Source organism: Sturnus vulgaris, chromosome 16 (genome assembly GCF_052056855.1).
Source record: "Sturnus vulgaris isolate bStuVul1 chromosome 16, bStuVul1.hap1, whole genome shotgun sequence".
NCBI lineage: Eukaryota > Metazoa > Chordata > Aves > Passeriformes > Sturnidae > Sturnus > Sturnus vulgaris.
The window spans coordinates 9,831,297-10,059,962 of record NC_142258.1 but is presented as its reverse complement, the minus strand read 5'-3'; the positions used below and the strand labels follow the sequence as shown (position 1 = coordinate 10,059,962).

The following is a 228,666-nucleotide window of genomic DNA, read 5'->3' as shown; positions in this document are numbered from 1 at the left end:
ATTAATGGTTGCCTGTAACACAAGGAAAAAGTACAGGAAATCTCAAATTATCAAAATACACATGAATCACATAACAAGTACTTTGAGACTGGGCTTTTTTCACAGTAAATAGAAGTCCATTGGCTTAGCAAATGCCAGATTCCACAGAAATCAATATTATCTTTTGGTTTAGTGGCCTTATAGAAATATGTTTCAGCCAGAATATGATGGAAGTGCATTGGTGTTTCAAGAACAGTATCTAAGCAGACTTCCAAGAAAATACTCAGTTGCTTTCACTGAGAATTGAGTCACATCGTATCCCAGGTTTGATTTCTAAAAACTGATTTTTATTAAGGTTTTTTTCCTTTCATTTCACCTGCAACACCAGTAACAAATTAAAATATTAAAACTGAATTGACTAGATTTTACTTCCTGTGCTTTTTTAGACCTTATCTAAGGGGAAAGCTTACCACCAGACAATATGCATTCCAGCTCTTGAGAGTCTCTCTGTAAATATTCTGTACCTGCCCCCTATACTGGTGGAAGGACAGTTTTGCATTAACTAGAAAGCAATTAAACTACATGAGGTAAAGCATCAGAGAGTAGTCTGCATGGGATTCTTTTTCACTCCTAAATTTAATAACCATGTCCTGAGTAAAATTAGTCTAAAAGTAATATAAAAGAGGAAGAGTAGTTTAATTACTGTCTAATATTGAAGAATATTAGTATGACTATCAAAGGATGAGAATAAACCTAACCCAAAACAAAATTTGCCCCTTTTGCATCAAGTTATTGTTGCAAACATCAATCCTAGCATTAGATTAGTTTCAAACAGGCTGATGACATTTTGTACTGAAACCAAGTAAACGAATTGTTTCATTATTTTCAATTTTGTGAAGGGAAAAAACCTAATGATTTTAATAATACTGGATTAGTATTTCTGATAGTCTCAAACCATTGGATCAGAACTATTCCTGACTGCAGAGAAGTAGGGCCTTGATCTTTAAAGCCACAGTTCTACAATTGGTATAAACTCTCCTGAGATCCAGCTGCTACTGAAAGATGCAGCTGCACCACATCTATACTCCCAGCCTAACATCTGTCTCCTCTGCCCCACGACTACCAAGGGCATTGAAGGTACAGATCCAGGTAAGCTTTTTCATAGCAAACAGCAACACAAACTTAAAACCAACAGAACTGATTTCCACCCAAGCCATGACTCAGGTTTCGCATTCACATTGCTTCAGAAAGAGGAAGTCAGGCTGTGGGAAAAGGTAAGTCTATTTTGTATATAACAATCATCCAGGGAGGAGAGAATATCATTCCATTACAGAAACAAGATCTGAAATACAAATTTTTATTCTAAAATGCTTCAAATTTAAATGCAACATTTGGGCACAGATTTAAAACATTTAAATATTTTAAATATTTGCAAAACATTTCTTTCTTGTAAATTTTTGAAAGCAATTACTAAAGGAGACTTACCAATTGTCTCTGCACTTAAATGATGACTTTTGCCATAGTGTTCTTAAGGCCTCAAAAGAAAGATGTTGAAGCTCAAACACGAGAGTCATGAAAAGGTCTGCAGTCTGTAAGTGCACAACCACAACTGTAATATTCCTGCTGTGCAGAAATCAGCTTCAGAGAACAGAGCACAAGAGGTTATGCTGGCATTGCCATTGGTTTACAATGTAACCTGAGAGTGAACCCTGCTTTCTTCCCTATGTCCTTATGTTCCTTCCTCATTTGCTTTTCTCTCCAGACTGCAAACATATTGAGAAGGCCTTTTGCTTTGGATGTCAGTCACTGTCTCAGACAACAGTTCTGACCATGCACACCACTGGCATACAAATGAATAATAAACCAAAATGCAACAGCGTGGTTACAATCCTGAAAAGAAAGTCATAATCTTCTCAGAGTTTGTATAGCAAGATCATGATTTATGACCAGAGCTGCTGACATAGCTTTGACACAAATGAAACAATGGTCAAGCTAACTGCATATTAATCTTAGGTTTATGTGAAAGATCATTTAACTGAGGTTTGGGCAACACTTAGAGAACCTTGAGAATACTTGAAAACCCTTGGGCTGTGAGAAATTATTCCATCCTACTGGGGAAAAGCCCAGGCAGAACTGCCATTACCTCTGCAGGCAGCACAGGACTAGCTGGAAACATAGAAGCAGAGGAGCTGTTCTCTCTCACCAAGAGGAATTGCTACATCATACAGCAGTTCTTTTACCTGGCATTTTAAAGGCTAAATAGCACGTGGATATATTCCTCTGAGCCCTGACCCAAAGTTCAAGAAAGAAGATAGATCTCATTACTAGAAAAATTAGCAGAATGTTCAATACAGTGTCTTGTATGTTCATGGCAATTGAACTTTATAATGTGCAAGTTTTAAACATGGTCCATGTCAGATTCACTTCAATGCTTTATTCACCTCAGATATGAAAGCTTTAGACATAGGACTCAATTTCTAGTTCCAAAGGAAACATCTTTCTTCATGTAAAAGTTATACAAAGTCTAATTCTACCAAATCACATTTCCAAAGGTTTGGAGACAGACCTACTTTGACTTCCTGACCTTCCTTCCAGGAGCTACTCCCAAAACCAGTGGAAACATGGAATAATCCAGTGCCAGCATTCGATTTTAATTTAAGACTGCCAAGCCATTTTCCGTAACAAGAAGCTGTCTTTCAGTAAGAAGTCTGAGTAATTTCTTACTGTTTTGTTTGATAGGCTGAGGGAGTAATTTGTCAGATCTGTCAATATAGATATAGTTCATGGTTTTGTTCTTTTGGAATTTATACTCTTCTTAGAAATAATATATAATTTCATCAAATTAAAATTTGCTTTCATATGTGAAGCCCCGTCTATGTATTAATTCTGTTAACATTTATAATTCCATACCTAAAATTCAGATAGGTCCACATGCATTCCCTTCTATTCTATTCCAGCCCATCATTACCACTAAGGTCTATTTCAAAAAGAAATTACAAGCCTGGACATTATGGAGCTAGTGAAACACATAACATTTTATGGTCCATAAAACATTCAGAGAACTGTGTTTTATATAATTTTTGAAAGCATTTCTAAAGCATGTGCCTTATGTGCATTTTTCCACAGGTAAATCCTCTGATGGGCTGGGGACCTTCACAGGTCTCATCACAAGGAGCTGCATGTGCAGCTGCTGCTGGCCCAGGTGGCCTCTGGAGCTGCAGCACAGCTCAGGATTAAACTGCCACACTGAGGTACTTTCAGGTGATACAATTTTAGACAGTAAAGTGATTTCATTTTACTTCACACCTGCTGGCTAGACAAGTTCTCATCTAATAACTCCATGCAAAATTTTGCAGAGAAACAGCTATTTTTGCTTTCTAGTAATAAAGCTTTACAAGAACTGTCTGACCAGGTGGGCTGTTTTCATTTTTTAAGGTTGGCTCCAATGAAATTGAGTTGTCATTGCAAATTCCTCTTATTTGTAGTATCATGGTAACAAACTACTTTCAAATCTGACTCCCCACCTCTGAAAGAAACATAATAAAGCCTGGCTTTTACTCTACATAGAAGCTTGTTTTTCCTTGTTCCTGAAGACCTGCATATTTTAAAAAAAGCAACTAGGTAAAAGCAAGCAATTAGAATGCCATATGAGGGGAAAAATATAAATTAAAAAAAAAAAATAAAACCAACCAAAAATGAAAGATCATGCCCTGAAAGTAAACTTTTGGGCCAGACTGAGGTCCAGGAGCAAGACAAAGCAAATCTGACATACTCTTGCTTTCTCAGTGCATACACAGCCACATTCACCGGAGCTATTGACCAAGCACCAAAACCCAGCCAGTGACTGGAAATGCAGCCCCAGCAGAAGTGATGTGACAGGCTTCTCTGCAGCCTCTCACAAGAGAGGGTCCCTTCTCCCCATCCCTTTTTCCATTCTTTGTCAATAGGCAGCTTGTTCACTTAATGGTCCATTAGCTAATCTACATCCACATTGAAATTCAGTCTTGTCTCATAATAGCATTAAAAAATTAAACAACAACTTTGCTTCCTTGGAAATGACACCATCTCCACCTCCATTTTCTCATCCTTCCACTGTTCTCCCCAGAGTTGGAGATTTTCCCTTCCATTTATTCTTGGTTTTGTGTCCTGAAAGAAATGTATAATCTCACCTCATTCAGAGTCAAACAATAAAGGGACAAACAAGCTCTACATGCATAACAGTGCAGCTGTCTCCCAAGCAACGCTGTGGGCATTCCCATAACTTCTTTCTTGGCCCAAAGCATATTTTATTGGTTGAAATGAGGGATGATAAAGATTCTCTTTGAAATGTCTTGTCACACAGAAAGAACACCCTGAAACAGTGAAAATGGTTGACAACCAATCAAGCCCTGTGCTGAGACAGGCACATGATGAATAATTCACCTCTCTTTTAGGCAGTGGCACAGACAGCAGCCACTTGTGCTAATCTTAGTGATTTAAAAAACAAATTTCCCACACATGAAGCCAGTAGGCCTCTTTGGAGGCAGAAGTGACATCCCACTGTTACTGGGAAAAATCACCTACCATTCTTTCAAAGACACTGAATGAAGAGTGTTCCACAGAAGACAGGATTTAGAGAAAGTTTCTCAGGTCTGTTGCAGTAATTTATTTCTTCAACATTTTCCAGGCAGTATGGGACCCTTCAGTGCCTAAATGCCATTTCATACTGCTGTAACACTGACAGTTACATGGAATTAAGCATTATCCTTCTCCTGCTTTTATTCTGTTAGCACCAACCATTATTATATGGCTGCCTTAGCCCTCCATAACTCCAGTCTCCATAGCATGCAGCTAAAAGAGATGGCAGGCCTGCTTATTACTCATAGAAGTCTATCCCAAATATTGCAGCACCCACAAAGGCCACCTGCTGCTTTCTCCTCAGCCCTGTCAGCTGTGGCACCAGGTCAGACTGTGATCACCATTTAACAGGTTGGGACTAAGGTCTGGGGCTGGAATTTATCACAGCTCACTGGAGGTGCTGGCTCCAGCAGCTGTGACCTCTCCTGCTCCACCCTGTGCCTTCCCCTGAAGTCTCACACACAGAACATGAACCTGTGCTCATGAATCACAGGTGATACTACGAGAAAGTTGAACACACCCAGGATATCCCTGCAGAGCTGCAATCAGCACTGCACTTTTCTCCAGTCTCCAAAAAGCCTCTCCTTCATCCCCCAGTATCTGTGTCCAGCCCAGGGGAAAGATAGGCAGAGCTTCTATTCTTTGACATGGGACTTAATCTAAACAAAGGAAGGTGCTGGGTCTGAAGCTCTCTGTTAACATCATTGTACCCATGTGCATTTACAGAAGAGATCTCAGCCCCTCTGCACAGGAAATAACCTTGCTCCAAAGTACAAACAATCTAACAAGACAAGAACCTTAAAGGACAGGGAATGTATCAGGAATGAGCTGACAACTCATCAGTGGAAAATTCATGGATGCACCAATGCCCTGTTTAGTGTCTTTCTCATTAGACCAGACTTGTTTTCTAGTAACATCCTGACCAAAAATTAAGAGTGTTTTCTTCTGTCTTCACGTTTACATTTTTTTCTCTTATTTTTCTCTGTAATAACTTCACTACTAGCAAGAACCACTCAATTTGAAGGATAATGGGATATGAAGTGTCCTCTGCTTGCCCTCAGTTGATCTCAGGTGAACAGTGATTAAGCACCATCATCTGTTGATCCTTCTGTATTGTACATAACAGGTGTTCTTTACAACCTAACAGGTGTTCTTGATAACCTCTGAATTTCAGAGATAGGGATCGTCATTTCAAACACAGTGACTATTACTTGACTGATTCAGCTGCTGCCAGTACCAACAAAAAATACAAGACCCGAGTGAGCTAAGGAGACAGGCAGACTCTCATCTAGAATGATGGTCATCATAAAAAATATTTAAGCCACTGCCTATTACACATGACCATCCTATCTTAGCAGTATTCACCAATGAAAATGGTCTAACCAGCAGAGATTCCCTCTGGACCCAAGCAGCATCCCCAGAAAATGATGGTTATTAGCAGAGTTCATCAGAAGCACAAGGAACCTACCAGCCAAGACCCAAGGCAAGGGCTTCATGTGTAGACTGTTTTGAGGGGATGAGGCAATGTAAGGATAGCAGAATTCCATAAAAATAATAAACATAGAGACAACAGCACTAGCAGGGGTAGTATAAATACTTTTACAGTATCAAACAGATTTACAGTATCAAAACTTCCAGTGACAACCCAAACCAGATATTTTTAATGTTTTTGTTTCTTCACAGCAAAGCGGGACATTTTCTTTCAGATTAATTTAGGATATAGTTCAAAATTGCTTTTGCCTAATATTAAGGGAGACACAGAATGTTTTAATCCCTCAGTATGATTTACTGTTTATATAAGAAAATTACATTTGAAAACATTTTCTCTTTCTTTAATTCCACATTCAAAAATGTTCAAAACAATGGAAGGCTTCAGTATTTCAAAATTGCTGCTCTCCTGGTCACCTCTTTTCTGTGTAGGAGAACTCCCAGCCCATGAAGAGCCCCCCAAGGAAACAGAGGCTCTGTGTACAGCTTACCTCATAACTTGCACTGTGTGCTAAGCAAAGCTTCCACACCAGTTCAGTCACTTCTGCCTCAGTGACCTCCCTCTTAGTTACCTCCCTTTCATAGAAAATGTTGGTCACATACAGATCCTCAGAGTCCCCTGGAAAAAGGAACATAAAGGAAAAATTGATTGCTGGCCATTTGCTATCATTAGCCATATATGCAAGGGGAAAGTTTATTTTTGAGCCTTTATTTCTCCCTGTAAGAGTCTCTCTAGGCTCATTAAAGCCAAGAGACAAATATGAATGGCTGCAGTTAGTTTGAACTTAAGAACACAACAGAATAAAGGTAAGTGTGACCCAAAAGAAAGAGCCAGAGAAACAAGACAAAGATATACATGAAAAAAGGCCCTATTTTCCATCCATACATTTCTCAGTATGGCCCTGCTATTTTACATTCATTACCTTTTCCAGTATCATCTAATCACTAGTCCCACACTTCAACCACCCAAAAAGTCAACAGGAGATCTAAGTGCCAAGAAAAATAAATGGGCTGGCTCTGAACCTCTTCCTGAGGAAGAATCCTATCATCTTATGTTGGTATAATTATAAACAAAGTGTCCTGGAAATTTGGGGGTTCCTTTAAAAAAAGTACTGAACAACTATTTAGAAACAGACAAAAACATGTTCCTCAACATTCAGAGTTCAAAATCATTCCTCAGGCAAGCCACTTCAGTAAAATCGTTTTCCTAAGAAAACACATAGAGCAAAGAAGGAGCAAAAATTAAGAGTTCTCAGACATGGCATGTTCTTAGTTCCATTAGGACCTGCAATTATTTACGTTCCATTTATATAAAAACTGGAAACTGGTTTTATAAAAATGTTTTTATATAAACTAAGAACTTGTATGCAGAGCATCAGCCTTCCTAACTCCCTAGGCACTAGCTATGTAAAGTAGATAAAGAGGTGCTGGCCATTCCAGATTGTCACTTTTGGAAACCTGCTCACTTTTGGAGATCCACACAGTTTTGTTAGTGCAGGCCCAAGCCCTCAAAGAAGGGACAGCTCAGCCCAGCCTGTAAAAACACCCACTTTAAAGCAGTTTAATACATTAAAGGTGAAAATCACGGGTGCAAAGAGTCCTCAGAGGCAAGACAAAGCCACAGGATTTTTCTAGGAAATGAATTTACTTTACTTTAGCAGAACCATAGTTACTTTTATCGTAGAGGGTCTGTGTCTCCACTTGCAGCAGTCGGAGTGCAGACTGTGTCTGTGTCTGTGCCCCCCTGCCCTGCTGGGCCAGCAGCAGCACCCGGTGGGACTCGGTGCACTTGGCCTCCTCCAGCACCCCGTCCTTAATGCTCTGGACACATTCCAGCTGCGAGGACAGCATCTGCTGCCCAGACTGAGAAGAACAGATACTTCAGGAAGATTCTTGATGACTTGTGTCAGCCTACCCAATCCTTCCTCTCCCAGCTTCACGGAGGATTCCAATTCTGGGATAGTGGGAAGTCTCTTGTTTACACTTCTAACAGTGTAGAGCTTATTTATCACCACTGAAAAACAACTGCTATTAACTGTCAGCACCAAACGGTGTCAATTCATTTCAGTTCACAAAGCCTTGAAGTTAATCAGATATTTTTGGTCAGCAAAGTAGAAAAAAGCAAAAGGCTGGTAAATCATGAATAGCTACTACAATACCAGAAACAGGTAATATTCACCTAATAAAAATAGTACGTGATACAAACATTGACTGTATTTTCTGTCAACAGTGGAAAGCTGCAAGTCTGGCATTTAGAAAAACTTCTATCTTTCCAAAGTTTTTTACAAATAACTTCCTTTTTCGAATGTACTTTTTCTTACATCTCTCTACTCCTCCATTCCACAGTCTATTTTCAATTTACCTCTATATTTTAATGATAGTTTAATCCAGGTGCCTAACAACCTCTTGCATTTATACTACAACATTCATCAACTACAATGCAAACTTGCATTAAAACAAATTTTGTGAATAACAGACACTACAGGGAGAATAATATTCACCATTTCTTTGCTAAGAGCTCAAGTTTGGGCACACATTCTCTTCAAATAAGTCAAAAGCAAGAGTCAGTGTCATTCCCAAAACTTACTGGCACATGAGGAAGAGCAACAGACTGCACAGAAGTCAAACCAGAAAAGCGATGGGAGCAGAGGTTTAAGTCCCTTGTCTTTACAAGAATGGGACCCTTTCGCTGATACTTGGTTGGGCATATTCCCAAGACATCCACCTGGTAATAAACATACACTGTTGAATCACACATGCACCCATAAAATACAATGAGGTAGTGTAGGTTATGGCAATTAGTTTTAAAAATTACTTTCTTTGTAATAACAACAGAGATTTAAATTCTCCTTGGCAGAACACCAGATTTGCCACAAAAGCCATGAAAAGGCAAATAATTTTAAAGATCTTGGTCAAGTTCATAGTAGCAAAGCTGTGTTGGTTTGTTTAATTTCACTATTATTCTGAATCAGCTCATTTATAGACATATGGTTTTTTATTTAAGATTTTGTGGGTATGCAGGGAAGCATTAATGCAGAAGAGCATTACTAGGCAGAGCTAACTTCCATTACATATGGGTGTGCCAGGCCCTACTGCAGAACATCTCTTTAAGCAGTGACACACAGCAGTAGCCTGAGAATGAGGCAGTACTCCTCATGCTGAAGGTCAGCCTAGAGACAGCTCTTCACAAGAGAGCTGCAGCCCCTGAGGTGTGTCAGCTGCACCCATGCAAACACCCAGGGGACAGCAGGGTATGCTGGACTATTTGTTTCAGTGTTATGCAGCAGAATTTGAGCTTAAGCATTGAAATAATTGCAAAGACCTCTGAGAACACAGATCTTAAACCTCCTGAAATTAATGAAAAAAAGTTTAAAAAATTAATCATTAATTATGAATATTGTATTTTCTCCATAGAACAGGTAAAGCCCTGGCACTAGAACATGGGTAACCAAGTAGTGTATTCTAAGCCTCCACAAGAATGTGAATTATAGATAATTTTAGAACATTCACTACAAGAAGCAATCAGATGACTGCCACTGTCTGATGAACCAAGTGACAAAACCTTTTATTTATTTGCAAGTGGAGTAGACTTAACGTGTACAAGAGCTAAGATCACCTCAGAGCATGACTGACAGTCTCACCTCCTCAACAACTGCACCAGCAGGGAATTCCTGTGCTGTCTGCAGGATACTGAGAATGCCTCGCTTGATGTTCAGTGCCCAGGTCTGTTCACTCCTCACAGGACAGAGCTTCACTACTTTCCCATCACGGAAAGAAAAATGAAGAGGATGCTGTTCTAGTATTCCCCTGCAATAAAAGAGTTTAATCATTTCTTGCTTCAAAGAGTGAAAGTCAATTTATGACATTAGACCCAGATTTTTCTCAACAGATCTATTCTTCCACAATGGATTTGTCTCACTCTGTATCTCCATTCTTTACAGCAAGCATCTATTCTTCATAAATTCAGCCTAACCCAAAGAGTCCTTAAAAAACCCTGTGAAATCCTAAAAACAAATCTCAAGATAATCACAGCATCCTCAACATATCTGTAACACTAAATAAAAGCTGTTCTTGCAAATTATTTACAAGTAAATGAACTTAATGGCAGTGATTCTTATTTAATTAAGAAAGAAATTCCATTTTATGATTCAGGGTGCCTTTAGCTTTGGTAGGCATATCTGAATTGCAAAGGAACTGCACCATGCCTGTTCAGCTGTGATGCACACAAGAACAACTGCTTCCCAATTAACCCATATCTTCCTGCTCTGCTAGCTGTGCATACTTGGGCTCTATCCCAAAATTATTCCCCAATCTTGCTGTTAGTACACTTCCTAATGCTTTTGCTGTCCCAGATTGAGAGTACAGTGTTTTCTACCTTTCCTAGGGATCACTTTCAAACACTGATTTTCACTCCTAATATAACATACTTTAATCACATATTTTCCCTCTAAATGGGGAAAACCAAACCATCCAAAGGATGAATTCTATATTAGCCCAGTGGTCAGCTCCCATACAGGGAGCTAGACAGTTCATCTGCACATTAACTGGGGCCCTAACTATTTCTCTAATCAATCGGGTAACAAAGTAAGAGTTTAACTGTAATACACCAACATCTGGATAAAGTCCTTCCAGAAGAGACTGGGCATATATCCTATAGGATAAGGATTTCTGAACTCCTAGGCAACTGAGCCCGTTTTTGCTACTATCTGTGGATATTACATGCATGTTCAGAGGACAAGCTAGACTACTGTATATTCACAATAGGCTGAAGCAAATGCTAATAAGGCTCACTTGTCTGAATAATTATTTTGAATAGCCAAACGTCACTGAATGCTTTCTTTGCTACCTCTCTTTTTTGGCTTCTCTGCAAAGAACAATACACAACTCCCCTTACTGCCATGAAAATCTTGCAAATAACTTCACAGAAGATGTGCCTGTACACTCATTTGAACTCTGATACCACTGCCCAAAGAGGGAACACAAAGTTCTTCATGATGAATATAAAAAGCAATGCATTTACTCCAAAGTTGCTCTTTTTGACCCTTTGAATTGAATCGATTACCCCAGCTCTCAGTGTTGTTTAAAGGCTGAGAATCCAAGTGGCAGGACAAAGAGGAAGATTACAAGGCTGAGCTTAATCAGACAAGAGAATTGCTTTTTTTTTGATGGCACAAGAAGCATCAGCTCTCTGGGAAAATTCCACAGTTTGAGGAGATCTTTTTGTATAGCCATCTACACTGGAGACTATACCTTGGCAAGTGAGTGAGAAGCTCACTGACATATGTTATGAATGAGCTACTAAACCAAATTAGATTAGGTTTTCTACCTTAGACTGTCCATTTCCTTCAGAGACTCCTCTCTGGATGCAAAACTTTTCTTAATCTGTACATCTTGCACCTAGGAGCAAAGATTATAAGTAATATATTTCATTCTCAAAAGGAACCTGCAGATTTATCACATCAGGTTGTCCACCCAGAACATCACAGACTCTGAACAAAGGCTTAGTGTTGCAACAGAACTGCATTAGCCCCATCTTCAGGTGGCATATCTGAGGCAGTTTCCAGAAAGTTCTTCTATGAAGAAGTTTCACTCACTATTAAACACATTTTATACAGCACTATTATATTCCTTTGACAGTCAAACCACTAACCAGAAAATTTTTATCCATGTGCTAGGACAGGGATAACTTTCCTCTCCTTGGTTGGCCTCATGTATGCATTTAGCAGACACATGTCCACCCCCCAGCAAAATCAATGAATTATCACCTCTGTTAACCTGAAGGAAAGCCCAGACAGCTGAGAAATTTATTTTCCCTGCTGCTCCTGTAGTTCTCCACCTGGCCTAGCACAGGGCTCACCCCAGGAGAAGTTCTGCAGTTTGAAACTGCCCTGCTGCTCTTGCACTGAGACAGATCTCCTGTTGTGATGAATAGAGTGTTACAAGCCTGAATTTGACACTGGCACCAATCCAGCACATCATACAAGTTTCTCAAGTTCTCTTTAAAATGCTTGCTATTTTAAAATTACTGCTACAGATATGAAAGTGCTTTAAAGTAAACCAAGTTCCTTTCAATGACTGGCTTTATCTCTAGTCCTGCACCTCATGTAACAAAACACTGTTGTGCCACATAAAAAAGAAAACAATTATTTGCTTAATTTACATTCTAAAACTGGCAAATACCTAATTTCAAGTTGTGGTGCTTCAAAGCAATACTGCAACTCTAATTATGAGATCCAGAATTGAACTGGATTTTAATTACAAGAAAAACAAATGTTTGAAATGTAGCAATAATCCCAAATCAAAATAAGATTCCACATCAGCTCATCCCAATCACACAGACAATTATGATAAATACGTACTTTCAAAACCATCTGGCAACTCCCCAATACTTCAATGATCACTGTGCTCTCCAGAGAGATGCCACTGCTTTTGTAAATATTTCCCTGCAGGAATGTATTGGTGACTGCTGAATACCTGTAGCTGTATCTAGCTCTTTTGGGGAAATATGATGCACTGTATCCTAGGAAATAAACAAACAAACAAACAAAAAAGGAGGGTGTTTTTTTAGCATATTAAACTTCCCCTTCTCTCTATTTGTTTTCTATCTCTTAATCTTTCAGCCACTGAAATCAGCTAAGCAAAGGGATGGATATTCAGATTGTTCCCTTCCCACTTGGACTTTCAATTGAAAGAATTGGGTTTCTGAAAGCACCCTGCTTGCTGGCCATAGCTCCTGTGGGGAAGGTGAGAAGACTTCCCCTCTCCCAAGCACATAACCTCACAGTTTCCTTCAAGGCAAGAAGTTAATTTCCGAGGGCAGAAAAGGAATGTAATGCATTTACAGCACAATGCTCTTTTGACACCTTGCAGAGAGCAGCAAAGCAGGACTTTCACCACAGCAGGATGAAATAGATCTGCTCTTCGTGCCCATGGTTGGGCTTAGTCCCACACTGGTTTAGTCCTTTGCTCAGCTCTAATGCTTAGGAGTTTTTCAGAGTTCACAGAATGCAAACTTCAGGCAGGTGTGGGCCTGGTAAACTTTACTGGAACTTCTCTGCTACTTCCATGGATGCTGATCACCCAGACATAAGTACCATTCTTCTCAGAACACAACATCCCTGCAGAAGTTTTCAAATTACTCTTTCCTTATCATATAAAAAGCCTGAATACAATCTTGTTTTACTCACCTGCACATTCTGCAAAACAGGAAGCTCCATAACTTAACCTCTTTGAGGATCCTGCAATGACAGGTTACAAAACAGAAAAGCAGTGCAAATTTGTTTGCAGCTCAGCATGGACCTGTTGCTTTTGAATTTCAGTGAAATTACTGAAATCAAAGCATGGTCCTCAAAATTAATAAATGAATCCATGAGAGTTTTTCTATCAAGTATACAGACTGACACAATCTCACTTTTGCTTTCAGAATGCTGAAGGAAGATGCACTATTTAATGCATCCTCTCCAGGGAGGGTGCTCTCCCACCTACCCAGTACCACCCAAAGGCTCAGTGAAGCAAACTGCAACACTACACTAAAAATCCAGACAAAGCTGCTACAAGAATTACTACAAACCTACAAGCTGTAACATAATTTTCTGAAGTTTTGCCAGTGAGAACATTTCGTAGCAGAAGTATTCTGCATTGAGAGAGATCAGTGTTAGCAGAGGAAAAATTTCTTCTACTTACTTGCTGAAGCTCCAGCCACGGCAGCACAGAGTAAAATGATGGCGAGCAACCCTGTGGCCATCGACATCACCTCCTCAGACCAGAAATTAACAAAAACACATCAGTTCTGCTCTCAAAGGCACCTCTGAGCAAGGCACTGAAAGAAAATTTCCTTCACAAAGCAGGAGCTCACTATTTCAACTCCCCTCTTCTAGACAGAGGAGGGGCTCTGGCAGGGCAGCCTGCAGAGGGGAGGGAGAGGTTGTAGTAAGGGGGAGAGACAGACTCACACATAACCACTGATCCCATCCTCAACAGCATTGCAGCCTTTTTGCAAGAGAAGAGAAAGAGAAGTTAATCTATTAGAAATCACACAAAACTGCAAGGAAAAGAAATTAGGTTATATGGCATCATAACTGAGCAAATGATCAGAACAATCCCATGCAGTGAGTTTAAACTAAATAAATAAATGTAAAAGTCACCCCCGCAATCACTCCTTGATGATTAATCAACCAAAAAAGCACACAGGATGAAAGCCAGAGCTTTGGGACTAAAGGGAAGGTGTTTCCATTGGGAACAAGCAAATTCATGGGAGGCTCATCCCACCAAAGTGCCAAACCTCAAATGGGTGAAATTGTGTGTGAATAATCAGAGATTTCTTTGTGGAAAATTACTTGCTGAGTTTGCCATTTTTACTCTGCTAAGCTACTCAGTCTGGTACTCAATCTAATTTTTCATTTAAGAGTACAGCTTATCTGGGCATAGTACGTCCTCCATGTAAGCAGTCATTTAGTTCTTGGTCTACTATCAGCAAGAAGGATATAGGCAGGAAAGTTAATAGCTGGGCAGGAACATAAAAACATGATTAATTTATTGCCCAGTTTCCACACCAGTCTGACTTTTAACTGTTTATATTAAAAGATTTTTCAACGTATTTCACAGAGCTATTGAAAAAACCCTTAAAAACATAAAACTTGCATCAAAGTCAGTAGGAACATCAACACTGAAATTAGAATTTCTGCTTTATTATGACATTAGTTGCAGTGCAGAGTGTAACTTAGGTATTCTAAAATAATCTAATTTGCATTTTAATCTCAAGTTTTATCTTTGTAGCTTCCTATTGCTCAGGGAAGAACCTATTCTAATAATACAAAAAAAAAAAAGAACAAAAATATCTTATGGTAGGACTATGAGCATGCCCAAGAATTTATAAATCTGAGCTTGCTTGAATCTTGACAATTTCATAAGCCCAAGAACAAAGAAATTCATGAACAAAACTCTAGGGCTTTTTTTGGTAAAAATATTTCAAACAGCTGTTTTCAGCAGAGCACAAATTTGGAGCAGTTTTTATTAAAATACCTAAATACAGAATTAAATTCCTGAATAGCAGCTGGGTCCTAAATGCACGCTGAAGTCAAACCTTTAAGATAAAATATCACATAAGTGTCCTGTGCACTTGGATCATGTGACATCCCTTATGTAGTGTTTGGCAAGTGCAGGATGGAGCCCAAGACCCAACATCTTGTAAATATTTTTTTCCTACCACACACCAGGTGAGCTTTTTCTAAAATATCAAAACACTACCCCCAAAACAGGCAGAAAAAGAACCTCCTGAAAAGAGATTTTCAGCATATTGCTGTCCTTGATAATCTTTAAAGATGGAAGAAAATCTGGCACACGTACTGCAAACGCACTGGTTTAATGACACACAAGAGACCCACGCTGGCTGAAAGCCTCAGAAAAGTATTCATCCACTCTAATGGATACTGTACTCCACTTCGGAAAATGAATTTAATAAAAAGCACTATCTGTCACACAACAGGGTAAGCCTGTCTACGGACACTGAGAACTGTTCACCATTATTGCCAAGAAAGACTGAGCTTTAATAAACAGGCAAAGTCTGCTTTACATAGGCCCCACAAATAATATTAAATTAGTATTATCGCAACGCTGACGTTTAGCCCTAACAACCGAAGGCAGGAGGGCAGTGCCCTTGGCCAGGATCCCACTCCCACCTGTGTGCCCGCCGCACCTCCTGCTCCCTGCGGAGCCCTCCGCGTCCGGGAGCCCCGCCCGGTTACGGACCCGAATCGAGCCCGCGGAGCCTTCACAGCACCGGGCACCGCCTGGAGCCTGCGGCCGGGGGCCCCTCTGAGCACCGAGCGTGTCCCGGAGCGCCCCGCACAGCGCCGGGCAGCGCTCCGGGGACAGCGGCCCGAACATCCCCGGTCTCTGGAGAACACGCCGCGAAAGCGCTGCGAGGCACCGACGCTCTGCAGGGCGTTTTGCCAGCCGAAATGAAGCGGTGGAGGGGCCACCTGTCCTCCCCAGGGCTGTGGCAGCGGCCGCTCCCCGGCGGGCCGTCCCCAGGCTCGGCCCCCGAGCGCCGAGGAGCAGCCGAGGAACCCAGGGCGGGCAGAGAGAAAGGGCCAGCGATGGCTGCGGGGAAAGAGCGCGATGGGGCCGCACCTCCAGGGCCCTGTGCACTCCCGGGCCTCTCACAACAAGGACACCGAGCTGCTGCAGCATGACCAGAGACGCGCAGTGCAGCTCCTCACCAAGACACGAGCAACAGCTGAGGGAGCTGGGGGCCTCATTCTGGAGAAAAGGAGTCTCAGGAGGGACCTTCCCTTCCGTGAAACAGTGGTCAGGCATTGGAAGAGGCTGTGCAGGGAAGTGCTGCAGTCACCGTCCCTGGAAGCATTCAGAAAATATGTCCATGTGATGCTTAGGGACATGGCTGAAAGGTGGAGCTGGCAGGTTGATGGTTGGACTCGGTGATCTCAGAGGTCTTTTCCAACCTTAGCGATGCTATGATTCTGTTATCCTACGGTAAAAAAAATTCTTCAGCGCTCCTTCGTGAACAATAAAAGCATTTTATGAGGCATGTGCCTGAGGTAACTTCTGTACTAGTTACCAAGACTCAAAGCACTCAGATTAGCATCACCAGAAGGTACTTCAGAAGCTGTGGGGAGCAAGACATATAAATAGTTTTGGGTTTGTCTTTTTTCCCCCCTAATGCTTTTGTGAACCCCTTGCTGTCACATTCAGATGCACTGTGGCTTTAAGTCCTGGAGCAGTGTCATACACCCGGTTAATGCAATGGTCCTCGGGAGCTCATTGAAGCTGCTTTTCGGGGGTAATTTTTTTTTACACAGACAAAGCTGTAGCGTTAAGCAAAGCAGCCAAACACAAAAGGACTTTTAAAAAGCCGCCTACTCACTCTTGGTTTATTCTCAACTTGGGCACAGCTACTTTCAGCACCTCTAGACCACACAACTACCTATTCAGACATTACATTTTCAAGTTCTTAAACCACCCGCCCCCGCCAGAAAAAACCCCAACAAAAATCAATTTTAAGTGTTTATAAGAAGCACTTCCTTTGAAATCAGTAGGTTTCCCATGTACCTTTTAGTGTCCTAGGTGTTTAGGTGTGAAAAAGTACTAAGATGCTCATTGGCAAATTAATTTTTGTGCTGGATTCATACCCAGCATATCATACATGCGAGTATTCATCTCACAAAATAAATATTGAAAGTCATCCTAAAGAAAATAAATTAATCTCACATTGCAGGATCTTATGAAGCAAATAGGAACACACAAGTTAATTTCCTATAAAATGCAATCACCTGAACTACAAAAACTTTACACCTTTGCCACAGGACTTTCACTTCTTCATTTTTACTCTGAGGATGACATTAGTATATAGTCCATTATTGACTTCCTGCCGCTCAGATATTAATTATTAACTAGGTTTGACTAGACAAATAATTTCTTAAAAAAATCTCTTGTGGTTAGACTGCCAGAAGTGCTTCCACAAACAGAGCAACAAATAGCAGCTTCTTGAAACCGCTCTGAACTTGCTTAACAACTCCCTGTTGTAGGGCTATCAGTTGTATTTTATTTGTTTTAACAATTTTTATTTTGGATCCTCTTTGCATGACAAAACAAATTTTATTTCCTTCTGGCTCAAGCCTCATCAGAATTTGAACGTTGTGCAAGTTCTGCCTATTAAAAATAGAAGTCTAATGAAAATAACACTGTCAAAGTGTAACAGAAAGCAAAGTAATCCTAGAAAGATCATGAAGGTGCGTGTTGGGAAGGTTCGACCTGGTTCTGTAATGTGAAGCTGGAGGATTTCAGATGGCCTGTGCTTCTTCCTTGTGTGAAAACAGCTGAAGTCCATAAAGTCAGCATTGTTCCTTCTGTATCTTACCTTACCAAGGAAAAAATATTCATACAACACTCACTTACTACCAAAATAATCCAAAAGCTGCTTAATAAAAATAATACCAGTGCAATAAAACAAACTTGTTTGAGGTACTAACCTTGCCTTCCTGTGCTTTCTGCACCTCAAAAAACCCAACCAAACAAAAATTTATACACCAAAAGAAAGGAGGGTATTCACACATGATTAATAGGGATGCTTTCCTACTGCATACAGTGATATTTGATATATATTTCTGGTATGTGAATGTGCAGCCATATTTATATGTGTTTGTTTAGCTGCATTGCAAGTGAAAGTTTTAACAACAGTTTTAATTGAAAAAATATTTCTAGTACACAAGTTGTAGGAAAACAACACAATTTCAGTGTGGCTCTGTGGGGGACAGTTGGTCTGCAAGGCAGGCAATGCCATTTATCAGAGACTTGGCCCAGGTGATACTCTGAAAAATTTCTCCCTCCACTTAACATTTCAGCCATCCATGTGTTTGGAAACATTCCAAGTATTTTAATTTTCCAATTACAAGCACTAGATAGGAAAGACAAAGTTTTTATTTCAAATAGAGTCAGTCTTAACAACAAAGAGTAATTTCAACATAATCAAACACAAAGTGCTTTCACACAAAGGAAGTTACATCCTGCATTTGTTTGTCCAAGGTAGGTTTAATAAAGCAGGTTACTTTGGCACAGTCTGTACATCATTTCATACAGAAGAGAACAAACACAGGCTTTGCATTTAAGGAAACACAGCTATAGAAGGGGCAGCAGAAAGCCTTGCAGAATGCTGAATTAGAAGGAAGAGCTGCCAACATTGTGTGTCCTATTCTCAATCCATACAAGAAACTTAAAGAGAATCAACGGACTGTCCACATAAATCAAAACAAATTTTTTTTTTGGTATTTTGCATTCTGATTCCAACACCTCAGATTTTCCAACCATCACTTTGGAAAGAAAAGGGGAGCTAAAGGAATAACAACTGAAGACTTACCAAAAGAATATATGGCAGGATTACACAGACCAGACTGACAGGGTACTAAAAGAATTAAAAATCATCCCCAGCATGCAAGCAAATCCCAAGTTTGGAAACACTGTGTTCTTCATTGCTTCTTTCTGTCTTGCTCTGACAATAAAATGACAAGAAGCACATTTTCTGTGACTCCCAGTGGGGAATTCTCCTTCCCAGTAAGGCACAAGACTTGCTCGTGTCACCAGAACAGAAAGTTCAATGCAGCATCACCCAAGCTCTTCAAGAACAGGGAGAGCAGTATGGTGGAGCAGACAAAAGCACTTGTTGGTACCATGTCATCAAGATGGACAGATCCAAAACCATCAGCTTTTTATCTCCATCATCCTCCTGCCAGTGAGTAGCTGCTGATGTACATTCTTACATGAGGAGACCAGAAACCTTCTCCAAATACACAAGCTCTTAAATCATTTGCAGACTGATTCACAAGCAACAGCAGTTTACAAAACCTAATTAAGACAAGGCCTAGAGATTGTACGTGATCTACAAAATTACTGGATTTCAAACATAAAGGATTGAAAGACTTTTGAAAAACTAACTTACACCAAATATTTACAGAAGGCACATTTGGTAAGAACAGCAAATGCAGTATTTTTTATTTCTATTTATTTTATTTTTATTTCTTTTTATTTGTATTTATTTTTACTTTTACAGATATTAATACAGTGTTACTAACATAGCGTTTTTTAAACACCTGTCTGCCTTTTCTGGAGAGGTGTCATTTAGGTTGCACATTAGGAAGACCTTTACAGAAAGGGTGATCAGACATTGGAATGGCCTGCCCAGGGAGATGGTGGAGTTGCTGTCCCTGGAGGTATTTAAGAAAAGATTGGGTGTGGTATTCAGCACCATGGTCTGGTTGATAAGGTGGCATTAGGACACAGGTTGGACATGATGATCTCAAAGGCCTTTTCCAACCCAGCTGATTTTGTGATTCGGATTCTGTGATACACACCAAAATGTTGTTTGATCAAGTTGCTTATGACACAGAAATTACTTTAACCTTCAGAGATTCATTCCCTAATTTTTTGTGATTATCATCTTAAGCATATCCATCTTAAGTTTATAAAAGCAGAATTCATCTTTAATTTAATTTAGAATAATCAGAGAAACTCCTTAACAAACATTTTACCTTCGTAATAAAGAAACAATAATTAATGAGCAGGTCAACAACTAAAAGCCCAGGTGTTTTATTTATGTGTCTCAGGTGGAATTCAAGCCTTAAGATAAGGCCGAGACTTGTTTATGATCGATCAGCTGACCTACGTAAAATGTACAAGGAAGTTTTCCAATGATCCAACCAAGGCTCTCCAGGCATTTCCACTGGGGTGAAGAAAACACTTCACAGACTTTCAATCAGCAGTGAGAAAGCCTCCAGCCTAAAAACCACTGAACAAATAGCTTCTATATGAACATCTTTACTTCAGATTAGAGACATGACTAGACCTGAAACTGGCAATAAAATTCATATACTAGATTCAATCATTATTTTTGCACAACGACCCGAGTTGTCAATTTGCAAAAGCTACTTCAAAGAAGGAAGAAGCCTTTAGTTTGGTTATCTTCCACCTACAGAAGTTTTAAAATGAATTCTAGTGCTCACGAAAAGATGACAACAAACAATTTCTTTTTTCAAAGAGGAGCACCTGTCTCTGAGGCGACTCCCTGCAAGTTCATAAACAGCGCTGCTGCCAAAGCATGAGCTTAAATAGTTCTCCATACACATCCTCCTCTTGTTCTGTGCTGAGACTTTACAGTTTCAATGCAAGCACAATGTGCAACATTCCTGAGACAAGATTAACTGAACAACACCAACCTGTTCTGCATAAAGCAAAAAGGGAAACACTCCATTGCTCTCCACCGGTGCTGGATCTGAGTGGCCCATACAGATGAGGTATGCTTTTTACATACCTAAGTGAGACTCCTCTCAAGCAAATGCATATTCAAACCATCTAGCAATAAACATTACTTTTTATTGGTTTCCAGTGAAAGGATGCACAGAAAAAACAAGAAGTCTCCATGAAGCTTCAGAGAGGGCTTGTAGAGGTGCTAAACAACTTCACTCATCAATGTTTAAACACTGCCTATAAACGTTTGTAAGAACCAATAAGAGCATTGCATTTTGGACAGGTGTGATCCACATCCTTTAGGGCATCAATGCAGAAGGGGATTAAGCAGCAGCCTGCTATACACCTGCGAAGGCAAAAAAAAAGGGAAAAATACTGCTTTACCACTTTTTATACACACAAGAAGGTAAAATGTATTTTGTCTAAAAGCCATCAGTAAAACTGGTGCCATAAGCTTTAGGAAGAACACACATGGCTATGGAGTCCATTACCATCATGTTCCAGAACTGCTTTAAGGTCCTGCAGGACACAGATGCAGATGTAGGCTATTTGAACCACGAAGGCTCAGGTCCCACATAGAGAAAGCAAAGCTCAGAGCTCCCTTAAACGTTAGAACTAAAAAAAGTCAAGGTAAAAGTACAAATTGGAGTTGACCTACCCCAGCAGGCAGAGGCCACCACACGACAGCCAGGTCAAAGCTCCTGAGTCATACGAGAGACGTGTCACTATCACCTGGTTACAGGACGGGCAGCACATCTGAACCGGGCGGTCATAAAACACTACTGGCTGCTGCACATACACCGTCTGAACAGTAACTGAGCAGAGAAATGGCTGTTTACTCCATGAGGAACAGGAAAAAAGAATAGCAATCAACTTCCTCTACACCAGGCATAACTGAAATACTTAGGGCTCAGAGCAATGAATACAATACATAGTACACAGAGACAGAGAGAAATCACCATGGCATTTCCTAATGCAGAAATACACTGTCTTTATAAAATAAAGCTGCACTAAAAACTGCAGAAAGCCAAATTATGTTATTGATATCAGGGCACACTGAGGGATTCACAAGAATTGATTCACCTTATTCTCTTCAAAAGTATTATTTGGCAAGTGGTGAACACCTGTGAACCAGGATTTTTCATCTTCTGACAGCAACTATTACACAGCCACTTGACACCACCTGAACATGAGGTACAGAAGAGTTTTGGAGGCTTACTGGGGTTATTTGCTGATGGAGGCTGTCCCATGTGTGGGGGAGGGTTCATTCCCTTCCCATCTGGCTTCTGTCCAGGGCCAGGGACGGGATAGGGGTGAGGATAGTTCATATTGATGCCTACAGCTTCCTCATAAGAAGGTGGTGCAGATGGGGCAGGGTTGCCACCTGGAGCAGACATTATATCTGAAACATAAAAGAGAGAGAATCATAACAGAAGGCATTATTTATTAAGGGCAATTGACAAATTAATTAGGCTCAACTCAACAGTAAGAAGATAATTAGATTAAAAGGGACTTTAACCAGCGTAAAATTAATTGGCTGGTATTTGCTTCTGATAGTTTTAAATATTAATCTTTATTTCACTGTTGTTGTTGCCTACTTCCCATTTCCTTTTCACTATGAATTTCTTGCACTTTGTCACAACACCAATTCTAAAGCAGGGAGGTGAGGTATCTTTATCAGTATACTAAACTATCTGGCAGTCTCCTATTCTCCAAGAACACTATTTCTAATCTCTCGTGTTCACCTGAAAAACTGAACAGCATGATAGGCCACATGGTAGTTGCTAACCAACATGAGCCTGGTTTGTGGTGAAGCTTAAAAAATTTAAAAATACTATTTACCTCTGCTGTAATTTGAAATAAAAAGTATTTATATTGAAGGAATAAGAAACCCAAACAATTAAGCATGTCCAACTGAACTCAAAGCATTTACAACTATCAAATGTGTATAAACTTGCCATTTTTGCTTCTTAGCACTGTTTTAATGAGTTGTAGCACAACTTTTCCTCCCCCATTGTTATTTTGTTGTAGAGGATAGGACCCATGCTGACCACTGCCAAGAAAGGACCAGAGTTTCAATGCAGACTTCCTCTCCTCCTCCCCAGCTATCCACTTCCTATAGTCTGCCCACCATTTTCTTCCTGGAACAAGGTCCTGTGGCATCAATGCTGACCAAGCATCTCCCTTTTTCCCTGTCTCCTAAGGACCAACCAGATAGCTCTCCAAGAGCCACACTCCATTCTGCTGTCACACATATGATCCCTCTGTACACATGCAAGTCTTTGCACTCAGTACTATCTGGAAAAGGCAACCTCTATTTGGAATATTAGTTCTATGGTGCTATGAATGTTATACAGGAGCTCCAATTACCCATAGCACTACCATGAATAAAAAGAAGGGAAATTGCACTGATGCAATTTTCCTGTACAAAAGATAACATGCAAAGAGAAAGAATTTCAGGTGTAAGTATCTGTTTAAGGTGTCACTCCATCCACACTAAGCTCGGGTGAGACCCAGCACACAAGTTTCCAACAATGACAGAAGCCTTTCTGTTCACCCGGAGCATGGAAAAGTCCCTGGAATGCTGCTGATTATCCTCCTCACACAACACAGCTTTCATCAGGATTTCAGTGAAGTCTATAAACACTTCCATAAAGAAATTGTCACAAGTCTGTCACTCTTCCAGGTTACACAGGACTAATCAGCTGCACTGGAGGCATGGGGATACACCAGCAAACAGCAATGTTTATGTATTTCAGGAGTTCCACATTCTTCCCAGCAGATTTAGAAGAAATGTGGAAAGATGTATTTACAAAGGGAATTGTGTAGGCAGTAAGTGTGGGTTTTATAGCAGCACCATGGCCAGGACAAACACAGGAGCTGGTACGAAGAACAGACGTGGCTACAGGGGCTGGAGCAGTAATTGTGATAAGCCTGGGACAAACACTGCCCCTTCCCACCTTTCCCATACTCACACTGCAGCTTTGGCAGAATGAAGAGGGAACAAGAGAGTATTCAAAGATGTTGAAAGTCAGTAAGTTTTTGTAGTAGCAACTATTTCACAGCTATACTTTTAAAAAACACTGGTCTTCTGTTTTCTTTAGAAAAGAGAAGTTTTCTCCTTGTGACTAAACTACAGAGCTGAATCATGACCTACCAGCCCCACTCAGTGTGCTGGTTTTGGCTGAGGGTGCACAAGAAACCAAGAGGGGACACTGCCAGAACAGCTGACCCCAGCTGACCAAAGGGATATTCCAGGCCATAAAGCCTCATGCTCAGCAATAAAACCAGGAAGAAGGCTGTTGAGAGGGAAATACTGCTCAGGGACTGGCTGGGCATTGGTTAGTTGGTGGTGAGCAATTGTTCTCATTTGCTTTACTTGCTGGTTTGTATTTCCCTCTGTTATTTTCCTTTTCATTACAGCTATTATTATTTTTATTACTATTTTATTTAAATTATTAAACAGTTCTTATCTCAACCCATGAGGTTTCTCAGATGCTTCCAGTTTCTTCAGGGGGGCAGTGAGTGAGCAGCTGTGTGCTGCCAGGTGGGGTTAAGCATACAGTTACTTCTGCTGCTCAGCTCTGCTTCACTGACAAGCAAGTTCTAAGAAATTGAACAACACCCTTTCACAGAATTCAAAATGATCATAACTTCCAGCATGAGCACTTCTAGTCTTAATATTTACTTATTTTTTAATTACATTGCATGTTCATTTCTTACCACCAAGTGGTTTTGAATAACCATTTCAATTTAAAAATAACCATTTCAATTTAAATATGATCACTGTGCTTTTTCTGCACTTTCACTTTTTTTTTCTCTTCCTGTAGACAAAAGTGAGCAGGTCTCAGATCCTCACAGCACTTTGTGGCATCCCTTTTCTTTTTTTAAAGTCTAAAAACTGTAGCATAAATAACATGTACAAAGTACTACAGTGAATGGTAAAAAACTAAAACCATGTATGAATTCCTTCAAGTTATCTATCAAAACAAAAATTCCTAATAAACATCAAGATGACAGCGGGACTACAAAAAAGCCTCTTCAAAATACTGAATTGCAGATATAACCACAACTTCAGTGTTTCAATTTCTGTTTTCTAATCACGCTTCTGCTTTATATGTCAGCTTTGAAAAGATATTTGAACCATCACTTCGTACAGCCAGTGCAAATGTGGAAGTGTGCTTCATGCTCCAAGTCTTGAAAATTAGGCTGGGGACAAGGGAAAAAGAAGGTAATAGCCCATCTCTCTGCTTGGTATGTAAAAACCCAACCAACCAAAACCCCATCCAGTCAAGAACTGCTTACAATTACAGCTATCCTAACCTAGTTTGGCCAAACAAATCTGTTGTTGCTCTTCCCTTAGTCTCTTCCTTAAATTTGACACAGCTTAATCCCTAAATTAAACAATTGCTACGCAGTCCTCTTCACTAGAAATCCTACGTTGTCCTCCAACACCAAGGGGCGGTTTAGAGGGCTCCCTACAGATCAGAGTCTAAAATAGCTACTGGTCAGCAAAACCGAGAATGAAATACATGTTGAAGGCTTATCTTTTTTTTAACAACCCAGCAGGATATACAGGTTTATCAAAGCACTCAGATTTTTGCAGCGCAAAGCCCTAACACAGCACCTTCTTGGACCACCAACTTCGTCTGAACTCTGAACAACCAACCAGGTTTACCAACCTGCTGAGAAATATTATCTCAAAGTTGTTCAAATTTCTCAGGCATTTGTGAGAGAATAAAATCCAGCAATCACAACAAAAAAAGACTCTGACGTATCATTATTTCAGAAGAACCAATGGCATTGAGGTCACACTGAATTCTACACACTGGCAAAGTAGATACAGTACCGCACAGTGTGTTCTACCTGCAGGAAAGATTTCAGAGCTTCGTGTGTTACTTTTACCAAGTAATCAGTAGTTTCGGAATGATCCTGTGAGCGGCTTCCTGTGAGTAACCCGCTCCTCGAGGCAGGGCAGGGCCGGTCCGAGGGGAGTATTCCCTAAGGAAAGGGCCACCTTCCGCCTGCCACACCGGGAAAGCGAAACTCCGGCCTCGCTCGGTCCCCGCCCGCACCGCCCAGGGCAGGAGCCGTGGCCCACGGCGTGTCCCGGACCGTCCCGGGAGCGGCCTGCGACTGCGGCGCTCGGGACACCGCCGGCCCGGGAAGCGCCAGCCTGCCCGCGGTGCCCCGGGGGGCTCCTGCGGGGCGGGACCAGCCCCGAAGCCGCGGCTTCTCCTGCTCCCCGCAGCCGGGCCGGAGCTCTGGGAGCGGCCTGGGGAGGACAGCGCTCAGGCCCGGGAGCGGCCCCGGCTGAGGAGCAAAATCCCCCCCGCGCCCCGCTCTGCCCTGCCCGCTGCACCACCAGGCTCCGGGCACAGCCCTTACCGTGCCGAGCCGTGCCCGCCTCGCCGCTCCGCTCCTCTCCGCTCGCCGGGGTGCAGCCACCGTCAGCAGGGCTTGTCCCGTCCCGTCCCCACCCGCGTTTCCTCCTCCCCTTCCCGCTAGAGCCGCCAGCAGGCGCCGGGGGCCGCTCGCCCTGGCCGGGCCCTGCCCCGGGAGCCGCCCCGGCCGCTCCCCCGGACCCACGGCAGCGACGGGACGGACGGGAGCTGTGGAAGTGCAGGCACTCGTGACGGCTTTCGCAGTCACAGCGATCGAGAACTCCGCGGTTTTCGCCAAGAGCTCACTCAGATTAAACCAGTAATCTTCAACTTCCCCGTCAGCAGCGCAGCCAAGCACCACGGTCTGTAACACTGCCGGGAAATCACTTCTCTAGTTCTACAATACCCCTTGCGTTACCAGATCAGGTATTTCAGACAACATACGAGAACACATATAATGATCAACAAAACTTTCAAGTTCAAGATACGGTGATTTTAGGTAGTGTCTTTACAAGCAATTGAATTGGATTCAGTCTTTGAAAACACAAGAGTATGTAATTCCTTCTATCCAGCTCCAAGATAACATAAAAGTAAATTATGTTCAGATCCCTAAACGGGCTTCAAAAGGGACTGCCTCACACTCTGGTTTGTGTGAATCTACCTTAGACTGAATGGACTTGATAACCCCTGCGGGTTATCAGCAGGGACAGTTCATAAGTCCTTTTGGCTGAAAGCATCTAAAACACGTCAAAGTCCTGTTTTTGTATTTAAATCTTTTCTTGAACCTTGCCCTAAAGAATACACATAAAGCTTCAATAGAAATCCATCCTGGAGCAAGGAGTCAGTTTATGGGATGAAAGGAGCTCTTACCCAAGGTGATGATAAACCCAACATGAAGCTCTGCAGTCACAGTAATCTACTGAATTACCTGCAAGTATGGGTGCTTGGGGATGTAATCAGATGTTGAGAGTATTGAGGTCATGAATACACCAGTCCCCCAGTTTGGGGGGAACAGAGAAAGGAATGTGGAGTGTGATTCATCTGCACTGAGATTAGAACTAGACTTAGAGGTGAATAAATTTACACCATTATCAATAAATCACATTATATATTATTTTTCTCAGGAGTAGAACATGAGTATTTTGGGCTTTGGTGGCCTGGATTAACTAAAATCGGAATAATTGCTCTCTTACTAACTAAATTCCCTTCCCCAGGTGGCTATGAGCAGCTTAGGAGCCACAGAAGAGAGAAGCCATGACAGAACACATGTCCCAGGGTGAAATTAGGCACGACCTTCAACTGAAAGCCTTCTTACCCCAGCTGCCATGCTCTCTCACATGTTGTGCTTTGCATCTAGTCTAGGCTGGCACATGCTCCTCCTTGGAGACCCCAGTAGCATTTCTCCTTTTTTACCCTACTGCTGTTTCCACGAAATCTCCAAATAGGCTGTTGGCATCCATTTACTGGTACGTGAGTGTATTTCCTCTCACTATCCATCCTCCTTCTCATCCTGCTCACCATTTGCTAATTCTGCCTTTCCAGTCCTTTTGCTGGATGGTACTGGTCGAAAGCAGCATCATCTTTAGCCAGTCTGTGGCTGGGCATGTCACCATAGCAGCTGAGAGTGTATGGAAAATTACACAGAAGTCACAATTAATGGAATGTTGCGTAGTGGTCAGTGAAACAAATCATCCCAATCCAGTTGCTGGGCTCTGTTTCCTAAAGTAACAACAAATTGTAACACTTTCCTGAGGAATATGTATATCCTTTCTTATAAATACTTGTTCCACCCTGAGCCAAGCGTGCACCTTAGGCAGAGTTATCCTGCCCATCAGGCACCACAAAAAGTAATGCCCTGCTTCTTAATACTACATTTGTGTTAAGGAGTTTTATTCCTGATTCTCAGTGACAAGCTTGTGGGAAATTGTCAGGTTTGCTATGGAGAATTGATGAGGCTGGTTCAGCAAGGACATGGGTTGAGGTGCTTGTTTATATTACACCTGACTTGAGTGAAACTTAATCACTGCATGGTGTCTGGGGTAATGTGTAGGGCTCCCAGCCCAGTGTCTCAGCAAAGTAGAGAGTGTGCTCACACATTGGTATGGAGACAGGGCCTCAGCACCCTTATCCACACACAGCAAGCCTTGTTAGAAGTAGAAATCTGGCCCTGTGAGATGTGTGGCCAGAAGGCTGAGGAAGAGGATTCTGTGTCTCTGCTCCACTCTCATGAAAGTCCACCTGCAGGGCTGAATCCAGGTCAGTGGCCTCCAATGTAACAAGGGCATGGAGCTGCTGAAGCAAGTCCAGAAATAGCCATGAAGATGTGCCAAAGGCTGCAGCACCTCTGCTATGCAGACAGACTGGCAGAGCTGGAGTTGTTCAGCCTGGAGAAGAGAAGGCTCCAGAATGACCTTACTGTTCCCTTCAGTACTTGAAAGGGGCCTATAAGAAAATTGGAGACAAACTTGAGCAGGGCCTGTTGCAGCAGGAAAAGATATGATGGTTTTAGTCTGAAGGAGGGGTTGATTTAGATATAAAAAGGAGGCTTTTGCTTTGTTTTTACTGTGTGGGTGATAAGCCATTGTCACAGTTTGCCCAGAGAGGTGGTGGATGCCCCTGGAAACATTGAAGGCAAGGTTGGACAGGGCTCTGAGCATTGCAGGGGCCTTGGACTTAAATGATATTTAAGGGTCCTTTCCAACTCACACTGTTCTGTGATTCTGTGAGGATGATGTGCAGTTGTAAAATGTTGACGGGAGTAAAGATGATCAAGCAAAGCTCAGATTTCCTTTACTGCTGCTTCAGCTGAGTGGAGGAGGAAGCAATGCTGAAGTATCATGGTTCTGTTCTCCCTTTGATTCAACCAATAATCCTAACTCAGCCTGACCAAAGGTAACTGAAACCCTCGTTATCTCTTATTTATATATGAAGCATACACCAACATGCAAGTGAGAAAGTGCCTTCTTCCCCACTATCTAAGATGGAAGCAACAGGTAACCAATTATATTTGACTGTAGTCTCACCTCCATTTATCTGAAATTATAAAATTTATATTTGGAATCCTCCATGTAGAGGATGAGAATATGACCCCATTTCACAGACAAGTGGATGGATTTGCTCCTCTCTCCTCCCCAAAGGAGAGATGCCTCTTTAGTAAGTTTTGTGTCTCTGTGTCAGACCATATCTGGGTGAAACTAAGCTTAATTAACTGTGAAGTTAAGTGTAATGAAAAACTGAATTTTTAATTTAGCTTGAAGCTAATTTAGGTTGATTAACCATTGGCTGGTGCTAATGCAGTAACAGCATTTATCAACAGCAATTGCATATCTGTATTCCTTCTGCTTCATTAAGTAGCACTGTTTGTGAATCTGTGATTGTGGATGTTCTTACTAAACACTAAAGTGTCAGGAATTAAGGCCAGCTGCATTCAGCCCCTCCGATCTCCAACACAAGTGAGGTTATTTTTGTGCCAAACTACCTAGTCTGGAACAGAGCTGCAGCCCAACCTGGGTTAGGCCCCAGGAAATGCACAGAGCTTCCCCGAAGCTGCTGCCTGCTTGTTGGCACCCACAGAAATTCTCTTCCTGCAGCAGCCCAGGTGACTGGGTGGGGACACAGCCAGTGCCAGCTCAAGGCGTGCATGAGGAAATGTGGCGAGAAACTGACACAGCTCTTTATCCTCCTCCCTTCCCAAGGAGCTGTGCACCTGAAGATTATAAACATAACTCGTTTTTAAAAAACCATAAGAAGGAAGTTTCAGAGGCCTGACATACAAACCCAGCAGGATGTACCCACGAGAGCTCTGCTCTGTCCCCAGTCCCGTGGCACGGTGTGATCAGCAGCCCTACCTGCTCTAGTCACTGTTCACCTCCTCTCTGCTTCACTGAGTCATCACCAGGGCTGCTAACAGTGCTGTGGAAAAGTACACCGAATATAGTGGATGGTTTGCCATCACACTGATTGCTATTGCAGAACACCAGCAGATGTCAGTTTAGCCCCAAAAATAATTGCATGTTGTATTTTTACTAGCCTTTGCTTTTACAGCAGTAGGCTTCTGTAAAAGAAGCTAAATGAAGTTCAAAAGTTGATGTACATTTAAAAGCCTGTTAGCCATATTTTAATATACTGTAATATGTTCTCAATAACGTGTAAAATAAGTAAATCCTTAATCTCAAATTTCTCCTGCCTGGAAATCACAGGACTTGCACACATACAAATAAATCTTTTTTTATGTATGTATGTCATTTTACATATACTGATTTGTTGAAGTTAGATAAGAATTTCTATGACTTTTGATCATTTCAGCAATACTGGATCCTTATGGAGTTGTACTAGAATGCAGTTTCAGACCAATAATCAATGTACAAAGACAGATTTAAAGAGAAGCAAACTAGATACATTAAACCAAATAATCTGAAAGAATGTTTGTTTTTGTCTTCACTGATGCAATGGCTGATTCAAGTTGCTAAGCAAACAGAACAAAAACTCCAATACAATTTCAACACTTAGTATAATGATATAAGTGTTGAAGTTCCCATGAGAAGCCTCAAAGGTGACGACAAGATCTCACACTTCAGTGTAAATGCACGTTCACATTGCTGAGGTGTCCTCAAACCACTGGTGATACCGGTGCAGAATAAATTAATTTCAACTTCCACATGGTCTTCTCCAGCCCTGTTGGGCAGAGAAGCAATAGCTAAAGGAACCACTTGAGTTTAGGGGTTTTGCTGAGCTCAGAATTTAAGGGTTTCATCAGCTTCCAGACCCACTCTATGGTAACTTCAGCACTTTCTGATTGTACTGTGCAGATAGTTTTAGCCTCTAGGCTGCTTCTGAATGAGTATACATAAAATCTTCTGCAATAATTAAAACTAAGTACAACCATAATATACTTCCTCTCCTGTAATATTACTGCAAAACTCCTGATCACAAAATACTTCAGAGGTAACAACTCAATCATTAACAGCTTGCAGAGGCAGGCCTGGGTAACATTGCTGATATTTCTGCTTGGGTGAGCTCTGTTCAATATAACCAACTCTACCAATATGTGCTGTGGTCAAACAGCCTGACATTGGAGGTGCCAGACTCATGGGAAAGTGTGGTGCAGTTTGCTTGTGTGAATGAGAGTAGCCTCTGGGGTCAAAGCTGCCAGGAGGTGGGTTACCTTGAATGTTTAAATGCTTTTTAATGGCTGAAAAAAAAGAAAAGCTGTGATAGAGGCTTTACAGTGTTCATTTGGGAGTTAATAACTTCAACTTAGACTATCCCCAAATAAATTCTGTGGTAGAGGGAGCAGGGGAAAAAGAAAAAACAAAAAAAAAGAGAGGGAGAATAGATAGACCACATATACACCCTCCCTTTCAGAAACGACTTAGTGAAGATAAATACCCTTCACAGCAGCCACTCAGACACATCTGCCTGTGCTCTCTGGTGAGCTAGGCTTGAAGCTGAGCTTTTCTGACTCATTTATTTCATCTGCAAAAGTTGGTAGTATGTGGGGTAATATGCTTGTGAAAGATTGGAATATTAATGGATTTATCATGTTAAACAGAAGCAGTATATCAAGTCTAAAACTGCAAATGATCCCCCTGGAATGAAATTGATTGACAGAATTCTGAAATTAATCCAAATCTAAATATTAGTACTTTGCTGTCCTAGTATTGCTTCCTTCTTAATTACCAACTCCCATAGTGTTATTTGATCATCATGGCAACTAATAATAGCTGCCAGACTGCAAAACACAGTACAGCAAAATATTTAAGTATGTAAACCATATTATCTCTCCTAGAGAGTGAGACAGAAGTGTGGTGTCAAAAGAGGTAATGATAGATTTCTTTTTCTCAAAACACTTGGCACTTCATGTAAAGAATTACAAGAATAACCACTCACTGCCAGTAATGGCTCTCCTAGTATGAGGAAGCAAAAAGAAATGGTTATGATAGAAAACCTTCACCTTTAAAAACAGCAGGTCTGTCCTGATTAAGTCATCCATTATTTGATGGATTATCTATTAATGCCATGACAAAACAGAGAGCAAAAATTATGATTCTCCAACCATTTACCTTTCACATTCATCTTCCTACTCCCTTGACAGGGTACAGGAAGGATGTGATTTTAAAAAATAAAGCTGCCTGATTATTTTTCCTGTAGACAGAACTGAAGCATGATTTCCACTGCTCTGATGTCATTGTTGAATGAAGTGGTGCAAAAATCTCTTCTTCTTACCCTTCCTCCAGAATAATTCCTGACCTGCTGTTTGGCCAAGATGTGGTATAATCTTGGCATAAATCAGCCTTTCCAGCTCTTGTATCTGACCACCAAAATCACTGATATAAATCTTACAGTGAAGTTCCTGCTATTTTGCTTGAGGCAGCAGCCAGACATGAAGGGCTTTGATCCAACTCTGTGGATCTAAAGTGAGTAAGGAATGATACAGTATTCTCTTGTGCATAATTCTGATAGAATATTCACACAGCTGTCATCTGGACACCAGAATTATTGTGATCTAGTTGGGATATAGTCAAGAAATACAGAAATATATATAAAGATTGGGACCATATTACTGAATATTCATAGTTCTTCAATAAGGCTTTCCTTCAGACCTCAAATATCCACTTCTCTTAAAGTCTGTTTCTAGCATTACTCAAACATTATGTTCAAAACTAGATTCCAATAAGCATTTATTTTCTTATGCTCCTCTCACTTTATGAGTTATTGATATTGAATTATGTACTGGTTTATAGTTTCTAGGGGTTTTTACTTAGGCTACATGATTTAGGGGTAGCTTTGACATCACGTTTAGCATTTCAGTTCCCCACCTCTGGCAGGACTTCCTTCACTAAAGCCACTTCAGTGAATCTCAAGTTTCAGCTCAGAAGGGGTCATTTCCTGTTTCAGAAACTCAGAAATTAAATGTCATATCTTGTCACTTGACTGTCTGTAGGGAGCAGCAAGCCAGGAAGTTTATCATCTGGGCACAAGTGTCATAGCTACAGAGCTAAAAGAGCACCAGCAATGCCAGTATCACCAGCCATTTACCAAACAGATGACTAATCCTGGTGAAATGCAATCTCATCAGCCATTGCTACACAGTAAGAAAACACTTCTCCAAATATTCGTGCAGCCTTGAGTGGCTTGTTACAATGGATGCCAAATGTTTAGGACATCCCTCGTTTGAAACGAAACCTTTGTCTTTTCAGACTGATCCTTTATGATAAACAAAGCAATCAGTAAACAGCTGAACATGCTTACAAAGACTAGTAATAAAGATAAGTGAACCACAAAGCCTCACACAGGCTGGTGAGAGCTGGCTGATCTGCTGGATGCAAAGATTCTACAAGTCTTGATTGTATGCACAGCTCCTCCTGAATTTGCCCTGCAGCAAAATCATGTGTTCTGTGACACAATCACAACAGAATCCACAGAACTAAAAATAAACTGCTTCTCTGAAAATGTATGGCTCGGTTTTGTCCAGCACTGGTCAGGAAACACAGTTCCTTATGATTATGACATTGTGCATGACCTCATTAATGACTTTAATGTAATGTCATTACAGCCAGCTATTTCAGAACCTTCAAACACTTGCAACACTTGGGTTTAGTCCCAGATGATTGTTTAGTAAGTCATCAGTTCTCTGAGCAGCTTATGTTACCCTCATTTGTGTAACTGACCCAGCTGCTTTACCACTTCCTTGATAGCTTTCAGCACTCCAGAGTTGCCTCACAAATCTGTTACAAGGAGCTGCCACCTCTGTGGCACTAATTGTGTCACACCTGGGTGGTGGGAGAGCTTGGCCACCTTTCCAGTATCCCTGCAGGAGCAATTAAGAACATCTGCCCTAAAGCCAGGAATGGCTCTGCCCACCCACAGGGCAGACACAGCTACCAGCACAATGAACCTTCGTGTTTCCTTAGTCAGATGGGAGTCACAATTCATCCACTAACTTTTACTAATTAAATCAAATTTAAATTACAGTCTTTTTTATTTTAAACAAAAAATTGAGTCCAAATTAGATTTTACGTCGGACCAACAGTTGAGGCTGTTTCTTGTTAGAACTGTACAATGTAACAGCAAAAACATCACCTTTGGAACCATTTTGTTTTAAATTTTACATACTCGTTTTTGGGAACATTTAACATATATTTTAGACAAATAGGCAGTGGGCTGTCTCCAAAGAACTTTTACAAAAGGTAAATAATCTCATTCAGCAAGCATCATATTTTGACAAATACTGTGGGGATTAGAGCCTTCCCCATAAAATGAATCCTTATTGCAATTGGAAAGGATTTTTCACTCACTAAAGAATGATGTAAGAGTTGTCATCTGCATTCTAGCAAGAAAGAATTAAGCTAATATAAGGCAATAAAGAATATAGATATCTTAATTTCAAATAAATATATTTGCACAATTTGCTTATGTCTGTAATAAGAAGAGTATTTTTGCTTTCAGATTTGAAGCAAAGGAATTTCTAAAATTATTTTCTCCTTATTGTTGGCATGTAGCAATTAGGCTACTTTGACAGATTTCTCAGAATTACTTCTGATTGGTTCCCAGATGAACATCTTAGGTCATTGATTTAAACTTAATTAATTAGAAAACTGCAGAGAATTTTACATTTGGTAGTTTTACAGCTGGTAACAAGTGAAGCAGAGGAAATCAAACATCCTCAAAAGTAAGCGAACCAAGCAAGCTCGGGTAACTTCAATTGAAAAATAAGTGTCCAAGAAGAAAGATTGTTTGCACAGAGCAACAAAATAGCTAAGCGATTTTATCACACGTACAAAGTATTACGGTCTTTAAATACTTCTCTCGGGGATTCAGACTTAGCGTGACTTGTCCACAAGATGGCAGGCACTGTATCCAGAAGGGACTGACACAGAAACGTGCTTTGTAACATCTGTGGGGCAAAAAACCTTCATGGTAATTATCCTTCTTAATTTCTTTATGCTTCTAGGCAAGCACAGAAGAAAACCTGTTTGTAATTTTTTCTTGGTTTGCTTATATAATCCAAAAATCTGCTTCCCTCAGAGATAAGCAGACTTCAGTTCAGATGGAAAACAGAAAATGTCTGTCATCCAGGGGAACTAGTTTTTCTCTTTGAGATTTCGGGTGGCTGGAACCAAGTTAAGTCATAGACAAGAGGTAAAGGCATTGCAGGGAGAAATATTACAACCTTACCAAACATCTGGTTTTTACCAGCCTACTGCCTAGGACAAACAGGCAAGAGTGGAAAGGGTTGAGGGTTTAAAGGACTGACCAAACCTGAAAAACTCAGACTAAAGGCAGCAGTGCTTCATAGGAAGATAAAATTAATAACTGTCTAGAAGTTATCCCTACATACCTGATAAATAAAGGCATCAAATTCTCAGAGCCCTCACAGCTCTGTTCAGATTAAAAATAAAATCTCTCAGTGTTAATTTCCCCCCCTTCAGACTGACCTTGTCATTGCAAACTGGAATTAGCCTAAACCAAGACAACCGGGCAGGCTTTCCCACCCATCTGCTTTCAAGCCGCGTGAAGGAAGCTGCCCCTGGGTGGCTCTTCAGAAAACTGAAAGATGTTTGGCCTGTGCCCTATAGACAAACTTCTAAGGGAGTGAAAAATTCCTGCTACAATGGACAACTGTATGGGAAGTCTCAGAGGCCAAGGGCTTTGAGGTGCCACTCAGGAGAGATTTTTCAGCAATGCCTACGTGAAGTGACTAAATTCCATGGAATTAGAAGTACAACACTGCTCCCACAGAACAAAGTCCTTTTCTAATGTTGACATCATATTTCTGTTTGCTCTTGATCATTCCACAGAAATGGGCAAGGGTTGTTCTGTGTCAGTGCTGCTTCCTCCACCTGCCACAGCTGAAGTTTTGTGCAGAAATCACCTGGGTGATCTGACTGCTGAGAGTGAAAGGAGAAGGTTTCAGGTAATGCCAACAAGGGCATCTCTCAGCTCAGCACAGAGACACTCAGAAGTTACAATGGATCAGTGAACAGGCAGTGCTCTGAGCTGTGAACTGGCTGGTAGTGAGTGTGAGGTAGAAATGACACTTGGAAGAAATTTATTTTAAGGTTACCAAAAATTCAGCTCTGCAGAACTTGAAAAAGTGCTCAGAAGTGCAGTAAGTGAAACAGAAATGCACTAGAGGCATTTTCTTTTTAACATTTAAACTAAAGAGACTCTGGAAACTTGGGGCTAAATTTTATTTTACGCAAGGTAAAGCAGACTCTTTGTGAGAGTGAAAAAATACAATTGCATGCAACTATAGCTTCTCTAACTCCTACTTTGCCCTCCTGTGCTTTATTCCAGCTAGGAAATGCTGCTAAGCATGCACCAGGTCTGATTACAGGCTTGGGGAAAACACCTGAGCCACCCTAAATCCTTGAGAATAAGAAAACTGGGGACAGCTGATGGGTTAAACATTGGTAGTCTGAGTCTCCAGTTTCATTTCCTACTTCCTTTACTGAATTACTCTGGAACAAAGTAATTCCAGTTCCACTGCACAGAGCTGCCACAGCCAAAATGAGATTAATTGCAGTTGCTCAGAGCCCACAGAGGTGACTTCCAGTGAATTACATGGGAAAGCCACTCCACAGCTGCAAGATGAGGTGAATCAATAAGAAGAGAACATGGAATTTCTTCTGTTGCAGATGATTATTATAGGATTGTATTTTGAGCAAATTTAATTGACAGTCCATTATTTATTTGTGTTTGATGACAAAACAGAGGGAAAAAAAAGTCAATTTAAAAATCACCCAGGTGCAGAGGTAGAAGTTATACAGATTGTTCATTAAAAATAATAAACCCCCAAAAACTCACCCTGCCCCCAATCCTTTCAAACATCTTATATCACACACAATCTTCATTAATTATTTCAGCTCTAAAGTGGGAGCTACATGTCTGTGTAATGTCCCCTGTCCATTTCAAGCACAATGAGATTTACACAATGTGTAATGGAAATCCCTGTCAGAGAAATCTTTTACTCAGACACACAATATTCTCCATGGTATTCCATCTTATTTGAAGTTATACTGCTCCACGGAGTTACTGGAGACTGTTGGCAGCAGTATCAGTGTGCTGCCTATCCTGAGGACTTGAAAAATTAGATGAAAATTTGGTCTTGCAAACCATGCATTTTATTTTGTCTTCTATAAATCAGTAGGTGTGGACCACTAACTGTATATGATACTATTAATACACTTCCTATTTATTTCTTTCTGAGTTGGAATATGTATACTTTGTTCCAGAATGCCCAAACCATTCAATGTCCAGCCATTGCTGATTAGTTCAGATACTGAGTTTGGATATCTAGAAGAAAGACACAAATGTCAGCTGCAAAAGCAGCCTAGAAGAGCAATGTTAAATCAGTGTGAAATCAGCATTTAATTTCCCCACGCAGAGGAATGAGACATACTTTTAAATTAAATGTCAGCCTGTCCATATTTTTCAGATTAGTTATGAATGTGAAATATACCCAAGAAAATGGAATTAAAATGGGCAAATTGGTTAAACTCCTGCTGACACATTTAATTTTTATTCTCAGTGCCCTACAATGACCATTCTGAGAAATTAAAGCTTATCTTTTTATTATAGTAATGAATCAATATTCAGGTTCTGAATGCAAGGCATAGAGCAAAATATTGCATTTATTCCAGTTCAAGCCCTATGTGGAGGCTAGAATTTGTTTATTTGAGGCTAGAATTCAACGAAAAACATTGAAGCTGCAATATCATCCTTCTGGAATTGAGACTGTGTGTTCAATCATACATTATTACTCTGGGGATCATTGACCTGAAAAAAAGAGAAAAACCTGCTTGTCTTTGTTTCAGTACAGGCACATTGGATGTTTTTAGCTGTGGTTATCTGAAGCACTTACAAAATGTCAGTGAAACTCAAAAAACTCAAACTTTCTTCAGCAAGAGCTGTACTGAATTCCAGGTTATAGAGGGAAAGCTGGATGGGTGATACCAACCCTGCCAGGATTTTAATTGACAATTCTGCTCTTTCAGCAGCTGTGAAAAGCAAACAGGGAAATAGAAATGATTCCCTGGAAACTGCAGTATATACTAGTTAAAGCTGCCCTATTTGAATTTGCAGGATAATGCAAATAGGCCTCCCAGGTAACAATTAGAAATCATACCATCTTTTATTGCTTGAATTAGATAAAATCTGTATCTGAAAAATACCATAGTGCAAAAAATAGAGTTACAGCACCTTATTAGGATAGTCTATAGGAGAACCCTACCAAAAGAACTTCAGCCTCAACCTTTGGGACTTTCATTCATTTATGTGCTACACAGCATTGGATGTCCTTTTGTCTTGGTGTGAAAGACAGGTGTCTGCTAAGGAATGCAGGAGCCTCTCTTGAAACTCCAAAATGTAAACCCCCTCCCTCCAAATTATTTCTTTACTACACACGTTACTCTTAAAATCAGTTTCCCCATCCTTTTCAAGTTGAATGGGATCTACATTTTTTCCACAGCAGCAAGAGCAATTTATCACTACCCACATCAACTACCTTGCTGCAAAACATTGTTCTCTTCTGTATTACCCATGCTCCTTTTTAATCTTTTTAAACTTTTACAAATAGATAATTTTCAGATGATTCAAGCTATTCCCTATATGTGAATTAGGTTATGTTTTCTTTCTTTCCATCTGCATCAGGATGGCAGAACTACCATGACCCTCTTTCCCTTTAGCTCCTTTATTAATCAGACACAAGTGTATAACAGCTATTAATAATTAGAGTATGGCAATAAAAGTGAACCTAATTCCACTTCAGTGCTTTCACTATCCATGAGATATTATTCCCACTCCTGACAAGACCTTTCATCAACTCTGGATCCTCCAGTCATCTTTCTCTTCCACTCTGTTCTTCCATGCCATCCCACCTCTGGAACCACAGCAGCTCTTCCCTGGCCTCCATCCCTGGCCCCAGCCCTGGGACCCACAGCAGGGGCAGCCTCTGGCCCTGCAGCCTTGTTCTGCTTCATCTCACTGCACCAATCTTGTTTCCATTACACAGGGCCTGCCTGGAGCTACACAAGGTGCTGTTGTTTCTCCAAACCATTAAATGTGTGTTCTGAAGGGAATTTATACTTTCAAGGATCCCTGCTGTCAACAGGATTTTCACAGGTTGTGAGTTAAAGAACCTATTTGCAGAAAATGACTGTGCAGCTCCTGAACAGTAATTACTCTGACAGCTCCCCAATCTTCTCTCAAAGTGACACTAAATACACCAAAGTTCAAGACCTGCTTTAAGACCACAAAATAACACATATAAAACAAAAGTAAACACACAAAGGCATTCAAGATTGCCAGTAATACAGAATGTTATCCTCCAAAGTGGTTGAAGCTCATCAGATGCTTCTGAATAATTCAGAATGCTGCTTGACCACATCTAATCTCAGTGCTAATTTATAAGCTTGGTTTTCTCTTGATTAGCATATAACTCAACGTTAATTCAGTGATTAACCTCCAGTTGATAAAAAATAAATAGCTTGAAAGGGAATGTATCATAGTCACAAATGGTCTTAAGCATGGTAGTGTGCAGTTGTTTACCAAGGGCATTCAATCTCAGTTTATTAATCTTTTATTTATATTCTCCTGAAACCACATACAAATATTTTCCTCTTTCTTTCCCTTCAGAAATCTGCAAGGTAATCTGGACACCACACCCATAGACATAGCAATTTGGAGAAACTTAATTGTAAAGAGTTACTAAAAATACACATTCTCTAAATTTTTTGTTCGAAAGAAAAAAAATTGCCAATGTTTTGAACCTTGAAATTATTATGGATGTAACAGGTAACAGTCATAGATGAAACAGAAATCATCAGTTAAAATAAAGATCAAGAAAACGTTCATAAAAAAAAAAGCAAGTTTTACCCAAAGAAATACAAGAAAGGGTTAAGAAACATAGGGGTCAAATATACTTAAGTTTGCTTCTGCAGATTTGGCAATTTAGGAAAGAATTTGTGTATCACTCACAGATGGATATTTACCAAAACCATGCCAGAGTGAGCAAAGTGGATGAAGCTCATGTATCAAAAGTAATGGAAGTAACATTTCATCACAGATCTTAATATAAGCAAGCTTTACACTCCAGTGGTGAGTGCTCAAACAAATGAGTGCAGGAGCCATATTCTGAGTTATGAGAACACAGCATTCTACAAAACTTTGGTTGTACTGCACAAAGAACAACTGCATAAAACCACCTTGGATTCTTAAAGGATGCAATATAAATAGTTTATTTTATAGCCACCTTGCCAGCACCACCACCACCAACTTTGCTTCTCACCTCCAGCTCCAATGTGAACACACCACTCACCCAGCATCCCAAGCTACAGCCAGTGCTGGAGTCTGTCCAGGCAGCCCCAGAACGAGCACTGGGAGCTCTCACAGAGCTGCAGGCCTGGGCAGCTCTTCACAGGGGATGACACAATGGCTTGCAGCTGAAAGGATTCCTTTGAAACAAGCTGCTTTTTCAAAGCTCTATACAGCCTATTTACTCTGCTCCAGCTCATCTGGAAAAGACAAGATAATACAAGTGTTCCTACTCTTCCATGAATTGCTTGAGTTACATGACCAAAAAAATGCTTGTGTAATTTTAAGTGTTAGGATTGCATATATTAAAATACATGCTTTTTAATCACAGAAAGAACTAGGTAGAAAATTTAGGAGCAGATATCTTTATTAATTTTCTTTTTAGGGCATGTAATTCCCCATCAAACCTGTCTAGATAATGTCTTGCAGCCAGCAGCACCATAACATACTGAGCTTATATGTAAGGAGAGAACAGGGTAGTTTGTGTCTAGGACATAATTGCTTAGCAATGTTTTAAATAACATTTAAACACTTCCATAAAGTGAAAACCAGGCTTAATGTATTAAAAGCCTCTTTAAACTTAAAAGTTCCAGAGAGCCACAATCTCTTTTAAATTTAACCAAACAATGGCAAATATCTTTCCTCTGAATACCTTATAGTAGATATGTTACATTTCAGACCCTGCATTGCTTTCCTCCCACAGGAGACAGCATTGGATTGAGTGAGCTGTGCTAGCAAATCCCAGGGCAGAAATCTCCAGAGTCTCAAGGAGTGTGGATGAGTCAACCCTAGAGCAGAGCTATTGGATCCTGTCCTTTGTCCCTACCTCACTGAAAGCAACACACCATGAGGAATCTCTGCTGCCATCAGTAGTGACAAAAATGCATACTGGATATATATTAGACTAGAAACCAACATCTGCTACTAGGTTTGCTTGGTATTAGAGAAGCTTGACAAAATTTTTAAAAGAACTTCAAAGCCCTGAGGAGTTGTCACTTTTCATACCCATAGCATTCAGCTGACATTTTCAAATATGAAAGCCAGAACACTACAGAGATATCTTGTATACCTTACATCAGCATGGCTTTTTTAGTGATGCCCTAACAAAAACAAATGATAGCGCTACATTCTGGACTGTAGATGAACAAAACCAATTTAGGTCTTAAAGATTTTTTTTTTTTAATGATCAAGTTATATGTACAAACCCACGTTTTAGTTATGGCCTGAAAACATTTTTGATTCTGCTCAAAATAGCTGGGGAGCATGGCATATGATGAAACCACAAGGCTGCATTACTGGCTGGGTGTGCTTTGCTTTTTAGATTAGAGAAATTACTTAAGCTTTTCATAAAAAAGTTGAAGCTTTTCTGGTGTCAGTCCCCATTCAAACAACCACCACCACTGTACAGACAGAGTTCTGCTGTAAGAACATGCACTTGTGTAAAGCACTAGTACTTACTTATCTACTAACAGAACTCATGGTAATGGCAGGGCTCTGCTTCCCCTCAGTCAGTTCAAGTGCCTGTTCAGTCAGAATTCACTGTTCTCCCCCTTCCACAGCAATTAGTGCTGACAGTGCAGAGCTTGCTGCAGTGCCCACACTGCACCAACACTTGGACCTCAGGCAACGATCCAGCATGCAGGGAAATTGGTAGTGACTCTTTATTTAACATAAACCTTAAACACTGGCGGCTTTGTTGGAGCCTCTATCTTTGCTACAGTTATTTTATGCATTATTAGCTGCAGAAACCATAGCAAATCAGGTAATTGGCTGAAACTGGTTTAGAGCCCTATTCATTCCACCTAATTTCAGCATCTAAGGTATCTGAACTGTTAATACAGACACCCAAACTGCATAAACAGGTGCCCAGAGACAGCATTCTTTAACAAGTGCTCGTCTTTGTAATTTATGATTTCCTTTAACAAACTCTTTACTGTGTTTTGTTAAATAAAGGAGGGAAGCCACACTTTTCTGCAGCAGTTCCATTATTTGCAGTCACAGTTTTCTGCATCAGGTTTGGAAAGCACTTGAACTCTGTGCTCCAACAAAACACCGGTGCAAAGTGCCCTGAAGAGAGCACACCCAGCCTTAAACTCAGAGCACAGTCTGCTTCAGGGGAAAACCAGAGGTTTCTGCAAAGAAACCAAGGAAGACAGAGGGCACTGCCAGTTTCATTCCTGCCAGACTGTAGAGATGACTTAACCACGGGTCCTCTGCTGTGACTTGGCACTTCTTTAGCACCTCCTCATCCTATGAGAAGAAAGATGCAATTTAAAAACAAGCGATGTTGAATGTGCTGGGAGGGGTGAGATTGCATTCTGCTGTACTTTCAGTTCTGAGGCCTTGCTCACACAGGAAAGCTACAGTCTAAACTGCAGTTTAAATTAAAACAAAATGAATCATATCAAATCTAGTTAAATCAGTGGAAATCATTTCAAGGATACTAATTTAATTTCTACAGCTATTGCAGATACTCATGGCTAAACATTAAAAGCTGCTTCAGACTCCTAAAAAATTAATTCCAGTATGATTTGAGTAATTTCAAAATTCTATTTATTCTAAGCTATAGATGTCAATACACCTTCTGGTACTCTAAATGCTCAAAAACTACAAGCTGAACAAGTGTAAACAGCTTATTCCTTGTAATAACTAAAATCATAACTCGTGTTTTTTCATTCAAAGATCTTAAGTTTTTCTGACAACACTGGCTTGAACCTATCTAGTGAAGCTGTGTCACTTGACTCACAGACATTCAGAATTTCAATTTACTGTGAAAGTAGAACTTTGTATCTCTAAGTTTGGATGACATGAGTACAGAGACTCAGGAATACCTGCTAAAATACAAGATATCACAGAAATGGACACAGTTAACAGGAAATTAAAATCTACATATAGATTATATAGCTGTATCTGCAACTTGAACTGTGGGGATAAAGCTCCTCTCTTTCTCTCTCAATAATATAACCTCAACTTGCTAGTTTTCACCATGTGAAAACTTGATCGCTTTTACTTGATTCTGATTTTGTTTCTTCATATTAATTTCAAACTCAGTGAACTGGCTACAACAGAGGTTAAAAGGGGTAGTGAGTACCTTCTTCCTTGTACCAGTGCCTTTGCTATGGTCACAACACATTGTGTCAGGATTCTTTTCTCTCCTCATTCCTTCATTTTAGGAGTGAAGAGAAAGATTGTGCCTGATTGCATCAATGTAAATGACACTCTCCTAGTGCTGGCAGTACTACTGCAGATTTCCATCGGCAAGGCTTTCAAGACTAAAGGAATGCCGAGCAGACCTGCCTCTGTTTCCCTCCCTTGTGTCCTTACCCTTGCAGGACTCATGCAAGTCAGGAGCTGCCTGCCTCTCACCACGGGCAGGAATTGTTGGGGAATGAGGGCCGGACTGCCCCAGAGATCTGCATGGATTGAGGGAGGAAATGAACGTTTGTACCATATGAATCTTCTGACACTAACAATGACTTACCCAACTGCAGTCTTCTTAGCTTTCATCAGGAAAAAGTACTGCACAGAAGCCACCAAAGCATTTTCCCCAACTGTAACTGCAGTGTATATACAGTTAAATATACAGAGAATTTGTGCTTTTAGAAATGACAGCAAAAAAGAAGCACAGCAGCAGGTCTGACTAAAGGAGTATGTGGGTAGGGATGACATCACACAGAGGTGTAAAACAGGCCTAAAACTGTAACATGGAATAATTCAGAATCAAAGAAATTCAACAGTAACATACCAGACAGGATGCATGTGAGATTTTGACAGGAGGACTGTGCACATTCCTTAGGGCTCAAAGAGTTTCACCCCAGAATTGGCAGGAAGTGTGGCATCCTTTATGTAATGTCCTGGAGAAACTTTGGGAATTGAAGGAAAATGTATAAATATAACTCATTCCCCCTGTTAAGGGAGTTGCCATTCAGCAACTCATGTGTTATATCCATAGCACTTAATTTCCTTAAATACCTTGGGATTCTCTGGCAGAAAGAGGGCAGCACAGCAATGTTGGAGAACTAGAAGAAATTAGATCACTTTCAAAAACACTTCAGTGACAGGTTTAAACTCTTCTACTTCATATCCAAAAAGCATATTAAAATAGAGGTCGGGGGAAAAGAGAATACTAAATCCATAATTACTGGTTTTGCTTCCTATCTGACAATTTAAATCTTCTGTTGAGCCATAATGGGATCTGATGTTAAATGACAAGCTTCATTCATGCTGCCAAGATTCTAATGAGCTGCCTTCCCAGCTTTCTGAATGAGGAACAAGATTTCTTTCCCATAGAAAACGCTGGGGAGTGGAGAGGCAGCAGACACATGGCAGCAGTGGCAGGAGGACTGCATGGACTGCAGCACTGGCCAGGATATTGGGAAAGCTGTGGAAAAAGAACATTGTTCCCCTCACAAAAGAGGCTGTTATAATGCCAGAAGTCTCACAAGTGAGGATTGGACATCCCTGCACCACACACACAATGCTCTATTCATTCCCCTGGAAGGAATGAACCACTCTCACCCAAACACAAAACAAAAATTGGATTCCCTACAAGAAAAGCTCAGTGTATGTCAAAGTCTACATCACTGCACTGTGATAACAAGCTTTGAAGTATCAAAAGGCACACACATTTTATTTTGCTGATGGATTGCAGAAACATTTCACTTCCTACATGAAATGCTAAACAGGACTTTGCTTCCACCCACACTCATATATTCATAAAGACTGGAGTGTTGTGCTACCTAAACTCTACAGAAAACTGGCCAAATGCTATAGGAAAAGTAAGGATGGGTCAATTTATGGTAAAATCTTCTCTTTGTAGAGCTCTTCTTCAACTGTATAGAATATGGCTATAGGAAGAAGACTTGAGAAATAACATCCCCAGAAATTACAAATGAAGGAGATCTCATCTTACTGGCTTTTATACATGGACTGTGGTGTTCCCCTGACTGTGAGCTTCATGTTCACAATGCCTTCATGCTCTGCTTCCATAAAACTGAGCATGGTGGGTTCAGATCTGTGGGGATTCTTATATAAGAGCTTGATGCCAGATGTGTCATGGATTCTCTGGAGAAGCCTAATATGCAAACTGAACAAATAAAAGCAATGACTGCACTAGACATTGGCTAAGATATTCTGTCTCCCTCTGTTTGTCACACCTTGGCTGGGACTTCTGAATGTGAACACAGCTTAAAAACAGGCAAGGAATTTATGGAGCAGTTTTGCACATGACCTCAAAATTTCTTACAGCTTTCAAACAGGGGCTGTTCCCTAATCTGCTGGGCAATGTGGAAGGAAAGACACTGGAAATAAATTGTGAACATTTTGTAATATCACTACAGAGAGTGGAAGGGAGGCAGCAATACCTATTGCTATACCTACCCCAGAAAACAAGATATGCCCATCAGTGGGAATGAATTGACATCTTCCTTTTTTCCCCTAATGTTTTGTAAGCAATTTCCAACACAGCCCATTGACTAACAACAATAGATCCACCAGGAATTATTTAAGGATGGGCATTTCTGGTCCACCACAGCGTTTATGCAAAGAAACAAATTTACTTATATCAGCATTAAATTGTAGGCTGTGGTAGTTTTGTAACCCCTGCTGGAAAATCTGCATTGTGCAATTCAGTTGCTAATCAGATCTTTAGTTTAATAAAATTGTTTCCATTTAAGGTTAATCACATTTGCGATTTGCTGCTGCCAGAGTTTCTAATTGCTGTTAGTAAGGGCTTTCAGGACACTGGGGAACTGCACATTCAGTTCTTGATCTGAACCTATTTTGTCCTCCATCATACAATGGATTGCTCAAATAATTATTTTTAAATGATTCTGTGACTGTTCAGCTGGAGTTCTATGTCACAGGCTATAGGGAGACCGGATGCCCTTTGAATACAGACGCAAGGCCAAGAACTCTATTTAGCTGCAAAAACATTTATGGGAACTGAATTTCAAAGCAAATGCAGCATGCTGACAATCTTTGTGCAATCATTTAAATCACTGAAGTACCACCACAAGATGCTCAATTAAGCATTAGTGCCTAAATGTAGAGGTTGTGGTTGAAAAATTGGAGAAATAGTTTAGAGCTGTTTCAAAATTGCAGAAATTTTGAATATATACAAAATCATGAAAGTAAATAAACAAACATCAGTTCTGTGCAAGAAAGTCACTATGCTGGGAATAGTTTTCTCAAATCATTGTGTTTGGAGCTCCACAAAACTGCAGCATGAGTTTTCCCCTTACACAAGAACTGTGTGATGAATAGAATAAACACAGCTCTCTTTGCATAAGGGTACTTTTGAATTCAGAAGTATTTCTTATATCTTGTGCTTGAAAATGTATGACAAAAGCAGAAATCAGCCATGGAACGCTGCTAAGGGTTTGCTCACAATACCAAATTTCTCTATACCTTTCTTACTAAAGCAGTGAAACTTGATGCACTTACAGAAAGTAGATGTTCAGGTTTGCATATACAACTAGTCCTGTGTCAGCAGTGAAATAATCCTCTACTTTATTTTTTCAGTTCAGCCATCAATAGTGGTTTATTACAAACACATAATTGTAGATGACCAATGTTTTGAAACCAGTGAGAATGCAAGTATTTCTACCGGATTGCTGGCTCAGCCTACTTACTGCTGTCTTGCTCAGAAATTTCTGAACAAGTAGAGTTTATTTATGTTAGAGTCTTAAATTGTGCTATTAAGACATTGAATGTCCTTGACTAATTCAAAATATTTTTGGTTCCTCCTAATTGCAAATGTACAGTTTTCTCCCTCTCTCCAAATAGTGGAATTAATTTTGCCCTCAGCTGTATCTACTCAGTTTCCATATATTATTATTGCAGTTAGAACTGCAAGGGCTTTGTTTCGCTCCACTGAAGTCAATACAAAACCAGCAGTTTAGTTCAATGACAGTGTGCACTAAATGAGGCCTCAGTCTTTGCTAGCTATTGGAAAGAGGCTGGGAAATGGGGTCTTGCAGCTCCCAGGTCCTCTCCCTGAGGAGCTCCTGCACAACTGTGCAGATCTTCAGCTTGATGCTGCAATGACAAGAGTATTCTCAAAGAGATGGTATTAGAGACAGCCTGCCTCAGAATTCCCTCAAAATGTTTTGAAAAACCTGATAAACTTGAACTTAGCTGTTTGATATACTTAGGTATCATCCTATCCTTACATTTGTGCAGATTTTTAAAAATTTCTTGCCAAGAAAGAAGCTTTAGAGGCTTCGTACTAAGTACAGGTGAAGTTGACAGAGCTTCCCCTCTTTCCCCTTTAATTTGGTTTTACTCTGACAAAGCACTTTCAGTACCTGTCAGGTGAAAGTCCTCACACATTGAAAACCACCAGAATAAATAGAACAGAATGCTAATGCAATCTTAAAGAGATTAACAAAATCTTGTGAGCACAGACCTTGTTGCACTACACTAGCTGCTAGTTTCTCATACGTCAGAAATTATTTCATTGCCACAAAACTACTCCTGTCCTTCTCTTGAGGACAAGAGCCAAATCTACAGCTACAGCCAATATCAGACTTGCCAGCACAAGATAAACTTTGTCCTGCCTAAAGGAGGCAGCTACCCATAGGCCTCATGATCTGTGCAGTAACTCCAGAATGTTGATGCAAATACAGGAATCAGTGACAAGCTCAGGAGGCAGAAGATTTTAAAAGTGCTGAGAACAAACATCAGAACTTGGGTTTGAGACATTGTGATGATATACTGCTCCAGCCATTGGGGCCAGTGCCAGACAGCAAAAATGGGCAGGATAGAGAATGAAAAAATAATCAGTCTTTGGGTCAAAGAGACAAATCTGCTCGTGCCTCAGGCAGTCTGTGAGTGCAGCACCGACAGCAGCCTGGGCTCCCAGGGCACTGCAGGCTGCAGACACACACTGCCATTCACTGTTTATCTCCAGCAATCAGATTTTGGCAATAGTTTTTTTAAGGCTTGTTGAGTACAGAAAATCTCCCTCTAGGAATGCAACAAGGACATTAAAAAAGATGAAGAAAAGCAAATATATTTTTAATTAAAAACTGTTGCAATCAGTTCAAGATAATTAGGAAGAAACTAAGACAATTGTTTTACCCAGCCTGAAATGCAGTTTTCGATATACAAAGGAAGCATAAGAATTTTATTCAAAGTCAAATGCTATTTTTTCTGGCTTTATATTTTTCTCTACAGAGTAATGGATTAAACCAAACCAATGAAATATATTCTCCACAGTACAAGATGGCCAAAGTGGCATTGGCTGTATACAGATGCTGTATAACATGCTTTTACCACAGGTAAATGTAGTTTTTAGTGTAGATGGAGGAAAAACAGACCCAGAAAATGGAAGAATATCCCTCGAGCAGCTGTGCATTTACAATGTTATATGTAATTATCCCATGACAATGTGTGCACATGCACTTTATCTGAGAAAGATTCAAACAGTAGCAGAGCTATTATTTGTAATTACATGTTCGGTGTAGTAGTACAAAATGTCTAATTGAGAGTCGTTCATTGTGATTTGATCTGTTGCATTCCTACAAAGGTTTATTCACTGAAGCAAAGCAATGCCAAAAATGACTAATTTCCAGCTGTGAGTATGAGGGTTATCCTCTTCAAAAGGGGAGGCATACTTTCCTATCCTTTGCCCATCTGTGAGATATCCACTCTCTGCTCACATCAGCTGAAATTAGCTGCCACTTGGGAGCCATAAAGAACTACCAATTACTCTTTCTCTCTTGCATTAAATGAGCTGTGGTTCTTTGTATTATCTGAGGAGTAAATTTCTATCAATACATCTATTTCAATGTGGTTCATATTTATACTTTATGCACAATAACCTGGCTATGATGGTTTGGATGCAAAAATATTTCAAATGTCAAAAAAGTTGATACCATAATGCACCAACACTTCTGATATCTACTCATCATTTATAAAAGTTTTGTCTGATATCTGAAGTTCAAGATGGCTTCACCCTGATCTTGGATAGTCAGAGTGGAGATGAGGCTCTCCAAGCTCAATGTGCATTTATCTGTACCCCAGGCATGCTGATTACACCGTGTCCCCAACAGCCTCCAAACACTTGACAGTTTGAATGCCACAGGCACTCAAGCAGAGGCCCATCCTGGATGTACCTTGGCAAGTTCCAAAGTCCATTGGGGCAGTGTTTGCACCAGAAGCACCTTTACAGGTGGCATGTCCTGAGAGGTTAACTTTTTAAAAGCAATACATATAATGATAGATCTATGTACACTATTTAAAAATGAAGGCCTCATTTAAATTAAAATATACTTTTAAAACTTTTTTAATAGAAAAAACATTGAAAATCTACCCAGAAAAGTTCTTTTGCTGAAGATATAATACAGTGGACTCAATTTTTAATTTTCTTTCCCCATCTCAAAAAATTGGAAACTCATAAATGAAACTTCAACAAGCTGAGCAGGTCTTTTGTGACCTTTAGAAACTATTTGGCAAGTGGTTTAAAGGGCTGCCCTTGGCCATGACATAAATAGAAAGGAGCAGATGAAGATACTGTCCCTTTAGGCACTGACAGATGTTACTTTCCACGGAAAGCAAACTACACAGTGATAGTACCAAAAATATATGGCAAACTTTCTCCTTGGTTTTCAAAGACTCTAGACTCCTTTGGAGGATGGCAAAAATAGAACAAATATATTGATTCTGCTGCCTAATCCTCTGGTCCTAAACTTCTGATTCCTGTAAAGCAGGGCTAGGCAAGTTCTTGGCACCCTCTGCAGACCGAATGCTTTCTTATCAAGTTCTATGGAGCAGAAAATGTTATCCCATTCTTCTGGCTGGGATATTTCAGGCAGTGGATGAGGAGAGGGAAGAGAATAAAAATAGTTTTATTATCCTAGTCCTTGAAAGGGGAAAGTGACATACAGCAGGCTTAAATATGTTCTGTAGATAAACTTTAAAAATTAAATCTTTTTCTTCTTCTACACCTATATTTTTTATATAATTTCTTTTGGGTTTGCTACATATTTTAAGGTTAGTCTGGCAAGTAATGCCCTTCCCAGGAAAGCTAATTCTTTTACACTGGCCAAGTCCAAATTTTCCAGGGATCTTATGGAAAAATCAGACTTTTTCATGTGTCACATAGACAATGTCAGCAGTAGACTCCATTTTGTTCCTTCCCCCTCCTTTCTGCCATCTTTCCCTCCTCTCCATCTAGTTTAAGGGTAGGGATGACTGTCTTCAGTCACAGATTGATTGATTGATAACATTTCAGATCTGCTCATTTGCCATATTAATGCAGATTGTATTTACAGTTCTGATGTGACCTGAATGACCAAGAGCTGTACTCTGCAAATAAATTGTCAGATCCAGTGCAGCATTTTAGAAACTTATCATCACAAGACAGTCTTCCTTCCAAATTTATAAACTGAGATATTAAACCTAGAGAGAGATGCTCTCTAAAAATACAGATGAATCATTTTTATTTGAAAATATCAGCATCTGTTGAGACTGCAGCATTAAGGTTTAGTTTGGAACTGGTCCAGGCAAAATAAATCTTTACAACTGAAGGATAATATGACAGCAGAGATAGATCTAAGCATTAGGAACCAAGTAGTTATTTTACTGTAAATTACGGAATTTTAGATCTCATACCAGTTACTTTTGATCTGGACTTCTCAGTACATTTGAAATTAAACATTATATAGTCAAGAGAGGAAAGGGGAAAAGAGTTAATCTTTAAGATATATTGCTCAAAAAGGCAAAATCATAATCTTGTGAAAGATGGAATTAAAATATATCCTTGAAAAAAGAACTAACAGAACTATGTTTGAAATTTGCATTTTATTTCACTAGTTTGTCTTTGATTTGAACCATTATATGTTTTAATCAAAAACATCTCCATTGCCCGAGTGCATGAAGGTCTATTGAACACAGTATCTATATTTGTAAAGCCAATATAGTTTGACCTACCATCTGTGTGTAGGGTAGATGGAATACAACCAGAAAGCACATTAGAACAACACAGCTCAATATTTATTTGATTCCAATTCCAACCCAGTTCCCTTCTTGCACCAAATAGTCTGAAAAACTGAAATGAAATTTCAGATTGCAAAGCAGCTGCTTTTCATCTGATAAATCTGCTCCTCCTAAGACTTTCCTATTTTTTAGAATACATTTGCTGTTATTTTAATAAGGACAGAAAAATCCTTTACTGTAAAAAGTCTACAGAAGAGAGTGAGAAAAAACTATAAACAGTTTTGAAGGATACATTAAATAAATTAGATACATAGATCAGGTTTCTGGAAAGAAAAGTGTTTGTTTGCTTCTCTTCATTTTTCATTCTCTTTTTACCCAGAGAGCTTTGATCATGACAAACTGAATCCAGTTGTCTCAGCAGAAAGAAATAAGTCATTAATGAATTTAAATCCTGAGGGAATTCTTCTTTTCAAAGATAATATTATAGTTGTTGGCAGTGAATGCTTTTGTATTGGCCATTATTTGTTTATCATTCAAAATTGCTAATTTTGATACATGTTAATCAGATTGCTTTGGATACCTGGTAATAGATCACCAGGTACTGTTCAGCAGGAAATTATGAAGGCACTCCAACTCCTGTGGTGGCTGGCTGTAACCAGCCACCGGGAAGAAAGGTCAAACTCACACTGACTTACCCCCTGGGGAAAAAAAAGGTAATGGAATGGGAGATGAAATGCTGGCAAACGAGTTCCTCAACACTCCCTTCACACCACCCCGAGTGCTTGGACATTCAAGCCCAGATGCTGCCTTTATTCCCTTCAGCAAGCACTGCTAAAGCCCCACAGAAAACTGCATAATATTTTATGTGTACAACTCAAAGAAGAAAATTGATTAATGAGGTCTAGAGGAATGTGTAGATTTTTTCGCCTTCACAGCTCAGTCCTTCTTCTGGACTGATTTCTGTGCATTGATTTTTTGTGTGTGTGTGTGTGCAATCTCATTTTAAATTGCTTCTAGCAGTTATTTTGTTGCTACAGGAGCTTCCACAGTTTCTCCAAGCCATGCTGATGTGCAGTTATCTCACTATTCAGCTCCTCCTGATAAACCCATGACACTGAAATCACTTGCTCTAAATGTTTTCGTTTCTCCCACTTTCTTTTCCTGGTCCCTTGGACCAACACTATAAAAACCTCCCATGCACAGTGGTCTTAATACATTCTGGACTTACTTTATTTACTGAATTTTTCTTTACTTTTGTTTTTCTCCATATATATTAGGGGTATAATTAAAACAGTCATTTCAGTCTGATTATGCTACTGACTTCTTTCAACAACATTTTTTACTCTGGTAGTTTTTAAACTATTCTGTCAAAACCTGCTTGAAAGATCCTTTTTTGATTCTCTTACCATCATTCTCCAAAACCTTTCCTGATCTACCCCTACCTTATTTTCAGGTCATACTCTCAGTTTACATCTGCTGTTTGTTCATATTGAGCTGTTCAGGAAGCTCCACTGTTCACCTCTGCAGCCTGCTGTTTCCTTCTATGTTTATCATAAACACAAAGGATTCTTAAAAAATTCTTCAACGGAATATTGTCAAATATTTACTTAAAATTGTGCCATGTGGTTTTTAAAAATAGCCAGTCTACATAGTTGCTGCTGTTGCACCCATATCACTGCCTATTGTGCTGATCCTTCTTTTCTCATCATTCTCTGTTGCCTCCTGCCTTCAAGAAGAAGTTCAGGGCAGCCATGAGTTTGCAGCATTTAAGATTCATTTAAGATTGTGGACCTTCTGAAGCCACCAGAAACACAGCAAATCACACTATTTACAGGACAGAATCACCCTGCTATTACTTCTTGGTACAGGAGAAGTTAATGTTAGATTAAACAAGACATGCTTTTGAACAGAATCTCAAACCAGCTTCTCCTTCTGCCTTTCTACCTGAGTTCAGAGACAGCCAATGGTTTGAACTCTTGTTTAAACCTGCAAATTATGCACATAAACATGTATTTCCTTCCAAGGACAGAGCCAAATCAGTTAAATGCTTACTAATTACTGAGAACATTAGTGTTGTATACTTGCTGGGGCCTTTTACAGAGGCATGCAAAGGAGAAGCAGTAATAAGCAGCAATATTTAGCCAGAACATGTGCCATATTGAACTGCCAGTATGCCAACCTTGACTAATTTCCTGTTAAAGAAACAGAAAGCACAATTCTCACTTCCTCCCTTGAGGTTGTCAGCACACTATTAACTTGAGAATCTTTAAAAATCAGCAATCAAACGGTTAGTCTAGGACAAAACAAGGAAACATCTGTCAAAATAATAGCTGCAATACTCACTCTTTGAAATGAATTAGCAGACTTCTGGAGACCTATCAAGAACATTACTCCCTGCTGTTTTGCATTCTTCTAAAGGATCATGGTAAGTAAGATTAATAAAAATTAAGGGTTTGCAGTGGATATATTAACTGGAGATAGGCTGCTTGCTTTTGCACAGAGCTACTTATGGAGCTCTGACATGCTACCAAAGTAAAACACTTCATGCAACTGTGAGAGTGGCTGAAAAAACCAGATGTCCAAGAATTAACAGTCACAAATTGCAGCAAGGAAAACTTCTGTTAAATCGTTAAAAAGAATTCTTCACAGTGAGGGGAAGCACTGGAACATATTGAAAATGAGGCTGTGCAATCTCCAGCCTGGAAGATACTCAAAACCTGACTGGACAAGGCCTTGAGCCATCTGCTCTAAAATCCTGAAATTTGCTCTGCTCTCAGAGGTGGGTTGGAGTAGAAACCTTCTGAGTTACCTCACAGCATGAATGATTGCCACTGCATGCCTGTTACTGAGCAAAGGAACCACCATCTCTGTTTGATTTATGATACTCTTTTATATTATATAGACTGAAATTTGTCTTTATAATTATTTATTGTCTATTCCCTCAGCTCATGCCAAACTATAGACTACAGCCCCATCTTCCTTTTCTGCAGTTCTATTGCCCCTTAGACGTTTCCCATTTGCACATGTTTAGAAGCACAGTTTTTAACCTACTGTGCCAGACTCTTTGATCTCTACCATTTACACAAGTGAACAGAAGCAGAATTAATTGTACTGGAATACCAGAGCAGGCTATCCCAAGGCAGGTGACTGTATATTGACAGTTACTGGGCTATCCATACCCTAAACAAGCACACAAGTATTACAAACCCTGCATTGCACGAGGGCTGTCCCAGCTGTGAGACCAGCCTCAGGTAGACAATTCAGACTCTTTGTCTATTTGCTCTGTATGTTCTTTGCTGACAGTATTGACAAGGATGGGAATTACTGCCCACTATGATGCAGTATTTCTTCTTGAATTATAATTTAGTTTCCTTCAATATCTTCCTAAATGGGGGAATCTCTTCCTTCACAGTAACAGGATGCTCTGTGGGCAGTTCTGCAGATGCTGAGGCCCCTGGCTAGGAGGCACTAATTCACTGTGTTCATTTGCTCTTAACTGGAAGCCAATCCTGCAGCATTTTTCTTTACACCAGTTCAAAATAAACTGTCTGTATGACACTGAAGGGAGCTGCATGAAAACTCCTCCCACCTTGTGCTCTGAACAATCATTCTGAAAATGTCATTATGTGCAGTGCCACAAGGAAATTATGCCACTTTCTCCTTGCAGGCTTAGGGAGATGGCAATTATTTTCAATTATTTTTAATAAGTTTATCTCCCTTCTCAAGCTTTTTATTACATTATTTTTTATTTTATTATTCTTCAAGACTAAACAGTTGACATTGTTAGGATCTGGGTGACCATTTACACCTGGGCAGTGGAAGATGGTAGCTAAAGTAGGGTCATACCACAGTAAGCATATAAATGTCTCTATCATATAGATCAGCCAGTGACTTTCCAGAAAATCTTTCTTGTCTTTCATACATGGAATACCTGAGTATCAGAGAATTTTCAGAAGGTGGCAACTGCACATGTTTTATGTAGCAGGGAAATGAGAATGTAAAGAATTCTTCTCATGAATAAGTTGCTAGAGGGATATTAGAGATGAAAGCAGGCAGATGTGGAAGGCTGGCCCATCAGAAGGGTTTGGGCAAAGGGAGAGCAGGAGTTAGAAGACAGAATGAGAAAAGCCAAAAATAGTGAACACTACACAGCTTTATCCCAACTATTTCCTTTTGGACACACATTCCATTTTTGAACTGCAGTCTTTAAATTCCCCATTCTCGCCCATCTGTATAAAGTGCTGTCACATTATTCAGAATTCCATCATGAAACACAAACCCAAAACGATTTCACCTCCTAAAGCTCTCCTTAGGCTGGCACTGCAGCACCCTGCTGCTGCTGTGGAAAGTTCCCAGAGTGGAGAAATCAGCACTAGAAATCAGCTCCATGTGTGATAGGATGTTTAACCCCCACTAGAAATAGAGGTGAGGTTCCAAAGATCACATTGGCCAAAAAGAAAGATGTATGTCATTGTCCTGGCTAATAAGCAGAGTCACTTCTGTTGAATTTAACAAAAAAAAGAGCTTTGTTTTTCTCTTTTAAAATTTGTTAGCTTTATATCCTTTGCTAGCAAGTACACATTTTCCTTAGCAACTAGCACTTTTTTTAAGAAAAAGAAAAAAGGTTTCAGCCTTGACAATTTCTTAAAACATATAAAGGATGGAAATGTCTCTCATGGAACAATCCTTCCATTGATTGTCAACCTAGACATTTGAAAGTCTTGCAGCTTAGATTACCATAGTGAGTTTTGGAATAGTTAATTTTTCTTTGAATAAGGTCTGACAGTCATCAAAACCACCAGGATATCTGCATCACCAGTAAAGGACTGAAAAAACCAGCTCTGTTTACTGTGGAGATATTCTAGGGTATCATACAGTGCTGTCACAATGCATCTGCATTCCCCCTTGGCTGGTTGAGTTGCACAGCCATTCACTGAATTATCATCCTTCAACTGCCATATCCCACTTCAGAGCCTTGGGAAGAATTTAATCACTGTCTCTTCCCACTGAGGGCTCAACATCAATGAAAATGCAAAAGCAAATACTAAAGAATAAAAGGTCAAGTCAGCTAAAGCTGACTCACAGACACAGGAAAGGGAATGCTAATCCTTGCTTAGGAATTGTCAGTGCACCTCCCTTTCTGCCAGCAACAATATTTTAGACCCTTCTTCAAAAAGGGTGCCCTGAGTATGAAAATCCTCCTGCTATTCAGAATGCCTTTGACATGAACTGAATGCCTGTTGAAGCACACACAGAATCAGACACTGCACTACAATCACAGGCACATGAGGCTGTGTGGCTCACTGCACACTGCTGATCCAACACAGAACAGACACCCTAAAGGGTTCTGGAAACATCATGAAACAACCACTATTTTTAACCTAATTATATCCACTACTCTGTGTAGTTACCAGTGCAGCCAGGAAAAGTAAAAGATGAGGATCTTAGTATTTCCTCAAAATAAACACTCTATTAAAATGTAATTATAATTTGGAATTATGAAGCTATGCAATCAGCTTCTGTACAATTTTGGGATACAAAGTGATATCTGTTTGATTAGTGCCAAAGAGCAGAGATCCATGGTTAGGGCTGCCATGCCAACCCCAGAGCACTAGCTGCAGAAATATGCAAGAGTAAATTGGTGGATGCTTTTAGAGAATCTGGCAGATTGCAATTTTTCTGTTCTTGCATGATTTTCTTCATTTCATAGATAATAGAAATGCTTATTTTACTTTAACAAGCAGCAGTTTGTGTGCTGAACTGAATGCTATGTGTTTCTTTCCTTGTGCTCATTTAGGTAAGCAGCTGTCCAGGCAGCCGTGGGTCATTGCAGGCAGTGTAGGGGTAGAGACTGAGAAGAACTGAATGCAGAACAAGCAAGAGAAAATCAAGTAAACCCAGTCACTCAACTTCTAACATTTAGAATGAAAATACCAGTATTGTGTTACTGTGGCAATACTTATACTCCTCATTATTTTCAGAGATAAGTTCACTTTCTTGCAGTTAGGTCATTCCAGTAACATTTATCTCAGCATTTCTATTCCAATAGCCTCCTAATTTAGGGGTTTTATAACTCACCTACCTATAAAAATATACTTCAGACTCACAAAGTACAGTCTCATTTTCTTGGTATTACTTATGAATATAGCAAAAATTTTATTTTAACCCAATTCCACATTAGTTCACAGGTAAGTAAGAAAAGCAGAAGTCTTTAACATGGCATTGAAACAGTATTGGTTGTATAGAGAGGAAAAAACAAGACATGGAAAAGAGGAATGAGAAAGATAGTAATACCAAATAGGATGGGACAGACAAAAATAGTGGAAAAGGAAAATCTAGCAAATAAAATGTTCTTCACATTTTCAAAGGTGTTTTCTTTCTCAACCATTAAGCAGTCTGCCCAATATCCCCAAGCAATAAAGGATCCCCAAGATCCTTATTCCCCAAGGTAGAAGAGAGAGGACTTTCAGTGTGTTAGGAACAGTGTGAGACTTGCAGCACTGTACTGGTGACATGCTTGGCTCCCAGCCCTTGTCCTGCATTCAATGAAGAGTGCACAGAGCTCAGGACTAAGTGCAAGGGAAGAAGGTTTTCCAGAGAGAGCCACTGCATCCCACTGCCTGCAGGGCAAAAAGGCTTCAAACTTCAGCTTTCTATCTGGCAAAGGCTTAAACCCACTGAAGTCTGCTACGTTATGTCACTGAGGATGCCCTAAAATGTACTGTTCTGCTGCTTCCATCTGAAAAGACATTCAGTGTAAACCAAGTCCAAACACTACAAATGTTCTGAAATCTGTCCTTTCATTATGTAGATATCAAATGATGAGATAAAAGAATTTTGCTTGTCATCATATGGAAGATGGTGTCTCTGCACTGTTCCACTATCTAGGTTATTTTGAAATAAGATGCTTAAGAACTATACACTTAATTTGGACTGGCTGTGCAGGCAAATCCAGACTACCAGGTAGAAGTGACAGGAAACAATTATTTACATGAAGGGAAAGATAGATTGGAAAGTTTGAATTTAAACTCCTGAGTTGGCTTTTCTTCTTTGGCTTATCAGGATGAAGAGGTTGCAGAAGTGCCTGAAGTGGCCTTGGCTGGTACAGACTCTTTAGAACAGTTTTACTTCTCTTTGGTCTTCACACCTCTAATCAGATGCAAGTTGCAGGGAAAAGGGAAAGCACTTCCACACTCTGCTCAGTGAAGAGAGGATAAATAAAAGAGGCACTCTAGAAAGCATTTTGAAAACTGACAGTTCAAAGAGAGTCAGGACGTTCAAAGCTGCACAGTCATAAATTAATCATTTTTCATCCAGCACATAAGTGCTATATTTTCACTGTGTTTCTTCGTTTGATGTCAGGAGTCTACCATATCTGTGAGGCACAGCAGCACACAAATTCATTCCCCATGATTGTAATCTGACACTATTCACTTTGAATGCTGTTGCACATTTTAGAAATATACAAATTTCACAGTTTCTTTGTGCTTCCATTTTGTTTAAACAAATGTGGTGAAAAGGAAATAGTAAGTTGCATTTCCTTCCCCTCCACAAATACTAATCTTGGTTTTTAACTTTTTTCCTGCCTATGTTGGAGTTTGCTTTCTTGACTGTGCAAGCATTCAGACCTGTCATGCTGTAGGAATCAAGGAATGCATTTCCTATGGAGCAAATGACTTTCCATAAATTTAATCTTCTCTCTCTCTTTTTAGTAGCATATGAGAGAGTTCAGTGTTATTTTTATGCTCTGTGTTAAAGAAAAATAACTTGCTTTCAAGACATAAAGAGGGGCAATGGCTGGGACAATTTTATGTGTGTTATTCTACTTGAGGCCAAGCAAGTGGAATGTTGTGTCTGATGTCATGCAGAACAGGGATGTGTCCTGGTTTAGAATTATATTGCAGTGGGGTGGATTTCTAGAAGATTTGAACACATGGAGATCTCAGTGGCTGCCTGGGGAGCTAAGAGAGCCCAGAAGCTCCAAAAATGAAGAGGGTTGGGGTCTGTAGAATTATACAGTCAAGCCATTTCATTCATATGAATGTGTGCAATAATAACTGAACTGAGGGTTCTATACTATCACCTGAATCTGAGTCTTGAGTTAGTGAATTACTCTTTGAAGTCTATGATAAAATGCTGGGGGCTCTTCTTTTTGGTTTTGTTCTTTTTTTTAAACCTGGCTGGCATGTGACATATCTAATAGAAGCACTAGAAAATAGTGTTTATCTATTCATTAATAATACGCATACAAAGAATTATTTATGCAATTGGCCAGTCTAATTTATAACTGTGGAAAAGTGTGACTTCCCACATAATTCTAATTCACTCTTCATACTTCTGGCATCCATCAGTCTCATTCTAAATGAAAATGCATGCATTTCTCATTATCTAAGTTACTGCTTTTGAACCTTTCCATGTTTAATCACAGAAAGAAGTCATTAGCTGAGTTGCTTCGTCCAGCAAAGCAAAAATTAGAATAAACTAACACATGGTATATAAATACAATGAGATTAATTATGCCTTTAAACACTTTCTATAGCAAGTAATATCATGGAGCTACAGTCCCATTTCACAGAAAAATCAAAGATCCTGTAGTAATCTTTTCTGTCTAGTCTAGAGAGATTAATGATTCATTAGAACATGATAGTTTGATTAACATTTTCTTAAACTCTTGTTAAAAATCCAAGTTGTCAGCTAGCTAAAACTGCAGTAAGTTTAGCACATTTAAAAAAAAAAGTGGGGGGGAAGGGTTATGTCTGTGTCTTCAAGAGATTTTAATGTGTTGCCATAAATTGTGCTGCTGCAACCTATTCTTAGGTAAAAATTGAAGACCTAGAACACTCAATAAAGCTCAAAGACTGTGAATCATTTGTATATATATAGATATATATATATATATATAATGCCTGCCTATAGAGAGGCCAGCAGGAATCAACCCAGAACCTTTAACAGGGATATTGGAGGCTTCTCCCACTACAGTAAAAACAAAGTGCATTCTGTTACAGTCCCTCCAGCCAGAGGAGACTCAGAACATACCTGGAGGGTCATAAAGTGTGCACCTATCCTGTAGCTTAATTCCACCTAATGATTATGGCCAAGGGCTTGTCCCTGTTGAAGACATGACTTGGTACAGATTTGCACAGATCACACACACCTGGTAAGTGGGGGAAGTCTCAGTTCCCAGACCATGGTAGTGGTGGATCCCAAAGGGAATTCCAGTCACTGCACTTAGACCTGAGTGTGATATGTTCTCCTCTCACACCTCTTAGCTCTGCATGTGTCACCACTCCAGACTCTGGTGATGAAGACATGGCTGGAAATAGCTGAGTTATTTCAAGTTCCTGTACCAGCAAATCGCTAAAGTTTTTCACCGAGAAGCTTGGACACCTTTAGCACTTGGCACAAGGTAGAGGCAAGCTCGCTGTTACAGTTCATGGAAGTTAGAAATTTCTGTTATGTAAAAAAACAAGTTATCATCTGTATTTGGGTCCCATCACGCAGAGTCTTTCATGTTGTAAGGAGAAACTAGCATTTGAAGAGCTTTTGAAGAGCTCTGCCAACATTGCTTTGCAAAGTTGTAATTCCAACCATTGGTACAGTTCATGTGACTCCTTTAGCTCACAAAAGAACTGTTCATAAAGAACACATCAACAGCAGAAAATGCAGGTGTTCTATAAGGTATTTTCCAGAAGAGATGGGTTTTTGTGAGGGAACACCAATTAAAAAACCTAAAAAAATTTCCCATTTATAATAAGGTTGCTGATTGAATTTTAAAGCTGTGCCCTAAGCTGATTCAGCAACAACCAAGAAAGCTGAGCCAAGATGGATTTAAGGTGCCAAGGTCTTGATCTTTAATTCTGCTGTTAAGTGTATCTAGTAATTTGGTGTCCTAATTACAGCTCTTTCCCTTTTTTTTTAATAGGCACTTCTCTGCATATTGGAAGGGAGAGGTGAAGCAAAAACTGGGAGGAAGGGCAAATTCAAAAGAATGAAAATGCCTTTGGTGCATTGGCATGACAAAGTCCCTTTAGAACTTGAAGAGAGCAAAAAACTCTTTTAGAACACAAGCATGTTTAGTCTGCCCTGAAAAGAGTGCAACAGAATAGGAGCAAGCTTCCTCCTCTAAGAGAGTTGAGAATGTTTATAAAGTTTGTGTGTACACCAGGCTAGGATGGCTGGCTGCACAGTAAGTGCAGCTAAGTGTTTCAAGTTGACTCTTCCATGCTGCTAAGGAATCTCTTTGTTGTGCCTTTACTTAAACACAGCTCCAAGGTCTCGGTTGGCAGCTGGGATTTGGAGCCCTCTGCACACGCCGTCCAAAGCATCGTGTTCAGCATCTCTAGCTGACAAAACTGGGCCACAAGCAGTCACCCAGACAGTGCAAAGCTGTGAGTAAAAAATCCACTGCTGCTCAAACAAGCTTTGAATTCTTTCTGCTGTTTGCATGGACACCATTACCTTAGCCTCATGAAGTCAAAGCAAAGTTTTTGGTTAAGGAAAGGAAAAAAAGAGAGGGGAAAAAAGACAGAAAGAAAAACAGGCTTATACTAGCTAGTTTTAAATGTGGTTTTCACTGGAATACCCTCTCCTGACTTCCACTCATGGATTTTCCTTTTCAGTACAGTAAATTAGCTAACATATGAGTGTGGGCCACAGTTTCTGTCACTGGCTGCTGCTGTGTAGACGGTGACAGGTGGTGGTGTTTATTTTTATTGGGCTATGGATTATGTAATCAGAATACAAATGTAGATTTGGTTTTGCTTCAGTGGAAGGATAGGTCTGGAGGAAAGGAGAAGAAAAAATTCAAATCTCTAGAATTTCATACATGGCCAAAAGTAATCTAATACAATAGGAAAGGATATTCTACCAGAACATGTGAAAAGCTTTCACAATCTTGCTGTTAATCTTCTGAAAACGTAAAAATCCCTGTTTTATTTTAAAACAGTGCAGGCAAAGATTCCACTTTTATCACTCTTCTGATACACACAAAATTGTATGCAAGGAAAGAAGTCAGCTTATTTGAGGGAACACAACCAGCCTACACTGGAACAAAAGTGTTTCTGCCAGGGACAGGTCTGCAGAGATGGGAACTGAAGTAAAAAAAAGGAACTCTGGCTATGCACTGATACTCCAGCAAACAGAAGTAACTATTACATAAAATAGAAATATGAGATCCACATAATCACACTAGTCACATCCCTATCCAGATATCTGAAAACAAGCTCCAAGAGAAGCCACACACAAAGCTAAACTGCTCACAAGTTATAACTGGACCCTAGCAATACCTTTCATGTTTGAATACCTACATGTTTTCTTGATTTTTCTGTTAAAAAGAATGTGTACCTAAATCTGGAAGACTGTTTCCAGAATCCCTTCGTGTCTGATATCCTATACCCCACCTGAAGCCACAGTCTTTCCATACAGTGCTTCAACAAGTAAACAACAAGTGCAACGAGTAAAATGGAGAGGAGCAATGTTTGGGATAATCCCTGTAAGTTTCTGGGGTGATACGGACACTGCCTCCCAGTGCTCTGTATTCTCCTTTGACTTTTAAAGCATTTTTCTTGTCCTTCAGATTGCCTGCTCTCTGTTTTTCTTGCTAATATTCTTACCATAGAGTCCTTGACCCTTCAGAAGACTAAAGGAATTAGGGGAATTGCCTGTATTCATGAGTAACTGCTCTCCCAGCAGCAGCATTCACTGTAAGTCCTGTTACTCAATTTGCAATATCCCACAAGCCCCAGTACAGCATGTTGTCCTTGCCAGCACTCAGCCAGTGCCATGGCCAGCTGCCAAAATGGGAACAGCTACAGTGTCTAACACTGGACAGTCTAGGCTGTCCAGAATATCTATCATTAGGATAGCTGCAGTAATGAGTAATAGCAGAGAAGCTTCACAGGAAAGTCCAGTAGATAGGAGACTCTTCAAAAAACTAAGAGGTCTCTAAAATGGAGAGCAGGTATTCAGAGGGGGTGTAAGAGCATCTAGAGAATAGACAGGGGGGAAAAAAAAGTGTCATTCTATTTAAAGGATTATATATTTTTCCACACAGCACAGTGAATCTGATTTCTTACAGCAATTAATATAAGCTTCAAAGAATATGCATTTCCAGTTTCGGAATACTGAAATGCAGTGGAAGAAAAAACTCAAATATTTCCTATAAAAGTTGCCTTGCAGGGAATAACTTCTGACTGGAGATCTCACCATAAGGAATACCATATAGGTTTTCATTTACAGAAAAATGCAGTGCTGTTTTGAAGCCCTGTGCATTCACCCTGGGGAATCTCCAGAGCACTTTGTACTGTAAGAAAGACATCTTGCCATTAATGACTAATGACTGGTGGGTAATCCTGCAGCAGAGTCTCTTTATCTGACAGGGCTGCACACATGGAATAACTTGCAGCACAATTACCATACTGTGGTTGCTAGGTGGCAAATGTAGTGCCTAGAAAACATCTGATGCTGACAGCTACTGTAAACTGTTTTGTAGGAACAGCTTTACCACTGCATAAATTGTGCAATAAAGGATTTTCTAAACTAGAGCTATTCCAAACAAAAGCACCACAAAAATCACATTTGTACTGAACTTTTGACATATACAACTTACCCACATTTCTCAGGATAAAAATTTAGAAAAACAGAATTTTCTAAAAGCTGAGTCAACAAAACAGCTAGGTCACTAGAGAAACGGCTGCTCTGATCCTTCCACAGTTTACAGGCACTCATAACTTTGCTCTCCCAGGAGGGACTTGGCACTGCTCAAACATCACAGCCGATGAAAGAAGGATGTAAAATTTGACTTGCAAAATAGTCAAGCACCAATGACGATTTCTTGTGTACTGCTCACCATGCAGAGTTAACACCTTGAATTCCTCAGTCTTCAAACTCCCCCTTCACTAAGGATTTGCATATGTTGGTGGCTGTAGTACTGTCCCTAGATTCACACCCTCAATTCTGTGATCCTTGCAGCTTTGTGGCCTTCTTAAAGAGATGTGATGCTCCCTTAGTGACCAGTGCATATAACTTCCATAACATGCCCTCTTCATCTCTGCCACCCCTGTCTAAACTGGTCACACAACAATTAAAATATAGCAAAAAGCATATTCTCTGACATTTAGGATGTGACACAGCATAATGCAGCTACAGTAGCAGAATCAACCCAAATTATGTCCAGCTGCAGATATTCAGAGGGAGAGTACATCTAATCCTAATAAAGAGAAAAAAATTCTTTACTTGACACTTGAAACAATGAAAGTAAATGGAAGAGGGGAAAGTTACAGATCGATTAAATTGCAGGAATATGAAGGAGAGTGAAGGCCTTTGAACAAACACCATCAGAACAGCTTATGGCTCAGCTTGTAGTATAGCAAGTAATTGCTGGTATTCAGGAAATTAATCTGAAGATCTTAATTGCAATTCAAACAATTACTCATAGTCAGACTGCTTTAATACTCTTCCTTACTAGTATATAAAACAGCTCCATCATGTATTAAATATTGCCTATGTTAAATGTTCTGATTGCTCTGGTGCAATATTCTTAACCTGGGTTTCATAGGTTGTGTTTACTCCCAGGAAAACAGGAGGAGTAAACAACAACATTCAGGCAAAATTTACGAGGAAACTTGCAGAAAAAAAAAAAAAAAAGAAAGAAAGAAAAGATGGCCAGAGTTATCAAAAGACTAAATGAAGCTGTCTGAATTTGGGCTTAGGTTTCAGATTATTTCCATCTTCCCTTTTTACATCACTCAAACCCTCACTTTGTCTCCAAACCACCCCTAGCTTCTCTCCTAGCACCAGGCAGTTAGTGCTCATTAGATTTCTATTCTGGTAGGTATCAGTTGTGTAGTGTTTTCTGGTTTCCCCAAGAGCTGACACTTCCAGTTTGAACTGTTTACTGTGATTTATTTTCAGAAGCACTCCTAAAATACAAAGCTAAGTCAAGCAAATTGGCACAAATATTGAGATAACAAAGGATTTCTTTTTCTCTTTGCTACCATAGGGAAGGTTCAAATTAGGCATTATCTGGAGAGATGTCTCACTGCAATGCAATCTGTCACAGTAAATGCAATGCACTGGAGGACACTTTGATTTGTGTCACTGCTCTTACACTGTTTCAGGAAGCACTTAATGTAAAAAGCAGAACTATGGTGATAAAGTCTAATAAGACTGTCAAGAAGTTTTGACTACTCAGTCTCAAAACAATCCTACTCCAATCTGAATGTCTACTTCTATGTGAACATAGCTCGAGTATACTGTGAACCATGTGGATCAAATTCTACTCTGTATGCTGAAAAGTAAAAAAAGGTGTTGTAAACACACAAATTTGAAATCTAAAGAGATTTTCTTTGGGTTTCCCCAGCTAACATGCCCAGTACATGTCTTGAAGACAGGAACTATGGCTCAAGTAGGGGAAGCAGTAACCAAAGAGAGGGCTAAAAATCTGGTAGATGTTCAAAGCCACTTTTTATTTTAGGAAATTCATTTAAAATTATAAACTTGGAAAAGAAAGCTTCAGTTCCAGTGTACAGGACGGAATACTTACTTATTTATGTTTCCAAATCGTCCAAGGTCTAACAAGATCCATACATAAACATTAAAGATTTCTTTACAGTTGGATTTTTTAATACCTGGAAGAAAGAAGTTACTTAATAAAATTAGTTCATGTGACCAACTCTTCCAGAGAGCTAAATCACTCCATTTTTCATTAAATGTTTCTTCATAGAATAAAGAAAACAAAAAACCTAACCACACACATAATGGTTAGCAATGCAATTTTTTAAGACAATTTTTATATTTTGGTCCCTGCTCCTCTGGACTATCTACAGGCTATGAAGGTTGCTAAGCTTGTGCTTATCTAATCTTCCATTTTTGCAGTCCTTCAGCTTCCTACTAAGAAATCAGTCAGAAGCTGATTGCAGACTGTTTGTCCTAAGAGACTGCTTTGCCAAAGGAAAAGAATATTCTGGGCCACACTACTGATGACAGAAGGAAATAAGCGCATGCTAAGTTCATCCAGAGCAGGAAAAGGCTGCTACATACAGGAACATAAAATATGTTGTGTTTTATCCATGGATGAGAGAAGGAATGAAAATAAAAACTTTTGGCTTCCGCTTCTAGTCTTGCAACAGGGAACAGCTTTGTTGTAAATTTCTTGGTGGCAAAGTTAAATTGAAGTAAATACTGAACCACTCTACCAAATGTGCTTTCCAAATGTATATCAAGGAATCTATTTTTCAGCATAACAGAGTTACCTATAGTGCCAAGCAAACACTGTTCCTGTAAAGTGAAGTTTGTTACACTGCCATATTTTCAACTAGGAAACCATCACCTCTTCTGTCTCCTACAGACTGGGCCTGCAGCCTAATTACAGAGCAACATTTGATTTTGCTAAAACCTGTCTGGTATCAAGTTTAAAACACAATGTTTTAAAATTACTGTTGGATGCTAAGTAATAACCTGGAAGGATGGGGAACTGACTGCACCCAGATGCATGGAGTGAGCCTGAGATGCTGGCACTCTCATCAGATGTCTTTTCTCAGTAGGCTTCACAACTCTGACAGAGAGCTTTAGAAATAACTGCTGCACAAAGGAAATGCTTTATACCTTGTTCATGAGCATGAGACAAAGATGTAAAACACAGAAAATTCATCTTTTTGCATATTTTGAAGCCGTGGAAGTGAATAAGAGATAGCTGCAGCTATCTCCTAGTGTTGCAGCAAAATAAAGATTATACCTTTCATTGTGAATATGATGTATAGCACTGTTTTCACCTTTTATCATCTCTGGAGTTACATATAAAAGCTGTCTTCTCAGGGCAGAATGCAAGGCATCCAAGCAGAAACACCTCTTGTCCCAGCTTTGGTTCTATGCCAAAAAAGAGCTACAGCCTTCAGAATCCTAAACTGAAGCTTATGCTCAAATGGGTTTTAAACAATCCATTTTTCCTGGCCTGCATTCACAGTCTCTCATCATGAAGTACCACTTAAAGCACTAATCCGAATTAGAGAATGTATCATTCAATTATGCTGTCATATAAAAACAATTTTTTTAGGGTTTTCTTTTAAATAGGTATGGTGGGTATTCCTAGCACTAATGCAGAAGTGGATTGATTCTACTATTCAGATATACAGTGATTCAATTCTCACACTAATCTTAAAAGGGCTTTTACACTTAATGAGTCATACCCATTATTACAAATAGCTGAGTACAAAACCCAGCAGATGCTTTCTTAAGCAGAAGGCTAAGGAGAGCTGGTAGGGTTCCACAGCAGAAGAATGCAAGAGAAGCTTTGGGGGCATGAACAGCATGCTCTGGTAGAGGAAGCAAATCCTGGTTCAGTATTACCCTGAGGTTTTGCTAAATTAAAAAAAAAAATTAAACTTTGACCTGTACAATCTCTTCATATTCTTTCATTGCTCTTCATGCACAGAACTGGATTAATAATTTCTCATACATTTTTTTCCAGGTGAAATAAGAAGCTCAAGCTGCTGGAGAGAGTCAGCTTGGTCCCATTTTCTCTGTGTATATGCTCTCCAGCGACCTGTAAGTAAAGGTGCAAGATGTCATTTAGACCTCCTCAAATAAAGATAGCAGCAGTTTGTCCCCTTTAACAATCCCCCTAAAGACCTGCAAAACTGTTCCATGTGGTCTCTCCCTGATAAACTTTCCAGAGTGCACAATGATTACTAAACACATTTTCCACCAAGGAGTGCTACAGAACAACAGGAAATGGAACAGATATTAGAGGTGTAATATCCATCTGCTGCATATTCATTGTCCTTCCATGTGGAAATGGAGGAAGCACATGGTTTATTTTACTGGTCAACATTTCAGAAGTAACACAACATATGCCTCTAACTAAAGGAACAAATATTGACAGTAATTGTTCAAAATTAAAGCATAATGAATATACAAAGGATATACTTAGAGGGCACAGGATATAAGTGACAGAAGGAAACTCCAAAAATAAGTACTTTTTAAATAGTCACATTAGCAGACAAGGAGCATGTGATGTGAATTTGCAGCAATGGAAACAATTTATTTCTAACCAAAAAAAATACTGGCATATCATAATCTGGTCATTTATTTCTCTGACAGTGGTATAGTTCTTGAAAAGAAACAAAAGAATCTCTATAATTAGTAACACTTAAAATCAACACTGCTGGAAACTATGCTATGGTCAGAGTAGCTCCAGATGACTGTGACAAATGCAATCACAACCGACCCCAGAATTCGTGTGTGGATAATTCCCAGTGAAATCTATAAGCACATGTAATGGTTTAAACTCTTGAGTGCTTGTGATATGAAAAACATCAAAGCAGAAGTGTGTGCTTTAAATGATAGTATAAATTCAGAAAACTGTCAAATCTGTTTCTGTAAGTTATGAATACTGAGGAAGAAATCTTACTGATAAACATGTAATTCTTTTCCAAGGAAGAGGAAAACATCTCCTGTAGTAGCATGTTGCATGTTCACAGTTGTACATTACTTGTGCACAGCTAAGGAGCAACAGTAAATAAACGAGAGAAAACTCTCATTTTTTCATCCTCAGCACAGCTGAAAACCATATTACTCAATGGCTTTAACTAGTATGCTTCAGCAGCTCCTGGTGAAGAGTACAGTAGGTTCTCTGCTCCCCATGTGTGAGTCTGAGATCATCAGACCCTTGCCCCTGCTAAAAGCCTTTTGTGTTAACTGGGGATGGGTGAAGGTGGGAAAGTAAGAGGAGCTTTTAAGTGATTTTGAAGGATTAACAGCCCTGTACTTTCTCCACAGCAGATTGGAAATTTCCCATCTAAGCCTGCCCAGAGCAAGCAGCCCATTTACAAAGATAAGAAACTAATGTGAATGAACCTGCTTTGTTCTCTGTGCCATTTACTAAATATGAGATACAAAATTATTATTAAAACTTTCTCAAAGGCAAAAAGTTTTCAAATTATACCAAAAGAGACTGCTGGTCTTCTTCTCTTAAGGCTGTGCTATTATTGGATGGCTTTTACCAGTCAGCTTTGTCGTAATTGCATTCATGATTTTTGTACAAAAGGGCATGACCCTTCTCACTGAAATGGACTGGGACACTTACACACAGTGCAGACTCCATCCATGGTTATGTAAGTAAAACAGGCATCTCTGGAGAGATCTAAATATCAAAATGAGATTTACACATCTTATTAAAGTACTGGTCCAAAGGCTACCTCTGCATCTGCTCATCTGACAGAAGGTTGCTGCCATGGCCAATACTACTTTCCCAGACAATCCAGACCATTCATTACCAACAGGGAAAGGAACCCAGTGTCTGTGCTTACTCTTCCACTTCTTTCAAGAAAGATTATGAACTTTAAAGGTTTAGTAGTGTTTTATCATCTCTTCTATATAGCAGTTGATGCATGAAGACAATAGAAATTGATGCTTCACTACACTTATTAGAGCCAAAGCTTAAACTGTTAATCTTACAACAAACAATCACTTTTATAAAAATGTTCTTAACTGGCTGTGGTATCTCAGATATTCCATGCCACTATACATTTTTCATTAAACAAGCTACAGGGTGGTGTGCTTGGGCCAGTGTGTACCATGAAACAGCTGTTCAGCTAATGCTGCAAACTGGCTAGATAGGAATTGGGAGAAGCTCAGAGTTACCTGTCATCTTAGGAAGGTCTCCTGACATAACAGCATATGTGAAGGGGCTGTACAGCTCCCAGGCAAAAGATGATTTGTGTCTGGATGGCTTAGAGAGCAAGTAGAGGAGGTGAGGCATCCATGTGGGTACTGGACTGTATTCAGTTTCCACTGAATGAGAATGGAAAGAGACTCACTTTGTTTCATGCTTATGGTGGACACTGCATTTACGGAAGGAAAAATTAGTTTTACTCCATAGAAAATTTTGCAGTTGTGCTGGTTTTGGTCAGAGCAGAGCAAGTTTTCTTCATAGTAGCTAGTGTAGGGCTACATTTTGGATCTTTCTTGAAAGCAGGGTTGATAACTAAAAGTGAATAATAAAATAAAGTCATCTGATTCTCTCCTCTATCCTGCTTGTTTGCTGACTGGGGTTAAACCACGAGATAAACTGTGTTGTAAAACAAGTTTTTCCGTAAGTTATGGTGACTTCCAAACTTGATCTTCTGTTACAGTCTATTCCCTCAAAACTCATTTTGCCGGACTTCAGAGGAACCTCAAACAAGTTGGATTTGTGTTACCAGTTAACTATACCTCATCAGAGGAGTCACAATATTCTTTCTTACTCCAGTAACGACCAACTTCAGCCGAAGGGTGACAAACCTCTGTATTGGACAATTTCCTGACTGCAGCACCATAATATGAATTACCAGATATACTGGGAATGAGACCTTACTGCGGGCTTGAGGCAGACGCACTCAGGGAGGGCTTCCAGGGAGCCCTTCAGCACAGCCTCGCCTCTCGCGGGCCGCCGGCGCCGAGACCCGCCAGGCAGCGTCTGGAAAGCGTGTGCTGATGGAGAGGGGCTGAGGGAGCTGGGTTTGCTTGGTCCCGACTCCCGACGAGGCTCCGGGTGGACCTCATCGCTCTCTACAGCTGCCTGAAAGGAGGTTGTAGCGGGCCGGGGGCCGGTCTCTCCTGCCGCGCCCACTGTGAGGGGACGAGAGGAAATGGCTTTCAGCTGAGACGGGGGCTGTTCGGGTAGTCAGGCAATGGAATAGGTTGCCCAGGGAGGTGGTTGCGGAACTATCCCTAGCGGTGTTTAAGAGCAAGAGGCGTCTGGATGTAGCGCTGGCTGATGTGGTTCAGAGGTTTAGGGGTGATTGTGGTGGTGCTGGGTTGACGGTTCGACTGGACGGTACTGAAGATCTCTTCCAGCCTCCATGAGCCCGCGAGTCCATGCCTCTATGATTCTCGGACTCCGTGACTCCGTTCCGTGACCCATCCTCACTCCTCATGTCGCGGGGCGGGTCCCACGGCGGCTGTCGCGGGGAGGGAGGAAGGGAGCGAGGGAGGGAAGGGCGGCGGGGCCCCGCCCGTCAGCTGTTGCTGCCCGGGCCTCGATTGGCGCCGCGCGGCGCCGCCCGGCCCCCGGTATAAGGCGGCGGCGCGGGCGGAGAAGGAGCTGCTGCCGCCGCGGCGAGGCTGGTGGGTGCTGTGCGGGATGGTGACCGCGGGCGAGCGATCCGGGGGCGGGGGGAGGCTCGGCTCCGCTCCGTGCGGGGCGGGGGTCGGGGCTGCCTGAGTTCCCCCGCCCGGGGCCGCGGCCGCCCCTTCTCGCTCTTTGTGTAAGCGGCGGCCCGCGGGAGGGTCCGCGCTCGGCCCTGCCGAGCTCCGAGCGGTGCTGGGCGCCCCGCAGGCCTCGCGTGGGCCCCGTGGGTGACTCGGGGCTCCCCTGGCCTGTGCCGCCTCGCTGCCTGCCCCGGGGCTCGGCCCCGGCTCCCGGCACTTTGCAGCCGTGCTGCAGTCACAAGGCGATGCCTCACGGATCGTCGGCGGCTGCTCAGGGCGGGCTCCGGGCTTCTCTGGGCTGGAAAGGCTCGTCCCTTCTCGCCCAGTGCGAGGAGTTTAGTACGTGCTGCAGCCTGTGTCCAAACCGACCTTTATGATGACGATACGGGAGTTTTCGGTAACGCAAGTTGTTCAGGCTGATTCTTGTTCTTCCTCTGAGTATCTGCAGTGTACTCTGCCGTCTCGTGCTCTTCCTTTTCCTGACACAAATATAGGTATAGACATTACATTTGTCAGTAGATGTTGCTTTTGAGTAAACCTAAGGAACTTGAAACCACACTTGAGACTCTTGCCTTGATTAGCAGGTAGGTGAAACATTAAGGGTTCTTTCCCTGACAGCTTGTGCCAGAAGCCAGTGGCTAAACACGTTTATGTCACTGGAAAGCCAAAAGTGAAAGGCACACAGGATGTGGAGCAGCTAGAGACCAATGTGCTCCCTCTCCACAGGAGAAGAGCGAGAAGGAAGACTTGCCAGACAAGATCCAAAACCAGTGTGACCTTCGCCTTTCTAATAAGGGGACTCTTTCAGAAACACTGTGTAGAGGACTCCTAGCCAGAGCTGCTTGGTGCAGGTATGTGACTGACTCTTGGGGTACTTGCTCTCTAAAGATTTGAGCTGTATATAAAAACTGTGACTATTAGAAATATCGTGTGCTGTGTAGCTGCTGTTAGACAAAGCCATTAAAAAGAAAAACTCCAAAATGACACATTTGGAGAGGTACCTTGAATCTAAATTTAAAAAACCTTATTTTTATCAGCAAACTTAATGTTGGCATCTCAGTAATTTTTCTAATGTATCAAGAATTAAGCTATGCCAGGGAATATACACAACATACTGCTTCTGGTAATGGAATGTCAGGAGTGACTCTTATCAGGTCAGGGCAGACTTTTCATTAGCGCTCCATGTGGATGTGACATTGACAGATAAAAATCTAGAGTCTGACAGATGTTTTTCCAGCCATGCAATTGCCTCTGAAGTCAACGTGGTCTTTAACACTGTAAGCCTGTTTCCAGTTCTGCATTAACCGGCTGACTTGCCTGACAGGCAGTTAGAGCATAAACCTTTTCCACTTGCTGTGCTGCTGAGCCTGTCTGCTCTTGCAACTGTTGTCATGTCTGGAAAACATCTTAGACTGCTCCTTTCACAGCTCTCCATCTTGCTGTCTTCTGTAGACTACCAACTTCTGTGTGGTTTAGCTTGGTGCAAAGCTTTAAAAGTGAGTCTAGATTAAGTCTAAGGTACCACTACACCTCATGTGGGCGCTAACTGCTGTTCCAGCCCAGCCAACGCTGTTAGGTATCAGCTTTCCTTCTAGTGTTTAACAGTTGCCTGAATGCTAAATTCTTGGAATACTGTCCACAACTACTTAGCCACAGAAAAGCCCTGTTTTTTTCTTTCTCATCAAAACTATAATAAGGGTTGGGAAAAGTTGACTTGCATTGAAGCTTTCTACTAAACAGCTCCCTGCTTCTAAAACAGCCTCTGGACAAGCCCCAGCTTGTGCAAGGTAATTGGCATTATCAGAAGGAGGTGGTATTAACTGGAATTAATGAAGAGTAACAACGATGCTATTTTTTCATGTGGTGGAGCCTGAGCACTCCTATACTGTAAAAACTTTGCTGGGCCCGTGTGGGTGCTATACACACTTGTGAGCCAATGGTAAGTGTGCAGCACTGATCTTCCCAGTGGGTTCTCCCCTTGTGTTCCATTGGCAAGAAGGATGTTACTGTGATGAGTATGAAGCATTCCTCAAAAGGGATTTTACTAGCAGAAACAGGAAAAAGCATTTTTCACAATTAGAAGGATGTTGATTCCAAGCTGCTATTGGAGGCTTTTTAACAAAACAGTTTTTAATGATTTAAAAAAAGAATTAAGCTGAAGGTCACTCTGGTACTTTTACTCTCATTTCTTTACTGTGCCCCATTTAACATATTTTAGGTGGAATGCCATAATGTAGTAGCTGTCACCCCCCCCCAAAAAAAAACCCCAAAGACTTAATACTTGAATCTTGAGCATAACTGCTTGATGAGGACTTCAGTTTATTTGGGTGAACTGTAGTAAATTTGCTTTTGAAGCCTCTTCTTATGGCTTTGGCTCAAATGATAGCAGTGAAACATGCCTGCAGGCATGAACAATACTGAATTTAGTAGTATGATGCCTGTAATAATGAAAAACCTGATTTAGAAACTAATTCTAGTCTTCCACTGCATTTTTCCCTTAGCAGCCTTCTGCAATTCAAACTGCCTGTTTGTCCTTTATTTACAGTTTCTGAATTGGATAATAAAACTTCACAAATTTATTTCTGAGTAGAAGCTAATATTAGGCAAAAAAGAAAAGCAGGTTACTTATGGAAAAATGGTTTCTTGCTGATGTTTTCACTACTTGATTGCTGTAAAAACTGAAATAGGCTATTTGCAGTTCACACCAGTGATCTGACTAATCTTGCTTATGAGTAAATATGCTTAGATGACTGATTTGATAGGCAAGTGTGGTGGGAAGGGACACAGTTCTACAAGTGCCACCAAATATATATGGATGGTGCTGGCAATCCCTTTGAAGATCAGGAATTTACAGCCTCCAGCCTAATATCTTCCAGCAGAAGTGATAACTGAAGGCAGTGCTGCTCCTGGTATGCTCATAGGGTCTTTTTAGCTCAGATAGGCTTTAAGGGGAAAGTGAGTCTGAACTATTGGTGGCCTTTAAATCAGTTTAAGGGGATCTACAAAATGCAGTATTTCCCCTATCAGGAAGGGGAGTATGGAGACAGCTTGATGTGGATTCCAGTTAGTTGCTGGTGGAAAGCTAGCAAGGTTGGAGTTGTGTGTCCAGAAAAAAACCCACAGTCCCAAGGCTTCTCCCGAAGTTCTTAACAAATACAGTTACAACATGCCATGTACTGTGCTAAGGGTAGAACTAAGACTGCAGGAGAGCTTTAGCTCTAGCTGTACAGTGACCTAAAGCCAGGAAAATAGCAGTGTGAGTTAGCAACAACACTACAGCTTCCAAATTATCTAAAGCTGCTGTCACACACTACTAACTAGTTGTTTGTGCCATCTGTACAGATGCTTAATACCTGACTTTATATAGGGTGCTGGCTTTCAAGTCCGTGAGTGGGAAGAGAGTATGCCTGAAGGAACAATGCTTACACTCTCACTGAGAAGAGTTCTTTGAGTTCTAAATCAAATAGAAAACATTTGGAATTTTAAAGGTAAAAATCTATGGATTTGGCCAAGAAAGATCTTTAAGAGGAATCTGTAAGTTGCTGTGTTGCACTTGATTTTGGACTCAAAATTGTCTAGTCAGTGTAAGCTGGTCTTGTGCACCCTATAACAAGATTGCTAGAAGATCCTGGTGATGTGCAGAGTTTCATACTTTATATAGTTGATGCTGTCTACTCAGTCAAAGACTGGCAGAAGCGTAGCATCTCCAATAGTTCCCACTATGAAAAACTGTTTTCTAGGTGACAGTAACTGCTTAATGGAAGGCTATATGCTGACCCAAACTGTTGCACAGGAACAGTAGGCTGTCACTGCTGCTTGCAAGAGTGCAAGCTATAGAAGAGGCCTCAGTGTGGCCATGGAGTGTCTGCATGAGAAGCAAGGAAAACTGTCTTTTATGCTGATGCTGTATGGTTTTGGCTGGATCAAACAGTGCTGCTCTTTAGACAAGCCCTGAGGAAAATGAACTACATGAAAGTCACTCTTAATCACCCTCAGCTGATCACCCTGTGTTGAATAAGCACTGCAGAACCAAGGTGATAATGGCAAATCATACACTTCTCTGGCTGCAGTGGGCACACAGCCCTGCTGAGGGTGTGTAGTGTGGTCAGGTTTGGTTTTACTACTTAAGCAAAATTGGGTCTGCAGAACTTGTCTGGTTGTCTGATATACTACAAGCTATCAATTGCTGTAGTTTACAGGGCTGGAAATGTAACCAGAGTGTCCGCAAGTTATGTGACACTGGGCTCTAATAACAACACATGCTGAACTCCGTAGTGGAGGGGTCTTTGCTGAAATGGTGATACACATGGGTCTGTCATTGCATGAGACAGACATCAGGGAACAAGCTTAGTCTGTGGCTTGAGTTGTCTTGGTAAGGATCCTGCACTGTAATTGTCTTGACTCGTGTTGAAATGTGGGTGACTTCTGGTGCAGTGGGTGGCACTCACTGTAATCCAGTGGTCCTGGCTCAGGGTGGGTTAAGACTGACTTCTCCTGAGGGGTTTTTGTATGAAGATGCTGCACTTGCAGCTGAGACTGCAGAAGTGATGGTGAGGAAGAGCCTTTCCTGGACAGGTTTATGTCGCCCTCAACAGACTGGCAGCCAGAAGATACTCCTGTTACCCCACTGCCAGTCAGTGGGTACAGGTCAGGAGAAAGGCACATGTGCACTTAGAGCTGGCCTTAGAGCTTCTAGGGACTGCAGCTTTTGTACCTTAAATGAGCCCTAACCTGCTTTATGGTAGTACAGAGGTAAGAGATGTTCCTGGGTAGGACTGGCTCTGATCTCTACTATCAAGTCTTCCATGAGTTTGTGTTTTGTTGAAGAGCTGGGGTAGTAGGAAAGAAGCAAGTCATTAATTCATTACCTTTTATGTCTTAGTTGAAGGAAGGAAAGTGAACCTATCAGCTTTGTAAACAGTAACTTTGAAACTTAAGACAAGGCTCACATAACTTTTTTAGATAGGGTTGTGAATTTGGAAGGAGAAGTAGTGAAAGACATTACCTGTATATTTTTGTCCTGCTGAAATTACAGCAAATTAAGGAATTCTTGGAGCTCTTCCAGTTTCCTGCTGTTGCCTCTCCTCCAATTCCAGCTGCAGTCCTAACAGACTACCTTTCTCTTATGGTTTTAAAGCCACTTTTTAAAGATCTTTTAAAGAGAAGCAGAAGCTTAAAATTCTATTTCCACTGTGCTTAATTAGTCTTAAATACAGCTCTACTTGTTTTTTATGAAAAAATGCAACAGATGTTCTTTGTGCTAAATGAACAAACAATTAATTACCATGTACCCAGCCCTCATAAGGAGGCCAGTGTTATGGACAGACTTACAGTAATACATTAGCACTCAATTACCTTCACAATTAGCTTACCAATCCTGGAATTCTTAGTATAAGAAGGATGTTCATAAATTAAATTTTAAAAAGGGATAGGCACTCAAATGTACTGTTCCTGTAGGATTCCTTGAGGAAAACTAAAGGTAGCTGAATTGCTACCTTATCATGGATTTGAGATTTCACTTGTGATACAGCATTTATATCAACAGGCTTAAATCTCCCTGTGCTAAACTGTATGAATTCCATGGAGCTTTCAGCCTTGCATCTCCTAGAGAAAACTGTCACCTCTTGGTAGGCTGACCGTGTGCTATCTCAAGCATGTCAGGAGCCAAAACATGGTTCTGTGATCCTGTGACTGAGCAGCACAAAGCACTGGAGTGCAGGAGGATCCACGTGCCTTGTGGACAATGCCAGCCATGAATATAATCTTGCTGAGTGCAGTAAAACTGCACAAGTTCATTATTTATTTTTAACCCTGCAGGAGTTTGAAGATGCATTGAGACTGATAGTGAGGACAGAAAAATCTCCTAAAGAAGAGAACAGCCTGAACTCTTGGCCATGTCTATCACAGACCACAGCCCCACCACTGGAGTGGTGACTGTCATTGTTATCCTGATCGCTATCGCGGCTCTGGGAGCCCTGATCCTCGGCTGCTGGTGCTACCTGCGGCTGCAGAAGCTCAGCCAGTCTGAGGATGAGGAAAGCATTGTGGGGGAGGGAGAAACCAAAGAGCCCTTCCTGCTGGTGCAGTACTCTGCTAAAGGACCCTGTGTGGAGAGGAAAGCCAAGCTCACTCCGAACAGCCCTGAAGTACACAGCTAACTTGGAGCATCACGTGCAGATGGACTGTATGCTCATGTCATGTGTAACCAGCAGAAGCATTTCAATACTGTGAAGAACCTGGTCATGTGCACACTACTCATCAGAAGACACCTTAGATGAGAATTAAATAAGCTCTGTTTGCAACTGCATGCACTGAGAGGTTGCACTTTGCATCAACTGTGTATCCGAATTCCTCTGTGGCAGGAGCTGACTCGCCTGATGTAATGTCCATTGCTGGCAATGGGCACAGGAATATACTGGTGTGAAGAGACTACTACTGTTTTTTGTTACTTGAATGTTTAGCTGAGCCTATTTTGATAGAGCTACTACTGTAATGTGATCTACTTTAAAATTGTGAACTGTAAATAGGCTGCCAGAAACTTCTTGCTTTTATGTTCTGTAGCATATGGGAATATGATGCAACTGTATATAATACACAGGGGGACTCCTGAACCATTACCATGGATGGGACTCCAGATCTTCAAAACCAAATCTGCAGTTAAAGCTTGCTTCTGCTACTAGATTGGGTGTGCAGCCATTAAGTCAGAACTCATCCTTTGAACAGTTTATTGGATTGATGCAGAGTACTTCATTTGAAAAGAAGGGATAAGCCTTCAGTAATATGCTGAAGGAGGAAACACAGGAGCTGCAAGAAAGGAAGCGTTCCTTTAGGTGCAGCTATGTGGTTAAGCTTTTGGATGCTAGAACTGAGTTCTGTATGTAGCTACTGCAAGGAAACTGCCATTTTGATGGGTTCCAGCCTGGAAACTTATGATGGATACTGAACCCTCAGGAAGAGTCCAGAAGGTTTCCAGGTGTTTGAAATGGCAGTAGAGCAGGCTTGTCTTCCATAGGTCTATGTGCTAAAACTGCAGAAGTGGTTTCTTAGCAAAACTGGCTTAAGTGCAAGTACTATGAATTTTTCCTAGAACCCTGGTTTGTGTACTTAGGGTGTATGTTAACAGCCTGTTATGAAAAGGCATTTTAGTCTACAGTCAGACAACTCTAGAATTCAATTCATGTACCTTGTATATAACTTTTGATTGAATTGTACTACAACAGGAGAAGTTTCAGCCTTTTCTACTGTTGATAGGGACAAGGGTTATTGCTGGTCAGTTTGTAAAAGCTTTTAGCTAGCAATGGCTAAGTCCTTCCAGATAACATAACATTTTCTGCTCTGTGCTGAAGTCCAGCTGTAGGAACTGTAAAAAGGTGTTGAATGGGAAGTTCTGGACTGCAAAGGTGTGGGGGGAGGAGAAGGAACAACACTGAACAGCCAATGGCAGCTTACATATTCTAAAACTCTTTGTGTAGGCACACATGCTTAGAGGTCACTGGCCTGTTTTCTATTACTTGATACGTGGCCTCCTTTGCATCCTGATATTTTTAAACACTTAATTGCCTAGTCTTAATTCAGCTCCAGAGGAAGCATCAGACTTGCTTCTCGTACCTGTACATATGGAATAACTCAAAGCCTAGCAAGCTTGCTTGAGAATTTTGACTATATGCAAGACAAGAATGGTCTAGACAAAAAGTTGTCCTCTTCTTCCCTAAGACGTTGAATTGCTTTGTTAGTGCTACATTTGTCTTTTTAAAATTGAAAGCTGTCATTTGAAGCAAAAAAATGCTGTCAGTAGCAAAAAAGTAGCAAAAAGCTCCTGCTGTTGCCTCTTGAGTACAACATATGGGGTACAGCTAATAATGTTCTTACCCTGACACATGCTTTTTCAGATACTGCTTTCAAAGAGACTTGCATGTATAATCAGACCTGTACACTTAAATTGCTGTATTTGAGACCTCTTAAAAGCAAAGAAAAAAGGATTAAGACTTCCTGTAGTTTTCAGTAGAGAACAGTTCACACATGGCTCTTGTGGTTTCCAGACAGTCAGAATACCAGTATACAAAAGTGATACAAAGTGCTGAAGTTCTAGAACAGAACAGCTGTAGCAAGATGACTTTGTCCATTCAAATTTACTGATTACACAGATGAAGTATCTATTTTAATTCAGCAAAGAGAATGCAGTGTAAAGGGCAAACTTCAGAAATTATGGAAAAGTATAAATCAAAGGTCTGATTTCCCTTCTAGCAGCTGTAAGAGAAAACATGTGAAAACTAACTGGTCCTTAGTCAGAGGTGCTGCACACTGCTGCCCCTCTGATACAAACCAGTATCTTTAATTTAAATGGATAGGTGTTTCCAAGTTAGTGCAATAGTAAAGTGCAGAAAGTGTTTTCCATTCTTCTCTTAAGATGGGGCTATCTAATAAGTTGTTCAAGTGTACAAAAATATTCCATTTGATTTTTCTTTTTCCAGATCATGTGGGGGAAGAAGTATTTATTTACAATGAATGTCAATAAAATTTGCATAAATACCTACCCAATACTGCATCATTGGACTTTGTGTAAGCAATTATTCTGTCCTATTTCCACTACTGTGCTCTGTCTCTATGGTATCAATATTATCAATCCTTTTTTCCTCTAAAGCAGCAGTAGCTGTTGAAAGTGATATATCATTATCTTCAGAAAGTGTTTGCTCAGATTGAAGGGATTCTTTAATTTCATCTGTGCTCTGTAGCTTTCCTCCTCTTGATGCCACCAGAATTCTCAGTAAAGCATTCTCTTTAAGGAGGTTTTCTGATGCATCAGCTAATTCCTGAAGTTTTTCAGCCATTTCTAACAATTCTTGATTCTTCTGGTCATATGTGGCCTGCAACTGCTCACTGTGGAGCTGCAGAGTCTTGTGCTGCTTTTCCAGTGTGTGTTTTTGCTGCTGTAGTCTCTGCTCCTCTCTCCTGGCTTCAGAAAGCTGTGCTTCAAGCTGGTCATGGGCCTGATGAAGGGCACTGATTTCTGATCTTAACTTCTGAATTTCTCTCTCTAAATGTGAGATGTGTCCTTGCTGCAGAACTGACTCTTTATGTAGGCATTCTTTGGTACAGGGTTCTGCCGAAGAAAGACTTGAGTGATGTAAAATAAATTTCAGGAGGTTAGGAAGGTTAACTGAAAAGTCTTCAGGGAACTTCACACTTTGCTCCTTCCTAGAAGGACATAACAAGTTAATAGTAAATTAACTCAGGAAGATTAAGGGTAATTTAACCTTTTTTTAAATCAAGTACAGCAGCTAGGAGAAACCCAAACTCATCTAATAAAGATAGAGCACACAGATTTTCTTCTGATGAACACTTTTCCTGTGTTCCAGTCTGGGTGCTGTAAGCATCTCTGCATGGGACTGGTATTTGAAGAAAAAATTCTATTCAATCTCAAAAAACACATTTCACTCTTAAAAAATAAGTATTCATGATCATGGGTTATGAGCTTCAAATATATAGGGCAGCATCACTGTGTGATCAGAGCACAGTGCCCTTAGTCTTTGTAGTTGACGGATGACATTTACATGTTCCTAGGTCTACATACAGTATTAGGATTTATGTCCAGATACATAAAGCTGACCCATGGGCAATGACTATTTTGAACCTGTTTTCCTGGAAGCAGTAGCTTGGTGAGTTCCAGCAACTGAAAGCCATGGCAAGGGAGCACTTTTAGTGACTAGTGACTAAAGTCACTTTAGTCAGAAGTAAGGCCCTTTTGCTGCTAGAAAAAAAATCTCTTTACTTATTCCTCTTACTGTTTTGTCTTTACATCAGAGGTGATGAAGGAAGCAAACCACGGTTTTTCTGTTGGTGGTTTTCCCCCCTGAAGCTGTGCATACTAAGCCCAGCACACAGAGCAGGTAAGCTTCCTTGCTTTCTGCAACAACATAAAGTGTTATAACGGGGCAAGAGAGGCCAAGAACAGCAAGTACCAAATTTCTTCCTCAAGGCTACCAGCCACTAAAAAACACCAGCTCTGGCTGTGACAAATGTTACAATTACTGCCCTTGTGGACCCTGTGCACACATATGAGGCTAAACTGTCCTCTAATGATTAGGCTGGAACTAACACTGGCTCTTCTGTTTCTGAACCAGTTCCATCTTCATCCTTTCACTCAGAAGCATGTAATACAATTTCACTTCTTCCTGCAGCCCAGCCACTTCCACCTCACACTGTACAACTGGGAAGGCAGCTAATAGTTTATCAGTTTGGTTCTGCTCCAGCTCTGCCAGTCAGCAGCATATTCTTTCCTGATGCAGCCATCAAAACAAGGAAGGAAAGCTTAGTTTGCTTCCCTCTGGCTGTCAAATTCATTACTAGAGTAATGGTAAGTAGCATGCCTTCAGGTATGGATTAACTACATAAGTGAGAAAAAGGACAGAGAATAAGCCCAAACAAAAATGACTGCAAAGCAAGAAAGCCAGGTTGAAGTACAATGCCTAAAGCCTCTTAGTGCTCCTGTACAACACACACCATGGGCCCCTCTTGTGTCCCCTTGTGTGTGACACTGTGTCCTGAATTGGTTACAATGTGGATCTGGAACAGGGGAGTTTCTCCTTTACCAATTACACTTCCCTCAAAAATGCCTTCTGTAAAATCCAACTCATAAGCATGTGGGATATAAAAATAATTCGTTTCATTTACTGAAACCTACTTACTGTACTTCAGGTAGAAGACAGATACCGTATTTTATCAATAATTCAAGAACTTCAGTCAGATGAGGCTTCTGCTCATCAACATTAAGCTATTTCTGACAGAGTGAGCACCATGAGTTTTCCTCCCCTGTAGACTCCTGGTGATGGACCAAGTTACTCTTGTAATTACCATCAGCAGTTGCTCAGCTGACTATCAGCTCCCATCCCAGATAAATGAATCATGACATAATTTAGGCAAAAAATAGTCTACACTAAATCAAAATTGACTCATTATATTGTGGTAATGTTTTACTACATCATCATGCATTTTTATTGATCAAAACCACAGCATGTATCAAAGAAGCTAAAAGGCTATTTAAAACAAATAGCAGAACAAAATATTAACAGCATGTGGTGGAAAGAAATTGAGAACAGAGTTAATTTGCAAAAATTGTCTCATAAGGCAAATGGATAAGAAGCTGCATAAAATGCCCTAATATGAGGCACTTTTATATTCAAAATGAATATACGACTACTCTAGCAGTGCTACAGGTACTACAACTACTATCAGATCCTAATTTTCTTGATTACCTCCATGCAGCAAAATATAAAAAAACACTAGAGAGGAAAACCAGGAGGGGAAATAATGCCTAGAGGTAAGGTACCTTTATAAAACCAGCTGAAACATTACAAAAATAATCTTAACAAAACTACTCAGTCTGTCCCTCCAGAGACTGTCTAGAGCATTACAGAGACCAAGACAAAATCAGTACCTATGAAAAGAAACAGGGAGACCATCAGTTGGAAGCTGGGGCAGCTCAGAACTGATATAAACAAAACTCTTTCTGTACTGGATTAAAACATGAATGGCAAAACTTAAGGCATAGGTTTAAAGATGCTGTGGTAGGTAACTGCCCAGTACCAATAGACTGAACTCCCATTTGCTGATGGTAAAAGCCCTTGAGGGAGAAGGGTGGAAATCTGTGAGTGTTGGTTGGGTTATTTTGTTGCTTTGCTGGTGGTTTTTTTTCATTAGAATATGCATGAAGTAAGAATGCATATACGGAAATGAATTATTCTTTGGCTTTTTTCTTTACTAAGACACGTAACCAGGTAATTACTGCAGCTTAGTAAAATGGAAGTTAAAAATCCACAGGGAAAAGAATTATATTACCTCTGATGAGGAAAAAATAAAATGGTTGGGAGACGGTCTGTCATAAATTCCCAGGGAAGGTCATTTCGAGTCACATCAATTCTGTGAGGAAGAGACACACTGATGAAGAGAACAGGCAAATGAACAATCTGCATTTTCTTGTAAAATGCCGTTTTAGGGATTGGGAAGAAGGAAATTTAAGTATCTGTGAAAGAAAGTCTAAATGTTTCTGCCAGAAATACATTGTGCATATGAGTCAGCAGAATTAATTACCAACACTCAAGATGATGACTCTCAGTTTAACAAATATCCGTGTCGTTTTTTCTCTAGAAAAATACATTCAATACAGCAACTGCTCTCTACCACCAATTAAACCCCAGTCACTCACTGTGTGCACACAGTGCACACATTGTGTACACACCTTCCTTCTGAGATAAATACACCAAACATGAGACAAGTTATTTTTAGTCATTAATTTGTTCCTCAAGTACATCTCTTAATATTGCCCCCTCGAGGAGTTTTGGTAGTAAATCATTTTGCTTCTTCCAAGGACAAGCACATTCTTAAAGGTGCTTTTTTCCTAAAGCTATGAGTAGAAAGGAACACTTGGTTTAACTGTTATTGTTTTCTTCTGCATTTTAGGGCTTTTTCAAATTCTTAATAATTACAAATTACTGTAGAACACAACAGACAATCACATCAGTAATACTGCTGTGAAAATAATGGAGCAAAGGAGAAAACTTCGAAGTGGGGCAAGAGAATGGGTGTAGCCTTGGGAATAGCATCACATCTGTGGCAATAAAGCCACAATCATAAACAGGGGATGAAAATCCAGATTTTTAATTGATTTATTTTTTCTCTACATCCCATGCTGTCTCCTGGAATAAGGTCAGTCAGAATCAAATAAAGATGCAATCTGAGCAAATGTTTTAAGTATTTATGCATCACACACATTACAAGAACAAGAATGTTTCAGTTGCATAGAAACATTAATGAACCTGGAAACACCGAAGAAAACTATGTGTTTTTTACATATAAAATATATTTTAACATATATATTAAAATATACATTACACATATCATATATAAATATATTTCTGTAAACTGGTTTTGCTGGGATAGAGTTAATTTTCTTTATCATAGGATGTGGGTTGCCGTTTTAGATCTGTGATGAAAATGGTGTTGCTAACAAATATATATATATATATTTGTTAGCAACACATTACTTTTGCTACAAATCATCACAAAGTTATGGATTCACTTACTGAAATTAGGAAGTTTCAAGGTAAATTGCACAGTTTAAAAAAATATTTTAATGAAAGTGGGTAACTACTGCAGTAGATTGAAAACCACCCAACACATACAAAGGAAAAGAATGCAATGCATTCAAAGAGAAATTAAGCAGATGACATTCATATCTATATTGCACAGTTGTAGAGAGGAAAAAAAACTACTTATTTTCTAGGCTAATGACCTCAGTGATCTTACACTATTCTGGAAAGATGAAATTAGAATGTTTTTACCTTGCCACAGTGAAACTGTCAGGAGGCAAAAGCCGAGCAAGTTGAATAAAGATGTGATTAAGAGAAGCACAGAATCCACACCACTGTGCATAATACAGCAGCAGGACATTCTGGAAAGTGAAATGGAGAAGAATTTGATTACCTATTGGAGGTAACCTGCAGAAAGGAGGACTAGTTTTCACACCATCTAGCATGGGAACTCTTGAAATGTGAAAGCAAATTCTTTCCCAATGTTAATGAACTTTATTTTAAGTTTTTCACTGCTGCTGACTACTGAGCTAACACACACAAAAATTCTTGGGGAATTCTCTTTCTGTGAAGTCAAAATGAAAAGATTATTAAGTTTAGGATCATTCCCTTTAAATGAAAATGCACCGAACTTTACTACACTTCCCAAGATTCTTTTGCAATCTTAAATTCCTATATATCTAACACTGACTGTACACTTCATATGGGGGGAAAAAATGACACCCAGACTTCTGCTTTCTGCCTCTAAAGGGCAAAGCAGGGGCTGGGGCTGCTGGAAACCAACTGGAGATGCAGACATTCACTGCAGACTTGAATGACACTGGATATTTCTTACTACCACATATTTTACAAAATCAAGGCAATTTAACTGTACTCAGGATGACATCTGTTTTCATGGCATGCAATTGGAAAGCTTTTGAATTCTTACAAAACACCATATTTTATGTTACAAGTAAGAAAAGTGTATCAATAAGATTTAACACCCCCTTTAACACCCCCTCCTTAAAATCTGTGCCATTATCTGCAAGAAAGCTGTTGAGGGACGAGGAGTTACCTTGGCACTCAGGAACACGGTCTCATGAAAGGTGTTTGTAGTCACCTCAGTGACCACGTGCTCTTCATGAAAATGGACTGAAGGGTCATCAACCAGATGCCTTTTCAAGGGACTGTAGAGAACACTGAAATTTTTAATGAAGTTCTCTGAAATGAAATTGGTACATAACAAAGTTATTTCAGTTTTGCAGAGGTGATTTTGGCACTTTTTGCTTTAGAATTCAGAAGAACTTACAGAGAAAATATAAACTGAAATCTGGTTTCATGTCATTAATTTCTGACAGTTTGGTATCAACTCTTGAGCAACCACAACTGATATGAAAACAGGATAAAGCTTCACTGGGTTTTTTTTACTTTGCTCATTACAGTCTTGTCACTAGCCACAGCAGACTTTATTCTTGTGTCAATATGCCATAAGAATAATATTCTATTCTCCTAACCACACACCTGCTAAGTCATAAATAGTAACCTCCCAATTTTTTAACTTCTACATTATATTGAAAGGCTCCACTTATTTGCATTTTTTCTTCCATTTTTAGTTATTTTCTCTGCAATTCTTTTCTTTTGACCTTTAAGTATCTGCTATTCCCATGCCAATATGACCAATCTCCTTTTGTTTATCAGTGACCACCTTCCTCTTTGTTCTACTTTCTCCTTAATTTTAAGATACTTAACAGTAGCTGGCCACTGGTAAAAATTTAAAATAAGCTCCAAAGCCCTCAACTACCTTCAGCTACATTACTCTCAGACTGAACTACATTCTCTAAATTGCTGCAAGATATCAGCAATATCCTTCTTTTGAACTTGGACAGAGCAGCATTATTCTGTGCATTAAAAAATAAGAGTAATAATTAAGACAAGGGTATTAAGCACCAATCTGTTTTGATATTATGAAATACTAAGTTAAGATCTTAAGGAATTAAAACAAAATAAAAAGCACAAAACTCAATCATAAGTCAGAGACTCCTTGATAAAACACGTAGAAGCAAAAGTTTTTTGGATGTTCAAATGACGGAAGAGAAATGTACTGAGTCGTACTCTGAAACCTCATGATGCTCAGGAAATCCTGTGACCTAAAAAATGTTTGAGACAGAAAGTACTGGAAGCACAAAGGGGAAGGAAATTTTTATGTCCTCATTCTGATCTTAGTATTTCCTAAGTATCCTTTTATGGTCACTGAGGGTTTTGTTTGTTTTTCCAGAGTCTTTTCCTGGGGGTTGGGATAGATAAAAGGATACAGGGCTGCATGTGATCCTTAAAAAGAACATGGCTATTTATTCTATGTTGTTCACATTTCTGTACTTGGATTTATGGCAAAAAGGAGTGTAATTGGTGCTATAAGAATTACAGTGATATATGTTATTGAGCAATTTATTTTAATAGCTGAATTTTCTTCCATGTTTACTTACATAGCTAACATTAGGAAACCCAGTATTTTCTGAAGGTAGACTCAGTTTTGCACATCAGCATGACAGGCAAATGCACACGGTTAGGAATATTGTGTCTTATTCACAAATTTGAAAATATATCAGAACTGCAATTCTTGAGTTGTTTTGTCAAGAGTTTTGTTTGTTTTTCTGAGTTTGTTTTTTTTTTCTCCTCCATTTCGGACAGGAAATAAAAATAATTGGCAGATTTGGCCACAACCACTTCAGAGCTCTACCTTGTTACCTTGAGACACATTTTTCAAAATAAATTTAAATCAATTTAAACAGGTTTCAGAGGACAAGAGCATGGGGAAGTCTCTGCTGCTAAGTGGTCAGTATTTCCAAAAATTCTGTGATATTTTAGTACATAGAACAGCAGAGCAAACACCAACACTGCCATTAATATACAAATGTCTTCTGTAATCAGGTATTCTAGATGAACAGAAATTTTTTTCCACACACAAGTTAATTTAGATTTTACCAATTCCACCAATGCATCAGGAAGTCAGGAATCACACATTTTAAGGCTCACTTCTTATAAAGCAAATCACTCATGGTATAAGGAGCTTAGTTCTTATGTCACCTAGAACACGATCCTGGTTCTACCAACAGAATAATTCATAAATGCTTAGTTTAGTACTAAATAGAATAGAATAAATTACAATTCACAGTGCTAACTTCACAAAGTAGTCTCACTTTTCAAAATGACATTAAGTCCTGCTTGGAAACGTAATTTTTTGAATGCAAGCATTTGTATAATGAATACTGTACCCAGGGTAGGTCCAACAAGTGACTGATTCTGGTCCAGGACATAGTGCACTTCCTCTTTCAGGTCAACAATGGCAGCAAATTCCTTAAAATGAGTAGATCTTGATGCTCCTAGTCTCTCTGCATATATCCAAAAAAGATTTGAATCCAGTAGATAGAGATTCAAGGTTTTGTTGGTCCTGCAGCTCAGACCAGTAATGTTCGTGCTACTAATATTAAGGTCAGGAATAAAACAATTCCTATCCTCAATGTGAGGAATAGAAAATTGAGTGTTATCTTTCTTCCCATGGGAAGAAAATGCTACTTTGGGGGTCTGAAAGATGGTCTTCTCAGAACTAATGAGACTTAAAAAATGCCTGTTTACTGTCCTGCAACATGCAGTGTAATAGCTAAAGGGACTATAGAAACTTAAGAAATTGCTGCATTCTATGGTATTGGATATTACTTGAAAAAAGGTATGTTCCTGGAGGTAGAAAGAGTCCAAAGCTGCTTCTATCTCTAAAAAGTTACAGTGTGGCACATGGACTTTATTTGGTTTGACACCAAGAGTCTGGTTAACACAGAGCTCACAGACATTGTGAGTTCTGGAGATGGAGTGCCACTGTGGAAGCACCACCGTGTTACAGCACGGGTACTTGGCTATGGGAAATGTTTCCGACAACTTCAGCTGTGCATCTGAGGAATCAAAAGCTGGTGAATCAGAGTCTCCTACATGCTGAAGATCTGGCTCAGCTGCCTGGCTTTTATTACACTTGTGGTATTCCAAGGCCACTTTGGTAATCTGTGGAGGGGAATAAAGGAGAGAGGAAAAAAATCAGGATTAACTGTACATAGTTCACCCAAATGCAGTTACCTGTTACAGGTTTAACAATATTATATGCAATTAGAGATGGAACTTCAGAAACATGAAGCTGACTAATCTTTGTTCTTTCAAAAAATTACAGAGGGCTCTGACTTGACAACAAAGTTAAATTTTCAGATATTTCAGCATATAAACTTTGAATATAGAGAACAACAAAGTCACTTTAAAATATTATTCAGTCCACCACACTGATTGCAAGGTCTTCTATGCAACATGTTTACTACAGTGCAGTAACACTACATTTTATGTCTAAACCTCACCATATGAAGCATTACTGAGCAGAGGTTCCTGAATTTCCCTCATTTTCCAATAGGAGGAGAAAATAAATGAAAGCATTCCCATATGAAAAGACAATAGAGATTTCTTCTGGCATGGGTGGTACACAGATTTTGTAACAATCACTGACAGTGTTGAAGCAATGTTTGTATTCACTATATTCATGGGCATATAGTTGTAATATTCCAAATGTACTCTGCACATCATAACTTATCAGGAGAAGAAAGAAAACAGGAAAAAACCAACCTGTTCCTCCATGCAAACATTCCTATGCTACATCACCAGTTTGCTTTTTATAACCAAGGGTAAACAAGCAGAGAAAAAGGCATGTGTATGGACCATACAAAGAATTCCCTTTCTGGGAGACAAGTAACAGAACATGCAAGAAAGAAAAATGAAAGAGAAAGTTTCCTATCATCCTTATTAACACACTAAACAAAATACAGAACATACACACACTGCTTACAAAAGAACACTTTGACAGAAACAGTTAAAATTATCAAAGGGATGTTGAAATGCCACATCCAGGAGGGTTGTTGTGTCACAGGATCTCAGTATTAACATGTGGTCTAGAGCAATACTTTATTACAGTCTTTTACAATTAGTTGTTAGTAGTTTTCATCCTGAAAAAGCTTAACAGAAGACTTGAAAAAATCTTGGCTCCTCACACTACAACCTAGCCTGGAGATTTAAACTACCTAGAGGAACTTGAGAAGAGATTATGAACAGAAAACCAGATGTGCAGTAAGAAATCTCATTTCAGTGAGCTGTGATCAGAAAAAAAAATTTGCTGTGAGATCTTTCAGCATTCAGCTTGAGAGCCTTGCTCACTGCAACTGCCTTTACAGTCAAGTGGTTTCATTGCTTGATGAAACCCACAGGCTGGCTGCAGTAAACAGCTCTTCCCAGAATAAACAAGTTGCATAATATCTCTCTGTCAAACTGAAGCTATACAAGGACAACTGGAATATTTTGTATCTCATTTCACATTTTGATAAACACTGTTATTTAGTAGAATGAAATTTGGAATATCTACCTTATGCTGCACTGATTTGACAGAAGTAAGTGGTACCTGTTACTAGAATGTTTCATCTGTGACAAGCACCACTGAATAAAGCCTGCCAAACAGAAGAAAGGTTACTACAAGAGTAATGGCAGTTCTTTTCCAGGCATAGATTTCCCCAACCCTATTTCATAGCAGTCTAATGGACCTTTTGTGTCTATTTAGTTTGGCTTAATATTGTGTAATAAGTTACTTTCATTTTTTCCTTATTCTTTCGGATACTGCAATATTAATTAGGCCTCTTTTGGAAACTACACATTGCAGGATATAGATGTCATGTAAGTAAGTCAGCACTGTCACAAAAACTCAGCCCAGCTTTTGGTCTTTCACAAATGCTTGTCTGTTCCACACCGCTTAGAACTACATGATCACACTGGGATGTGCAGCTTTGTGTTATACTAAATGGGATGATGGATTCCACCTGAAAAATAGCCCAGGGACAAAAAGCTAGTTTTCAGTCAAGTTAGTTTCCCTATTTCATTTCTGCACAGCTCCACAAACTCCTGTCCTAGGCAGTTCAGAGGAGGAGAAAACTGGAAGGGGACTAAGGAACACACCGGATATAAAAATCAGGTTAGCTCTGAGTAATTCGATTGGGCTGTATTTCAAGTAACAATGTCTGGTTTTACAAAAGATCCATTCTTCCTTGCACAAGCACCTCTGGAAAGACAGGAGAGGAGAAATAGAATGGAGTGGACAAAATCCAAGTGTTCAGTTCCAGCTGGCAAAGATCTGCATCTCTTACACTGCACCCACCACAAAAAGGAGGAGGTCAAGGAAGAGTTAGATGCTTGTTTTGAACAGCTGTTGAGTGAGACAAAGGCACGTTGTGTGAGATGCAAACAAGTGTAAGGGAGTTGTGACAATATGGCTTGAGAAAGTGGTTTTGAACAAAACCAGATACTTGGAACAGTGAGATAAAATGAGGTATCTGTCACAAGTAAGCTCAGACTCCTGACTACAGCTCTCAAGTTTTAGTATTTTTGAAGTAAAAAAAAGTATTTCACTTACTTCATCTAAAAGAGGATGAATTTCTGCTAGGGGATTATAAGGTATAAATATGAGAAGTGCTGGTCCTTTCTTCAGCTCATTGTTTAGAAGAAGGCTTTTCCCACCATGTGGTCTCAGCCAGCGTATGAGCATCTCCCGATTTTCCAGAGCCCACTTGCAAATGTTCTCAGCAGTGAAGTTCATGATGTCTTTTGGATAGATCTTGGAGGGGGAAAAATAGTTTTGTTTTCACTTGATTTAGTTACAAATGCAGTTCTTCAGCATGGCATACATTGTTACTGTAGTGACTAGAGCTCTCTCTCTAAATGTAATGAGTGTCAGCAAACTCCAGCGTTTCACACACCCTTTCCCTTTGGGAAAGCTTTCCAAATGCTTATCAGATTATACTAACATCCAAAAGCAAAGAGGGTTCGACCAGGAAAGCTCCCCTTTGTTTTACTACATCTTTATAATCTTGACTTTTCCCAATAGTACAAATTTTCTTTGTAAGTGAAAGAGTTCTAAGCTAGTATCATCACATATTTTAATTTATGGAATGTTAGAACATTTTCCCCACTATTCAGTCACCGTAATAACTCATTTTAAATTAGTTTTTTAAGACTGAAACATCAAGGTTACATTTAAAACTGGTATTTCTCATTCCTGAATGCAAAGAAAGTATATAATAAAAGGTGCTCACAGGTCCTAGGATCAATTTTAATATATTAAGGCAAGTTTATCTTAAATAATTAGCAATAAAAGGTAGTTTTTATGTATTTTATGTTATTTCACCCAAAATATCCCTGTTTTCCCTTGTCTCAATTGAATAAAATACACATCACAATACCTATCTCCACAGAGTTTACACTCACAGTGCCAGTGTCGGCAGGCAGTGTCTCTATAACAGTAAATCTGAAAGTTAGTATTTTCAGCCTTTTCAAAAAGCAGGGCACATGGATTAAGAGTTATTATAAATTCAATTAATTTAATTTGTGCGATTTTTCTAATCAGTGCCATGTTATACCTTTAAGCCAAAATGGAAGTTTTCACTGCTCCTACTATTCCTCCATAAAATCTTTGTCAAAATCCTCATTCAAGTAGTTTTCTAATTCTGATCCCTGAGCATCCATGTACCACATCAGAGTCCCTAGAGCCCAGAGCAATACTCACAAGAGATGTGTTGGCATGTCTGTGCAAATACACACTGCCAGAGTGCACCAGGGAGATCTCCTGTGCCACACGTTTATCCGTGACCACTCCAAAGCGGATCGTCCCAAGGTAATCTGAAAGGGCACGGTGGCAATCTTTGAATACAATCACACACACTGAACTGTCCTGCAACACCACCCTCGAACCACAACACACCACAGTGCTGTGCAAAGGCACAGCAATCTGTGAAGAGCAACTGCCAATACTGGTGATTAAGGCAGAAGAAAGATGGCAAGAAGCACAAACGTGTTCCCCTTCTGCACTCCGGGTATAGAGTCCTGTCTATGTAACCTCAACTGTCCAAATTCTCCATTTTCTTAGGAAATATAGAATCTGGTATCACAGATGTACTTTGCTGTAGTTTATGGCATCTCAAAAGCCAAGATGATACACATAAAGCAAAGGCATGAACATTGTTTAAGTGATGTACATTTACAGTAAATATGTATTATTTATAAATATAAATTCTACATTTATAAATATGTACACATAAAGACAGACTTCTTATCTTTATGTTGTAAAGAATGAATACAACATACAAATATGAAAATCAGAGAACAAAATATAGAACAGGCTCTTCATCACATCAGTGGCACAGTAAAAAATAAGAATGAGTAAGTATGAAAAATTAGAAGTAAGTATGAATCTCCTTCATTTCCTGACAGGAAGGAATATTCACAAAACATGTTAATTTAAGAAAGGTCTATCCCAAATTCACGACCCAAAAAGGAGGTATTAATCATCACAAAGGTAGCATGTTTAAACACAAACAAGAGGGTTTGTATTTTAGATTATCAGTGCAAAGCAAGAGGAGCTGTGGCACTGTTGTCCTTGCAGCAGCTCTGTAGCTCCACCCAAAACAGCCTCAGTGAATTCAGTGAGCAAGGGCTGACACAGCCCAGCCCGTGCCACTGCCTCTGGATCCACTTTAAACAACTGTGAGTCTGATCCTGGTCCTGGATGGGCTGCAGCTACACACGTGGGGGTTAGAGGGAACTCTATCCTGCTGTATCCAGGCTGATCACATTGCAAGCTTTTTATGAAAGAAATCCTCAGCTGTGGTGAGACAGTCTCACAGTCAGATCTACAGCAAGAAACACTCAGAAGGGATTAATTCCTAAGTTACAAACTACTGCAAAAAACTACTGATGCACTTAGACATAACTCATTCACAGACACCTTAAATTATGAAAATGCAGCTTTTACCTTTCTTTAATGAATGCAATGCTGATGTGAAGAATGTTAAATAACCAGGTGGTTGAGGTGAAGCATTGAACTCAAAAAATCCCACAACTCCAGGCTGAAACAATAAGAATTAGTTAATTAAGCTATTTTTAAGTATAAATATATGGGACTACAGTAAACACAACAGACTCTTAAAAGACAACAATGTTTACTGAAGAGCAGTCACTTTATGCTGCAACAAAAATTTTAATATTAAAAGACTGAATCGAAATTAGTTCTCCTTCAAACAATGAAACTGTCATTCAAAAGCTTATGTAAGAGAGAGGGGCTTTATGGATGCTACGTTTCTAATGGTGTGTTTCCCATGTTGAAGTTCACCAAAAACAATTAATATTTGTTTTGCAATTATATTTTGAACCAGTTTCAGCACCAAGATAAGAACCATACACATCATAAAGATTCCTTTTAGAACTGGAATATTAAATATAATTTTTCAGAGTATAAAGGGCCTAAGCAGTAACACTTTAATTGTTTATGTTGCACATAATTAGTATTTACATATAAATTCACATACTTTTTGTGTGAATACTTGAACTGCTAAGATAAGTGATCAGCCCATCTTTAAGCTACAGTCACTGTAAATTATTTCAGTATATCCTGCAAGAGTCAGTGAGAGCAACTGCACAAAAATCTGGAGAACTCCATATCCCATCTGCATATCCATAGAGCTCTTCAAATTGCCAGACAGACACTTCCACAAATTTAAAAGACTCATCCCAGAACAGGCCTACTGATTTTTCCAGGTGAATGACTTCCTATTAAATTCAGGAGAACCTGGGAGAAGCTGACTTGGAAAAAAGAGGTACACACTCTAGATTTTTCTTGTTCCAATATTTCAGTTAAGCTTTGATTTTAAATTTTTCAAAATATAATCCATTAAAAATTACTATTAATTATGTTTTTGACTCATCACTTCAAAGGGCTTGATGAACTTCCAGGACAGAGTAAGTGATGGCATTTGGTGTTATCTCATTTCCACCAGTGCATACAGAAGGCATTTGACACACAAAGCAAGAGCACTCCAGGGACTGCTGTGGAACAGAAGATTCCACACTCACCTGGCACCCATTTGTGTGGCAAATACATCCTCACATGAGGATTTTCATTTGGTACTTCAGAGGCTGCTTCTTTTTTTTTTTTTTTTGAGTTCTACACAAAGTTTTCAATTTCTTTTTAAAACATGAACATACATTTTACCTGCTATTATTAATAATATGAATTCAGTTATTCATATCAGCCTAACACACTGATCTAATTCAGTATGAATTAGCAATCTAAAGATGTTCACCAATAACAACACTGCCCATTCCAGCTCATGAATGCTCTTTTTAGGCAGGAATTCTCTTTCATAGATGAATGCTAATCATAAACCCCTTGTTCATAAAGATTCTTAATGAGGTACCCCAAGAAAATTATCAATAATAAAAATGAGTTACAAGCAATTAGGGAAATTTCTGCAACAATAATTATCAAGAAGAAAATAAAAATAGAAATAAAATAGTAGCAAAAAACTACAGCAAAATAATAGTAGTCAGTGTTCTTTTTTAAACAACATACAGGTTAGTAATTAATGTTCATCTTTTTCTCTTAGGTCCAAACTAAGACAGTAAAAAGAAACAATCTCTTCTAAAAAACTTTGAATGAAAAATGAACCAAAATAAGGAGACAGATCAGAAAATCAAAATTTTAGCTTCCCATTTCCTAGGACCATTTTTGAATACTAATCCTGTACACCAAGTGAATTTGGGACACCAAACTGAATGAAAGGAGAGTCAAAAGTGACAGTAAAATGTGGCAGGAAGCCAGAAGTCAGATAGAGAAGTATTTACAACATTATTTAAACTGCCAGTTCTGCTTTACACTGACAGAAGCTTAAAATTTCCAGATTGTGAATAATATTTCCCAAAGATAACTTTAGTAAAGCGTTTTTCCAATTAAAAAAAAATGTAGTTGGAGAATATATGCTACTATACCCTATCATATATAGTAGTATTTACTAATGCTCTATGCCTAATCAGTGATCTGGTTAATTAATGTCCTTTTAATCATTATCCCAGACCAGTTAAAGTTTTTGCCCTGCTATAGGGTGCAATTATACACATGAGAAAAGAGTCTAAAATACTGTATTTCTTCTCAAGTACCAAGAAAGTTTTCCTGTCTGTAAGAGTGAAGATTTTAACAAGACTGAACACTTCCAGGTATTGCAACTAAGGACAATTCTTGCTCTGTACAAGTGAGGTTCAAGTCTCACAGAAGAGGTATCTGAATGTGAACAAGAGGCTCTTGGTTTGGAATACAAGTAGGCCAAGAAGAGCTCAACTCCCACCTTCTTTCATGTAAGAGCCTCCAAAACTCAGTAGCAGCTGCCAGCAAACAGTTTCGGAGGACATCTACATCCAATCTGTTACTGATGGGCAGCTGCTTCCAGGCAAGCACCATGTGCAGTTCTGGGTACCCACCTTCATGTGGGCACGTAGGAGCAATCAGCTCAACCTGCTGCTGTCTGAAGTGAGAGCAATAAACACTGACATGTGGCACAGGGCTGCTCAGGAGCATGGGCATGGCTAGAGTGGAGCTTGCTGGAGCTTTTCTTTCCATGAAACCATTTTCAGACCCTGTCTCAAACTAAGTGTCTCTAGGAAGGGCTTTGGAGCAAACCTGAGGATGTCACTGAAGACTTCTTAGTGCTATCTCCTAATGAAACTCATATATGGAAATACAAAATCATTAACTGCAGTGAAGCCTATTTCTTGCTTGGTCCCTGCACCACAGGAATGGAAAGTAATGTGGGATGCAATTAAATCAAGTAACAGACTTACCAAGCATCTCAACAATTACCAAACAGCAAGTTCATGGAAACTTTAAGAATGAACAGAGATTTTCAGATGAGTAATTTCTACTGGAGAAAAGCCAGCAGTTTTATTATAGAACAATGCCTCAAACCTATCCCAGCTCTTGGAAGGAATAAGCCAGCACGAAGATGACTCCACACAGCCTGCTGTAATTCCCTGAAGTCTAGAAAAAGTTACCAACCACTCTTGAAGAAACTAAGGTGATAAGAAATCATATGGAAGGCCCTTTTCCAGATTAGTAGGAAAGACAAAACACAGTTAGAAATTAATGTTTTTCAGCAGCCAAAGACAGCCAGCTGTGTACTGTGTACTGATACTCAAGCAGTTCAATATTTCTATAAGCACGGGGAAAAAGGGGAGGAACAAAATTTGCAAAGGTTGGTGGGAGTCACTGAAACTACAGCTGACTTGAAGAGCTGTAGAAAGGCAGCATTAAATGATTGTGATGAAAAAGCTTTGAAATTTAAAGGCCAAAATAAGTGATATAATGGGAATCGAAGATAGGAAAATCCAAAGCTACTGATTAGTTTACAATTGGATAAATGCTTTTAATATTCCAGTTACTTCTATCCTAATTTGTAATTTAAAAAAAATGTTTTGGCTATATTGCATTGAAGTAAGGATGGTGATTTTTTTCAGACTCTCAGACTTGTGCAGACAGGCAATTCCTGCCTCATTTTATCTGTGAACATGGGAAGGAAAACAGCAAGAGGAAAGGAACATGTCTTCTCTGGGGAACAGAAGAAACAATATTACATACCACTAAATCTGTACTGTAGAAATGCAAAGAAACTGTTGACTGATACTAGATGAAATTTACATTTAACATCATTTCCCAATGATGTTAAAATCATTGTGTATCCAGACCTGAAAGCAAATTTTCACACGGCACAAGAGCCAGCTGAGTCTGTCTGTGTCAGATCTACCCAGCTGGCTGGTGGTTAGGAAGAATTCCTACACAAAGAGAGCAAAGCAGAAAGCTGACCTCATGGTAAGAGACACAGCAGCCACCTCCTAGAGAACTAACTCCTCTCCTACTGCTCCTGAAGCCAGAAAATAATGAATTTCCTGAGCACATTTAATTTTCATAAATGAGTGAAGCTTTTTGTCTTATTACAGTGGTTTCCGTTTCTTCCTCTGTGCCTCAGGAGGCCGAGGCCACTTCTAGCAGTTGGGGCAGTCAGATGAGGAACAAGAGATGCCAGTTTGGATTAAAATGAAACTGTTATATCTCTGCATTTAAGAAAACAAAAGAAATCTGATTACAAGTATTCACAGGTACATTGAGTTATGGCAGGAACTGCACATCTTTTTGCTCATTTAACCTAAACGTTCCAAGATTTTAACTGCTTTCCAAATGGCACGTTTTTCTTGCTCTCAAAAATTAATTCTTATCAATTTCTAGTTTTACACTAGTATCATTCCACAACCCCAAAGAAACCAACCTCAGTAGTATCAGACAATGCAGCATCTCAATTTCCAAGTCTTCAACCAGATTTTTTTCGTGGGGATTGAGCGCCCTCTAGTGAGAGCAACGCATCATGTCACGACAATCGTGATTAGGTCGAGGAACGAACGAAAGACCAAGTAAGAAACAAAAATGTTCTTACATTTAACTTGATTCTGTTCATCAGTATTTCTTCTAGTTTGCAGAACCAATCTGCTATCAGAACACAGGACTGAAAATTAGATAGTGATGATGACAAATCTTTCCAATTATTTTGAGCTTGAAATTAATTAGTTTTTGGGTGAAATCACAAAATCATGATCCACCACCAGACAGTGGCCAAAGTACCCAAGAGCAACCTTTGACAGTCTTCTGTCCCTTCCCTTCTGCTAAAAATTAATATTTTTTATACAGAGATCAAAAGTCAAAGGAAGACACTAGCCAAGGGTCTCTCAAAATAGCAACAAGTTTGTGCCACAGAAGTCTCAATTTCCCATAACCTACTCTATTCCCCAAACTTTCTCACTTCGTAAACACAGGACTAATCCCTGGATTGTATCTTCTACAAAAGGTATCAATTTCTCAACTCACAAAGGAAATATTGTAAAACGTTCATATTTCTGATTGAAGTGATGGAACAACCTATTTTTAGTTTGAAACTAACTTTTCCTTTGTGTCTATGGTTTTCTCTGCATCCATCTTCATAAACAATTCTGTTTTCTTTCATCTTATCTGTATGTGTTACTTTTGTATCTCCTCCTTCCCCCCTTCCATAACTTTTACAAAGGCAAGAAAGACACTGAGCAGCTGGAGCCATGGTCTAGGACAGAACCTCAGGCATGAACGACTGTGAGGCAACACAGCAGAACAGCCTCTGTTCCTGGGCCATTTCAGAAAAAAAAAGAATCAAAAAAGGCTGAACATAAACAGCAACTCAGCACATTTGAGCCACAGAATTTCAAGCACAGGAAGGGGGAAAGCCTGAATGCTGAAACAATCTGTTCAACCGCTAAGCAGTATTTTAAAACACTTACTGTTGCCCCCTAAACTTGTCTTTTATCTTAGTCTTTTTCCAGTGGAAATGCACCTCTTACTGTAAAGCAAATTTAAGCTTAATGACAATATGCTCATTAGTTACCTTCTGCAGTCTACCAAGAAATAACATAACACAAACCGAAAACCAAGCACGGCTTTCTTCAAATCTCTGCAAGAGGCAAAGGAATGCTTCAGAATTTTAGAACAGCAAAACTGAAGCAATGGAAGGACAACAGCATTACTTATGATCACAGAAAGTATCAGCACCAGAGACAGGTCACAACTCACTAGTCCCAACTCAAAACACTCGAAAACCAAACGTAGCAGTAGTTCCTGGCATGAACAGCACAGCCCCTACCCAGCAGAATTCCCGGTGGGTGTCCCCTACACTGAACAGCACAGGCCATGCTCCATCCTGCAGCAGAACCAGGCATCACTCACACAGCATCTGCTCCAGCCCCAGACACTGGAGGCTCCCTCCCATGTTGTGCCCACTGCCATAGCACTGATTTCTAGATCACGTTTTCCACAGTGCTCTAACAGCTTGGGCTTTAGTAAGATTAGGGTACTTCTGCATGTGCACAAGAATGAACAGTTATAAAGGGATTTGAAATGGCTTTGTTGTAAGCACACTTTGTCTAGCTAGAAGTTATTATTCCACCGGTATTGCTACCAATCTTGGCACCCCTGAACACAAGAGACCAAAATGAATAAAATACCATGTACCACTGGATTAAAATCATCAAGTTACCGCATACAAAGTGATTCGGTGCCCTTGCTTCAACTGCTTTCACATCTGTTTTCACTTAAAAGACTTATCCTAGTAGAAAATACTTATTCTACTTAAAATTCTTTAAAAGTTAAAGTAATGATTATATATTTCTCGAATGCTGTCCCAACTTAGACTGCAAGATTTTTGTGAAAAAACTTCTCCCTTCTTTCTTGTTTGTATGTAACAGTTTAGTTAAGTAACAACTTTGATTGTTGTCTCTACATACTAAAATAAAGTAAGAGCATCACTAAATCATAATAATAACTATACAGGGAACCAACATTATGAATTCGTCATTTCATATTCTTATGATTTTAACAAATTTACAGGGCACTGATTTCAGGATCTGAAAATAAACTAGTACTTTGGAGCAGATCAAATTTACTCCTTGAACAATTCAAACTCTTTCTGAACCACAGTGGTAAAGCTAGAGAAGAGAGACAAGTACCTCATAATTTGAGAGGAAATCTAGTAATTTTGATCGAGACGAGATGTAGAGTAGTGGTGTCATCACCCGGCGAACAAACTTTTCAATATAAACAGCACTCATAGGGCCTTTGTATTCAATTGGTCCAAAACTAGTACCAAAAAAAATAATAGAACATTAAGACTTAAATTAACAGTAGAGAGTCCCTCCTGGGGGTGGTTGATAGGAGTTACATAGACAGCATGCTCAGCCTCTAGGGAATTGCCCTCTGTGTTTTACCAGTGGTTTCTGTAACTGATGAGGGAGTTGTGTTACCAGAGGGAAGCACCAGAGTATCTGTGGAAGGGGCAGTGTTGGAGAGCATGGAGGGATGGAGATCAATCACTTCTGAGTCCCACTGAGGAACTTGGTAAAACTCAGGTATACATTACGTGACCATATGTGTATCTTTCCACTTTTTCTCAAGTTAAATACACATGACTTAAAAACACAGATCTGAAAAAGTCACTCTTTTCCCTTGTTTTTTCAGTGTTTCGAACAATAGCAATCTGAAAAGGTGCAATATTTTTACACAGGCTTTTATGAGCAGCAATCAGTAAAGCAGGGACAAATTCAGTTGCACTGCTGATGAACAGACTCAGCAAAGCTCCAGCTTCCCCCCCAGCTATCAGATAAAACAGCTCACACTACGTTAGGCAGTGCTAAAACATAAGGTGGGCTGAGGCTTGCAGCTGCGAATTCCAGAGGTTCTCCTCCTAATTATCATTGGATTGGACAAAGCATCATTGTCCCAAATGAAATCCAACACAAAGAGCATAAAGAATTAGTCCATTTCCACTGAAGAATTTAATGTGATGCATTTTTAATATAGCTTGTAAATACAGACACACTGGAAAATACCCAACTCGCACTGAGATATCTGTATTGAGGTGCTTCAAAATGGTCTCCTAGAGCCCACTAGATCATTCTACATCCTGTATCAGTTTATTACAAACCTCTGTCTTCACAGCAATACTCATTGCTCGACATGTCACATGCCCAGGGCACCACATGTGAGGTTTAGTGCCTGAGGGGTGCACTACACTTCAGGATTTTATGAAGTATTAATAGGGATTTACATCTCATCTTGTTACAATTCTGTTTAAGGTTACTGATGATACAGAGTTCATCCATCTACTGTGTTGTAGTTTCAAGGTTAAGTAAGTTTCAGTCAATGTACATCCAAGTGGGATTGTAGGGTACTTTCATTACAGTTTGAATTATGCCAGTGTCTCATGTCTATCACAAGTACAGCTAACAAAGACTACGACAGTTCCTCCTCAATGCATTAATTCCTGCCCCCCCAAAAAAATCAGCCTCTGTAATGAAAGGGAGCTGTAGTTCAAGATTAGCAAAATAAAGAGTAAAATACAAGGGATAAACGCTTTTATGTAGTGTTAGAAACTGCATTTCATTACCTTCTGTTCCACACAGAGAAAAAAAAAAGGATAATATGTACAAATACTAAAAAATAAAAGTGAGGTTATATAAAATTTTATACAATGATATCTTAGCTTTGGGGGAATAAAAAAGTGAGTGCAAAGTTCACAATTAGAACAAGGTCTTCAGTATGTAGTGCAATTTAAATATGCACTTAAATTCCATTAACTTCAACAACCTTTAGGTACATTCTTTAATGCTATCATAACTTAGGACTAGTTGTTATAATCCATCCATAGAGCAAGCAGACATCTGAAACTCTGTAACTCTGAATTATTTTCACTGAAGGCAGAACTTCCAGGAGATGCACAGGCAACCCAAAATTTCCATAAGGATGAAGAATTGCCCAGCATGTCATTTAACTGACAGTTACAGCCCTATCTGGCACTTGAGTAGCATACAGGATGAGCTCACCTAGAATCTACCCAAGAACTATTTACTGAAGCCAGAAATGTAACATTTTCAAAATGCAGCACTTTATATGACACCTCTGATTCCCAAAACAACAATAAAAAGCCTAGACTGTACATAGGAAATCTTACCTCCGATGGTACAAGTGTATCACGGGAAAATAAAAGAAATGCTTCTGCTTCCTGCATTTCCCCTGGTTCCACCAGCAATTTACAGCCACAAACAGCACCTGCAAAGCAGGTAAAAATTCACAGCTAACAAAGTATATTACTGTGACCTACTTTATCCAAGATGTACTTGATGTACTTTTCCCAATCCATTTAATCTGATATTTTCAGGGCCTTTTCAACTCAGTATTCTGTATCTGTCACAGACAGACTTTTTTTATTATTTTTTTGTCATTTTGCAAAGCAATCCTTTTGGTCACTATTCTTTCTAGCTTTTATGCTTCTTAATCTAAATCCTTCAAATTTATTAATTTAATCATAACCCACATTAATTACTTTTTCTGCAGAGTGGAGCTCAGTAAGTGGAGGTTTAGGACAGCTGGACCTGTGAAGAGTTCACAGGCACCCAACTGTTCAAAAGCAGTGCTGTGGTTACAATCTTTATATGATTACCAGTGTCTCCAAGGATCCCAGAACTGGAAGCAAATTCCATGGAAATTCTGTCTGAAGGCAGGTGAATAAATCTGAAAACACTTTACAATAAGAAACTTGAAAAGCAGAAATAACAGACAACTGAGGCTGTCTCCATTTATTCTGCCACTCTGTACGCTAAATTAAAATTAAGGTGACTGATGAGTTTCCCTAAAATGTGAGCATTCAAGTCCTACTGTTTCTCATGAGAAGAAAGAAATCGGCATCAGCTCGAACACTGAGAAGATACCAGGTCATGTGTAAGATTGGAATCTTCTCTGCAGTTACCTGGTCTGACAATCTGCTGGCCACTTGTTCTATTTCTTCTCTTGCTGCAATGGACTGCCCGCACCACGGCGCGTAGAAGAAATACAGCACAATTTCTGAATCCTGCCGGAGCTGATCTGCATAGTCTAACTGCCCCCGAAAAAGATCAATGACTGGAGATCTTGTGGAGAAAAAATTCACTGGAAGCTTTGCTGGCATTGTTACATCTTTTGCTCGGCTGCAGGAAGAAAATTAAGAGTGGTTATTGAGACTGTACAGCAGCAGTTTAAAAAGTGTGCCCAAAGCCTAAGTGTTATTCTTAGCAAAAGTCATGCAATGACAAAACTTTAAAAATTTATACAAAACGACTACAATTTATGTTATCTGAGTTAGTTTCACAAAATATTATAAAAATCTAAAGATGACCCTTCACAAGCTTTAGAAAGTCACACTGATACCATGCACTGTCTTTATGGGTATGTTAGCTCACACTCTTATAGTTTGTTGCTGTAGAGCTTAAAATTACCAGGAAGAGTGATTTCTTTTGATTTCTTCCCTGGCCTTATCCTCTTTTAACACCTGTACTTTAGGTAACAGCACCCTGATAAGAAAAGAGATACTGGTCACAAAATTTTGTGATGTGTTGTTTATATAAACAGAGCCTATTACCCTGCCCTATGCTTTGTTTTACAGTATTCTATACTTCTGTTCTTTTATATTGTATTAGGAAAAGATACATAAATGTGAGCTGATTTATTTTACTGATCAGAGCTGCAAACTGTTCAGGGCACCACAATGTAAAGACAGCTTCAGCTAATAGAGAGTCTAAATTTAAAGAGATTATGACAGATGAAGTTTTTAAAGAGAAATTAGATTGGCCAGTAAGTAAGAAGAATATAAACCAAATACTCAAGAAACCCTTTCCATTCAATCAGCAATCAAACAATCCAGAATTTGGGACTTCTGAGGTGTTCAGAAGTTGCTATAGCATAATCTGCCCTAAATGCAAGTGAATGATCATACTCTCTTTTTATATTGTCTTAATTTTAAAACTTTTCATTAGCTATATTTACACTAGATTATGCCAGACTGAAAACTGGACAATACTGTAATGATCAATTTTGCCATGGTTCATAATGGGACTGGAAGTTTTAGGAAAGACTGTGCATTTCTTTACTTTATGTGCATTTCTTTTACTTTGCTGCAATAAAAAAACTAATATAAAAATCTTATTATCTGATATTTGATCCTTCTCAGGTTAAAATTATAGTAATTTTGGTAAAATTATTGAGTCCTGAACACTGCCAAACTCATATATTAAGCAACCTCCTGAAAACTCTGCCACACTTTACAATCTATCTAGTTTTTAAGAAATATCTTTGTCTTTATAATACAGCAAAAAACTGTACTGTAGCTTTTCTCTCATTTCCAGGCTTAAGCTTTAACATTTTAAAATTGCCCCGGTTTATATCACAAGTTATAGAAATTCTTAATTTGTATATAAGAGAGAATTGCTTCAAAATCAAATCTTCAAAATCAGACTTTTGAAAGTATTAAATGTTTCCTCCTGTTTATAATGAATTAATTCCTCCACTCACAACATTATGGTTTTACACAGACTATCAAAAATCTACTTTCTTCTATGGACTCCTACCTGTGTTCCTTCCCTTCTCCCCCAGCCACCAACTCCACACCTCTTTCCCAACCCTTAAGTTCTTCAGTCACCTCACAACCAACACATCTGGCTCCCTGCCATTCCTGCACCCCATGCTTATCCAAACTGCAGCTTCCTGCCACGATTTCTGCCTGCCAGCTGGACAGGACACAGCTCCAGTGCGGGCTCTGGCACACACAGCATCACACACATTGATCAGCTGCTGAAAGCACAACACTTCTTCAGACACAGCAGCTAGAATTTCTCTTCTCCATCTAGTTTAATGAAAACAGACAACCTCAATATGTTCAAAACCTCTTCTTTCTCTACTCACTTAAACCAAAAGAGGATGATTGGTTCAAGAATTACAGCGAAAAACCTAAAAATTAGATAATGAATTGGCTCCAAATTGCAAGAATGGGTAGAACACATCAGAAGTCCTGGGACATGAATGAGTCACAAACTGCATAACCACCTTCAAATATGATAAAAACTCTGTTAATTATTAAAAAACAAAACATAATAAATCAAAGCTAACAGCTGCTTAAGGAGATTTGTCTTCCTCTGCAATACCAAACATATAATAAGAGTATCTTGACTGATTTCCCCAAGAAAACCCCTACAATTCAGACACATATAAACTGAGGATTGCGTAAGAAATGATTACACAAACATAATAATCACAAACTGTTTATTAAAACACTGATTGTGTTATTTGGCTCCTGCCAGAGCCTACAAAAACTTAAACTTTCCAGGAGAATACCCTGGTAATAAAGGGAAGCACATGCACATGCAAGTGCCGACAGGACCAGCAGCCCCTTTGATTGCACAGTCCTGAGAGTGGGGTTGTCTCAAAGACATTTGCATAGTGCCAGAAATAATTCTGGTTCTGGACCACAGGCTTTCCATAACAACCATGCTAGGTCAGGTCTCATTTGTCTACTCGAGTCCCTATAAACCCACAAGACTTCAAATCCCACAAATGGATTGCCTTGTAGTACCGGAATTTTCTTTTTCCATTTTTCTTATCCATTGATCTCCAAAGTTATATATTGTAAGAGCAGTGGTAGTACATATGCCCTGGTGCTATGTCTTGCTAGTAAATCACACTGACATGTGGTGAGAAACTATGTCCAGTATTTAAAGTTAACATGTGGAATTAACCATGCTCCAAATTGCACAAAGAATTTTTACACCTGAATTTTCTGTATTTCTGACAGCAACCAAACAGGGAACACCTATTTGATATTAGTTTGTCTATTTAACTACAATCTGAAGAGCTGAACCTCTTTAATCAAACTTCTAGATTACAGGAAGCATCATTGTAACTATTAATAAAAAGTATTGCTTTCTTAGCAATGTAACACCAGGGAGGTAATTATGTTCAGAAATCCTTCACCATACATTCTGAAATATGGCAAGAGCTTTACAATTTCATCTACATTATCTGGTCACTGTGAAATACAGTCTCCTGCAACGGAGGCACAGCTACTCAGAGACGCTCATTCAAAGACTTAAAATTTACTCTGATTCAAGTAATACACCCTTTGTGGACAGGTAAGCAAAGAAGGCCTTAGCATTTTTCAGAAGCATTACCGTGAATCAAGTGTTTCATATAACAAAAATTTGTCAGATGCTGTGGAAAAGGGACATAATCAGTACCTTGTAGCCTTCTCCTAGTCTCGAAATTAGGAGATGCTCTTAATATAGTATGACCTGGAGCACGTAACAGTCACCTTGACCTAAAACCCATCCAGAAGATTTAGACCCTGGTTTAGGCCCTAGAACCAAGCAGCCTGCGCTCACCTTCCATTGCCGCCCCTCCCCGCCCCTCCAGTACAAACATCTCCCGGTTCCACGTACACCAGCTCTGGACAAACAGGAACTGGAGAGCCCTTCGCAAAGAAGGAAGTTCCAGCTCCCAAGAGGAACACCACAAGCCTGGCAGGGAAACCACGGAACATCTTTCTGTCCGAAGCAGGTGCAGGAAAAGGAGGGTGGTGACATGAACTCACGAGCCAGGCACAGTGGTTTGTCCCCCACCGACACTGAGGGCAGGGCTGCAGCCCAGAGCCCCCTCGGCCCTTCTGCAGCAGCGTGAGGTCCCGGTTACCTCTGGAGATGAGCAAAAGCAGCTCCACCTCAACAACGTGCCTGCCACAGGGCCACAGAAGGGGTCAGGTTGGAAAGGACCACAGTACGTCCTTTGGTCTCCCCTCCCCGCTCAGGCAGGGTCATCCCAGAGCACACAGCACAGGATTGTGTCCAGAGCTTCTGGAATGTCTCCAGCGAGGGAGACTCCACAGCCTCTCTGGACATTCTGTCCCAGTGCTCGGTCACTCACAGGGAAGAAATTCTTCCTCGTGTTCAGGTGGAACTTCCTGGGCATCAGTTCCTGCCCGTTCCTCCTGTCCCATTCCTGGGCCGCACCAAGCAGAGCCTGGCTCACCCTCAGACACTGCCCTGAATATCCTGATATTGCTCTCAGGAGCGGGCGGCCCCGCGAATCTGCCGCCACAGCACGACACCCCGGTGGGGCAGATGGCTTTTTAAACACTCCGCTCCCTCCCCACCCACGTTCTTATCGCCCCTGCCCGCCCCACGGCCCCGCTGCCATCCCGCTGAGGGGGACACGGCGGACCCCGACACGCGACCGGTCGCAGTTGCCCTGGGGACCGCACGTGGTGGGGCCCGGGTGGAGGGTCCGTCCCCCAGCCCGGAGATGCTCGTGCCCGACACGGCCCGGCCGCAGCGGGTACACGGCGACCCCGGCCCGCCGGACCCCGCCGGCGGCTCTGCCCCAGGCACCGCTTCTGGGGACGGCGGCGGGCCGGCGGCCGCCCCCCAACCCCGGCCAAGCCCCGGGCCCGCCCCCTCCCCCGCCAGTACCTGCAGGTGACTTTGAGGGCGACGAGGAAGGCGCAGCCCAGCACGATGGCCGCGCCGCACAGCAGCTCGGGCCGCCGCGCCATTAGGGCAGCGCGGGGCCGCAGCCGCGGAGCCGCCGCGTCGCCGGGGCCGCCGCACACCGACATGGCCCGGCCGAGGGGGGCAGGGCCGCGGGCCCCGGGCCGCTCCCGCTCGCACACGTCTCCCACCGCCCGCCCGTGAGGCGCGCCGGGCCGGGCGGGGCGGCCGCTCCGCCCGCCAACCCGCCGCCGCCACGTCCGCCCGCCCGAGCAGGCGCACAGCCGGGCCGGAGCTCCACGGCCTGCCCGCGGCACCGGGCACGGCGGGAGCGGCAGTGCGGTGCTCGCCTCCTGTATTCGGGACCTGGGAAACGGGACGGCGATTGCTGTGCTCGCCTCCTCCGCTCGGCATCGGCACCGTTAGCAGTCTCGTGGCCGGGATCAGCGGGTGAATAATCCCCGAGCCCCCCCGGCACCTACTCCCCAACAGCCCCACCCCGCAGCCAGGAAAGATTTCACACCGGCCTTACAGAACAAGGATGTCATGTTTTGTCTAGAATTACTTCCAATGGTTTACAGAGCACTTACATTAAACAGTGAAAGCATAAAATTGAGAAAACAATTCAGAAAGGCACACGATACAATCAGGTTTTGTTACACAAATAACAGTGTCCATAGTACTCTGTCTCACGCTCACTTTATTACAAACAATGTAAAAATTCAGCACTGCAGCAGGTGGCATTTCAAGCACCAAGCTAGTTTCGTACTCCAGTGTACTGCAGCCCAGCCTGGGAGGAGCAGTCACTTCGCAAGAGCCCCAAGCTATGGCTGAAGCACACATAAGGTGTTGGTTTCAAATTTGTTGTGCTTTTGTGAAGTGAAAGGGACACAGCATCCATGTCATCTATGGGTATAACTGAACTTTGGTTCAACACTTTTTACATACACAATGTATGCCAAATTACTACATTCGAACTACTGAGGTCATTATTAAAGCTCTTCTAATTATGTAAGGTCAGCCAGGAACAAAGAAAAGTACGGGGGGCGGGGGGCAGAGGAGAAGAGGAGGGAGGGAAGAAGAAACCTAGTTTTAGTTATTTTGCATGAATGGCTGAAAGAAACTTAGTTGGAAATAAAAGAAGGAAATAAGCAAGCAGAAAGAAGGATCTGCAGAGAAGCCGAGACACAAGAGAAGCTCCAGTGACTGGAAAGCCCAAAGGCTCAGCAGTCAGGAGCCACCTCAGCCCGCAAATTGTTTTCCATTTGCTGTTGCTCTGCAGGAAAGGCAATGGAAGCACCATCAACCGTGCAGCTGAGGCAGTGGTTCATGTCCATGTCCAAGGCTGAAAACGTGTCCCAGCACCACACAGCTCCAAACTGCTTGTCTATATCACAACTTACTGACCCTTTCTGTTACTTCAGTGAAGCCATGAGCTAATGACAATACAGAAAACTGCAAACGAGCCACTAGCGACACAAATACCAACTCAGTAAACGTTTAGCTACAGGTACTCAAGCTTTTGCTAACTGGCAAATCATTGTTTTTACAAAATCTCAGTCCTGAGAGGCTACATGCAGAAAACAGCTTCGTGTAAAGTTCTCTTTATTACAGGCAACATTAGTCCATACAATAATACACAATACTGACATACAAGTGTAATCTTTCAAAATCATTATTTAAACAGCAAAGACCAAGAAACAGAATTTTAACTACTTCATTTTCAAAAAATTAATACTTTTTTCCTCCCAAGATCCTTTTTCAGTAAATTATATTGAAACATACAAATAGAGAAAAAATACCCATTCAACTTATATTGCAGTTAAATGGTTATTTTATTTAAAATCTTTAATAAGAAAATCCTTTTTAGCAACCTACATATAGATAAGTAGCAAACTTTGTTTTAAACAAATCCTCTCCATTAAAAGATCTGAACAATTTTCATCCATCATTTTCTTAGCCACTAACACTCTCTTTTGCAATACCTTGATACCTTAAAGTTTTTCAACTGAAGGTGTGAGACTAGGGGGCTTCCTAGATATTATAACCATTCTTCCCCCCTTCTATTTCCTAACTTTCTGTCCAACAGGAGGTGAGTAAGCACATAATACTTCAGATTTTTTTAATCACCACTCTGTTTCATGAGAGCATAGACAGGTCTGCTCAATCCCCCTAAATCTACCATACTTTGCTGTTCAGGAGGAACAATGTATGCCAATAAAAGCAGAAAACCTGCAGCTTTTCTGTCACATGCTTTTGATTATTGTCAAATTTTCTGGTTTATGCTTCCAGCTGATAATATGTATGTGTCATCTCAGTATTAGTTTAAATCTTTAAACAAAAAACTATATTTTCCAAAGTCATTATCACTGGGAGCAATCAAGTGGTCTTTTCTTGCTTTGCTGAGTTTCATTCTTAAAACTTGTCTTCGTTCTTCCCACTCACGGAGTTCAGCATTTCCATGGGCAAATTTACAGTTGTTTCCTTCAGTGCAAGTACCAGCCATATATCTGTTAAGACAGATTTTGAACAGTGTTTTCACAGAATTACCATAATCATTACTGTGTTTGTATTTTCTTCAGGTCATGTTTTTCAAATACACTACTTAGTAAGGACAAAAAAAATTGAAAGAGTATATATTTTTTAAAGTTAATGACACTAACTCTGTTTAGCATTTGGTTGTATTTTTCCTTCCCAGCTGTCAAATATTTACAGGGGATAAATGATGGCTCTTTTCTTTCTATTCTTCATGTTCCTACTTAGACACTTAATGCTTGAAACCATCAAGTTCATCATGTTAATGAATACCTTATCGTTTAACTCACTAAGCTAAGGAACAACCATTGCTTAAAAAAATCTAACTAATTACTTGTTCACTAAATCTGAGGTAGAATACTGAGAACACCTTAACATGCCAGTTTATATTCACTTTATGCTGCATTTCCAAGGTCTGCTATGTTCAAAACAAATACATTTAGAATGCTACTTAAAAATTTAGTAAAGGGACATGTACGTTTCCATGCAAAGATTGCAAATGAAAACTAACTTGCTTTATCTGCTATGCAGTTTCTCAAGATTTCCAAGACACTCAAAATCTTCAACTGAAAACAGAGTAACAAAGGCATCTGCACCAGGCAAACTGAACCTTAAGCTCCAGAATGCTCGATTCTAAAGCTTTTAGCCTTCCAAAAAGATTCCAACAGTGGAAGGAATTTTCAACACATTTACCAAAAAAAAATTAAAAATCTAATGATGTTAAGTAAAATAGGCTGCACTTAAGAATTAAAGGGAGCAGCAAAACATACAACCAGTGCTAGGGAAAACCAACAGATCTTAGAAGTGCTCTTCCACATGTTCATAAATAATTTCTGGTAACAAATACTCAATTTTAACGAATTTGGGTTGATGACAACAACATTTCTACTTGCCTTAAAGCTCCAGTATCACTGTCCAGCTAGGTACTGTTCTTGGGCTCTAATTAATACACAGATGCCTAAGTAAACTTGTAATAATACCAACAATATTCACTTCACACAGCTGCAATGAAATTGCTACTATTCATTAACATCACACATGCAGTTAATTTGGTTCCAAAATTAGGTACCTTGTCACTCCCTGAGTTATAACATGTAGAAATACTGTTAATTACTTAATTTCTGGTTGAAAGACATATGCAAATCAAGAAATACTAGAAACTTTGTCAGAGCTAGTAACTGCTTTAACTATTTAAATTACGAACTGTCATTTTTCAGCATTTTTGCCATCTTACAAAAGACATACCTATCACAAATGCTAAAATATCCGGTTGGAAAGCGATACTGCCAGCAGTTCTGATCATCCTCAGTGTGGAAAACCTTCTCCTTATGCTTTTCAGAAGAAATGTGACCCTGCCATTGCTTCTCACTATTACAGTTCTTCCCACACATCCAACAATGAAAATCCACCTGTTTTACAAGGAATTTGAAAACATAACAATGCAAATTCAATGCTGTAAAGGACAGAACTTCTAATACATTTTGAATGTTTTTTCTTTATGTTGGCTTGCAGGATATTGTTTACCTAAACAGATACAATTATTTAAACAATCACCTAAAGTTTATGATCTCCACTAGCTTTACAAGAACTGATGTACAGTGTCAGTTACATTTACTGTAGCTATCTATGGCCTAAGGAAGCACCAAGAAAATAAGGAAAACAACCTAAGTTACTGACTGGGGAAAAAAAAAAAGCCCAACAAACCCCCAGATGCTTGGATTTAGGATTACACCTACAAGTACTTACTGTAACTTCAGCATAGTCAGTTGGCATGTGAATTTGCTTCCCATTTTCTTTGTTTGCCTGAGCAGCTGTATCATCTCCTTTTTCTGGTTTCTGAGATTTTAGCCATATGTCATACAACTGCTCCAAGTCTTGAACTAATGAGAGCAGAAGCTAAAATAAGTAATTAGCAATTAAGGCAAGAGTTTGAGAACACTAGATAAATGACTGAGTTTGTGAGCATAATTCAGTCCTCACCTATTGTAAGAAGAAAAAGGGAAGGAAACAAATGTAGACAGTTACACAGTTCAGAGATGAAGAGCCAAGGGGACCTTTGGCTACTTACCAAGAGCCCTCTGTGCCTCTTGAGGGGACAGCCAGAGGTTACAGGTTTCTGAAGGGGCACCCAAAGTACAGACAGCAACTGTGCTGCTGCATATCAATACCTGAATTTCAAAGGACTAATCTCATGTGTGCTACAGCTTTTGGTAAATTTAGTTTGCTTTCTTGCAGACCATGATCTGATCATTTATGTCAGTTATTACTTCTGATTTTTGATGCTTTCTCCCCAGTAACTCTGATGGGACAGTAAAGTCAGCAACAGAAAGTGAATGGTGATTCCCAGTAAATAAACTGGGGGGGATTGTTCTACAAATAGTTTCCCTCATATACAATTCCATGAATCCAGTGTGTGCACATGGCAATACAAACACCAACTAATGCTCCTGCAAGGATCAATATTTCTAAGACACCTAAAAAATACAAACTATTTTATTGTTAGAAAACCCATCAAGAAATGAATACGTAATACATTTATTTCTATTTAATACTATTTTTGAATGCCTGGTCTGGGTGTATTTAAATTCAAAGACAAGGGCACCTGCAAGGTTTACTACAAAAGATAATGAAAGAAATTAGATTAAAAAGTAATTGAAGTACAAGAATGAAAAGCAGAACAGTAAGATTTACAACATGTTAGATTTCCTCTTCTACTTACTGCTGTTCTCCTTCATATAGGTCCACATCTCTCTCTCCTCAGGACTGTGAGCAAATGAGCAGTTTCCATCATACTGACATTTCTTGCCTGAAGCAATATGATTGCACAACTGGAACATGAATTTAAAAAAAAAAAACCTTAAGAATATAAAGCAGAATGGATCCTAGAACAATTTTTAAGTTTTTTTTTTTTGAGTCCTGGATAGTGTTTCCCCTCCCAGTCAAGCATTTATTTATCATTTATTATACTTAGAAAAAGAGAACTGCTGGAAGCCAGTACTATGAGTGCTTTTTGCCTCCTACCACACTACCAGACCCCAGATATATATGAATTATTTCAGAAATACTTAATTCCACTGACAAGTAAGGACTTCAGTAGTAACATGAGACCAGTGCTTTTCTAAGGCTAAACGTTGTAGAAACAATATAAATATTTTCCTACTAACTCCCACAGGAATTTCTGCAGAACTAACAGAAACTAGCCCAATTATTAGTATTTTCCAGTGACTATTATCTATTTTTCTTAACCAAAAGGTTAGCTTTATGTTAACATACATCAAACTGCAGAGGCACTTGTTTCTTTGCAGGAAGAGGACGAATGGTCATCCACTTCTTACGTTCATTAGACATTACCAGCACCACACGGCGATCTTTGCTCCATCTGGAAACCACAAGCATTCAATGAAAGAAAATACTATTTAAAAAAAAAAAAAAATTAAAAATCACAATTTCTGCACAGAAGCAGAACCAGGAAAGCTCAGAGTTTATTTTTAAAGTTTTCACTATATATTTAAGATTTAATGAAGTTCTACTGAAACTTGACCAAAACTCTTAATATTAAAAAAAAACATCAAAACCAAAACACAAAAACTTTGGTAGCCATCAAAGTGTTTCTCAGAACCAATTATTAGCATACTACAAAGAGGTAACTTTGTACTACTTCAGTATGTTTGCTTTTTTTTTTAATTCCTTGTATGACTCTTTTTACTAAGAAGCAACAGTTTCCCAAAAGAGGTTTTAAATGGCTGACAAAACAATAGAATTTTCACTGTTTGATCTTACTTACGGGTGTCTTGCCTTTGCACTACAATATTTTTTGTTTCTGTCTGGCTCACTAACTTGACCATTTCTCCAGCACTGTCCACAAACAAACTTCATCTTCAAATTAAGTGATCCATATTTCATTTGGTTCCCAAGAATCTTAGGAAAAAAATAAAACAAACAACAACAATAAAAGGTATTTTTTTATCTGTAAAGAAATCCATACATAATTATTAATTATTCCCTATGGCAGAGATTTCAATACACATAAGGAAACAGATGTTACACTGCATGCCTTGTAACAGTCAGCTTGCCATTTCAAACTAGACATTTCTTAAAAAATTAATTTTCAATTTTCTTTATTGAACTTACCTCTGATGTAGGTATACATACCCTGAAGTTGTGATAATATGTACAAACTAAACACATAAAAGCACTACATATTGAAAAGATAATTAATTGCCCTAGACCAGCTGACTTTGAACTTATGTTTACATTTTATATTCCACCTGGGACAGAACAAGCAAAGCAAAAAAGGAGTTGCACAGCAGCTGAGCAGCATTTTAGTCTAAGTGAGCAAGCTGCAGAAAGCCTACACTGAAAGAGATTATTTGGAGATCATTAAAGAATCAATTTCTAAAATAAGCTACATTATATACACACATTAAAAAAAGTATTATCACCACAGTCACTTCAGAATTAGTTGAATGGAAAAATGAAAATACCTGTGATCCATGTGCACTAGATTCCATGTTCTGCCAGTACTTCTTTGATTCTTGAACTATAGTATCATGTGAAATACCTGTAAAGGAATGAGTACTTTGACTGTTGCAGCCTTACAGACATGCTCAAACTGGAATACTGCTGATTCCCCACAGCTTTTATCCGTTCTTCTTTCTCTATATTGTGTAAGTATTCACATATGTGTGATATATCATGGGTATGATGTTATGTCCATACACACACACACAAATACATGCACACACACTTAAGAACATCATGAGGGCATCCAAAACAGAAATATTGTCTGTGTCATCCCAATGGAAAGCATACAAGGTTTTTAAATTACAGATTGCTCACATAAGTTAAGGTGCATCTTTCAGTATTTGAACATAATGTACTAGAGCTCTTAACCCAATGTAATTATAAAATCTACACCACATGTACCATGGAAAACCTCTCCAAAATGCAAGCTGAGAGGCACCAGGCTGCTCCTGCTTGCTTCCCACACTGATCCCAAGCTGCTAATTTCAGAGGGAGTCAAGAAAAGAAGTAGCAGCAATACAATGAAGAGCAAAGTGAGTATTTTACTAAACATACCTGATTCTTTTTGCATAATCCAGACTTTAAGCTCTACCAGACTGTGAGCATAAAAGCATTTATCCTCTCTTAAGCAGCCATAATGCACCTCATGTCTGCACAGGTCAAGCTGACACCGAACTTGGAAAGGGCGGATTTTGGAATACTTCACCATAGTCTCTCGCAGAATGTGGACAAGGCACCTGTTTTGAAAAGTCAGTTTTAGATATTCTTTGAAATAACCATCTTTCACCACAGCTTGTTCAAATATCCTTTAAAAACTTTTTACTTGAAATCAGAAAGTCAAGAAGGTTCTCAGAAGGAGGTCACATCCAAGCATTGTTTCTAGGCTGAGTAAACTCACTAAACAAGACTGAAAAGTACTCTTGGGAATCCAGAGTCCCTCTTCTGCAAAGCATTACTGAATCCAATCCAGCTGGATCACTGGTTTCCAAGAAGGAAAGCAGATCATGTCCACTTTTAAGTATATATCCTGATCTAATTACCAACCCACATACTTATTCCTTTATAGAGCCCCATTTAAGGAAGAGGTGATGCAGAACAGGAACAGCCTAGCCTTGCAGCAGCAGTGCTTCCTCAATACAGGGAGCTGGAATACAAACAAAGCAATTCCGGTGCTCCCACTTACTTTCACATCATACAAAGACAGAAGTGTCTTAATTCTCCAAAATTTATTTTATACTATTACAACAAAAACAACCTTTTTAACATTCCAAGACCAATTAAAGACACTCCTCACACTGTTTTTTTATCAACTGAGTTAATGAGGACTATGGCCTACTTTATACACTGTAATTAAGGTAAACTTGAGTTAAAACTACAGCAAAATAAGCAAAATATATCAAAGAAAGAGCAACTTAGGAGTTCCTGTTTTAATTTAACATTACATACTTATTTACAGCAATACAGCTCACCAGGTAGGTAAGCTATTAACAACCTGACTCCAAATCCCATAAGATTCAAAAATGAAGGTAGACACCACTAATTTTGAATGACTGATAAAGAAATAGTCCACTTTCGTTTCATTTGTCAAACCCTGCCCTTTAAGTCTGTCTTGTCTATACTGCTGAAGTGTAACAGTCAGCAGGGAAGAGAAGTTGACCAACAGGTAAGAAACAAAAGTCAGTATTAAAAACTGCCTTTGCTTTTAAATTACAACTTATAGAGATGGTATTTCAAACATACTTGTTATCTTCAAAGTCATGCATAGCAGGGTGAGAACAAGAAGATGAGTTATCCTTGTTCCTTTTGCTTATTATTCTGGGCTTGTGATCAAAACATTTCTGGAATATAAAAAACAAGTAATTTTATAGAATATAGACAATGAAAAATATACCATACCATAAAGATTTTAACAGATACTTCATTTAGTCTCTAATCTAAAGGCAGCCAGATAATTACTGAAAACTTGTTTCAAAAGTTACAAAACTGTCATGCAAGAACCAAAGCCTTTCTTTCCACGTACTTTAATTATCTATTACCATTTCTACTGTGTTACAAGAAATAAAGCAGCACCTCACAAAGAAACATAAATAATCCGTGGTATTCTTGAAGAAGTTGGGACACAGTCAGGTTGATCTTCCCAGGTCCTCCAAAAAGAGTTTCTCGACTGAAGGCTCCTTTGCGCTCCAGGGTCCACACATCGATCTCCTCTTGGCAATAGGCAAAGGTGCAATGGCCTGGGTACCTGCATTCCTCCTCAGCAGCCACATCTCAAAGGACAGCATCAACAGCACATTGCTTTTACACAACTCTTTTTGGAAATTCATCTTTACAATTCCACTAGATCTATTTCAAATACTTTTAATAGAAGTTACAGGGATCTGTTGTAAATTTGTCACTTAACTCTAACAGAAGCAAAACCTTATGCTAAATGACTTGGTGAAAATGTAAAACTCCTCAAAACAGCTAATGCACACCTCTATCAACTATCCTGCACTAACCTAGGGCAACAATGCTGAGAACCCAGAACACCCTCTGCTCAAATAAAGCTGCTCATTAATCCACAAGTCATCTTGTTTACATCTTAAGTAGATGTTCATATTGCAAAAATCTAACAAAAATGCTTCTTTGTTGCTGTTTTTAACAGTAATCATCCAACATTCAAAAGCAAAATTATTCCTGATGAAGAACAGTACAGAAGTACACTGCCTGCTCTCTAAATAATCATATTAGTGGTTACAATATGGCTCTCCTTACAGACTTTGAAATTATGAACAACCCAGAACTTCCTTCTCCACCTCCATAAATATAAATAAAAATTCCTTCTGTATTTCACAGTGGAAAAGCTAAACTGTATTACTTTGAGTGTAGGCATTACTCTCTGTAACACCTACCTTTACATATATGATATGGTCCCACATACTGTGTCTTTGTTGGTCTGGGACGTATTTTTTTCCATGATTTATCTTCAGAGTTTTTTATTCTGCCAATTAAAATATCCTTCTTACATTTATGTTCTAAATTGGGATGGTAAGCGTAATCCAATAATTTAGGACCTGAAACAATCACAGAAAATTGCTTGTATTTGCATAAATTGCATCAAACATGAACATGTCCATACACAGGCTGGCACAGAAGCCCAAAAGCAAAGTACACAAACGCACTGTATAGAATTCCTACTTGCACCAGCAGCTCTGAAGAACCAAAAGTCATTAACCATCATGTTAAGCAAAATTTAAAAAAAAAAAAAAACAAAACAACAAATACTTATAAAAGGTAGTCTCAGCAAGAAAAAACCCACAAATTATTTTATATTTGGGGAGGGATGCTGTGCTACAAGCTTAGGGTTGCTTTGGGTCAGGAAATTGCAGCATTTTTTCAAATTCCAAATCCATTCTAATAACACTAGTTTAAAACTAAAATTGCTTATCTATAGTAAGTCAATGCAGGTGAATTCCAGTGATCAGTAAATGGTTCTCTTAACCTTCAACATTTATTTTATTAGGAGAGATACTATGTTCAGAGACAAAACACACTCGGTAAGAAGTTCACACGTGCCAAAAAGATAAATGCCAATCCCAGAACTTGGCGATTTTGGAAACAAAAATACACCTAGCTTCAAACTCTGTCTTTAGGATGGTACTAAATGAAGACATCAGGAAGAGCATCTGAAGATGAGCAATGCTCAGTGAATTTTGCTATTCACAAGACTGAAAAACAAGAGCATGACCCAGTTTTCTCTGGACAAGATGAAGATGGAACAGTGTAATTTCAAAAGGCAGTAAAAGCAGGAGACAAAGGTTTTGACAGAGATGGAGAGAAACAGAGGAAGTAGATGCATTGACACAAAAAGTGAAGCTAGGAACATGGTAAGTACTCTCACCAATATGTTACAGCTTCAGCTTTAGCAAAACATGTTTATGGTTTTTCAAACTTCCCTTTGTGGATTTTTCTAGTAAAAATAATTTTAAACAAGTATAGAAGATCTTAAGGGTACAGTAGTCATCCCCCTAAAGGGCTCAACACGATTCTTTATTAGTATATCAATATCAATGATACCTGTAACTTTAAACACAATGCTTATTTTTAAGATTAGTTTTAATAGAAGCTGTTGCTTTTAGAATATGGCTCTGTTTAACAGCAACAGCCCAAGCCTAAAAGATTAGTTATATTAATGACCAATACTGGTTAAGCTCCTTTAAGTCAATACAGTGGAGTTAATTATTACTAAAGTTTGGAAGCCTCATGATTATGATTTAGAATTAGTTTGAAAGAACAATAAAACAGATGGGATGTGAAGGTTACCAGGTACTTTGAACTGCAGTTCAATTCCCCATGGCCAATCAGAGAGAGTACTGCAAGTTTTATTTAGTCTTGAGCAAAGGTGTCATTCTTCACAGTACCCTGGGGTTTGGGAGGAAAGCGGATACAGAATGTGAATGACCTTACACACAGGGAAAGCGTGTGGTGACTTGTGCTGGGTTAAGAAATCAAGAATCTATTAGGACAAGAAATAAAGAAAAGAGGAAAGAAGAGAAAATAGTGGTTGAAATATTTCACCAATCATAAGACTGTGCTACATCTGCAAAGAACAAGTCAGGATTAACATGATTTAGAAGCCAATGGTGTTAAATTATGAAGATTTTAAATATATGCTTTTTAATTTAAAAAAAAAAAAAATCGACCCCATCAAGTCCAATACCTTACCTTTTTTGACAAAACATAACTGGCAGGCCTGTCTTAGCTCATGTGTGCCTTCCAGTGGGTTCCTTCCTGCCAGTGCTGGAGATACAGGTATATTAGCAGTTGTACTGCTAAAAACATTGGAAAAGTCATTTCTAGTTTGGCTTGCAATTCCCATGTAATTTTCGGACCCAAACAAACTAGTAGGACCATTTATCTGTTGAAAGAAAGTGTATTTTACTTGATACATAAAAGTTATTTATCTACAATTAAAATTTAATCTACTGAATTTTTTTTTCAAAGCCATGGACATGGAGATTTTACAAAGGCCACATACACAGCACAAACTAAGCCTAAAACAGGAGCCAATCAGGTAGAGGCAGAACAGCAGCCTCTGTCAGGCTAATTATTACTCCCCCCTGGCTCCTGAGAATGCAATCCTTCATGCCACCCCTCCCCATGCAATCAATGCCAGCAGGGTGACTGAAAGTGCACGGCATGACTGCAGTAGAGAGCACACAGATCCTCAGACCCACAGGGGCATCTGCCCTGTTCCTGTTCTAGGACAGCTCTTCAGGATGCCCAGGGTTTGCTACACAGATCATAAGGGATTTGAGATTGGTTATTTTACAATTCAACAGTGTTTTCCACAAGTTCCTCAAAATGGAATAATGGTTGTGACATTAGTCAAAATTTGCATACATAAAACAACCTCCATAAATTTTTTCATCTGTTACTGTTCCTATAAGCTCCCACTTTTAATGAGTTCCCAAAACACACTTTTAATGGTAGAAGTGCAATTTTTTTTAAAAATAGAAACTTCAGCTGTTAAAATTCAGATCTGTGTGAAGCCTCCAAGGTGTTAACATTTGAACTGGTGTAAACAAAACCATGAAAAGTACATACAAACAACGGGGAATTATTGCTGTTAAGTGCTGGTGTTCCATCTCTAGAAGCTGAACTTGAGATGTCTAAAGGAATAAAAAGATATTTTAATTAAATGAGTTCCCCAGAATACCCCATGCAAAAAATAATTTATCATTCCTGAGAAATATCAGAGGTTTGGGTTCTTTGACAAACACCAAAGGTTTTTTTGTTTGCTACAATAAGTTGTTGTTCTTTTTTTTTTTTTTAATTATGTAAAAGCCCCTTGCAAACATCTGAGCTGGAAAGTTATTAGGCAATCTTCAAAATATACATCTGGTTACCACCAGCAGTACTGGAAGATACTGAAGGCAGATTCACAGGCAGATACTGAAACAACATGAAAATACTTGTGCAGTACAAAAAGGGCAGGAAGATAAACAATATCTAACTAATGAAAAATGAGGAGATGAAAGAGGAATAAGAGGATTTTTCAATTTTTGATTTTGTTTTGTAAATCTGGTTTTGTTCCAAAGACAGCGTGGTGCTGTAACATTGGTAATTAAAGGCAAAACTCGATTTTGTCTTTTGTAGTTTGTTATTTATATCTTATTTCACATACCTGATTTCACGACATAATTATAGTCTGTGCAATTTGAATCCAAGCATGTAATACTGGTACCTTTACAGAGTACACAGTTACATTACCCTTTTAGAATTCTTGTTTACTGCCAAATCATGACAAATGGTTTAAGTTGTAAGAGCAAGTTTGTTTAAAAAGTTTGAGGGAATAGTGTTTCCTCTTTAAACTTATTTACCTAAAACAAATAAATTTACATAATAGATACAGAAAAACTACACAGAGGGAGCTTGGAGCATGCTTACACAGACCCCAAGGAAACAAAAGCTTTATTTATGAATTCTTGCATACAACTAACACTCAAAAACTATCAGCACAGCTCAAATGTTACAAGTTAAATATAGTTAATAGTTGTGAAAACTAATTCATTAAAAAGGAAAGCCACTTGGCTCATGCACAACTCTCATCATCATAAAAGGTTAAGTATTAAGACTAATTTCTTACCTCTTTTTGGGTCACTGATTGAAAAGGTGCTTAATGGTGAACAAAAGTTTTCCAGCGAAGAAGCCAAAGGCTGTGAAAAGATTTCTGAAAGAGAAGCTGAAGGAACAAATCCTGCAGTAACTGGCAGTGTCCCCAGCAAAGAGGCAGAGAAAGGTACACTAGGAGCTACACTCCCTGCAGGAATAGGTCCTCTGGCTCCTGTAGTTTGCTGGGGAAAAAATTTTAAAAGTATGTTCAGACCAAGCAAGAAAGGCCTCAAGAACATAATCTGCCACAGTATTTCTTTTAGTGATGCTTCTGCAAAGTTTTTGTAAACCTACTGAAAAACATCAATGACAGGTACACCCCAGTCCTGCACAGAGCTGCAGTAACCAAACCCTAAACAATGCCCCAGCTGCAAGGCATCATCCACTCATAAACACTTTAAAGGGTCAGTTACCAGACACTCACTAAGTTAGTAAGAGATTTGGATTTTTTTATCCATTGGATCATAGCTGAATTTTTAAATTATGTTAAAAACACAGACACCAGGGAAGAGAAGAAAGAGTCAGATATCAACAGTATTTGTTTTTTACATAAAGAGAATGTAATTCAAAATGTAGCACAGCAAAGAGGCACGAGTTGGCTCTGAGGTAAATCCTTAGATCCAAGCAAATGGTAACATGTTCTGCAGAGGCCAGGTCGCATTCCTTCCTCTCACAGAAAGTCACAAATCCTTCTGTCCACTTCTGTTAAGGGCATACCAAGTGGGGGAGTTCCCCCCCCTTCTTCCTGCCATCCCCATGAGCTCCCTTCCTGGTTTGGATGCTGAGTGAGTAGGTCTGCACAGAGTCTGCCCAACGGGAAACTCATGTTCCCCCAGTTAGCAGTCTGCAATTCACTCAGAGGAGCCGTACAGCTCACTCCACTCTGCACTCCATGAGACTGCAGTCTCTCTTGGGACACTGCATTTCCTCCTGGCTTTCACTATGGCAAACATCCTAGGATCTCTTAAAAATAATTATTTTCTCTATTTCTGATGTATTTTCTAAAATATGAAGTGCATAAAATAGAAAATTAGAAACCTAGCCATTTTTTATTTAAAGGTTTTCAACTGTAAATCAGAGTTGAATGAGGAGTTAAAAATCACAATTAACTGAAGAATTGAATGTGCCACAGCCTCATTTAACAGTGCAATATTAATGCAATGCAAAATAAATACTCCAGAGATTGGCAGGGCCAGGATAGGGAGTCAGAAACCTTGGTAGTAAGTTGAGACATCTCTGCTCATCAATCAGAGCTCTCATTTTGACCAACAACTGCAGAGCTCTGGAGGCTTCAGTGTGCTCTAGGTCTGGCATAATGATGTAAGTAGGAACAACATCTCATAGAAATAAATTTCTCTAATATCTCTTTTAAAAATATGAAAGTCAGACTGACAATGACCTATTTCTGTTCAGCCATGTGGTGGATCTGGACAAAGTTCTGATTGCAGAGACACCCGTGAACATTCCAGAAGGCCACAGCCCAAATACTACTCTGCTGCAAAGCTTTTTGATTATACTTAACTATGGCTTCTACAGCTAGAGGGTGAGCATTCCAACATACTGTTCATGTTCTAAGAGGGTTTATCTGCACAAAAAAAACCCCTCCCCAAAACACACTAGCCCAGACTTCAAACATCCAATTCACTTTTCACAGTACTTCCTGTAAGTAGCATTGGTAGTAGCATAACAGTATTTCTAAAGTTGTAGTAGTCCTGCTATCTTTACAGCCACCTTTACAAGAATCTGAACCTAAAAAAAAAAAAAAAAAAAGAAGAAAAAAAATCAACCTGGCTATGCCCAAAGACAGCTCAATGTAACTAGGAAAAGTAACACAAACTTCACCACTAGCCCACCTGATTAAAAAATGAGATCCCACTCATAAAGAGAGTCTTTCAAGAACAAAAACAGACAAAAAGGTCTTACCATTACACTTTCATCTGGATCAGGCACAGAATCAAGTAACTCATCAAGCTCTTCTCCAATAATTATATCTCCATCTCCACAATCTAAACATGCTTCTGGCATAGAGAAAGAAACATTCCCTCCATTTGCCAACACTGTAGAAGGCAAAGGAACCTTTTCCATCTGAAGAGGCATAACAGCAGGTAAAGGTGGTACAGGTACTGGTGACACTTTAGACACCTCAGAAACAAAGTTTGATGAAGCAGCAGCAGAAAGCATCTCTTGTTTTGGGTCAGATAAATCTGAAACAGGTAAGATGGGAATGACTGGAACCTTTGTTCAAAGATGTGAGAAGCTCTTACATAACTTTTACCCTGACAACATGGAGGGTGAGGGAGCAAAGAAATATGAAGAATGTTTAAGCAAAACCACATTATATGTTTTCAGCTTCCATCAGCTTCCATATGATGAGTATCTTCATCTCAATGTTTATTTACTTTAATAAAAAGCTAAAAGAGACAGAAAAAGTTACAGACCTGCTACTTTACTAAATCTTTGGCATATTCTCCCCTCCCTATTTTTTTAGGCTAAAGAGGACAGTGTGGAGACAATCACTACAGCAGCAGTTACAATCATACCAAGCTGAGAAGACCAAAGCAAAATTTGCTTGACCACTTAAATATGCATTTTTAGAGATAAATATATCAGACTTTACCCCAGTACTTTCAAATGACCAGATGAATTTTCTTCTGAATTTTCCTAATACAGTGATATATATATGGCATATCTAGCTCCCTAGCATTAGTAATGTAACACAAGACTCACCTAACTCAATATCTTCTACAGAAGAATTCTGTAAATGAGAAAAAAATACTTCTCAGCCACAAGAGCTATTAAAAAATTTCAAATACATATTTACAGACAAAGAATGTAAGCCCTATCAAATTTAGGTCTTATAAAATCTCAATTTTCGAAGTCTAATGTAATGTAAAGGTCAAATTTTTTTTAGATAAAGCATCCATCTGCAGACTGAAATCCACTCATGGTATTACTAAAAATTTTCAACCAACCAACCAAAGTGAGAACAACACTTCAGGGACTGAAAGAGTCTAAATGATATCTTAAATGAGCTGTTCCTACATTTCCTCATTTCTATACAGCTAAATTGTCTATATTCCTGTGAAAGAAGTCTGTAAGATAAACTCCTTTTCACTACTGCTATTCAGACAGATTACAAAGAGCAAGATAAATGCAGGTTCAGCTGCTAATGAAGATAAAATTTGGACAAATGCATATAAGGGATTTTATCCCAGCACCTTTCATTTTGATAACTGTCAACTAAATAAAATAAAAAATAAACCCTCTTAATTTCACTCTTGCCTCAGGACATGAAAAATAAATATATGCATTGCACTGGATTTAATCTTTTAGCTAACATTCATCCAACAAAAATAACTTGAAATTTTATGTCCTAATCTGCCATACGTATACAGCAAAACTGAACATAACAGAAGCCTAAAGTCCCAAATAACAGCCTCTAATATAATTGCACCATTGTCCCTTTATCATCACGAAATTATGAACCCATTATTCCCTATAGTTTACAGTCAGCTTGCACTTAGAACATGTAAAACCTTACCTGAGTTGATGCATCATTAGAAACTGAATTTGAGGAGGGTGGCTACAAAGAAAAGACACTTTCATTAAATACAAATTTGGTATCAGAAGAGGGAAAGCGAAATATAAAATGTTAAAACAAAATCTTACCTTTGCTCTAACATATGCTTTCCTTATTTTTAACCCTAGTTTTTGAGCTAGTTCTTGGGTAAGCTTAATCACACTTTCATCCTAAAAGACATAAATAAAATTTCATCATTTACATGTACTGTCATCAAGCAAAGACATCTGTTTATATCTCAGTCTGTATTCTGCAAGATCCCTATATGCAGGATGTCTGAAAATGCAGCTTTATTCTTTTAAAAATACTGAACTGAAACCTATATCTGAAAATACAGCAACCCTCAAGCAAAAACTATGATGATAGAAAATGGACAGTATCTTCCTCCTCGTTTTATCTGGATTTAAAATAATATAAAGGCTTTTCAAAGCAAGGGAAATTCAGAGAAATAGGGTTTTGGGGTTTTTTTGTGAGTGGGTTTGTTTTTTTTTTGTGGGCAGGCGTTTTTTGTTTGAGGAGGGTGTTTGTTCTTTCAGGGGACAGGGATTTATTTTGTTGTTTTGCTTTTACACAAATTGAGGGCCATATTCCTGACATGAGCTACTACATGACTGATGAATGTTTAATGAGCACTCTGTATTTTGGGAGGCTTTGCATCTGCCTTGGGTTGCAATGCAGAATGTAACCCAAAGTATGTATTTTATCACCATCTGTTAAAACCAGGTTAGAACCACGGGCAGTGTTCTTTATCTTTTCCACAGCCCATCCTTCCTCCAGGAGATATCTTCTGATAATGGGCCATGGAGTCCCAGTGCATGGCTGATAAAATTCCATCATCCCACTGGGAGATGCTCCAGCCAGGGGGAGGAGCCAAGCATTTACCACCTAAATAAAATCTGAGATTTGGAACATCAGAGCAGCCTTTTTCCACTGGATTCCAGAGGAAAATCAGACCCTTCTACATCATCACCAGACCTTTGGAGGAAAACTGCACCTTCTACAGGAGCACTGCTCCACCAGAACCACATCTGTCACTGCAGCAGGACTGAGCCACCATTTAATGGGACTGCTGCCAACACCCTGACTGACTGACAGGGTGTCAGGCTGTATTCTGACTTTGTCAGTGTTTTGGGCTTTTTAATGTTACTGTCTTTTTATTTTAATTTTCCTAGTAAAGAACTGTTATTCCTATTCCCATATATTTGCCTGAGAGCTCTTTAATTTCAACATTACAATAATTTGTAGGGTGGGGAGTTACATTTTCCATTTCAAGAGATGCTCCTGCTGTCCTTAACAAACACCGATCTTTCAAACCAAGACAGCATTATACAACTAGAATTAAAAATGTCATCATATTTCCCTCTGTCCTGCAGTTATAACTACCCATTTATATTATTTTAAGATGTAGTATTCAGATCACGTCCTACAGCTAGAAAAAGCTACTTATAAAACTTACAGAAAGACACATTAACCTTAAGCAAAACCATTCAGATCTAGAGGTGCAAAGTGAGGATCCAAAGTCCAAAGCTGCACATTCAGATGAACTGTTTGTCTTTGGAAACACAACTGAAACTTTCTCTCTAACAAGAGACAAACCTATGCCCAACACTTTGTCTGGTGTCCTATTGTAGTTCTGATGCAGCAGGGTGAAGATGCAGCAAGTTGGTATTTTATCCTGTGATCAGTCTATTTTGAGCAAAGCATATAAAGATTCCATCAGCATGTAACTTAAGATCAGGAATGCATTTCTGAAGTGAAATCTCCATCATCCTCACTCATAGCATTTTAGTTTGCATTATGAAGGGTCCCAGAGACCCAAACTGGGTTTGGATGTAACTAAAGCTCTGCAAGAATGCACTTGATGCACTCCAGATCTTAAAAAACCCAAACAAATAAAAAAACACAACCCAACCACACAACCATGGAAAGCAGATCCTCAGGACCAGCATTTGAGGCTACAGATCACCACCTACAGCACACAGTGCCTGCTAACACAGACTGAGCCCAAGTGATTCACAGTGAGGACAATGCACTGGTAGCAATGGCTAAAATGCAGTTATAAAAAAAATGAATGTACATTATCATTATGGTGGGGCTCTCTTCATGTCATAGAGAATTTTAAACAATTAATTCAGTGGTTCTAGTGCTTATTGCAAACATTCATGGCTCTTGACCTATGCTGCATTTATTCTGCTGAAAATTAACACAAACTGAGTTTGGGGACTGTAATCTCTGCATTCAGTCTGCAATTCCACAAGAAAAAATAATGCTTAGGGGAATAAAAAATATTTTATTGCATTAAAAAACTCCACACCAGAAGAAACAACCTTGATCTTGAAATAAGTGTATGTTTCAAAACTTTAAAAATAATCACCAATACACAATTTACCCACCTGTGGCACAGCAAGAGAACATTTTGCTACAGCATCATAAGCCTTCTTATAACTTCCCAACTCATTCAAAGCTTTTGCTTTGCGATAGAGTGCTCTGAAATTATTTTCATTCAATCTTAATGCTACCTCACAGTCCTCTAGAACTTTTTCATGTAATCCCTGAGAAAAAAGAAAAAAAGCCACTAATCAGAACTATTAACATGGAAATAGTGAATTTGAACTGTATTGGGCAAAGGTATTGAGACACTATCAAACATTCACCAAGGCCACAGCACAGTGCATTTGTAAGTTTTGCTAAGTCACCAAATTAGGCAACTAAAAACAAGCAGGGCCATCATTATGTAAAATCCAGTATCAGTCACAAAGAAAATTTAGCTCTTTCACAAGAGCCATCCTGTTCCATAGAGAAAGCAGCCAACTCAGTGCAGTCAGCAGTGTAAATGGATAAAAATACTGTTCCATCAAATTCCAAGCCTAGTATGACTCTCTTATGTTAATTCTAGTATTAGTAACTAAAATACCTCAATTATACATGTGAAAAGCTTTTAAGGAATGTGCCAAAGTGATGATTTGAAACTGCCAATCCTCAAACTGCCATCAAGAGCTTTTCACTCACTAGACTTTGTGTCTTCATACCCTGTTTGCATCCTGTCCTGGAGAAATCCACGTTTAAACAGAAGCTTACCATATTTGAAAAACATGCAATCCTGTTCACGTGCAGCTTCTCTAGGACATCATCAGAAACATGGATTTCTTCTGAATTAGCATAATCAGCTATGTTTATAGCTTCAGTATAATGACTCAGTGATCCTCTCCAATCACCTTCTCGATATACATCATTTCCTTCATGAAAAAGATTTCTAACAAGATCTCGTATAAATAACTGCAACAAAGAAAAGAACAACTCATCAACAACAGTTGCTTGTTTATCTTCCATACTTCCAAGGAAAATTTTAAATAGGAAATTTATATTCATAACTCCATGGAATTGGAGTGAAATAAATGCAAGACTTTTGTCTACATTAGTGTTTTTCTTCTGCCATTTTTCCAAGACAATCTCAAAGATGTATATATATGCTCCATATATTCTTTCAGCAAGCAGCAGCCATAGCAACTGACAAAGCAGAACACAAAAGCTGCTTTGCAAAAAGGTTTTTTTATCAAAATGTGAATGACGGCATTTTTATCTAATATGTTCTCAAATCCAGTGAAACCACCTACAACTGGAAAAAGAATTAAAAAGACAAGTCTGAAAATACGAGCCAAAATGATGCAAAATCAAAACCATATGGAAACAAAATATGTTCTGAAGGTTTCTGTGCCTTACTTTTGCTGTGCTACTCTGAGCTTTACTCAGAATTACACAGTATTTTATTCAATTAATGCTCCAAATTCATCCACAATACCAGTAGAGAAAGACTTCATCTCAAGTGCTGTATGAGTAAATTCAGGACACCCAAATGTCTGAATATCTATATCATAATGTTAGTGGTTGTCCAGTTCCAATATTGAGACTTTTTAAATTACCACTCATATTATATAATCACCTAAATGATGAATAAAATCAAGATTAACTATAATAATATAGGTCCATTTAAAAACCCTTCAGGAAATTAAAAGTCATTTCATTACCTCATATTGTTCTTGCGTCCCTGGATAGGGCAAAGTGGATCTAGAAAGAAAAAAAAAAAATCACAATCTTCACTTATATATACTGCTTAAAAGACAATCACACTGAGGAATGCTGGTTCTTAGTAAAAGCAGCCTTGCTTCTGCAACAGGCAGATCTCTGAATTTTGCCCATAGCCTGCACTTAACAGGGAAAAGTGTTGTAGATGAGTTTTGATTAAAAAAATTCAACTTTCTTATTAATGGCTCGCTTTCTTTTCAAGTTACATGGTCAATCTGAACACTGTTGCTCAAAACATATTAAGGTTTTGAACGCTTTGAGAGTTTGAGACATCACTGTTCTTTGTTTAAAAGCAATTTCCTTCCTCTCCTTCCCTGTGCATAACCATGTCATAGATGAGGAGAACTGCAATCTTCTAATAAATACTATAAAATGACAAATTATCTGTCAAAAACCCACATAATTTAATTAAGTCATACCAATGACACAACAGGAATTTTAAGAGTTCTTTCGTATGACATGTAACAGAGATTTTTCTCTAGGACAGCAAAAAGTCTTTACTTCTACATTTTCATGAAGAAAAGCAGGAATCCTTTCCTTTTGCATACAGGTTAACTCAGCTTCTATTTAAAATAGTTTTAAAATGGTCAGGATTTGGCGGGGGAAGGTTTTGTTGTTTTTTTGTTGGTTGGTTGGTTGAGTCTTTGTTTTTGTTTTCTAAGAATGCCATACATAAGCAATGACCTAGCATGAAATTTCGTAACTATTTTAAGATAGCCAGCATCTTCAAAAGAATTTGACATTGATCCAAATGAAAATTACATATTCAGATGATTTCTCAATAGCTTAAATTTTAGCTCCAGAGAGTTAAAACATTCAGGTAGTGGTGAGAAAACCCATCCATTTCAGTAGCAACCTAGTTTTAGGTGTAGCTATTCTTACAGTGGATTTTCAGGCTAGCAACATCTTCTACCCACAAAAAACCCCCCAAACATTAAATGATAATTTTTCTCAAAGGAAAGGAATAACTTTTCACCTTCAATTTGCTTTGTTTAGGAACAAAGAGAAATGCTGTCTTTTCTTTAAAGCTGCTCCTTGTTTAACATGTTAGTGCTAGCAAATATTCTAAGAATAAACACAAAAGGCCTTTCCCAGAGCCATCCATCTCACAGAATTATATACACACATGTGAATGAACATAGAAGAATAAAAACCACAAAATCATACTCTATAAACTGGAGTCCTTTCTTAATGTCCTGTTGTCTAGTGCTTCTCTCTTCCGACACATTGGACATGTTATCCTGAACATCCACTTTTCGGATATGTCACTCCTCAAAAAGGAAGAGAGATAAATGGCTGTTATAATACATTTCAGTGTATATTTGGCCCAGAAGGATCCACTTTCACATCAACACATTGAACAAAGATGATTCTGCACCAAGCTTCAGAGAGCACTGCAGAAACTCCTGACACAGCTGGACCCACAGTGAGAGAGGGAGAAGCCCCAGGTCACAACCAACACCCCCCATCAGTGCCCAGCTACACAATATTTCTGCAGAGAACCTTTCCTCCAAGCTCTAATTTATCTTTGGTTTTCACTCACTTCCTCCAGAGCATGAAGAATCCTGTCAGTGTTAACTGCACCAAGCTACAAGCTCAGCTTTTCAGGGATTACAGCTAAACTGAGCTCAAGTTCCACACAGTCCCCTTTTAAGAGCTTTACACTTCTTTTATTTGCTTGTTGAAGTGGAAATAAATTCAAGATCTTGGTATGTTTATTAATAAAAATCAAACTGATGAGAAAGCTACCATGAAGTCTAGTTCTATAGGATCTCATCATCCCCCAAGCACTAAGGTGAAATCAGAGGCAAACACTACTGCTTTAATAATATCTGAAATCAGAAGCAAACACTATTGCTTTATTAATATCTACCAGTCGGCCAAGGTGAAAACCTTGGACACTTTACCAGTAGCAAAGCCTACCTACTTCACTTGAAAAACTTCAAAATAATGCCACATCATCAGCTCCACATTTCAATTCGTCTCAATCAGTGATTTTTTTTTTTTTTTTTTAGTTTGTATCTTTAACTGACTGGATTTACAAATGCTCAAGTTAAACAAGCTACAATGATCTGCATAACCTTCAATATAAGGCTATTTGAAGTATGCTGTCATAACTGTACATGATTATTCCCAATTGTGATGTAAGAACACAATTTATTTTTCTAAAAAAAGGACCAGTAGGACAAAGTTTTATTCTGAAAATACTCAAGTTCAGAAAAAGGCTTTTAGCTAGAGGAAATGTGTATGCTTTGTGAAGAAAATTACTTTTTGTAGGAATTTATAGTTTAAAGAAATTGAACTACATGCAGTACATTTCTGTTAGTCTTGAAACTAATTTTGTGCCAGGTTGCCATTTCACATCAACGGCAGAAGAATGAAAACAAAGTGAGATGAAAAACAAACTAGCCCCAGCAAATTCCACAAAATCCCAACTGAGGACAGAAACAAACTGCAGAAGACACCCTACACTTCCTCGGAATGATTTGGAATAAGGAAACAAACTGAAGAATTTTCAGCTCTAATAATGCTTACAAACCTTTTCAAAGTCACTTAAACGAATGTACAAAGTCTAGACTACTTCAGGTCATTATGAATTAGTCCTATTGTAATACATTCCAAAAATGAGCATAAAAATGAGTAATTTTCCTAAGGTCACTAAAATTATTGGAAGCACTCCAAGGTCCCCATTTAACCTCGCTTCTCACTGTAACCTCATAAAAGCAAGCTTTACAAAAACCAGGCAAATAAAACTCAGACTTTAGATAAATATAATTGACAGCTGTGATAGTTCACTAACAGGAATTTCTCAGCTATTGCTTGCTTGGGTATATAAACAGCCCTCAGTAATCTGCTCTCCAGAGAGGAACTAACCTTTCCTCATGTCATTTTATGCATCACCTTTTCCTCCATAAGTTAAGAATACATACTATGCTTTTGCTACATGATAAAGGTTTTAATAAACAGCCACGTATCCACAAAGAAATCAAAATATAAATGCCTGAAGGATATTTTATTTGGCATCTGAATAGTTTTTATTTACTCACTCATGGATTAGGTTTTAGGAGTCAGACAAAGTCTTGCAAGAATAAGAAATTCTCACACTAACCAAAGCAAGTAGGAATATTAGCATGTTTTCCCTCAGAAGTAAGCCTTGAAAAACACATTTTAGTCCTGTGAATTAACAGCTGACAATGTAATACCATGCCACACAAGAGTCTTGCATATGCCACAATCTGGGCAGATATTAAAATCAGCTTTACTAATTTTAAGAAATCCCAGTATTCCACCCCAACTTGCAAAGACCTGAGAAAAGTCCAACACAGTAACACCTGCATTTATTTATTGCCTCTAACATAATATTAAAGAATGATACATTGAATTTGAGGATGTGCAGATCCAGTTTCTCCACAACAATAAAGTTAATGGAAATGTTACAAACTGGCATAGCATATATAAGAATAGCTAGCAAATGATGAACATATGTGAGTGCTGAAATTTATTATTCAAAGCAGTCTTCTATTTTTTTCCTACTCATTTGCATCCACAAGATATTCAGACAAAAAAATTATCTTTTCTTAGAATTTTCTTAGAATACTCTGACAATCAAATTGCCCCAATATTTGATGATTTTGCAGAGGATTTAAAATTATTTCAGACAGCACCTTTAACAGTATCTCTTCCACCCAAATTTTCCTTATGTCCTTTGAAGCAACCAGAAACACGTTAAGACTCAGTTATACACGAGGCAAATAATAATCATGTCTTGCCTTTTAATGTCATCCATCCACTTTCCAAGATTAAACACCCGCCTATGTAGCAACAGCCCTTCTCCATTTGCAGGGGAAGAATTTAAAGAAAAACAAACTTATGTATATTCATATATTTAAGCAGTCTAAATGTTGCTTTGTTGCTTGAAAAAGTACAAGCAAAGCCCATACTGTTGTTTCACTCTTCGTGTAATTCACTGAGAGGAACAACTTAAAATAAAGAAAAAATAGTACAGGAGCAGAAGAAAAAAAAGCAGACTCATGTATCACTAATTAACATCACAGGCAGAATTAATTGTTGCATTAAATGCAGTATTTCTACAACTGCTGCTACGACACCAATACAAACTCAATTTACTAAATGTAGTAAAGAAAAATAAAAGAAGCTGCCTAGACATTTTAAAGAACAAGTTATACTGTTTTATCTTCATCTCAGGCTTTAACTCATGCTGTTTCCCAGAAGCAGAAGCCAAGTGACAGAAAGGACTCTGCCAGGAGCCAGTGACACCTTTTCTGACAGATGCTGGTCCACCCATACAAACAGGAGATGCAAAGGATGCCAGGGCTGTGCCAGGGCAGGCAGGCAGGAACACCTCCACTTCTCTCTTGTATTTATGCCTCTAACTGGTTATTTGCCTTCCTTTCAGCACGTAGCAAGCCAGGGGTTTTTTTGTGGGTTTGTTTTTTTTTTGTGGAATATAGGCCTTGGCTATTGTAAAAAGGAAGGTCTCACGGAGTAAAACTATAGAGAGTTGAGCCTTTCCATTTCTAAACTGCAGGACTAGAAAGCAACTATTTACAGTTTGCCATGCACATAAGCTCCCCCAGTTGAAAATTCAGTCCCACGGGACAGGGAACTGGGAAGGACTGATCCGTTCTCCTCTTGCACAGTTTTGCACATTGCTTCTGTAGAGATGAATGGAGAATGCTGTGAAAATGCATAACGTCATTTGGGGACCAGAACTACTGCCCCTGGGAATTAATGACCTTCAGCTGACCAAATAATTCTGTTATTGCTTATTATAGATACTTATGGCTGTGGCTATTATAAAGACTTCAAGTAAGTATCCTCTGCACCTTTCAGGCTCAATACTGAAATCAACTGGAAGTCAGTGATCCTTGTTGCACTTCTCTCTCCATAGAACTAAAGCTTACAAAGCAAGGATAGCGTATAGATGTGTTCTTTTAAATTACAGGAGCATATCCTCCTGCCATTTATCATTATTAACACATTTACTGGGTTACAAGAATCTCAAATTAGGTCTCTGTACAGTACAAAGCACATCAAAAACTTTATCATTATTGCAGTTGATAGATCTCTACCAGCCTCAGTGCTTCAGCTGAATTACTGAGTAAAATCACGCCAAGAAGAGACCCCTTCTGTATTCTAGCATCAGCCTTCTCCTCCTCAATTCTGGCAGAAATTAACCCATCATCTACACCTCATATGTCAAAACTTCGGTCGGAATCTGTGAATCCAGAAGCCTGTATATAAAACACCATCACACACAGTTCACCAATGTTTCCATATAGGAAAACTACTCCAGAGAAGTTACACCCTAGAATAAAGGGAATACTGTAAAGAGAAGAGCAAGACTGAAACAGAACAGCAGGAGTGAAGATATGACTAAGAGGCAGGCAATATAAATCCCTTTCTATTTAAATATAAATACTAGAAGCAAAGCCTATCTCTGCTGCTACCTCCTGCACCACTAACAGCAGCAACAAGCACAACACATTCCTGCATTTGGATCCAAAAGCTGCACACTGTAAATCCCACCCGAGGGGCAAAGGAAAGCAGAACTCTGCCTCAACAGGGCCAAATGAGAATCGGCACACAGGCAGCTGCACCCAAATCCACTGAGATGCCACCGACACCAACATCTCCACTACCCCCAGCTCCAACCCAGCCAAGGATCCCACTGGACACAGAGCACAAGCCATCACAGAATAAGCCTCGTCCAAAAGCAGACTTGTCAAAGCCGTTTTATTGCCCAACCAACCGACAGATTAAAAGTGTAATTACAGATAATAAATTACAGTGCCAACTAAAGCGTGCCTTACAGAGATTGTAAATTGCTCATCAGACTTGGACTGGCATCAAAATAAGGAAGGGAAAATAGAAATCTTAATACAAAATCTGTACAAAACAAATGTGTTTCTCAGACAGCAAAAGCACAAAAGATTTTATGTTCATGTTCATGCATCACTGAGCTGTTATATGAGACATTTCAAAAATGCAAGATGCTGGGAGAGAAACAGGAAACACATTACACAACACACATTTTAATAGTCCCGAGTTAACTCCTCTGCTTAATCTAGTACTTCTGGCCAAATCACAGAATGCTCTGATGTCAGTTCAAAAAACCACCTAACAAAGACATAACACAGTTCCACTTTTTATTTCTAAAAAGCGAGCTTGACTGTAGTCAAAATGAAATCTCTGAATAAAAGTAAACAGAACACGTAGCAGTAATTTAAGACCTATTCATTTCCCACTCTTCACTTACCTTTGGTATTTAGTTGCATCTCCTCCCACTTCTTCCCTATCCACAAAATAATAAGATAGTTTTCAATATTTATTTTCTGTTTTCACGGCTCTGCTACATTTTTTTTTAAATCCATGAAAGAAACAGGAGAGAACAAAGGCGCTTTGTAAAGTTATTTCATTTTCCCAGGAAACTGAGAAGCAGGGTTGGAAGACTTCGGTTTATGGTTCTCTCAGATATTTCAGTAAAGAACAGATCCAAAAAAAGTAACTGAAGGAGGAGCACCTTACCAATAAATCCAGACTTATCAACAGGATCTAAACCAAGATAAACTTTGATACTCGATTTTGGTGGCTACAATCGACAATATTTGAGTTGCTGGTTTTGGTTCTGGGGTTGGTTTAGGGTTTCTTTCCCACTTCCTGTAAGACAGTTCTGATTTTCCCTAACAAAATACTTCCAGCGCTGCGTGCCGGAGCTGCCCGGGCGCACGGAGGAACGACAGAAGTCACCGCGCACCTGTTAGCGCGGCAAGCCCCAAAAACTCGTCCCGAGGGGACGCGGGCAGAGGACGGGCCCCGGCTCGGCCACTGTCAGAGCTCTCCGGGGTTTGTTCCAGTCACGGCGCAACAGGAGAGCTCCTAACCCGCCGGTGGTGCTGCCCCAGCGCCCCCCGCCCGCCGCCTTTGTTCGCGCCGAGCGGCTCCGGCCGCCGGGGAGATCCCTCCGGGGGGCCCGGCCCGGCCGCGGCCCCGGCGGGACCGACAGCCGCCACGGCCGGGAGGACACAGGACCGCCCGCGGGAGGGGCGCGGCGGCCCCGCGGCTCCACCTCGGCGGGGAGCGGCGGCCCCGCGGCGTGGGAAGGGACGGGCGGGACCGGCTCCCCGCGCCCGGAGCCGAGCGGAACGGCAACGGGGCCTGCCGTGTCTGGGCACTCCTTGAGCGGGCGGAGGGTGCCGCGGGGACACCGGCATGCGGTGTGTCCGTCCCTCCCCCCGCCCGTACCTGCTGTGAGGCCGCGGGAGCGCAGCGGGAGGCGGGGCCGGCGGGACGGGCGCGACAGCGGCGACGGCGATAACGACACCGAGAGCGGCGGCAGCGCCTCCTCCGCGCCGCCCGCGCAGCGCCGCCGCCCCCGCGCGCCCCCTGCTGCCGGGAGGCCGCGGGCACAGCCTGGGGGCGGCCGGAGCCGAGCGCGAGCAGCGCGGGCTTCCCATTGGCTCGCCACGATTATTTTGGGAAACGGTGCTTCTGATTGGGGGCGGCTGGGAAGCTCTTAGCTGCTGATTGGTTGGCTGCCTGCGGCCCCGCCCCCGCGCTCCTTCCCCTTCAGCGGGTAGGAGCGCGCCCCGGCTGCTCCGTGACCTGTGCGGGCAGAGCCGTGTTTCCAGTTGTAGAGACACCGGTACAACCAACCCTGAGGCCGCTACCACCCGGAGCCGCCGCTCCGGGCAGCGGGACGCTGCGGCCCTTTAAGGCTCCAGTTGGTTCTCCCGGAAACTGTCTGACGTGAGCCGCTCACGGGATTCCTTCCGCTCAGTGACGTCACTCCAGGCTGAGGGGGCGCTGCGCGTGCGCCTCGCGCCGTGCGCGCGCCCCGCTGCCCTGAGGGTGGTGAGGGGGCGGGGCCGCGCTCAGCCGAGAGGGGCGTGCGAGAGCGGCGGGTCTTGCTGTGTGGTGGCTGGGGTTTCTCATGTAGTAACGCAATGAATGAAAACGCTTTTGCCCGATAAAAGTCCCTGAATGAACACGAGGCCCAAGGGGCTCTGTGCTGTCGTTCCTCTAAACGACGGCCGTGGCCAGTCTGACCGGCGGCAGGTGCAGGTGGGAACACCTTCCCTGGGCCCAGAAATGACACCATGGCCTGGGCCGGGCAGGTGGTACACACCCCCTGCCCACGGAACGGCCGAATTGAAGCTCTCCTCAGTGCCCTTTCAAATAAGACGAATTGGGTTTTCCCCTCTGGCTCTGGACATAATTGTGCTCTGATAGTGTCCTGACGAACATGGTGAAGGGTCTGGAGGGGAAGCCATTTAAGTAGTACCTGAGGTCACTTGGCTTGTTCAGCCTGGAGGAGACTGAAGTCAGACATCATTGTGGTCTTGGAGCTTCGTCATGAGGGCCAGTGGAGGGGTAGAGATTGATCTCTGCTTTGGTGATCAGTGACAGCACTTGAGGGAATGGCTGAAGTTGTGTTCAACTTCACAGGGAAGTTTAGGTTGGATATAAGGAAAAGATTCTTCACCAGAGAGTGGTTGGGCACTGAAGAGACTCTTCAAGGAAGTGATCACAGCACCAAGCCTGACAGAACTCAAGGAATGTTTGGACAAGGCTCTCAGGCACATGGTGGGATTCTTGGGGCTGTCCTGTGTAGGACTGGGAGCTGCACTCAGTGATTTTGTGGGTCCTTTACCACTAAGGATTTTCTGATTCTGTTTCCTTTTTTTCAGCAACATTAGTCATGGCAATCGTCAGTAGTGCAGTTGACCAGTCTTGTACAGATGCCCCCACACACACTGTGGTAACTGATGTGACCTGTATGGTAGGACTGCATTAAAAAATCTTTAGAAGTTCTAACCAGTATAGTATGAAGATTAAACTACCACTAATCAAGACAGGAAGGAATGCAGCCTGTTAGTAGTTTATCAGGTGAAGTTATGCTGATGGAAAGTTCCTTGACCTGGTAAGGCCTAAAACATTCATTATTAATAAATCAATGTACTAAACATTGTTTCAGTCTAATTATCCTATAGGGACTGTGTCTAAATTGTTGAAGCTTTGCCTTGAGATTTTCCAAGCTCCAAAGTGTGAATTACCTGCTGCTCATCTCAGCCCTGTGATTCTTGAGACTAAGTGTGACAATTCAATCACAGCAGTCAGATATTAGATAGTTAGTGGGGGTGTATGGTATGGCATTTAACAGATCCCTAAGAGTTGTGGTGAAATTGGGCCTTTGCTTACTGCAGGATCTAAAGGGACACGAGAGAAAAGGAAAAAAGATCCTACATAGAACAAGTTACATCCATGGATCATAAACCATGAAATAGACCGTAAAAGTGGTAAAAAGGCTTATCCAATTGCAAATTACAGTTGTTTGAACACTAAGCAGCTTAAGAAAGTAAGCATTATGATCATTCTCATCCAGAACAAGAAACCACTGCTGAGGTAAAACATTTCGGCTGGTAGTAACACAATGAAAATATTAACCTCAGCTGTTCATCTTTTTGATTTATAGGTATTACATAAATCACGCTGCTGATTTTTCCAAGCCTGCTGCTAGGATTTGCTGCACACTATTCACCTGGAGAGAATGGTCTGTTGGGAATTCCTGACTACTTTGGAAATACTTCAGATGTAATACAGACTGCAAATGTGAGCTTGAAAATCGCATCAGGTAAAGTTAAATTACTAAAATGTCTAAAATGTCAAACTGTTAGACAACAAAATAAATTTTGGATTAGAATTAGGAGGTTATTTAACAAGTTCCTGACTTTAAAAATTACATTCCTATAAAATCTGGAATAAATTTATGAAACAAAGCAAACAAAGGGACTTCTCTTGAACTCTAAACAAACCTTTGAGGAGGAGAAAAAAACAGTCTGACTTTTTATAATTCTACTATTATAAAGTAAATTGTTTTGGAACCCATACTTGTTATGTGCTCACTGATCAAGAGGATTACATGGGTGTGAATGATAGTTCCAGATGAGTGGAAGACAAGTAGGTTTTTCCAGGGTATTCCTTAATCTGCAGCATCTGAAGTCCTTGCCATGCAAGACATTCTGACATGAGGATTACAGTTCACTGGAATTTCTTATGTGAATTAAGTTATTTATGTGTGGAGATAATTTGAGGAATGTACTTCCTTCAAAGTACTTTTGATTTTGCTGTTTCAATTTTTTTTTCAATTTGAGTCAAGTCCTTGCTCTTTCCTAGGCTCAGAGTTACGTAATAAATACATGGATGGTTACATTGCTCTCTTTCCTCAAATTGTGGTCATGGAATATATGGTTATTTCAGCTCTGCATATATCATGGGAAGGAAAAAAAATCTCCTTGAATAATTAAACCAGCAAATTTCCATTTTTTTTCCTTTAAACATCTGTAAAAAGAGTCAATAGTGATCAGACATGAATTTATTATAACTACTACCCAAGGAAATATTCCACAACAAAGAATGTATACAGTCTATAAAATTTCACCAAGAAAGAGCTTTACACAAAACAAGAGTATGAAAAGGAGACTTCATCCTTTTCACTCCTTTGGTGAAGTCATACTTGGGGGTATTGACTTGAATTAACAAAACTGAAATAGTTAAACCACATTAGAACTTTGAGAAGAGAAACCTGCAGAATTAAACTGAACTAAATTAGAGTATGAACAATTCCCTTCCAAAGGTAACTTAACCAAAATACTGCTGTTTAGTCAAAATAATCATGTGTAAATTAAATATAGTCTAATGTAATCCATTCTAAAAGTCAATTTGCAGTTAGTGGCTATTGTTCAGTTTGCTGCCACCACTTGACACAGCTCTTTTGCTTAGGATGCCCAGAGGTGAGTGAGCATTTCTCTGGCCAGAAAAGGAAGATCTATGGCATAGGTATTGTCAGTATTAGGTTTTCTTTCTGCTTTTTTGTAGTGGTGGATTCTTAATATCTCTGTGATTAAAAAAAATGATTATTGCATGCAAGTTATGCTCTTTGTGGTATTTTATTTGTTCTCTCGTGTGCGTACCATGCTTTTGAAAACCTTGACCTGTTCCATCACTGAAACAGCAACAGCTTTTCCTTTTTAAATGCTAATGAAATGATACATTATAATTTCCAGCACTTACCAGTCAAATGATGGGTTTAAACCATGAAAATAGGATCACTTTACTTTAGCAGACACTACATCAGTATGTATGGTTTTTGTAATCCATACAAGAAAAAATATCCTATAGTAGACCACTTACCTGTGTATGAATGAAGAGGTTGTTGTGGGTATTTTTACTTTTTGCTTATTCTTTCTTAAAGATCTATATATTATGACTTGGTTACCCTCAGACTTGAGCTAAACAGTGTATCAGTATCTTCCAGCCACACAACTGGGATGTTGCAAAGCTGTATTTGTGACTTGTCAGTCTAACAACCATTGAAGTGCAGTTGCTTTTTGCATACCTTGCTTTCTCTGGCAGAGATGTGATTTCTGCTATCTCTGGGAGATTGACCATGGTGGAGGGGGAGCAGAGTATTTGACAGCAGTCACAGGGCAAGTTACACTGTAACTTTTGTGGTATGAGCCCGAGGTTGCCGAGGAACCTTTAGTTTCTTTGGGGAAACTATTTAGCGTTTTAAAAATTAATTGAAAATTTCTTGCATGTTAAAATTTTGTTGGAATTTTTGGAAGGCAGCGAAACACCTGTAGGTTTTTTACAGCAGATAATAGTTCGATTTCAATGTCTCAATCGTAATCCGCGGCAAAAATTAAAGCCCCGTAAGCAGCCACTCCGTCCCGCCTCGCCGGGGATTATATCCCTCGATCCCAGGGGAATTTCGCTGCCACGGGCCAGCAGGGGGAGCGAGTCCCTCCCGGGGCGTGCCCGACCTGGCCCCCGGCAGGTGAGGAACGACGATTCCTCTGCGTTGGAAGGTGCAACGTTAAAAAGGATTGCTTGAATTAAAAAAAAAAAAAAGTCAAGCCGTTTCAGTGCAGTGTTTGAGCACACAGAAAGCAGACGTACTAAGTGGGGCTAACCTGGATGCCAGCCACCATCAGGAGCATTAGCTTCAGGCCTCAGGATAGCCTCAGAGGAGAGTCATGAGTAAAATATGTTGAATTGTGACAAAGTCATGGATGACTGCTCTAATGAGGATGTGAGCAGAAAAGATACAAAACCATTTTTCAAATGGGTGACCGGTTAGAGATCTTCTATTAGCCAGAAATAAAGCAAAAAAGGGTGTGAGGTACTGCCAGTCTCTGTGTTTAACCTTCTTTAAAGAGTGGTAACAGTTATAATGGGCAGGTGACAGGTGGATCCAGGTTTTTTCCTCAGCTGGCTTTACTCCCTGAGGTATCTTAGTTACTCAAACCTCTCGGTATGTTTGGCAACAAATCAAACTGCACCGTCTCATTTTGGTGGGGGGGGGGGGAGATAAGAGACAATCGTTTGTCTGTGGGTGGTGTTACAGCTTAGTCTGTCTCCTGATGGTGACACACACACTTGGACAGGAAGAATGGCAAAACCGAAGCCGTTCCTGAAAATGTCTCTACAGCAAACACCCAAACCCTCTCTTCAAGCACAATGTTCTAAAAATGCATGAGTTAATATTTTAATCATTACAATCAAGGTGCCTAGCTAAGATAGCCTTCCTAAGCATTAGTTGTCTGAAGTATGTAAAAATTTGCAAATAAAGCTTTTTGCTAGGCTACAAAATTCAAGATTTATTTGCAGAGCCCCCCACACACAGAACTTTGAAAATGTGGTTTAAAAATTAAGTGGAAGATTCCGTATTAATTCAAACAAGGAATACTAAAGAGGAAATAAATTTGAGGCTGATACAAATGAAAGTTCTGCTCTGCAGGCTCTTAGATTAAATTCAGTTTTCCACATGACTGAGCCTTGACTATTTGCTTAAAAGAATCATACATTTGCAAAATTTCTTTCAATTGGAGAAATGTATCTGTGTGGACAAAAAGGCTGTATTTTAATAAGAATCATATTGCTTCAGTTCTTGATTTAACAATAACTTATTTGTCCTAGCTGATTATAGGTAATGAGGAGTCAGAAGTTCAGATAGTTGTTCTGTGAGCAGTTCTCACTTCATGTTCTATGAGATAAGGATCCTTTCTGAAAGTGCAGGATAAGCACATAATGAAGCTTTTTAGTTTGTCAACTCTTCTTTCAGAGACACTTCTCATTTTGTTAATATTATGCTAGTCTTTCAGTTTCTCTAAAAAAAAACCCCAAACTTTTCCTACCCTTTAAAAAGAATCCTTATTTTCCTTGTTATTTATTATAGTTAGGAATGATTAAATGTAGCAATCTATGTCCTATGCTATTTGATTATTTTATTCTATTCCATTTTCTCAGAACTGCTGTCATATTTTTATGTAATAAACAGGCTTTGGAGATTAAGGTGAGGAAAATTACACCTATTTTCTGACCTGTTTGCTAATATAATATTTATCTCCCTGTTGTAACTAGCTAACCCATTATCATGAGCTTCAGCTGTTTACATCACGTCTCAATTTTATCACTTGCTTTTCTGTAACTGTGGCTGCACTGACTAATTTAGCAATATAAGGTGTGTCTGATTACTTCCTTTGGAAGACAGAGACTGCCACTGCATCCACTGCGAGCATGAAACTCAGGAAGTGTTTTATTCAATACATAATGCTCTTGTAGCTGTACTTAGAGCTATGTTTTAGTCACTTTCAATATCTTGATTTTTCACCTGACCTTGTCCATATTTGCTTTGTTTACTATTTAGAGGTTAATTACAACAAGTCTTTAATGCTAGAGAACTCTGCTATATATGGAAAGATGGAATAGGAGTAAAGTGAATTGATCTCTTTTCTATCACAGGTTATATATGAGGTTTAAATCTGCCCATAAAGAAGATGGAGGAGGAGGAAACAATGGTTTGTTTTCTAATTCAGTTAAAGAATAGTGCTTTGCTAAGAACAGAGTAGAACTGATGAATACCTCTCTCCACAGGGAGTTTCCTGCCAGAATAAACCTTTCTTTGTTTTTTAACTTTGCCAAGATCTAGAAGACCTCAATCTCTTGGTGATGTCAAAGGCAAATTAGTGTGCCTTTTAGGACTGTATATTTAGTACAAGCTGTCTAAGAGAGACCAGAGAGGAAGGTGTGTGCTGGTGCAGCTGGCTTTGCACATGCTCGTGTCTGTGTGCAAGCAGACTCACCCAAATGAAGGCCTTTCATAAAGCAAATGTTGTGTAGCTGTCGAATGCTCAGTCTCAATGCACATTTCAGGGGTTAACATTGGAATAGCGTTTGTCTGAACACACAGATTGAATGTCATGGTGGAAGCACACCTTCCTGTCTTATTCCCCAAAGAGAGCTCTATCAAATGAACCAAAGCACAGTGCATGGGGACAATCAGTTTGGCTCAGTTTTGAGCCACAATAAAGTGCTAAATCACAGACTTGGTGAGTTAGATTGCTCTGATCAGAAATGATCTCTCTGAAGCAAGTTTTGCAGGAGACTGCTTAGGGTTGCTTACAATCCTCTTGAAGCTGGCAATCAGATTATCCTTTTTGTAGGTGAGCTAAGTAGGTTAAACATCTTCAAAGCCTCTAAACTGTTTCTCTCATATCCTGAAAGCTATTAACACATCAGCACTGAGTCTGCTTCCCTGCAATCTTAGGTCAAAGGGGCTAAATGTTACACCTCTCTGCCTTGCCTAACCATATCCATGTGGCTAAAACAGAAATTCCCCTCCTATTGGCTCTTATGAATTCTCAACTCTCTCCATGTACTATGGAGGAAGCTCAGGCCCTCTATAGAGAATGCTGCCATGATGCTCCAATACCCTAATTCCTGCAAACAGGATAAGCATTTATTCATCAGCTTAGCTTAACTGTCATACTTATTCCAAAAGGTCAAGGAGTCATCCAAAACTCAAGTTTATGAGCACTAGTAAAAATGGCAAAGTATCTTCAAGCTATCTGTGTATAAAAACATACTTAAGAAATTCTTCAGCTTCACCTCTGACACTTTGTAAGCAATTAGAGTTTCAAGTCCTTAACAATAATGCTTGCTTTTTTTTTTATTATTCTGCTTCATTTTGCAGAAAATAGTGAAACAAAAAATTTAATAATGTCTCCTGAAATGTAGTGAAACAAAAGCCATGTCACAAAACTAACATTTTTATATATACCCTGAATAATTCTGAATTTAAATAAAACTTTAAATAAGGAATGTGCAGACTTGACTAGGGTCTTTCAAAGAAAATACCTCTGCAGAAACAAGGATAATGAAGTTAGCTGATGCATTCAATGTACTTCTGGTTTTATATTGCTGAGCTTTTAAGATAACTGATAAGAGCTTTTTTGTTTTCTTTACAATCGTTACCGAAATACAGGATTCAAAATACCTCTGCTTCAGAGGCAGGGGAGAAAAGAGTCTTCCCACCTTCCAAAAACACTCACACTTTTCCAGATAAAATTTATTTGTAGAATTCACCCTTCATTCCTTCCTATCAATCTTCATTTCAATTCTTGGCTTTTCTTGGGCAAGTAAGTGTTTTAAAATAAAAAAAGTGTAAAGGGTACTTTAATTGTTATTTGTCAAACTAGAAGGATTAGCATTTCAAGGAAATCATACAAGCAGAGCAGGAAAGCATGAAAATTCTTTGAATGCATCCCTAAAGTGACCTGTGCTAGTGGAGTGTGTCCCTGCCTGTGCCAGAGCAGGTTGGAACAAGATAATCTTTAAGGTTCTTTCCAACCCAAACAACTCCATGACCTTATGAATGCTGCCATAGATACCTTAGGAAAGTATTTTCTGTAAAGAATTGTGCATTGCATCCCTCTGTCCTGCATTCAAACCAATATGACCCGAAAATTATAAAATCTCAGGCTAAAATTGACTTGCCATATAAACAACACAATTCTTGGAAATTAGTGATTCCTCAGAGAATTATTCTGAAGAAATTAATATATCTAAAAATAAGGTTAGCACATTTTCTTCTTCCTTGAAAGAGTCAGTATTCCCTAGTAAGCACACTCAAGACTTTTGAGAAACAAGCATGAACTACTGTTTTAGCACTGCCTAATTTAGTAGTGCTGCCATAACTGCAGCTGTCAGCTGGATCAGAAGCATCCCAGTATATACAGATTATTCCTACAAACAGGCCATGTTAGCAGTGATGAGAGTTCCATGACAGTGGACTAACAGACTAACACACTATCCTTGGCTTCATGGGGCTCTAATTCTGAAATATGGAAGAGTCCAGAAGAACACACAGTTTACAGTGGCCATTACAAATAATGGCACTGATGAGCAGCAAGGCTTTTCACATAGTCCACATGGCTATTGCAAGATAGGACATAAATACATGGGGTAATGTTTTTAGGAAAGAATTGCAATTGCAACAGAATTGCACTGCCATTAAGATTGAAGTTGCTACAGCAGGCAGAGTCCTGTTTCTCATACTTCACTCTAACCAACTTTTTACATGCTTTTGAAATCTGTTTTATAAATCCATTTTTGTGTTACTAACAATGCAGGCTTTCAGAAAATTTGAGGTTTGAGTTTGTGTGCTGTAAGACTCAAACTTTGGATGATTGAGGTTTTAACTTGAATGCTGCACTCTCAAATGTGGCTCCCCACCCATTGGCTGCATACAGAAGGAGGTTTTTAATTGACAGGAGAGTTAACATTCTTCCAAACCTCAGTCTGGAGCATGTATAATTATACTAAAGCATTGTTAGAAGCTATTTTAAAAGGAAATGTTGCCTGCCTTCTGAGGTTTTTCTATATTCATGTAGTCTGGGTATGTCAACCTTTCTTTAAAACCACAGCATTGTTATTCTTGATCAATAAGCAGCACTAGCACACTTTAGCACAGAAAATGACAAACAGCTGCACTCTTCAAATTTGCAGCTTGCCACTAACTTTGTAGAGAGCCTCAGTTATCCTGAGTCTCACTACTTAAATTTGTAAAATGGGACTTATGCAGCTCTGATTATTTGTTTACTTTAAAAATGTATTTTCTTCTGTAAACTGCTGAATCTTGGGCATTAGATAATTTTATAGATTTTGGTTACCTTTTAGGTATGTACTGGTTTAACTGAGGTCAGAACCTAACCTAAGCTGTAGCAAATGCTGTTTATACTTTATATTTTCTGAAGACTAAACTTTCTCTGACTGTCAGTTGAAACATTGTAGTATTGAACCTACTACCATTCCTTCCTTTTCTCAAAGGTCCAAATTATTGCTTATAACAAACATTTCAATTAACAGCCCACCTTTATTCTGAGGGGATAAAAAAAGTTGTGTTTATTAAATTTGGTTTTTACTATAAAAGTATGACACACTCCAAATGTCTGTAGTCCCATTTTACTGTAAGTCAATCAATTTTAAATAAATCCTTCCCTAATTAGGTTGTCTTGTCTCTACCTCTGGTGCCTACTCCATTCAGCTTTTTTCCAGACACAGGCCCCTTACAAGTTGCTTTTCTGATAGCAGAACAGGAAGTTCTTTATCTTCTAATATTGTGTGACACCAAATTTAATTATATGCTTTAAGGCAGTAGAAAATATACCTTGCTCAAAGAGAAATTACTTGGGCTGGTACAAGAAATTTCAGGGCTTATGGCATACAAGTCAGATGAGATGATCTGAGCTTCAGTTCCTTGAACAAATGACGGGTGACTTAAGAAGCCAAAGATAAAAAGGTAATGGGCAGAAGCCAGAAAAAAGTGACAGAAAACAAAATTCAAAGACCAAAATCTTGAAAGCAGCAGCACAGCAGTAAGCAGCAACACTTGCTGTGAGGTCAGCCCTTCTCCAAGGGATTGTGGTGCTCCATGTTCTCACATAGGTTTCTAAGTCCAGTATTTCAAGTAAAATTAGGACTGCTGAAGCTCCTCCTCTTCCTTCAACTTGCTGTCATAATGATCATAAAAGGACCCACCTAATTCCAGTCCTTCCAGTTGTGCAGTAATCAGCTAACTATGCAGATTGCAGAAAACTGAGAGGGGGGATGCAATACATGTGCTATAGTTGAACATGCTTCTCTCCTTACTTGAAAAAGTGATCGTTTAGTGCTTGTATTATTTGGATCTTAAGATGCATTCCCTCCCCTAGGAACAGGAATGAAGTCATTACAGAGAATTAACTACTTTACATTGCTTTACATTTGAATTCTACTTTATTGTATGAGTAGACATGCATAGACAAACTATGTGTTGCTTCAACAAAAATAAGTAAATGAAGAAGCCCAGTTGATGGGAAGAAAATGGATGTTTGGCAGCATCTCTGCACACAATTATCTGTGAATGTCCATGCATTTGGAAGAGTGATGTGCAGTATTGGCTGTTGGATTTTTTGAGAAAAACTATACAAGTTGTTTTTGTTTGGTTTTTTTTGTAGCTATTAGAAAGAACCAATCAAAGCAAAAATTCAAACTATTATTTTACAGAATAAAAATTAGACCTGCTTATGTAATTAAGTTGACTCTCCATTCTAAATAAGATTTCAATACAATATCTGTCCCAGGCAAATCCTCCCTACGGATTGCATTGTGCATAAATTAATAAGGTTTTATCTTTTCTGAGAGGGGAGATAACCAGAGGAACGTTAAAACATTAACGTGGTATTAAAGAACTGCAAGCAGAATTAGGAAATTAGGTGGTTGTGAGTCTCATAGCAGCATCAAATCACCATTAAATTTCAGTATGCAGATTCTGTGTGCAGACACACAAAATCCTATGTGCAGACACACAAAATTGTAAAATACTCCATGTACACAGAACTGTTTTTCTCTGTGAAGTAAAAATGTCAAGTGTGCATAAGCTTTTTATTTTAAAAGGTAGACAATGTGGTTAGCATAAAATTTGGTATGCACCATAGTACTCCTATTTTTGGGGTATCACAGTCACAAAAAGAAGCTAGACAAAATTTTTATCATTCAGCATAATTTAGATGAAGATACTTTGGTAAAGTAACTGAAACACAATTAAAATGTGCTGGCTTACACCCTAAAAAGGTAAAAATACATTTAGTACCTACCATCTGAAAGACTTTCATGAAGACTGTAATATGGCTATTTAAGTGTCTGTTTATTTAAAAGGCTAATCAGTGAAAGCTACAACCTAAACTTGAAACTTGAAAGCTACTAAAGAAGGAGTCAGAGAAATGAACTACTTTACTTTGTTCCAAATGACTTTTTGACTGCTGGTTTGAGATCACCCTTGATTGGATGCTACATATATGTATTGTAGGAAAAGTACTCCGAAGAATTTAAATCAGTTTAATAAGATTCACACCTCTAACAGCTGAAGATGAAACTATTCATTTTAAAGCTTTACTGGGACTGGTTCCTCACTCCCTTTTTTCCTTTCTGTCTTGCACATCCTGATGTCAGTTAGCAAGGCCTGGTACACACAGTACAGCAAATGTACACACAGTAAATGCAAAGAGAATGGTGGTTCCATCACTGCTGGTACAAATGGGGTAATTAATGGAATTTGGTCTCTTCATTTTATGATGGCATTTTATATGTAATTAAAACCTTTTCTCCTTCATATGTAGGAACAAACATGTAATTTTAAAGAATACAGCTCTACTTGTATGAAGGATGGTATTAACTTTATTGGTCGCAGGATCTGTAAATAAGAGTTTGTCTAGATGTCTCATGATGAAATTCTGTAACTATAGTATCACCATGAGGAATTTGTTTTATATTAAACCAAGGAAGCAATTTATGTATTTGGTTCAGGTCAGAGAATCACAGAATGGGTAAGGTTGGAGGGGACTGCACTGGGACATCCAGTCTAAACTCCCCTGCTCATAGAGCACATGGCACAGGATTGCATCTAGCTGGTTCTGGAATATTGCCAGTGAGGGAAACTCTACAACTACTCTGGGCAATCTGTTCTGGTGCTTGGTCACCCAATGATCATCCTACTTGTATTAAAATAAAATCAAAAAGAATGATGAGGTCTGAAGACTGCCAAAGCCATTGGTGTGCTAGTTTTCAGTCTGTACTATGGAAATTATGCAACAGTTCTATTTGTCTTTGAACATTCATTGAACTCTGTAAGAGTTAAATATCATCTTCCCTGAGCATTGTCACACGTACAAGGTACTAGGACTTCAATTCAGCAGCTTCCTTCACACTCCACTGTTTCCTTAGCTCTTTGTGGCAATGAATCTACAACTCTTGTGCTCATAAGTGTCCTGAATATGTTTTCTTTTGTCCATAACTGATCTTTTTAAAGGAAGTATAAAGTCTATAGAATTATAAAATCTTTCTTACTTTTAGGAAAATGTATTCTTAAGATAATAATTGATACTCCAAAGAAGCATAAGCTTAATTCTTTATAATTATAGGTTATATTAATTGTTCTAATTTGTTTATATTGTAAAGTACCCATGGCATTTGTTGCCTTCCAATGCAGTGGAAAATAGGTCTACATAGAAAACATAACATGTTTGTCATGTTGCCCCAGATTTGAGAATGCATTTAAATTCTTACCATCTACTGAGTCCTCACTTCTCACTCAAAATCAAACAGCTGCTGGTGCCTAAACAACATTTTACTGAACAGCCTTTCTGTTGTGCACTGGCACTCTGTGCATGCTCTCAGCAAATGACTCTTTGAAGTATTTGGTTTATTTCAGGTATAGCAAATCATGTTAGTGCTGACAGTTCTCTGGTTCAATTACTTCTCATCCCAACTACTCTGCAAAAGGAAGGAATAAAAGTAGGAGTCCATCCCACAGAGACTTGGAGATGAGAGATTTAGAAGGGACTTGACAAGTGACACATACTCAGCTCTTCAGCACTGTTTAGCACCTTTTTGATCTTACATGTCTTAAGATACAAGTTTTCCTATACTCACTTTTTTCCTGCTCCCAAATTCTCTATCTAATCCCCATGTTCCCTACCCCTCAGTAGGGAAATTCACTTCCAGGGATTTTTTGACCCTCAACAATGAATTCAATAAGTTCCCAGTTCCCAAAGCAATCTGGATGGTGTTTAAAGACCATTATGCATTACTTAGGGATTTTATCCTGATGGATTCAGTTGCCATAAAACTGCACAGCTGAGAGAGCACTAGAAAGGTCCTGAAAGAAAGCTGCAAGACAAGCAGACCAGACCAGTAGGATGTTCACTGTTGACAGGGTGAAGAGCAAAACAACTAAGAGGTGAACAAATAAACAGGTAACAAAAAAAAATCTTCATTTTATTTTCAAGCAATTTAAAATATTTCGAGACAATGAAAAACCAGTAGACATGGTAAAACTTACACAAAACTGTGAATTTTTTTTTCTTCTCTCTTAAATGAAATATAGTCTGCAGTCTCTATAAATCCATGTTCTGTCTCCACCCTGGATACTGCATTCAATTCTGCAGCCTCTCCCCAGTCTCAGTAAAAATAGAACTGGAAGAAGATTCAGAAATGGTCGACAAGGACAAAGGCAAAGAAATGGGATTTCATAAGAGTGAGTTAAAATGGTAGGAAGGTATGAAAAGGGCACTGCTTCTGTTTGTGACAAAGCTGCCGAGATAATAAAAGCAGGCAAAATCTCAAGTCTCTTTGAATTTAGTACAGATGATTTCCCCAGTGCATTTGCATCTTTCACTTGGTGATATGTGGAAAAAAATTATTATCAATTAATTTATTATTGCAGAACAGGCCTGCTGCCTTCCCTGCCTACAGGCCATGGTTTCATAAAACCTTTAGGCCAAAGGAAGTGATACTGGAGTCTCCTTCCCTGTCAGGGTGGAACTGCTAATTTGAAGGTACTTGCTAGGTGTAGGTGGTGAAGGTACCACCTACCTGCAGTCGTGTAGGTGGCAAGGGACTCCTGCAAGTTTTGTAGTCCAACTTTCTCCTCATGGCAGGTCGCTTTTAGTCATGTTCAATTGAGTTATGCATATCTCGAAGGATGGAGTTGCCATAGCCTTTCAGGGCAAATGGTTTCAGTCTTTGATCCTTAAAAAAGAAAAAAAAAGCATTGTTTCTTATATTGAATTGTAGGTTGTGCTCATTGCTTCTTAAGCACCTCTGAGAAAAATATGGCTGCCTCTCTTCTACACCCTTCCATTATGAACTGCTTCACAGCACAGTGATCTCCACTCTTCATCTCTTTAAACCTGGGCAAATCCAGTTCTCTCATCTTCCTTAAACCTGGGCAAATCCAACTCTCTCATTTTCTTGTATGTCATGATTGGCAGCTGCCTGAGCAGTTTGGTAGCCTTGCTTTAGTGTGTCAATGGCTTTCTTAAAATGAGACACAGAGCTCCAGATGTGGTGTCACAAGTGTCAGATGGAGGGGAAGAATCAGTTTCTCCAAACCTACCAGTGGTACTCAGCCCAGTTTGCAGCTGGTTACATTAGCTCCAAGAGCACATGGTTGATTCACATTCAGCTTGTCCACCACAACCCTCAACTCCTTTTCTACAAAGCTGTTCTCTATCCAGTCAGTTCTCAGTCTGTCCCACTTGGGGGGTTATGCCAGCCCAGTTGCAGGGCTTTGCATTTTCCTTTGCTGAACTTCATGAGGTCTCCAAGAGCTCATTTTTCCAGTCTGACTAGGTCTGTCTGAGTAGCAGCCCTGCCTTCCAGCCACTCCCCCCAATTTGATATCACCTACAAATGTGCTGAGAGGTTACTCTATCCCATCATCCTGGTCATTACATCAGCCATTTCAAGAATCTAAGTTGATGTAACTTATATAAAGAAAGCAAGTCAAATATCCTCCCAGAGATATGCTGGAGACTCCAAATTTTGTTTTAGAAACATGCACACATTGCATTGCCAAGTCTTTTTTTCTCAAGCTATAAAAATAAGTAGCCCTGGGTTCCACAAGAAGCAGGCCGTGAGTCTTTTTTTGGATGCAAATGCCAAATGTAGAATTTGACTTAGAGAGTGCAAATGTTCTGGAAGGCAGAGATGACTGTCAGAACCTAAGAGCTAAGCAAGCTGGAAGTTATTAATGGAATCCTTCCCCAGCATCTCCAGTGTGTGCCTTTGCTCAAAGGCAGGCAATGTATTTCCATGCCATAAAAATGGACATAAGTGCATTAGTAAACACGTGGTGCTCTGAGGACGTTCTTGCAGTCTCGTTACTTGCCTGGGTGATTGTATGGACAGAAAGGACTGTGCTAGCAGCTGTTGTTCTAAAGGAGCAGAGGGGAGAATGGGGATCAGGAAAAAAACAAAACTGTAGAAAACTGTAGGAGTAATTCAGCTCCTCTGCAAACATTATAGCAGTTTCAAGACCATTTCTGTAATAACAACCTTTCCAGCACACAACTGTCTGTTATGGGCAGTGACACACTGCATGGTGTTTTTGCAGCATGGACAGAGTAACAGTGCTGCCAAAGGGTGTGGAAAGGACAATGCTACAGACATGGTCCCCCAAAGTTCTCTTGGGATATATTATGCTACTCAGAGATTTATTATTACCAGAGACATTACAAGTTATGCTATAGGCTGGTATAGTCTGAAAGTTGGATTGTGTTGTGTGTGTTAGAAATGGATTTGAGATAATACATGTACATTGCGAAATACTGTAAAATGGCTTAGCAGACTGTTTTCTAATCTTCCACATGGAGCTTGTCTCTCCAAACTTGGCTTTATAACTCTTGTACATTTTGGGACAACATCTCCAATAACTCCAAAAATGAGCTGAGGAAAACATTAGTAAACAGGAAGCATTGATTGTGCAAAGGAACTAAGAGAAGATGGAAGGACATGAAAGTGAGGAATCCCAGCCAGACTTCCAGAAATAGAAACAAAGGCACTGAATGTTTCCAAACAAATTCTCAGATAATTAAGGCTGTTTGGCTTTGTATTTTTATGAAGACAACAATGATAAAGAAGTTGTGTACTATGTGGACATTCAGTATCCGAAAAACATACACTTGTAAAGGATATATTCCAAGCAGAACCTGTGTCCCAGTCCAGTGTTTAAGAAGATGTGGGGTAACTCAGAGACATTTACCAAGTATAGCAACAAGTAAACACAGTCATTTGACTTAATTTCTGGGAAGCAACTCTTCAGTTCTCATTTTTCTGATACCCTCACAATAAGGCATGTGCTTCTTTCCTTATTTTGCTCCAGGAGACAGTGCCACAGAAGAGCCCAATCTGGGACTTAATCTGGGATGCAAAACATCAAATTCCTGTTTTCCAGCTCTGCTATAGCCATCATAAAGCACCTTAAGCAAATCATCCTCCCTCCATTACCATCTCTAACAATGGGAAAATAATTTCTTTCACCATTCTTTATTTGTTCATTAATTCAGTGGAGTAGCAAGTATGTCCTATGGCTTAAATGCCACGTGCTTAATGCTGTAGGCACTTTTTAGGACTCTGCTCAGACACCTACAGACCCTAGTACCTCTGTACTCAGCAGCAGCAACACTACATTGGTTCACAACGGCTAAATGCAGAATATATATAAATTTGACCAAGGTAGGTGCCATGCTTTTTCATTTCTCAGGAAAAAGAACTGCTCCTGCTAAATGAAAAATGTTAATTGAACTATTATTACTACAAAAATACAGCTTTTCAGCTGGTAAGTCAGCAGTAAATGTACTGTTACAGTTCTCTTAAGATCACTACATTCACCTGATCACAGGGTAGTGGATAACTTGCACTTAGTATATTTTAGACCATTCTAGCACTTTCCATAAACATTTTAACATTTTGGGTTATCATACTCTCTCATTTTCCAGCATGTACATAATCCTGGACCCTGTGAAATGAGGCTGTTAGAACTCATTTAACAAGTTTGCCAATAATAGTGTTATGCTGTGAGAATATTCATCAGTACAGCCATGTGTCTCAATTATATTAATCTATTTCTCAGCAATCATAAGGTACATGCAGCCTTGTTTGAGAAAGTATATTTGAAAAGCAAATGGCTCTCTCCACCCCTGCACAGCTCCAGTTGACAGACAGAAGCAATTCATCAGTAAGAGGGAAAATGCCATTTGTCACATATGACTTAGGCCAGTTTCCAAGTGCTTTAAATAGAGGAAAAGAAACACTACAAAAAGAAATATGACAAGTCTATACTGCCACATAAGTTTTTAATTAAGAAATTTAAAGGGAACCAAATCTAATATTAAAAAATATGACTTTATCATTGTAATCCATATGGACTTCCAGTCTGGTATATATTCTTAGCCATATGCCTTGCAATTAACTGGACAATCTAGCTTTGCCTCAATAAAAGTATTTCCTTCTATCAGATTTCCTTCCCCTCTCACCAGTTTCACTGGATGTTCTCCTTTGAACTTTTACTACACTCACAGGAATCATAACTCATGACTTGCATTCCATATATCATCACTATATACAGTTTCTGTCCCTACATATCTTTGTGTACTTTCTGAGAGAAGAAGCTGTAGTCTGAGAATTTCAGTCTCACTCGATTTTTCAGTGGTTATAAGGTTACTTTCCTTTCTTCAGAGAAAAACATATCAGCTGCACTAACACATTGCATCAGTCAGTGTCCTGAAGAACAACATGAAGCGTAATGCATCTCTCTGCCTTGGATACAGTTTCATTGTCATATGCAATGGTATGCTGCATGGGACAGTGTTCAACTGAAGGTTCATTAAGCAGCTCTCAGACACCATTAAAGTGTTCTAATAGGTGTGACTTATTGACCGGAAGAGTCGGTAAACAAATGAAGTATAAGTGACAGTACAAGACCAGAGTAACAGTAATTAGCAATGTGACTCCATGAGTAATAGGAAAATTGCCCTGACCCAGTTGATGGCAATAGCAATGAAATCTTAATAAAAAAAAAAAAATCCCCGATAGATGGGTTTTCTACCAACCCTTATAAGGGTTATGAGCAATCTTTCTGGTTGCCACACAACGCACTTCACTTGTATTCTACTCCAGCTGTGTTGGGACACACAGTGGCAGTTGTGCTCCCCATGTTGGCCAGAGCCAGGCACGGGGTGGAAGGAGAGGGACGGGCTGGCAGCATTATCCCAGCACACCGCACCTGTGGCTGCTCAGTACAGACCTGCCAGGCATCGGGGCTTCACAGGGAGCCTCCAGAAACCTCCCCCTGTCTGCAGAACACCAGCTCTGGGTGGAACCCTGCTTATTTCTGCTGTGTGGAGTTCACACCGGCACCCTCTGCCTTGCCAGGTGCCATGCAGTCCTGGCTGAGCTGCCACACCTCTCCTGGTGCTCTGCACGCAGTTGCACAAAGGCCTACCAGGTGTACAATGGCAAATCAATATCCTGCCTCTGATGTTCCACATTTATCCCACGCTACCCTCACTTCAGTGCCAACACAAACACTTCAGAGAGCTTGGATTAATGAGAGCATAATAAAAACACATCTGATCTGTCTGTGCATGCTTTTTGTCCTTGGAATCAAATCACATACGATTTTCTACCTCTCCTGAATAAAGAGGAATGTTATAACACAGAAATCAGAGCATTTTAATGCAAAAATATAATTATTACTCAGTATGTGCATGAAAAAATTATTTTCTTTGATGAAAAAAACATTCACAAAACCCCCCCACCAAACTGCCAGCTGCTCTCCAGTAATGCCATAGATGACATAACCAAGAAAAAGTTCTTGATAAGTTCCATAAATAAAACTAGTTTTATTCGTCTTTCCCTATTCTAGCAGTGTAGGCCTCAACGGGATCCTAAGGGGGTAATATCCTGGAATATAATAATGCCAAAAAAAAAAGAAGTATGAACACCACAAGACAAAACACATGCACACAAAATCATTACTCTAAATTTCAGGGCTCCTGATTGCTTGAACAACTAAGAGGAAATGCACTGGTTTCAGTGCATTAATAGAAGGTCTGAAGAAATACTCGGAAAGTATGAGCACATAAAAAATCACATAAAAGCAAGTAGTGTTGTCTGTGTGTTGAGAGAAGCAATGAAATTGGTCGTAATAAGCCACCTGGTTGTATGTTTCACAAAATAATGCAAGAGTTGGAAAGGGAATGGAAAAATCTGCAAATAAAATACAATGTACAAAAAACAGAGTCTATTTTGTTTGAGGTACAATTAAAAAGTTTTTATCAAGCTACAAATATCTGTAACTGGTTTGGGAGTTGGTTGTCCTTTAGTCATTCAAGGAAAGGAACAATCAGTAGATGAAATCTGGCTGATGTAGACTCCAGATAGAGCATGCCTTCAGCTCTGGTTATAATTAACCACTAGACTAACTTACAACACGGTTCCTGCTTTCCTCTTCAGATCTAGATTGAATTACCTAGGAACTGCTGTAATTCAAAAAGAAAATACAGCTGCCAGAGGAGGAAGGTGTGGAGGAGAGGAGAGGCGGCCCCCATCCCAGACCTGCGGGGTGTGACCCCCTGTGCGTGCACCGCGCTCCGCTGCCCGAGTGACAGGTCCCAGCTCTCGCCGGCTCTTCCAGCGGCAGCTCCTCCCTTCTGGCCAGATGGACAGCACAGCTTGGACTTGGGCTCCGGCTCCGGGGGACCCGGCTCGGGGCAGAAAGCAGCCTTTTATAGCCGGCACGCCGCCGCCGCGGCTCACACCTACACACTCCGCTGCTGAGCGCAGAGGCACTGCCGGGACCCGCACCCCCGCCCGCCGCTGCCCATGGCGCCGCTGTCCCCGCTCCTGCTGCTGCTGCTGCCGGCGGCCGGTGAGTAGAGCACGGCCCCGGCCGGGGCTCGGCATCCACACCGTCCTTCCCGGCAGGGAAGCGGCCCCGTCCAGCGGCGCCTCTGCGGGCTCTGCTGGATGCGCTCCCTTGCCCGGACCCGGCCGGATGGGGCTTGGCAGCCTCGGGGGGCAGGTGGGAAGAGGGGTAGAGAAAGGAGTGTTAGGAGAAACACTCACGGGAAGCGCCTGTCTTCCCACACCGGAGAGCAGTCCCTGTGACAGGTGGCCAGCGCTCGGGCACAGCTGGGTGGGACTCGCCCAGGGGAAGCCCCGATGTGCCGCTGCCGGCCGGAGCTGAGAGCACAGCTGCGCACGGGAGCGGGGCTGGAGAGGCGCACATTACTCCTGTAAAGTTCAGCACTAATGTACAACTCTGCTAACGAAGTTCCGCGTTTCAAATCAGTTTGCAGCTTGCACGTGCAATAACAATCTTTCTATAAAGCCAGTAGCTTTACCCCCACTCTTTGAGTATTGGAGTGAGCTGTCGCAGAGAACTTGAGTTACTAAGTAGTTCAGGAGCAGGAATTTCTAGAACTGAGATTGCCTACAAAACCCTAACTGGGTTATTCTGAAAAATGAATCCGTCTCCATGAATGAGTTATGATGTGAGAATGTAATTAAAGGACCCCTGCCTCACACCTTCACACAGCCAATTACTCACTTTGCAAATATTTAATTTTCTTTTTTTGTGTCCTACATCCTATTTATTAATCAATGTTAAAGACTGGTTGTAACAATTCTCAGTCCATTTCCTCATAAGTTTTGTGAGGTATTCATCAGTATAGTATCTGATTGTACTAATTTTTCTGAAACTGTATTATGGTCCCTCTTTTTCAGATAGGTACATGGACTGACACAAAAAAGCATTCTCTAATTTTAGGTCGCCATGGTGATATGCTAGAACCCAATTTTACGTACAACTACATAAAATTATGTGGAACTTCAACTGCTCAAAAGCAGTTGGTTCTCACTGAGTGCTGTGGTACCTTAGTACTCCAACCCCAGGATATTTAGCAGGCTGGGAGCTTACTATTTGTAAATAGGCATTGTTTTAGTGATTAAATTAACCTCATGCTGAACCTTTGTGACAGCTGTAAGGATAAAATCCTATCTTCCAGAATAGTAATCCGCTGCCTTTACTAAAAGATTCCCTTGAACTTTTTTTATACATTCCTACCCAGCTTGCAAATTCACCACATCAAATATTGCAAATAGCAGGATCCTAAAGAAAAGAGCCTCAATTCATTCCTAGAACAGATTCTGGGAACAGAGTGGAGCAGGGTCTGGGGGAAGGCAGTCGTGTGATTAAAGCCCATAAGGTAAGGTGCTTGCATAATGGGGCCAACTTAGGGCCCCACGAAGCTCCCTGCCCCAATTCTACTTCCTGACCTCACATAGTCCCTATGATTCCTTCTGCATTTTGATCATCCTCCAGACATCATCCTTTGCATGGCACAAACCTCAGCAAGAACATTAAGGAAAGCAATGAAATCACTGCTTCTGCCAGCTTGGAGCCTCATTACAGAGAGCCTGGCTGCGCTCCGATAGCTCTGAGTCAGGCACCTCAGTCACCCACTCCGTGGGCAGTGAGGAGCATGGGAAATGCAATCTACCTGTTTCCTAATTGGTCCAAAGTATCAAAACAGGCAAATTTAGCCTTTCAAAAAAATGTACATGTGACCAGAGTTTGTGGAGATAGCATGTAAGTTGTCCGAGCAATAAAATGAGGTGGAAAAGGCCACCCCTGCTGGCTTATGAAACAAGAGTTAAAAATCTAAGTAGAAACTAAGGTTTCTATAAGGCACACAGTTCTTTTTTGCAAGATCTTGGAAATGCATCAGAAAGTCTGCTTATTCCCAGGTTTCAAGTTTTGAACTACTGGAGCACTATGACTGCATAGAGTAATACCTAAAGGAAATTTTACACGTATTTAACATCAAAAAATGTTTCTGTACCCTCAGTCTTTGAAAGAATGGCTTAAAAATTCTTTTTAAACCCACAAAACAGCATACATTGTATTGGATGCTAATAATGTAGTTAGGTATCATAATTATGAAAAGCTGTACATCTTAATAAAAATGTGAGTATGTATCTGGAAAAATAATCATTATCTTTGCATTGAGCCAATTGAAAAGAGTAAAACATTATAGGTAATATGATCTTTCACAAAAAAATTAATGTGTTTCTAACTTTTTTTCCCTCTTTGCATATGGAAATTTAAGGGAAGAGATTTTTAAAATACCTTATAAAGCAATGAAATTAAAAGAAATCCAATCTGCTTCACTCCCTTTTTCTCCACTTACAAGGTTGTGTTTGACACAGCTGCACACAATCTGCATGACAAAATCCAAAAAACAGACTAGATATCAAGGGACAACACTGCTCTTTCAGGAATGCATAATCAAACCTCCCATTCACAAAGTCTTCATAAAAACAAACAAAACCACACAGATTTAAAGAACTTAATTATAAAATATTTGGAAATACACAGAATGTCAATTCACTCTCTAACTGTATTCCACAACGTTTCTGATAAAACACTTTAAAGATTTTGTTACATGGCAAAATCACCAATGCTATCATCATCATCATCTTGAAACTCTGATTGTTTCTATAGTTCTGTGCATTCTCTAATGGTATTTAATTGCTTTTATTAACTCAGCTCATAAAGCTGTTGTGACAGTATCATATTCAGAGTATCTATGCCATGCTGGTTTACAATTAGATGTCCAGATGCTGTAACACAAATATATTAAAAGGACAAAAAGTTTATGTCCTTTTCTTTAAGATACATGGCATTTTATACTTGAGCTCTTGAGGTACCAGGCAGTTCTTCACTTCTACTTGTCATGGATTTAAATCAAGGGACTGGGAATTGTTCCAAGTTAGCAAACAATTCTCTGATGAAACCAGGAATATGACTTGGAAATTCTTATTTTCTTATTCCTGACTTGTATCTCTCCTACACCACCCTTCCCTAGCTGCCAGGAACTGAGACACAATGTGAAAATTTTTCACTTTTTTCAGAATCTTCAAGGTCATGCAGAGCAAACCCAGCTTTGCCATTGGTTCCAGCCAGTAATGACTGGCTGTTTACATGAGTAACCATTACTAAACACTGAAGAGCATAACCAGTTGTCACTTGTAATGCTGGAGCCTTATTGCAGGGTTTTCAGCTCAGAATTTACTGAACAATGTACTGACAATGACATGAAAACACTTTCAATGCTATCATAAAACTAATCTGTTAATAACCAAATGGATGCTCCTGCTACCCAGAACCAAAATTTCACACAAAAGGTTCAGGAAATGTTCTGGAACAGGAGCCATGGACAACAGATACTGTTCAGTATCTTAGCAAGGAAGTTTAGTGCCAACTCAGCAGTTTTGAAATGAAACTGCAATCGACTACATAGCAAGGAAGCTTTTCTTAATTCCTCAGGATATGATTGCTTTTAATCAATGGCCAAAGCTGCATGTGCAAGTTTAAACGCCCTTGTTTCAACGCTTCTGCCCCTAGATCACATGGCCAAAAAGCAGGAGGGACAAGATGTGGGAATGGTCAGGAAAGTACTAAATGCTGTCTCAGGATTCCTCCTGAAGTGTTTTTTTACCATTCTCACACACAAACCAATTGAATTTCTTACTGAAGTGATTTCATAAGGTGTTTAAATCCCAGAGGTCACCAGCATCCCACACATTTCAAGTTACTCAACTCTGCTGGGACCGGTATTTTTTCTGTCAGATTTTCCATTAACTGATTATAGTTAATCATATAATCTATTGTTATATAATCTGTTAAAAAAGATTACTCTATTATGCTATTATAATAGATTATGTGATTATGCAGATCATATTAAAACTGCATAATCATATAGCTATTTTGTAGGAAAGTAGCTATCAAAGCCTTCATTGATGAAGTCTATTTTTTTTTCTGCTGTCTGTCTCCATCACAGGTATTATCAGTTATTAAATCTTAATGTCTTTTGGAATCTGTAACCAGTACTGGAGTTTAGGTTCGTAAACTGTTCTCCTCATACCAAAATAAGTAATTAGTTTAATTAATAAGAAACTCTAATCAGAAGCCTTCTAAAACTAATTTGTTTTGTAGTCATTCAGCTTCTTAAAATTTGCTGTGAATAGCTTGAAGCCTGCACTGCAAGGAGAGGCTGCCCATTACCATTGGGGTCTTCAGTGTGTTAGTTCAACCTCTCAGGATGCATGAATCCCTAAAAATGTCACCCAGAGTCTCAACAGTTTTCTGCTGCTTAGGACCTCTTGCTTTAGTACAGATATGGGATGGTTAAAATATAGTTCCTAAAGTAAGTTTTGTTCTGGAGAAATAATAGTGAGAATCAACTAAACAACAAAACTGCCAAAGAGAAGTAAACAGGAAAATAACCAAACCCCACCTTTCTAATTTGCCTGGAAAACACTTCAAGCACCCACCCATTTCCCTGCTTTACATCCACCACATGATCCCCATCAGTTATTTGGCTTCTTTGTCTAAAAATGAGGAAAACCAAAACCCTGTCATAAAGGACCTATTTGTTCCATGTAAAGCACTACATTCTACAAAATAACATGGGCAAAATTGCACGTTATGTTAAAGAGAAAACACTACAACCCTGGGGCAGCTAATCTTAGCAACTGGGTGGGCCTGGGCCACAGAATGCATGCTGGCCCTCATGAGCTGGAAGACTGGAAATGACTGGTCTGCCACTGTGCACTGAAACACTGCAGCTGTTCTCAGCTCACCATGGACTGGGAACAAAGGGACTGGGTCAAGCCGTGTGGCCCTAAAGTGTCAAAAATAAAACTGGACTGTCTTCAAGTACTGCCATTTATTATCAATGCTTTAAAAAACCCAAACAATCCCATTTTATATTTGCATGTTGGATTCAATAACAGTTTTTGTTCCACAGTTTATAAAGGCACTTTTGGGGAAGCCCATTTGAGAAATCGGAGAGGAATTCTGGAATTAGCCGGAGCCATCAGATGCACCACAGGGCGCTCCCCTTTTGCCTACCTACGCTATGGATGCTACTGTGGCCTGGGAGGAAAAGGATGGCCCAAGGACAGAGTGGACTGGTGAGAGTAACTATTTATCTGACCAATTAAGTGCTGAATGCAGATGACAAATAAAAGGACTAAAATACAAAGTAGGCCTATTTGAGAGAGGGAACTGAGTTTAAACACAGCTGAGATTGCTAGGAAACTCTGAGGAGTTCAAATTGTGTTTCTGTAGATCTACACTTCTTGCCTTTGATTGAAATTTTCATTGCATTAGTACAGGATTCACAGTAAAACTGAGTTTCTCTGCTGTTGCTGTTCAGCATAGAGCTAAATAACTAAAGTCTTGTTGGAGAAGCTTTAAAGTTCAAACACTGAAGCTATCTAAAGTAAAAATTAAAAAACAAAGGCAATAAAAAATATTTTGATTTTACTATCTTCCATGTTATTAGTATTCAAAATAATACATAAGTATTATGCAAAATTCAACCTACTGCAAAATTATTCTAAAAACCAAACCTTTCCATTTAGTTCTAAATCCAGCAGATAGACTATCATCAATGTAATTTATAATTGAACATTAACTGGCAAGAAGATAATTGTCTGCCTTTTGTTCTGAGTTTGTTCTGTTGTGTGGTTTGGGTTTTTTAAAAATTTCTATGCATGAAATGGTGTTACTGAGCTGTATTGTTCAACTGTTATGTACCACAGGACCTTTACACAGCGATTTGTGGGGAATGACCAAGTAATTATTTAAAAAGCACAGGAAAAACAGTAATTGCAAAGTGAAAGCTCACAGTATTAACTTTTCCTATTGCAGACACAAATTCCTCAGGCAACCTAAAACACTATTTACTGACTGTAATCTGACGGGTTTAGGCTACCAGGAGAAATTTGAATGAATGAATGAATGCTTTGTGGATACACCCAGTTCTTCCAGCAAGTCAAAAAGAAAGGATGTAATTAGTTTACAGCAAAAACTTACAAGCTGCCTGATTTCAGGTCCATGTTAACTCCTCTACTTGCTTTTCTGGGCTTGCAATGACTCCACACCAGGGACACTACATCAGCATATTTTAATGCCTTTTTTTACGCATTAAAATGTCATTAATTCTTACTTATACTGTTCAGTTTCACAATGTCATAGAAAGCCTGTAAATTCTTTGTGCCAATTATGATAAGAACATTTTGAAACAATAATTGAGAAACTTTCCGAATTTTCTGATGATGATGAGCTAACAGTTCATTTTGTGGAAGGCACTAGGAGAAAAGCATACTCACATGTAACTGAGAATGCTCTGAAGGTTCAATTAGCTCAATGTATGTCAGACGTTTTTCTCATCACTTATTACATGTAAAAGTAGTGATTTTTTGCAGGTGATCTATGAAACCAAACCTGGTTTGCTTCCTGAGCAGGTAATTTCTCATCAGTTTGTACACTCACTGATGTTGACTGTTTTATTATTTCCCAGCTGTAATAATCCACTGATAAACCCCACCCAGACTGTGTGACCATAAATGACCATTTCTGTTCCTTTCAGGTGCTGCTTTCACCACGACTGCTGCTATGGGAGAGCAGAACAAGCAGGTTGTCAGCCAAAGACTGAGAGTTACCACTGGGAATGCAAAGACAATTCTGCTGTGTGTGGTGAGTGAACACTTGGGAGTGTTTTGGTGTTGGGTTATTTATTTTGCTTGGTTTGTTTGGTTGTTTCTTGCTTCTACTAATTATCTCACTAGAAAGGTATTTTCTTAATTAACTGTAAAACTCTTAGTTTACCATCCTTCCTTTTGTGAATTTTTTGCCAGGATACACTGTGCCTCCAGAAAGCACAGCTAAACCAATCAACTGAATGCAGTTTCTTCTTCTTAATCCTCCCCTACTGACTGATATAAGCAAACAAAACTTATCTAGACACACCTATTACCTGTTCAGAAAACACAACCACAACCATCCTCCTTTTACTCAGCATCTACATTTGCTGAGGAATCCAGTTTATGCTACTCCCTGTAAGTCTCCAGCTGGAGAGCAACTACAAACAGGAGACAATAAAATTTAACCGTTTAAAAAGGATCTTTTCCATACTTAGTGGGAAATATTTCCCACTATCTCTAAGTTTATAATGGACATGTTTTTGGTGTATTTATCTCTGATCAGTGGCACTGATGGCTTCAATTTATGAATGAATTCATCATTACAGTGTACAGTTTCAAACTATGAGGTAATAAAATATTTGATGAGTATGTTTATTTCTGGAAGTTAATTTAACAAATATTAATTTGAAAATATTTACGTAACACAAATGTACAAATTGCAACAGCTTGCTGACCACATCCTGATAAATCTTGATTGTTTGATTGTTCCAAAAATATACTTGCCATGCTGAGGTAAGGGAAGGACAAAGAGATCACAAAGAAAAAAAAACCAAAAAATGCTTATCAAGAAAAAGCAGCTTTTCTTTTACATTATTTGTTCATAACTCCCTAAGTTTTAGCAAATGCTTTCCAATATACTCAAAGACTCACTGAAACTGTACCTTCTCACAAGCCTCCAGTATTTACAGGGTTTTTTTTCCTTGTGGTGGTCATGTTTTTATATTAGCTTTGTGTTTGTGTGTTGTTTGGGATTTTGTTTGCTTGTTCTGTTTTTAAAATCAGATGCACACTAATCAATCACATTACAGTCCACCCTTGTTTGGCTGTAAAGATTCTGCTCCTGACAATATCCAAAATATTGGCCAAGACAGCAGGCATGGTGTCAGGAAACCAAATTCCTGGTGGAGCATGGGGAAGATAGTCTGGAGCAATACCAGGAGAACAGAAGAAGGAATAGTTCTCAGTTAACATGTTTTGATTTTTTATCCCATCATGTTGTTCATGCTACCTGTGCTACTGAGCAGCTCTTAGGGCAGCTAGTTGCAGCATAAACACATACATTAGGAACACTTCCATTTCATGGCAGAGTTTGAGTTCATTCACAAAACTGAACACTTGTTCTGCTCCTGGACAAATCTCAAGCAGAGATTTGGCTAAGCTTTTTAAATGGTAAACATTCAGACAAAATGTAATCAAGGATTCTTCAGTTTACAGACAGTTACAGAGAGAAAAAAAACACACACTTCTGGGTTGGCACACTGAACCCAAAATACGTTGCTGTAGAAGAAAACGTTCATGCCAAGAAGAAACACACATGCCAAGAAATCTGTTAAATTACAACACTAGTTATAAAACAAACATGACATGGATTTTATCACACAAACACACTTTACCTATATTCTTACTGAATGCCTTAAAAAAAAAAAAAAAAAGGTGGGCAGTTTAGGCTGGACATGGAACACCTTTGCATGCCATGTACATATCCCATGTATTATTTTTAATGCTATATCCTATAGTAGATCATAAAGGGTATGTGAATGGAATATCTTCCCAAAGCCAAGTTTCACTAGAGCAAGAGGGAAGGCAGGGAGGGTCCCATACCACTTGCTAAAGAGGGATCAGTTATCAGAGTTCCTTTATTAAAAAACTGAAAGAATATTTAAGTCTTTATCTGGGTGTTGTATTTTCATCTGCCAAGATTGGTGATTACTGATTGATCCACAGGTTCCCAGTCTTACCAAAGCTCAGGACAGTTCCTATTGCACTTGAAATGTAAGGCATTTGTATGGTAAATATGGAACATGAGGGAGCAATTCTTAGTACTCCATTTGTGATTTTTAATTTATTCAGACTAATATCAGACTTACTGTGTTTTCTTTCAGACTCACTAGAAGATGAATGTCAAAAAATGGCATGTGAATGTGACCGTGAAGCAGCCAAATGTTTTTCTAAAGCTCCCTACCATAGAAAATATCTTTTATGGCCAGACTTTCTGTGTGGTGAGATTCAGCCTTTGTGTAGGTATTAAATATATACAAGAGTCATGTATCTAACTCTAAAATGACTTTTTTTTTTGCCACAGTAATAACAACAAATCATCTTCTCCTTTCTTGTTACTCTTTCATTCCACCTCAGCCTCTCTACCCCAAAATGGCCAAAGTAAACATTTTTCCTCTTATTTATCTTCTCCCATGCACTTTTACTGACTAAATAGAAATCTAAGTTTATCAGCTTAAGGAGTAACTGACAGTGTTAATTGTTTTGTTTCTATTCAGATACACAGATTTTTCAGATTGATAATATCATTCATTGTGAACTTTTTTATCCCCCTCCACTGGCTATAAGATACAAATCAAACTTCTCCACTAACAAATCTTAGCATTTATTAACTTTGAACTGACTGGAAAAAGTGCATGAAGTGACAGTGTCAGCACAAAGAGCCCTCTCATCTACATTAAACACTCATTACAAAGCCTAATTTATGTGTTGAATTTCATTCACCTGGAGTAATCCTCCCTGCATTGAAGAAGGCCTAATATAATAATTTCTAAATAGTTTTCTAAACAGCTGCTTATTTGATACGGCTCAAACTCCTAACTCTATGTACACCCTGAATTACCTGTAAGTACAAGGAAGAATTCCACCCTTAGAACTTTAGGGCCAGGTTTAAAAATGCAAATGCAAACCATCACCAAAACAAACATGAAAAAATTCAGGAGTTGTTGGGACCAAGTGGCTTTCCCACAAGTGTTCGATCTGCACAGCAAGAGTTTATGAAGCTCAGAAGTGAGGTTTATATCTCATCAGGATGTAAAGCTGGTTTTAGCTAGGGTCACTTCATAGATATTTTTAACCCTTTGGGAAGAGAAATCAGTACCCTGAGCTGCTGAATCATACACTTTTTTGTAACTACTGATTTTAGCAGTTATAGAGCCAGGAGTGTTTTATGTCTATTTTTCACCAACTTTCCGCTTCAACTTACTCAAAGGTGCAGGGCTAAAGAACAGGTTTGCACAAGTCAAAGCTAATGACATTTACTTCAATATTAAAAAAAACAAACCAAAAATCAAAACCCAAATAAAATAACCCACCTCTATAGGAACAGTGAAGATTTCAAGAGAGATCTTTAATCATTAAAAATATTCATAGCCAAATTTAGTTCACATTACTGACACAAATGAAATAAACAAAACAACAAACCAATGCAGAATGAAGGGGCCAAAGTTCTTGAAAAAATCTTACCTTTTGATTCAGTCAAAGGAACATACATGAACAAATGTCAATCCTGCTTACACAAAATAACTTTCCAGTCAATACTTGCTCACAGACATAGAAATATACATTATATTGCCATAAGTAATTACAGTGTCAGGTCACTTCTCCAAAATAATCCTTTTTAAGAGATAACCCTGAATTTAAGAATTAGCAACAGAATTCAAGAAGAGAGAGTGAAAGGAGCTATTGCCTAAACTAAAGCCTAACAGATCTGACTAAAAAAATTCCCATGGTAATTACCACATTTTCCAAGACACAAGAAAATTCAAGTAGTCTTTGCCTTCAACTATAGGAATTTTGGAACAAACTCTACTGTGAGGCTGCGTATAGGGCAGTCACAATGCTACATGTAAAGAAGACTGAAATAAATAAAGTTCTTTCAATATCAAGCCTATCCAGGAAGGGCATTCCTTTGGCAAACTGAAATTGAGGAACCCATTGCTAGTATAAAATTCTAAGTTTAAAAAGAAAAAGAAAGAAATCACTGTAGCAGTGCAGAAGACACTGATTTTAAGGCAGGCTTGAAAATACACAGGATGCTCAGGACAGAATAAAGAAATTTATCTGATACAAATAAGGTGAGATGACTGTATGAGTTTTATATGGCTATACAGGAATGTGCTTTTTTTTTTCCCCAACAGAAAATCCCTTTTTCCTTCATCCTCCTATTTGGAATCAGCTGGTTGAAGAGTAACTTACCTTAAAGCTTTTTTGTTTGTTTAAATTAATATAATCCACCATTTTGACTGCCACATAGATAAAGAAGAAAAGCAAAGTTTATTCAAAATGACCATTTTTAGAAGCTAAACAGCTCATGAGTTCCAATGCAAATCATTGCACTTGTGTCTCCAGACGTCTGATCTCTGTAACCACAAGATCAATGTTTATAACTGGGTTAAAATACAAGGCCCAGTAAAACAAACAATTGCAGACAAATTGAGGAATAAAAGGCCAAAAAATGGCAACAAAAAGTCCCTGGGTTGAGACTTTCCAGAAATGTCTCCACATCCTGTGAGGAATAGTCCTGTGAAAAAGGAAAGGGAAAGGCTTAGAGGAACTTTCTGGTTGGTTTTCACTCAGCTCTAAGAAAAGCTAATAGGTGCTACAGCTTTAAATTACTTAGCCCTTACTCGGGTACTTGTAAAAATTACCATTTTGCACTCCAGGAAGAACTTTCCTAAAACCCAGTAGCACCAGATTTAAAGAGAAAGCACTGAGTCAGTGCACTTAGGCCCCGAAGCCAGCAGGTTCCAGTGCCACATCCCAGTTCTGCTTCAGGTTCTGCCATATTCCCTGTGCTGTTCTGGGCACCTTCTGCCCTCTATCGCTGGCAAAGGGAAAACACACTACACACCTAAATAAGAATTTCTCCCATACAATTTCCAAAGATCACAGCAAGTATGAATGTTAATATGCTTGAATTAAGACTGAGGTAATAACAGGAAACAGAAATTCTGATTAATTATCAGAACTAGTATCAGTATAACTAAATTTATTTATGATTATGAGGACTCATCCTGTAATAACTACACTGTATCATGGCTACATTCTGATGTATTTAGTTCTCAGCTGACAGTTAATACCAGGCCCCATTAGAGGCAGTTCTCAAGGTAACGTTCAGTATATCCCAGTGGTTAAGAACATGCTTGTTACTGTTTCCACATTTGCTACACCTGATAAGCAAAACCTCTAAAAACCTTGGAAGCATGCACAGAAGTAAAGGTATTCAAGAGCAAGCAGTAACATATGTGGGAATGCAGATTCACATGTTATTAATCTCAAAGTTTGGGTTAGACACTCATTTCTGTGAGCAGCTGTGAAATTGTAAGGCTGTTACTTTCTCTTTATAAGGCCATGTTCTTCCTACCCTCTTCCACAAGCTTAGTAACACTTACTTCAATTCTCTTCTTAACCAGAGCCTCCAAAAGGAGAATAATTCCAGAACAGAGAGCAACATGGCATTTACAATTATAAATCTTGATGTCCAGTAGTGCACATCTAGCCAATCCCAGGCAAATTCAGCTATCAACTGGTATGGCAAAAATAAATACTTCACAGTGAATTCTCTCCATTGCCTCCAAGAAGGATCTTTAAGGTCCTGTAAATTAGGATTAAAAAAGACTGTTAATCAATTTTCTATTAAACTGACTTAATACTGGCTTATTTCCAATAGTCTTTTGTTGAAAAGCTGGGGGCTTTATACACTGAAAGCAGTAATTTATCTTTATTACACTTGTTAGTAGATAATACTGTAATGCAGTAATTTCCATTAGATTAGAACATCACTTTCTGTAGTCATGTGAACTTCAGAAGAATCCAAAGTCTTAAAAGCCCCAAATCAATCCTATTAAAGGTAATGGTTGCAACACTTTTTTGCATACAATAAAATCAAAGAACCACTTCCTTTGTAGGAATGTTGTTTTTAAAGTCACAGTGTAAAGAGATGAAATGATGAATAATTACATCGTGTTTTTATGCTGCTAATCTTAAAATGCTTACAACTAAAGCAAGTATCATATTCAATGCTTTGAATACTTACAAGCAGTTTTGTGACAGTATCTTCATACTTGTCTTCTTGCATAGGACAAATTGTGTGGATGAAAGGTAGGAAAGCTTCTGCATAATCAAACAAGTATAGGTATAACATACTGAGTCTTGGAGAACTCTTCAGTGCATACAGAAGAAAAAGTGATTTTCCTGGGTTTATGGCCTAAAAGGTATCAAATTATCAAGTTTCAATCAGTGAAAAAATAAAATGAAAGGGACATGCCAGTTCTTAGATATTCTGACAATCATTTTTCAAAGGCTTGTTTTTCAAATACAACAGTTCATTAAACTGAGAAGATTTTACACAGGTAATTCCACTGCTTTAACACTCCTCCTGGCTTTAAGAGAACCTTCTTTTAAAGGTATTACTTTAAAAATAGTTAATACACGTGACATGATACACTTTATATAAAATCTACCTTATATTCCCAAAGGTTCTGTGGTGGTTTAACACCTAAAGTTTTCACACGTTCCAGTTCTGCCATAATAGCTCTCCTATGGTTACTGTTCTCTATACTGTAAGGCTCTTTGGTGAAATCCTCTTCAGTCAGTGTTAGGAGGAGTCTACAAAAGCAGAAGAATTGAAAAGGTAAACAGTGCCTATTCACTAAAAAAAGATGACTAACAAATATACAACTGCATACTGAAACAACAAGCTACTGATATAAGGCAGCACCTTTTGGGTTAAAGAATGGTAGAATACTTTGGGTTGGCAGGGACTTCAAAAGATCATCATTACATTGCATATCAAGTGTTCTACACCAACTGCATCTCAGAGCCTGGGTTTTAGATTTCCTTCTTTTCCAGTTTCCTCTTGCCTGCTTTCAGCATGGCTCTTGGGTGGAATACATATGCATATAGCCACAAGAAAGGAAAGGTGGAAGAGGTGGATAATACATCAGTAGAATTTTACTCTCGGTCTCATTTCAGTCTGTGTCGTCAGCATTTTAAAAAGTTCTTAGAACATTTTCAGGTAGCTTGCTGAGTATCTACTACTAAAAGTTTTCAACAGCAATTGTTAAAATTTCTTCTGAAAATTACTCTGATATATCAACAGAATACTCCCACAATCTATGTAACCCAGTACAGACATTTCACAATAAGCCACCCCAAGGAATCTATCAGCAGTCCAATCACAGAATAGTCGTCCTTCACCATCAGGCCCTCACCTTCCATTTACTTTCTCCAGTAAAAATCTTTCTTTGTAATGTGAAGCCCATGGGCCCAGCTGCTCCAGCCAGAATATCACTTCCTCAGCAGTCCACCTAGCAACAGGCTTGTGGACAAGAAGATCATCTTCAAATTCTCTGCTACTCCAGTGATAGCCAAGTAGAACTACCTACAGGTAGATAACAAAGATTAATAAAGATCCTTTACTTGCAAAGCAAATACACGAATGATATAAATAAATACCCAATAAGAGGCTTGACACAGAGTCTTTCATTTCATGCAGACTGGAATATTCAGGTTTTAAGAAAGTATTTTGAAGTTTACCCACTAACTTCCATTTGCTGTACACTGCAATTGTAGCTCCTGATAGACAGCTCTGAAGGCCACTTTACTTACTCTGCCCAGCTGGAGTCTCTTCTGTGCTGACAATCTTTTTACTGTGCATGTAATTTAAGAATATTTGATTGCATGCTTAAGGAAGCAAATACAGAAAAGCAACCAGATGAAACTTACTGCTACACAAGTTAAAGCTGTCAGAACGCCAGAGAAAAACCCTCCTCGAGGATTGATTCTTGCTGTGTTCGAAACTGTAGGCATCTGGTCATTCCCATATTTTTGGAAAGTTGCTAAGCTGCGTGCTACATCACTGTTTTGTTGAATATCTTCTTTTCTTTGTTCAATGGCATCAGAAAATAGCTTTTCAATAACATCTCTAATAAGAAAAATATTCGTCATTATACTATAACCATTGATGCTTAATATTTAGAAAAAGGACTAATTTTTTAAATTTTGTTTTCCAGTCCTTCCAAATACGATCATCTTTGAAAGCAAGAAAAAATTAGTTATTAAAGCTTAGTAAACTTAGAATTATATCAGTCACTGCTAAACATTTTCCTTAGCTTCTAAATCTAGAATACCATATAACTTCCAAGTTACTTCTTATATAAAATTAGAATTCTGTGTGCCATTGGTAAGCCTCAATTATTAAAAAATGCTAAGCAAAGACAACATAAAAGCCTACCATCAATCCTACCATCTATTTATTTAAATATTATTAACCCAGATAAAGTATTACTAACAAAACAACTTGTGGGTAATTCGAGACAGCAAATAGATGTTTTTAGCTATGTTCTGCAATGTGATCACATTTCTTCCAATAAATAATTCCTATTACAGAAATTACTACACAATTATCCAAGATCAATCTAACTTAGAATTATTAGAAAACAACCAGCTATATTAGAAGATTGAGGATCCCGCCTCTCCATCTCTCAAAAAATTCAGAAGGGGGGGAAAGGTCCCCCCCCAAACAAACCTCCTCCCTCAAAACAAAACCAACCAACCCGCCCCTTCATTCCATGTGCGTGAACAGTTCATTACAAGTGCACAAGCTGGAAGTCTTTGGGATTTAAATTTCTTTGTGACAGATTACCAATTACCTAAGAATATCTGCAGCAAACTCAAGAAATCAGATAGCTAACTTCTGTGGTTTCACTTATGTAAAAAAGACATTCACAACATAGTTCACTCACCTGAGGAGGATGTTGACTTTGGGGAATCCTTCCCATTTTTCTCTGCATTCAGGGCATTCATTCTTCTTGGACGATACCCACCACAGGGCCAAGCAATGCCTACAGAAGCTGTGCCCGCAGTTCAGGGTGGTGGGATTGATCAGAATGTCGTAGCAGCAGTGGCACAGGAACTCACTGACTGATATCTGCCGACCCAGGCCAGGAGTAGCACACGGTTCAACTTTTGCCCTCTCTGTTTCCCCTCCTAAAGTCTCATCTTCTTCCATTTTCCTTTATGCCTTACACAAACAGAAAGCTCTCTTAGATCTTCAAACCAGATAAGGCATTACTGCTGCAAAGCAACATGAAAACAGCTGTTATAGAAGTTTGGAATTGTAAGCAATGTGATTCATCATTGCACCGCTTTTGTCACTCGGTTTTAAATTTAAGTAACTCAGCCCGCCCCAAAATGAAACATGATCTACTTTTTCAGCTACAATCAAAACCAGATTCTAGATGTAAACAGGTGGGCTCAATCTCCCTATGCTTTCTTCTCCCATGTTACAAAATACATGAAAGTGAAACAAAATAACTCACTATGATTCACATCACTTTTGACAGTAGCTTTAAGCAAGGTTTTAGTAAAATAAACCAGTCAAAGGAAATATCATTAAAAACTACCATCAGAGGATACAAAAACAAAATACCACTATGACATAACGATCTAATTTATTTCATCCATCTTCTTTCCAAGCATATGGACTAAAACATTACTAACAGAGGTCAATGCTAGACATTGCTGGGCAATGTTAAAAAAAAACCGTTTGATCCACCAAGTCATATGCTTCAATCATAAGGGATTGATTGCATACCTTCTCAACAAAGCTTTAAACTCCACATTAACTTTACTTGTAGTTACTTTGTTAGTATTACAGAAAATGCACAGGTAAGAAGAGTTTAAAATGGTTCCAAGCTTACAAAAAATATAAACCTATTTTTTGGTGTTTCTACTCCATTCTCTTAGACAGCACTATATAGTTCCTTAAGAAAAACACTGATCCAGATTACTGACTCATCACTCATATGTTAGAAATACAAAGAACCAGACAATTTTCTCCTCAGGCACTGCCAAACCAAAATATGATTACACTCTCCATCATGTGGCTTCTGCTTACTAATAACTAACCAACTTGCCATCCAGATCAAGCACGAAGAGATAAGCATGCAAGCAGGTAAAGAACAAAATCACAAAATAACCGCAAGTACAGAAACCAATAGTGAAATTAAAATCCTCAGACTTCCAAATCTGTATTTCCCTGGCTAAGGACAAGCAGTCGGCTTTCTAAAACAAACCTGAAACAGCACTTTCAAGAGAAGAAAGAAAAACAAGATTTTGCACTCAAAAACATTCTTCTAGTTTTCCTGAAAGGCAGAGGCAACAGGATTTCTGTGGAAAATACAGGAAAAAGATTTCACCGCTCAGTCTGCCAAGTAAGAGCCAGCAGCAGAATGACTGCGAGCTCCTCTCCTGTCTCTGCCCAGCTCCAGCTCCCTGCACTCCGCGCTGTTTCCTCAGTGGCAGCACGGCCGGGCCGGGCCGGGCCGGGCCGATTCCCCGCAGCAGCCTCGGGCCCGCGGCGCCCCGGCTGCAGCCCGGGCCGAGCAGGGGCCGGGCCCGCCCCGCCGCTTCCGCCCCGCGGGCACGGCGGCACCGGGCTCCTCCCTCACCGCAGCCGCTCGCCTTTTGATTCCCGGAGTGTAAAATCACCGGACCTGATCGCTGCTACACTCCCGGTTCTGGGAACGTACGCACTTCCATATTCGTGAGAACTCACGTACGCTTCTTACTGTACACTACGCAGTCAGGTAGCCTTCCTTCGCAGGAACTGTTCAAGGTTGATTTTAAAATAAAGATTTGAGGTGTAATCTTAGAAGTAAACGAGACTTTCAGGTGCTAGTTTGATTTGCAGTGCTAACGCATCCTGCACAGAGACTATTCTTAGCACATAAGAGTCTGACTCTCCACACATTCACACCAGTCTCTGTTCCCTTACTGAAATTCTTTCAAAATATTGATTCACTCTCTACAACACCCTGGCAGGAGGTTGTAGCCAGGTAGGGAACAAGTGACAGGACAGAGCTTTACTCTGCACCAGGGCAGGCTTAGGTTGGACATTAGGAAAGGGTGAGCAGGCATTGGAAGGGGCTGCACAGGGAGGTGATGGAGTCACCGTCCCTGGAGGCGATGGAGTCACCGTCCCTGGAGGCGTTCAAGGACTGGACATTGCACTGAGTGCGACAGTCCCTGTGATATCGTGGTGTCTGGTCACAGGTAGGACTCACTGATCCCAGAGGTTTTTTCCAACCTAATTGATTCTGTGAATTTTTAAAGTACCTCTAAGATACATTTGATTCAACTGTTCAACACAATGACATTTTCTTTTAAGACTTTCTTCCAGTTTGACACGAACTACAAGTCTAGTTCAGATGACAATTATTCCAGCCTATTTCAAGAAAGAAAATAATCTCTCATTGCTTTCTCTCTCATATTATCCAATTTTTTTCTAGAGAACCAATCAGTAGATTTTTAAAGTACTCTAGCACGAAAGAATTTAAATTCTTCTTTAATTCCTATTAAAGTACTTTATTACAGTATCTTACTGTTTGACTTGCAGTCTATTGTGTGGGTGAGAGAGGCACAGTTCCCAGATTTGTCAGCTACTTGGGGAAAAATATCAGGCTCCTAAAACAGCCATCAACTACTTTAAAATGCCATGAGCACTTTAACTAGAAACTGCAGAAATGCCTCTTAAAAAACTGAGGAGTAACATGAAAAATTTAGGCTTCAGCCAATTTAGTGCAAAATAAAAACATCTTTACCATTTTAACTAACATCTTACTGAGAGCCATTTAATCATACTAGATGATTTACTAAGAATGTCTATTGAATAAATTGCTTATACTTTAAAGGCGACACTTAAGAATCGTTAAAGCTCTCTCCACTAAATCCTGCATAATTACTTATCTTTTTCTGCATGCCGAAATTATCCCCCATAATTTGAACTTTTCCTTTGTTTTCATTCTGATGGAATTCTGGAAAAGATGCTTTGAGCCCTGTGAACCCCAGCCCTGCAGCACAAACTCTGAACTCTCCTGCCGCCCGTGCCCCAGTGCAGCACCTTCTCTGTGGGGCAGCTCTTCGTTCCCCAGCGCTGCTGCGGGCCCATCCTGCCGAGCGCTGCTCTTCCACAGCGAGCTGTCAAAGCGCCGCTCCTAACAGGAACACGCTCCTTTTGTAACAATCCAAGACGTCCAGCTCCCCTGCAATTATCATCATTAAGGTATCGTCGCTAGCAGTTCTCCGCCATCCTCCTGGGGTCTCCTAGGCACCGTCTCATCCCCTCTTCCTTGCTGGTGCTAGTTACTCGTTTCTCGCTTTGCGGGCGAGGCCTACATCCGTGACATTTCGCCGTAAGCCTTCGTTCCCCCCAGCAGCCCTGCCGCAGCCGCTTGGGTCCCGCAGCCCCTCAGGGCTCAGGGCCGGCTGCTGAAGGCACCGCGGGCGCACAGGGCGGAGCGGGGCCCTGAGGGCTCCGCCCCGGTAGGAAATGGCGGCGGCCCGCGCTCACGTGCGCGCTCACGTGCGGCGCGCGGGGCGGCCCCGGAAGCGCTCGGCGGCGGCGGCGGGCGGTGCCGGGCGGTGCCGGGCCGAGCTCCGGCGGGCGGGGGCGCGGGATGGAGGTGATCAGGAGCAGTGAGTGATCACCCGCCCCCGCGTCCCGAGATCTGCGCCGCTGGCGCTAAGCTGTCCCGGTGTCCCGGCGTCCCTGCCCTGGGCTGGCGGCCGCTCCGGCCTCAGCCTCTCCTTCATGGCGAAGGGGACCCCGTTACCCCGCTCACCCATGAGGCGCAGCCCTGAGCGGGGAGCGCGGCCCCGAGGCTGAGGGGGTGGCGGGCAGGCCCCGGCCGCCCTTGCCAGCCCGAGAGGCGCCGGGCTGCCGGACGATGTGATTCGTAGTCTCAAGTGTGTTTTAACCCTTTACCCGCAGATTTTAAGGATAACCTAAACAAAGTGTATGAAGCCATTGAAGAGTCGGACTTCTTGGCCATCGATGGAGAGTTTTCAGGTACAGCTGCGCCTATTTTGTGATTGTGAACTGCTGGCAGTATCTGAGGGGGTGGTTTGACGTCGGTGCCCGAGTTCGCTCCTGTGATTTGTCTCGGGGCTGGCTTGAAAAAGCTAAAGCTGAGGCTACCGCAAAGTGATTCAACCACTTGTTACATGTGCGATAGCAAGGCTTTGGTCAAAGATACATGTCATGCTCATGCTGCATGTGCTCCCACAGTGATCTTTCAACATGACAACTGATAGTTGTTGCAGCTCAAGGTAAAAAACCCAGAAGGTGTTGCATGTGCCATGAAAGCAATGGATTGAGATAAGTGAGGGCGATCCTGCAAGTGTTTGGACAGGGAAAGGCAGCACTCAGAACGTGTGTGTTTGTGAAACCCCGGTGGTACGTGCAGCTGAGAGCTGCTTCAGTAGGTACTTTGCTTTTGGGATGCAAAATTCAGTTCACCCATAGGATATAAATGTGAGCAAGATTAGGTTTTGTTACACGTGGTGTTTGTGAAAGTGCAGTTATTGTATATTGCTTAAGGTAACTAAATTACTCGATGAATCTCTGGGCAACACTCTTCCCATTTTTAGTTTGGCTTTGATCCTGCATTGTGATGTGAAGCCCATTTATATTAGGGTGCTGGTAGGTCTTGGCCTGTTAGTGACATGTTAAATAGGAGCCAGTATGACAGAGCTTTTGTAGAAGAGCTTTGCTTCTAGAATACCACTATTAAAATGAGTGGCTTATTGCAGTAGTATTTTTCTCAAATGAAATAATTGTAACACATACTTTAAGCGAAAACATTTTTCTTAAATTGCCAATTGTTGCTTTTCTTTGCTGTAGTTAATTTTGAAAAGCTTACCCAAAGCAAAATATGTTCTACTTTTTCAGGAATCAGTGATGGGCCTTCAGTTAGTGCATTAACAAATGGCTTTGACACTCCAGAAGAAAGGTATCAGAAACTTAAAAAGGTAAAGTGTTTACGTGGACTAAAATGAAGCTACTTTTGGTGCAGCATCTTGTGTATGTGACCAGCAGGAGGAAAGAGAGATAGAGCTTCCCTCAAGTCTTGTCTCTGTGTGCAATGAAAGTGTGTACTAAAGTCATCTTGGGCCAATACAAAGATGATTACATGGGCATGAAAACTAGTGGGAAAACTCTGGTGTGTTTACTTTATAATTACCAGCAAAACAAACATTGGTTAAGAAGATTCACTTCACTTAATTTTGAAATAGAGAGAAATTGTGTGTGGATACACCCTGGTAATCTTTAAATGTGTACATGTTTTATTCTCATGCAAAGTTTTCCTTTCCTTTCCAGCATTCCATGGATTTTTTGCTCTTTCAGTTTGGCCTTTGCACTTTTAAATATGATGACACAGAAGAAAAGTATGTTATTCTCTTATTTTTTGTTCTGTAATTGAGGATTTTCTAAAGTAATACTGATAAGCTGTATTGACATGTAACTCATCTTTTCTACAGGTATATAATGAAGTCATTTAACTTCTATATTTTTCCAAAACCCTTTAACAGAAATTCACCAGATGTCAAGTTTGTCTGTCAGGTTAGTAGAAAAAGAATTTAATTTTATTTGGTTAAAATAAACACACTTCAGCTTAAAAGGTAGAAAAATCTAAGTTTCTGGGTTGGGTTTTCCTATAAAATAAATAAGCATCAGTGAAGAGCAATCCCAAAAATGAGCTTTAAGGGAATATCCTTGACTTCAGTTTTTAAATCTTGTTATGCATTACATTGTGTGGTTTCTGGGATTTGAGATAACATTCCAAACTTGGCAAGGTGATTCTGTTTTTTTCCCCCTTTCTCATTGAACTTCCAGTTTCCTTGCTTTTTTTAATCCTTTATTCTCATCTGCTTATCTCACTTTCACTGCTTTCTAGGCTCTTGCCAACATTTTTCTGGTCTCAGATTTGTTCTCCTGAACTATGTTTTGCTTTCTTCAGTTTCCTCTCTCCACACAGTTTGTTCTTTCATCTTTATCCCTTACCATATTCATTGTTCTTGTACCTCATGGAAGTTGAAAATCAATAAGAAAAGTAGCATAGCCTAGACTCTCAGTGGCTTCTTTAGGGTCACAAACTTGGCTGTTCTTGGCTTTGGACTTTGTATAATTTCTTAAAAAGCGTGAAAATAACTTAACTGATCTTTTATACCACAGCCACTTTTGCCAATTGTAAAGCCTTTTTCTCTTGTTGCAGAGTTCAAGTATAGATTTTTTAGCAAACCAAGGATTTGATTTTAATAAAGTTTTCCGCAACGGTGAGTTGTTTTGGTTTTTTTTCAATTTCTTTCAATGTCTGCAAAATTTATTACACCTTTCATTGTTTTCTGCAAAAAGAAAAAAGGCTGCCATCCATGATACTGTCTTAACATGTAATGAAGTTCTTGAATTATTCTTATCCAGTCTACTGTTGTGCTGACGGTCACTCCCTTTCTAAGAATTCATTGCATAGTTCAGCAGAACAGAATTCCCACTAAAAGGAGAGCTTGGTTGGATTTTTTTGTGTGGAGGCAAAGCATGAATAGAGAGGGTAACAAGGTGTGGAGCTGTGTCATGTATCAGTAGCAACGTCTGGGAAAGGGATCCCAGTGCACCGTGGTTGGGGCTGCTGCAGCCTGTGACTCGTGATGCACAGAGCAGGGAGAGAAGAGCTCAGTGCTGCTGTGCCCGTGCCCTGGGGCTCTGCAGTGCTGGGGCTCGTGCCCTGTGCAGAGCAGGCTCTGTAGTGCTGTGGTACCTTCTAACCTGGCCTGTGCTGGGGGGCTGGACAGACACATCTACAGCAGCTCACTGAAAGGGGAGGGTTTGCTTTCAGCCTGCAGGGCTGTAACACTGGAATCTCTATGCATCCCTAATTTGTCTCTACTTATTTTGAGCTTTTACTTTTTTTTGTTAGGAATTCCATATTTAAATCAGGAAGAAGAGAGACAACTAAGGGAACAGTATGATGAAAAACGTTCTCAAGCCAATGGTGCAGGATCTCTGTCATACATTTCTCCTAATTCCACAAAGTGCCCTGTAACAATTCCTGAAGATCAGAAAAAATTTGTTGAGAAAGTAGTGTAAGTACCACTGTTTAATATCCTCTGATGTTGAAACTAAAATGTGAACAATAGTGATATTTGCATATATTGAAGCTATTGCTGTTAATTCACTGCTTGTAAAATGCTGCTCTTCTTGTTATGAAGCATTTTCTTGTCTTTTGGAGAGAGCTGTAAACTTCCAAAAAACGAAACAGTAGATCTGGAAGTAAATAATTTGTTTCTTCCAGGGAACAAATAGAAGACTTATTAAAGAATGAAGAAAGTGAAAGTTTGGAACTGGAGCCATGTACAGGGTCAGTTTCTGAAATTGCATCTCTTCTAAAATTTTTATTTTGGTCATACAGAATTAGGGGAGTGACAGGGAAGAATATATTTACTTGGGTTAACTGAAACAAAATCTACATTTGACTAATTTTTGAATGTTGTGATGTGTACGGGTGTTGTAATTTATTTTGAGCTGTAACTTCTGCAGGTATGGCAAAATATTTAAGTATAGCCAAAAAATGTCTTGTATGTGGGAGCTTCCTTTTGTTACTGCTGAAGTGATCCATAAGCCTTGGAGATGCATTGGATAAGGTCCCATCACTGTATCTGTATGGAGTGATCATGACTGCAGAATACTCTCTGATGAGAAGATGTGTGGGTAACTGTAAAACATGGTGTAAGTGCCTTTACAGTTTGGCAGCTGAATATCAGAATTCAGTAAATCTCTTCCTAGCTTGTAGTTCTGCTAGCAGTGACTCTTCCTTTAAAAATCTTTCTACAAATTAACACTTGGAGTCAGCTTAAACTGGACTTCATTGCTAGGAGACACTCTGTAAAAGGATTATTAGTAACATGACTGTCTTTTGGTTTTAGATTTCAAAGGAAATTAATTTATCAGACCTTGAGCTGGAAGTAAGTTACTGGTAATACTGCCTTACTGTATATTTTTAGTACTTTTGATAAGAAATCTGGGTAAGATCTGATCTACTTAACCTTGGGGTGATTGATGTAGAAATTTTTTTTCCTCTTAAAAGACTTCTGTAATGTTCTGAAGATGAATTACATTAAACTTACTTGTGATGATTAATTTAGATATTGAAGCTCAGTATTTGGTTTATCATTCCTTTGTAAAATTTGAGTAGAAAAGCAGAGCCTAGAATTATGTAACAAATGCAGCATACTAGGTTTTTAGTGAACAGAAAGTGCATGTGCTTATACAGATTGTGGGCTTTATGTGAAAAAATAGTAGTTCTATAGTAGGTAGTGGTATGGGTATAGTTTTCTGTTGGATGCCAAGCATAAGCATTTCTGATAACTTAGTATATTGTGTAAATATATCCCTTATGGCCTTAGGAGAAACTCTAAGGATTTAGAGTAAGATTTTCATTGTTCTGAGTGCAGTAGTAAGATGTGGAAAATACAAGTCTTTTTTTGTATGTTGAGTTAATACAGTTTTGCAGCACTGAATCTGGCACTCTGTTACTTACACTGGAAGTGGATAAAATAAAACTTCTCTCTAGAAAATGGAATCTCAAGAAGTGAGCTCGAGAACTAATTGAAAAAAATGTGCTTTCAACAATCTTTCAGTGTCATTTTTTAACATATCTATAGAATATCTATAGCTTCATGTAGCATGTAGTTTTATGTTTGTCTGACACTTATCCTTGCATCTTCTTTGAGTGGATGGAAGGATGTGTTCTTGAGTTGTGTTTTTAATTTTCAGCAATGTTGCTTTACATGAGTGCAGTTGTGTACACTGTGTTGTGTGTAATGGAGAGAGAAAGCCAAGTTGTGAAGGTAGCATGGAGCTTGTATAGCTAATTAAAGCAAAAGAGTAAAGTCATTGATTGCCCTTGTGTCCTGACCTCTTCACTGGTCATTTTCTCTGTTGAAGTATTCTCTTGTGCATCAGTGTTTTGATGCATCCAGGGTTTGTGGCATGAGGCAGCTTGTAAGTGAGATGGAAGCTCAAAACTGTATGAGGAGTCAGGGTGGAAAGGACACAACAGTGTTTGGAGTGTGCTCTCCTGTACTCATTTCAGGAGTAGCCAGAGGACAAGGAAACTTGCTCGTTCTGCAGAGGTTGCACAGTTGTGGTTAGTTTATTATAATGAGATTATGAGTGTAATTGCTACTGGTTAAGCAGGCAAAGGCAATATTCCCTTAATGTTGCTCTATGACTCTGTGTATGCTGTTATTTTGGAAATTAAATGTGATTGTGGTGGTGTGATGCAACTCTTTAGCAGACATGATAACATTTGAGTCAATAATTCCTATTAAAATCTACTGCAAGCAGAAAGTTCAGGGTTGTTAATAAATCCTCAGGTGATGTATTGAAGAGATACAGTCTTCAAAGAAGCGGTCTTGGGGCTGCAAGTAAATGAGAGCATTCTCACCAGCATTATTGTTCTGGATTTCTTGAAAGCAAAGATTCTAGATTGTGATGAAATATCTAAATGATGTTTACTTAATATCAGCAAAATAAGAAGTTACAAGTTCCACAACAATAGCATGGGAAATTGTGTAACTGCTAGTTACTGTTAGGTGATGTAAAGAGGCCAGTTAAGCTAGCCTATTGTTTCAAATTTTGCATTATTAAAATTAAAAAGAAACTTGTAATTGTTCTGTTGCACTTAAGACTTAGCGAAATAATGAAACATGAAATTACTATTGTGGTTTCAATATGCTAAATGCCAATATAGCTATTAATATTTACTTTTCATTTGTTTTGATGTAGATATCCAAAAGGTATCCACGTGGAAACTCTAGAGTCAGATAAGGTAACTAGGCCTGTTACTGCCTTTAACATTTGTTCTGTTGAAAGGAAATTGTATTTCTCAATTTCACCATCTCTCCTGATTTTTAGATCTAACTTGAGCTTTGTTATGCAGATGCAAAGCATTTTAAATGGAGTACAGTGAACTAGTTTCTAAACATTATATCTGACCAACATATGGAGTATGGGCATATATTTGTCTGGCTTTGTATTTTACTCCTTAAACGGATACTAAAAGGTGTTTTAAAATACACTGGATCTGATGTTGAGTATTAGTGGAAAGCAGGTTGTGATCTTAGAGGAAAACCAGCAGCATCACGTGCTGTGTCCTCACTTCCCAGCACAGATCTCTGCTTCAGAATATATTTGAAACCAACTATTTACAAGGAAATGCTGATAGCATTTTTTTAAAAAGTAAAAAGTGGGTTTAGGAAAAATTAGGTTTGGTGGATGAATCAAATACAGCCTTCTAAAGTAGGCTTCTGGGAGTAGGTGATAATGTGGTGCCTTGCAGTAGAGATATTTGTGTTGCCAAGTAACTGCTGCTGAGATATGACAGTTTTCTTTACAATGTAAATTTATAAAAACTTGCAGCAACATTAAATCTGAACTTCTCAGAGTCATTCCTCAAACTACATTTTTTGTTTTAGAAGGAGAGATATATTGTAATTACTAAGGTAGATGAAGAGGAACGAAAAAGAAGAGAGCAGCAGAAACAAGCAAAAGAACAGGTAAATAAATTCAATTCCATTTGTTCGTGTGAAAGAGGAAGGATGAGAATCTCTGACTTCACTCAGCAATGCAAAAATGCAGGATAAGGTTTGGTATTGTTTACCTTTGATTTGCTATGGCTGGCTGAATTTGATTTTCTGAATTCTACCAGATAACTTAGGCTTCGCAACAGAGCAAAAAGAGTTGCAAGGCACTCTAATTTTTTTTTTTAAATCAGAATTTGTGGAATACTGAATGAGTATTCTGGAGTAGTGACTACATCATTATGTGAATCTCTGCTGTCACAGAGTGGCACCTGCTGTCACAAGTGTGGCCTAGTAAGAGGAAACATCAGTTTCTTGCAGAAATTCTTGAGCAAGTCGTTCCATGGTTTGGATTCACAGTCTCTCCTTCTCTCACAAAGCTTGCTTGCTCTTGGTTGTCTGAGTTAGTGTCCTGTGCAATGAATGTGTCATTCCTCAATAGAATCACACTGTACACTACTGCTGGGGTAACAAGCTGACCAGGAGGTCACACCTGATGTGTTCAGGCACTCTCACTGCTTATTGGACTTTGTATTTTGCTTACTGAGTGATGCAAATTTCATGAGGTCATAAAACTTGAATTGTGGGAGTTCCTGATCAAACTCTTGTGATTTGTGCTTTCATATATCAAGATAGAGTCAGTTTGGGTGGAGCAAATAATACTTCTATGCAGAAAGCCTTTTAAGAGGGAAAGAGATATCTAAAGAGACATTAACTCATGTAGCATCTCTTTTTCCAGAAGACAGGTCAGGAACAATTTACTACTACAGTCAGGTTTTCTGAAGTGTTTTTAGTGGGGGTATTATTACTTGCTTGGACTAGCAGCATTCAGAGCTGAACTAAAGTAACAGTGAATGTTTTTATTGAATTTTAGTTCTGGTTGAATAAAGACAGATAAGACAAAGCAGAAATTGCTTCCCTAGACTTGAAAAAGAAAAATCTGTTTCAGAACATTTTGTGCTATAGGCAGAACCCCCCAAATTAACCAAAAGTCAGTTTATACAACTTCAGTGTTATATGATATGAATTACACATTTTAATGTTTCTCCTTGGTTTTGTTTATATAAATAATGAAGAATATTTCTTCCCCAGTCTATGTTAGTGTGAAAGTACAGTCTGATTTAAAACGAGTAACAATCAGGATTCAACCTGTTGTATATATAACAATAGAAGTAAAAGGTGCAGCTGAAGATATGTAGGTTAATTTTAATTCCTTCTGAGCTGATTGCAGTGTCATAGCTGCTGAGCACTATTGGAGGCCAGTGCTGGCAGTGACCTGACTGCAGCTGTTACTGCTCTGGTTGGGGTGAAGTTGCCCTTCTTTGCAGCAGCCTGTATTTTACTGTGCTTTGCTTTGTGGCTAAAACACCATACAGCGATACCATCCATGTGTTTTGTCTACTGCTAAACAACACTTGTGCAGTGTCAAGGCTTTCTCTCCCACCCTCCCCCAAAAGCAAGGAGGCTGGAGGGGATGGGCTGTCACAAATCATATTGTCTGTCTTTAAATTTCGGGTGAGAGGAGTGAGCAAAGGGCAGAGTGGCTGCTTGGCTTCTGGCCAGGGACAACCCAGGACAGCAGCTTCTGACTGATCCTACTTGACAGTGAACTAGAGCTACATATAAAATGGGAATTCTATGAGCAGCATCCTGCTTTGACCTCTTGTGTCTTCCAAATATTGACATTTCCTTCATAGTCTGTTCTTGGCTATGTCTGAGAAACAGTTTGAGTCCAACTAGGGGTATTTGGCAGCTTGCAGGTACAGTTTTGGCAGTATTTGTATTTATGTCTCACTAATGTCAGAATCTTTGCTTACAGGAAGAATTGAATGATGCTGTGGGATTTTCCAGAGTTGTTCATGCCATTGCTAATTCTGTAAGTTGATGTGATTTTTAACCTACCTTTGTTTGTGAGAAAAAATAACTAATTCAAAGAAAGGATTCTTTTGCTGTTCCATTTTGGAAGAGAAGATGAAATACAAGTTAAAGTGACATTTTAAGTTTATGTTGATTCATGTTTTACAGTGGTTGAGTGTAGTAAGTTAAATAAGCTCAAACTAAAGAATGAGATGAAGAATCTTCCTGTCTGTAAGAGTCAAGAATAGCAATTTCTTAGGGCTCTTGAACTTTGGTGGCTTTTTTTCTCTGTTCTGAAAACATTGTGGGGTTTTTTTTTTCCTTTTTTTTCCCCTGGCATTTAAAGGCTCTCAAAGAAGGACTGTTGTAATGTCAAATGAATCAAAGTTAACATTTAAAAAACTGCTTGAGCTTTTTCAAGGAGCTTGGTTTTACAACATCTGGCATGAAAGGTTCTGCACTGTGAGGAGTCAGACCATGCCCTGTTGTGTATTATAATCATAAGGAATATATTGTGTGTTGTTGTATAAGTAAATTAAAAGACAACGAACTGAGGAATGCTTTGACTTCAGTCTTAAACAGATTATGTTTGGAAACCAAGTTGTAAGTAGCTGTTCTAGTGCATCTGCTCAACATGTGAAGCTGCTGTGGAAGCCTGTGATAAATGGGTGGGAGTTGAGGAAAGAGGAGTGGCTGCTCTGAGAGAAGAGAGGAAAGTGTGGGGCAGGCAGAGGAAATGGGGAGGTTTGATTGCATTTGTTCCCAAATGCCCTTGGCTGGGATCTGGGATAGGGGTTTTCACAGATTCCCTTTGCCATGGCCAGACCTGAAAGTGTAACAGCCATTTATTTTCACAGGGCAAGCTTGTTATAGGGCACAACATGCTGCTGGATGTTATGCACACCATACATCAGTTCTATTGTCCCCTACCTGATGTAAGTAATGTTCTTAGTGTTCAGATGATGAAATAAGTGCCTTAATATATTTGTCTTTTAGTCTTATATCCGCACTTTCTTCTGAATGGAAGATTGGTCAGTCTGTGAAGAAGTATAGAAAAGAATTTAAAAAAAAATCTGTTTGTTACTTCTGGGCTACTGCCTTAATGTTGTAAATATTTATGTAGAAAGTTTAGTTAGATTGTTCTCCTTTGCATTTTTTAAATGTTCAAATTAGATAGTAGAATTGGGGTTTTTGCATATAGTAGGTGTATTTAACTGACTGACATGTTATAAGGTACTGATGTGGAGCTTCAGCACAATTACATGGTGCTTTCCCCTTTGTAGTTTACAAAATGGGAATGTGTGTTTTTAAATAATATAGTACATTAATAAAATGATAAGCAGCCTTCTATAAGGATGATGTTCACTGTGATGAAGAGATGTAATGCCAGAATAATTAGAGGGAGCACACGCTGACTGCAGCAGGGCAGTCTAACAGTTCATGACTGAACAATTCAGTTAAACTGAGCAGTGTATTGGCACCAAAAACAATGTCTGAGGAAGCCAAAGGTCTCCTTGGAAGGATGGCTCACATGACATTATTACTTGCAATCTTTAAGGGCTTGTAGGTGTTAGGGGAAAGAACTTGATCATAAGATGGGAAAAAGAAGTTTGGGACCAGTTTGGATGGTGTTGGAATGTAAGCAGTTGTCACTAGTTCCTGTATTTTTGACCCTTGGCAGATCTCAACCTGTAAGCAGTCACTGCATACCTGGAGTGACTGCTTATGTTCCATTGAAATACTACATGCTGCAACACTGAAGAACTGTTAACTAGGCTGGAATCAGAAGTAGCCTGGGGTATAAAATAGGATCAGGTGCTGGCAGTGACTAGTGACAGACAAATCAGAAACAGGTACTCTGTAGTTGTGTGTAATAGCAGGTGGTGTCTGTGGTGGTAAGGCAAATACATCTCTAACAGTGAGAATTCAGTTCCTGTAGCTCACTTTGAGAGGCTGTTTGGATAATTGCAGCTACTGCTCTCTGTCCCCCCGAGAGTGTAAACAGTTCACTGACTTGGATTTTATCTTCTGGTTTAATGTTAAATTAGGACCTAAGTGAGTTCAAGGAAGTAACATCATGTGTCTTTCCTCGGTAAGTTCTTAGTTCAAACTTTTAACCATTTCAGTGTAGTTTTAGCAAGCTGATATTTTTTGTCCTAGCCCTGTACCCTAGCTATTACTGGAAAAGAAATTGGAATCAAGTTAGATCAATACAATTTTTAAAGTAATTTTGAGCAGCTTTTTTTCAGAAAAGCAATGCTGTTGGTTCACTTCTTGGCAAAAGATGCACTCTTGCTTCTCCCCTGGGTTTTGCATGATGTTTGGTGGTTTGAATCTACACTTGATTTGGAACAAGATTTATATGTTACCAGTTGTTTGCATCTCTTGCTGTTCCTTGGTTGCTGTCCTTATTCATGCTGAACAAAGCCAAGGAATGTTTTGGCTGTTCCAAATCCAACAATAATTTTCAGTAGGGTGTATCTGCTGTTTCCCAGCTAATACACTAAAACACTTTTTGAGGATTTGGCAAAGTGGACATTTCTTCTGATTCAACCTATTTAGCTCTTGTTTTGTTTCTAGGTTACTGGATACTAAACTGATGGCAAGTACACAACCTTTTAAGGTAAATTAATGTTACAGAATGATTTGAAGATACAAAATTGCATTAGTACATTTGTATTGAAACAAATTATACTTCTTCGTAGAAAAAGATGTCTAACAATATTTTCTGTGATACTCCTTTTATTATAGAAGACTGATCTTTTCTTTACCCCTTATCTAAATGTACAGAATTTATAGAATGCAAATTTTTGCTTTCCTACTAGAGACTTTTGTGTTTGAAGTTTTATGGTAACTTGGTAGCTTTAGATTCCAAAATATGTAGAGTTTTTTCTAGGTGAAATGTAATTAGTAGATTATTTTTTTGTTAATTAGAATGTCCCCTCAGGAGATAAAAAGGGTGCTGTTAATGAACAAATAAGATCTGGAAGCTGCTTGTATATTCAAAGCCGTAGAGTACTGTGAATGCTGACTTAAATTTGTCTGGAAAAATGCTTTATCATCATTAGGTTCTTTGCTCAGTGGGTAGTCAGCAGGAGGAAAAAAAATTACAGGTTTCTTTTAAAATCTCTTATAGCATGAGTTTTATTCCTCTGAAGAGGTATTGAGTTAAGTGTTCATAAGCTCTTGTTTTCCCATGTGCCTTTGAAGTAATTAAAGAACATGCTGGGGAAGCAGCATCTCTCTTTGTGCATAGCTCTGGGACTGCAGAGCATGGCAGGAAGAAGTGCTTTAAATATACTCATAGGTATTGTCAGGTTTGTGTTGCACTCTGCTGTGGTAAGAATAGATGCCTTGGTATTCTGAAAAGTAAGAATCCTCCACAAGTTTTATGTTTGGTACAGCTAGGTTGATATTTGTAATTCTACAGCAAATGCTTGGGGTTTTAGGCTGTTGTTATGAAGTCCTGCTTTGGGATGCCAAATGAATCATTTGAGCTTGTTCATTGTACTTAGTTCTTGATAACTTTTCGGTTCTGCGGACTTGAGGAGTGTAAACAGCTAAGTTTGATTGAGAACCAAAGGAAATCTGGTTCTCATAGATCTCACACAACTTTAAGAAAGATTGTGTGAGATGTTTTGCTTTCTCTGGCTGTTGATTCTACATGGTTCCATTGTACTGATTGATAACATATATTTGATTAGGAACCTCAGTGAGGAACTAATCTGTAATACATCTTTGTGGCTTTTTATTTTATGGATATAATTTATCAGTAGATTCACTGATGCTACTCGACTTTAGTTGAAGTATAGGAGCAACTTTCTGATTGTCAGGCTTCTTTCACTGTCTCTGTATCAGTTTAAAGCAGCAGTATTCACACTTATAAAACTATTCAAGAATGTCCAGTCAGCAAGCACATTTCAATACTCACCTTGAATGCCTTTAACCATTATGATCAATATTTAGAATATTTGCTCTGCTGTTTGTGCTGCCTTTTCCCTTGCCATATGTACCCTGCATGAAACCAGATTCAAATAGAAATATTGCTTTGGCATAATCCCTCAAGAATTCTGAACAGCATTAATAAATGCTTATGACTCATTATGATGCAAGTGAGGCAAGGTAACTGAAATTTTTCTTGATACAGTTCTGGTGCATTAGTTTGAAATAGGGCTCTGTGTAAATCCTTAGAGAACACAAGGTGGCAGCAGTAAATACTCCTTTGGTCCTGTTTGATTTCAGTTTCCAGGGAAAATGTGCTTGGCATTGGCAATTAATGCTGGCTTTTCTTGCAGGAGATCATTAATAATACATCACTTGCAGAACTGGAAAAGCGTTTAAAAGAGGTTCCATTCAGCCCTCCTAAAGTTGGTAAGGATCTATCAAAATGCTCTCATCTCTTAAATGTTTTCCTCTCTCAAAGGAAACAAAATTATTTTTTGTTTTATTATTTTTGTTCTTGGTCTGAAATATAAATTCCCCTGCTAATACTTAGTGTTTTGATGGAGAGACTTTAAATGAGGGCACTGTACATATAGTGCAATTATATTTAGAAGTATACCTGGAGCTTAATAGGAATCCAGACAGTAAAAGTGGATATGTTCAGTGAACAGCAGTTTCATCCTCTTCTAATGATGGATTTTTTTCTTTTAGGTTGATTTTTGGGGAATAATTTGAAGTTTGTTTAAAACTTTCATTTGGTGCTTGTCATTCAGATCAAAGCCAGAGCACTCCAAAAGGCACTTGGACAAACAAATCAGATCAGTCGTGTGTATTCTAGAAATTACTAAAGTTCTTTTAGTAGGAAAAAGGGTTTTTTGCTTTGAGGTGAACACAAGGATATTTAATCAAAGGGCAAGCTTATCTCAAGGTTCTGGCATTTTCTTAAGCTGCTGATTTAGAAAAGGGAGAGCAATACTGAAGAGTGGAGTATGTTGAAAGAGAAATTTTCTTGATCAAAATCGAGATGAGTAATACTTTTTTTTATTAATGGAATGTGCAGACCGTAAACACCATATGCATTTGTCCATAAAGATATCCTTAAATCACTTAGTTTAGTCTTCACTTAAATATCTTGAAAAATCTGACCATAGGTCAATCACATGGTTGGCTAACAGGTTAATAGTGAAGCTTTCAATTAGATTGAGAGTCTGTTGTCTTAAATGCAAGTTGGAAAAAAATATACTCTTTGTGGGGGATTCCACTGTCATTGTCTTGCAATTAATACTCCATTTTAGATCTGGGGATTAAGGGCTTTTTCCTAGGAAAGACTTTACATCTTATGACCTTATTCTTATTTAAAAATGCCAAACAAAATTGCTTTTTTAAGAACTTAAAAAAATTCAAAGATTCTGAAAGTTGTGTAAACTTTCCCAAATGATGTTATGCTCTGACAAAAGAAGCCTGTGGGTAAGCATACAGGACTACCTTTATCTTTGGTAATGTGGTTATAAATGTCTTTTTTGCCCTCAGAAAGTGCAGAAGGATTTCCGAGTTATGATACAGCATCTGAACAGCTCCATGAAGCAGGATATGATGCTTACATTACTGGGCTGTGCTTCATTTCCATGGCTAATTTCCTAGGTATGTGTGGAGCCTTTTCCAAACCTTCTCCCTGGTGCTGCCTGTAGCTGCTTATTACATACTGAATTTATTCTTCATTCATCAGGTTCATTCCTCAGTCCTCCGAAAAACCATGTGTCTGCTAGATCAAAACTCATTGAACCTTTTTTTAACAAGTAAGTAGTTGTATAAAAAACCTGCTAGAACATGGAAGTACAACACCAGCTTTAATAGCTCTACCTCTAGCCTTGGAATCAATAGCTAACTGCATTTTTCTTTAAACTCGTTTTTTTGGCTTTCTGGTTCATGCTGGTTATGCTGGAGAGGCTATGATGTAAATACCTTTTCTTTTGAGGAGGATGGTTTACTTTCTGCTGACCTGTGAAAGGACACTTAAAAGAGTACCTGGACTACTTTAATGGCCTTGCCCGTGCCACTGTTGAGGGTATATTTGCAATTTAGGAAATAATTCCTGGAGTAAGCTTTGGGAGTAGTGGAACTGAAGAAAAACTCGTCAGGTGTTCTTTATGTTGTAGGACCCTCGGTAACTGGTGGTAGGGAAAACTGAGTGTGCTCAGCAGTCTGGAAAAACTAAGATATCCCTATTAATGTCAGTAATGTCAGTCTAAATAACACAAAGCATTGGGATTAACACTGTCAGGTGACCCATTTTTGTAGGAAATATACATGTATGATTTATGGGATGATGCTGTGAGCAGTAGTTTGCTTTTGAATTGGATCTTCATGCAAACTCCTTGAACAAATTGAATTAAGACTTGGAGAATCTAGAAAGCTTTATGCACAGAGTTGATCCTTTACATAATTAATCTGTAGATTTTACCTTGGGAAACTTCTAAAGATGCTGCAATCTGTCACATAAAGGAAAAGGAGCTGAAATTAAAAATATTCTAGTGTTTACTCTGTCTGTTTAAATTCGGGAGAAATTCCATCCTTTCAAACCCATAACACAAGAGTTGGCAAAATTAATTACTTTAGCTTCAGATGGCCCACACAAATGAGGAAATTATTGTAATCAGTGGCTTTCACCTTTCATTGTTCTGAAAATCACATCATTATAATGGTAGCAGTTATGTGATTCTCTTTACACTGAGACATGTGAGGCAGTATCTCCATATATTTTAGCAGCTATTACCTATATTCCCTAGATGAAACATGGATCCATAGTGACTGCTTGATTTCAATATGAAGGTGAAGATAAAATGATATTGTGCTGATAAATTCTAAGATGGGATTTGTCACTAGGTTTCAGGAACACCAACATACACGTGCCAATTGAGCAGGTTAATCTTTCAATCATCAACCAGAATTCTTTCTAGAAATACATATTTGCAACAAGTACAAACAGCAACTTCTAGAGCTGTCACAATAATACATTCAATTTAAGCTTTTCAAATTAATTGAGTACTTGAAATGTGAGATTCCTCTAGGAATGACATTTCAAAGTTGTGAGAGTGAGTTAGAGGAAGTCTGCTTCAGGGTTCAAGGTTAACACTGCCTGACTGTAAAGAAAGGAAGAGTTAATAAACTGTAGGGGAGAGCAGGTGCCTCTTTTTTTTTGTTGTTTTTTAAGCAAGAACTGCAAATTACTGTGTGCAAGAAAAGAATGTTTATCCATTCTGCCATTATTCAGAACTTGTAGCTTCTTGTTTCAGAAAAGCTGTATATTATTTTTAAATCATGGAAACTTGGAAGACTTGCTGTGTCTTACTTTCACATGATTTTAGAAGCGTTGCCATATTCCATCTAACATCTGCCACATCACCTAAGTCAGAGCCTAGAGGTGAGACTATCTCACCTTTTCCTTACAGGGAACAGGCCAAGGCTTGTTTTTTTTAAAGTTAGTTTTCTTTCTCCTATAAAGCAAACTAACAAACCAGAATAAGACAGCTTACTAACAAACCAGAATAAGACAGCTTTTTTTTTCTTTTAATAAAGAAGGTTTAAGTACATGGCAGAAGTCAGAGCTGTGAGGTGTTTAAATGAACAAGTCTTTTACTCTGCTCATTCAGTACTTACAAGTCTCTGCAGCATGTGCTGTTTTTAGCACCTGTAGTAGCATCCAGGGCTCTGCAGTTCAGAGTTCCCTAAAGGTCCCTTAGTGAGTGTGTTACTTCTGGGCCTTTTTGGCAGGTGTGTTCTGGGCTGCCAGCCAGATTCATCTTACACCTCCTTGTCTCTAGTTTGTGGTCTAGAATCTTTCCCTAGCTGAGCATCCTCTCTTCCTGTCGGGAAGAAAAAAATCTCAATTCCTCCTTCCTCCGGAAGTTCTACCTGATCCTGTGGGCAACACAGAGCAAGGAAACCTTTTCCTTTGTGCTGTAGTCATGTTCTTCAAGCAAAACACAAACTACAACATGCAAACAGTAAGCTAAACACATGGAAGTTACACCTTGTGTCACAAGTTTTTCCTGAAAGACACTGATGAGGAGTTTATTGTAAGGCAGCTATTTGAAGCAATATTCTAGTTTGAACTATTACCCAGATAGTCTTGAAAATGTTCTTTAAAACAGACCATGATTCTTTGGGGTGCTTATAAAGCCCGAATTTCAAGATCTTTGTATATTAGATGTTAATACTTAAATACAGTTTACTGATTAAACTTCCACGTCATTGCTAGGATTTTGAAAATGTTTCCTGTTTGCATGAGCTTGTCAGTAATATGATTTAAATTAGTAAATTTAAAATTAAAAAATCAAGCTTTGATTTTTATGATATGAACTTAGAGTTCAAATGAAGGTAATATTTTTTTCAAGAGTAATTTTGATGTCTTTCAGTATATCAGCAAAATGATGGAACTTCCTGGCTGGATGTTCAAGAGTGATGGCCAGGATATAGGTTAATGATGAACATAGATAAAAATTTTCAGTTTTAGGGCTTTTGTGAGAGTGGAACTGATTCAAAACAGACTTTCCCTTAGGGTTGTTTGGCTCTTTTAGGCATAATACAGTAAGTTATATGATAAACAGCTCAATAAGCCAGGAATTCCAGAGATGCATTTCTGTAATCTTTATGCTTTGTTGTATATATAACATTTTTGAGAAATCTGTTTGTCTGCTGTGAGTAATCCCCAGTGAACATTTATGAGTTGAGATGATGGGACTCTTTATTGCAGTATGTAAACTCTTGTGTGTATAATTGGGATACTGTTATTGTCTCTCATGCTTTTGAATTGGTTTAAAATTTTTTGGTTCAGGGCAACAGTTCTTCCATATCTTCCTGCCCCCACCCACAAGCCCCTCACAAACTTTAATGACAATATTCTTTTGTATCTCCTTGAGTTGTTTGAATACTTTTTATTCTTTTGATATAGCTGGAGGCAGGGGCTGGAAGAAGTGTAGAGAAATGAGAGCACCATGTTTTATTGAGCTGAATAGCATCATGGTCTGTAGAAATAGAAATAAACTTAGAAATGTTTTTTTATGCAGTGGATATTAGAAACCAAAATCCATGCAAATCAATTGGGTTTGTGCTATATTTGTAGAAAGTTTCTCATAGGGAGCAATGTTCTCTGGCATGTATTGGAAATCCCTCATCTTTTTGGTATTAATTTACTTTTCTTTGCAAAATTTCTACAAAAGGAGATCAGTGTGCTTTTGTGCAGTTTGACCAATGACTTCCCACTCAGTGCAGGAGTAAACAGTTGCTGTTCCTGTGTTTGCAGCCACGAGTGGCTGAAGTAGTCACCGACCTGGACTGGTAAACTGAGCTGGGTTTACAAAAATGCCTTTTCTTTTTTCAGCTGGATCCGTTTCTCTGCACAGTTCCCCACACAGCTGTGGAAACTTTCATCCTAGCCCAGTGCAGAGGAGCAATGTTGACTCCTTGAGACTATGCACTGCTGTGACTGGCACAATGATAGCCTTCCTCTCATTTTATTTGACTTGCCACAGAAACAATTGTCTTCCAAGTAGCTTCCTCAAAATACCTCATAGTTCTTCTTGAGAAATGGATCTCTGTCCTCTGACTGTGTGATCTGGCTGTAGTCCTAAACAGTGTTCGAAATAACTTTTTTTTTTTTTGCTTGGTCTGTTTAGCTTTTAGAGAAATGTAGCTATGATGCTGATTTTCACATTAACTCACAACTTTATGAATCGAGCTAATTTGATATAGAATTCATGCTGTCACCCAGAAAAGTCTTATTAATTTAAATGTTCTGCAGATAGATGAGGAATCTTAGAACCATACTTATGGATACTTAATTATGGATTATGTTGGAACTCGGTGTCCATAATCCATGTGGTGTAAGTTAGTGCTACAAGATGCATTTACTTCTGTAACACACCTGAAGTGTGCTCAATACTAAAATCAGTATTTAGACTACAGGGAATATGTGTGTTTGTGTATCTGCTGATTAGTGACATAATTGTTTGGCAAAAAAAGTAAATGTAGGATTTGTCTAAAGGAATAAATAACTGATCCTAATTAATTTCAGGTATATGTTTTTTTTTGGCATCAGTCTGTTCTTGCAGTGGCTACTGTATTGCTTTCCTCAATATGATAAAATCTGGGAGAGGGAAGCTTAACTAGTCTTCCTAGAAGCTTTTTGTTGTGTTTTTGGTAGACTTCATTTTTATTTTTAGTAGACTTCATTTTTATTTTTATTTTTAAACCTTCAAAACTTACTATCTGGGTGCTTTAAAAAGTAGTGGGTTCCAAGAATCTGGCAAAAGTTTGTTCAGATAACTCAGCTTAAAACTTTTTTTTTTAATTTTTAAAAAATGCCTCTTTTCTTTTAATAAAACCTCGCACTTTTGCTGTCCTGCATGGATGATGGACATCCTCTATTCAGCAAAGACTGAACTGCTTTTACTGACAGGTAGAAAAACTGTATTTAGCCTAAGTAAGCTGTGCTTATCCCCTGCACTGGGGTCTGAAGAGGGCTGTATCTCTTACTAACAGTGGCACTGACATTTCAGATGAAGATGTGAGCACAAATCATAGGTAATAAATCAAATTGAGCATCTTTTGGCAGTCTGCAGTCCAGCTTACTTGCAGAGCACAGATCTCAGTTCTTTTCTGCCCAGCTGGGTGCCCTGGTATGGTGCTATGATCTTGCCTAATGCCTTCCACCAGAGTTGGAATGTAGTCACATCCCTTCTGCTGCTCCTTGGAGGGTGTGTCCCATGCTCCCTCTTTGTTTTCCCCTTCCTTTAATTCCATAAAAGATATCCCTGTGCCTCCTTGTTTTCTGGCCACTCCAGTTCAGACAGATGGTTGTGTTGAAGCCAAGTCCACAGGAGTGTTGCACCTGAGGTTAACATAAAAAGAAACCCCAGCTTCCTTGTAGGATCTCTTCATTACTCAGTGCTCTGCTGGAATGGGTAAAGTTTCTGAAGTTAATTGATGTAGATGTTTGTAATCTTTATTGATAAAGTTGCTTTTAGGTGCTGCAGTGTTCAGGAGGATGCAGTGCATATTGGACTGTACCTTTCCTGAGACTCAGAAGATAAATTAGGTGGGACAGTATTTGGCACAACTGGTGCCAGTTCTCACACCCTGTGGCTCATTTGTGAACCTTCCATACAGTACATTTTACCTCAGTGTTTGGGTTTTTTTCTTTCTCCTATTTGTAGCAAAACCAAGTTAACAACTGCATTCCAGCAGACTTATCAGGGAATCCTAAGGGCATGATAGTGAAACTCTTTCGGAGCTCCTAGTGAGTGTGGTATGATACAAAGAATCTCTAGGCAATTACAGATCAGTCTGTACACTTAAAAAAAACCCCAACAACTCAGCTGTTTACATCAGTTAGTTGAATGCTGCAACTGCAATATGATAAGCATTTTAGAAGCTTTTTTAAGTTATGATGAAAAAGTTACTTATTTTAGCCTTTCTGAGAACACTATACACAGCAAATGTTTTGTAACATCAGTGTGGCATCTGTACCTCTGACAGGATTTTAAGCTGTTCATCTTACTTTGGAAGGACATAGTTTCCAGAGCTGAATAAGAGCTTTTAATGAAAGCATTTCTTGAATGTTTTGAGAAACTCTTCAGTTACATGTTAAAGAGGAGAAGACTTATTCCAGTTATCTCCAAAGAAGTCATGATGGCTTTTGCAGTTTTAGGGTTTTAAGATCCATTCTGTCTAAAGCATGTTGAAGTGCTCAGAAAATTGGGAGATTTATGTGTATTTAGAATGATGGCACCATTTGAACTACCCACTGTGCAAGGGGCTCTTAACTGCACAGAATTGCCATTTGTTAAATGTTTCTTCCTCACTTGTCTTTATTTTTTCAGCACTAACAGTTTGGGCCTTTTTTGCCCTTGTTTTCTGGAATAAGTAAAATTCCTGGCATGATGCCAAGTAACTTTTGAATCTAGTTGTTCGATAAGAAATTGTGCTTAGAGGATCTGTCTGTTTTAACATGCCTTAAGAAAAGTTTAGGATGGTTAATTCTACTTCTTCAGAAAAAATATGTAAAAAAACTATTAAAAGGAAAAGCTCTTCAGGCAGAAATTTGCTAATTGTTTCCATTTTGCTTCTAGGCTATTTCTTATGAGAGTAATGGACATACCATATCTCAATTTGGAAGGACCAGACTGTAAGTAGCTTCTTTCACTGTAATCTTAGTACCATTCTGACAAACTTCCTGGAGGAGGAAGTGTAAAGATTAATTATGTGTATCTAAAGCAAGGATATCAGCATATCTATCAGCTTATCAGTGTTTAGGTTATTAGCTACTTAAAAATGATTTAAATGTGTCTGCTCCCTTGTTTTCCTTTAACAACATAGTAAACCCAGAAATTCTTCAACTTTGACCAGAGAATCTGCATTGTAAAGGGGGCTGACAAGAAGAAATTAAGTTAATGTTACTAAATGAGAGTTTGAAATTAACAGCTTTATTGTTACTTTGGGTTACCTTTCTTATGTATCATATCACATAAAAAGTGGGATCTTAACACTGTCCCCTCACCCCAGCAATAAATACAGAATGCAAACTGGTTAACAGCAAACATGAAAATTTGTGGCCATTTTGGTTCTCAATTGATATGCAGTAGGACCTCTCCTTAACTTCAGCCTGAACATCAGGATTCTTTTGCCACATGGGATTATGATAATGGAAAAATATTACTTAAAACATTTTTACCTTTCTGGTTATTTCAGTTTACAGACCTGGATCTGTAATTAGTTGATAATATATTTAAATGAAAATAGATTCTACTAATGTAAATGTCCTTATTGTTATGGGATGTTTCATTATGAGGGGGAAAACTTTGGTTGAGGGTTCCCACTAATGCCTTGACTTAGGAAAGTGTGAAGTCCTGGACGTCAGTCTGGTCCTTGATTACATAAAAGCTTAATTTTACATTGAGGATCCAGATACACAGTGTCTTGGAAATTAACCTCATTTGGAAGCAGTACTGATGTGGACACATTTTCCACTCCTTGCATTGGAAAGCTCAGACTGGAGTGTGACTCTATTAAATGCCAGTGTAATAGTAACAGAATGCAGTTCTAGAGAAATGGAAGTAACTGTTGGAGAGGAAAATACATGCTGTAAGGGCATGTATTTAATTTTAAATTCAGTTAGGTGGTCAGGTCACTGAGCTCTGGCTCTGCTGGAATGGTAATCTAATTACATTGCATCTTCCTTCCCCAACTGTTTGATACTGAGTGGAAGAATGGGTAAATACTTTGGGTCATTGAGAGAGTGCCAAAGCTACTAATTTGTAAAGATGCTACTTCCACTTGCTGGCCAACTTACAGGATTGTTTTGATATTTTGCCAAGAACGGTTGCCAAAAAAGAGTCTGCCTCTGAAAGTCTGTCTCTTTTATCTGAAAGCCACTCCTGTAGAACAGAATGATGCAGATGTTTCAAGAGAACCTGAGCCAAGGAGGCTTTCTAAGCCTCAAAACAAAGCAGTGCAGGGGTGGCACGTTGGACTGGGTGTTTTAGCCACTTCTGTTGCTGTTCTGAGATGCAAACACCACTGTGGGTTGAGGAAGTTGTCTGGTTGTCTGTGGGGGACTTTGCAGAGAAGCAAAGCCACCTGAAGAGTACAGCCAGGTTTCTGGGGGAGGTACACTTGCAGTCTGTATTTTTAAAAAAGAGATGGGGCACAGCTGACTGGGTGAGTGTTGTGAGTTGTATATTTCTGTTTGTCAGGTAGTGAAATAGCAAGTTTGTGCAATTTTTCCTGAAATAATGGGTTTCAGTAACATGTGCTAAGTTAAATAGTACTGAATATGTGAATGTGATTTTCATAATCTTTTGTTACTGTGTGCTAAAAACTCCTTTAAGAAATGAAGTTGCTGCACAAAATGACTGCAAAGCAGAAAAAGAATCAAATACTTTTCCCCCAAGCAGAGAGAAGTTAGAGATTTTAACAGCAGGTTCGTTGTGAATTTAAGAAAAAGTAGATACAAGAAAGTTAGGGATCATTTCTTTTCTCTAATCAATATAAAAAGGCTGTAATATCTGAAACTGGAGTTGTTCATGCTATGGTTTTCTACTGCAGGATTCCACATAATTAAACTTGGAGTTGCTCTCTCTTCACTAATCTGTACAGCAATGACTTGATCTTCTGTTGCTTGTGGTGTTTCAGTGTTTGACTTGTATAGTGCAAAAAAAATTGAATTTTAGTCCGTAAAAAAATATTTTATGCCCTTTTTGTTTAAGTAGCAGATTTAGGGAACAGGATTTCACCTGTGCTCCTGAAGGGATTGCTTTCCTTAACTGCTTGTGTCTCTGTCCAGCCTGACTGAGCTCTCAGTGCTCATGTATACTTGTAATTTATTACTCGGGAGTTTCTGGTCAACTCAGGCTAACCCACTTGTTTAGATGAAACAAACTAAAACACTCATCAATAACAAGTGGCTGATAGTCTGATTTTGGACACCTGCTCTATGAATGACATACAACCTTGGCAATTTCTCCAGTTTTAATGCTGAAAGCTAAGGAAGTAAGAAACTAGAAAAGTTTTTATTGCAAAAGAATTCAGGAAAGTACTAAGATGAAAAACAGTTCCTATTTCTCTATACCAAAAGAAGAGAGAAGATTTTTCTGACGGTGTTACCAGGTGGTCAGATTAAAATCTGATCACATCAAGCTGTGTGTAGTTAACCCTTGAGTTATCCTGAACAAACTGGAGCACTCGACTTTAATGGTTAGGCCTCTGTCATCAAATGTAAAATGATATGTAAGATTTAGCAGTGTGTCATACATAACAAAAGAGATCTCTGCAGATACCTGTGGAAAGGCCTAATTAATGATCTGCAAATAGTTATGTAGGAAAATGTAAAATACTTCAGTATCTTTGCCCCTGAAAATACAGTGCTCCACTTGTTTCTTTTAAAAATATGATAGGAATTCACAGGTTATAGAAGCTCACATCTCTAGTAAAAGGAACTTCAGGTAGGAGAAGTGTGTAAAAGTAAGATATATAGTGATAATTTCTGCTATATCTTTCCTTTCCAGCAGTTTGATTTGAATTCTCTCTCAAATTCACAAACCTTAAAATGACTTTCAATATGCACTAAAGACTTCTGCACTACTTTAGATGTTGGCCTTGATAAGCTGTCTTTTTTTCTTGGTGTAATTTTTAGTAATAATGAAAAGTCAATGTGCAAATTCTAGCTTTTATCTGATATTATATGAAAACTGAGTTGAACATTGTTTCATGGGACGTTTCTTATTAACAGAAAAATGGAAAAAAATTAATTATTGCTAAGAATTTTGTAAAAGTGGAACATGAAGAGGCTGGTGGTTTTTTGTTTTTTATTTTTTAGTTTTTCTTCATATGTCCTTGAACTTGGCTTGGTGCAAGAGATGGGAAGGACTAAATTTATGGGCATTTCCCACTGCAGGAAATGCTGTTTGCATTTCTTAAACAGATGAGCCAGTAGGAATTAGTATCTTTCATGCCCAAGTGCAGGCACATTTTTACTGTACCTGACATAGTTTCATAAATCTTGCCCTGTTTTCTTATTCAAAAAGAAAAGGGAAGAAAAAGGCTACAAGACTATATTAGATGGCTGTTTTAGGATATTTTAAAGGTACTAGCAGTGACTCTTACTTTAACAAAAGGATTTTTGTTTTGTAGTGCAGCCCAAACGAGATCATGTTCTTCATGTCACTTTTCCCAAAGAGTGGAAGACGAGTGACCTGTACCAGCTTTTCAGTGCCTTTGGTGAGTGATAAAGTCTGTCTTCCTTCTTTTTTTTTTTTTTCCTTTTGGTTTTTTTTAAATGGTGTCCTGTGGACTTTGTAGTGATGTGTTGAAAAATACTGTTCTTATTAATTGCTCATTAGAAATCTTTATTTGGTGCTTGTTGAATATTGTGGATCTTTTATCCTTTTATTTACAGCCTCTCCTGAAAGGAGGTAAGAGTTTATATAGGTGGATAAAGGGAATGGGGATTAGTGTGAGGCAGATCGTGGCTTTAGGAGCAAGGTTCATCCAGCGTTCAGTGTAAAGCCAAACTCCATATGAGTCTAGGCAAGCAAGCTTGAAAACAACCAATTTGATTTCCAGATTTTGAACACCATTCAAGTGGGAAGAAACAGCAAAAATAACCGAGGACCAGTAGTTGCTCTACTAAGTAGAAATATAAAATGTAGGTACTTGGACAACAGAAAAAATTGCTGGTGGTCTCCACCTTGTCTCTTGTGTGGCTTGGTCCTCTGTCTGTGCAGCTGGATCAGGTGTATCAGCTGCCCTCAGTTCCTTGGGAGCATTCAGTCTTCACTGCACCAGGGGTCAGTGTAGTGGATAGGATTTAGTAGCCTCGACTGGGAAGTGTAGAGCACGAGGATGGAGAGATGACAGCGTGCTCCTGGAGCTGCTGTTCAGGGCAAGGACCATGGCTCAGGCCCGGTTCCCAGCAGTTTTTAACCCCTCAGCTCCCTGTGCTGTTGTTCAGGGCAAGGACCATGGCTCAGGCCCCGATCCCAGCAGGTTTTAACCCCTCAGCTCCCTGTGCTGTTGTTCAGGGTAAGGACCATGGCTCAGGCCCCGTTCCCAGCAGTTTTTAACCCCTCAGCTCCCTGTGCTGTTGTTCAGGGTAAGGACCATGGCTCAGGCCCCGTTCCCAGCAGGTTTTAACCCCTCAGCTCCCTGTGCTGTTGTTCAGGGTAAGGACCATGGCTCAGGCCCAGTTCCCAGCAGTTTTTAACCCCTCAGCTCCCTGTGCTGTTGTTCAGGGTAAGGACCATGGCTCAGGCCCAGTTTTGCGCCCTCAGCTCCGCCGCTTTCCCTGCGTATGGACGGCACCGCCGCCAGGGGGCGCGCTCACACTCCGCTCCCTGCTCGCTTTGGGAATTGCCAATTCCCGCACTTCTCTCTCTGCGTTTTGGAGCTGGATGTTTTCATATTTCGATTTACAAACTCCAGGTTCGATAATAAATCCATATTTTTTTAAAAGTATTTTTGCCATGGTATCTCAAGACAAACTACGGATTATTCCTTCCAAAATTCTGGAATACAGAAGTACCCATGCTTTTCCAGTTGTAGGTGGATAGGAGCAGAGTGGTACAGCGTGAGGCTGAGTGATCTGCCAAAAGCTTAAAAAAAAAAAAAAAGCAGTAACAGACATGAATTATCCTAATTTATTACATCAAGCAGTATCGGTGGAATTTTACAGGAAAAAAAAAAGAATGAATTGAAACAGAGTTATGATCTTCCATGGAGCTTCTAATGAAATATGGTGAAACAGCTGAAAGGGCTGCAGTGTCACACTTGGAACTCGTTTACATTTGCTCCTGTAGAAAGGGTGTTCATGATTCTGAAATCCTTCAGGACTGCCTGCATCCCATGTGGACACCTGTTCATGCAAGATGTTTTTATAGTCCCAGGGGTGAATGTGGTTTCACTGTACAAGTACTTGTAGCACTATGCAGTCTCGTAGAACACTTTAGATTGTTAAATTTGCATTGTTTAGTTGGTCATGCTGATTTCATGCTGAAATGCAAAGTCATTAAAATAGGATTTGCTAGAATACAATTTCAGTGTATAGCCTTAAATTCTATTGCAATTAATGTCTTTGGGCTTTTGATTAAAATTTATACTATCAAAGCAATATGAAAACTACTGCTTAAAAGTAAAAGTCATGCAGGAAATGTGTAAGAACAAAGTATAAAAAGGAAAATGTTTCAATGATGTAATCCATCAGTATAATTTTATTCTGTGGATTTAATCTTGTTTGCATGTTTGAGCTGATATATGGAGAATTTTCGAATTTCTTTATTGAAGAAATACATGTTACTTGCACCTTCAGATCATAGTCCATCAGTGGCATTCTTCAAATTGACTTGATATAATGTAGAAGTGCAGAGAGAGAACTTTCCAGGTTTATTTCTCTAGATGGTGTTCCATTACAGTGCTGTCCATGGCTTATCTGCACCGGCCTTGCAGTGAGCTGGCACCAGGCTCTGGTGATTGTGAAATATTTGTACTGCAGCTGCATTTGCTTTCTAGATCTTTATTTGCATTTCACCATACTTTTGAAATGCACAATATTTACTGAGTGCTTAGCAGTGTTGCTGAATGATTTAATTTATTAATCTCATCTCTCCTAAGTTCTTACTTCTTAATAATGATGAAATGTGGCATAGTCTGAAGAGAGCATCTCTTAAGCATGGAGAGTTGCATAAGAGCATTTGTTGCAGTTCACTTCAGTTTGGAACTCAGTGCCTACTATTTAATGTTTGACTTTCTTTGAACTCTGTATTTAAAATGTGTAAATTGAGTATAAAAGCAACATATGTTAGCAGGTAATGAAACCCTTTATTAGCCAAAAATTCAAAAGGCATGTAGAGTGCAGCAGTCTTTCTGCAACAACAAATAAGGATCTGATACTGAAATGGTGTGCCACCAATTGGATTTTTATTAATGTATTTTTATTTGGCACTTAGTGAAAATATGAACACTGAAGTCCATTTGAATAGTAGCTGAATTCCTTCAGGACTTTTTTTTTGTCTATCACTTATCCTATTTCTTATTTTGTACTGAGGGCACAATTGCAAGACATTCAGGAGAATTTTTTCTTTCTGATCTATCTTTCAGTCTGCTCAGGTAGATTGAAATTCATTACTGTATATATAGGAAAGGGACACAATCTGGACAGCATTGCTGTGTTCCAGAATTAGAATATGATCTCAGATATCTGAAATTATTGTTTAGAAAATTTTGTAATTAGCAATACAGAAATGGAGAACTTGATACGTGAATGATTTTAGAGCAAAGACTTGTCAGTGCATGTCGAGCAGTGTGAATTTGTGCAGTAATTGCTGTCCTTTAAGGAAAATCCATGTTGGGTCCTGCCAAATTCACTACAGTTCTGAGCTGCAATAATGCATTAGCTCAGGCTTTTCTTGTGTTGTGAAATGTTAGTGTCCTGCCAAAAGGATGTTCTCCCTACACCAAAGAGCCTTACTTAGGCAGTAAAGTTCTATATTCTTCAAAGACAGAATTATTAGAAATTGAATTTATGTGCTCTAAAAGATGTTTAAAGAAATTCTAACTTCGTGGTGTAGGCTCATCTTAAAAGGCCGTAGCCCTTCAGTACAGGGAGATATCAGAAACCATACTGAATTAATTATGTTTTTGGCAATGATCAAAATTATTATAACTTAAACTCCTAAATCGCTGGCTACTCAGATGTATAACATGCAAATGAAATCTATCTAGGCTTTTATTTTTTTATAATTAGAAAATCTGTTTATAATCTGGCTGGATTTCAGAAGAGACTTCTATAACCTTGTAACCTCTAGACTAAATTAGATTTCAATAGATTAAACAACTGAGAATAAATGTATTTTCAGCCCTTTTGCATCATCATTTTTAACCTTGTAATGTCTGAAGGTTAAATGGTGGTGTAACATAATATATAACTTGATTTTTCTAGTCTGTGTAAAAAAAAGGGCACCAATTTTGAATATCTGAATTGTACTAACAATAAAGCACTTAGATAAGGACAGGATATGTAAATGGATTTCAAACTATAATAAGACCTTGTGTCTGGAATGGGAATCCTTTCCTCTGCTTTTGCTTGATTATGAGCTCTTTTAGTGCTAATGTGACATTTTAAGCCATTCACATAGAAAATGCACTAACTGCTTGGTGAATAGAGGAACTTATTTCCAGTCACTGTTCCATTGTAACAGCTTCCAAATGAGGTCCATGATTTTGTGCATTTTCCTTATATTGACTCAAATTAAGTTTTTATTTGACATCCAGGAAATGATGTGTAGTGGGATTCAACAAACCAGAGTTTGAAAATTTTGTGTCCCAACAGTGGAGTTCCCCATTGTTGTGATCAATCTTCTGCCTATCCCCTTCAACTGGAATTGATCATCACTCAAAGAGCTGTTATTTATTTGAGTGAAGGGCTGAAATTTGCAGAAAATCACTTTGACTTATTTTGTAGACTCATAGAGAAGCCATGAAGAGAGGATGTGAGGGTCTGAGTGTGTACAGGATGCTCATGCAGCCCTGACTTTCTGAACACTTCCAGGTCATTGTGCAACTGGGCATGAGCTACACACCTGTACAGTGGACAAAAGCCTTCTCAGGTGCAGTTACTTCCTAGCTGGCTTTTTTTTTTTTGTCATGGCATATCAGATAAAAATCCATGACTGAGTCTAAAATAAAAATAGTCATAATAATTTCTTTTGCTTTTTCTAGGTAACATTCAGGTTTCCTGGATTGATGATACATCAGCATTTGTATCATTGAGCCAGCCAGAGCAAGTACAAATAGGTAAGTGTTGCTGGATTGACTTCAGCCTTAAAACTTTTAACTGGCTCCTGCAAAATGCTCTGAGCCTGCAGGGTCTGTGATTCTAATGGCAAAATCACTGACTTGTTTGGAGGAGCAAGACTTCCACAGCAGCAGCACCTGTGGCAGCAAAGACAAGCCCAAATTGGATTTCCTCGAGAGTTTTGTGTTTAATGCCATGATCCTCCAAGTACCTAAACCTGTAGGTGGAGTAGTGCTGGTTTCTTCACTTGGTGCAGTTTATTGAGGCTATTTACTGTTACTCTGCCCAGAGTATACCTATCAGAGACTTTTGTGGTCTTTGCCTCCAAATACCCTTTGGACTGATACACATTTAGTTTGGCTTACATTTGCAAGGAACAAATGCAGTGAGAAGCCTTTTGGTGCATTGTAGAACATATGCAAAATAATAGAGTCTGAAGAGCCTGGACTACTAATGGTGCCTACAGTCTGTGTATGAACAATGTGCAGTCTCTCCAGACCTAGGTTTTTAATTTTTTATTTGAACATTTGAAAATATTGCTATTAGTTATGTGGGAAAACAATCTTTTTGGTGTGTTGGGTTTTAGGTTGGGTTTGTTTGTGGTTTGGGGATTTTATGTTGTTTTGGGGTGGGTTTTTAAAAAGATTTTTAATTGGCTGTAGTTGAATCCACAAGCTCTTAGTGGTTTCTCAAGTTCTTTTGGGCATGTATTTGAATACTGATCCATACCTTTACTTCAGGGAACAATGGCTGGAAGTAGCCAGTATAGATGATAATTTGGGATATGTTCTGGTAGTGTCATTCCCCATTTACTGAAACTCTTGCATCAAGTGCTGTGGAAACAGTGAGAGCAGCAGTATATGTAGCATTTCTGATTAACTGGCTAAAAAGTCCTGTTGCACTTAAGAGCTACCCAGGCAGAATTTCCACAATTAAGTTCTAGAAATAAATAAAACAGATCAGAAAACCCCACTGAATTTGCCATCATATATCCTTACTAAACTCAAATAAAGAAGCTTTCAGGGTCTGGATATATAATCAGTGCATCTCTCTAATTCCTTGTTAATATCCTGGGAGTGTTTATCATAATTCCTCATACATTCATAGCTCTGCAGAGGATTTTGAGGGTTCACCAGCAGCCTCCTTACAGCAATTGCTCCATAGCAGCAAGAGCCATTGTTTCTTTACATTTATAGATATAAGAATGAAATAACTTCTAATGAGAAGTTCTAGATAAAGAATTATGCAAATAAAGCCTTCCTAGATGCTGCTACAGTAAATTCCCCACTGCTGTCACCTCAGTTACTTATCCATTGTCTAAATGTTTGGCATGTACATTATCACCACTATTTTTTATTGTTGTTGTTCTGTTTGATTTTGGTTTTTTTGTTCTGTTATTGTTATAGCAACTACATATTTTGGAAAGAACTGAATGTCTGCAGAATATTGAAATTGAATCTTTCTGGCACTGCTCTGTGTCTTTTTTTTTTTTTTTGTGCTTTGACAAACAGGGAGGCTTGTTCTGTGGCCTGTGTGCTGGGAAACATGTTATTTGTTTGAAAGCTCAGGTGATTATAGTGTTTCATAGATTTTTATGAAATCTGGTTAGTAGAAATTAATATACTGAAAGCAGTCAGCCAAGCAAGCTGATAAACTAAAACAACCTAAATTACCAAAAATTGTGTGATTTTTACTTTAAAATTGCTTAAAATTGTTGCTGTTTCACAGCCTTGGAGGACTGTGAAGCAATATGAATCCAAGGCAAGGTTGCTACAGGTGTACTTCTATACTTTCCTCTTAGAGAGGTTTCTGACCTTGAACTGGTGTTAAGAAAACACAAGTGCAACAAGAACATCTGTGGGACAAAAATGGATCGAGGACATGGAAATTGTATGCAAGTTTCCCCCCTAAAGTGTTCAGATTTCCATTACAAACTGTAAAATCATTCCTACTTGCTTTGCATCTTTTTAATAAGGAAATTGTGTGTGAAAAAGCAATTAAAATGGGGCTGGTTTTGTGATTATCTGCATGGAGTGTTAACTGAGTTGGACCTATCAGATTTTGAAACCCCGTTCATATCTGGGAGGTTGTCTTTATTTTTCTGTTGAAGCTGTGGTTCAACTACTGAATATTTGGCTGAACTAAGATGAAGTTGGAGACTTGAACAGCAGATCATTTAAGGAGTGATCTGCCATCCTTGATGCACGTGCTCAACATAACCAGTCGATGGATCTGCCTGGTTCCTTTACAATTTAACTCCAATGCCTTTTAATTTTGTTCAGCTTCATAGGTGTTATAAGACAACTTGAAGTACAATTTGTCTTTATGACTAGTTTTGTGTAACTGTATCTAAGGGTAGTATTGAAATTGTGATAGTTGTCTTTGATATTTGAAATAATTAATTATCATGCTTAACCTTTACAAATGACAGACCTCTCAAAATGTGGCACTTTGCATAAGCTGTTGCTGCTATGCTGTGCTGTTTTTGTTGTTTCTAACTCTCCTGGCTTCAGTATTTGAAATGGGCTAAAAAGTTGTTCATCAGCATCCTGGGAATATGTCGGATTTCTCACTGATTCAAAAATCCATTTTGAATATGTATAAATATAAATAAAATATCCCTCTTCATCTCTCAGTGCTCTTTAAAACACGTGCCTGAGTTAGGTAGTATCATGGATGGTAACCATTAAAACCTAGTCCAAAACTGATTGATAAAACATTGGCCCATAAGATTTTCTGTTTATAAAGTATACATTTGATTAGCTGAATTTAGCTGATAAGCAGCTCTTCAAGTTTCACATGGTAACCAGTAGTGTTTATGTTGCCAGGGAGAACATGCATTCCAATGTTTTAATTGTTGAAGTGTTACCCTGAAGGACCTATGAATCTTTGCACAATGTACAAAGACTTGTTTCCTCTTCTACTTTATTTCCTCTGAAATAAAAGTCTGAAAAACTAAGTAGGGAAAAGGGCAGTATTTTTATAGTGAATTTTGGAGCTGCTCCTAACTTTCCAACTGAATATGGCATGCTTTAAAACACAGAAACCTTGGGAAACAAGAGTCAAACGCCTTAAACGTCTCATTTTGCTGCTTATGATAATGTCCAAGAATCTTCACTTTATTTGCTTATTCATGCAACTTGCACATTGGCAATCTCTCAGATTTATTATGAGTAGAAAAACTTGTTCTTGTACAAAATCCTATTGCTCTCTGTAGATTGAAGTGGAAGCTGCAGCAGGAAGGATGCTAGGGAACAGTTGCACAATCACCCTGCTGTCCCTGTCTGTGCAAGCTGGACCTGACCCTTGCCAGGGGAAGGTTCTTGGCATCCAGTGGGCTCTGTGTCACTTACTGTTGGGCTGCCACAATGTCATCTTAAAGCAAATAACAGGTTTATGAAAGTGGTGATTTAGAGGGCTCTGATTTGTCTCAGCGTTTTGCAATATGCTGTGCTGTAAACTGATTTCCAGGCTACAAGCACCTGAAAACTATAATGGACAATAAACACAGTCTATGTTCTGCTGGGATTTGCTGTTCAAAGTAGGTAGTTAGTAAGAATTTGTTAAGTGGTTGACATTCCTTTCGTTGGACATGTGGGAGTCCCTGTTGCCAAGTTGCACTGCAAGTGGATCAGCTTTTCTGTCAAACATGGAGCACATTTTTGTTAATTGTGTGGCAATAAACACTGTGCACTGTTAGAGCTGATGAACAGAAGAAACTCCAGAACTAACTTTTGGCATATAACTTCTGACTCTTAAGATTTTTGTCTTGCTAGATAAGTTTGCCTTTGTGTGCTGTTCAGCTTTGTGTATTTATAAAGTTGGCTTTGCATTTGAAGAGGTTAGTATGGAATAAGTGCTTTTTCAATGATCCTATGACTTAAAATGGTCTAGACTTCATCCAGATAGTCTGGAAATGGTGGGGGGAAATGGGAGATACTTCAATTTGTCTTAACTGTCAAGTAAACCCAGTATTTTATTTTGATGAATAAATTGGTATAATCTGAAGTATTTGTGTTTCAAGCACTTCAGCCCTTCAACTGTTCTGTGCAGTTAATCCCATGGTTTCCTTGAATGTTATCATCCAACTTTGACTGTACAGGTTGCTGGTCTAAAAAGAAGGGTAGCTTGGATTCTTTCAGTAATTAAATTACTTGATCTGTAAGGGAGTTCAAGTCCTTTATAACTATCTACATACGTGTGCATAGCATGAAATGTCTCAGTGGACTTACACTGTCATCTCTGTTCTTTGCTGAGGAAAATATTTTAAGTTTAAGCTTTGCATAAGGATCCTTCCTCCTTCTTTTGGCATGCTTTGTACTTAGCACTCTATCTTCCTTCTGTAAAACCATTTTCTTTCAGACCACATGTCCATTTTCCCTGTTCTCCAACATGGAGGTTCAAATCTCATTTTGGTTTGCTCTCTAACTTGCCATCCTCCTTTGCAAGGTGAGGAGATTTGTCCCTGTATTGATTCTTCTCCTTGCCCTGCATTCAGATACCGAGAGAAGACAACCTTTGTACAACACTTTTATTTAGGGTCTGTATAGGGATACAGGACAGGAAAACAAAGAGATGGGCAGCACCATGTACAAATGGGTGTTATCAGTTTGGGTACAGCCTGCACATAGTTGCTATTATCCAGTACACTTAAGAGACTGGTCCAGCTAATTAGTCATGTGTGTTAACATTTTGATGCCTTGCAGCAGAAATTGTCCAGGTATGCTTGAAAGACTGAAAACTGTGTATATAGGCTAACAAAAGGTGCCATTAATGTTCATTGACAATTTCACTAATACTTAACAAAATATAGTTGAATTCTGCTTACGCCTTCATAACGTCCATGGTTACATGATCATGTACTGTTTCTTTAGGATTGATGGCTTCTCTGGGAGTATGATTGTACATTTGCTGTGGAATAACTCAGCCCTGAATGTTCTGTAGGGGGCAGTTTAATTCCATTTAGGTTAATTTAAAAGATGCCCTCTAATTTGGGATGTTGAATCTTCTGCTTTCTATTGATAAAACAGGCACACAGCATTGCTGCTTCCACTCCTGAGTTTTACTTTGAAATACTAGACTATGCATTTGAACTTTTGTGATCATGGCAATCTCCTGGATTGTTACATGTGGCATGAATAGCCCTAGTAGTCAATAAGTGAGGCTGTGGAACCATACTGTGAGTATTGAGAGTAAAACGAAGTACTGACTTAGCTACTTACTAATTGCACACCGTTGCTCTGACTGAGGCAGTGGTCTCATGTTTCAAGTAGAGCATGATCAGATAAGATTAATGCAGCATTAATCCAGAGGTCACTTAAAGGCTTCACAGGTGAAATTTTACTTCAGTATTTCATAAGCTTAAGTGTTTAGTATTGCAGCATTAATCTGTATAGCTCTGTGTGTTTATTGTATTTATATATTGTGGCTTTTCTTTTGCCTACACAGTTCACCAACATATTTATTATGTCTTTTTATTAAGAGGCTTAATATTGTCAGTGGCCATCTGTCAGGATGTTGTTCTGCATAAAAGCAAGGACTTGGCAAGAGAATATCTTTGTACACATTCCTCTAGGACCACTCAGTGGCAGCCAGCCTGTTCCATGTCTTCCTTCATAACGAGGGAAGGTGCCATCCTCTAGAAATGCTTCTCCTAAAATAATTTGCAATTACTATTATTCTGCTATGAGTCTGAAACTTTAGGGCTGCAATTAATGTGAAATACAGCCACGTGGTGTTGGTTACTAGGTCAGGTTTCTCACAGAAAGGTTTGTTTCGTCTCTTACAATTTAAAGAAATAAGTAAATGGCCCTCCTGAGTTCCCTTCAGTTTTTTAGACTTCACAGAGCATTCTAGCAGCCCATTTCTTCTGTTGTGAGTGCAGAATGACCTAACTGTATTTGCTTTGTTTGACAATATGGACAGCATTCCCCAAATATGCATCAGAGAAAATGTATTAAACTCTTACAAGGAGCTGCTCTTCAAGACCATGCAAGATTAAACAATCTTATCTGTGTGGCCACAATATCTGTGTGGCTCCTTAGACTTCTCCATATGCCTTCATTTCAGTTTTTCAATGATGAAGCGATTTATTCAGCGTGTAACATTTTATATGAAATATGTATGCTATATATGTATATATATATATATATATATATGTATTTGTGTGTGTCTGTGCCATATGAACGGACTGCTGTAAAATACATGCCTTACTTCAAGAAAGCAGAGTTGTCTTTGTACAAAAATACTGACTCTTGCACAGATTTATTTTAGAATTATCTTTAGGCCTCAAATGATTTGTTTTTCTTCCCTAAAAAAGGACTGAGTTTGTCAGGGAATTAAATGGCAGGCCCATAACTTTGGTTCACAGCTTGTAGATAAACAAATAATGTTATTGTGTTTTAACAAATGAGTATGTATCAGATGATCCATGGTTACTCTGTACTTGATTTTAGCTAGTGAAAACATGCTTGAGTTTAACTAAACAAATTTTACCCCAAGGAATGTTGGCTGGCATGCAGTAAACTCCAGTGAGCCTTATTAATTCATTCATGATGCCTGCCCCAAAACTTCATGGGCAATAAATATTGTCCTAATTCTTACAAACAGATCCTGTAACTTTGCAGTTCAAAACAAATAGAAGGGGGGTGAAAGGAGGTATGTCTGACACTTGTTGATTAGTGCAACATGGGGCTGTTAATCATAACTACTGCTATCTGGGCTTGAGATGAAAATTAAATAGTCAACACTCTTGCCTGGTTTTATGTACATTGCAACAGCAGCATCTATATATCATGGCAGGTATTATAGATATCTCATTTCACTGTTACACAGCAAATATACAGACAGAATGGATGATCCATCCTGAAAGAGGAGAAAAAACCACATCCACCCATCTTCCTCACCTTTCCTGAAATTTGATGTTGGAGCTTTCTCTAGTGCTTGCACCAGGGGTAGCACAGAATACCTGTGTTTAAAACAGCTCAGCTCGAGTCCAGAAGAGGGATATGCATCTGAAACTGCTCTAAAGAATTGGAAGTACATAATAAAGTCATTTTGTCTCCACCATAATTGTGGTGTTTTAAAATGTGCAGAAGAACAGTCTGAGGTGGGGGGGGAGATTTGTTTTGTTTTGTTTACATTTAAACTGGTTTACTGGTTGGTTTACAATACTTTCTTTGAGAGCTAGGCTGAAAGCAGCAGAAGACACCAGTTGACAGTCAGTTTAATTTGCTGATTCATCTGTTACAGGAATGGCATCAGGCCAGAGCTTGGCTCACAGACTAAAGGCTGAGAGCTGTGAAGATGCTGGGACTTGAAGGAATGTTATTAAATTGTTACTGAGTGGAGGCAGTGAAAGTTTTTTTTTTTCTTTAGTTTCAAAGTACTTCTAATTTTGCATTGACGGAAATCTTTCTACCTTGAACTTGAATTCTTTTTTTGGTTAAAGGGAGATCAGACATTAGAAAGATACAAGGATGGAACAGCTGGCTGTTAGTTAAGTGCTTCTTCCATGGATATCTTGTGCAACCAAAAATGCAGCTCAAATAAGCTTATGTTTCACAGCAATCAAACAGAGTTTTGGCAAAGGCTTTGCAAATGTCGTCTTTTCCTGGCAGACTTGCAAAATAAACCTGCTGGGTTAAGTAATGAGACTAAAAAGGAAAAAATCCAGGAAATCTTTTCTTGCCAACAAGCAATCTGGAAGAGGGTTACGACTGAAGAATTGATCGTTTCTAATTTAAAAGAAACGTCTTAAGTGGATTTAACTCTTTCTGCACAAATTCTGACTTTGAGAAGGGTTTTGAGCATCTAGTTCAGACATTGTGACTTCTAGAGAATATGACATTTGTTTTTTTAATTGCTAACAATGGAACAAAAAAATTTTTTTATGAACAGAACAAATAGCTTGCATCCTTCTGCTTTTCAAAATAAGCTATTTCAATAGAGGGTATGGTGTCATTTAAGTGGTTTATATATAATATCATTCTCCTTCTCCACAGCTGTAAACACCAGCCGCTATGCTGAGAGTTATAGGATCCAGACATATGCAGAATATGTGGAGAAAAAACATGAAGAAAAACAGGCCAAGAGAAAATGTACAGAAGATAGTTGGAAGGAGATGGAGAGGAAGAGGTTAAAAACCCAGTGCACACCTTATGTTTCCCAGAGTCGATACTACTTTGTTAACAGGTGAGACATCTGTGCTGCCAGCTCATATTCTTACTGCATTTCTATCCAAAATCTAGCAATTTTCAGGTAGTTCTTAATTAATATAGGACATTTTTCTGTATGTATTTCTTTGCATATAAATCAGTAGTGGTATATATAACCTGTCACAAAATGATAGGTAAAGGAACACAGGGAATTTCATCATAGATGTGATCAGATGGTTTTTTAAATGCTGGGATCATGAGGGCAGGTCACATCACAGCTTCTGATCTTAATTTAGCAGCACCACTTCTTATAAACAAAATCTTAAAAAATATTTTCTTTATTCATATGACACTCGTGAATGGCTTGTTTCATATGGACACTTAGTTGTCATCATATATCCTTGTAAAGACCATGTTGGTTTTGGGCTGACTTTCCATGGTGATAATAGTGCCACAAAGAATGGTATAAACTCCCTTCTAGAGCAGTCCTGATGAAGTTGTCCTTATGCTTCAAATAGGAATGCAAATGATGATACTTGCATGGCTTTAAGCTTTCAGTATAAAACTTTACAAGGGCTTTAGTTCATTATTTAAGGAATCAAATCAGGACATGCTGCTTGTTGTTCTGGTATAGTATGTTTCCTGTGTTGCTGTGTGCATTTCTTGTTCCATATTTACCTACTGATATTAATGACAGGGTTTGGATATGATGGTAACAGGCAGCTTCTTTCTCAGTCATCTGTGTAGCTGAGCTTGTGAAAAGTTTTTTAGTTAATATATTTAGTTAATATAATTTTATAAATAACCTATCGAGTTACTGCCATTCTTCCCCTTCTCTTCTCCTGCACTGTCCCCCCAGTTCTATCAATTCTATATGAAAATAAGATTGAGTGGAGTGTGTAAGTTACATTTCTCTAAGCAGATGTTTTGGGTTGTTTTTGGGGGGTTTTCTCTCCTTTTCCTCCCTGCCCCAAACCAAATTTAGTGGTCATAAAAACCAGTGCTGAGGTATTTCTGCTTTATCTGTCTTGGAAATGCTACATTAAGTTCTAGTTCTCATTATACCTTCCTGTAAATGTTCATCTGTCATGTAACAAATTCGCTAAAGTTGTTCTGTTCTTCTCGTGGCATTATGATTTTACAGGTGTATATTTTGACAAGCTGTCAGATGTTCATGGCTTTTGTCATGGTGGGAATTCTAAATGTGTTATAGACAGGTTTGATTTTAAAAGCATATGGAGGAAACTGATGGTACAGTCTGTATCAAATGGAGTTAGTTTAATGGAACTGTTGTACTCAGGAGTCCTGGGGAGTCCATGCTGGGAGGAGATGAGGAGCTTTAAGGATTGTCCTGGCATCAGCCTGCACATCCCTAAGGCTTAGCTGTATAACTAAGGTGGTAGATGATTAAACAGTCTGGAAATACTCACTGCACCTTGAGTTTGCTGCAAAGAATCACTTAGTCCTGGTTTTCTTTCTGCCAGAGGAAGTGTCCTCTCAATGAACGTTGGAGCTTGGGTACCTCCCAGGTTCCTGGCCCATGGCAACGGTGGCAGCTCATGAAGAGCAGGAAGTGGACAAAGCTGATTTGCTGTTGTCTTGCACAGAAGTTTAAGATCCATCACAAATGTGTAATTTGGAAAATTGCTGAACAAAATTTTCAGTAAATTCTTTCCCTAAAAGTTTGACATATCCCAATGAGTTGTCTAAGCACTTACTCTCCTTGAAAAATTTTAATACATTTTTTCATTTAGTGTTACAAAATTCTACAAGAAGTAGCTTTTTGCTTTCATATGATCAATATCTTGATAGCCTTGGACAACAGCCTTTATTTTATTGACAGATCTCTTGTATTTGATGTTACATAATTTTTTGTTCTCTTATTATTCCATTAATAAAGTGATTTGGTTCTGTCCCAAATTCCCTCTCATGCAAGTCTTTTGACATGTTTTTCTTCATTTGTTTTTATTTGTTACTAGTTATATTTAATTCTTTTATCAGTTTATATTTTGTAAATGCTTCCTCTGAAGCATTATATGGTTAGATGGAACATGGAACTGCAAACCATGGTCTTTCATTTCACTTAAGAAGAACACTTTTTTTTTCCAGACAAAGGTATATAAAAATATTTCTATCCAAAGGTATCTAAAATATTTATATTTTTATATATTATATACAATAATTTTGATATAAAATACAATATCAATATTTAGATCAACAATCAGGACAAGTATGTATGTGTGCATGTATATTTGTCCAGATTAGTTGAAGTCATATCTAGCTGAGCTCTCAGTACTGTGATGTATCCAGCAGCTGATCCCTTATAATAGCTTCATGTTACTACATCCTTTATTTATTTATTATTTAAGAAGCTTGCTGCATCAGCTTCTGCCAAGGAGCACAGCTGCAGGATAGCTGTTTGTCTCCATGATGACAATGTGTCCTGGCTACTTTTTCATTCAGTAAGGAAGTTGTTGAGTATTTCTTGCGAGGGACTTTTGTCTTAAATTAACGGATTAATAGATATGTAAAAGAGCTTCTTTAATTCTTATCGTTTTGATAAAACTGTAGTCCTATATTGTAGAGGAACTTCTCTTCAGAAAATACAATTTAATAGTATTAATAGCAGTCACAAGGTAAAATTATTTATAATTAATATATATCCCTTGCATATAACCTAATACTACTGTTAAATATAAAAATTTATTTTAATGGAAATATGCCTAATTATTAATGTAAGATGGAGAAGTAAAGGGAAAACTGCTGCATTTGACAAAACTTCAAGTAGTAAATAAGATCCTCTTGTCCAAATCTGTTGCTATTCAGAACACACTTAGGAAACAGATGGAACTGGCTGTGTTGTGCTTAGCAAATGACTGCCTGCCAGCTCTGCCATGTCTGTTAAATGCATGGCTTTTAGAGCTTCTCCTTAGCAAAATAGTGTTAAACCATAGCAGGAAAAGTCAGCTAGGGTATGCTCTATGGAAAACTAGGTACTCTGCTCTATTAATACTTACTCAATCTGATCATCATCTGGAAATAGTAAAATAGAATAAGGGCAGTGACAAAAGACTCATTTGAAGTACAAGAAAGGGATACATCTCTTTGCCTTGCAGATATTCTGCCTAAAACTGAGTGCTGCATCTTCTGTCAAATCAGGGTGTTGTTTGGAGCACCACTTCCTTGAATGTCTTCATTTTGCCAAAGATTATCTAATTTTTAAAATATGCAAGTGTTTCTACTGATGACTCTTTTGGTTTATTACAGAAATAGTTGTTTATAGTCGTTTAGTACCCACTAAAGAATAAGAATTGGCAAAAGCTGAGGTATTAAGGGTACAGATAACAAATATTACAAGTAAATATTACAGTGTTCCTGCACTGTAGTGTTACTTTAGGTGATTTCACCTGCTCTTCAGCTGAAATGACTGATTTTTATGATGGATCAGTATCTACTTCCACCCCTCAATGTTCTTTCAAGTGTCAAGAGAACTTATGTTTTTGTGTAAATTAAATTTATTTGAAATTGTAGGTCCTCGTATATCCAGCCCAATTGCAAATGCCTTGTTTTGATGAAATATTTCTTTTAAAACTCAAGACATGCTTTTCCAGCACAGAAAATGTTAAATGCTACATCATCATGATTGTTTTCCTCCCTTTTGTCTCCCTCCCCTTGCTGATTCTTTCAATGTAATTACCATTGTACTAGTTGGATTGCTGTTATTTAGTACCTCTTGAAATATGTTCTCTAGAAAATAGAGTTATTGCCTGGATAGCTGTTGTACAGGTGTGTTTTGAAACCTAAGTGTTATGTGCTTAGAGGATGGTGTAAATCTGTGTCTCTAAATGGTCATAAGGATCATAAAAGAAGTCTGTCTGCATTAGACAGTGACTGAAAGCTATTACTGTGTTTGAATCTTTAACTTTGTTCAGATGTTTCTCAGCTGAATGAGGAAGTTGAGGCAAATATGTGAACACATCCAAAATAACATTTATAATTAGAAAAATGAACTTTGAGTAGTGCTCTAACTCGTATATGCAACCATGCTCATTTACTACTAAGCACATAAATAATGTTGCAGTAATCTTTAATCTTACTTAAGGTTAAAGAAGAACAAGATGTAAAAAAATTAACCATGTCCCCTTCTAGGACCCATGCAATCAGTGAATAAATATAAAATAAAAATTATTTGGGAGAAAGGAAGGCAATGGTTCTTAATTATAAAATACATTTATTTTGTATTTTGTGCTGCCACTTTCTAGTGGTGTGGGTTTTTTTCCCCTTAAGGTATCTAAGGACCATAAGGCCTAAAATTAATTTTTATGTTGTTCTTCAGTCCACATTTAGCTGGGTACCAAAGGTCAGGAACTTGCTTCTCTTGATTTGTACTAACTTCACAGCAGTCTTAAGTTGGAAAAAATTAAATTCAGCCATAAGACATTCAAGAAGGATTCTTCTTCCTACAGTGAGTGCAAGTTCCCTTCTGAGAGCCAAGTGCTAAAGAAATCCTGGGATCATAATTTATGGTTCCTGAGTTTTTTCTTCCTAATGTATTTTTCAGAATGGCTTTCCCTAAAGTAGAATTCTTACAAGCTTTTCTAAACTATTCTTTTAAAAACCAGTAGTTTTCATTTCCTAAATGCTCCTCTTTCCCTAGACTTTTTTTTCTTTACAACCCTAGTTTTTGCCTGTTTTGCAATATTGAAGTGTGTACATAGGATTAACAGTTCTATCCCGCTTTTTATTGGTGGTGGTTGTGGTATGACTCAAAATGATGATTTGTAAGAAGTCATGCAAAAAGGCCTTCTGTGTGTGAATGTTTGGAGGAAAAACCAGCTATTCATCAAAGTAAATGGTGTTTGTGCTCCTAAAGTGGAAGTAAGAGCATGAGATGTAATCATGTTTCATCTTTGTTTATTGCCTTTGGACATCCCAGACAGACTCTGTTTTAAGTTGCAAAATGTTCAGCTGAAAAAATTCCATTTCAAAGCCAAAACTATACTGCAAAATTTAACAGTTCTTCCTTTAGCTGAAACCTTATTGAAACACCTTAATTCACTGCTATTGATTAAAAAGAAAAAAAGAACCTTGTAAAGTTTTGTTTTATAACTTAATATTTATTTAACTCACAGAATAGAGTATGACTTGGGTGCATACAGCCATGTTGTGTAGTTCTAATTAAAAGAACTACATTCTAATTAAAAAATAAAAATTTATAAATCCAGAACTACCCTTTTTACAATTGGTTGTTCTAAAAGCATTATATTAGACATTTTAGTGGCTGGTGTTTACATATCTAGAAGTTCATAATGGGAAATGGTTTTTAATTAGCCCCATTGCTACTGCATTCTCTTTTATACTCACGCTAATTTGATTTTAATATTGTCATTTATCTTTTAAGGAAATTTACCAATAGCGTTTCAGTGGAACCAAAGCCTACACAAGGTTATTTCAGAGTGTGCTGAATGGAGTGGAGCTCTGAGTTCATCTTTATACTGTGCTACTCAGGCTTCATTCAAATGCTACTAATGAAATGAGTGTGCAGGTTTTTGTGCTTTTTATTTTACTAGCCCCATGAATAATAGGAATCTGCCCTTGAAAGCTGGACTTAAAGTTTCTATATGGAGCTTGATGGTTTTCTCTACCTTTATATAGAAATGCTTTTAAAACTACCTGTAGTTCCAGGAGAGAGGTGAAGTTAGCATGTAGACTCCTTCAATTTCAAGATGTGATTTTGAGGTTTCAGTTGTGCATGATTTGGTGTCTGTTGACAGTGCATTAAAGAGCTTGCATAACTATGAGAATAAAATATACAACTGTGCAGGGATAGAGAACTAATTTAATTACATTTCAGATGAGTGATCTCATCAGAATAGCAGCTAAGTCTGAGCAAAGAATGAATACCTTGATCTACATAAGGTTGGATTAGATAGCAAATGTATGGAATTTTATAGTTAAGCCAGATCTTTCAGAGAGTGTAATTTTATGGTACAGCACTTATGACAGTTTATTTTTCTACGTTCCTAAGCATTTATTAGATGTACAACGTCTACCTATGTAATAGTTATTCTTGACTTTTTCATAATCATCTTTCTTCCCTGTTCCAGTTTTACAGGTACCAGTACAGTGGGAAAGAGAAGCATGAGTCCTATTGAGGAAGAAACTGGTTCTGATGATATGGAAGAAGGAGAAGGCCAAAATCCAGAAAATGATCAGACAGACTCCTGTGCAGATTCCCTTCCAGATGGTAAGAAGAGACCTAAAAAGTTGAAGAAGATCAAGACAGAACAAGTCCCAGCAGGTAAGTGCAATGTTCATGCACATGGTTTTCTGTTCTGTTGGAAAATGTTCTAGGCCTGAATAGAATTGAAATTCTTTTTTTGGAAGTCTTTGCTTCTAGCAGTAATTTGCTACATTACATTCCAAGTTCTTCTTGAAACAGAAGACTGCATCATATAACAGTTGTAAAAAAACTCAACAAACAAACTCAAAACATCAAAAAGCAAAGAGCTCACCCCAACCAACTCCAGTTGAAAGCAAAGAACTGACAACCAACCAAAGGAATCAGAATGTAGTTGATTTATTACTTTTGCTTACTTTCTTCCTTAAAATAAAACTTTTTGAATATTTTTTTAGGTATTCTTAATTTTTTTTAAGTGACTTTGTACTTAAGGTTACTCAATGTGTTTTGTATATCATAAGCAAAATTGAAGGCACTCTGTTTTGATGTGTGCATTTATACATTCAGTGTTGTGTGTGGTGTTTGCAGCCATAGCCTTTATTGTGCTTTATTTGGCTGAAGACTTTTCACTTAGGGTTGCTGTGAAGATGGGTGTTTTCAGATTTTAATACCTGAATATTTTTTAGCCAAAATACTTGGAGCTGAACAGCTGACTAAAAACAGGCAGGTTACAATCAGATGATGTTTCACCTTGTAATTTTTGCTGTTTTGTGAGTTACTGCAGCTTGTACAAAAAAAAGTAAAAAACTAACCTTAGATCACATTAATTTAAACATTAAAATATTTTATTTTTATTGATCTGTTTCTTGATGACTCTGTTTCAATGTTTTGTTAGTAATTTCTTGCAGAAATTGGACAATAATAAAAATTAAATAGTATGTTAATTTGATCCAGATGACCATACAGTATTAGTCATCTGGAGCACTGCCTGCATTGAAGTATATTCAAATATTCGTAATTAAAGCTTCATTTCAATAACTGCACTAGCAGCTTGTATCCAGAAAGTGGTATTGTATACCAGGCATCCTTTCTCCTGACTTGGTAGAGTAAAATCTTTCTTGGATGATTCAAAAGCTGTGCTTGGAAATTGTTTTTTCTTTTTATTCAGTAGGGCAGTTGGGGTCTGTAAGCATATGTAAAATAACAAGAGTGTCTATAGTGATTCCAAGTATAAAATTCAGGCTCTGTATTTGGCATTATGGGAATATGTGGTATCCTTACTAGTGATTCATCTTTATTCTCCAATTAATTTGGGATGGAAATATTCTTCCCTATCTTAACAGACTAAATAAAAATAACACTTGGGAAAACAGTATTTAACTGTAATATCCCAATAATTGCAAATCCAAAATTACCTAATTACTAGGGTTAAAAATACAGTATTTACCATTCTTGTAAGAAACCTGAAATTAACCTTTATTTTTTCCTTTTTTTTTGTAAGTACCTATTCATAAACAGTCTCTTGGTTCCTCTTTGTAAATATTGACTTGCCAGTAATGTATCTAGAGCCTCCCTCTATAGGAAAATATGTCTTAATATCCTCTGAAAGAACAACAACAGAAAAAAATCTTGATGTAATTTTTATTCCATAATTCTGTCTTCTAGGAAGCCTCACACCTAGTTCCACTGGAATTTTTGAGGTCCCTGAAACATGGTAGGAAACAGCTGCCTTAACAAGTGGAATTGATTGAAAGCAGTTCAGAGAACACACCTCTTGGAAGCCATACTTTATTTAAATAAAGTGGTGTTAACAAAGCAGTATGTGTCCTGAAAATCAGTTTAATTATTTTAAACTGTTTCTTGAACAATCTCTGTCAGTTTTACTCGTGTGTATATCCCCTAGTATATGACTTGTTGTTGATCCTGTGAAATCCTTGCTGTTGTAACTGATGTTAGGTTTAAGAAGCAAGACTCAATGTCATTTGTTCACCTCCTTTGGCATGCTGGCTGTGAACTGTACAAGAACTGGCACTCTGTGATTTTGTGCTAGGCTGTTTCCTTTGCTTGGGGAGTTACCACAGTGCTCCTAATATTTAGCTATTTTTTCAGGCAGCATCAGTATGTGTCAGCATTCTGGAAACAGGTAGAACTGCAGTTTCACATACTGCTTTCTACCTCTTACTTTATATGGGAACATTTTTTGGAATTTCTGTTCTCTACCCCCACCCCCAGTGCAGGTGGTATTCATCTAAATATCAGCCTTACACATACCTTACCCTTTCAAAAAACTGTAACTTTAAAGTTTCTCAAACATTAATTTCCTGGTGGGAGGTAGTTCTTCTTTGTTTTCACATCTGTTGTTTCCACTTTTAAATCCTGACTTTGTAAAAAATGTTTTTTGGTACCTGTGATAAACCTGCTAACTGCACCAGCCCTTTATTTGTTTAAAGAAGGATCTGCATTGGTAGATTTCAGAAAATGTTTGATATTTAAATTTTTGTATCATGGAAATAAAACCAAAATATGTATTTCCATACCATGAAAATTAAAGACATTTTCTTAGGAACTGGTTTGTTTTTATTTATTAGCATCTGAAATAGTTTGAGTGAAAGTTGGGGTTTTTTTCTTCCTTCTTCCTAATATAACAATTTTTTGTCATCCTGTGAGTAGCAGACCCTTTTGTTCCGTGGACTGTTTTCAAGATATTTGTGAAATGTAACCAAGAAAAGCAAGCCTATTGTCATAAGATTTAAATTGCTATGTGTTTCCCTTGGAGAGGTGAAAACAAAAGAATTTTACAAATCAGCAAGTTCAGAACCATTTCTGTGGAAGAGTGAAATATTAAGAGAAGGCTTCATCATACTCTATTTACACTGGAGTGGGAACCACTGTCATTTAAACATGGAATAACCTGTTTGAAGGTATGTCAAAATTCATGGGTTTTTTAAATTATTGTGAACTTGCATTGCAAAGGGAAAAATAATTTCAAGATAGTAATTGTGAAATGTTGCATTTCTAACCTTAGAGTACTCCCAGAAGGACTATAATTAAATTGTTTAATAGCAGCTCTATCATCACATTCTCACACTAAAATGTGGGAAAGAAGACTTGCTATTAATGATGCAAGGGAAAATTAGTAACTGAACTCTTCTGCTCTCAAGGATCCGGGGACTTTCCTTCCCAGACTCATGACCTTAGGACTAAATACTTAAATCACTTTCATCTTGAGTTCCAAACCAATTGTAAATTTAGTTCTTAGAACATGTGCAACACCTAATAGCAGTTGTATGGAGTATTTGTGCCTCGTTGAGGTGATGCAGGTAAATCACATGCTGTTCTATCCAAATGTTAGAGTGAGTTATTAACTGTTATATCCTAAACAACTGGCACAGCATGATTTGGGCCAGAGCTGGAGTCATGATGACAAAAGGCTACAGAAGCATTTAAAGGGATTGTCAGAAGCACAGGTTAAGGGGCAAGGAATGAGCTGCTCAAGAGACACAGAGGACCAGCTGTCCCAGAGCATCCATCTGGAGTCTGTTCCCTGAGGCCACTAGGATCTTCTTTGCTCTTGTACAGCAATGCTTAGGTACCTGCAGGGAGAATGCAAATCTTAATTACATTGCAATACAATCCCTTAAAACTGGTCTATTCACAGTAGTCTACATCCATGCTTCTCTACACTACAAAGGTTAACAGCTGTACCCACTATTTCTGTGCACCTCCTCTCAGGTGTCATTTTGAGAAGCTGGATGTTATTGATCTCTATCAATAATTTATACCGCTTAAGAAAACAGGGTTCTTGCATGCTCTGCTCTTTATATGTGTTTGATTTTACCAGTTGAAACCTGGGTAAGCTACTAAACTCTGCTGGATGGGGCTGTAATAGTTGTGACACTAATTCGGGTGGATGAGTGTCAGAGGTCAGGGCTGGCCAGGGCTGTCCCAGGCACGGACTGACGCCACTCATCCTGCACCACAGCTCGCTGTTGTGTGGGGTTTGGTTCGCTTCCCTGTGCCTTAAATGAAATCATTAATTCTAGGAGGGAAAGAATGTAGCTTAAATTAGATCCACATTTATTTCATAATGTATGTTTAAAATATGTGCGTTGAATTTGTTTTGGGAAAGCAAAGCTGTCATCACTAGTTGTGATGGCTCTGGGGCTTCCTGGTCGCTGGGGGTTTGTGCTGTTACTGGCTCCGGAGGTGAGTGAATCACAGAATATCCTGAGGATCGTGGAGTCCGGCTCCCGGCCCTGCCCCGGACAGCCCCGAGCCTCCCCTGTGTTCCTGGGAGCGCTGTCCCGGCGCCTCGGGGCCTCTGGGCTGCTCCGCTCCCCTCATGGCGGGTGAGCCCTGTTGGCGCGGCCGCCGTCTCTCCCGTCCCCTCCCCGCCGGCCGTGTGGGGCTGGGGGCTGCAGCCGCCCGGAGGGGCTGTGCTTGTGAAGGAGCCGCCATGGCCTTGGTCGGTAGTGCTGACGTGGAACATTCTCCTCAGCAGCCGTGCAGCGGCTTCGCTGTGGCGGTGGGTCCTGCTTGGGGCAGGGTCAGCAGCGGCCAGTCCTCACCGCCGGCTCTGAGGGGACCGAGCCGGGGGGATGCTGAGGAGGGCGTAGGAAGCAACAAGCAACAATGTGTAGAAGTGCTGTAAGTAGGCGTTGAAGGAATTGAGGAATTACCTTGAGAAAATGAGGGAATTTTGTGAGAAGTGTTTAATAAAAAAAAGGGCAGTTGGAAGGGTAGGCCTGAACATGGGAGTTTCTGACGAAATGGTGAGGAGAAACATGAGAGAGGTCTGGCTCAGCAGCAAGTGAGGCAGGCGAGCTGAAACCCTGCCACTGCTTAGGAATGAGAATGGGCTCATTTGGCTGGAACTTAGACTTGACAGTGATAATTTATCTGTGGTAATGGAGTACTTCATTGCTCACCTCAAAAAGCACACTAAAACTGTTTGAGATAATAATTTTCAAATTCATCTCAAGTATTTATGGACGAGAAGTGTTAATAAGTCAAAATGCCCAGGCTTGCAGCACAGGATATAGGAAATTGCTGGTAAACAAGCAATAGAGAAAATTGTGTAGCGTAGATTAGGGGAAGAGGGTGAGTGTCCCTAAAGCATGGATTTGAATGGGCAAAGGTAAGAGACTGAATGAATCTTATATGAAATTAAGATTGCTGTGAGTGCAACAACCTGTTCTTGGTCTCAAATTTGAGCTTATGGTTTGGAGCATCAAGTTAAAAGCTTCAGATGGTTTTGATAGAGACCTAAATCTTATTATGGAACCAGTGGTAAAACCAAGAGAGAGATAGAAAGCTGAAACTTCTGGTGATTGTGGGAAAAAGTAAATGTTGTAATTATTTTCTTTTGAGTTCTGTCATGGTGCCCAGAAAATGTCTGCTACCCTGGATGTGTTCTGTCTTTAAATCATAGTAAATGCAATGCAGACAAAAATGTCCTCTGCAATTGAGTGTCAGAGCATAAAGAAGACTCCTGACAATCAAAAGTTCTTGGCTTCTGATTGTTTAAACTACTGCCAGCTGAGCAGATGTGTACATTGAAGAAGATTCCTCAAGTTACTCAACAGTACATTTAGTAAATGAATAAACATTTGCTTGTTTGTATTGTACTGTTACAGCTTTAAACTTACACTAAACTAACACTCCATGTGTGCTTTACAGATATACTGCCACATGTTCTTTGGATGAGCAGCAATAGATGGTGAGTTAGGCTAAGTCTTATAGGGTCAATTTATTCATATTTAGGATGTTCTTTTTGCTTTAATAGGTATGCAGGAAGCTAATTTTTAATTTTTTTCCATCAGAGTAATTTTTGGCAGCTATGTGCTTCCATGAGGGCTATAGCAGATCACAAGTCGGTCCCAGCTCAAGGCAAACTCGCATGGACCACATCTATTCAGAAATGCAGTACAGAAAATATTCTGGGAAAAGTTAGATTTCCCTGCACTCACATTAATTTCTTAAAAGAGTTGATAGTTGTGTTTGTACATGAGCAGTCTACAGTCTGCAAGTTTTGCAAACCATGTGCTGGTTTATTACCAGAGTGACCCTGTATGATGGGGTTGGTAGTGGTGTGCAGCTGAACTTGAAAATCTGGAGGTTGTGGCTGTGCTGAGCCACTTGAACCCTAATCTTTGACCTGTTTTCAACTCATCAAATGACTGAAAATACAACTGTATTAAAGCTGATTGCTTAATAAAAACCTTCTGAAATTATCAATTTCTTTTATAAGCCTCTGAAAGCTTTGCACTGTTACTGAGGTAAGAATGGCTATTTTATTTGATTCTAAATATGTATTATAACTTTGAATATTTCTTTCAAATGGGGTTATAAACTTAGATTGTTTAAAGATGACTGAATATGTTTAGTTCATATATATATTCAGTGCTGGGGGTTTTTTAATTTGTTCTTTTTTTTATTAGATGTTAGGTGACTTAATTGTAGGATGCTTCTTATTTCAAAAATCAGTCTTCTCCAAGCATATGAATGTGTCTACCATTTGAAATCTTTATATTAGGGGAAGTTGCTTGCCTCATTTGCAATAAATAACTGATACATGTTTGCTAACAATACCACAATAATTTAAAATTAACCCTCCATTCAGTTTAGAAGAGGTCTACACTTCAGCCTTTCCTTTCAGCTCTCTCATATGCTCGATTTAATTTCAGTTATCCACTTTTTGATATGCTGTTGAGAAGCTGCCAGTTACCATTAGAAACTTGTTACAATGGTGTAGAACTGCTGAAAGTGGAAATAATAGTTCAGTTGTTTGCTCCTGTGCTGAGCATGTTCTCTTCAATGAATAATGCAGTGTTGCAAAGAGATGATTTGCCAGAGAATTTCCCCTCAGTATTACTGGGCTCCCTCACCCGTAGACTAAAAACCCTTTTTGCTGGGTTGTGTCATACTCCCCTGGGGTTTTACAGTAATTGTTACTAAAATGGATTAAAAGATGGTGGTATGAAATGATGAGTCTGTGAAGAAGTTAATGGGAACTGGCAAATTTTAGGAGGTAAATGAGGTGTTGCTTGAAATGTTTAATATTCCATTCTCATAGAACAGATCACTGTATTTTTAGTACTTCAATCAGGTTTCTTAATTGAATAGAGGGTGCAGCTCTAAGGTGTTCTAAAGTGTTTCTAACAACTTAGTAGTAATTTCTAATGGATGTTTGAAATTATGCACAGAGGAATTTTTGAGACTCGCATCTTTGGTTTTAATAATGTCCAAGAATAGGAATTTAACATCAAATTGTTCATTTAATTAATGTCTAATATGAAATTTGGGAGGAGGATGTATCTAAAGTAAAATGGAGATTCAGTGGCAGAATCACTTGTTTATTACCTTTTGGCCTTTTTATGCCTTCTTTTTGCATTTTGAAGAAAGAGAAGAATTAGACTAAATATAAAGTAAATATGAAAATATTTTAGACTGATAGTTTTAGCAAATACCTCTTTTTCTTACAACCAATCTGAAAGATATTTTGAAACACTTATGATGGCAGTAGCAATAAGTCAATTCTATATGAGTACTAGCTCTGACTAAAATCTAAATTAATGTAGTTTTTCTTGAGAAAAGTTATAGCAGCAGCAATACAAACTCTACAAAACTGTTAGATTTCTAAGAAGACTGAAGAATAAAATGATGCTAATTTAATGTATATCCATACTAGTAGCACTCAAATGTTAGCAGGTTTTACTTACTTACTTTTTGCCTTGGAAGTAATCTGTAAAAGACATGCATCTGAAATTGCTACTCCAACTCTAATAAGTGAAAAGTAGCATTTTCTGAAGAAAGTGCACTATTTTTCATGGCAAAAAAAAGGCTTCAGTATTCTGAAAGGATTCCCAGTATAGTCTGGCAGTTTTCAAAGACTTGCTGAATGTACAAGCTAATATTTGAAGGGACCTTGTCTGGGGTTTTTTTTGTGTATATGATGCCTAATCTTAGGGTATGTGTTATGAGCAAGAGCTAGAAGCTTTTGTGCATGTTAAAAAGCACCCAGGATCTTAAAAAGCACACAGACTTTCTATTCTGGCTTTCCAAAACTGGCACTCAGGCCCATGTATTTTGGTGAAACAGATTTTCTGTCAGTAGATGCTTTTCAATCTAGTGTAGATATTTTCTCAGTTCATATAAGGAATTTGGAAAGTTCTGTGTTTTGCTTCCAAGGGAGGAAATATTCTTCAGACGAGACAAGAATTGTGATAAGTTCTGAATTCCAGTTTATTAAAGATACTTCCCTGCCTTCCATCCCGAGCATTTCTCAACAGTTTAAGGTAATGCACAACAAATTTAAAGGTGGCTATCACATTCTCATCTATTTCTATATACAAAATGTTCACTTATGTTAAATAAACCAAACACTTTCTTATTTCTTGAATACATTTCTGAAAAGCAAGCACACACATAAACACAGCATTTAGAAATGCAGTAAAAAAAAGTTTGAAAAATGTTGACTGTTTGCATCACATAGAGTTTTGCTTGTGTGTATTTTACTTTCTATTTAATAAATAGAATAAATTATTGGGATAAAAATTCTGCTGTGAATTGAACATGGAGTACAATTTTAAATGTAGTCACACAGTTTAAGGTAGATTTGTGAACTGTAATCAGTATTTATTGCTCCATTACTCATTTTGGCAAATAGGTTTCATGTTGTTTCTCTCTGCAAGAACTGAAATTATCACTGTGTTTGAAATTGCAGTCTCTTTACCTCTCACAGGCTGTTGTATGACTCAGGCAACCTGTGTAATCTCAGTGTGTTCATGAGTAGAGCACTACATTTCCATGTGCAGAATATTTATGTGAAGTGGAAGATAAAATGAATGCTGGGGCATGATGACTGTTTAATGTACTGCAAGGATTGTGTTCAGCCATGCTGTCAGTGGTGCAAAGGGATTCCTGCAAGCAGGAAGGCTGGGGGCACTGACAAACAGCCTGAGAACTGTACATTGTCAAACATGATAAAAGCTACAGAAAACTGCAACTGTGGTGGTTTGTAAAGATTCCCTGGAATTTTTACCTGCCAAAGCCTGGGCAGCCTCCTTTGAACCTGACAAAGACCAATCAGTGTCTGATTTTTAATATTGACATATTGTGACACCAGTGAAAAAATGTATGAGCCTTTATGAAACACACATGTAAAAACCCTGGGAAAGCTCTCTTTCCCTTCGAGCCTCTCAGAAGGCAACACTGCCTTCCTCCTAATCCTATCTCACAGGGGAAATGAGTAAATAATTCTAATAGGTGCACTTGGCAATTTGGCTAATGCTAAAACCCACCACATAATTTAGTGGATTGCCCGGGAAACTTCAAATTGACAAACCAAAACCACTACAAAGAGTTTTGCTTGGGGGCTGAAGAGCTAACCCAAAACCAAAAAAATCCTACAATTGCTGAAAGAAAATGAACAGAGGTTATCAGTAAACATAAGAAGTTAATTAGTTGTTGAACTCTTGCCTGTGTCTTCACATTTAATGTTTCTTAACAGAACTGGAAAGTATTGTGCAGGTAAAATTTCATGCAGGA

The 228,666-nt window shown here is 39.1% G+C and overlaps 7 protein-coding genes and 2 long non-coding RNA genes across 22 annotated transcripts; 3 read left to right on the top strand and 6 right to left on the bottom strand.

Annotated features, from left to right (window-relative positions):
* Positions 1-11,409: 11,409 nt before the first annotated feature.
* LOC106864975 (uncharacterized) lies at positions 11,410-13,326 on the bottom strand. Its single transcript, XR_015807232.1, has 3 exons — positions 13,272-13,326; positions 12,444-12,604; positions 11,410-11,481 (listed from the first exon to the last, which is right to left on the bottom strand). It is a non-coding gene; the product is annotated as an uncharacterized LOC106864975 (long non-coding RNA).
* A 6,252-nt stretch (positions 13,327-19,578) lies between these two features.
* LITAF (lipopolysaccharide induced TNF factor) lies at positions 19,579-67,994 on the bottom strand. 2 transcript variants are annotated; one of them, XM_088174447.1, is made up of 5 exons: positions 67,869-67,994; positions 66,025-66,109; positions 22,061-22,243; positions 21,500-21,656; positions 19,579-21,187 (listed from the first exon to the last, which is right to left on the bottom strand). In XM_088174447.1, the coding sequence occupies exons 3-5, from the start codon at positions 22,236-22,238 to the stop codon at positions 21,079-21,081; spliced, it is 444 nt and encodes a 147-aa protein (XP_088030573.1). In that variant the 5' UTR covers positions 22,239-22,243; positions 66,025-66,109; positions 67,869-67,994; the 3' UTR covers positions 19,579-21,078. The 2 variants fall into 2 exon arrangements, with proteins under 2 accessions (XP_088030573.1, XP_014750326.1); XM_014894840.2 differs by lacking the exons at positions 66,025-66,109; positions 67,869-67,994 and adding an exon at positions 26,230-26,396.
* Positions 67,995-71,449: 3,455 nt separating this feature from the next.
* SNN (stannin) lies at positions 71,450-102,599 on the top strand. Of its 5 annotated transcripts, none has more exons than XR_015807243.1 (4): positions 71,450-71,585; positions 72,396-72,520; positions 77,487-81,556; positions 102,585-102,599. XR_015807243.1 is itself a non-coding variant. In XM_088174446.1 (3 exons), exon 3 carries the CDS (start codon positions 77,564-77,566, stop codon positions 77,825-77,827), a length of 264 nt encoding a protein of 87 aa, XP_088030572.1. In that variant the 5' UTR covers positions 71,452-71,585; positions 72,396-72,520; positions 77,487-77,563; the 3' UTR covers positions 77,828-80,207. The 5 variants fall into 5 exon arrangements, 1 of the variants encoding a protein (XP_088030572.1); XR_015807244.1 differs by having other exon boundaries at positions 71,555-71,585; positions 72,288-72,520; XR_015807245.1 differs by having other exon boundaries at positions 71,560-72,008.
* On the bottom strand, positions 79,780-107,747 carry TXNDC11 (thioredoxin domain containing 11). 3 transcript variants are annotated; one of them, XM_088174445.1, is made up of 13 exons: positions 107,519-107,670; positions 103,502-103,576; positions 102,997-103,213; positions 102,202-102,299; positions 100,202-100,331; positions 93,609-93,702; positions 92,364-92,476; positions 91,215-91,415; positions 88,006-88,783; positions 85,809-85,954; positions 85,007-85,116; positions 83,505-83,585; positions 79,780-80,864 (listed from the first exon to the last, which is right to left on the bottom strand). In XM_088174445.1, exons 1-13 carry the CDS (start codon positions 107,662-107,664, stop codon positions 80,237-80,239), a joined length of 2,817 nt encoding a protein of 938 aa, XP_088030571.1. In that variant the 5' UTR covers positions 107,665-107,670; the 3' UTR covers positions 79,780-80,236. The 3 variants fall into 3 exon arrangements, with proteins under 3 accessions (XP_088030571.1, XP_014750289.2, XP_088030570.1); XM_014894803.2 differs by lacking the exon at positions 103,502-103,576 and having other exon boundaries at positions 107,519-107,747; XM_088174444.1 differs by lacking the exons at positions 100,202-100,331; positions 103,502-103,576; positions 107,519-107,670 and having other exon boundaries at positions 102,997-103,128.
* Positions 107,748-108,064: 317 nt separating this feature from the next.
* Positions 108,065-136,390, bottom strand: ZC3H7A (zinc finger CCCH-type containing 7A). 4 transcript variants are annotated; one of them, XM_014894891.2, is made up of 24 exons: positions 136,179-136,253; positions 135,193-135,228; positions 130,080-130,183; positions 128,855-128,894; positions 127,908-128,105; positions 127,223-127,381; positions 124,919-124,999; positions 124,791-124,832; positions 123,977-124,004; positions 123,173-123,453; positions 121,224-121,431; positions 120,182-120,246; positions 119,300-119,492; positions 117,487-117,648; positions 116,666-116,862; positions 116,336-116,433; positions 115,151-115,332; positions 114,556-114,632; positions 113,856-113,989; positions 113,345-113,450; positions 112,791-112,899; positions 111,818-111,951; positions 111,317-111,480; positions 108,065-110,046 (listed from the first exon to the last, which is right to left on the bottom strand). In XM_014894891.2, the coding sequence occupies exons 3-24, from the start codon at positions 130,145-130,147 to the stop codon at positions 109,857-109,859; spliced, it is 2,916 nt and encodes a 971-aa protein (XP_014750377.2). In that variant the 5' UTR covers positions 130,148-130,183; positions 135,193-135,228; positions 136,179-136,253; the 3' UTR covers positions 108,065-109,856. The 4 variants fall into 4 exon arrangements, 3 of the variants coding, with proteins under 3 accessions (XP_014750377.2, XP_088030568.1, XP_088030569.1); XR_015807242.1 differs by lacking the exon at positions 135,193-135,228 and having other exon boundaries at positions 111,818-111,967; positions 136,179-136,309; XM_088174442.1 differs by lacking the exon at positions 135,193-135,228 and having other exon boundaries at positions 136,179-136,300.
* A 13,681-nt stretch (positions 136,391-150,071) lies between these two features.
* LOC148221917 (uncharacterized) lies at positions 150,072-150,823 on the bottom strand. The gene is made up of 2 exons (XR_015807241.1): positions 150,690-150,823; positions 150,072-150,290 (listed from the first exon to the last, which is right to left on the bottom strand). It is a non-coding gene; the product is annotated as an uncharacterized LOC148221917 (long non-coding RNA).
* Positions 150,824-156,416: 5,593 nt separating this feature from the next.
* PLA2G10 (phospholipase A2 group X) lies at positions 156,417-165,915 on the top strand. The gene is made up of 4 exons (XM_014890281.2): positions 156,417-156,528; positions 161,474-161,639; positions 163,103-163,209; positions 165,320-165,915. Exons 1-4 carry the CDS (start codon positions 156,483-156,485, stop codon positions 165,463-165,465), a joined length of 465 nt encoding a protein of 154 aa, XP_014745767.1. The 5' UTR covers positions 156,417-156,482; the 3' UTR covers positions 165,466-165,915.
* Positions 165,916-166,542: 627 nt separating this feature from the next.
* Positions 166,543-175,553, bottom strand: BFAR (bifunctional apoptosis regulator). 3 transcript variants are annotated; one of them, XM_014894922.2, is made up of 8 exons: positions 175,120-175,553; positions 171,962-172,292; positions 170,943-171,141; positions 170,429-170,598; positions 169,679-169,823; positions 169,252-169,422; positions 168,608-168,810; positions 166,543-167,736 (listed from the first exon to the last, which is right to left on the bottom strand). In XM_014894922.2, the coding sequence occupies exons 2-8, from the start codon at positions 172,225-172,227 to the stop codon at positions 167,544-167,546; spliced, it is 1,347 nt and encodes a 448-aa protein (XP_014750408.1). In that variant the 5' UTR covers positions 172,228-172,292; positions 175,120-175,553; the 3' UTR covers positions 166,543-167,543. The 3 variants fall into 3 exon arrangements, with proteins under 3 accessions (XP_014750408.1, XP_088030567.1, XP_088030566.1); XM_088174441.1 differs by having other exon boundaries at positions 171,962-172,289; positions 175,120-175,550; XM_088174440.1 differs by lacking the exon at positions 175,120-175,553 and adding an exon at positions 173,294-173,617.
* Positions 175,554-175,589: 36 nt separating this feature from the next.
* On the top strand, positions 175,590-221,683 carry PARN (poly(A)-specific ribonuclease). Of its 2 annotated transcripts, none has more exons than XM_014894943.2 (24): positions 175,590-175,694; positions 175,990-176,067; positions 176,950-177,029; positions 177,379-177,446; positions 177,540-177,621; positions 178,274-178,334; positions 178,973-179,138; positions 179,348-179,413; positions 179,979-180,017; positions 181,843-181,885; positions 182,532-182,612; positions 184,456-184,512; positions 185,351-185,428; positions 186,542-186,585; positions 187,074-187,116; positions 188,789-188,864; positions 189,966-190,076; positions 190,162-190,231; positions 196,565-196,620; positions 200,124-200,210; positions 204,705-204,779; positions 212,784-212,973; positions 219,044-219,237; positions 220,783-221,683. In XM_014894943.2, exons 1-24 carry the CDS (start codon positions 175,676-175,678, stop codon positions 220,833-220,835), a joined length of 1,917 nt encoding a protein of 638 aa, XP_014750429.1. In that variant the 5' UTR covers positions 175,590-175,675; the 3' UTR covers positions 220,836-221,683. The 2 variants fall into 2 exon arrangements, with proteins under 2 accessions (XP_014750429.1, XP_088030565.1); XM_088174439.1 differs by having other exon boundaries at positions 175,645-175,681.
* Positions 221,684-228,666: the final 6,983 nt, after the last annotated feature.

What these genes read in the sequence shown, in the direction of transcription:
- ZC3H7A (XM_088174443.1), bottom strand. Translation starts at nt 136,390, where the DNA reads ATGGGAAGCCCGCGCTGCTCGCGCTCGGCTCCGGCCGCCCCCAGGCTG. An exon ending in ATCCAGATGAAAGTGTAATG is followed by an intron (nt 121,432 to 123,172) that starts GTAAGACCTTTT and finishes TTTTTTCCCCAG; the next exon opens with CAAACTACAGGAGCCAGAGG. An exon ending in TATTTTAGCATTTGTGATAG is followed by an intron (nt 110,047 to 111,316) that starts GTATGTCTTTTG and finishes CTGTCTTAACAG; the next exon opens with ATATATGGCTGGTACTTGCA.
- LITAF (XM_088174447.1), bottom strand. Translation starts at nt 22,238, where the DNA reads ATGTCTGCTCCAGGTGGCAACCCTGCCCCATCTGCACCACCTTCTTAT. An exon ending in TCCATCAGCAAATAACCCCA is followed by an intron (nt 21,657 to 22,060) that starts GTAAGCCTCCAA and finishes TTCTCTGCTCAG; the next exon opens with TTACTGTTCAGACGGTGTAT. An exon ending in GGTGGCCTCTGCCTGCTGGG is followed by an intron (nt 21,188 to 21,499) that starts GTAGGTCAACTC and finishes TTGCCTTCGCAG; the next exon opens with GTGTATAGCAGGCTGCTGCT.
- SNN (XM_088174446.1), top strand. Translation starts at nt 77,564, where the DNA reads ATGTCTATCACAGACCACAGCCCCACCACTGGAGTGGTGACTGTCATT.
- PARN (XM_014894943.2), top strand. An exon ending in ATTGAACCTTTTTTTAACAA is followed by an intron (nt 190,232 to 196,564) that starts GTAAGTAGTTGT and finishes TTTTGCTTCTAG; the next exon opens with GCTATTTCTTATGAGAGTAA. An exon ending in CGATACTACTTTGTTAACAG is followed by an intron (nt 212,974 to 219,043) that starts GTGAGACATCTG and finishes TCCCTGTTCCAG; the next exon opens with TTTTACAGGTACCAGTACAG.
- TXNDC11 (XM_088174445.1), bottom strand. Translation starts at nt 107,664, where the DNA reads ATGTCGGTGTGCGGCGGCCCCGGCGACGCGGCGGCTCCGCGGCTGCGG. An exon ending in GCCCTCAAAGTCACCTGCAG is followed by an intron (nt 103,577 to 107,518) that starts GTACTGGCGGGG and finishes TTTTCTTATCAG; the next exon opens with GGTGCTGTTACCTAAAGTAC. An exon ending in ACTTGTTGGACCTACCCTGG is followed by an intron (nt 85,955 to 88,005) that starts GTACAGTATTCA and finishes ATTTCATTTCAG; the next exon opens with AGAACTTCATTAAAAATTTC.
- PLA2G10 (XM_014890281.2), top strand. Translation starts at nt 156,483, where the DNA reads ATGGCGCCGCTGTCCCCGCTCCTGCTGCTGCTGCTGCCGGCGGCCG. An exon ending in CCCAAGGACAGAGTGGACTG is followed by an intron (nt 161,640 to 163,102) that starts GTGAGAGTAACT and finishes TGTTCCTTTCAG; the next exon opens with GTGCTGCTTTCACCACGACT. An exon ending in AGACAATTCTGCTGTGTGTG is followed by an intron (nt 163,210 to 165,319) that starts GTGAGTGAACAC and finishes GTTTTCTTTCAG; the next exon opens with ACTCACTAGAAGATGAATGT.
- BFAR (XM_014894922.2), bottom strand. Translation starts at nt 172,227, where the DNA reads ATGGAAGAAGATGAGACTTTAGGAGGGGAAACAGAGAGGGCAAAAGTT. An exon ending in AAAGTCAACATCCTCCTCAG is followed by an intron (nt 171,142 to 171,961) that starts GTGAGTGAACTA and finishes TTTTCTTATTAG; the next exon opens with AGATGTTATTGAAAAGCTAT. An exon ending in TGGTTAAGAAGAGAATTGAA is followed by an intron (nt 167,737 to 168,607) that starts GTAAGTGTTACT and finishes CCTTTTTCACAG; the next exon opens with GACTATTCCTCACAGGATGT.